At 39.8% G+C, this 265,535-nt stretch overlaps 6 protein-coding genes across 9 annotated transcripts; 2 read left to right on the forward strand and 4 right to left on the reverse strand.

The window, feature by feature from the left end:
* Nucleotides 1-4,590: 4,590 nt before the first annotated feature.
* LOC124285886 lies at nt 4,591-7,081 on the reverse strand. Its single transcript, XM_046722165.1, has 2 exons — nt 5,159-7,081; nt 4,591-4,948 (listed from the first exon to the last, which is right to left on the reverse strand). Exons 1-2 carry the CDS (start codon nt 5,207-5,209, stop codon nt 4,688-4,690), a joined length of 312 nt encoding a protein of 103 aa, XP_046578121.1. The 5' UTR covers nt 5,210-7,081; the 3' UTR covers nt 4,591-4,687.
* Nucleotides 7,082-7,498: 417 nt separating this feature from the next.
* On the reverse strand, nt 7,499-11,693 carry LOC124285856. Its single transcript, XM_046722130.1, has 3 exons — nt 11,588-11,693; nt 9,479-9,706; nt 7,499-9,256 (listed from the first exon to the last, which is right to left on the reverse strand). The coding sequence occupies exons 2-3, from the start codon at nt 9,655-9,657 to the stop codon at nt 9,061-9,063; spliced, it is 375 nt and encodes a 124-aa protein (XP_046578086.1). The 5' UTR covers nt 9,658-9,706; nt 11,588-11,693; the 3' UTR covers nt 7,499-9,060.
* Nucleotides 11,694-20,944: 9,251 nt separating this feature from the next.
* On the reverse strand, nt 20,945-24,845 carry LOC124285873. The gene is made up of 3 exons (XM_046722153.1): nt 24,794-24,845; nt 21,887-22,086; nt 20,945-21,222 (listed from the first exon to the last, which is right to left on the reverse strand). Exons 2-3 carry the CDS (start codon nt 22,051-22,053, stop codon nt 21,024-21,026), a joined length of 366 nt encoding a protein of 121 aa, XP_046578109.1. The 5' UTR covers nt 22,054-22,086; nt 24,794-24,845; the 3' UTR covers nt 20,945-21,023.
* A 1,986-nt stretch (nt 24,846-26,831) lies between these two features.
* On the reverse strand, nt 26,832-221,393 carry LOC124285828 (trafficking protein particle complex subunit 13-like). Of its 4 annotated transcripts, none has more exons than XM_046722094.1 (13): nt 221,339-221,393; nt 57,966-58,134; nt 50,003-50,087; nt 47,121-47,251; nt 46,474-46,546; nt 45,439-45,483; nt 44,611-44,619; nt 40,370-40,381; nt 34,313-34,443; nt 32,940-33,141; nt 32,225-32,325; nt 31,217-31,370; nt 26,832-28,428 (listed from the first exon to the last, which is right to left on the reverse strand). In XM_046722094.1, exons 1-13 carry the CDS (start codon nt 221,379-221,381, stop codon nt 28,327-28,329), a joined length of 1,257 nt encoding a protein of 418 aa, XP_046578050.1. In that variant the 5' UTR covers nt 221,382-221,393; the 3' UTR covers nt 26,832-28,326. The 4 variants fall into 4 exon arrangements, with proteins under 4 accessions (XP_046578050.1, XP_046578053.1, XP_046578051.1 ...); XM_046722097.1 differs by lacking the exon at nt 221,339-221,393 and adding an exon at nt 91,643-91,766; XM_046722095.1 differs by lacking the exon at nt 40,370-40,381.
* On the forward strand, nt 147,166-195,180 carry LOC124285826 (solute carrier family 10 member 6-like). The gene is made up of 3 exons (XM_046722093.1): nt 147,166-150,532; nt 172,210-172,381; nt 192,033-195,180. The coding sequence occupies exons 1-3, from the start codon at nt 149,870-149,872 to the stop codon at nt 192,740-192,742; spliced, it is 1,545 nt and encodes a 514-aa protein (XP_046578049.1). The 5' UTR covers nt 147,166-149,869; the 3' UTR covers nt 192,743-195,180.
* A 194-nt stretch (nt 221,394-221,587) lies between the features above and the next one.
* On the forward strand, nt 221,588-237,786 carry LOC124285837 (E3 ubiquitin-protein ligase TRIM23-like). The gene is made up of 10 exons (XM_046722110.1): nt 221,588-221,671; nt 222,055-222,342; nt 222,974-223,252; nt 223,541-223,723; nt 229,195-229,410; nt 229,673-229,807; nt 231,994-232,123; nt 232,386-232,496; nt 232,631-232,755; nt 233,300-237,786. Exons 1-10 carry the CDS (start codon nt 221,597-221,599, stop codon nt 233,477-233,479), a joined length of 1,722 nt encoding a protein of 573 aa, XP_046578066.1. The 5' UTR covers nt 221,588-221,596; the 3' UTR covers nt 233,480-237,786.
* The last annotated feature ends 27,749 nt before the right edge of the window (nt 237,787-265,535 follow it).

Here is a 265,535-nt window from a genome sequence, read left to right on the forward strand (position 1 = left end):
TGAAGAGTGCGGCGTAAATTTAAACTCACTCACTCATCCTATACATATTCAGCATAACAGCTGAAGAGATGATCCAGCAAGGGTCCATGCAGGTAGAAAAAGTCATGTAAATCCCCATGGTCCCAAGCATATGGTGATCTACCTTCAGTTGCTGGCGAACTATAGCCCTAATATATATTGTGTTGTTTGTAAATGATTAAGCATTTCACACTGAACTCAAACTAGTTTTGATTAATTTGTGATATTCTAGTTGTTATACTGTTCTTTTGACAGCTTTTAAAAAGTACTGACTGCTTTTAAAAAAGTAAAAATATATCTATTATCAGTATGTGACTTTTTGTTGTCACGATATGGCTGAAATATTGCCGGTGTGACGTAAGTCACTCAGTCACTTAAATCATGAGAGTTTTTTCACCGTGACCTTGGTGCCGCACCGTATCAACACAACAGTTCTATGTGCTCAAGCATCGTATAACATTAACAAAATACCAGGACCCACACTTTATTACAATTATAGGGATCGTGTTTGCATTGATGATGTGCTTCCTTCAGGGTCGCGTTATAGACGGGGTATCTAAATTAGCTTTGATTTTGAAGGTCTGTAATGGAGTCGATAGAATCACTGTATAGGTTACGACATAGATAGTAGTAGTATACGTCAGTAGATGCTCTTTGGGTTCTCCACCAATATATCCACCTCAAACGTAGATGCTCCTTGGGTTCTCACCGATATATCCACATCAATAAGTTGATACCCTGGTGGGTTATGTCTTCTATTCGCAAATCTAAAGTCAGTCTGCGTTTCCACAACAATGTATTCATGAACACAAGATGCTGTTCTGAACTGTCTGTTTCAGACTGCCAAACACCTCCAGGTTCACTAGGACCGCCTCTGTGGTGTAGTGGTTAGAGCGTACGCCCGGAGAGCGGAAGGTCGCGGGTTCGATCCCCGACCGCGTCATACCAAAAGACGTTAAAATATGGTACTTGCTGCTACCTGCCTGGCGCTCGGCATTAATGGGTACAACAAGGACTGGTCGGCTCGGAGTCAGTATAATGTGTCTGAGTTGGGTATTCATGCTTCACTGCGGCATGGTATCTCAGTGGGCTAGCACTATAAAACCAGCTTAAGTCTGGGCTAGTACAAGCAACCGCACATACACATACATGCACGTCGTCATATGAGCGAAATAATCTCAAGCACGACGTTAAACCCAAGTTCACCTCACCTCACCTCCTGGTTCACTATCATGTCTACATCTCATTAGCATAGCAATGTATGTGGACACTTGTCCAGAAGTACCTCGTCTGCAATCCCCAGTGTCTCTTATAAATGTGTTCAACAGGCCGTACCCTTTTCAGTTAGATGTTTCTGCGAGTCCATGCCTTCCCGAGCCCATCTTTGGCCAGGGCAATGGTATGTCTCCCCTCCACCCGATGCCTGTCCGAATGGGAGGACGTGAGTATTGCCACAAATTCATGGTTCTTAATATGGAGGCCATTCTGTGTAAGATTTATAGAACGTAGATGGTATGGAACACTGGTCAGACGTACAGGATTCTGAGATGGCGACCCAGCACATATCCTGTGTATATGTTGTTTCAGACAGATCAGCTGAAGAGCAACAGACAAACCATACAACAGCTGGACAACAACCTCAGGCATCTGGAGGCTGGGTATGAGGTCAGTGCCTGCTGTTGTCAGCCATTGTAAACCAGACTCACTATTCTGTACACACGAGGGTGAATATGAGGTTTGGTGGTGTCTTTAGCAGTATTCCAGCAACGATGATGTCATTAGACATCTTCACATTATAGTTGAGTCACAAACTTGAGTGACAATGTTTAATGCTATCATCACTATGCGTATCCCACCGCCTTTTTTCAGAATTGTCACTCTTTTCTGGTGTTTTTCTCCTTTAACAATGCTGTTTATGTTTAAAGCCATGCTATGTAGGATGGTAGAGAATTGGTATTGATTTATCTAAATACATGATAACATATCCCACAAAAACTTTGACAAAGTTATACACACTACAGTTATTTGATGCAAGGTAGATTTGATAGGAGATTGGTGTGGTATGTAAGATGATTTATTCGCTGATAAATATAGTATTGTGTTGATTTTCAAGTGATGCAAAGTTACAGCGGGCATGGTTAAAGATTCTCCTACACACTTCATAGTCAATATGGGGCGGTGGGGTAGCCTAGTGGTTAAAGCGTTCGCTCGTCACGCTGAAGACACGGGTTCGATTCCCCACATGGGTAGAATGTGTGAAGCTCATTTCTGGTGTCCCCCGCCGTGATGTTGCTGGAATATTGCTAAAAGCGGCGTAAAACTAAACTCACTCACTCATAGTCAATACAGAATTTAAACATTCATAATCAGCGTTCGAAATTAACGTCGGTCCTTAAGCCCAAAGCCGACTGAAAACCACTGACCCACAGCTTTTGTTTTCTGCAGGTCCTTATGGCCGACAGCAACCACTGTTAATCATAATAATCATAATAATGTTAAACATGACCCTTTAGGATGAAATCTGTGATTGTGTGAGTGGTACTTAAATTTGGAATAACAAAGTCCTTTCAAACAGTCTCAAAATGTAGTTTTGATAATATCTACTTTCATGGATAGATGAATTTATTGTCAAGGTTGATTACTTGAAACACTTATGTTTTAAATACATGCTACAGGTCAAGTAATATTTGACAAAAAGATTGTTTAAAAAAAAATGTTAGTATTAATTAATTATAATTACACTTTTTTATTGTTTTTGCAAAGTTTAGGCTTAGTCTGTTCAGAAAGAACTATGAGAAACCAGTCTGGCCCAAATAATTCATGCAAATATTAAAAGCACAAAAAAAGCATCTGCTGTCTCTGATGACTGAATGCATCCATCCCTTGTGCCATTGGAGGATCCTTGTTTGTCTTTAATAGACAGTCAAATCCTCTTACCGGTACTTGTCAATGTATTATCTTCTGTGATACCCTGGTATTTAGATCTTCAATTTTACCCACAGCTTATTTTGACTCAACATATCTGTTCATATCACTGTGTACATATACTCCCCATCAGAAGTTTAGGCTCACTAGTGTAAATGTAGCCACTTAGTTCACTTAACTGATCTAAACTAGAATTCTTAACAACACTTTACACAAAAACTGAGCAAAAATTTTCAGCAATTTGATGCATGATCCTCATGCAATTCTTCTGCATAAGGTTTGCAGTTCGTTCCCCCAAGTTAGTGGAGAAATTCATCTTCTATGTAACCACATATATATAGATGCTTGATTGGCATTTTAGAAGATAGAAGATGATATTTGATGAACATAGAGATTTTTTCTGGGTTACATCTTCTTTTTATTCTCGAGTACTCCAGAATAAAAGAAGATGTAACCCAGAAAAAATCTCTATGTTCACATATATATACATAACAAAAAGTGAGTGCCTTAAATGAGTCTAAACCTTTTATGGGTAGTATATATCTTATGATGTGGCTGTTTTTCTATGTCACTTATATATCAAGTGAGCAGGGATGCCCAAGGACTTTGAAGTGGCAGGCTATTGATAGGGAGGGTTAAGACAGAATGGTATGTCAGGAAAGGTGAGGTGAAATTGGGTTTTACGTCGTGCTTGAGAATATTTCGCTCATATGACGATGTGCATGCGTGTGTATGTGCGGCTGCTTGTACTAGCCCAGACTTAAGCTGGTTTTATAGTGCTAGCCCACTGAGATACCATGCCACAGTGAAGCATGAATACCCCACTCAGACACATAATACTGACTCCGAGCCGACCAGGCCTTGTTGTACCCATTAATGCCGAGCGCCAGGCAGGGACCAACAAGTACCATATTTAAACGTCCGCTCTCCGGGCGGACGCTCTAACCACTACACCACGGAGGCGGTCGTATGTCAGGAAAGTATATAATGTAAATGTTATAAAACATACAAGAACATGAACCAGATGAAGAATCCTTTTAAAGTCAATTTATATGACACAGGGATTGTGATAGAGAACTTTGACAATGGGCCATTTTAAAGACTATTAGCCATTTCTGAATTTAGGATGGGCCACTGCCCTTGTAACAATAGTAAACTTCAAAATTTCAATGGGCCATTTTTTGTTCTAATGTGCAAAATGGCCCATGCCTTTCCCAATCCCTGTGACATGAAGAAATCCCTGTGGGTTTCACGTGGGCCCAGTCATGTATTTGGCAGTTTTACATATATATTCTCCTACTAAAGTCGATATGGTTGTATGAAGAATATAAATGTTCATGTTAACTATGGGTGGTTGATATACGATAGTACTAGACTACTAGCATTCTAGAGTAAGGTTTGTTGAACTTGATCAAACACCTGTTGACGTAGTGCACCTGCATGCCTTACTAGGTGTAGGAGCACCTTTGGTTAGTCCAGAACATCGCCAGAGTTAGTGAGTGAATATTGCTTAACACTGCATCAGCAATGTTGCAGCTATTCACGGCGAACATGCCAGAAAGTAGGAAACAAAATAAACAAATCACAACACAACAAAATTTTCAAATGAAGAATGTATTTTATTAACATAAGGAAAACACGAAAACAAATAAATGTAGAAATTTTGTATTTCCTAAATATTGTAACACATGCCTCAAATGTCCTAAAAACAATTTATAAATGTTTTGTTTAGATAGTTCACTGCCTAATCATCCTTCTTCTTAAACACACTCTTGATTCTTCTGAAGAAGCTGGCCACTCTAGATAGCAAGGCCTTCAGGAAGGAGTGGGTTGGCTGGATGATCTCCTCATCCCCGAGATCGACTTCAGCAAAGTCGGTGTCGTCCACGATGTACTGACCAGCAATGGTGAGGGACACAGAGGGGACAGTGCTGGGGCGAAGGGTCTGGGGGACGGGCAGGTGTGACAAGTGGGCAGGGATGGTCAGGGACTTTGAAGTGGGGCGCTATAGATAGGGAGGTTTGTGAGAGAATGGAATGTGAGGAAAGAAAAATATGTAGATGGAATAAGTTATTCATTCACTGAACAGACTAGACTTTACGGAAAAGGTATGAAGTGAGATTACTTCTGGGTTTTTTGTGTGTTAGAAACAAGGAAAATGTCAAGCTAAAGACATCCAGAAATGAAAGCTAGCGAATATTGCAAATGGGCCTACTGGACAAAGTGTAGGACAAGCCAGGGGGGAGAGAGGCTGTAGAAACCACATGATCCGATCAACTGGTGGGGAACAGACGGATAAAAAGTACTTTAATGTCAAGGGTGAGAGGGTACATTGCTGGTCCTATCTTTAGATGATGACTGTAGTAAATGATATATATTATTTGTCTGATAATGACAGATGAATTGGGATGACAGATAAAGGGTTATAGCTAAGGGGTGTCATTTTCGAAAGTTTTCCATTTAATGTTGGATAAAGGGTAATGAAATTGTAAAGTATGTCTCCCTGTTCCTTTATAACTTGAACCTCTCAGAGAGTATAGGTTACCAAGCTTCAGTTTACATTTTACAGCTATTATTTCTACTCGCTGAAATACATAGTAATTTCGTATTCTTGCAATACAGAATAAAGTTTTGAGAACCAGATTATGTACATTTTGAGAGTTTATAAGAAAGGTGAACCCATTTTCAGTTCTAAGCTGCAATGTTTGCAGTTTAAGGTACATTAATGGCCATATATAAACATAGTGAGCCCCCTAAAAGTTGGAAAGTGTTCGTGGGTCAGTTCAGGAATCATGAAAGTTCATTCTGGCGATTGTACACTGCCTTATGACCGAGGGTTATCCTGATACTGCATAGTGAAGATACAGAATATACTGAAACGTAATTAGAATAATACCTTGAACATAAGTGCTGGAATTCATGGTGGCAGGTTCAAGAATTTCGAGGAAGGATAGGAAGATAACGTTTTCAGAATAGCAAGATGCAGATTTAGCATCAAAATGGCGTCGATGTAACATCGAAGTGACAACGGTCGCCAAGGACAACGCAAAGTCTCGTAAACTGGACCCCGTCTCGCAATATCCCAAGCTGGTGCGCGCAAAGGGAGCCGGAACCAGCTTAATGTTAACTGGCTCCCGATTTCATTTGCGCTTGTACTGGGGTGTAGAGACGGAGCACAGCCGTGTTTTTTTGAGAGCAGTTTGGTCGCGCCTTCATATAAATGTTGCCCAAGTAATCACACGTACGTGTTGAATTCATTCCCCAGGGCTTGAGCAAGAGTTCGTTGGGTACGATTCGGGGTGTTACTAGTTACTGGTCAACCAGCAGTTTGTAATAAGAGGCTGTCTTTGTGGTTGACAGTGAGACTTGCTCACAATCAGTTTAGTTTGTTATATATTATAGCATAACGCTCTTCTTAACACCAGTGTTCTTCCATTCCTCAAGGTGGCTACAGAATTCCCCCACTTGCACCCTTTTCAGAAATCTGGCAGAGGCAACAGGGTTATTCTATACCTCTTCTAATGCTGTGCAGGCAAATACTGAAGTCTATATGAGGGAATGATTTCAAAATTTCTGTATTATTACAATATTTAGATGCTATTATTATTATAATACATGCAATAATTGACAAGAGGACAACATCACTGTTACTACTGTAATGTTCAGCTAAATAATGCAATGTACTCAGAAGATATAATAACCAGTAGGTCAATGGTATGGCGGCGTTATTGTTTAACATCGCACTCGGCTATATGATTGCGGCCTGGAATTTGCCCGGTGCCTGACAACCAAGTGACTGGTATTGTGAGCTAAGATCCGAGCTATGGGAGTACAATGACACCCGACTCAACCAAATAACCGAGCCTGACTAATCGGGATACGATGCTGGATTTATGTTTCCTTGTTTTCTTACGGAACACTATTCCTGTTGTATTCCCGAACAACCTTTAAACATGTGTGTCAAGCTACCTGGAACTGCTAGTACTTTGAACAACTTGTCCTGTGCGAAATCCGATTCCGATTGAAGCGCCCCTAAACGTGCGTTATGATAGACTTGTTTTCACTTTCACAACCATTTAGAATGCAGAGTGAGTTTAGTTTTGCGCCGCACTCAGCAATATTCCAGCTATATGGCAGCGGTTTGTAGATGATCGAGTCTGGACCAGAAAATCCAGTGATCAACAGTATGAGCATCGATCTACGCAATTGGGATACCATAACATGTGTCCGAGTGATTTTCAGTCGGCTTCGGGCCTAAGGACAGACGTTTTTTCGAACGCTGTCTGTATGTATAGGCGTCGCTGTCTGTATGTATAGTTGGAACCAGCCAGCTGTACCACATAAAGGAAGGATCGAACAGGTGTGTTGATCTCATACCTAGAACGTACCAACTCATGGCATCCCCACGTGATCAAAAGATGGGAGTTACAGATGTCTCATTAGAGACGGATCTTTCACTCGGATACACCTGTCTTCGCGAAGATCACTTTGCAAGAACATTGTCTCAATAACTCTTGTAAATACCCATATATAAATTATTCATAAATATATCATCGAAAATGTAGACTCTTTATTCAGAAGACGTTTAGCATAACACATGTTTACATATTACTTGTATACGTAACAACATGTAACAACTATAAATGATCAAAACGTTAAATAATGTTTTAAAACATCAATTAGGTTCTCTAAATGCAGGAGGTATGTCAGGTTATCACAATACAACAAGCAGTGAGAGCTATGGGCATGATCGATTATAATTGAATAGTTAAAGTCTTGTTGATATTTTTCTGCTTGTTTTCCATTGCAGTAGATACGAAGAACACTACATGGTCGATCCGATTAAACATGCTGTTGGAAGAAAGACCAAAGTCACAGTCGATTAACAATTTCATGAACATTCAATGATATACTAGTATACGTATTTAGTCATTCTTAGATTATACCTCCCATGGGCAAGTCTAGATAATTGACACATAAGGCAGTAGTCACACATGTTGATGTCAGTTTCGACATGGTTCTGGATTTCACAAATCTCTAATTACGCCCGTCTTTTGTAGTGATAATTTGTTCTCACGAGTCACTACTAATCTATAATTTATACATGAAGATTTAAACCTACAACTATTTGCCTTAAGAGTCTCGTGCAAGTTAGATGAAGGAATACGGTAACCACTACTATGAACTTTAGGACATCGTAGCCACGTGTTACGTGATGCCAGTTCAACAGTACAAAACAGTTTAAAATCATTTAATTGATGTTTCATAGTGAAGATATGATTAAGGAATACCTCCCACGCTCTGTGCCAATGAATACAGTCACATCTCTGGGTGGCAGAGATACGGCAGAGATGTTTTTAACTGAATGAATTATATTGAGCCTTTAGACCACTAAGATAGTAATGAAATACAACGGGAACTAAAAACTACGACAGTAACTTGTCACAGACTAATGACATCAGCACTCGAAAAGGAAAGAGTTAACTACTTGATTGTATAGCGCAAGTTGACCGGCGAAGATAATTACATCTTCTGGTTTAGCTTCTACTGGGTAGGTATTTCCATATATCTTTTTCGAAAATCATTGCTCTAAATATTGCAATACAATGATGCGCAGTTTAGCTTCTACTTGGTGAGTAATTGCATATATATATATCATATACAATGACCCGCAGGAAGTTCTATAGCACCAAAATTATGTATTCAGTGAGGGTGGGATTTCATATAGGGCACTATCGTTGGTCCTTTGATCAGCATCGTCTTGGAAGACTGTTACAGTCTTACAGACATAGTCAAAGATACCCTTCTCGTTTTTCCAGGCCAACTGTCTTTTTAGAGGAAGAAAACAGTTTTCAACCTTCTCTCAGCCTACTAGAAGCCTCTACTTGTACCAGGCCTTGTGATTGAATGCATTTGGCAGTGAACTACGAGGCGTCCACAGTGATGTACCACTCTAGAAGAACCCACGAGCACAGTATGGTGCTGACAAACCTAGAAACATAGTCTTAGAATCGGAAAACCTGTGATATGAACCTGCTGGATCCGCCAAAGGGACATAACTCTACACAGCGAACTGCTGCACCTTAGACGCCTGGACCACTTGTGCCTCAGTCAGGTTTAGTAGTGCCTGAAGTAAACGAGGGCTAACAACATGACGAACATGACACAAAACTTGTGAACCGAATGGGCAAAACAGTGAGTGAAACTATTGCTGTTGTGAACGATGTGTGGAGCTTCCAAGGTCATGTACACCAAGGTCAAGAAGCAGGACAATATGGCGGCGTCTTCCCATCTTCCGATGCTCCAGTAATTCCTGTAATAAAATTCATTGAGATGTATATGTTCGTCATTCTGAATTATGCATGAGCAAAGTACTTTTCTTGCTTTATCCACACTGCCTGAAAATATTCTAGACCTGACTAACGATAACCATGCCATGTTTAAGCATCCGGAGTCGGATTGGGTTTTGGACTGTATCATACATTAATAAATGTTGAAATTGCCGTTAGAAATCATATTGCTGATAGATACTCACTCCATGAGGAACTTCAGAAGAACCACCAGCCCAACATCAGAAACAAGGGCGGTAATCAGATATCGGTCACCAACCCTCCGCCCCCAGGGGGAGTTGCTGTTGTACCACAGGAAGCTCATGGCTTCTGCCAATACCACTGCGATCACCATGGAGACGCTGAAGCTGACCTTGATTTCCATGGCAACGATTGAAAAGAGATTGAAGTGAAGGAGTGTTTATCGATGTTACCTGCAAAAACAAAATGTTTGTTTAATAGGTTCATAGCATTACGATAAGAGTACTTAACTGGTCTATAAATATCCGTTTAAGCGTTACAGCCACGAAATGTGAGCATGCTGACTGTAATGTCTATTTATATGACATAGAAATACAGTGAAATCTATTTTACTCTCACGGGTCTTTGAGGAAGGGAAACGAGAGTAACCTGAATGGATGGCAATGTTTAGCGTTTGTTTTTCGGGCTCCAAACGAAGAAGTACTGAAGCAAATATAGTTACGGCATATATAAAAATACAATGGCACGTGTGCATGGTGCCTCTATCTTATCTGAACAGCTTTTTAGAATGCACCTTTATTATTCGATTTTATGGGGATTCGAGGAATGTGAAGGATGACCTGCATTGGCGGATCCAGAGGGTGGGGGGTGGGGTGTTTCAGGGTTCGAATCACCCCCACCTGAAAATGACTTAAGACCACATTGAAGATTTTTTTGCGTTGGCGGAGCCAAATGGGGTTTCAGGGGGTTCGAACCCTGAACCCCCCCTTTTCAAAATTCCTGGATCCGCCCATGACCTGTAGGAAACAAAATGCACGCTACCTACTTAACGTTACTTCTCTCCTTATACTGTTCGGTCTAAATGTACCTGCAACATTTTCCATTTTTAAGGACCACTCTATGGGCCAGATGAACAAAATCATGAAAAGGTCAACCAAAAACTCGGCTGAAGAAACTGATCACTTCATCGGTTTTATTTGAACCCTCTGATATAACTACGTAATACTGGACGTTACAGTCCTCCATAACCCTATCCATCTCTTATTGCCTAACTAGTACTACATACATACAGCAACACATCCATCCATCCATGTATGCATACATACAGTCTATCAATAATCACTTACCTACAGTACATATATATACAGCCATGCATACCTACCCAAATCCTACTTACCTACATACATACGTACAGACGTGCATACAGACATACATATGCAGACGTACGTACGTACACATACATGCATGTATCAGACAATCAGTAAACATTATTCATCAATAACATAATTAACTGTGATATGTTCCTATACATTAACCATTTGGCATACATCTTCCATCACCCCTTTTGGTTTAAATATAAACATGCATCCGCTGTGCTTGATCTAACCGACATGATGTTTGATAAATAAGAAAGACATCTATTTTACATCTGTTCATTTCCTTACATATAAAAGCGTTCTGAGCTTCCCTTACCTCATTTGTCGCCTTACAAGAACCCAACCTTCACAGTGCATTCCTTAGCGTGACACAAAGCATCAACCGGTAACATAATGCAAGTGTTTGTGAGCCCACCTGTTCCGTGTCGATAGACAAACTACCAAGTCAGCAGAACTGTTCGACCGTGCAGACTGAGGTACAGTTTATTTGCAAGCAGCGTCTGTTAACCCCTAACAAAGAAACTAGAGTCAACGCATTGAGACTGAAAATAATTTGACTGCAATGACTCATAGCAGAGACCATATAATAGATATCTGGTCTCTTGTCATAGTTCATATATATGTAAGTATGTGATGTATCGATATATTGTACTTGCAGAACAATGTCTAAGGTCGGACAGACGGTGCATGTTTGAGATATCATGCGAGGAGAACTGTACAGCATATATGTCCAAAGTTCAATCGCAAAATCCTAATGTAAACAAAACTGACCAACCCTTCCTGTCAAACGACAATCGCTCATCGGCGAACTATTTAAACATTAACCATTAATCGAGCTCACAAATTCACTGACAGATCAAATTATGGTGTTAGCTTAAAGAAGTATGTGGTAAACACAATTTATCGACATAAATATCCACGTGAATTCGTGAAACGTCAAAAATCAAGCAGACTAACCTGTCGATAATGATAAGTCTTCGCAGAGGGACGCGCTTTCAACAAAGACCTCTCAGCTCATCGGGTCAAGGTGAAGGCCGTTCCCGCCACGATGGTTTGTTTGTAAATATTTCGCAAGCATGAAGCACTCTCCTTACCGCGAAATATGAACGCGCTGAAAGAAATTGCCCTGAGGCATATCAGAACCTATATTTACTGTCAGTGCCTAGTTAATGATATTCATGTGAAGTCTTTGAGCGGCATTCCGAAATTGATACACATAAACGGTTAAAATTATGGATGTGATTTTTTTATTATGAGAAACACGACGTTTCGGAGTAGACTCTTACTCCTTCATCAGGTGAATGATACACTAAGAAGCAGTTAGCTATGTTCGTGTAAATGGATATATTCGTGATTAAATTAGTACGTTCGTTTAACATTAATAAAAAAATGAGTCGGTTGAATCTGCCGATGTTACCACACTTCTGGGAACCATTCTGGGAGTCCTTCATTGTTAATCAAGGATAACTCAGTACCGGAAATATACTAGTAACAGAAGTAGGGGATCATGAACTATAAATGTATATACCAAGAACAAAGATGGTGTCGACAACAAACATCGCCAATGGGCCACACAAGCTATGTCTGCAAAACTTATAATTTGCCCCGAAGCACATACTAAATTTGTATATTCAACTTTTTAAAATGGGGGGGGGGCTGACAACCATTATTGGCATGAGTATATTTTGCACGTACCGCACACAGTAGCACCTCTCACGTGTATTTGTGATTTGACACTTTCAAAGACGATTAGTTTCTGTAAAATGTTATTTCTGTTTGTCTCCTTGATTCTAATCATGATTTATTTGGCTTAAAAAGCTTCATTCAATGTTTGTGTGTGAACGCGAGCTGTTGACGTGCTGGGAACTGGCGGAATTCAGCGTACAGCGGCAACTACTTTAAATCTTTCACCTGTCAATCGTTATACATACATACATGCATCATTTAAAACATTGAAGCTGATCCTAATGAATACCGAATATCCTGTAATCCTTTCATGTCGCGAAACCTAACCGTTATATGATAAATGTTTACATGCGTGTTGTTCTTAAACCATAGTGTTACGGATACAGGTCCAATATATCTCTACATCATGGAGTGGAAGGTCGCGGGTTCGATCCCCGGCCGCGTCATACCAAAAGACGTTAAACTATGGTACTTATTCGTCCCCGCCTGGCGCTCAGCATTAATAGGTACAACACGGACTGGTCGGCTCGGAGTCAGTATAATGTGTCTGAGTGGGGTATTTAGGAGATAAACCTACTGTGTGGGAAAATCAGAGGTATATAACGAAATTATAATAGCTCTAAATTTCATTTAAAACCGAACGCGTAGCGTGAGGTTTTAAATGAACAATTTAGAGCTATTATAATTTCGTTATATACCTCTGATTTTCGTGAGGGTTTTAAACAGTAGGTTTATCTCCATTCTACCATGACAATTTTATGAACAATTTCAGGTGGAGCTCTTTCTTTGGTTACGAGTCAATACGTGAAGCGGCCTCGCATTCCAATCTCAAGTGGTATCGCCCGAAACGGGGTGTTTGGTGGCAAACCGTCAATGACTAACAAACTCCAGATTCAGTAATAACAAATCACGTTTTGTTTTTTTCAATGCATCAATCACCAATCATTAACTGATAAGTTGGAAAACATATATCAAATAAGTTTCAAAAGCTTGGTTCACATTTGAAAATTCCACCGTAGACCCTTTCCCCACCAGAATAGTGGCAGCAACCTCATGGCCTTGACCTTTTCTCGAAGTCATTGTTTACATTTGGAAAGATGCGACAGGAGAGCCACTGACAGTTTGAGCAAGGTTAACCTGATTGTATGACTGAGATAGTCTTTGATATCTAATTACTGGTACTGGTACAAAATTTAAGAGTAGAGGCGCTTTTGCTGTAACGAGAAGTCCGGGTTGTACCGAATTAGATGCTGTTGAATATTGCGCCCTGTCAACTTGACGATTTCACGCACCTCTACGTCTGCGTGCGACAGCTGTGGTGACTTACACACTCATGTGTGTACTTTGTGCTCAAATTCGATTCTACGGATATTATTTTCTACATTTTGGAAAGTGTTTTGTGACCTAGTGGCTTCAAAGTGTAGTGAATTCAAATTGAATCGGATTCGCTGGCATGTTCGCGAGTCTGTTGACAAAGAGCCAGATTTGTGGTGATATTTCCGAAAGGATGGACCAGGACATGAGGGTGTACCTCTGGCATAAACACGGTAAGGTAATTAATTATACTTTTATAGACTACTTTAGATCAAGCAGTGTAACGGATAAGAGGGATCATGACTAAGCCAAATAACTTTTCAACGATATTACACTGTTAGAAAAATATATGTTGGGCTAAACAGAACGGTTTGCAGATTCAGTAATTGTGTTTTACTACCGCTGAATTTGAAACAGTACAAATTTCAAAATATCATTTTGTTTGAATTGATAACCCAACTGTTTATTTATGTGGACGGAAGGCATTAAAATTTCTTCGGCGTTCGATGTTAATACATCCGGCCTACCTTTAGAATACAGCACCACAAACTTTAAAATGCGTCATAATACCCTTTTACGTAATGTAATGTGATTTTGTTCGAAAGCACGTTCTCGAAACAATGCCTTATGACGCCTGCATGGCTGGCAACACGGTTGTCTGGCTCAGCGAGGGCGTATAAGCTCCGCTCACTGGTGTTTCATCTCTACGAGCTATGTCATTGCATAAGCCCAACGATGTTGAGAGTTTCCAGTAGTTGTATACCGGCGGATGCGCAATATTTTGCAAGCACCAGTTTGAAATATTTTGCTTTTTCACTAATACGCTCATATTTATTTGTATTACGGGCTGCTGAGGTGTTATGTTTTGTGTATTTTGTATTTTTTAATTTTTTAAATTTACATATATATATTTGTCATTCAGTAATTTGCACCATTACATAGTAAAAAGTGTTTTTATTAGTATTTTTATTTTTTCGAAAGCGGTAATAATGCATTACACTAGACACGTCAGTCGTGTTTGCGCCGGTTCGGAGTCAATGCATTCTATTTATTAGGATTAATTCAAGGGATTGGGGTTAGGGCTAGGGCTAGGGCTAGGACTAGGACTAGGGTTAGGCTTTTAGGGTTTTAGGGTTAGGGTTGGGGTTTTGGGGACCTAATGCAATATATAGTAGGTACATGTCCGGTGGTTCGGTCAATGCATTCTATTTATTAGGATTATTTCAAGTGGTTAGGGTTAGGGTTAGGGCTGAGGGTTTAGGGTTTAGGGTTAGGGTTAGGGTTAGGGTTAGGGTTAGGGACCTAATCCAATATAGCAGGTACATGACCGGTGTAATACGTGAGTACCATTTGTTGTTTTTCCTTTTTGCATTTTAATACTTTTATTTCACACAAAAACGGGAAACCAAAAACGTCGAAAGTACATTATGAAATGGGTTAATGTAGACATTTTGGGCTAATGGAAATTGGTCTGGAATTTGCACTCAAGCCTCTTTCACTGCGCAACATAGAATTTTTGTAAAGTAATGATTCGAAGGCTAACTCACCCTCGTGCCGTCACTACACATGCTCATGTCTCCCTCGTTCCTTAGTGCGATCCACATTATCCTTACAGTGTTCCTACATCACTTTTCTGTCACAAAATCACCGATTTATATAAAAAGCGCGTCATTCATGCATGCACCGTGAAACTGGTTGCTTGTCTTAATGACACGTGACCTACGGCAGAGATCGTCCTCACGAGAAGTTGTGGTGCTGTATTCTAAAAGGTGCTCCGAAATTATGTAGCAGTCTATTGCTGGATCTATTCTGACGTAACATAGAATCAACGTAAACATATTTGTTTTTGCTGAACTTTTATTCGGAAAGCAGACGATGTTTTGATCTTGTTCGACTGAATATTTGTTTCCATGCTTTCGAAGTACTTTTGTATGTATAAACACCTATTGCTGTGATTTACGCAAGTAGTGAGTCGAGCCCGTCATCGCTAAATCCATCTTTAAAGACATATGTGTAATTTCCGACAGTAAATCGCCGTAATTTATCGATGCATCGGTAGGTTGTTTGGTGTCCGCCATGTTAGATATCTAGTGGGCAGACAAAAATAGTGCATTACCGTAAACCATGTATGATTGCGCACGGAAAACAGAGACCTGTATAACGTGATTATATACCTCTGAATGACTTTAATTAACCAATCACAATCCAGTGTTTACTGAAGTCATGGTAGAATTAGGAGATAAACCTACTGTGTGGGAAAATCAGAGGTATATAACGAAATTATAATAGCTCTAAATTTCATTTAAAACCGAACGCGTAGCGTGAGGGTTTAAATGATTTTAAATTAGAAGCTATTATAATTTCGTTATATACCTCTGATTTTCCAACACAATAGGTTTATCTCCATTCTACCATGACAATTTTATGAACAATTTCAGGTGGAGCTCTTTCTTTGGTTACGAGTCAATACGTGAAGCGGCCTCGCATTCCAATCTCAAGTGGTATCGCCCGAAACAGGGTGTTTGGTGGCAAACCGTCAATGACTAACAAACTCCAGATTCAGTAATAACAAATCACGTTTTTTTTTTCAATGCATCAATCACCAATCATTAACTGATAAGTTGGAAAACATATATCAAATAAGTTTACCGAAAAAGCTTGGTTCACATTTGAAAATTCCACCGTAGACCCTTTCCCCACCAGAATAGTGGCAGCAACCTCATGGCCTTGACCTTTTCTCGAAGTCATTGTTTACATTTGGAAAGATGCGACAGGAGAGCCACTGACAGTTTGCGCAAAGGTTAACCTGATTGTATGACCGAGATAGTCTTTGATATCTAATTACTGGTACTGGTACAAAATTTAAGAGTAGGGGCGCTTTTTGCTGTAACGAGAAGTCCGTGTTGTACCGAATTTAGATACTGTTGAATTTTGCGCCCTGTCAACTTGACGATTTCACGCACCTCTACGTCTGCGTGCGACAGCTGTTGTGACTCTTACACTCATGTGTGTACTTTGTGCTCAAATTCGATTCTACGGATATTATTTTCTACATTTTGGAAAGTGTTTTGTGACCTAGTGGCTTCAAAGTGTAGTGAATTCAAATTGAATCGGATTCGCTGGCATGTTCGCGAGTCTGTTGACAAAGAGCCAGATTTGTGGTGATATTTCGAAAGGATGGATCAGGACACGAGGGTGTACCTCTGGCATAAACACGGTAAGGTAATTAATTATACTTTAATAGACTACTTTAGATCAAGCAGTGTAATGGATAAGAGGGATCATGACTAAGCTAAATAACTTTTTCAACGATATTATACATTTAGAAAAAATATGTTGGGCTAAACAGAACGGTTTGCAGATTCTGTAGATCTAATTGTGTTTTACTACCGCTAAATTTGAAACAGTACAAATTTCAAAATATCATTTTGTTTGAATTGATAACCCAACTGTTTATTTATGTGGACGGAAGGCATTAGAATTAAAATTTCTTCGGCGTTCGATGTTAATGCATCCTCCGTTACCGGATCAAGATCAGTGGCGATATCGTTGACGAAAGCTGATAATAAATTTAACACGGAAATTTTGTAGCAGTCTATTGCTGGATCTATTCTGACATAACATAGAATCAACGTAAACATATTTGTTTTTGCTGAATTTTTATTCGGAAAGCAGACGATGTTTTGATCTTGTTCGACTGAATATTTGTTTCCATGCTTTCGAAGTACTTTTGTATGTATAAACACCTATTGCTGTGATTTACGCAAGTAGTGAGTCGTGCCCGTCATCGCTAAATCCATCTTTAAAGACATATGTGTAATTTCCGACAGTAAAATCGCCGTAATTTATCGATGCATCGGTAGGTTGTTTGGTGTCCGCCATGTTAGTGGGCAGACAAAAATAGTGCATTACCGTAAACCATGTATGATTGCGCACGGAAAACAGAGACCTGTATAACGTGATTATATACCTCTGAATGACTTTAATTAACCAATCACAATCCAGTGTTTACTGAAGTCATGGTAGAGAATTAGGAGATAAACCTGCTGTGTGGGAAAATCAGAGGTATATAACGAAATTATAATAGCTCTAAATTTCATTTAAAACCGAACGCGTAGCGTGAGGTTTTAAATGAACAATTTAGAGCTATTATAATTTCGTTATATACCCTGATTTTCCAACACAGTAGGTTTATCTCCATTCTACCATGACAATTTTATGAACAATTTCAGGTGGAGCTCTTTCTTTGGTGACGAGTCAATACGTGAAGCGGCCTCGCATTCCAATCTCAAGTGGTATCGCCCGAAACGGGGTGTTTGGTGGCAAACCGTCAATGACTAATAAACTCCAGATTCAGTAATAACAAATCACGTTTTGTGTTTTCAATGCATCAATCACCAATCATTAACTGATAAGTTGGAAAACATATATCAAATAAGTTTCAAAAGCTTGGTTCACATTTGAAAATTCCACCGTAGACCCTTTCCCCACCAGAATAGTGGCAGCAACCTCATGGCCTTGACCTTTTCTCGAAGTCATTGTTTACATTTGGAAAGATGCGACAGGAGAGCCACTGACAGTTTGAGCAAGGTTAACCTGATTGTATGACTGAGATAGTCTTTGATATCTAATTACTGGTACTGGTACAAAATTTAAGAGTAGAGGCGCTTTTGCTGTAACGAGAAGTCCGGGTTGTACCGAATTAGATGCTGTTGAATATTGCGCCCTGTCAACTTGACGATTTCACTCACCTCTACGTCTGCGTGCGACAGCTGTGGTGACTTACACACTCATGTGTGTACTTTGTGCTCAAATTCGATTCTACGGATATTATTTTCTACATTTTGGAAAGTGTTTTGTGACCTAGTGGCTTCAAAGTGTAGTGAATTCAAATTGAATCGGATTCGCTGGCATGTTCGCGAGTCTGTTGACAAAGAGCCAGATTTGTGGTGATATTTCCGAAAGGATGGACCAGGACATGAGGGTGTACCTCTGGCATAAACACGGTAAGGTAATTAATTATACTTTTATAGACTACTTTAGATCAAGCAGTGTAACGGATAAGAGGGATCATGACTAAGCCAAATAACTTTTTCAACGATATTACACTGTTAGAAAAAATATATGTTGGGCTAAACAGAACGGTTTGCAGATTCAGTAATTGTGTTTTACTACCGCTGAATTTGAAACAGTACAAATTTCAAAATATCATTTTGTTTGAATTGATAACCCAACTGTTTATTTATGTGGACGGAAGGCATTAAAATTTCTTCGGCGTTCGATGTTAGTACATCCGGCCTACCTTTAGAATACAGCACCACAAACTTTAAAAATACGTCATAATACCCTTTTACGTAATGTAATGTGATTTTGTTCGAAAGCACGTTCTCGAAACAATGCCTTATGACGCCTGCATGGCAACACGGTTGTCTGGCTCAGCGAGGGCGTATAAGCTCCGCTCACTGGTGTTTCATCTCTACGAGCTATGTCATTGCATAAGCCCAACGATGTTGAGAGTTTCCAGTAGTTGTATACCGGCGGATGCGCAATATTTTGCAAGCACCAGTTTGAAATATTTTTCTTTTTTCACTAATACGCTCATATTTATTTGTATTACGGGCTGCTGAGGTGTTATGTTTTGTGTATTTTGTATTTTTTAATTTTTTAAATTTACATATATATATTTGTCATTCAGTAATTTGCACCATTACATAGAAAAGTGTTTTATTAGTATTTTATTTTTCGAAGCGGTAATAATGCATTACACTAGACACGTCAGTCGTGTTTGCGCCGGTTCGGTCAATGCATTCTATTTATTAGGATTAATTCAAGGGATTGGGGTTAGGGCTAGGGCTAGGGCTAGGACTAGGACTAGGGTTAGGTTTAGGGTTTAGGGTTAGGGTTGGGGTTGGGGACCTAATGCAATATATAGTAGGTACATGTCCGGTGGTTCGGTCAATGCATTCTATTTATTAGGATTATTTCAAGTGGTTAGGGTTAGGGTTAGGGCTGAGGGTTTAGGGTTTAGGGTTAGGGTTAGGGTTAGGGTTAGGGGACCTAATCCAATATAGCAGGTACATGACCGGTGTAATACGTGAGTACCATTTGTTGTTTTTCCTTTTTGCATTTTAATACTTTTATTTCACACAAAAACGGGAAACCAAAAACGTCGAAAGTACATTATGAAATGGGTTAATGTAGACATTTTGGGCTAATGGAAATTGGTCTGGAATTTGCACTCAAGCCTCTTTCACACGCAACATAAATTTTGTAAAGTAATGATTCGAAGGCTAACTCACCCTCGTGCCGTCACTACACATGCTCATGTCTCCCTCGTTCCTTAGTGCGATCCACATTATCCTTACAGTGTTCCCTACATCACTTTTCTGTCACAAAATCACCGATTTATATAAAAGCGCGTCATTCATGCATGCACCGTGAAACTGGTTGCTTGTCTTAATGACACGTGACCTACGGCAGAGATCGTCCTCACGAGAAGTTGTGGTGCTGTATTCTAAAGGTGCTCCGAAATTATGTAGCAGTCTATTGCTGGATCTATTCTGACGTAACATAGAATCAACGTAAACATATTTGTTTTTGCTGAACTTTTATTCGGAAAGCAGACGATGTTTTGATCTTGTTCGACTGAATATTTGTTTCCATGCTTTCGAAGTACTTTTGTATGTATAAACACCTATTGCTGTGATTTACGCAAGTAGTGAGTCGAGCCCGTCATCGCTAAATCCATCTTTAAAGACATATGTGTAATTTCCGACAGTAAATCGCCGTAATTTATCGATGCATCGGTAGGTTGTTTGGTGTCCGCCATGTTAGTGGGCAGACAAAAATAGTGCATTACCGTAAACCATGTATGATTGCGCACGGAAAACAGAGACCTGTATAACGTGATTATATACCTCTGAATGACTTTAATTAACCAATCACAATCCAGTGTTTACTGAAGTCATGGTAGAATCATGCTTCACTGCGTCATGGTATCTCAGTGAGCTAGCACTATAAAACCAGCTTAAGTCTGGGCTAATACAAGCAGCCACACATACACACGCATGCACGTCGTCATGTGAGCGAAGTATTCTTAAGTGCGACGTTAAACCCCATTTCACCTCACCACACCTCTATATCATGTGATAACACTGCGTACGAGGGAGTGTGTATGATTTTACGCCGCTTATGGGCTTCACACATTGCTCCCATGTGGAGAATCAAACCCGAGACTACGGCGTGAAGAACGAACACTTTAACCACTGTGCAGCCGCTCTGATCCGGACAGACACACACAACATAGCCCTCAGCATATCTGTACTACAGCCTTTATTTACTAGATGTACGTGCTGACAAGCCAAGCTCTATAGCGTTAAAGAGTACACTGATCTCATTTCTTCACATATATCAATGCCAGCACAATCACAGAAATGTTCACGAAGGTCTGAGTAGTTTGCAAAGCTGCATTGATGCAGGTAAACACATGCGGGAAGACTGCCACACTGGGGCACATGTTTAATGAGTAGAACGCTGTCAGGTAGCCGGCCAGTCTTAGACCCTCCTTCCAGTGCCTTACTGGATATAGACGTCTGAAACACAGAACCCAATTAGTGAGTGAGTTGATGATACTGTTATCATCATCATCATCATCATCATCGTGAATAGGCATGGCTCTCCTACCACTACCATCGCATCTTATCATTATTATTATTCACATTATAATATTATTATTTAGTATCATTGCCAGTTTTTATTATGAACTTTGGAAGTGTTCTAAGCGTTACTTTAGTATGCATTTCTACCAGGCTGAGCAAACGGGAAACCATTTCGTTCGTTTACATTTCGAAGATAAAGTGAGAATTTTACGGTTATATATTACGGACGATTCAGATGAAATCTACCACACAGGCCGTGACTCTTGTACGTAGAAAGTCTTCCAGGATGCGGATTCCCGTCCTCGATTATCTTGCATTTGATCTTAATTCTGTTGTGACAACTACACAAGGCCCACTACTACAAGTCAAATACGAAGGACACGGTACTAAAAAGATGTTCAATAAAGTTCCACTGTTCTTTCATTATCTGAAAAAGCAGACATATCACTATAGTCTGCCTTCGCAGTCCCTGAACATTTTAGATGTAGATATTTTCGACCTCCTGTTGCATGAGAAGAGCCATTGTTGATTTGATGAAAACTTCTGTGTTACGTCCAAGGTTGGCGTCCCAGCTGTTACAAGAATGCTATATACTTACTCTATAATGTTTCTAATCATGTAGAACAATCCGATGTCACAGACGACGCTAGTGATGAAATGTCTTCGAGCGCCACCCAACCACAGGCCGTAAAAGAACGGCGCAAGTAGCAGCTCAGTCACTAGGATTGTTATGACCATGGCACCATAGAACTTCCGGTTGGCCATCTTGAGACTGACTGAAGTGTTAGGAGTCGGCAACTGAAGGGGGACGTGCAAATATTCAATCATTCATACAATAATTTTATTACGTCGGTTAAGGTTACAACTTGATTGTTGTTTAATGCTGCACTCGTAATTTCCAGGTGTATCTGTAGCTAATGGACACACAAACCAGTGATTGACATCATGAACATCGATCTACGTAACAGTGATACGATGATGTGCACCAATCACCACAGCGAGCCTGACCAACCGACCCCGTTGCCTCTTAAGACAATCAGGGGCGGTGGGGTAGCCCAGTGGTTAAGGGGTTCGAAGACCGGGTTCGATTCCCCACATGGCCACAGTGTGTGAAGCCCATTTCTGGTGTCCCCAGCCGTGATATTGCTGGAATATTGCTAACAGCGGCGCAAAATGTAACTCACTCACTCACTTTGGACAATCATGTGTTGCTGAAGATAAAGTCTAAGCCGGATCTTCATAGTTTGACAAACAAATGTATCCAAACAGGGCGACCTTACTATCAACACTATTAGCGCTTTAGCTATGTGGACTTTATGTACTCTTTACACGATTATGATGGAGGATGATTTTATGTCCACAATTTATCAATCAACCTCTGGCTTGTCTTTGGTATTTTCTGACAGCAATGACAAATGACAGTATTCCTTTTACGTCATTAAATAGTATAGGCCCCATTATTTTCATATACACCTCACTGATGTGAGGCCATTTGCATGTGCAGAAGCGCCATCATATGACAGGGGATGTAATAACAAGACTCGTATCACCCCGTCGGCGGTCCCGCTGATATTGTTTAACTATGCATGAAGAATGGGTGATCACTTGTCTGGTCAAGAAATTGGAGTTACGTCCCTTAGTGTGTCGTCTGCTCGTCTGGTCGGCCAGTTTTCCAGCGACAATGTCTTTCAACAAAGGTAAAAATGTTTTGCTTCCACTTTTGTTTTGTAACATTTTACAATTTTATGTTACGGTATATGATAAAAATGTTATTGCATAATATGGGAGTTAGTATACATAATAACACATATCAGGGTGGTAGGATGGTATTAAACAGTCGAACATTCAACGCCTCGACTTCCCCGGTATAAAGAACATAATTTATATCTCGGATACGCATAAATATGCTAGAAATGGAGACTGCTATCACTCACCCCCATAAAGAAGTATCCAAGGGCACAACATGCGTGACAAGGTTTTCAGTCGCGGATTTCGGTCAAGAATATAGTCCTCTAGTCTAATACCTAAACTTGTTGTAAGAGGCGACCAATGGGACTGGGTGGTCAGTCTCGCTGACTTAGTTGATTCAAGGTGTCAACAACGGATTGTCTTTTTCAGGATTGATTATTTAAAGATCGCAGCTACAAAGTTGAAACAGTGTTAAGTGACGCAAACAAGGTTTTCTCTCATGTCTGGAAAGTTACATTCATGATAGAACTACAACAATTTTGATATAACATTTATCTAATACGCGATTAATGATGAGTAGGCATAAACAAAATTATTATTTTTAATATATCTGTTTTGATCCCACTTATATATCATGTTGCAATACATCACTCTACGACAAATCGACTAGATGATATTAAATCAGACACTGAAATGAAAGCATGGTTGAGGAAAGTTTGATACGTGTGTATATGAATGAACATTTCATCTTAAACATAATAATATAAATATCTTCAATGTGTACCCGTTTACAAGATTACTCGCAACCTGGATGTACCATTAAATATGTTACGGAGGCAACAAACCTGCATAGCTGTGGAGGCCAAGTGTGGAGTAAATGCTATATTTACCTTGTGAAAACAGAAAAGAGACGAAAACTAGCGAAGCGAGGAGTTTGGATTTCAGGCCACGTCGAACACTGAACAATTATGAGCAAACTTGCGAGATAAAGACAGGAATAGGCGTGTCCTGGTATCTAGCCCCGTGTTGGACATAGATCTGCTTCCGACACACATGCGAGACAGTTAACTTACACCATGGCAAACTGACACGAGACGTAGGTCTTCCTGCCAGGAAGAGTAGATATATACAACAACCATGATATATGTTAAACATACACCATATATATACGATGTTTCCTGTGTATAATCGAGAAGACACCCCATTCCGAGGAATTTATATCCGGAATCAAGCTCTTGATGGTTGATGTATAAATTTCTATAAATTTGCAATATGACCTATATAGACACGTCGGTGACATCCTGGTTCGGAATCATCTTCAACAACAGTGACAACGGTATATAATGGTTTAAATATCGTTGATCGTCACAGAGAATGTATATGGTATCGCTGCTTGGTCTCAGATTATGATGTCGCCATCAGCCAAACTGTGGTATTCGTATCCTACACCGAAGAAACTGGAACCGATACTGAAGATGTTAACAAATAAAAGATACTCGTTCATGTGTATTATTTTCCTAAATTTAATAATTGTTGTATTTCAGTGGTTTCAGGAATGCATGGACAGAAGATTCCTACATTCCACAATCTGTATACAGAGATTTGTCACGGTCTTGTGTACACACAAGTGGACGTATTGCCCGAGTCGGCTAGGCCACCTCATGTGTGTAAATACTACCATCTCTCTATAGGAAAACCACCTGTTTACTAAAAGTGTTCTACTGACTTATTGGAAAAAGCGAAGTTTTGTTCTGCAGAGATTAAATGACAGTCTTGATATATAGCTAATGGGATAGTGTTGCAGAGAGAAGCTCACCTTATCGTGGAGGTATGCTGGAGATGGGTGTGACGATATTTGGATAAGGTAGGCTACGCTTGACCTGTAAGGTCAGTTTGACGAAGGTGAAGGTAAGGTGGGGGTGGGGGGATGAAATGGGATTTACGTGGCGTTCAAGATTATTTCACTTACAGAGAGACGTGAATGCGTGATGCATGCGCTCCAGTATGTCTGCATATTTTTTGTCTCGATTTATGCCTATTTGCAGTGTTAGTTCATTTATAAATATGCCCAGCCCGAGGTTTGACATCCTTAATTGTAGTGACTCTAAGCCTATCAGTCCTTGCTGAATAGGGTAACAAGTACACTTTAGGTAGGATGCGGCCAGGAGATCAAACCACCGACTTTCCGCTCTCGAAGATGGAGTGAGTGAGTAAGGTTATACGCCGCTTTCAGCAATATTCCAGCAATATCACGACACGGGGCACCAGGAATGGGCTTCACACATTGTAGCCATGTGGGGAATCGAACCCGACGTGACCAGAGAATTCATTAACCAGTAGGCTACCCCACTGTCGCTTGAAGATGGAAGAACGCATTTTGAGGAATACAAAATTTATGTCAGTGTAAAGTAAGCATATTAAAAGCCACACTAAAATATATTACATTTCAAGCCCTGAATTGTGATAACTCAACTAAACCCTCAAACATGAAAGCACCCTTATTGGTGTCCCACAGTCTTCATTAATAAGGTGAGGTGAAATGAGGTCTAATATCTGGTTCAGGATGATTGCTCTGATGTAGCCATGTGCATGGATGTATTGGTCTCTGCTTGTACTATCTTAATTGAAGCCCATTTTAGAGCTCAAACACACTGAGATGTGGCGATTTAACATACAATATCCACTCAGAAACCTGTAAACCAACCAGACCTTTCATCCCCTTAGTGCTGAGTGAGTGAGTGAGTTTGGTTTTACACCCTTTTAGCAATATCACGAGACACCAGAAATGGGCTTCACACATTGTGGCCATTGGGGAATCAAACTGGGTCTTGGGCTTGAGAGGAGGCTTTAACCACTTGGCTACCCCTCCACCCCCTTAGTGCTGAGAACCAGGTATGGTAACAATGAGTTGTTTTGGTATGATACATTTGGGGATGAAACCACTGACCTTCCTCTGTCAGGGTAGTGTTGCTCATCTACTACCACATGGAGGCAGTTGCTCTGTCATGTAATTAATCTACAGGCTTATCTTGTAAACTTGAATTGTTAGATGGGGAATGAATGGTGATGGAAAATGTCATTGTTTATCACTATTTATCATATACCTATCAATAATATGGACCATTTTGCACATGTACAATACTGGCTGTCGTCATATGTCCATATTGACTGTCAGCCATAAGGCCCAAAATCCATATCAGCTGTATTGCCCGGCTACTAAACTGGTAAGGAATGAATACATGCAAACGCTCAAAAACTAGTTTATTTTAGAGTTACGTCCCTTGATGTGATATATGCTAAAAAGATTATGAAATGACAGTGTCCCTTTTGCCAGTCAGCCCTGACTACCACATCAGCCTTCGGCCCTCAGGCTGATGTGACTGGTGAAAGGAAAACTGTCATGTAATAACCTCTTTTATTACCTACACGGGCGAACATATCGAGGTTCATATTTTTCATACGATGCCTTAGTGCAAAATATCACTTTGTCATGGTGACGTGATGTCATGAACAATGCTATGACGTCACGTTTCTTCTGTGACGTTGTGTTCTATATGCAGAGACGGCGGGTAGACAGCCTATGTTTGAAAGTAGATTTGGGTTATTTTCCTCAATTTGACGACTTAACAGAATATCATATTCGTGCCCAAATCATACTATGTTTACGACTCACTCGTGCCTAAACCTCGCTCGAAATACCAACATTTAGGCACTCGTGTCGTAAACATAGTATGACATGGGCACTCATATAATATCCTCTATATACCCACACCTACTCCCATCTTGGGGACCACACCCCACCCATCCAACAGGATAAAATGATATACCCAACAAGAATAAAAGCAAGACAAATCTGTTTCACATTGCTGTTTATATTCAACCATGTGTTGTACATAAGCTTACAACTGTTCACATGGCAGCCTTGGAAGGTGACAATATTTACATACACACCTATGTACAGTTCATATACACCATACATCCTTCACATCTGCCTGCTTCATCATGCTTGCCAACCAGTTGTCTGCATTTCGAAGTCAGCATAAAACATATATACCTGAATTGCATAACATAGTCACTCTAGTTATAACTCTAGGAACTGAATCTCTTCTTCATCCATCTTCTGTATCCACCTCTGGGATCATCCTCACCATTATGACAAATATACCAGTGAAAGTGCAGGAAATACAATTGAAAAAGTGCAAAGTCGGCATGTTGTCTTGGCTGTTTTGAATTAGATGGATAGGGTGACTTAATATTATAATTTTACACATACAATATACATTATATTGCATATGTGGAAAGAATTAAAAAGTCTAAAAATGGATGTTTCTGCCAAGTCTGCAACACATTTCTGAGATGATAAAATATAAATGGGGAAGGGAGATAACTCTGACTTTCTTTCACTTCCTGTACTTTGAGTGAGTGAGTATGGCTTAACGCCGCTTTTAGCAATATTCAAGCAATATCACGGCGGGAGACACCTGAAATGGGCTTAGCACATGGTACCCATTTGGGGATTCGGGTCTTCGGCGAGACGAGCCAATGCTTTAACCACTAGGCTACCCCACCGCCCCATGTACTTTGAAATAAACAGGCATTGTAAAAGTTACCAAAAATGTCCTAATGTTACCAAACACATTATCTAATACACTTTATTATCACCTCACACATTTTAAGTTTGCTGGTGCAGAAAAAAAATACTGAAGTATCCTTTACTTGAAAACAGTATTTTGTGTAACAAATTTACAAATATCATTTTCATGAATATGACAAGAGAATTAGGAAACAGAACCAGCTAGGGAAATGCCTCCCCTCTTGTGTCAGTGCTAGTTTGAGATTGCACTGTTATTAAAGACTGCAGTACCCAACATGTAAATATTGCACTTTGCCATTGACAACCTTGATGTGGGTGGGTCTATCTTGCTCTGTGCATATCTTACTCTATCTCATAGGCATTGATGAAATATACTACTAGTCGTGATATTTACAACCAGTATATACCACAACAATTTTATCAATTTACTGATACATTTTACACTGTGGCCAAACAACTTACTGAAATGTGTATTTGTTCAATTAAAATAGTGATATTTTATGACAGTATACTATTAGTAGGACAACATGTCCAAGCATTCAGTTACATTCTGTTCCGACCTAGACACTGATGATCCTAATAAAATATTGAGGAGTATAACACTGTGCAACATTAAGGATAATCAGACAGTACAACGCCAGACAACATATCTTAAATTAATGATGTACAATATCTTTTAAACGTAAACTTGCAAGAGGCAAATTTTACATTGCTGTTTTCACACACGGTACATAAGATGAGTTGGTCCTGAGCATCTATCTGAGTGATGCATCGTCCACTACAAACACCTGAGCTATCTCGTCATGTTCATAGGTGCGCTTCAAGAAGTTGTCTGTAAGTCGCAGGCCTGATATTGTCTGGAAAATATAATAACACCACAATAAATGAATTTTTACAAAATAAGAAAATATAAGTTGGACTGGAGGCACTACATTTTCTGTCATTAGAATAAAACATTCAATGTATCTGTGTACATTAACCAGGAAGTGTGTACGGTACATATATCTGGAACGTCCATGAGGTGCTGGGTGTTAACATAAGTTTGTTTGTTTGTTGTTTAATGGCACACTCAGCAGTATTCCAGCTATATGGCGGCGGTCTGTAAATAATCAAGTCTGGACCAGACAATCCAGTGATCAACACTATGAGCATCAATCTAGGCAGTTTGGATATGATGACTTGTGTCAACCAAGTCAGCAAGTCTGACCACACATTCGCCTCTTACGACAACCATGGTCAATATATGTCTAACTAGAGCCCTGGAGAGGGAGATGGGAAGGGATGCACACCAAGTGGGAATAACTGGTGAGGGGAGACGAAGTTTACCTGGTGAGCATGGGAGGGGAGACTAAGTTTACCTGGAGTCCAGGAATGGTGGCCAGCATGGTGAGGGGGACTAAGTTTACCTGGAGTCGGGAATGGGGAATGGTGGCCAGTCATGGTGAGGGGAGACTAAGTTTACCTGGAGTCCGGGAATGGTGGCCAGCATGGTGAGGGGAGACTAAGTTTACCTGGAGTCCGGGAATGGTGGCCAGCATGGTGAGGGGGACTAAGTTTACCTGGAGTCCGGGAATGGTGGCCAGCATGGTGAGGGGGACTAAGTTTACCTGGAGTCTGGGAATGGTGGCCAGCATGGTGATGGGGGGACTAAGTTTACCTGGAGTCTGGGGAATGGTGGCCAGCATGGTGAGGGGACTAAGTTTACCTGGAGTCCGGGAATGGTGGCCAGCATGGTGAGGGGGGGACTAAGTTTACCTGGAGTCCTGGAGTCCGGGAATGGTGGCCAGCATGGTGAGGGGACTAAGTTTACCTGGAGTCCAGGAATGGTGGCCAGCATGGTGAGGGGGGACTAAGTTTACCTGGAGGGGAATGGTGGCCAGCATGGTGAGGGGGACTAAGTTTACCTGGAGTCCGGGAATGGTGGCCAGCATGGTGAGGGGGACTAAGTTTACCTGGAGTCGGGAATGGTGGCCAGCATGGTGAGGGGGACTAAGTTTACCTGAGTCCGGGAATGGTGGCCAGCATGGTGAGGGACTAAGTTTACCTGGAGTCCGGGAATGGTGGCCAGCATGGTGAGGGGGACTAAGTTTACCTGGAGTCCAGGAATGGTGGCCAGCATGGTGAGGGGACTAAGTTTACCTGGAGTCCGGGAATGGTGGCCAGCATGGTGAGGGGGGACTAAGTTTACCTGGAGTGGCCAGCATGGTGAGGGGAATGGTGGCCAGCATGGTGAGGGGACTAAGTTTACCTGGAGTCCGGGAATGGGGAATGGTGGCCAGCATGGTGAGGGGGACTAAGTTTACCTGGAGTCCGGGAATGGTGGCCAGCATGGTGAGGGGGACTAAGTTTACCTGGAGTCTGGGAATGGTGGCCAGCATGGTGAGGGGGACTAAGTTTACCTGGAGTCCGGGAATGGTGGCCAGCATGGTGAGGGGGACTAAGTTTACCTGGAGTCCAGGAATGGGGAATGGTGGCCAGCATGGTGAGGGGACTAAGTTTACCTGGAGTCCGGGAATGGTGGCCAGCATGGTGAGGGGGACTAAGTTTACCTGGAGTCCAGGAATGGTGGCCAGCATGGTGAGGGGGACTAAGTTTACCTGGAGTCCAGGAATGGTGGCCAGCATGGTGAGGGGGACTAAGTTTACCTGGAGTCTGGAATGGTGGACCAGCATGAGTGATGGTGGCCAGGGGGACTAAGTTTACCTGGAGTCCGGGAATGGTGGCCAGCATGGTGAGGGGAGACTAAGTTTACCTGGAGTCCGGGAATGGTGGCCAGCATGGTGAGGGGGGACTAAGTTTACCTGGAGTCACAGGAAGGAATGGTGGCCAGCATGGTGAGGGGGACTAAGTTTACCTGGAGTCCGGGAATGGTGGCCAGCATGGTGAGGGGGGACTAAGTTTACCTGGAGTCCGGGAATGGTGGCCAGCATGGTGAGGGGGACTAAGTTTACCTGGAGTCCAGGAATGGTGGCCAGCATGGTGAGGGGGACTAAGTTTACCTGGAGTCCGGGAATGGTGGCCAGCATGGTGAGGGGGACTAAGTTTATGGAGTCCATGGTGGGAATGGTGGCCAGCATGGTGAGGGGGACTAAGTTTACCTGGAGTCCATGGGAATGGTGGCCAGCATGGTGATGGGGGGACTAAGTTTACCTGGAGTCCAGGAATGGTGGCCAGCATGGTGAGGGGGACTAAGTTTACCTGGAGTCCGGGAATGGTGGCCAGCATGGTGAGGGGGACTAAGTTTACCTGGAGTCTGGGAATGGTGGCCAGCATGGTGAGGGGGACTAAGTTTACCTGGAGTCCGGGAATGGTGGCCAGCATGGTGAGGGGGACTAAGTTTACCTGGAGTCCGGGAATGGTGGCCAGCATGGTGAGGGGGGACTAAGTTTACCTGGAGTCAGCGGGAATGGTTACCTGGAGCCAGCATGGTGATGGTGGGGGACTAAGTTTACCTGGAGTCTGGAATGGTGGCCAGCATGGTGAGGGGGACTAAGTTTACCTGGAGTCCGGGAATGGTGGCCAGCATGGTGAGGGGGACTAAGTTTACCTGGAGTCCGGGAATGGTGGCCAGCATGGTGAGGGGGGACTAAGTTTACCTGGAGTCTGGGAATGGTGGCCAGCATGGTGAGGGGGGACTAAGTTTACCTGGAGTCCAGGAGTCGTGGCCAGCATGGTGAGGGGGATGTCCATGCTGTCGTTCTGCTGCAGCTTCCCCAGCTGTTTCCCTGAGATGCCACACCACATGAGCCCTGTCACACCCTGGTTCTGGAGAGCCAGTGTCAGGTCCATTGTCCTCTCACTGAAACAGTGTCACACAGTATCCTCAACATGATCTGCACAAAGTCTGGCATACTATTACTATGACTTTGTCTTTGCAAATGCTACATTGAACCTTATCCCTATGTCATGTACAGCAAGTTTATATTGCTTGATCCTCACAGATATTATCTATCGATCCAGAACAAAGGATGGGATAACAAAATCTTACCTACAGTCTTGGATAACATTTAATTATTTCTTGAAATAAAATATTCATATGCAGCAAATTGAAAAAAATATCAGATAGACAATATATAATTTTGTAATGGTGTCATTATTTTCGTAACTGTCTGGTTATTCAGCAAAGCTATAAAACTAATCAACAAAAGGGAGGTAACTCCCAGTTTGTTTCATAGCAAGAAACATTGTAGGGCTTAGTCATTAGATTTTACCCTTGGGATGACAAATGAATACTTTAACTTCTTCAGTACAAATGTGTTTGTGACTTCATCATATCATGTATTCTATAAGTTATGGTATCAAGAAATATGTTTTAAAATTGTTTACAGAATGGGTCTGAATATGGTTTCATCACACATAATCAAAGAGGATAAATTTAAATGCTAAATTCAAGACATTTTATGAAAGTCTAACTACTAAACATGTTTTCATGTCTGTGCAAAGCAACTGGTATGTGAAGCAGCACTGTAGAAAACAGTGACACAAAAAAATGAACTAAATGAAGCTAAATATACATATTTTCAACTTATTCTAACAAAGCCTTAAATCAGTTATTTCTCAGTGAGTGACCAAACACTGTTGTACTCCATGAAGTAGATGTGATGAATAAGTATGACAGTGTAGGAAGCTGTCTCCGGCGCTGTAGATACCCACCAACAGTTGGTGATCCTGCAGGTGAGAGCGAAGGTCCCCTCCAGCGCCACAGTGTCAGGAACTGACTCCACTGTCAGCCGAATGTCACCAAACCCAGGTGCCTGAAGAGGAGAAGCATTCCATACACAGACTACATAATGTTCTGAAACTATAAAGCTCTCAAATATTACCGGTAGTTAGAAGATGACATTGTAATTTCATACTGAGAATTCGAGGCTTTCAAAACTGATATGAATCAAGGAACTGAACAGAATGTATATGCATGACATTTGATTTATAACACTCTTCCTACAAGTCACATAAAAGTCTTCTCACAGAGCCTATTGGACACTGTGAACTTTCTCTACTTCAAAGCCCCCAAGTCCCTACTCTCTGGAACTGAATGTTAGAATCTACCTCAGTACTCCTATTACAAGTTTACCACTCTGGAACTAATTGTCGTGAGAATCTATCTCAGTTCCCCTATTACAAGATCCTGCCACTATTTGGAGTTGAACCTAGTGAGAATCTACCACAGTGCTCAGTGATAAGTTTGAACAACTCCCTGGAAATAATTGTTGGGAGTTTACTCTATTTTTCCTACCTAAGTTCCTACCAATGTCTGGAACTCACTGTAGGGACAATCTACCTCAGTTTCCCTATTACAAGTTCCTACCAATCTCTAGAACTAATCATCGGGAGAACCTAGCTCGGTGCCCCTCTCTCAAGTTCCTACCACTCTCTGGAGCTGGCTGGTCTGCAGTCGCCCCTTCTCCCCGAGGTTGGTCTTCCAAACAATGTCAAGTTTGCCAATGTTAGTGACTCCCTTCAGCACCTTGTTCTCTGAGTACAGCTCAGGTCGTGGTGACAGACAGTACAGGTACTGACGGGTGTCCATTTGGTTCAAATAGTTGGCCTTGCCAAACACCTGCTTCATCCTGGAAGTAACAGCACATATATATTACAGGTGGAGAATATGTACTGCTTGTCTGAGCAGAAACATGAGTTCAAAAAGTCAGTTGACATGGTGTTCAAAAGGAGTTTAAACATTGTTTCAATGGTCTTGTACTGTGTTCCTGTTTTCCATCATAGTCAGCCCATAGAACTACAGTACTTGCAAACTGTGCCCAGAGTGCTCATAGGAGTAACACAGTGTTCACTCCTGGTCCACAAACTCTACTTGGTGGTGACATGATGTTCACAGTGTTACCATTGTCAACATAGTGGTAACTCATTGTTCACACACTATCATGGGTGATAACCTTATGTTCACTTATTGTTCACTTAGTCCAAACTTTGTGGTCAGTAAGTGATTACAAGTGTTCACACTTTTTTAACACTGTGCTATCATGTATTCATGGTGTTCTCTCATTGTTATATTGTTAACACAATACTTACTGAATGTTCACAAAGTGTTAACATATGTACTCATGGTGTTCTCTCATTGTTCATATTGTTAACACAATACTTACTCAATGTTCACAAAGTGTTAACATACCTATTCATGGTGTTCTCTCATTGTTCATATTGTTAACACAATACTTACTCAATGTTCACAAAGTGTTAACACACCTATTCATGGTGTTCTCTCATTGTTCATATTGTTAACACAATACTTACTCAATGTTCACAAAGTGTTAACACACCTATTCATGGTGTTCTCTCATTGTTCATATTGTTAACACAATACTTACTCAATGTTCACAAAGTGTTAACATACCTATTCATGGTGTTCTCTCATTGTTCATATTGTTAACACAATACTTACTCAATGTTCACAAAGTGTTAACACACCTATTCATGGTGTTCTCTCATTGTTCATATTGTTAACACAATACTTACACAATGTTCACAAAGTGTGTCTGTTATTCATGGTCTTTATGGAATGTGCATGGTCTTAGCTCACTGTTCACATAATGTTCCAGTAGTGTTCATATAGTGTTATCACATAGTACACTATAGTCCACAAGTATTTATCTAGCATATAAATGGTGTTCATGTTGGATACAGTATCTATATAGTATTCCAATAGTGTTTACACATTGATCAAGTTCCATACTATATTAACAAAGTATTCCCCTAGTGCTTGAGCCTGTGATGTACACCTACCCTGTGTCTGGAGTGACTGAGTTCAGTTCCTTCACGTGGTACTGCGGCGACGGCTCCAGACTGACATGATCCATGTAGATCGGTCCAGGTGTAATGTTCTGGATCTGAGCCTCCAAGTAAACCTCGTCAGACTACAGGTACATAAAACTCAGCGTTCACATCACGCAAACTTGTTATCACAATTCTACATTTACAGTAGCTGTGATACTGTTTCGTACATAAAAAGTCTGATTCATTTCTGTTAAAGACATTGTATACATAAAGCTGAGGAAGTAACAATAAGAATATCCAATGAAGAAGAGTTCCAAACTAATGCAAGTAAGCAAGCATTAAAAGCATCAAATACTTACAAAGGTGATTCTTCACTCTCCATATTTTACAAATGAGATTAGTCATGTTAGAACTTCTACTTTAAAATTCAGTTTGCCTTAACTGGATCAAACTAACACTGACAAGATTTAGCCATGTATGTTAGTGACAACCATTTTGTGGGAATAATGACAAAACTAAAATAATATATGTGATTTGACACCAGTTTAGGTTGAGCAACAGCTGTGTGGTAGAATCTACATGAGTGAGTGAGTTTAGTTTTATGCCACTTTTAGCAATATTCCAGCTATATCATGGCGGGGGACACCAAAAACCTACATGTGATATAAGTATAAATTGACACTTTAAACTGCTGTAGATAATATTTGCAGAAAGATACTTCAACCAGAAGTGTTTGCATGAACTTGCAAATACTGGATCAGCTTTGTCACTGTTGTTTCCTAAATGTTTTAGTCTTTAATCCACTGTCATTACTTTCAAAACTTGACCTTACACAAGTCTCTGGACTATACAGGTGAAGTCGTACACTTGTAACAGTTACAGGAAATACACATGATATGACACGTTTAACCTTGACCTTAAATATGACCTTGACCTTTGATAAATGGTGTAGGCTTTGTACAAATACAGTACCATGCCTGTAGGGAGGTAAGACAAACTAGTGATTGATATCATGAGCAAAGTTTGCACGCATGGCACATCATGAACCTTGTCACCAAGCCTGACCACCAATCATTTTGTTGCCGCTGATGGATGAAATAATAATGGCACAAAAATTACGTGACTTTGTTAAGAACAGCTATGTGTTTTCGGAGGATTTTATTAAATTTCAATGACTTACTGATCAAGATGTTTGTTAATCCAGAACCATTCCCTCAGAAATAACAGTTTCACAGTTAAAAAGTGGTAGAGAGTATGAATACACAATGTCATACAGAAAGTGGCCATATGTAACATGTTATAGTTTGGATTCCACTTTTTCAGTAAGTGTGGAAGGAATGGTGGCTGTGTGGGTTAGATCACTGACTTTGTGAATGGCGATTAGGTTTCTGATAGTGAAAGTGTGTGTTTGTATCATGGATGGGACTCAACCCCAAAAAGTACTAGAATCAAAGAAGTGTAATCCAAGATATAACATGTTACAAATGGTTGTTGAAAATGTTATCATAAGCATTGCCATAAAATGACATGTCCCTTTAAAGTAACTGCTGTGCGAGGATATATACAACGTTAGAAAGATAGGTTGGTGGTATTATGTTAAAAATTGTTTGAGATATGATTCAATGACAAATGATATTAAGAGGATATATACTGTGGTAAAGAGATACCTTGAAATTATAATCTGTAACAGGATATATTAATGGCTAGTATGTTAAAACATTTCTGAGACATGATACCTTGAAATTAACTACTTCAACAGAATATACACAATGGCAGAAAAATACTTTGAAGATGGCTGCATATTATTAAATGAAACACATTCATAGAATATATACAATGGCAGAAAGAAAGATTGATAGTCATTAAATGACCCCTGCAAATAATCTGCTTTAATAGAATATATACCATGGCAAAAAGATAACTTGATAGTCATTATATTACCCTTGTATATAAACTGCTATAATAGAATATATACAACGGCAGTAACAACATGATAGTCATTAAATGACCCTTGTAAATGAACTGCTACATTGGCATACATGTATATGCAATGGAAGAGAGGTCGCTGGCTGGTAGAGAGAGAAGGAAGAGGCCAAATGTAGCATTAACTGCAATGGAATGAGGTCAAAAGCATGCACATGTTGTCCATGCTCAGGGTAAGATCACACACCAAGCCAGCCAGACTATGATAGGAGGAAGGTGATGTGACATTCAGATGCTTTGTTTCTGTCTCTGACGAAAAGCAAGGTTAACAGGTGTGAGTAGTAAGTTCTGAATAGTAGGTACGAGTTTCTAGGTATTAAATTTTAACGTATCAGGTTAATGTCAACTGGAAAACTGCTGACTTTCTGTGTCAGGCTTCCAGATTCCCTGGGGCCAATTGTCCAGGGGTACTTTCCTTTGGGGGCATTTTCTCCATTTGGGGCTGTTTTCTAGGGGCAATTTCCTTGGGGGCAGTTTTCAGGAGACAGTTACCCTGCCATCAGTACAAGGGAGTATTCAGTAGGGACTGGGCAGGAGGTTCCTGGTACTATGATTACATGAGACCATAAAACATTTGACAAATATGTGCTCATGCACCATGGGCCTACAACTCAACACACAAGTACCACTGTGTTATGTTTAGTGAATTCTGTTCCTGTTTCTGTGATAGTGATCTGTGAAATGACCTGTGCTGCTGTACAACTCTGGACCAATGCCAGTTTTACAGAGCAAGTCCACTGAGGTGCCATTCCACAGGTTATCAGGAATACCTCACTGTGTACTGACTCTGAGCCAACAAATCTTGGGTTGGGTTCCTTTAATTCCGAGTACCGATCAGAGTCACAACAAATACCAACTTTACCATCTTATGGTAAAATACAGACCAGGGCGCCATTTCACAAAGCGATCATAATGTTAAGGTGATCGTAACTCCCATACTTGAACATAGACTTACGACAGTCATAGCGCCATGATCCCTTTGTGAAACGGGCCCCAGGATTAACCCACTGATCTTCTGCTGTCAGAGATGTAGTTATCCGGTTACAAATAATGACTTAAGATGCAGGTGGACCACAACAAATCTACTTACCCAGTTTCTTCTGAATTATATTTTATCATTCTTAGTAATACTTTTTCATGTTTCATTTTTTGGGATGCTATAACTAATCCCCCATGCTTTTCATTAACATTTATACAGTACATATTTCTCTGTTTGATGGCCCCAATGAATGAGTTGGGTGCCAGTCACAAATGGAGGTATTATTTAAAAATAAAACAAGATGCCACAAGGATTTTCTGTGAGTACATGATTTCAAGATGCAGCTAAGCATATCAAGAGGGATTATAAACAATGAGTCTGTCAAGCAGCTGAAACATAATGAACATACTTAATATATTCAGTCATGGGTCATATTTAGGATTGGGATTAATGCCTCTTTAATCAGTATTCCAGATAAATAAGGGTAGAGCTGGTTATTATGGGTAGAAAACCCAGAGTGATGCAAGTCTCACATGGATATTGTGCTGATGCACCTAGAAACAAATCAGGCCGGGATTCAAACCCATGACCATATCTCAAGCTGTGAGTGATGTTTTGTGCTGCAGTCAGCAATATTACAGCTATGTGGCAGCAGCCTGTACACAGTGAAGTCTCGTTTGTTAGGGACCGTTCATATTTTATGGCTAGGGGTGGGATGGGTGAGTGGGGTTAATGATGATTTTTTATGGTAAATAACCACCCCTAAAATTTATGTACAATGTAAGTGCCCCCCCCCCCACACACACACTCATGTCATGTACAAAATCAATGACCCTAGTACATGTGTACAAAATTGATGACCCCTCTCTCCCCCATACCTCTCCAGAACAAAAGGGGCGGTGGGGTAGCCTAGCGGTTAAAGCGTTCGGTCGTCATGCCGAAGACCCGGGTTCGATTCCCCACATGGGCACAATGTGTGAAGCCCATCTGTGGTGTCCCCCGCCGCGATATTGCTAGAATATTGCTAAAAACGGCGTAAAGATCATACTCACTCCAGAACAAAACGGGTCACCCCCTCTAAAAATCATCATTATCCATCCACCCCTCTAGCCATAAATCATGAACAGTCCCTGTTGATCATCAACTGCCAGCAGTTTCCTGACAACACTAAGTATCACCTCATTCTGATCATATATACAGAGGACATTGTCAGTGTACAGGTATGATAACACAACTATATCAAAGCAGCATGTTCCAATAGTGTATTTCTTCTAGAGGACGCCATGCCATGTAGTGAAGGTACATTAACAGGGTGAGTGAGTAAGTGAATGAGTAAGTATGGTTTAAAGCTATTTTTTTGTGCAATATTCCAGCAAAATCATTGGGGAATGCCACAAATAGGCATCACTCATTGTACCATGTGGGGGTTCGAACCCAGCTCTTTAGTGTAATGAGCAAATGCTTCAACCATGAGGCTAACCCCTATATAAACAGGACAAAGGGAAAATAACTCCTACATGAAAATTAGCTAATTAATCCCTTATATTGCCAGTTTATATACATATTGTTTAAAATCATGACTTTTTTGTACAATGTATATTTCATTTCTATATTGTGTATGTAAGATAAAATAAAAAGGTGGGTTATTGATTGGAACAATATGCTTAGCAACTTTAAGGGAACTGATATCTATTAGGTTGATTTTGTTGTTGTAGTGTATGATTATATTGTATGCATTAGTTGAGCCAGTTAATGATGTGATGCATATTTAGCTTATTAATATTTGATCAGATGGTTCATGGATCTGAGTCACCTTTAAGTTGAAATAAAAATACAATTAAACTTAATAATTAAAAAATAGATAAAAATACAAATTCAGTTAGATTCCTTCAATTTTTATTTTCAATAGAAACAGGGACGGGAAAATACTATTTTTCATCTTAGTGAAAGCAACTAGCAATTTATATTTAAAGCAAGATTATCAGGTTTGGTGATAATATATTATTTCTGGATGTTTTTCAAAAATCACTGTTTTAGGGTTGGTTGTGTTATCAGTACACCAATTATTTATAATTATTTTTTTCAGTGATCATCTGAAAAGGAGTAACTTGTTTGATTTATGGCAGTATTTGGGCTTTGAAACAGTACATCCAAAAACAAAGAAATAGAAAATGTGTCCAAATAAAATGGACACCTTTGTCGGTTACATATATGATGTTTATGACAATTCATATTAATGGGTGAACGTGTTGCAGTGAGATGCACATAGACTGGAGCATATATTGTCATTAGTACTTGTATCAATCTAATAGAAATGAAATCTTGTACTTAGATAGCCACTCTGCTTGAAGATCTGACCACATCTCCTCAGAAGATCAGGTGAACACTGAGCAATGTTTGACTAAATAATTTAAATGAACAATAATATGGTTCATGAGCCAATCAGATTCCAGTTTATTAAAATGAACCAGTTTAATTTCTTTACATCATCAGTTTCAATTTCAAACAAAGGCCCTAAATTACCCTGGATGGTACATCTTTCAGTGTTGATGCCATAGACTTCAGAAGTGACAATGTGTTAAAGATATCCATGTTAGTCTTCTTTAAAATTTGCTAAGGACCAAATCATGGATTGATTTGGTTTAATATAATGGATCCTTGCTTTCAGTGTAGTGTCAATGACTTGACAAGTTGTTCCATGATTTGCAAAATGGTTGATTGGTCTTTAGTACATTTGTGAAGGTCATTTGGATCGTTTTTGAGATACAAAAAGCAGATATGCTGGTGTAAATGCCTTGCTCACTAGTACTGAAAAGTTAGAAGTCTTAACACTGGCTGGTTAAAGGAAAGTTCACCTGACACATTCACCTTTGAAGATGTTGGGTTTTCGTGCACAGAGGTATCATATCGAAGTGAAAGATCTGATTTCTGAGATTGTGTTTGTACATTTGGAGTGTTTGCAGGAAAGTTCTCCACGTCTGCTGTTGTACATTCATGTGGAAGTGGACAAGACAATGCAGACATGACAGGTAGCCCATACAGAGTTAGTCAGGGTGACGGCTGGGTTAATGGGCTAGAGAGGACAACAAAATGTTTATACATACATCCAAGTTGGCCTTGAAAATGAAATAACTTAATTCAGTTCAGGATTCAGGTAACACAGAAAAGTCAGATGCCTTCACTATGCTGCTCCACTCAATATCTCCCCATGATGATCTGGGTTAATTGGTGTTCAGTAACCCATGCTTGTTGTAAGAGGTGAGTAACTGAGCCTTATTTCAATACAGCTGATAATATCTCATATTTTAACTCACTCACTGTCCTGTAGCTAATCTGGGACTTGATGTAATGGTAAACCACCATTGTCAAGAGTTTGGACATTATACTTTGACAGTAGGAAAATTTAAATTATGCACTTTGATGTTTTTCAATATAAATGTATCTTTTTTCCTTTGTGCATTTTAATCATTATCGTTCAATCTGCCTGCCTGACCGAAAAATGTGGAAAGTTTTCATGGGATGTTGACACACCATTGCATCCTAATTACATAGAACGATGCTCATGATGTTGATCACTGAACTTAATTAGTTACAGACCGCTGCCATATATCTGGAATATTGCTGAGTGCAGCGTTAAACATCCTACTAACCAACCACTCAGCATCTTTCCTGACTCCACAGAATCATTAATTTTGTGATGGAATAGTGGAGATAAACATACTTTGTTTTCATTTGCATATTTATCACATTGCTTTATACGCTTGATAACACTGTTTATATACACTTGTCTAAAAGTGCCGAACAAAATATAGAACTTCAGACTGCCATCAAAAAAAGAACTTGGAACAGAGTAAACATTTTCTCACCTTCCTGTTGCAGGCATTGCTCAAACATATCTATGGAAACTATCCACTAATCACTTCTATGGAACAACATCAAAATAAGGTACATCTAGGGGAGGATTGGGGGAGCGATCATCATGGGAAGGAAGACTAGTCCAGACCATATACACAACATCTACAGTAAGGAACGGTATCATACACATGTTTTTACACTGAATATGTTTGCTTTCAGCATAACCCTAAAAGATTAATCTGTTATTCAAGCTACAGTCAACCTTTGGCATTACCCCCTGTGAAGATCCAGGTTAGAATTGGTCTTCAGCAACCAATGCTATAAGAGGTGACTAACAGGATCGGGTAACTGCTTCACTGACTTGGTTGACATGTGTCATCATATCCAAAATGTGCAGAATGATGTTCATTTTTCAAAAATGGATTGTCTGGACCAGACTCAATTGTTCTCAATATAACTGAAAATTGCTCAGTACGGTGTTAAACAAGAAACAAAGAAATTTTGCTATAACATGGGTCTAAGAGTCCATTTATAAAACTCTGTTATTCATAACATGGATCGTAGGCCAGGTAATTGCAGCTGGGATTATGTTGACCTGTAAACCTAGTCAGTAAGCCTGAGGTGAGGTGAGGTGAGGTGAAATTGGGTTTAACATCGTGCTTGAGAATATTTCGCTCATATGACATGTATGCGTGTGTATGTGCGGCTGCTTGTACTAGCCCAGACTTAAGCTGGTTTCATAGTGCTAGTCCCCTGAGATACCATGCCGCAGTGAAGCATGAATACCCCACTCAGAGACATTATACTGACTCCGAGCCGACCAGTCCTTGTTGTACCCATTAATGCCGAGTGCCAGGCAGGGACCAACAAGTACCATATTTTAACGTCTTTTGGTATGACGCGGTTGGGGATCGAACTCGCGACCTTCTGCTCCCCGGGCGGACGCTCTAACCACTACACCATGGAGAGGCGGTTTCAGCAAGCCTGACTACCCAATCCCGTTAGTCACCTCTGATAGTATTGGTTGCTGAACACCAGTTCTAACCCAACATACAGTTTGTTTGAAATTTCATTACTGATAAGTACAGAATGTTTGTTTGTCATTTATCACTCAGCATAAACAACAGCTTGTGAATAATCCAGTCTGGACCAAACAATCCAGTGATTGATATAATGAACATCCTGTTGGGATACAATGACATGATATCAGCAAAGTCACTGAGCAAGACCACCTGATGTGTTAAATTGCTTCTTACAACCAGCAATTGTTGCAGGAGGCCAGTACCAACCCTGAATTCCCACGGACAATAACCAAAATGGTGTCAACAATGTGTACAGTTCATAACATGATTATAAGAAAAGAAAATACAAAAGTGATATGATAATAGAAAAATTGATAGTGACAGGAATACAAAGGTTTTAAGTGTGTGACATTCAAAGACAATGTTAAAAAAAGTGATCGATATGAAAAGTGGAAGGGGAGGTAACTGGAATCTAAGGTAAGTCAATATTCAATCAAGTATGCTTGATTGTGTGAACAACAGACCATGCTCTTTACTCTACTTGAGGGTAAGGCCAACAAGAACATCCAAACTCTTTCAACAATCTACTAGAAGTGGAAGTTTTATTCTGCTGGGTCAGCAATATTCCAGTTGAATTGCTGCTGCCTAATCATTATACCTGGGCAAGCATTCAGTGCTTGTCAGCACGATACTATGAAAACCATCAGACTGACCGACTGACTGAGTTTGGTTTTATGCCGCTTTTAGCAATATTCCAGCAACATCACGGCGGGGGACACCAGAAATGGGCTTCACACATTGTACCCATGTGGGGATTCGAACCCGGGTCCCTGGCGTGACGAGCCAACGCTGTAATCATTAGGCTACCCCACCACCCCGAAAACCATCAGAGTACAGTGAGACAGAATCACCTTGGTCACACACTGCAATCCTCATTCTAGTCAGTTCTTATATAGGCAATGTGGAGCTATGTGAACCTTAACAAGATGTTCAGATCATGCTGCTGCTTCAAATCCAACCATTTCATAAATGCCCCAAGCTATATCATCAAATCAGAAAATGTGAACATTCAAACAAATAAGGTGACACCTGACCTTACCAATATCTATCCATTCACCTTTGATGAAGTACAGTATAAGTTAGTCCTGTTCCTCTAGCTACCCTACAATATGCACTTTGGTTTCGTGCCATTTGCTGAATGGGAAAACATGTGACAGCAGGTTCGTAGCTACCATAATTCTAGAGTTATATGCACATCCAGGTGAATGACTTTGACCCTCAACTGCAGTCAAGCAATTTATTTTACTGATTCTATTTGAAAACATGTATATGAGCTCTTACAAACATATATCCTGACTGACACAGAGAATATTTACAATCATCTTTAATTCAAAGGACCAGAAAATCTTTTAGCAGTAAATATTCACTTGCATCACTACCAAGTCCAAACTTCAATATTGATTACTTTTTTGTTATTGAAAATCTGATAAACTTTTGAGCTTATGACCTTGAGGCATTTTAAGATCATTGGAAGGGGTAGACCAAGCTTTTAAGTCAAACATGGTATCCCAAGGTGGAATTTGAAGTAAATATGACCCTGGATACTTTACTTTACTTCACCATATACCTGGGTAACTCAGTACTTTTTACACTCTAAGGAAGAAAGGTTTCATTGACCTACAGTAAATCTATGACCTTGAGAATGACCTTGACCCATGACATAACATTTCAAAAAGTTTTGCAGGATTTAAATGGTGATCTGCATAAGATGGCAAAGTACAACCGGTACATGGTTTTCAAATGGTGGTGGCAGCAGTCAAAATGTGAAGCATCAAACTGTCATGGGATACACTGGGTTGATTCTCCCATAACTAACATACAGCATACAATCCGAGAGTGTGTCTACATGACAAACAGGTCAACAGATGACAGCATACTGAGGTATTCACCACTGTCAATACAAATATTACACCTATTACAATCCACATGAAATATAAAATGAAAACTCCATTGAGAAATTACAATAGTGCATAAGGTTATATTAATAATTTATAAGATTTTCATACATACTCACCTCACACCAAACACCCATATCATTTTATTGCCCCCAAGTAAAGTTTCTATATTGTTGTGGGAATATGAAAATTTAATGTTGATAAGTAATTATTGTCAGTTGCTTTTTGTTTACTGCTATTTTAAAGAAAATGTAACAACTAATTTTATCTTAATATTGTGTCACATGAATATACATCCTGATATAGTTTCTATGGTTATGATTTCATTAAACCTTAAATTCCTCCTACCATACAGCACCTTTCATCCAATCAAGAAAGTTAGATATAAGGATGCTTCAATTAGTTCAGAACAGTGAACCCCCAGATCTGACTCCGTGTAAAACATCAAGGCAAATCAGTGTAGCTGAACAAGCATGGTTAGTCACAGACCAACAGAAAATTGAAATCACTTACTAAAAAGTCCTGCTCATGCAAATAACAAGGAAACAAAGGAGAAGGAATTAAAATCAAATATATAGCATCAAGTGAACATTAAACAAATATTGGCCGCAGGAAAATGTGATCAAACAGATTCGAGAACAAAATCTTAGCTGTGCTTTGAGCAGAGATGTCCTAGATGAATTGCCAAGTATTCTCATTTTGATGAGTTTACAATATGTTCTTGTTACATAATCTAATAGTTATACTAGGAAGTATTTTAAGAAAATGAAATTGAAAATTTTATTGAATTAGAAACTAAATGCCATGTTTGACCAGATAAATGCTTGACAATAATCATACAGTTAACATCAAATTGTGACAGATTTATGTGCCAAAGCTGCCAATGTAATTCCACTTACATATTGTTTCATACGAATATATATCAAGGTATGATACACTAATTGATTGAAATATTGAAGACAAAATGATGATTCATGACAACAGAACAGTTGTACAATGAACACAAATTAGAGTTATCCTCCTTGATCTACCACAAGGTGGTGCTAAAATATTAGTTGTTAGATTTCAAAAACACAAACTTAATACAAAAGGCATAAATTAAAACAACCAATTTTTAGTATCTGTATTCTACCAAAATAATTCTGAATGCATTTATAAGGCCAAACATGGTTGAAAATATACCATGAGATTATTGAGGATATTCTATATAAAAAAAAGAGAACTGTAATTCCTGTCATTTTACAGTATTGAAAGTCATTAGTTCAAGGAAAGTGTTTTCAGCAACAGAGTGCAAATAACACAACTTGTACACTCAACAGAGCGATGTAACATGGCTCTCACCTCAGCGTTGTAAAACTTGGTTTTAACGTCAAGTGGTTTCAGCACCTACAACATAAACCCATACCTTCAACACAACTGTTTCTCAGAGAACAACTCTTGCACCAACCAGCACCAGTGAAGTCAAATGTTATGTTTGAAGTCAGTCTAATTAGAATCTGATAGGACCCTGATGTGGTACCCCTCTCCATGGTGCGGCTTACCCTGGTTGCTCAGTATACAGCCCCAAGTCTGCAGCAAGCATCAGTCAAAGGTCCACAGCTGGTATTAAACAGTTTCCAGTTTACCGTATATTACCGTCTATAAGCCGACCCCATAGATAAGACGACCCCCAAACTTGACCCTTAAAATCAGTGTCAAAATGGTATGTTTCGTGCATAAGCCGACCCCCTGCGATGGTGTCCTAACTTTGGTCCACATTATTAAAAAAATTCACAATCATATTGCGTCTACTCACGGATCGAAATGAGGTGTAGTTGACAGAAAATGGATAATATATTTTGTTTCGCTAAATATCATACAATATGTATGTTCAATATAGCTATATCTCTAGCTATATATTAGTGTGATATCAGTGATGACAAGAATAATAAAGGTTAAGAGGCTTTAGTCGTTGTTTACGTTGTTGTGCTGAATATAATGTAAACTACTTTAGAATTTAAGAAATTGATATTTTTAACAATATCCCAAATTTCAACAAAATAATGATCTCTCACCAGTGTGCCTCTCTAAAGAAACCAAACACAAACATGAATGGAAAGCCTTTACAAAATAGTATGCACCCAACTTCCATTTGTTGTGTCATTTTTCAGTGACAAATTCAAGGTATTCAGTGATTATCTGGTCATACATCATAAGTATGAGTTTCACTGCGCTGTACCACTGTGAACATTATCTGTACTTCCTGTCTGTCTTTAGTCATTTATTTACTTCTAAATACATTGTTTCTTGTTTTGAAGAATCCAAGAAGTGCTGATTATCTTAATCAGAAGTTTCCTTCCTGTGGTGTCTCCTCCTCCCAAAGACTTATTGTCTTACCTGAAACTTGAAGAACTTCCGGAACTGCAGTTTCTCTCCCGACTGTGGCGTGTAGCTGACAGCACAGACCAAGCTGGAAGGCAGTCAGAACATATGACACACTACTGACTCTGAAACTAGTCTATGTCTACATTTGGGAGTCTAGGGTTGGATCATACAAACGGTTTACTGAAGCAGTGGTACATATTGTATTAGTGAATTTGCAATAGAATTTATTGAAAGAGTCAGTGAAAGTGTAGATTTGTGAATGGTTGGATGAGAGAGATTATGAGTTTTGGTTTTTGGTTGTTTACTGCCGCACTCAGCAATATCCCAGCTATATGGCGGCGGTCTGTAAATAATTGAGTCAGGACCAGATAATCCAGTGATCAACAGCATGAGATACGATGATCAATTGCGATATGATGGCATGTGTCAACCAAGTCAGCGATCCTGACCACCCGATCCCGTTAGTCACCTCTTACGACAAGCATGGGTTACTGAAGACTAATTCTAACCCAGATCTTCATGCATCAGAGATTATGAGTGAGTGAGTGAGAGTAGACAGGAGTGGAGTGGAGTTCAATGCCTTTGTGTTTTGTTTTCTCTTGAGATACACTTAATAAAAGGGAAATAGCAACAGTGAAGGCATTGTACAGGATACTGACATGTGGGTGCCAAGTTCCTTGACCTCGTGGTGTATGACGTCATCGATGCTGTGGTCCGGCAGAAGCTCCATGATTGGCTGAGAGTTGATGCTGGACAGAGACAGTCTCTGGGAGCTGGTCTGCAGGTCTGCCTGTAAAAAACAAGTACAGTAGTAATGCTAGTCTGTCATACCCCAAGAACATCGCAACCGGCTGATCTGATAGCAACAACAACAACAAAAAACCAATGTAAATGTGCATAGATTCACACACTGGCGTACGACATTGTACAGTTGCCAGTAAACTGTCATACAGACCTTAAAACAATTTTTTCCAGGAACACCCATGCAAGTCTAGAATATGTGGCAAGTCTAGAATTCCACAGTTTCAGGATGAAGAAAGTCTCAGGGCTCCTTTGCATTATATTTTATGATTATAATTAGGAACCAAGTTTTCTGCAAAAATGTTCATTTGAGAGACTAGATGTAAGTCTACCTCAGTGCACAAGGAATGGATCACCATGGGCTAAGTGCCACATGTCCATGTGATGGACTCATGTAAGGGAGGATTACCAGCTTCATTTTACTACTTAGTGGGTATCACTACAGTTCTAAACACCACAGCAAATCTATTGAAACATTTATTCTGATAATTCAGTCTTGCAATAGTTTAAATACTTTACCATCACATGTCGATTTCAGTGGAATATTTGCTGAAGCCTAACATATCTGCCCTGCCCTATACCCCAGGAACTGCTTGGGATGTAAAGGGAGCTTAGTGCCTTTGGAAATTGTCATGTCTGATGGTCTTATGAACAAAGTCTGACTCAGCAGCTATATGTTTCTTTAAACAAAAAATAGTTTGGATCAAAACCAAATGAAAAGTTTTATCATTTACATTATGTATTTCTACAGCTTTCTACCATTGGTTATATATTGAAAACATCTATTGGAACAATACACTTGATCAAAATGGGTAAGTGAACCCCTACAAGAAGTGAAGCATTTCCCTTTCTCATCTCAATCTGAATGCACAACCTGGAGTTATCCCCCTTTGACTAACATGTTCATCTGTTGGAAAGTCAAGTATAGTTCTTAGATACTTCTACATCATAATATCCCAGTCCAGAGGTAATAAATGTGCATAGAAAATTAACACTGTTGTACAAACTCCACTGAATATGGAGCTGAAGACATCATGGTAGATAATACAGGGTGGAAGCAATAATACAGGGTGGAAGCTGTCCACGCAAAATGTGGAGTTGCCTCAAAAGCAACTCCATTTCCTCGCTGGACAGTGAAAGAAGAACATGTGGCGCAAGAGTAATGGTAAGATTTCCATCGCATTTTCATTAATTTGCAAGTATATCAGGTTTTGCCAATTGGCAGACGGGTCTAGAAATTTACAGATCTTTCTGTAATAGCTTGACACCCTCTATATTTATTGCAATTACGCGTTAAGCGAGGGCACCCTCCTGAGTGTCGAAACAAAACTGCGGAAAATGATCGTTTCAACGCGAATTATGACATCCTCATCAGCAGACACACCTTTTTGCTGTCAATACTTAGATATAGTTATTTTAGGTCTTCCTTCACAGTTTAGGCTTTAATGCGTCAGCAATTTTACAAGTATCGTGGAAAAGTCAAACTGTACATTTTAAAGGGATTTGTGTTGAAAGTGTCCATTGCTTTGAAAGCTTACGTTGAAGTAAGTATCCATGTAGGAGCATGGATTTCAGAGCATTAACTGTCGAAATCCCACAGTTGTTGATACCCTTTTTCTACAGATTTGGCAATGGAAACGTTAGTTGTTGTGATGGATCCCCTTAACATGCAGTCTGTGAAAGTCAGCGAAAGAAGTATCTTTACAACCAATAACAAAATGTATAATCCACTCACATCAAGTGGTGTTTTATACAAACCATGTTCTTTTCTAGATGTAAACATGACAGAGAATCCAAGCTTGTTGGGATGTGTTGTATATTTATGATGAAGCATAGAAATAAAGACAAGATTGAATGCAATATGAATCCGAATTCGGTTTAAAAATAATCCCTTATTTGAAATATATGATAAGAAGTGAAAGTAAATAAAACTGCTCTGATCAATGTTGACTAAAAGTGTTTACATTTCACACAAAGTAACTTCTCTTGCTTGACATGTGATCTCACTTTCAGGAAATCAATGGCACCACAGAAGCGGCCAAATGTGGCCCATTCAAATAACTTAGTACATTACTTACTTAGCAAACCCAATAATATAAGACAGCTTATTGATAAGAACAGCTAACCAGATGAGTGAAATGTAAATTCAGATCTAGGAACATCAGCAGCATCCAACCTGGTCCTTTGTCCCACGATTAGTTGGGTTCCAGAATGTCAACACTTTTGTAACAGTACAGAAGCCTTTGACAATCCAAATATTAATTCAGATCTAGGAGCATCAGTTACATCCAACCTGGTCCTTTGTCCGATGATTACAGTTTGGTTTCCAGAATAAAAGTAAACACTACTGTAATAGTCTAAAAGCCTTTGATTGTCAACCCTAAAATACTTAGCATTCAAAGGGTCTATGGCATAAGCATTTATAAAACACAATGAATTCATTGTTAGACAATAACTGGAATGAGAGTGAGTGAGTGAGTGTAGTTTTACGCCCGCACCCAGCAATATTCCAGCTATATGGCGGCGGTCTGTAAATAATCGAGTCTGGACCAGACAATCCAGTTATCAACAGCATGAGCATCGATCTGCACAAATGGGAACCGACAACATGTGTCAACCAAGCCAGCGAGCCTGACCACCCGATCCCATTAGTTGCCTCTTACGACAAGCATGGGTTACTGAAGGCTCATTCTAACCAGGACCTTCACAGGTTTACTAGAATGAGATTTGATGTTGCTACCTTGAGGACGATGTCCCGGCAGATCTGGTCGCAGTCGTTGTGGACGCTGATGTAGCTGGAGAACGTCTCTCCGAGAAAGATGTTCCTGAAACATGGACCTCCAAACATTAAAGCATCTATCCTTTTGTTTTATTGTAGTATTACATATAAAAAAGTAGGGGATATTGGACAAAACAGTGTCACAACTTGAATGAGAAAAACAGTGCAATGGGGACATCTGACTGATTTGTATTTGTCGTTAAATGGTAGATGATTCACCAAAGCATTTGACTGTCCATCATGTCATGTACCATGAAAAGTCAAACTCATTGACATCAGGTGAATCTGGCTCTACTCTGAAGACAATCCCGAATTTGATGAGGCACACTCCTAACCAAATGTCCAGTGTCAGCTTGGTTCAGTCCATCACATTCTTTCTGGCACTACTCTAAACACCATCCCGGATTCGAAGAGGTACACTCCTAGCCAAATGTCCAGTGTCAGCTTGGTTCAGTCCATCACATTCTTTTTCTGGCACTACTCTAAACACCATCCCGGATTCGAAGAGGTACACTCCTAACCAAATGTCCAGTGTCAGCTTGGTTCAGTCCATCACATTCTTTCTGGCACTACTCTAAACACCATCCCAGATTCGAAGAGGTACACTCCTAACCAAATGTCCAGTGTCAGCTTGGTTCAGTCCATCACATTCTTTCTGGCACTACTCTAAACACCATCCCAGATTCGAAGAGGTACACTCCTAACCAAATGTCCAGTGTCAGCTTGGTTCAGTCCATCACATTCTTTCTGGCACTACTCTAAACAACACCATCCCGGATTCGAAGAGGTACACTCCTAACCAAATGTCCAGTGTCAGCTTGGTTCAGTCCATCACATTCTTTCTGGCACTACTCTAAACACCATCCCGAATTCGAAGAGGTACACTCCTAACCAAATGTCCAGTGTCAACTTGCTTCATTCCATCCCATTCTTTCTGCAGGGAAGCACCAAGAGTAGTCGGTGGTTGTTGATCTGGACATGTCTACCATCCAAGGATAAGCCAGACATGTACAATGGGGGACAAGTCTGGACTGAGTGCTGACCATGGTATTAGTACCCTGTGTGCTCTTGTGCTGTACCCCTGAAATGCAAAACTACGCCCATGTCGCTGAGAGATAGCAACGTGTATGCAGGATGCTGTTATGATAGTTCTGCCCAGTGACACAATAAATAACACGTCAAGGTGTTCTGGCACTCATTATACAAATGACATAATGTGATGGACCGTCAATGGAGGGATGACACGTGGACTTCGGTTTGAGAGGCACTTTGACCACAGTTTCGCAACACAGTCGTTCTGATGAAATGGTCTCGTGTGCCAGTTGTCGCCCTTGTTCTGTCATTAAAGTTATTTGTCTGTCAGTATTGTGGTTGTAATCTGCTAATAACTGACTGAGTGATGATAAGAGCTCTTGCCACAATGCTCTGTCTTGCTCCAACTTTCAACATGCGACTTGCAAGTAGCTGTTTCTGACATCGGCCACATTGCAAACAAGTTTAAATGAGATTAACACAATATCAGAACCACTTTCAGTCTGGTTTTTATCGCTGAAGTGTACATCAACACACTGACACATTTCATTGTTAATTTCAAATTTGATCCCAACCATGTTCATGTACGCATCAAGGAAAACGCATGAAATTGGCATGTTTGCACAAAATTCATAACACATTGCAAACGGAACAATCATTTTCTAAGTCCATAAACAATCATACCACTTCCCCCCAAAATATATCCCGACCTAAAATAGAATATCCCTTACTTTCTTTTCATAGTATACTCTCCTAAAAAAGAAACGCATATAGGAATTTCAACTGTATTTTTATGTTTATTTTGAAACATCTTGTAGGCTTTATGAGTCAATGAAATATAGTGAAATTGCACACTGGGAATGCAGACTTATCCGTCTTTGGCACCAAGTCGAGGAAAGTCAGTTGGAGTGTCACATGGAGACGTGTGGTGGCGCTGAAGTCAATACCTCGTGTGACCACCGTGGGCATCCAGAACTGAACGGCATAGCCTCGGCATCGAATGAATAAGTCTCAGAATCTCGTGTTGCCCAATCGCAGCCCACTCTGCCTGTAGTGCGAGTTGCTGAAATGTCTGGGGCTGAGGGTTACGGCGTCGCACCTGTCTGTCCAGGGCATCCACAGATGTTCGATCGGGGTTTAAGTCCGGTGATCTTGAGGGCCAGGGGAGCACATTGATGTTGTAGTTCTGGAGGAAGTCTCTAGTGTAAAGTGCTGTGTGGGGCCTGGCATTGTCCTGTTGAAACAACTCCCTCTGGCGATAAATGATTGGAAGGAGGTGTGGGCGTAGGATTTTGTCACAGTACCGTTGAGCTGTCAGGTTGCCCTGGATCATCACCAAATCACTTCTACTATGGCAGGAGATCACTCCCCACATCATAACACTGCCCCGGCTGAATCTGTTCACCTGGGGAACGCAAGCGTCAGCGAAACATTTACGTCGACGTCTGTACACCCGCATTCTTCCATCGCGTCGTTCAAATAGAAATCGTGATTCATCACTGAACCAGATTCTACGCCAAATCGGTAGGTTCCAGGCCTGAACGTTGGTGCACCATTGAACTCGATGTCGACGATGTTGTTGTCGAAGCACAGGGCCAAAATAAGGTCTTCTGGCACGTAAACCAGCCTCTCTCAACCTGTTCCTGACGGTCTGTGCAGAAAGCCTCCTCAATCCGGGTATTTGTCGAGCGGTACCGGTCGCCGTAGCTGTTCGATGACGCAGGTGATTGTAACCAATGGCATTATGACGGTTGGCTTCACTTAGACGTGGCATTTTGCGTTCATCAACAATATTCAAAATACAGTGAATAATCGACAGACAGCGATCAACCTTTTATACCCATCATTGAGACTATCTGATCCCCAACTTTCACTTTCACGTGCATTGCATGTGAATTGTGTATTCTGTGACACTACACGCCGAAAATTGAAAATTATGCTGTTAAATACGGGTATTTTACGGATGGTGCGTTTTGTTGTGATGTTTCAAAACATAAACACAATAGGACTCATAAACAGAGCAAAACCTTTTGTAAAATGAATCACGTTTTAATTCATTGCTACATGAAATTGCTATTTTCATGATGCGTTTCTTTGTTGGGAGAGTATATATAATGCCATATTACCCCTAACATTACCTGTGACTTTGTTCTACAAGGTTACCCGTGAAGATTCGGGTTAGAATTGGTCTTCAGCAACCTATGCATGTCACAAGAGGCAACTAACAGGATCAGGTGGTCAGGCTTGCCGACTTGGTTGACACATGTCATCGTATCCCAATTGAGGAGATAGATGCTCATGCTGTCAACCCCTGGATCTCGCGGTATAGGCTCAATTAATTACAGACCGCCATTAAACAAACAAACATTGCTATAACATAGGCAACTAACAGAAGCGGGTGGTTAGGCTTGTTGACTTGGTTGACACATGTCATCGTATCCCAATTGTATAGATCAATGCTCATGCTGTTGACTACTGGATTGTCTGGTCCAGACTTGATTATTTACAGGCTACTGACCACTTATGACAAGCCTGGGTTACTGAAGACCAATTCTAACCTGGATGATCACAGGTATATGTGAGCATAGAGACACAACATGCTCCACTGTGAAGTTAACATTGATTTGTTCACTCAACAAAGGTTCCCCTAACACTGTAGCAGACCTTAGCAATCAAGTTAAATAAACATTGGTGAAAGTGGGTTTCAGTTATTAGAACAGTTTAAAAAATTTGAGCCCTATAATTCATCAATATTGCTTTGAAAATAACAAATATTCATTATCACCAGTTTTTGAAAGTGAGAAGTTTGTGTCTGGAAAGGCTATTTCCAAATCAATAAATGTTTTTTAAGTAAGGGAAGACCCGCCATGTTGGAATGAAGCCAGGGCAGAAAGGTATGGTAGTTATAAAGTGTGTTTAATTAGTATGTGCCGGCAATACAACTCAAGAAAATGGTCTTCAAACCACAATCATGGTCTGATAAAGAAGGAAATTGGGTTTTCTGGAACATAACTTTGCCAAACAAATAAAAATGCAATGTAATTGCCCATGCAGTGCTTCATGATTGTAAAACAGCAAATTTGTCCACAATAAATTTGATTAAACAGCAATATCAGCATTTAGAGTCATAACGCTTTCCCTAGCAATCCATATTAAATAGGGCACTAGGAGGGATGTCAGTAGAGGTCAACGAAGGGAAATGAAGGAGTATGAGGACTGGAGAAATGAGGGTTGGAGCAATTTAGAAGATGAATGAGAAAGGTGGAAAGATGGAATAAATGAAGGGAAGAAGATGTGTGGGAAGAATGAAGAAGACTAGAATCACAAAAGAAAAGGGTAGGATGAATCGAGGAAGGAACAAGGGATGGTGGAATGAAGAAGGGAGACAGTGGAAGGAATGAAGAAAAGGTAAGATGAATGGATGGAGGAATGGGGGTTGCAGAGGGATGAGGGATTGAGGAATATAGGAATAAAGAAGAATGAGGAAGGGTGATAAGAGGGTAGGATGAATGAAAGAGGGGGAAATGGGGATGGGTTAAAAGAGGATGGGAGATATGGGGGGAAATGGGTGGTAAACAGGGTGGGGCAAATGAAGAAGGAAGAAATGGTAAAGGGAAATGAGAAAGGTTGGAAAGAGGATGGGAGGAATGAAGAAGGAAGAAGGGTGGAAAGAGTAGGAGGAATGGAGGGAGAAACACAGGATGGAAAGTGGGTGGGAAGAACAAAGAAGGGGGAGAATAACAAAGGGTGGAAAGAAGATGAGAGGAAGAATGAAGGGAAAAATAAGAAGGGTAGAAAGAGGGTGCAAAGAATTATTCCATTTATGAAAATGCCACGTCAAATAATCAAGATAAGACAGGGCCAGCAAGTGGTTGACGTTTTGAGCAGTGAAAAATGATGTTGAAGTATGATTAACCACAATCATCCATTTCAATCACCCATGTGATCCCAAAACTCAGTTTATAATTTTTTATCACTTAGGTTATCACAGCAGTTTCAAACAATATGAACAGAATGTCGACCAACGCAATCACACATTTCATAAGATGTGGCTAAACAAGACTCACATTCATAGCAGATGGTGTCAAGTTCAATAATGAGCCTCCCTTTAACATTATCTATGAAAGTATAGTCTGAGCGATTTGTTTTCATAGACCAGCATATCATACATATGCACTAAGGGAAAAATTGTATTTTAGTATTTAGAAATCCTATGAATTACGTAAGAAAATGTAATTTTTAGAGTAAAATTGATATTTTATACTTATCCTGACTCATGCTCTTTTGCTTGTCTTCTTCTTCTTGCGAACATAGTGGAAACACTTGTATCTCCCTAATTGAAGCTCCCTTCAATGTATAATCACTAATTAATACCCACCATGAGTTGCCTCTCTTGACCCAAGCGCGGGAAAGGTGGCGCCACCTCAACCCATGTGCCTCACTCTCTCCTCATATACTGAGCCCAACATTTGAATTTTCAGAGAAATCCACAGTGTTATTTGGGGAGGATGGGAGGGCTTACCTCATGAGTCAGGATAAGTATAAAATATCAATTTTACTCTAAAAATTACATATTTTTCCTTATCCTGACTCATGCTCTTTTGCTTGTAGTATCCGACGGAAAAGGAGGTGGGAATATATAATACTTTGGATTTTAATAATTAGTGATTTGAATTGTGATGATTGTAATAACCCTATGGGAACTTCATAAAGGCATTGAACTGATGAATTCCTGCTGCTAACTTATCAGCTGCCATATAAAGGTTATTACAATTTACTTACTTATTATCAATACATATTGATGAAGGATACTAGTTACACCTCTATAGTAACTATACGAGGTAATTAAGTAAAAAATAACCAAAGGATATAGTGTGTAGGGAGACACAGGTGCTCTCACTTCCTGCTCACTGGGCGAAGAAGGAGAGAGTGAGGCACATGGGTTGAGGTGGCACCACCTTTCCCGAGCTTGGGTCAAGAGAGGCAACTCATGGTGGGTATTAATTAGTGATTATACATTGAAGGGAGCTTCAATTAGGGAGATACAAGTGTTTCCACTATGTTCGCAAGAAGAAGAAGACAAGCAAAAGAGCATGAGTCAGGATAAGGAAAAATTTATATCTTCATATTTTGATTGCAAATTTGAAGCAAAAGTGAAAATCTTCATCATGTTCCGTTGGGTGGAGTTGATCTGGAACACTATGAATGAGGCTAATTATCCATGTACAGTTTCAGCTTTACTGCTTGTTGGTTTAACAGATGCTCTCAAACAAATTAAATTAAATATAATTTGTATTTCTGATTAAAACGAAATAAGTCCCCCTAAGATCAGGACCATGTACACAGTATCAAAACCTCAAACAAGCAGTTTGGCATAAATCTATAATAGCCACAGCCGATCATGATACTTCAGACAAATCTAAAGCTACTTGATATAATCAAGGTTTTCATGGCAAATTAGTTCAAACATTTGACTCTTTTATCTCATTTCCTTTATGTGATCCCTTGCGTGCATGCATGCCTTTGTGCATGACATACACTACACTATATTTTAAGGTAAGATTGGGTAAGGCCAGACCAATTATATTTCTTGTTTTATGGATCCGCCTGTCGCAATTTTTCAAGAATAAGAAAAATAATAATAATAATTTTCCCCACTTAAAAAATAAAATCCTAATGTTTTTATTGGCCAAAAATATAACCATACAAGAATTTTTGTTTTTAGATTGTTTTTTGCCCCATATACATTTCATAAATTGCCAAAAGTAACATACTTTGAGTATTTAAAGGAATATTACTTTGTCTGGCCTTTAGGTTTTCTGTGGACAAAAATCCGTAAAACAAGAAATAAAATTGGTCTGGCCTAAAGTAAAAGTATAAAATGGAAAGGTTTTATAGAAAAGGACAGACGGAACAACACAAGGATCCCATATGGACATGGGGCATGTAAGCTGAAAGAGAAACAGATAGTCTTGAATATCTTGCACTACATCATTCAGATCAGTCATTAAGTCAAAGAGGTGCGACAACAGTAAATGTTCAAAGCAAAGAGTTCGTATCTACCATCAAACTCAACAGTGTGGAGGGCCAACATGCAATGCTCCAGGAGCAATCACGCTCGGGAGGGAACATGTATGTTGATAATGAAACATAAATCTCCATAGAATACATATTTATCTTATCTCCATGTTCCAGACATGTTCAATGTAATATTCTGAAGAATGTGTTGTAACATTTCTTAGCCAGTAGGAGGTGAGTGTTACTGAATCATATAGGGTATGGGTACAGTTTACAAACACTTCTGGTAAATGAGATAAAATTGTGAGTGAGTGAGTGAGTGAGTGAGTGAGTGAGTGAGTGAGTGAGTGAGTGATGAGTGAGTGAGTGAGTGAGTGAGTGAGTGAGTGAGTGAGTGAGTGAGTGAGTGAGTGAGTGAGTGAGTGAGTGAGTGAGTGAGTGAGTGAGTGAGTGACACATCGGCAGTATTTCCACCATATCATGACGAAAGCAATTTATATATCAAACATAATACAATTGAATAAAAAGTAACAATGATATGAAGAGAACAAAATACGATGATCTGACAAAAAACATACAAACCAACGTTAAGTTAAATCAATAACATATAAATTGCCTTCGCTGAGTTTTACTAAAAAGTCCACCTGTACCAGCCACATTGCAATTACATCCATGAAAAATGGAGGAGAAATGTCCACAATTTCCAATATTGTAGGCATTGTCTTCCAAACTCACGACTAAATTGGGGTGTCATCATTCTTGGGAACAAACAAACTTTCTGTAAAACAGAAATTAATAGATCAAACCTAATATTACCAGTTTAAGTTGTCAAAATACAAATTCCAAAGATGCTGGAAAGGTTTTGAATCATTACCCAAAATTCTGTGGCAATGTCAGCATGTCTCCCAGAGGAAAGCATTCTAGACCCCTCGGCTTTGCAAGGTCAAGGTTGTTCTGCTGCAGGAACTGATCACCACACAGATCACGTGACTCGCACTGGATTGGATGAAAAGGCATCAACGTTGGCTTCGTAAGCCGCATCACTGCAAGAAGAAGGGTATTCAATAAACAAGTATGTTCAACACATCTCATAAAAATATATAAAAGCAGAACATAGAATCTCAGCAATTCTCAAAAATTCTAATATCCCTTAGATCTGCCAGGTTTATGATATTTCATGCGAGTCAACACTATACCTATGATTACTGGTTTCACTAACGCGTCCATGCTTCCAGGCTTATGCTGGCCTACTGTGATATAACAGTGTTCAAGTCTGAGTTAAATATAACTAAAAAATAACCAATCTGAGCGAGTGAGTTAACAGGGATTATGACACTTTCAACAGCATTTCAGTTATATCACAGTGTGTCAGTTTAAATTGGGTCAAAAGCCAGAAGTGATCCTGATGTCAGACATTTACCATTCTGGGGGAACACATAAGCATGGTGTGGTTCTGAGAAACCAAGATACATGATCACGGGGAAATGGGATTCAAACCAACAATCGATGCTAAGGGACATAACTGTGTACTCATAGTAGTGTGCAGTCACATCAGCTGGCAGTGTAGGACTCAGGAATTAACATTAGATGGCACAGTCAGCATATGTCAGCTGTATAGCTGTAGTGAGTGAGTGAGTTTAGTTTTACGCCGCTTTTAGCAATATTCCAGCAACATCATCAGGCGGGGGACACCAGAAATGTGTTTCACACATTGTACCCATGTGGGGAATCGAACTCGGGTCTTGGGCGTGATGAACAACCACATTAACAACTAGGCTATCCCACTGCCCTGTATAGCCGTAAGATACATTATCAAGTGTAGAATCAAACCAGGATCATCAGTGTAACAAAGAAACCCTTTAACCACTAGACCATCAAACTTCACTTTTCATGTGTATGCCATTTTCAAATTCAATTATCAAAGTAATTTGGATATCATACAACATAAAGGTGCATCCATGCAAGCATAAACATATATATAGATAAACTAAGGTAAGCACATACTTCTGAAAAATCTGAAAAGTGCTGACTCGTGAAATTACCAGCCAGACATTAGTCAGCTAGGAACTGAAGCCGGGTCAGACGACTAAATCACTGTTGACCTTCACCTCTGACATGACAACTAACAAGCCAAGTATCGCTTACAATGGCTAGACTGTAGAATGTATATCTGTATGTTTCATGTATGTAGGAGGAGTGTTCTTTGAAGGAAATCATCTGTACATAATCCCAAATCTTGAGTAGCCAGGCCTGATTCCCGCCCGTCTGAATGACATGATGAACTGGACCAATGTCAGCCTTGTCCAGCATCTGATGGACTAAGTAGTCCACTATCAGAATCAGTGAAACATAACAGCAAATCTTTCAGGCATAGGTAAACGTTTCTCGCTGAATATGTGACTGGATCATCAGGCCCTACCTAACAGCATATTTACTTTGTTCATCCCCTGAGGCCATATTTAATGAAAGACGGTTTTTGTAATTGATTTACCTATTTTACAAGCTCTAACTAAATGAAATTCAAAAAGACATGTAATCTAAAGATCATTTGTTTTATTCAACCTTGGATACGTGTATGTTTACATCAAACCCTTTATTCCCAGAACAAGTATCTCCTCACCCATAAAAAAGTCGATTTCAGACAGAAATTAGATTCGTAACCTACCTCTGAGATAGAACAAACCTACCTGAATTGAAGAAGTCCTCTACCCTAACCCTCAATCCTCCACCCCTTACTCAGTCCTCTACCCTAACCCTCAATCCTCCACCCCTCCACCCTCTACCCAACCCTCAATCCTCCCCTTACCTAACCTCTACCCTAACCCCTCAATCCTCCACCCCTTACTTCAGTCCTCTACCCTAACCCTCAATCCTCCACCCCTTACTTAGTCCTCTACCCTAACCCTCAATCCTCCACCCCTTACTTCAGTCCTCTACCCTAACCCTCAATCCTCCACCCCTTACTCAGTCCTCTACCTTTACCCTCAATCCTCCACCCCTTACTCAGTCCTCTACCCTAACCCTCAATCCTCCACCCCTTACTCAGTCCTCTACCCTAACCCTCAATCCTCCACCCCCTTACTCAGTCCTCTATCCTCCACCCCCTTACTCAGTCCCCCTCAATCAATCCTCCCTCCACCCCTTACCTCCAGTCCTCTAGTCCCTAACCCTCAATCCTCCACCCCTTACTCAGTCCCACCCACCCTTACCCTCAATCCTCCACCCCTTACTCAGTCCTCTACCCTAACCCTCAATCCTCCACCCCTTACCTTAGTCCCTCTACTCAGTCATCCCTTTAACCCTCAATCCTCCACCCCTTACTCAGTCCCTCTACCCTCAACCCTCAATCCTCCACCCAACTTTACTCAGTCATCCTCCTACCCTCAATCCTCCCTCTTACTCAGTCCTCCACCCCTTACCCTCAGTCCTCTACCTTTACCCTCAATACCTCCAACACCCCTTACTCAGTCCTCTACCCTAACCCTCAATCCTCCACCCCTTTACTCAGTCCTCTACCCTACCCTCAATCCTCCACCCTAGTACCTAAATCAATCCAACACCCACCCCTCAGTCATCCACCCTAACACCTCAACCCTCAATCCTCCACCCCTTACTTAGTCCTCTACCCCTACCCTCAATCCTCCACCCTATACCTAAATCCAACACCCACTACTCAGTCATCCACCCTAACCCTCAATCCTCCACCCCATACTCAGTCCTCTCCCCCAAACCCTCAATCCTTCCACCTCAACCTGTCCCTCCACCTTATACTCAGTCCTCCACCCTAACCCTCAACCTCCACCTTCCACTTTTGTTCTTAATCCCATCCTCTGTCCTACCCACCCACATCCCTGCACCCCTCAGCCTTCACAATATATGTTACCCGTGAAGATCCGGGTTAGAATATTGATCTTCAGTAACCCATGCTTGTCATAAGAGGCGACTAACGGGATGGGTTGGTCAGGCTCGCTGACTTGGTTGACACATGTCATTAGTTCCCAATTGCACAGATCGATGGTCATGTCACTGATCACTGGATTGTCTGGTCCAGACTCGATTATTTACAGACCGATGCCACAGAGCTGGAATATTGTTGAGTGTGGCGTAAAACTTCACTCACTCACTCACAATATAAGTTACATCAGCAAGACAAAGGCCAGGAAGCTGGAGATAGGCGAGTCCCAGGCCAGGCTGTTTCACCATCCCCCATCCTTGTCCAGGCCTCTGTATCTACAGATTTACTTATCCTTTACACTTAGTCTACTGGGCTGGCTCTATCATGTAATCAATGGACCAACTCAGCCAGACAGGGCAGTGCAAACACTCTGTCTAAGACCTCAAACAGTCTCAGTGGATGTTCATAGCTTGGGACAAACTGTATAAGATGGAAAGCTTGAGAAGGATTCTGTGACATGTTCCATTAACTAATCGGAATTGTCTGCAGGACAAGCTTCCTATGTGAGATACTGTAGTGTAGAAGCGGGGAAAGGGGTAACACTTTATGCCAACATCTGAAGCATACACCCTCCCAACTTAATATGTTGCGAGTGTCTGTATCTGAACTGATGTGATTACCATATTAGTCTTGTGTCAATATTGGCATAATCGAATGGTGATGCAGTTAAGATGGGTTTGATTTTAGAATTAGTCAATGCAAGAAATTCCTGGGATGTATTCATGGACACTTTTGAAGATGAAGCCATCACTGAGTGAGTGAGTGAGTGAGTGAGTGAGTGAGTGAGTGAGTGAGTGAGTGAGTGAGAGTGAGTGAGTGAGTGAGTGAGTGAGTGAGTGAGTGAGGAGTGAGTGGAGTGAGTGAGTGAAGTGAGTGAGTGAGAGAGTGAGTGAGTGAGTGAGTGAGTGAGTGAGTGAGTGAGTGAGTGAGTGAGTGAGTGAGTGAGTGAGTGAGTGAGTGAGTGAGTGAGTGAGTGAGTGAGTGAGTGAGTGAGTGAGTGAGTGAGTGAGTGAGTGAGTGAGTGAGTGAGTGAGTGAGTGAGTGAGTGAGTGAGTGAGTGAGTGAGTGAGTGAGTGAGTGAAACATTGCTTTGAACAGTTCCAGCTACATCATGGCAGAACTTTGACTTGGATGAAAAGCTAGAGGTGGTGCAGGGGTCACCAAGAATGGCTTCCCACATTGCAGTAACTAGTAGGTAACCTAGTCGGTATTGAACCTAAGCTTTGACTCCACTACCTATTGACACCATGTAGGTCAATGTGTGTACTTTGACTCTGTGATGCATGTTTACACAACAACAATAATTGCCAATCATGCTATCAAAATTAACCATGGCTTTGAATATGCAGGTGACACTGCTGCATGACCATGCCAAATAAGCATGTTGTCAATGTATTTACCAACAAATAGACTCCAGTCTGTCAATCAAATTCTTACAATCAATTTTGGAATCAGTGTTAGAAAGTGTGTGGATTTGTCAGATAATCATGATTTACACAATAATCACACATAATTGCAATCATTAACTGTGTACCTTAACAAAACCATTGCAGTCCAAAATTAACTGCCTAAAAGTTAAAAATCGTTCAAAGAATGAAATGTTTCCACTGCAAAATCATTATTAAATGGCAGCAGTTTAAGTGACACTACAAAATTTGTTTTTGTCACGTTTTTAGTCACTACTAGGCATTGAGTTGGTAATGCCCATTTGCAAAACTGTTACACATGAAAGAACAATGTGTGCTGCATGACCAACTGTAATTTTGATTAATTCACTGGAAATGATAGCAAGGTATGTTTTAAGAATCTTGCTGTTTTAGTAAATGAGGAAGGGTAATAAAATTAATATTAATCTAATCAATAATAAATAATTATTCAATTGAACATATCAGATTTTTAGATTTTAAGGCAGAATAATGCAGAAAGTGATTGTGTATCATAACTCATTAAAGTTATTTCATGTTTCCTGGAACAGAATAACTTTACAAAAATCTCAGGTGACTTTCATGTAACGGAATAAAGATTGAAACATATATTTAACCCATATTTGATGCAAAGCTAGCTAGTGTTTATTAAGATGGTGGATTTGAATCATCATTCTATTTCAATGCCTTCAGGAATAGTGTTGATAATCTTTTATAGATACCGAAACGATCTGCAACATGAACATGTGGTTGTGTTCCACGAAGTTTTAAAAATTATAAACCCAAACAACAAAATTCTAGTCGAGACGCTTTTCATCGGGCATGTAACAACCAGTTGTAATTGCCCATTATATAGCAATCAATCAATTTTGAGAAAGTAGAAAATGAACAATATCCAACAATACATAGCTGGAATATTTCTAAGCATGTATGTAGAAATATTGCTACAGCATTGCTAAGAATCACTTTTCATGAGCTGATCATTCACAGTGTGGAAACCATCAATTTTCCCAGACAAGATGTGTTTCACGTGCAATGACTGTTTGTTTGTTGTTTAACGCCACACTCAGCAATATTCTACCTATGTGACAGCGGTCTGTACATAAGAGACTGGACCAGACAATCCAGTCATCAACAGCACGAGCTTCAATCTATGCAATTGGATACTATGACACGTGAGTGAGTGAGTTTAGTTTTACACCACACTCAGCAATATCCCTGCTATATGACAGCGGTCTGAAAATAATAGAGTCTGGACCAGACAATCCAGTGATCAACAGCATGAGTATCAATCTACGCAACTGGGATACAATGACATGTGTCAACCAAGTCAGCGAGCCTCTTACGACAAGCATGGTTGCAGAACACCAATTCTAACCCGGGCCATCACAGGTCTGCAGTGATTGTATATGTGGAGTAATCATTATGGAATCATTGCTGGGGGGTTGGGCCACACCAGACTAGTGATAGGTTCACTGATGGTCCTGGCATTATTCGTTCAATTTTGTCAAACTTATTCTTCTATTCTTAATTGGATCAATGGTTTAATCATTCTAACTGGTAATGGTCCTTCGTTCCATGAGGCAGCTAAATGGATCAGTGGTTAGGAGGTTACTTGGTTGTTAGTGTGGCATTGTACCCCGATGGTGTCAGAATCAATCGTGGTTTGTCTGGTCCAGACTTGAATATTTACACACAGATATTATTGAGCTGGAAGACTGAAGCGTGCAGCGTAAACAAACACGAGACAAACAAACAAAATGATTTGTGACACTGAGATATATAGGCATTTTCAGTGACAAGTTCTAATCCTGAACCACACAGCAACATAAGACCAGCTATAAGACCAGCTATAAGACCAGCTTGAGTAAAGGCACCACAAAGCAGAGTCTCCCTTTAAAAGTGGCCCTGTCAAAATTACCCTTTTGAATAAGCACTGTCCATACAATCTTTACAAACACAGCTTATAAAGGTGCTTATGAAGTCTGAAATTGGTATAACTGCAGGCTTGACCTAATTCTTTGACTGAAGAAGGTCATTCAGCAGAGAGAGCCCTGCACCCAGCGGGTCACATCACAATTACCCATTGATGGTCATCGGTGTAAAAATTGATAGCAACCTGTAATCTCACATCTTCAGTGCTGATAGGATCAATATGTCACAAGAACTTATATTGGAAGTGATGTCTAGGCCCCATACATCATGGCTTCCATGAACTGGTCTTGTTGGATCGTGAAGACTTTATCAATAGATTTTGACATTCCTTACTTCCATGAGATTCATGGACCAATACATACCTTTGAATTACTGAGATAATCAGTTGACTGATGATTTCATTATTCCAACACATTCATATAGAGTAATATAATATACTGCTGAAAAAAACGTTATGCACCAACCCTTATAATCATAATAACTATTCATAATTCTGTACGTCACGCCGAAGACCCGGGTACGATTCCTCACATGGATGCAATGTGTGAAGCCCATTTTTGGTGTCCCCCGCCATGATATTGCTGGAATATTGCTAAAAGCGGCGTAAAATCAAACTCACTCACTCACTCACTGAGAATCACTAAACTCAATCATAATTCTGTTATAATAGATTAACTATAGCAACATGAAAGATTATAGGGGTGGTCCGTAACATTTTGATATGAGTATGAAAGGACTGGGTGATTCTTGAACTTTAAGTAGTATATTGATAATGTGCTACTACTACTTTTTGAGAAAACACGTCATAAACAAAATTTGTATCTAGTTAGAAAAAAGAAGAATGTCTGCAAAACCAAGTATCATGACTGTGACTGAAAAATTTCTCAACTAACGTGTACACCAAGGTGTATAAAAGTCTTAATATCACTCTCAACATACACAACACTGTCATAATACCTTTAGGTGCAGCGGGATAGCCAAGTGGTTAAAGTGATTGTTTGTCATGTCAAAGACTGGGTTCAATTCCCAACATGGGTAGAATGTGTGAAGATCATTTCTGGTGCATCCCTGTGATATTGTTGGAATATTGCTAAAAGTGGTGTGAATTCCAATTCAGTCACTCACTTAATACCTTAACAAAAAATATGTCTTGAATTCACACTCAACAGACATATGTATACCATGCATATGGTGTTTTAATACCATTCTCAACATACATAAGTCTACCACTGTGTCTCAATACCTCAACACTGAATATACACATGCCCCTATACCCAAGACACAATATATATTGGTATGTATACCACAGGGTATTAATACCCAAACATGACATACACATGCCCCTATACCCAAGACACAATATATATTGGTATGTATACCACAGGGTATTAATACCCAAACATGACATACACATGCCCCTATACCCAAGACACAATATATATATTACTGGTATGTATACCACCTACACACAATATACACTGGTATGTATACCACAGGGTATTTATAAATACCCAAACATGACATACATATGTCTCAATGCTACTCAATGCATATACCATTAACTGAAGCAAGCCATAACATGACATGTTATCAAAAAGAGATCTGGTTATGACTGCATCATAGCTGCAAGGTCTATTTCAATACCACACATGATATTCCCATAATACATACAAATACTACAAGTTTCAATAAGCTCAGCAAGTGAGAGGTCATACGGATCACTGTCACCTATTCAGCAAGTGTGGCCTAGGACAATCTGTCTCCACAGCCAGCAGCGAGAGGACTATTGAGTGATTGCGCTTCACAACTGGATTGATTAACAAGTTGTTACAACCCCAATACACTCATGTTGGACCGTGACTGGCACAAATACTCTGGGATATTGTCGCTGTTGTAAAGGTAATATTTGTCGTTACTCTTTCACTGATGAACTTTATCAACAACTGTCCATTATTAACAATTAAGGGGTCCTGGTGTCTCGATGCTGGTAGATCCAGAGAGGAGTGAATGGGTAGGCACACCTACTTTTCTCAGACACATTTTATAACTTTGCCCTCGGTCAAGTGCCTTCGTGACCTCGTGACTTGTGTATTATGTGTCTCCATGTTTTTTCAAAACTTGGATCTACTTTTACTTTACGTGTGCTCTTGTTATATTGGAACCTACGGACTTCTGAAATCTTTACCTTACATCTACTCATTGTCTCAAGGATCTGCAAACTTTTAGAACAGTGCCCATGCATAAGTTAAATGACCTTTCTACACATGTGTAGACTGTTTGAAATACTAAATGTACCAGATTTATTAAAAGGGTTGACGGGGGAATATTATCATACTACTCTAGGACGGGTGCAGGTACTTTTTTATGACAATATACACTTTGTAGAAAAAAAGCCTAACTGAGTTAGTTGTTGTGGTGAAATATGTCACTTGTACTTTTCAGAAGGGCAATCACCTTTAAAGCTTCTAAGTCTATTGAATGTATAGTATGTTACAAAAAGGGACATGTGTTGGATCCTGTGATAATAGGTTCGAATATCACAGATTTGCCCTGAATCAATTTAAGCACATAATGTGTATATATCAGGTGTCTCAACAGATGAGTAGAAATTCAAAACAGAGACACCAAGTCAGGAACATAATCTATAACACAATGTAATATCATGATGCTAATGGCTGGAAAATATTAATCTGATCCAGTGCTTGTGAAGCACATATAGGCCATCTCATGTCTCAGTTTATAACTGATGCCATCACTTACCAATATGATGTCCCTCCGTCCCAAAACTTTCAGTTATTGTGTGCATATGTGTCCTACAGATAGAGAGCCTCTCCTTCTAAAAGATGCAGTTGTACACTCGGATGCAGTGCTCCCTCTCCCTTCCTAACTTAACAAACATTCAACATGTCATCACACTCTGTGACACTATCACCTTGTCATACCAGTACAAGCGAGTCCGGTAATTCCGCGCGTCCTGGTAATTCTGCGCAGCTGCAATAGCGTACTTCCGTATCGAAGGTAAACATCGTCTGCTACCACATTTACGCTTGAAATCAGGACATTTCTATAAGGGACTGGCTTTTAATCATTAAAGGTAAGTAAATAACAGTAATTGACAGATAAATTGACAGTTTTATGAAAATTCGTTTTCTTCAGACTTTTAAACCTTGTTCTTCATTATTCATAATTGGATTTAATATGAAACACTCTTCCTTACATTGATGAAGTGATTTTTGAAAATAATCTGGCCCTAATACGCTTCCATACTTTGGATCTTAAGCTGGATGTTTTGAGCATCAGTTGCTGCGCAGAATTACCGGACAGCAAGCGATGCCGTCAGAACGCCGGTCAAACGTATGGCATAATGCAACGTTAGAATCTTTTAGTTATCACTCAAACTTATATTTCTAGGTAAATATGATGCATACCAGCAGGTTTAGTCACGTAAACCATAAAAAATAAGGGACGTTAGTTGCCGTGTTGCGATCGATGTGCTTAGGTGCGTGGAATTACCGGCTGGCATTGTAAAGGAGAGGTGGGGTAGCCCAGTGGTTAAAGCGTTGGCTCATCATGCCGAAGGCCCGGGTTCGAATCCCCACATGGGTACAATGTGGGAAGCCCATTTATGGTGTCCCCCGCCATGATTTGGCTGGAATATTGCTAAAAGCGGCGTAAAACCAAACTCAACCATACCAGTAAAACCCTCCAAACATCCCTTGCACTGATCACAAACCAATAAGCATTTATTACCTTTTTGACGGTTTCTTAATGGGAAAATAGATTTTTCATTTTTCCTAACACAATAGTGATTGGTTCATAGTATGAACTCTGATCAGTGGCAGCTGCGACTCTACACAATGATATCCTGAAATCCAGTTATGTGTATGCTATAGACTGGATGGTCACGGTTCTAGCTTCATGGATGTACATACTACAGTGAGGTAAGGTAAAGACCGACACACACTGTATGTACCCAACTTATGCATTCTGTATGTAGTCCATTCTTGCTCATGGTCATTTTTCATGGAATAGTGGTGTCCCCTTGCTATGATATTACTGATGTTGTTTTAAGAGATGTTGACCAGCACCCATTCACTCACACTAATGACTGTTCTAGGTGTAGCCTGGCTCATATGAAGTTCCATTCTCTTAAGCACTGGTTTGTACTTCATGCCATTGCCACACATTTGTGATTATTTTGAGATTGCTGTTTAATGAACCAGTACAAATTATTTGTAGATTGAATCGTATAATTACACAGTCGAACAAACTCTTCAGTATCAAGGTATATTCTGGAGATTTGGTTGCCCTGTGGTAAAATTGTTAGAATTTCTTGTGCAGGGTTGCATCCCTTATTTGTGCCAGGATCTGATGACCTTATGGTTTCACAACACACTCTGGAGTTCCAATGTGGTACACTTCTCAGACATGTCTCCCACATACAACTGAGATACCATGACAAAACTGAAATATTGTTCAACAAGCGGCATGATGCGAACTCACTTAAATTTTAGCATTGAAAGATAATCATAGCAGCAGTTACAGATGAATGAACAAATCAGTTGGTGGGTGTAAATGAGCAGGCAAATGAGTGGGTGGGTGAATGAGTGGGCGGGTAAATAAGTGCGTGGATGAGTTCATGGGTGAATGAGTGGGTGGGCGCATGAAAAAGTGTGTACGTGGGTTTAAGACAGGGAGACTATTAGATGGTCAAGTTTTTAGAATGAATGTGAATGAATAGACCAGGGTGGGTTACAAGACTAAAGGGTGTCTTAAAGAAAACGTGAAACAGGGAGTGGGAGACTGAGTGAAGGTGCTGAGCAGAATGAAGGATGAGGGAGAGGCTGACAGTGGTTTAGTAATCTGAAAGGGGCCATGACACAAACAGGAACAAGATGTTATCATGGTGACTGAGTAGCTGTATCATGTTTCATCGGTTCTTAAAGACACATTACAACAGACCAGATAATGAAAGTCTACATGAACGGGAACACAACACGAAAACATCGCTTTGACAGATGAGAAGAAGCTGTAAATCATCGACCATCAAGACAAGAGCCAATATACTCAACATTGATTTTTCTTTCATCCATTACCTTGTTTCTTGTGTAAGCTCTTGATAGTACTATTTTATTGGAAACAGCCAAAGACAGTGACCTCAATATGACTAATTGCTTGGCTGCATCAATAGCATGTAGTAATTACTTCCTTCTCAACAAACTGAAGATGTTTCAGATGGCCTAGTTGATTCAGGGACATAATCAGAGACAACGCTCATCACAGCATCCACTCAGGGAAGCGTAATCCCATTAAATGGTAATCGTGTTTCACAGAGCTGCTAATCAGAGTCGCACGGACAACTGCACGAAACTGCTCTGAGTCGTATTTGCTGGTTACCATGTTCAACAGCATTTAGTGAAATCTGAGTTGGATTTAATTGTGATGGACAGGATTTCAAGTTGGAAAAATACTTGAAGATCAATTAAAAGTGTCCTAGGGTACTCAATGCCAAAGAGATGGCTAAATTAAATATACTGAAATGCATGTTGTATAACTAACTTATTAGTTTTTAACTCATTTAATTATGTATGATCATGAAAAACAACCATAATAATAGTTTAGGAGATCAGTTTAAGTGTCTGGTAATGCTCAACCCAGAGGTATTCAATCATTATTGACCTAGTGCCATTTTTACTCAAGCATAAAACAGTCATGCTCACATTTCTGATATTTTCACAGTGTGCAGGTTACTTTTCAGTCAATCTAGCCATTTGATTGGCTGATTGTGAACCCCTTCCTATGACTACTTTTGCAACATTCATTCGTTCATATTTCAAGCACAGGAATTCTGACTTTGTTTACCATGGAATTGCATCCAAACAATAGAAAACAAAGTCAAGTAATTTTAATTTGAGATTCCATTATCAGAGGCTGGTATATTTTAGCTGAAAAGTCTTTTTTCTGTATGAATATGCAGCTGATCATCTGTTTGCTGAGTGACCGTGTGCCAACAGTATTGTTGTCAGAAGGGCCAATCATTCAAACAAAGCAATACTAAATGGTTATAACCATAAATCAGTTCAAACATGTCTGGTCATCTGAACTAGAAACAACAGCTGATGAAACCCACAAAATGAACAATTGGAATTATTCAAATTCCTTCACCGAAATGGAAACCATCCTTCACGAAGCAATAAAGGTTGCTTTGGGGCGTTTGAATTAATTTAAATTATAGCCTTTCCAGCTAAGCCTCCTAATATATTGGATAGCAATACCTTAAATCCTTGCATTTAAGTGGCTGACATTATTCCAACATGGCCTTTTATGTTCAGCTTCCTTCCTAATATTCAATTAGTCATGGGCTGATGCTGGTTTTACAGCCAAATTTGCAGGTAGGAAATGACTAGGTGACATGCAATGGGTTACGTGCATGGACTCACTGTATTATGGTGGCTGGAACCACCTCACAGACTGTCAGGAATCTCATGTTATACCATGGTTTTCTGTCAAATGGTGGTTGCAGAATTCCAATAAATAAACTCAAAGCACCAAGAAGGAAAACAGAAATGTTTTTTTTGATTGATATGACTTGCTTTATGGAAATATGTATTTTCCGTGGACGACTTGGTCAGTTCCTGCCTTTAAATTGAATGAGTAAAATGTTGGCATGTCAGTGAAATAAGTGTATATTTGTTGAAATTGTGATTCTTCAGCAGTAATATGATCATTGGTATCATCATGACTGTCATCAATGTTTCATGGTAATATCCGTCATCCATTATTCTTATGACCACCCACGCTACCACCTCTAACATCACCATTAGATTTGCTCTTCACATTGTTCACTTTGATCATTAACAAAGCATTGCATGTCACTAGACAGAGTTTCTTCCCTTAGTTGTGACAGGATTTGATGATCAAGGATTCAAATCTAAGATTAAACCTAATAATTATTGCTTTTTAGCACCATAGCTGTGCTCTAGTTTTCACTAGTGAGGTAACTGTATAAAACCAGTATATCTCTGAACTTCTTCCCACTGAATATTCAAAGCAGCACTCATCATGATCATTGCTACCATGGCAGATAGGAACACAAACAACTCAAAACTACCCTCCTAAAAACAATCATTAACTTTCAAAACAAACATTACAATCGCCACTACAAAGTAGTCCAAAGTCGACTATAGAATGCAAAATTTAACCTGTGAGTGTGTTAACCCGAACTTGTATTTTCCTGTCTTTCACATATTTTAGAGATTAGATGATGAATCCATTCAACTTTAGAAGATAAATGCATGGGAGAACATGACGCCATGTTTACCAATCACAAGTTTTTAATGTTTGTAACCAAGTTTCAGGGCCAATTCTTGCCCTACATCAGGTCATGAAACACATACAGGGCAAGAACATGCCCTGAAACATCAGTACAAAGAAGAAAAGTTGTTACCCATGAAAAAGTTCATGTCTTGAATTTGTGCATTTTGTAATTAATTCTGTCTTGTTATAAACTAATATAGATCAGGTATAATGTCAATTGTATCAGGCTTTGATTCATGGCTCTTAGGTGTGGATTCCTTTTTCTTTATTCTCCAAGACTTAATACAGACAGACAACCCTTCATGATATCTGCTGTATCATAGCTCCAGACACCTGTCCATGTTGAGATAGTGTTTTATCTGGTGGCCCACCATTAGCCTGGCAGTGATGGTGAATGGTATACACACCAACTGTTACCATTCACAATGCATATTGGACTACGGATGTAACCACTTGGCAGGTGAAGCAATAGATATAACTTGATATGTGGAGATGAACAGGAAGCTGTTCAGTACTTACATGAACCTGTTCACAGTTCTACTGAACTCTTGTCACCAGAGGCCTTCTGAATTTCAGTTACATGACTGTATATCAGCTAAATTTAGAGGAAAGAGGAGCAAATTGTTGAAACTTACCACTTTGTGACAGCTACTTTCATGACAGACCAAGGGTATTGAGGTGGGAAATGACAAATCATGGGCAACAGGCTCAAAAACAGAAAACTTAGGTACCTCACACTTCTTGACTAATCTTCCATTGATGCATCAGAGTGAGTGAGGTGTTTTTACCATTGCTTTGAACAGTGAGTGATTGAGTGAGTGTATTTTACCATTGCTTTGAACAGTGAGTGATTTTTTACCATTACTTAAACAATGAGTGAGTTTTTTACCATTGCTTTGAACAGTGAGTGAGTTTGTTACCATTGCTTTGTACAGTGAGTGAGTGAGTTTTTTTACCATTGCCTTGAACAATGAGTGAGTGAGTGAGTGGGTGAGTGAGTCTTTTACCATTGCTTTCAACAGTATTGCAGTGTCATCTTGGCATGTCAGCTTCATGTGGAAGTAAAGCCTAAAGTGCTGCAGGCCCAAGGTGTTTACCATTTGGGTGAAACCCATCAGCATAAGTATGGTGCTGTCAAATCCCAGAAACATAATGACTGCAAATTTGGAATTCAAACCCACTTAAACAGGATCTTGGCATGTACAGGGGGCACAACTCTGTGCAGGGAATTGTCATGCTTTAGACTACCAGTCTTCATTACCATGAAGCATTAGAGAAATGGAGTCAATAAGCAATGCTGCACTAGTACTATCAGAATTCTCATTCTGATATCCGGGGATGGCGGTGGATCCAGACAAATCCCTAAGTCTATCTTTATTGGGGGCATTCTGGTATGGAATCTCAAATAAAAAGATGATAAATTCACAAAATATATCAATGCATGTTTTATTATGCACTATCATGTTTTTTTACAATTTTACTCACAAAAGTCACATTTCTCACGACAAATCGATAGCTTCAAGAACACAACCAAAGAAGAGTTTACCAGTATGGAAAGAAAAATCACAGTCCCCTATATAAATGAATAAACGTAAACTCCAAGTCAAAGTCAACTCTGTTCATTAGGAATTCCCAGACAATTACTCAGCAAATCCAAAGACGGCAACTGAAAAGGAACTGCAACCATTCATGAAATTTTCAAGATGCTTATTCAATCCCTTAAACGTCATTCTAAGTTCCCCTGGGCTTCTATTAAATCAGCACAGTTAAATACACCAGGAAATACACTCAGCCACAGGACACACAATCTCCAAACAGGACCAATACATTCAAAGCTAGGACAAATTGAAAATCTAAGAGTTCAAGCAATTCCAATTGTTACGATTTTCCAAAACATGCCGACTCGTAACAATTCTGTCAACACATTCAGGGCCATGAGAGCAGATTACTTTTTGAGGGGAAGCCATTAAGATCACATTTATTACAACCATTCTGTAAGTATTGACAGCTCTGACCTTTAAAAGTGGAACTGAAGCTCAAGGTCAGTCTGTCCTTTGGATGGAACAGTTTCTTCGGGAATCCTATTATTGTCGTAGAGAGCTGAGTCTATAGATCTTAGTACATCCCTGGAATCTGCTTGATATTGCACAACAGGATATTAATTTCAGCCACTTTTCAGAAGCATTTTATTTCAATGAAAGACGTGAAGAACATGCATGATTATCCAAATTCACATTAATGGAGAAGATTCCTGCAGTCACTATACTTGACAGATTCCTTTGTTCAACAATCAGCAAACTGTATAGGTTTATACACAAACTCAGTCATAATACTCAAAAGAAGTTAAGGACCTGATACTTTCATATGAAAGACACCGGGTGGTTCTTCACTTCTTTCAAATACCGGTAGTATATTTTCAGCTAGAAATTTCAATGAAAGATTCCAGACCTCGTATAAAAGTATGACCTACTGCCTTGCTTACATAGATTTACAACTTGATATAGATTTATACTATGGAGAAAATTACACAAAGATGATTTGATACATATTTCAGTAAATTTGATTAAACTGGAAGAGATTTAAACATCTTTTATGACCATTATATCCTTTTCAATCCATACATCTTTATGATTATGAAATAGTAAACTGATAACATATTCTACATCGGTTTGGACCATGATTTATCTATATAGAAACACTGTTTTCTATATACAACATGTTTTCTCTCAATATATGTAGACTATCATGCAAAATTATAGCAATCAGCTTCAATTCTAACCAGAATCCTTCAGGAGATATGGTCAATGTGCCAATATGAAAGTCATGGGCAGATTCAGACTGAAAAGATTTCAGTACAGTATGCGAAACTTACTCTGGTCCTGTGGTCCCTGGCTAGTAAAGATTTATCAGGACCACTAAATGATAAGATTGCAGTGGTCTTGGTGGCCAGTGAATTTTGTATTGATAGTTAAGTAAATCTACGAATGTTATTTTGGACCAGTGAAGTACAGACAGGACCACTAATTCTTGTCCAGTCACTGGTCCTGTGGTCTAGTGGGAAATTCAAAAACAAAATTTCCCCTGCATTACAGACTGAAAGTGATTTTTTCAGAAAGAGGTTATATGCATGATCAACAAGAAGGAGGTAGCTAGGAGGTGTGTATATGGTTTATTTAATCTGCAGCTCTATGACTGGACTAGTGTGAAATGCAGCATATGACATCCTATCTCTCTGGTCTTTGTAATCGGTTGTAGTGTGTAAACCCATTCCTGCTTACAAGTACAATTTTATCTGTGGCCAGTGAACTGACTATGTCAAATGCAGCATTTGACTTTCTGTGATACCGTCTGAGATATGTCTTGGAACAACACTAAACCATACCGTTGTTTAATGCCCAACAAAATTGACCAAGATCCAGGCAATCCAGCAGCATGAAACAGACACTGAAGCAAGGACTAAACCTCCTTTACAGCATCACACAAATTAACTCATAAATCATACACATCAAACTGATATTTCCAGCCATCTGAAATGAGTGAAGAAATTGTCTGGCAAACACTCTGCCCATCATGTCCAATCCGGCTTCCTATACATCAGCCATGCAAGATACCTCCTGCCTTTTTCTGCACCACGAAACATTCTACAATGACTTCAAGGATGCATTATTAAGCATCTTCCCCACCATCCGACAAGAAGGGTTCACGTCTGCCCCAGAGCTTGCAACTGTGCAGCGCAGGTGTGCGTTAGCGACTAATGCACGAGACATATTTGTCCGCTGATTAGAGGTGCACACTTTCTTCTATGGATGAAGTCAGGCTGCAGACAACCAGGGAGGTTTATGATTGTGATAATTGAGGCAACATCACTGCCGAACCCTTGAAGGCCAATTTAAGAGGGAGGGAGTTTTTAAATGTCTACGAGGTAATCAGGATTACATGGCGAGTTAATTCAATCATCGTCTGCCAATATGAGGTCTAGAGTTTGTCCGCAAGAAGTTTCTTACTTTTTTTCTTTCAAGAAGAAACTTTTTCTCTGCTCTGAGGCAAGTCTTGAGTTCTTCATATACAGGAATTACTGACTGACTGAGTTTGGTTTTACGCTGCTTTTAGCAATATTCCAGCAACATCACGGCAGGGGACACCAGAAATGGGCTTCACACATTGTACCCATGTTGGGATTCGAACCAGGGTCTTCGGCGTGACGAGCCAATGCTTTAACCACTGGGCTACCCCACCGCCCCGAATTATCACTGAATATTGTACATGGTGAAGTTTGAATGTGGTGATAACACCTTATGTGTTGAGATTATAATAGCTCACTCTAGGTATTTACCCCTATGTAGTTCTAATTAAAGCCTCCTACACTGTGATTTTTGTGTAATGGATGGGTGTCTTAGTTGGATTCTAGTATCGTTTACCTGTGAAGATCCGAGTTAGAATTGGCCTTCCGTAACCCATGCTTGTCATAAGAGGCGACTAACAGGATCAGGTGGTCAGACTCACTGACTTAATTGATACATGTTATGTTTTCCCACTCGGGTAGATTGATGCTCATGCTGTTGATCACTGGATTGTCAGGTCCAGACTCAATTATTTACAGACCGCCGCCATATACACTGGTGACAAGTAACAACCAGTATCAACAGGCAAACACACAGAAACCAAAATTGTCTATGAGGAAGGCTTACCAAACAATCCCCTGAATACTGATTGTCAAAGAAGCCATACTATCACAAAACCTCTCAAGCAGAGATTTTCCAAAAGGTAGAGTTATCATAAAACTTCGTAATCATAGATTGTCCAAAAGGTAAGGTTACCAAAGAACCTAAAAAAATAATGATTGTCCAGTAGGAAGGTTACCTTATAATTTAAAAAACAGAGAATGTTGAGAATGAAGGGTTACTTTACGACCTCAGAAAGAATGACTTGTCCAAAATGCAGTTAACATGTGACCTAAAAAACGGTGATTGTCCAGAGGACAGGATTACTGTACAATTTTAAAAAAGAGTGATTTGTCCAAAACTAACAAAATATACAACCTCCTCGAACAGAAAGAAAGGTTACCATACATCCTCCAAAAGAGTTGTTGTCCAAAAGGTAGGGCTCCCATACTACCTCTTAAACAGCAGTCAGACAAAAGTATTTCCAAACAACCTCTGAAACAATGATTGTCCCTATGTCAATTACCATACAATCCACAAAAGTGTGATCAGCCAAATGCAGGCTTACCATACACCCAACTATACACTTTTCTTGTCTTCAACTGAAAGGTTACAAAACACATTCTTTAATCACATAAGAGTGGTCCTCTAATCACAATAATCAGAGAAGAGTAATGTTATCTTAGCCCAAAGATGCACTGGCCTGCGTATTAGGCCACCATGAACTCTCTAGTCTCAGATCACTCAGCAGAAAAGAACTTAGCAAGGCTAATTGAGCACTGTTTTCATGAACCTAATGCCCCTCTTTGTTGTAGAGTGCTTCTTCAGCTTGTTCTGGTACCCAGTTGCTCTGCTCCCATCAGTCAGGAACACCAGCAGTAGGGGATACATGTTGATAGAGCAGAGGGCAAACATATGGCTGAGCTGATTGGGTTGGACTGATCTCAAAGAGCACAGTCTAACACAGCAATATTGCTCTGTCACTGCAGGGGAGGTTTAGGTCTGGGACAAACTGGTGCAGGTTGCTGTGACCAAGGGTTCTCTTGTACTTAGCATGGATGAGTGGATAAGTGAGTGAGTGAATGAGTGGTTGGGTAGGTGAGTGGATAAGTGGATACGTGAGTTAGTGAATGAGTGGTTGGGTAGGTGAGTGGATGAGTGGATAAGTGAGTGAGTGAATGAGTGGTTGGGTAGGTGAGTGGATTGATGTTTGGATAGTTAATTGATGTAGTGAGTGAGTGAGTGAGTGGATGAGTGTATGAATGAGTGGTTGGGTAGGTGAGTGGATGAGTGGATAAGTGAGTGAGTGAATGAGTGGTTGGGTAGGTGAGTGAGTGGATAAGTGAGTGAGTGAATGAGTGGTTGGGTAGGTGAGTGGATTGATGTTTCGATGGTTAATTGATGTAGTAAGTGAGTGAGTGGATGAGTGTATGAGTTAGTGGTTGGGTAGGTGAGTGGATTGATGTTTGGGTGTTTGGACAGTTAATTGGTATAGTGAGTGAGTGGATAAGTGTACGAGTGAGTGGATCAGTGGATGCGTGAGTAAGTAGGGTAGGGTAGGTAGGGTTTGGACTATTAATTAGGGCAGTGAGTGAGTGGATCAGTGTACAAGTGAGTGGGTAAGTGAGGGTGTTTGGGTGAGTGTGTTGGTATTTAGGTGTTTGTGTTTGTGTTAGTGAGTGAGTGAGTGAGTGTGAGTGAGTGAGTGAGTGAGTGAGTGAGTGAGTGAGTGAGTGAGTGAGTGAGCGAGCATATCTGTATCCTGTCTCACCTAGTGTTCCACATAACATGTAGATCTGACAAATACAATGTATGGACACATGAGCCTGATGGCCAACACTTTCAGCCTGTCATGTTCCACTCTACAACCACTGCATGCACATGACAAACAGCTTCCTGGACCACTTTCCAGCTTCACACATTGTGATCTATTTGCCTACCCAAAAAAATTTTCCTTTTCTCAACTATTGATCGAGAAAGCTTTGAACAAGTGTCTAGCCAGTATTTAACACATGCAAATTGTTAGTGCCTTCTAAAATTCTATTTGCAAGAAAAATAACAGACTGTTTCTAATGACTGGAACAATAAGAGACTTGCATTTTTACTGAAGCTGAAACAGATAAATATTCAATGTTTATCTAAAACTGCAAAATTGCATTAAGGAGCCCTGATGTCTGAATTCCTCTGAATGCATTATACCGTTGCTATACTTGGCTGGCTGTGTGTGGTTTTGAGATTGTGTTGTCTTCTTGTGTATGTGGTTGTGAGATTGACTTGTCTTCTTGGGTGTGTGGTTGTGAGACTGGCTTGTCTTCTTGGGTGTGTGGTTGTGAGACTGGCTTGTCTTCTTGGGTGTGTGGTTGTGAGATTGGCTTGTCTTCTTGACTGGCTTGTCTTCTTCTTGGGTGTGTGGTTGTGAGACTGGCTTGTCTTCTTGCTTGGTGTGTGGTGTCTTGTTGTGTGTGTGGTTGTGAGATTGGCTTGTCTTCTTGGGTGTGTGGTTGTGAGATTGGCTTGTCTTCTTGTGGTGTGTGGTTGTGAGATTGGCTTGTCTTCTTGGGTGTGTGGTTGTGAGATTGGCTTGTCTTCTTGTGTGTGTGGTTGTGAGATTGTGTTGTCTTCTTGTGTGTGTGTGAGTGTGGTTTGTGAGATTGGCTTGTCTTCTTGGGTGTGTGGTTGTGAGATTGGCTTGTCTTCTTGGGTGTGTGGTTGTGAGATTGGCTTGTCTTCTTTGGGTGTGTGGTTGTGAGATTGGCTTGTCTGGCTTGGCTTGTCTTCTTGTGTGTGTGGTTGTGAGACTGGCTTGTCTTCTTGTGTGGTGTAGTTGTAGAGATTGGCTTGTCTTCTTGGGTGTGTGGTTGTGAGACTGGCTTGTCTTCTTAGTTGTGTGTGGTTGTGAGACTGCTTGGGTGTGTGGCTTGTGCTTGTCTTCTTGTGGGTGTGTGGTCTTGTGAGATTGGCTTGTCTCTTCTTGTGGTGTGTGGCTTGTCTTCTTGGGTGTGTGTGGTTGTGAGAGATTGTGTTGTCTTGAGATTGTGTTGTCTTCTTGTAGGTGGGTGTAGTTGTGAGATTGGCTTGTCTTCTTGGGTGTGTGGTTGTGAGATTGGCTTGTCTTCTTGTGGGTGTGGTTGTGAGATTGGCTTGTCTTCTTGGGTGTGTGGTTGTGAGATTGGCTTGTCTTCTTGTGTGTGTGGTTGTGAGATTGGCTTGTCTTCTTGTGTGTGTGGTTGTGAGATTGGCTTGTCTTCTTGGGTGTGTGGTTGTGAGATTGGCTTGTCTTCTTGTGTGTGTGTGTGAGATTGGCTTGTCTTTTTTGGTGTGTGGTTGTGAGATTGGCTTGTCTTCTTGGGTGTGTGGTATAAGATTGGGTTGTCAACTGGGGAACAGGGAGGGGTAGTTATAAGATTGGGTTGTCAACTGGGGAAAGGGAGGGGTAGTTATAAGATTGGGTTGTCAACTGGGGAAAGGGAGGGGTAGTTATAAGATTTCGTCGTCAACTGGGGAACAGGGAGGGGTAGTTATAAGATTGCGTTGTCAACTGGGGAAAGGGAGGGGTAGTTATAAGATTGGGTTGTCTTCTTGGGTTCATGATTGTTAAACTGGATGGTCCTTCAGAATGTGTGGCTTTTGAATTGGGTTGCTCTTAACTGTGGATGGTGTCGATTTCAATCTTCAGAATCTTGTAAAACACCATGAACCCATCCTTTGATTGATATACAAATAACTGGGACTTTTAGTTTCGTTCTAACAGCCTCTGAGTTAAAAAATAGAGTGGAATAATTGTCAACATTTTAAGCAAGCATGTCCAATAGAAATCAACTACCATCTGATAGGTGATGTTCTTTTTATGCAAACACAAAAATAATGTGGCCGATTTCACATCTTATTCAACAATTCTTTTGTCACTTACTAGAATACCAAATTCCTAATATTTGTTCATCATGTCGTATCTTAGTTTGAACAAAATATCTTCATCTTTCGAAAGTACATACAAAGAGCTAAGGTCAATACCTCACTTCTCTAACTCCAGTGTGCACAACCATTACAGGTTCTCTCGGATACGGAATTGGATCAGTTAAAGAGGATGGGCAAAAAACATCTTCACCAAACCACAACATCAGGGAATATCGATAGTTGTGACCTGCAGAATGAGGCAGGGAAACCAAATATGGTCTTAATTATTTGCTTTGGTAGAAAGTACAAAGGTTCCTAAGTATGCAATCACCATGCATCATGCTCCATGGCCATGTACCTGACTGGGACAATGGACCGCGGATCTGCAGAGCCAACATTGTAAATGTTCCAGCTATTCGGACAGAAAGAAATTGACAATTTTTTTCAATTTAATAAAATTCAGTTAGATATATAGGACAAAACAAATCCATTGTTTCTAATTAAATCAAATTCGGTTAGGCAGTTTTTGTGTATGTGCAGAATTATATCAATTAATTAATTGGAACCATCCTTGTTTAAATTTTTAAGAAATATCATTACCAGCCCTTGTTTATTTCTGGTACTACTGATAAATCATTTAGTGTTTGCTGCATCTTTGATGACTTAAAAACATCATTTTCAGACATGTTCCCTTGGGCAAGGGATGCAGATTTCTGTGCAGAGTTTCAAGTTGTATCCTTTTAGCTTGTCTGAAGGTACACAACAAGTAGTCATCAAACCAACTGTCGCAGTTCTTATGATATTTTAAGAGCGTCAAATTGGTTTAATTGCTTCAATACTAGTGCACCAGAATCTGTGGTATAAGGTGATTCAAATATCCATCTTCTTGAAAATTCAAAGTAAGGCCAGACCAATTTTATTTGTTGTTTTATGATTTTTGTCCTCAGAAAACCTAAAGGCAGGAGGGAAAAACCCCAAAAACAATCAAAGCAAAAACCACATGAGTTTCCATGTTAACTCTTTTGGTTTGTTTATATCAACTAAAAATAAGTTGAGTGAGTTTAGGTTTCACACCGATTTCACGAGTATTTCACTTAAATCAACTTATCCAGAATAAAAGGAAACATGATTAACCTGTTTCTCAAACAATGACTAAGGACTGTTGGCTCAGGATGCAGTTTCACAAGTGATCTTATCTCTACAACTGTCGTAATGCCCATACTTAAACATAAACCTGTCACAATTGTAGCGTAACAATCACTTTGTGAATCAGGGCACTGGCTCTAGCAATACTTTATTTTGAAAGAAATTTCAGCAGACAATGTATAGCTAGGTCCAATTCGCCCCAGACATTTTTTTCAGTAATTGGCCCAGCAAGCAACGTCAGGAACTCCATAAAACCCAGCCCCATGGAGCTGATCATTCGAAGACCACGTTCGATTCTCTCGTCTGGGCTTGTGGTGATATACAAAATCATTTCATTGAGATGAAACGTACAAATGTCACACCTAACAGGATTAGATGTCCGGGCAGCCACAGACATGGGCGTTGGGAGGCCGTCCAACTGAAATATTGAACATGATGGTGCACTAACATTGTGGCACACAGGAGACTCATCAAACTCACTTGCCGATTCTCTGCATATCCCAGACTTATTGGGGCTTAAATTCCCCTAACACTAATCCTTTCATGGTTGTGCTCAAATGGTCTGAAGTTTTCATTCATTTTCATGGATTTGATTTTGTAGGTACTCATGAAATTATCTCTTGGAACATGCATATCCAAGTTCAGTTCTGTTGTAAATGAATGGTCCCACAAATGTATATTTGGCATTTTACTCTTGTTTGAATATTGACAGCCTCCACTAAGATGGGCACCTGAAGTAGTTCCATTCAGACTCTGGTACAGAGTCGGGGTCATCTGAGGCATCTGAGACAGTGTAACCCGCGACTGTTTTAACTGCCAGCAGTAGTTTTAACTAGCCCCGATTTCAAAACATGAATTTAATTATAAAAGGCATTAAACACATACATTTTTTTCAAACCAGTTGGTACAAATTTGATGTGTTTGTTAGCCAGTGGGGGTGGGAGGTGGGGTAGCCTAGTGATTAAAGCATTCTCTCGTCATGGCAAAGACCATGTTCAATTCCCTATATTTGTACAATGTGCAAAGCCCATTTTCTGGTGTCCCTTGCCATGATGTTGACTGAATATTGCTAAAACAACGTAAAACCACACTCATTCACTCAATATTAACCAGTGAAACCTTTGGGTTCAGTGTGGTTCATCTTGTTATAAATAGACAAGGGAGTTACCTTTCATTTTGTTCAGAAGGAAAAAATTATGCTATGCTTACATTTTACCTGGTTTAATGTTATTTTCATTTAATAGCTATGCCATTCTTGACTACTTACTACCTTAATTTGATGACTAACTTAACCTGTGAGGCCATTTGGATCTGGTTTCTAACATTGAATCAGTTTAATACCATAGTTTGATGGCAGTAACGCTTTGATCATGAGGACAAGGTCTGTCATTTGAACGCAATAATCTGTTGTGTCTATAAACTTGGCTTTTAACATCTCTCAACAGATTTTAAATAACAGACTCTAAAAGACAAATATCCCTTAAAAGATTTTAAACCTGAGAAGATTCAGGTAGAACTGATTTTCAGCAACCCATACATGATCTGGTGGTCAGGGTGCTGGCTTGCTTCATGCATGTCATCGTATCCCAATTGCGTAGATACCTTACTAGATTAAACAGGATTTACATGACTCAGGTTTCACACGTACCAGCATGGAGAATTACAAAGGTGTTACATCAGTGCTGAACATATTTGTAATACACCAAAACAGCCTTGTTACTGTGAGTGAGTTTAGTTTTACACTGCACTCAGCAATATTCCAGCTATATGGCGGCGGGCTGTAAATAATCAAATCTGGACCACATAATCCAGTGATCAACAGTATAAGCATCAATCTACGCAATTGGGATACGATGACATGTGTCAACCAAGTCAGCGAGCCTAACCACCCGATCCCGTTAGTCGCCTCTTATGACAAGCATGGGTTACTGAAGATCAATTCTAACCCGGATCTTCACGGGTTGCCTCGTTACTATGAACTATGGGATATGCTATAATTCTGTCTGGGAGTTCAAGCAGAAGGGTATGCAAATCATCCTTAGCATCTCAGCTCAATGATGGTTAACCTCTTTTGTCAACAGAGCAAGTTTAAATCCCATTACAGGAAACTAAGGAGACCAAAACCATACATATTCAAGAAAAACATTATTGGTATTGTGACCTATGACCTCACTACCTGGTTCATATTTAGCCAGTGTAAGTAAACTGTCAAAACCTTTAACCTGGGCCTTGTTTCACAAAGCAATCATTGTGTAACAAAATTAGTAACTTTATGTTAAACTCACCCCAGAACTAAGACACTTTTGCTTAACAGACCACAGGATCACATCCATTTATTTATATTGAAGAGACTACTTGAATTTTAAAGCCATTCCGAAAGCTCTACTGGTCTCTTTGACAACTAATGTATCTTACGTCTAGCTTGACTTGTTTTACAAAATTTTACAATTTACCAAATTAGCATTGTTTTGATATATTTCCTATTCATAAACACAGAAGTACTTTGCAGCTGAACAGTTGCTTTTCATGAATAATAGCAGTCATGTATCATTGCCTTACCTAATACAATATTATCCTACTAGCAATACTGTAATCAGGAATGGGCTCAAAATAACTAAACTGTTTGTTATACGGTAAGTTACAAATATATGAACTGAATGAGAGTGAGTGAGTGAGTGAGCGAGTCTTAGTTTTACGCCACTTTTAGCAATATTCCAGCAATATCACAGCAGGGGCACCAGAAATGGGCTTCACACATTGTACCCATGTGGGGAATTGAACTCGTGTCTTTGGCATGACGAGTGAATGCTTAACCACTAGGCTACCCCATCGCCCCTTAATGAACTGAAAGGGACCACAAATTTTAGCTTGTAAAAAAACACTGCCTTTGAAACATATATGTCTAAAGGAAAACAAAAAATGTTTGGATCCAAAAAGTTGACAGCTGCACACATACTTTGTAAAACTGTTGATGCAGAAAATACAAGAAGGCAGTGATTTAAACCACAAGGGCCCTAATATCATTAAAGAAAATCAATAAAGTTGTTAAAAGGCAAAAAAGAAAGAAAAAGAAAATAACATCAATGTAAACCTAAACCATAAAAATCAACGAAAGACAAAAAAACTTAAAATGCAAAGGTTAAAACAAGCAACTGAGGTCCCTTAATGCATTGGAGGTCACATCAACAAACAACCCAGTTCATTACTAGCTAACAGCAACATCAACAATCAGATGGGCACAGCTTTGAGAGAGTGATCATCAATTAATGAATTGTAGCGAGAGGTAATTAGACTTTGCTATCAGTCTAACACTTCAACCATCCTGTGATTACACACAACATGCAACATGCGCTTCTCGGCCGATCTCATTCCAGCGGTAGACCAGCTCCTGTGTATTTCTCCTCTGGTCCCTCGTATTGATCTCTTGAGTGGAAGGTTCACATATTTCCATAAAATGTAATCAAAATTATTTTGTCTGTGAGGAATGGCCAACCCCTGGGAAACCGTCATTGCAAGGAAATTAGGGATCTACGACTTGCTGTAACACAGGTTTTTATCCTGGGAAGATTATTTACAGAATGTGGACATTCCTTAGAGAATAATGTATAAACGTAGTTTTTACAGTGATTTATCATGAAGAAGGAAATTAGGAGTAAACTGCAGACAGTGGAAGAAATGAGGCAGAACAAGCTAATCCCAGTTTGTTCATATGTCGCTACTGTGCAAGGTGTGATTGGATGTTCTCACACAATAACCACAGGATAACACTACCAGTATAGCTCAATATTTTTACTAATTCCCAGCATGAAAGTATAGAAGAATATGGAACCTTCCATATATTTTTGCTTATACCTTGATAAGGCCACGATAATTGAATTAAAAAACGTTCATTCCCACCTCACAAATAAACATACCTCATATCATGTTTACTTATCAAAATGCATCCCATGTCCGGACAAATCAGGGACGGTGGGGTAGCCCAGTGGTTAAAGTATCTGCTCATCAGGCCGAAAGTCTGGGATCGATTCCCAACATGGGTACAATATGTGAAGACCATTTCTGGTGTCCCCCCATGATATTGGTGGAATATTGCTGTAAGTGTCTCACAACAAAACTCACTAGAGGCAAATTAAGGACAATGATGTATGGCTCACTAAATGATGGAACTACACCCTATGGAGTAACTATAGCCACTGTTCCCTCAGGCCCAGCACAAACATGGATATCACTATAATGAACAAACCCCCCAACTGGGAGACGTACTCAACGACCATAACCTTCATGCTAGAAGGTCATCATGGCAATGACTTAATACAGATTGTGTTTTGTCTCTGACGACAAAGAGTCTGAGTACCAGCCAATAACAGGTAATTTCTCTAGTCTAGTAATTACTTTCACACTTTTTGAGCTAAAAGTATGATATTGTTCCTCACAGGACAAGCTCCCATTAAATGAGTTGTGGAAAAGAAGGGTTATCATGTGTAGTCTTGTTTGATTAACCTATGTAAAGTAATCAGATTGTAAAATCAAGCAGCCATAATTATGACAGACATCAAACTTGACGAATAGATGCTTAACAAAATAATTACATAATTTACTTGAAAATAGGACCTATACACAGTCAAAAACAGTGAATACAATACAATACCTGCTCACTGCTTTAGTTTAGTTTATCTTATACTGCCAAAGACAATGCAATACCTACTATATTTCTTAGTCAAGGATAATATTAGACCTGTACTAAACAACAAGGACAATATAGGACATGTACTAAATAGTGCAGGATAATATAGGACATGTACTAAATAGAGCAGGACAATATAGGACCTGTACTAAATAGTGCTGGATAATATAGGACATGTACTAAATAGTGCAGGATAATATAGGACATGTACTAAATAGTGCAGGATAATATAGGACATAGTGTACTAATATAGTGCATATAGGATAATATGCAGGACTAAATATAGGACATGTACTAAATAGCAGCAGGATAATATAGGACATGTACTAAATAGTGCAGGATAATATACTAAATAGGTGCAGGATAATATAGGACATATACTAAATAGTGCAGGATAATATACTAAATAGTGCAAATATAGTGCAGGCAGGATAATATAGGACATGTACTAAATAGTGCAGGATAAATATAGGATAATATAGGACATGTACTAAATAGTGCAGGATAATATAGGACATGTACTAAATAGTGCAGGATAATATAGGACATGTACTAAATAATAGCAGGAGCAGGGATAAATAGTGCAGGATAATATAGGACATGTACTAAATAGTGCAGGATAATATAGGACATGTACTAAATAGTGCAGGATAGGAATATAGGACATAGGACATGTACTAAATAGTGCAGGATAATATAGGACATGTACTAAATAGTGCAGGATAATATAGGACATGTACTAAATAGTGCAGGATAACATAGGACATGTACTAAATAGTGCAGGATAATATAGGACATGTACTAAATAGAGGACAATATAGGACCTGTACTAAATAGTGCAGGCAGGATAATACCTGTACTAAATAGTGCAGGATAACATAGGGACATGTACTAAAAGTGCAGGATAATATAGACATGTACAGGATAATATAGGACATGTACTAAATATAGGACATGTATGTACTAAATAGTGCAGGATAATATAGGACATGTACTAAATAGAGCAGGATAATATAGGACCTGTACTAAATAGTGCAGGATAACATAGGACATGTACTAAATAGTGCAGGATAATATAGGACATGTACTAAATAGAGCAGGATAATATAGGACATGTACTAAATAGTGCAGGATAACATAGGACATGTACTAAATAGTGCAGGATAATATAGGACATGTACTAAATAGAGCAGGATAATATAGGACATGTACTAAATAGAGCAGGATAATATAGGACATGTACTAAATAGTGCAGGATAACATAGGACATGTACTAAACAGTAAAGGACAACATAAGGCCTTTATTAAACAACTATATAGGACCTGCATAAAACAGCCCAGGAGAATGTTTTGCTTAGCCTTGGCATTCAAGTCTGTTCAGCATTAAATCCCCTCACAACAGGCTTGCATCACTTCTCCTACACAATGAGCGATTATTACATATTAAATGTTTCCAAGCTGCAACTTGCAGACAAGAAGAAAAGCAACATGACAGTATGTGCTACGGTTAATTCAACAGCAAACTGAATCTGGACCGAGGAGAAAGAAATAACTGTTAATGATCTGCCAACCAGCTTTCTGTGAGCTGCTGTACCTTTTCACAATAGCCTTCACAATCAGCATGATTGATCTAAACAACCACTTGCTATGAAATAGTTCTGGATCAAATAAAACTTCTGCCTGAGAAAGAACTGTTTGATTGGGGTTGGATCGATAGATTGTGTGGACCTGACTGATACTCAATAAAAACACATGATCGGTAGATTGTGTGACTTGACTGATACTCAATAAAAAGACGTGATACCTTGTAGTTGGGTCAATCTAAACTTCTACCAAAGGGAGACAACTCATCTGGATCATGTAATATGCAAGGGAGATAACTGGTCTGGCTTATGTATGACAGTAGTCCACTCGGTAATATATCTATAAATATACAGCCTTGATAGCAACTTCATGAACAAACTGTTCAATGTGAATGCTACAAGAACAAATGTGTAATCAGCTTAATATCCAAGTTCTAATGAAGCAATAGTACAAGGGACTGGTTTGTTTGTCACGTGATGCTGTAGACTGATATCATTCTTCGGCAAACTGATTACATTTATAAGCAAATTCAGGACAGAAGTTCAAGTTGATCTTCGTCTCCCGGGAAACAAGTAACCTGATTGTCGGACCATCAGAACTTGATTCCTTCTCTGTGATAACAACTTGATTCAACCATTAATAATAAACTCTACAACTGAGCTTTAAAAAAAAATGATAAAATGATTTTCATGGCCAGATGATGAGCAACATATTGCCAAGCCCTGTGGAGTATCTGTATGTTTTGGGTGTTTTATGCATTTTGATATCTTTTGAGACAAGCAATTCTCTCTAATATTCTCTTTCAACTGTCATTTCATTCTGAACTCATCACTTGGGATATAATATCATGAGAATTGCTCAACAAACAGTTGCTTTTGTAACTTTAGTTTTTGTGAAAGCTTTTGTCAGATGGTAACTTATTATTTCTGGAAAAAATATCAAAATTATTTCCATGGAAAACAAGTGTATTTCCTGCATAAGATGATGATGTAGGTAGGTGATAAAAGAATCTCTTGAAGAATCAAGCTAACATTCTGGGTTTGAATCTCAATATGGGTGTAATAGTTGCAGTGCATGCTTAGTCTCCCCTTTTGTCATATTGGGCAATACTGATAAAGAGGAACTGAACTGCCACTAAGACTTGAGTGAGTGAGTGAGTTTAGGTTTATGCCGCACTCAGCAATATTCCTGCTATATGGCAGCTGTCTATAAATAAAAATCGAGTCTGGATCAGACAATCCAGTGATCTACAGCACGAGCATCGATTTGCACAATTGGGAATCGATGACATGTGTCAACCAAGCCAGTGAGCCTTACCACCCGATCCCATTAGTCGCCTCTTACGACAAGCATGGGTTATCGAAGGCCAATACTAGTATTCTAACCCAGACCTTCACGGGTCTACTAACACTTGAAGCTTATTATCAGTTAATATACTATATTTCCCTATTCATGACATACATCTTGTTTCAACTAAATGTGATGTCCACGATGCATAGAACTCAAAGCAACAAGAACACAGCATATGGTACTCATCGAAAGCTGGCAACCATGACCTTCTACTGATAAAAAATGGTTGTCATTAATTGGGCTGGCTATAAAGATAAGTAACAAGGAATGTTGATAGGGAGAATTATTAACACTTATCCATATGAAAATTAGGAACAAAATGTTTACTTACACACAAAAGTTAAGTCTTTATTCATGGTCTGCCTCCAAACTATGTTCAGAATGTTGATTTGTGAGTCATCCTTGCATACATGTGTCACCACTCACCAGTGAAGTGAAATATATTGAGTATGTAGGGACTGCATTTTTGTTATTTCTCTGATGTTTATTGATAATTAGTTATCAATCGATAGCCAGTCCTCACAGTTAGTCATCGTACATTGGTATACAAAAGCATATATGTAGTCAATATAGCTGGGATAACTGCATGTCACTTTTCCACGAGGGCAAGGATAAAGCTGGAATATTGGTGACTGCATGTCACCTTGCCCTGATGGCAAGGATAAAGCTGGAATATTGGTGACTGCATGTCACCTTGCCCTGATGGCAAGGATAAAGCTGGAATATTGGTGACTGCATGTCACCTTGCCCTGATGGCATGGATAAAGCTGGAATATTGGTGACTGCATGTCACCTTGCCCTGATGGCAAGGATAAAGCTGGAATATTGGTGACTGCATGTCACCTTGCCCTGATGGCAAGGATAAAGCTGGAATATTGGTGACTGCATGACTGCATGTCACCTTGCCCTGATGGCAAGGATAAAGCTGGAATATTGGTGACTGCATGTCACCTTGCCCTGATGGCAAGGATAAAGCTGGAATATTGGTGACTGCATGTCACCTTGCCCTGATGGCTAGGATAAAGCTGGAATATTGGTGACTGCATGTCACCTTGCCCTGATGGCAAGGATAAAGCTGGAATATTGGTGACTGCATGTCACCTTGCCCTGATGGCAAGGATAAAGCTGGAATATTGGTGACTGCATGTCACCTTGCCCTGATGGCTAGGATAAAGCTGGAATATTGGTGACTGCATGTCACCTTGCCCTGATGGCTAGGATAAAGCTGGAATATTGGTGACTGCATGTTACCTTGCCCCTGATGGCAAGGATAAAGCTGGAATATTGGTGACTGCATGTCACTTTGCCCTGATGGCAAGGATAAAGCTGGAATATTGGTGACTGCATGTCACCTTGCCCGCCTTGCCCTGATGGCAAGGATAAAGCTGGAATATTGGTGACTGCATGTCACCTTGCCCTGATGGCAAGGATAAAGCTGGAATATTGGTGACTGCATGTCGCCTTGCCCTGATGGCAAGGATAAAGCTGGAATATTGGTGACTACATGTCACCTTGCCCTGATGGCAAGGATAAAGCTGGAATATTGGTGACTGCATGTCACCTTGCCCTGATGGCAAGGATAAAGCTGGAATATTGGTGACTGCATGTCACCTTGCCCTGATGGCAAGGATAAAGTTGGAATATTGGTGACTGCATGTCACCTTGCCCTGATGGCAAGGATAAAGCTGGAATAATGGTGACTACATGTCACCTTGCCCTGACGGCAAGGATAAAGGTGGAATATTGGTGACTGCATGTCACCTTGCCCTGATGGCAAGGATAAAGCTGGAATAATGGTGACTACATGTCACCTTGCCCTGACTGCATGTCTGATGGTAAAGGACATAGTTTGAATATTTTTGGATAGCAACAACATCTAATGACATTTTCTTTTCCCTTTCAACTCAAGCCACTTTCAAACACTTCCTGAGGACCAATATTTTTCATTTTGTTCAGCACACACATCATTTACACCAGTGGGAAATCTGCAGGGGTTGCAATTCAAGAAGTGAAAGACCATAAAGTGAAAATTGCTTCCTGTTCTGCATATAAAAGAAAACAGTCTCCATTTGTCAGATGTGGTCTGTTATTTCAACAGCTGATTGAGAGATAAATGAATTGTTATTCACAAAATATGCTGCCACTGGCTCTTGATGAAACATAACACAAGACAGAGCAGTTCCAAATTTGATTGAAATCCCAACCCATGATTATTTCCCGCTCAATCGAGCAGTGGTTTCTTCTAACCCAGCACAGTTGGCATATGTTCGGAATCCTGAATCGAAAACCTGACACATACTTTGTATTCTTAGAGCCGACACAATCAAATCTTGACGCTGAGATACTCCACTGATGATGTAACTCTGGTCACGTGACCTCGTAATTGGTTTGTGGTTTTTGGATGACTGGGTGTGCAAGTGCAAGACATTGTTTCACTGTATCCTGTATACTGTCTGGTTCAGATTGCAAATAGTAGCAGATTTTATATACCAGCATCAGCAACTGGAAAGAGAACTGTCAACACGTGAGTGTTGTAAGTGGAGCGAAACATTGCTTCCTGTCACTAAGCTGGGACACGAAGCAGTGAGAAGAGGCACTAACCTTTGAGGGTAACCATCTGGGCGATTGGTTATTCATGAGGTGCTGTCCGAATCTGGGAGGGAGAGGCCTGGGAGGGTGAGGAACAAACAGCAATATCTTGATAGCGTGCAATGTGTTTATCTCAGGGCATCCCTGTCAGACCAACACAACTAATCAATGTTCACTACGTTCCTCATCTCATTCAGCCTGCTCTCTGCTCCACTACGGATGAGGCATGAGAGAATCACAGCCAGTGAGCTGGAGGAAGGGGTGTTGGGTGGGTGATGGGAGGAATGGAAAGGAGGGTGTTAGGATTTGTGCATTATGTTCAGTGTTCACTGCCTTCCCGATCTCTTATAGCCTCTTCTCAGCTCTGATATGGATGGGGTATGGGAATCAGCCTGGAGGAAGGGGTGTTGGATGGATGATCAGAGGAATGGAAAGGAGGGTGTTAGGATTTGTGCATTACGCTCAGCCTGATCTCATATAGCCTCTTCTCAGCTCGGATATGGAAGGGGTGAATCAGCCTGGAAGAAGGGGTGTGGGGTGATGGGAGAGGAATGGAAAGGAGGGTGTTAGGATTTGTCGCATTATGTTCAGTGTTCACTGCCTTCCCGATCTCATATAGCCTCTTCTCAGCTCCGATATGGATGGGGTATGGGAATCAGCCTGGAGGAGGGGTGTTGGGTGGGAGTGATGGGAGGAATGGAAAGGAGGGTGTTAGAAAGAGTGTGTGATGTTCAATGTTCACTGCTTTCACATTCTGCCTGTTCCACGATGAATGAGGTGTGTGAGAATAGTGGAACTGGCACAGCCAGACAGCTGGTGGAACGGGTGGAGAGTTGAATCAAGGTAGTGCAGATCAAGATATTGGGGTATGGGAGTATTGGAAGGGGTGGGAGGTGAGGAGGTTGTGTAGTGCAGATGTCCAAATGGTAGTGTCAGGGATTGTTGGGTGGAGGGGTGTAATGATTAAGTTGTATGGAGTAAAATGTCCTGATGGAATCATTTTGGGGTGGTCGGAGGGGTTCAAATTTGGTTGAAGTGGGGTGTAAGAAGGAGTCCAAATGTGGCTGTTTTGGGTGTTAGGTGGAGGGTCCTGATGGACCATTAAGGGGTGTTAGGAAGTGGGGGTTAGAAGGAAGGTCCTGATTTAGTCATTGTGGAGTTAGGAGAGTTGTCTGCCTGTGATTGGCATGGATGTGTGCGGGAAGGGGTTGGGGTGTATGTTATGTCTTTGTTGGAACACATGTCAGGGTACCTGTTGGAATGTGAGTCAGAGTACTTGTTGGAATGTGAGTCAGACTACCTGTTGGAATGTGAGTCAGAGTACCCGTTTGAATGTGAGTCAGAGTACCCGTTGGAATATGAGCCAGAGTACCCGTTGGAATGTGAGCCAGAGTACCCATTGGAATGTGAGTCAGAGTACCCGTTGGAATGTGAGTCAGAGTGCCCATTGGAATGTGAGTCAGAGTACCCATTGGAATGTGAGTCAGAGTACCTGTTGCAATGTGAGTCAGAGTGCCCATTGGAATGTGAGTCAGAGAGTGACAGAGTACCTGTTGCAATGTGATTGGAATGAGTGAGTCATTGGAATGTGAGTCAGAGTACCTGTTGGAATGTGAGTCAGAGTACCTGTTGCAATGTGAGTCAGAGTACCTGTTGGAATGTGAGTCAGAGTACCTGTTGGAATGTGAGTCAGAGTACCTGTTGGAATGTGAGTCAGAGTACCTGTTGGAATGTGAGTCAGAGTACCTGTTGGAATGTGAGTCAGAGTACCTGTTTGAATGTGAGTCAGAGTACCTGTTGGAATGTGAGTCAGAGTACCTGTTGGAATGTGAGTCAGAGTACCTGTTGGAATGTGAGTCAGAGTACCTGTTGGAATGTGAGTCAGAGTACCTGTTGGAATGTGAGTCAGAGTACCTGTTGGAATGTGAGTCAGAGTACCTGTTGGAATGTGAGTCAGTACCTGTTGGAATGTGAGTCAGAGTACCTGTTGGAATGTGAGTCAGAGTACCTGTTGGGAGGGTTTGGAGCATGAGTTGGGATGTTCCCATATGTGCAATGTTTATAACAATGCTTCCAAAATCTACAATGTAACCTCGTTATCCCAATAGTCTTTCTAAATAATCCAGTTGATTAAACATCTAGATATTGGGTCTGACAGGAAGTGGTATTCAAACATTAATCTCTGCTCTAATCGACACTGATTGATAATCAAGGTTCACTTATATCAGTATGATTAAGTCTTCAGAAGTCTTCATGACAGGAGAATGCCCACTCCTTATGCAGGGCACCAAGATCACCTAAATAAACATCACTCTCCATTTTGTGAGGGTCAAGTGAACCAGTTAAATGTCATTTTGGTAACTAAACATGGCTTACCTTATCTAGAAGTTTGATTTCCGGAACAAAATTAATGGATTAAAGTAGGTACATGCTGGATGAATATCATGTGCAAGATGGGATTTTTACATAGCTAGTCAGTGTTAAGAACTAATTCTTATTTTAATGAGTCAGCAACAATCTGACTGCTAACTTTTACCATCTCGCAAATGGAAAAAGTCAATCGAGGAAGTCCACTGGGTCATGTCACTTTCAAGTCAGTCCTGAAGTGTATTCGTCGCAGGCAAGCTGACTTGAGGTACTTTTGAATTAGTTGGGGAAAACTAAACCAGAACTTGACTAATGTTGTAGGTGATTTGTGTCATCACATGGGAGATTTGGGGTGATAGCCTTGTGGTTGAAGCATGGGGTAGCCTAGTGGTTGAAGCATGGGATAGCTAAGTGGTTGAAGCATGGGGTAGCCTAAAGTACTGTCGGAAATGCTAGAAAAATGCTTTTTGACTTATATTTAAAATTCAGAGGTATTACAGTTACTTAAATAACAAATATCACTTCAAGAAACATCTACCTAATGTAGACCGAGGGAATAAATTTTGAGACATGCTCTAAAATGTGTTTTTACTGATGAAAATACCAAAAACTTAGAAAAATAAGGGTTAGTTGGACATTATTTGAAACAAACATTAACTGCCTGTGTTATGTCATCAGCATGCACGGTATCGACAGGTGAAATTGACACCTGAGCACACGCTCGGGCGAGGGGTCATCTCAATAGATGTTTTCTGCAAAATGTTGAATATGTGTATGTATAATATACGTATTGGTTATGTAAGGGATCATTTGTGTATGTGTGTTTGTTGTGAAATAAACATACAAATTACTGTACATTGGAAAGAATCCTATCACTTGTGTTATCTTATCAATTGATTGTAGAAATGTGCAACGTTTAAATAAATGTTTTGCATGTCAACAGTATATTTCATTGAAAAAATATGGATGTAATTCGGTCAGTTTAATCTAGTTGTGAACATTGGCCAAAGATTTAACGAAGTCACTGGTGTAGCTTCTTTAGAATATATATATTTTTCTTCTCATAAAGTTTGTAGACCCTGCCTAAGCACTCCCTTGTCAAAGTTGTCAAGGATGGTTTTACGTCCCGGTTTTGCATTTGAGACGGTCCCTGTCTTGTCTGATTTGTTTACAATATTGTAAACTTGTTGGTAAGACATGCCAACAGCTCTACAAGTTCTGTAATAAACCCTTTCTAAACTAATGAAAGTTGTACCTCTGTCTTTTTTAAGCAGAAAAACCTATAAACCTTTGCAACAATCGACTGCAAATCGTTGGCCATAGTGGACGCTGTGATAAAGATGTGCATGCATGACGGGAAACTTATTTATCAAGACTTAACATTTATATTAATATTTCTTCCATAAAGAAAACGATAATTAAGTAAAGCAACACAAACATTCCACATTTATTTGTTTAGGAAAAACGTTAATTTATATTTTTTCACCACCTGTATTATTAGCATAAACGTAAAGACTATTTCAGATTTCTGTTGTTGAACTCTGAAAAATCTTAAGTTGCTGTTTTGGTACCAAATTCTCTCCTGTAAACTGCCCTTTAAATGCATGGGAATGTTAAATCGATTGAAATAAAAATTAGGTAGACAATAGGCGAGTTGATATATTGACAACATAGTACATTTATCACCTTTATAAAGATATTAAGGCTAAAAAGCATTTTTCTAGCATTTCCGACAGTACTTTAGTGGTTGAAGCATGGGGTAGCTTAGTGGTTGAAGCATGGGGTAGCCTAGTGGTTGAAGCATGGGGTAGCCTAGTGGTTGAAGCATGGGGTAGCCTAGTGGTTGAACCATGGGGTAGCCTAGTGGTTGAAGCATGGGGTAACCTAGTTGTTGATGCATGGGATAGCTTAGTGGTTGAAGAACAGGGTAGCCTAGTGGTTGAAGCATGGGGTAGCCTAGTTGTTGAAGCATGGGGTAGCCTAGTTGTTGTTAAAGCATGGGGTAGCCTAGTGGTTAAAGCATGGGGTAGCCTTGTGGTTGAAGCATGGGGTAGCCTTGTGGTTGAAGCATGGGGTAGCCTAGTTGTTGAAGCATGGGGTAGCCTAATGGTTGAAATATAGGGTAGCCTAGTGGTTGAAATATGGGCTAGCCTAGTTGTTGAAGCATGGGGTAGCCTTGTGGTTGACGCATGGGGTAGCCTAGTGGTTGAAATATGGAATAGCCTAGTGGTTGAAGCATGGGACAGCTTAGTGGTTGAAGCATGGGGAAAACCCTTAGCGAATGAAACCCTTACTTGTTCTCCTGAACAAACAGGTTCATTTCCCCACAAAGATACAAGTTTCAAACCCTATTTTTGCACCGGTGTGATAATGCTGGAATATTGCCAACTTCTTCATGTGGGTGATGGGTGATTGTTCCAAAAGAAAATCCATCTCAAGGATGACACAAGATAAAAAAACAGTCTTGTGAGTGAGCTATGGATTTTGTGAAAATGAACAACATTTCAGTTCCATCACTGCCTGTCAGCTTAACTTGTTTTTGGAAAAGGCCCAACGTCACCCAGGTCATTAAAGAGTGCAATATTTGTGAAACCTAAAGTAATGCATATTATACTTGTTGACTGATCGAGCGAAAGACATTGTGCCAAGCTGGATTAAAACTTAAAGGCACAATGTCACATCACACTTCTCTAAAAGTACATAATGCATTTCTCTCAATAATACTAACTATCAGCCTTCAGGTAAGCAACCATATCATCTATTCCCCCCAAAAATTACGTATTTAGATTACAATACTAAATTAAAAAGTTCGAATGAATTAATGCTATGTTGCATTAAATCGAGTCCCATAGAGTTATGCCCCTTGGAGCGCTCCTTCGCAAATATTCTATGCACAACTTGTGATTGAAACCAGTTCGGCATACACATCGGTTTTCGATGTACAGAGCAATCGTTTACATTCCATTTATGGCAAGTGTTATCTGTTTGGAAGCTGTTCGCCTCAAAGTTTCAATTATCAATTTCAGGCAAGTTGTAAGGGATAATAAGTCTTTTATTGCATCAATAGGAAGCTAAAGTTAGGGCATATGCCCCCAATATATAAAATATAGGCCAAAATATTGTCGAAAATGTGTGACATTGTGCCTTTAAGGTCAACGTAAGAGCCACAAGTCTGAAGCTCTTCTGAATTCTGAGGAAATAGTTGTGGCCATGTTTCAAACATGTCTGGAAGACAGAAACTACATTTTAGAGACATCCTAGCTGGAATGATTCATATATAGTTCCAGAAGAGATGTGAAAAAGTTAGGGACACTGGAAAAGGTGTGTTAAGTGAAGATCAAAGGCTGTATAAATTGATAAAAGATCATAATAAACCAAACAACACATCCTACATTATACAACATTCCTCATGCTAGACTAAGGCTTAGTCCCTGAATATATATAAGTTTGACAGTAACAAATAAACCCATTTAAATTGAAAAGGAACCCAAGTGAATGAGTGAGTGAGTGAGTGAGTGAGTGAGTGAGTGAGTGAGTGAGTGAGTGAGTGAGTGAGTGAGTTTAGTTTTATGCCACACTCAGCAATATTCCAGCTATCTGGCGGCGGTCTGTAAATAATCAAGTCTGGACCAGACAATCCAGTGATCAACAACATAAGAATTAATCTAAGCAATTGGGATATGATGACATGTGTCAACCAAGTGAGCGAGGCTGACCACCCAATCACGTTAGATGCCTCTTGCGACATGCATGGGTTACTGAAGATCAATTCTAACAGGATCTTCACAGATAGGAGCCCCAGTGAGTTGGGAACCTGGAGAAATCTAGACTTGCTTCATTAAGGGCTTCAGCATTGCAGAGAGGGTTATATAGGCAGTAGGGAAAATAATATAATTTAGGGATTGTGAGACAGACTAACCTCATGCTTGCTGCCTGGCAACTTGTCATAATGGTACATGCAGAAATAGCTTAGGAGCAGCAAAAGTGACATTTTCAAGATACCATTTTAAATTGGATTGGATAGAGATATCAGGGACGTGATCATTAATACAAAGTTGTAAATCTTGTAGTTCCAGGGAAGATGTCGGTTAACGATGGACACACAACACAAACTCTCTTGACTTTCAGTCAGATGAGCCCCAAACTTGTATTTCCGCCATATGCTGCCTTCATTTACATCAAGTAATCAGCTATCAGTTTGTTATAAGATTCCACGTCAATGCATTCACAAGAAAAACTAAATGCACATTCCTAATCATTCAGAATACTCTGAATCACTCTTAATAAACATCTAAAGTTTGAAATCACAGAAATTCCAATGATCAGTTCAAATGTTATCAGCTCAAGAGACCAATGATTTCAGCAAACTAATTACACAATTAGGAATATTAGGCTGTGTTTGGTCAAACCAGCTGGGAACTCTTGACTGTGTGAGAAAGGCCGGATATTGCCATGAGTGAGTGAGTGAGTGAGTGAGCCAGTGAGCCAGTGAGTGAGTGAGTGAGTGAGTGAGGCTGAAGGGGTCGTTGTCAGCACAGGTACTACAGATACGTACCCCAGGTACGTTTCTGTATACAGATATGTACCCTAAACAAAGTCAAAATACAGAAACGTACCCGATACCCTAAAAGGCAGATGAGTCCATATTCTGCAGTCCAAACCCGAAACTGCATGTAGTTCTTCCCGTTCAACAGATTGCGAGTGGTATTCATATGCATCGCGAAATATCTGTTACTGTGTATTCTCATTACTTACATAAGGCAATCAAATGTATCTAATACAACTGCATTACAGTTCCGATCAAGAATACGACAAAATGGAAATGGAATCGTCCTAGGGTATGTTTCTGTATTCCCATTATGGCCAGGGTAAGTTTCTGTATACTGTACCTGGGGTACATATCTGTAGTACCCGTGCCGACAATTCAACGACCCCTTCAGCATCAGTGAGTATGGTTCTATGCCGCTTTTAGCAATATTCCAGCAATATCACAGCAGGGTACACCAGAAATGGGCTTCACACATTGTATCCATATGGGGAATCGAATCTGGATCTTCGGGGTCATGAGCTAACGCTTTAACCACAAGGCTACCCCACCACCCCATGAATCTGGCTTAGTCTTCATCAGCTAGCTGTGTGATGTAGTTCAGATCTGTCAGATTCACCACTTTCCCATGTCCCAGGAGTTGAGATCAGTTACACAAATGTGAACAGTATACCTCCATGCCAAATCCCAATGTATCTGGATTTGCTCAGCAAGTCAGGATTGCTTGCGTTCTACACACATAATTCCAAGTGCAGAGGGATCTCATTCTTATTCTCATCCTTGAGCTGATGCTGCACAATGAAGCTGACTGATTCGATACAGCAGGCCTTGTTCGTGTCATTGATAGCTTGGATGTTGGTGGAGGGGATTATTGTCAAGATTTGTTCCTAATCATACTCAGAGGACATTGCTGTAAACATATTTCACCAGGTCATTCGGGCCTTATTGTGATGCCTGATTAGACCGAACCACAGTTTGCAGACATTAAAAAGTCCTTGATTCAGTCCAGAAGTCAGTGTAGTCAGGGATTTAAGCCACCAGTCCAAAGCCTGAGCCTTGTCCATTCTGTTATTAGACCTTATGATACCTCAAAAACAGACCAAAAATTATGCCTATAAGACAATACATTTTGGCACAAAATTTCCTCAGACCAATTTCATTACTTGCTAAATAATCTGTTACTTTGTAGCCATCTTCCCGTAAAAAGGCGATTTCTGTAATGGAAAATCTGTCATATATTTTATTGCAAAATTTAAACTTAAATGGACATCTTGACTTTGCTTGTTCTTTCATTCCAGGAAAGACTTTAAAAGCAAAAGAGTCTGTGGTAGTGGGTGGGTTGGAGTTTATGTTGTTTTTAGCAATATTCAATCAACATCCACAACTGGAACCATGTTAAATGGCCTGACACATATGGAATTGAACCCAGGCCTTCGGGATGACAAGCAAATGTTTCAATGGGGGCAGTGGGGTAGCCTAGTGGTTAAAGCATTGGCTCGTCACACCGAAGACCTGGGTTCGATTCCCCACATGGGTACAATGTGTGAAGCCCATTTGTGGTGTCCCCCACCGTGATATTGCTGGAATATTGCTAAAAGCAGCGTAAAACTCAACTCACTCACTCACTCTTGTCAATGGTATGACTGGCCTTTTAGTGGTTTTGGCTCTTAATTCAGCAAATGTCTCTGATAAAGTTGCATCCATGCCATGAGGTTTGTTTGTTGGTTAGTTCATGTCACACTCAGCACTTTTCCAGCAATTTTCTGGTGTGTAAATGATCGAGACCACACAACCAAGTGATTAACATCATGAGCATCGATCTAAACAACTGTGACACAATGTCATGCAGCAACCAAATCAGTGATCCTGACAACCCAATCCTGTGAGTGGCCTCTTACAATATACATGGGCTGCTGAGGCACACTCCGGCGCAGTGATGACTTAGCATAACATCACTGCAACAGGCTAATTTGCATATCACGTGACCGGACTTTTCTCTTGTTTGTAAACAAACGCGCATATTCATAATAAGAAGAGACCGGCCTTATGCAAGCTTTTACGCAATGTTTTACATTGTTACATGTATATTCTTCCACAACTGCGACAGTAAGATTTATGACAGTACATATTTAGATATCAAACTGGCTGCATTGTTTGCTCTCCGTCAGCTTCGATGACAGCAGATGGAGCCGTACAACATATGTAAACAAAGGATCGCTACACAAATCGAAATAGTGTTACATGTTTTAGGATATTTTCTCAGTGAAACTAAACCATTCTATCAAAGATGTTTAATTAGATGTGTAGACTCGTCAAAAATAAAAGAGTTAAGAAATATGTACCAGTACATGATATTGAATGGACGGTGCAAGATGTGACGAATCGTCACATTTTTCTGGCCTGTGGCAGAGGTACTATGCTGGCTTGCCGCATGGAACTCTGGGTAGGAGAGTGCTGCTGAGGAGCAAGTCTAACCCACATCTTCGCGGGTTCAAAGCCATGTAGGAAACATTTTATCTGCATGCAAAATAGGAATCAATGACTCAGCAACATGTTCCATCAAAAGTGAACTTTACATATATAGCACATGGATGCTGGGAATGATCATTTAAGGTTTCACCTACAAAACAGCAACCTGAAACGGCAAACCCAGAACATGACAGCTTATTAACTATGAAAATGAAGGGTTTAATAATTCTCCTCAGCTTCTGGTACCTTGTGTTATTGGCTAATCATTCCATCATCTTCTTGCGGTATCAGGTTATCTTATTAACTCTCTTCTAAGCTATCTCAACTGATAGAAAAGTTCCCCTGGGATCGGCTCAAAGACCAAAACCAAAGGTCAACCTAGCTTATCTTCCTCTCGTCCATAATACTGTCGCCTTGCAAAAGAAACCCTCTTGCAGTTGAAGCGCAAGCACTGATCTAATACCAAATATGGGCCATACTTAAATTTCTTTTAAGCCAAAAAGCAACCATTGGGATGTGACACTGAATTGTCTATAAGATGCAAGAATCCTAATGTCCTGATAGAAAGCAGCGAAATTATTGATTTCCTCATTGCTGAAGCAATGGGAATCATTTGGCCCAACTTTTTTGACACAAGTGCAGAAGATTGTCTCACAGCATTGTCTGTTACAATAAAAGTGTTTGGAAGGATGGTTGTATAGGCAATATATCCCAGCAGGCCCTGACATGCTACAGTGCAGTCCTCCGGCCTGGAACTGCCCCTGTGGGAGACTCAGACACAGAGGGTGCAGCAGACGGATGAGGTCTCTGTATGGAGGGTACACTGCATGGTGTTGATCATCACTGGTATGTGCCTATAACAACCTGATCGTGGAGGGGCAATGATGGTTATGAGTCCCCAGTTATTTGTTGGTCTGTCTGTCTGGGTTGGCTGGATTCATGCAAGGAGTGAGTGTGTTTGAACAATATTTCAGTAATATCAAGGCATGGGAGGAATATGGGAGGAGAGATTCAGATTGTAGATGTTTTCCACTACTAAAGAGTGAGTGACTGAGTTTAGTTTTATTCTGCTTTTAGCAATATTCCAGCAATATCACGCTGAGGGACGCAAGAAATGGGCCGCACACATTATACTTATGTGGGGAATTGAACCCATGTCTTCGGCATGACTAGCAAATGCTTTAACCACAAGGCTACCCCACCGTCCACACTTCTAAAGAAATCCATCATAGATAGGGTGATGATGACATAAGGATCACACAGGGCAACCCTGTCAGTGTATTCATTCTTGAGTGAGTGAGTTTGTTTTTCAAATATATCAAGGCATATCAGTGGAAGAAACAGAAAATGCTAGAGATTGTATGTGTTTACCATTTGGTTTGACCCACTTGTAATGATGCTGCTGGCTGAAGGATCATACTCTAGGTAAAAATGAATTCAACCTCCTCAACCAACAGATCCTGACATGATTGAAATCAAACCCCATGGCTAGGTGACCCAACACTGCACAGCAAATGGCAATACCAAAGGCCCGTCATCAAAGGACCACTATCAGTCAGGATACCTATTTTAAAAACAAAAATCCTCATTGATTGGTTCCAATGACCAGCTTAATCATAAAACTCTAGCCTGTGGTTGACAGCATGAGCAAGTATCCACAATGTCAAGGAACACTATCAGTAAGACACACATTTTAACCACCCAATCCCCATTGGCTGGTTATTATGACAGGCTAAAGTACTGGGACCAATCGCTGGGCTGGTGCTCCGCGGAAAGGCACAGTGATAAATGACAAGTCGAGAATAATGAAAAATTAATACACTGAACACGTAATACATTGTGTTAGTCTGTACACTGTATGTACATACCGGTACTCTAGCAGCAATGTCATATCGACCATATCCTCTACTGACTGCTTTCTGTGGGGCTGTCAAGACACTTATGTATTCCTTTGGCAAATTCAATTACATGATTATGTCAAAATGAAGTTCAGTGTCCTGAATGTTTTTAGTCTCTTCTGGTAATGTAGGTTATAGTCAGAGCATAAACTTTGTGCACTTTTAGCAAAGATTACATGTGATGTTTTTCTTTGACTTTCTTATTCTCTTTAAGTTTATCATTAGTTAACAAAAGAGTTCTGTAACTTGAATTAGAGAAGCTGATATTTGATAAAACATCTTCAGGCTAACTAAGTAGTCTATTAGATGCTGCCCAAGGAACATGTACGCACTATAATTTACAGCTCTGAAACTAATATGGCTCTTGAATGTTAGGTGAGGAGATATAGGAATAGCGTTGACTCCCCTCTGACCAGTCACCTGTGAAGACTTGGGTTAGAATTGATCTTCAGTAACCAATGCTTGTTGTAAGAGGCGACTAACGGGATCGGGTGATCAGGCTTGCTGACTTGCGTAGATCAATGCTCATCCTGTTGATCACTGGATTGTCTGGTCCAGACTGGATTATTTACAGACCGCTGCCATATAGCTGGAATATTGGTGGTCACTCCTCTAACCAGTCCTTGTTTTAGCCTATTAATGCTGAGCACCAGGCAAGGTAACATCAAATACCAACTTCTTTTGGTGAGGTGAGGTGAAATTGGGTTTTACGTCGTGCTTGAGAATATTTCGCTCATATGACGATGTGCATGCGTGTATATGTGTATGTGCGCCTGCTTGTACTAGCCCAGACTGAAGCTGGTTTTATAGTGCTAGCCCACTGAAATACCATGCCGCAGTGAAGCATGAATACCCCACTCAGACACATTATACTGACTCCGAGCCGACCAGTCCTTGTTGTACCCATTAAGCCGAGCGCCAGGCAGGGACCAACAAGTACCATAATTTAACGTCTTTTGGTATGACGCGGTCGGGGATCGAACCTGCGACCTTCCACTCTCTGGGCGGACGCTCTAACCACTACACCACGGAGGCGGTCAACTTCTTTTGGTTCCACATGGTTTGGAATCGAACCCCAGACATTCCAGTCTTTGGGTGGAAGCTGTATCCACTGGACTACAGAGGTGGTCTTGTTAAACTGGAAGCTTCCTGCAGTCAGTTAAACCTTAATCAACAAACTATTTGACATTCTGTACATGATATTCCCATAAGTATATGTATACAGATGATATAATACAGATACGATAACTACCTAGCAACGTTTATCCTCAATGTCCTCCAAATAAAAACTTGTTTCTATTTCCATTTATTTATAGAAAATTAACATAATAAATGGAAGTTGACATTCCAAAATACATTTGTCCAACCATACATTAATATTTGACCATATTGTAAAACCAAATACTAAAAGATCAAAGGCTTAGGAATTCAAAAGAATTTTAGATGTGTTGGGAGTATACAAGTGCAATGCCCATATTACTATCAGACATACAACATTAATGAAGGTACTTGCATCTCTACTGAAACATCACAATGAAAGAAGTTGAAATCCATACGTCAACTACTTTATCTTGAACATCGATAAATTAACTTGGAGGTGCAATTAACCTATTTCAGCATATACAGTAGATAAGAGCAACATCATTATATTCTAAGATCTTGACTCCCGATAACATGTGGAAGACCAGTTTCTTTGTTAATTTGGTTTAGATTTATTTTCCACATTTTGAGAAACTAATTTGTGAAACAAAGAAAATACATAAATCTGGCCTGATGAAGAGTTTCTTTATCTGAATGAAATCAAGACATTATGCTATATATCGGTACATCTTCATCGGGGCCTGCGACTGATTGACTGGAGTTCTTTTCAAGTTCTTGGCTTAATACGGCAATTCATCCATCTACAAGAACGGCAGGTCAACATCTGTGTGTCAAGTAATTGGTTTGAGGAAAGCCTCACTGATCACTATTTGCTTGACCAGTTCTGTTGGTCCATTCCTGACTCATCTGACCACACACCAGTGGTACCAAATAGTCTGAAACTGACTGTTATTGACCACTCACATCTCCATCCAAGCACAGCATATGCAGCAAGATGTTCACATATAACATCCATGTACTGCGTCAAGTGTGCAGCTGACGACTGGGAACTGCGTGAGTGTCTTGATTTATTCTTGTAATTTAGCTTTTACTTGTTCTTCTGTTGGCTTTGCAGGATGAGTGAGGGAGATGGGTTTAATTCCTTGAGAACAGTATTGACACCATGAGCAATTATGCCAAAGAAAGCCTAAATTGACACAGGAAAGAGACGTTTACCTTCTTGAAAAAAAATTATGACTATATTGCATTGGTTATTATTGGCAAACATGGACATGTGTAATGCAGATCGAAGCACTTGTATCTTCCACTTTTACCACTAATCCAGTGTATTGTCTTCCTGCTGCTTAGCTCACCTGGCATTAGCCAAGCATGAACATAAAAACATATATATATAGAGAGAGAGAGAGAGAGAGAGAACTGATGCCTGAAGATATTTGGACAAGAAGAGGCAAAATTTTGTTGACACACATAGCGTCACTAGACGGAACAACTCTGTAGATAACTTAATTCATCAACACACTCATTCTGGCCATTTATCAGCCATAAGAATTTCAACCGTTAAATTTGTGAAAAAATATCTGCATCATCAATCAGCCTTCACTGGTTTCTCATCTATAACTTTTCTCATATATATAAACTCCTTTGAACTTATCCACTGGATGATGACAGTGCATAAACTATGAGTACTTTCATCCGAAGGATGATTGAGCATAACTGTCAAAATACACCATTCACATTGAGAATTACAGACTATCTGGCTATAGTGAAATCCTTGTAAAATGGCCATCCATAAACCTGATGATGTCGACCATTAACTTTACGGCAGATTGAGAATCCATACCTCCTAGCTACTTAGGCCATGTTCCATATAGAGGAATAGGAATCCTATACAGTCTGGTCAGGAAAAGCATCCAGGTTAATGTTCCAGGTAAACAAGGAACACCATTGAGACTCTCGCATCAATATGTGAAACTGACTCACTAATGTTTTACAGATCTAAGTATCGAAAGCTTATCACTTTCACAACAAAATGAATTGTGAGGATATTCTTCTTTAGTGTGGTGTATTTACATAAAGAACACCAGTCTCTTTCATCCTTGTGCTTGCTTCATCCTGTGAGAGATGTGCACACTTTCACCATTTCATGGGAGTTACAAGACGTAAGTGGCTGTCATGGCCTCCTGGACTTGGTTATGTTTGATTAGATTCCATTGTGTTGAATATGTTTTATGTGCAACAAATCTGATCCCAAGAATGTCACGTATATACAATAGCACCTCACTGGGATAATTCAGTCTGTGGTATTGTAGTGTGGAAAATTGTGGCTTGTCTTCTTTACTGCATCTGTAGCAAATGATGCAGATGTACGGGGAAAACGCAACCCAAGTGGTTTGATGAATACAGCATTGCCATTATAAATCTTCGGAAAGAGTGGTACATAAAGCTGACAAGCCATTCAATAACACAGATTCTGTTCTGGGCAGGATTAAATCCTAATGCAAAAACTAAATAGCTACATCATTAAGACTGCCATGAGAGAGTGAGTGAGTTTAGTTTTATGCCGCTTTTAGCAATATTCCAGCAATATCACGGCAGGGACACCAAAATGGACTTTTTTATTATTATTATTATTATAGGATATTTATATAGTGCACATATCCACTCACTAGTGCATGCTCAAGGCGCTGGTATTTTTTCCCTCGATCATTGGATGTCAATCTCAATGGCACATCGCATTATCAATCTCAACTCCCTGGGGAGTATACAACTCTTGCAGCCACTAGGCGCACCAAGTTATTGTGGCTTTCTCATCCTGACTTCACACATTGTACCCATGTGGGGAATCGAACCCAGGTCTTTGGCATGACGGGTGAATGCTTTAACCACCGCCCAAAGACCATAGCTTATGCATCTGTGTGGAGGACTTCTAAAGAGATTTTCTCATATCAAGTACTCTTTCTTCTTAAACCCATTGAAATACTTTGTCAGATTAGGTCTCCCAGACATAATACTTTTCTTGAAAGTTGACTAATAATATTGGGCAATTACTTGAGGAGCCACCTCTGTGTTTGGCGCAGGTTCTACTACTGCAACAGGATTCAAATATTAAACGACCAAGAAGACACAAACATGTGATCATTTATTGTGTAAATGTTCCATGTTCTTCGTACAACATCTACAATCAGTAATTAAGTCAATTATCATTGTCAGAACTCACTAGGGAAAACACTCATAAGTGTCCGAGTCTTCTAAAGTGAACACCCCTAAAAATAAAATAACAACGCTTACAATCTTAACATGCAGTTAAAGATGCTGAAATCTTCAAAGTGTCACCGTGACCTTGAAAATTATGTGAAGGTCACCAAAATCGACTGGGCCCTGCGTCTTCTCCTGCTTGGTGTTGAATATAAAGAAAATCCAGTGAACGGTTCTTGAGATATCTCGCTGACAAGGGTAAAACGTTAAAGTCCCTTTGGGAATTTGAAATGAAGGCCAAGGTCACCAAACCTGACTGGGACCTTTATTTTAGTGTGATGAACCTAGGTACCAAATATGAAAAGAATCCAGTCAACAGTTCTTAAGATATTCCAATTCATACGGACGGACAGACGGACGGAGCCTAATACTATATCCCCCGCTTCACGCTAAATGCCCGGCGGGTAATAATAATTAACAGTAAAATCCCTTGTCAGACTGCTGGTTTAAAATATGTCCCCAGTATATCATACTCGCCAACAATATGGCCACAATGTGTGACCTTGCTGATGGTTTCCATACATTCAATGTCCTGTAACCCATCCTCCAATGATATCATAGATCCTTGTTCTTTAATGAATGATGACACCATGTTCATTATTAGATTCCTGTATATTTTCCTAAGCATCCTAACTTAGTGTAAATTTTCAATTCCATGAATTTGTGGAGGCAATGTCATCATATCCAACACTAGAAGGTTCATCCTGAGGACTTAACAAACATTTCAACTAGAAATTGAAATTGAACTGATGAGATGACAATGAATGATCTCTACTATTATATAATTTATACACTACTTCAGCATGGTAGCCTTAGCTGCCATCATTGTGGCATCTGAAGATACAAAGATATTGTCATGCAGCTTCTGAAGAAGAGTCATACTCCAACACCAACCGGAAATGTCATGAGACCTACAGTTGGACGATACCCATGAAGGTCCGGGTTAGACTTGATCTTCAGCAACCCATGCTTGTTGTAAGAGGCGACTAATGGGATCGGACGGTCTGGCTCACTGACTTGGTTGACACATGTCATCGGTTCCCACTTGAGCAGATCGATGCTCATGCTGTTGATCACTGGATTGTCTGGTCCAGACTCGATTATTTACAGAGCGCTGCCATATAGCTGGAATATTGCTGAGTGAGGCGTAAAACTAAACTCACTTACAGTAGGATGACTCACGTTATGCTGTTACAGTTATACAAAACTATCCTGCACACTAATGTATTTTTATTAATAAAATCATTAACATCACATCCTGTGAACACACTTCTTCTTCCATGCCTGAATACTCATAAATTTAAAGCGTTTATCACAAAACAAGAACCGTTGAAATGTGCAAAACTTCAATTTGCATCTAATGGTGATCATATAGGTACAGCCACCAAACACTGCAAATGAATAAGTTCCACACAGGCCTCCTGCCACATGACAAAAGGTATACAACAGAGATATAGAGACAAATAGAGACTAATTCTAGCTGAACTGACAAGTTTAATAAACTTCCAGTCTGGTTAAAATGTTGCCAGTCCATATTTCTTTTTCACTGGATTGTAATAAATAGAAACAGCTACTGATACGAATAAATTAGATCATGCATCCTGGGTTTCTAGGTGCAAAAACATATTACAGAATATTTCTGCAAGATTTTAACATTGGCTTATTCAGTAAATACAACTCACAGAATAAGTTCATATCGTATATTTACTATATGTACATACATACTTTGGCCTGGGCATTCATATTGCAAAAGCTGACAAAACCAGCTCCTTATTGAGCAAGTGGGTAGGTGGCTTGACACTAGATAGTGTGGACATTCGGATTCCATGATAACAGTAGATGGCTTGATGATAGGTAGTGTGGCCATTTAGATCTCACAATTACAATATACAGCTTGACACTCAAGGTAGTGTGGATGTTCTAATTTCATAATAATAGTATATGGCTTGATGATAGGTAGTGGGGCCATTTAGATCTCACCATTACAATATAATGATTGACACTAGGGTAGTGTGGCCATTCATATTCCATAGTTACAATATATGACTTGACATAAGGTAATGTTGACTTTCAAATTCCATAATAAAGATAAATGGCTTACACTGGGCAGCGTGTACTTTCAAACACTATAATAATGGTGTATGGCTTAATATTGGGCAGTGGGCATATTTAAGTCCCACAATAATTCATGTGGATTATGCAGTGCAGGGTGTACATTTAAGTGCCATAATAACGGTGAGTGAGTGAGTGAGTGAGTGAGTTTGGTTTTACGCCGCTTTTAGCAATATTCCAGCAATATCACGTCGGGGGACACCAGAAATGGGCTTAAAACATTGTACTCATGTGGGGAATCGAACCCGGGTCTTTTCCGGCGTGACGAGCAAATGCTTTGACCACTAGACTACCCCATCGCCCTGCCATAATAATGGTATACGGATCATACTGGGAAGTGTGCATATCTAAATGCTATCATAACAAAATATTGCTTTATACCTCAGGCCAGTATGGACTCCAAAAAATGGAATATGGATGGTTCTGGGCAGTGTGCACATCCAAATTCATATGATACATAATGATACGTGCCTTGATACTGGCATTGTGGACACCGTAATTCCACATAGTGACCACAATAAAAGAAGGGTATTCAGTCGACAATCTGATTTCCGCCTCCACTCTGGGACAAGGCTCCTTGAGGATTCACGTCCCAAATCTCTCAGCTGAAATTAATTTGATTTTTGTGAAGTTTCTTCACATTCAACTATCACATCAGTGCTAACCAGCTTATCCCTGTACAGATCAATACCAGTGGTCGGGGGAATATTTCACAAGAATGGTTGCTTGTATTGTGCTATGTACAATGTATGTATAGAAGGCAGCCATGCAGGCATTCAGGACTCGCGTCTGTCAGTGATACATGTCTATGGCTGCAACTATTGCTCATTGAAATGAGTATGCAACTGCATCTTTCATATACAAAATTGCCTCTTGCATCGTCCCTTTGGAATAGTCGACAGAAGAAAATATCATTTCCAATTTTCTGATCCTTTGATCTTATGTTTTTTGGGGTTGCTACTGAAAGTGAAATATTTTGTATTCATTGAAATCATTGAATTTTATATAGGATACTTGTTATTTTGCTTCACTGATCAATGAAAATGACAATCTTTGGTTGTAACAGACTGAGACAAGGCTTCAAAATCTGTTTCAGAAAAGTTGTCTTCAGGACAGTTGAGAATTATTTTGCTTTGGTAGTCTGATTCTGTGATATTAAGTCACCATGCTGAAACTTGTATTAGCTCCACAAAACAGCATACCAACCACCTATGACTGCATTCACAAATGCATCATGATGCTCCTACAACCAGACTGAGACAAGGCTTCAAAATCTGTTTCAGAAAAGTTGTCTTCAGGACAGTTGAGAATTATTTTGCTTTGGTAGTCTGATTCTGTGATATTAAGTCACCATGCTGAAACTTGTATTAGCTCCACAAAACAGCATACCAACCACCTATGACTGCATTCACAAATGCATCATGATGCTCCTACAACCAGGCGATTACATTCCTTAAGCATATGATTACATTCCTACAAACAGATGACTGCATTTACAAGCACGTAATTGCATTCCTACAAGGATATGATTACATTCACACGCATATGATTACATTCCTACAAGCAGATGATTACATTCACAAGCATGTGATTACATTCCTACAAGCAGATGATTACATTCACAAGCATGTGATTACATTCCTACAAGCAGATGATTACATTCACACACATATGATTACATTCCTACAAGCAGATGATTACATTCACACACATATGATTACATTCCTACAAGTAGATGATTACATTCACACACATATGGTTACATTCCTACAAGCAGATGATTACATTCACAAGCACATGATTACATTCCTACAAGCAGACGACTACATTCACAAGCACGTAATTGCATTCCTACAAGCATATGATTACATCCACAGGCATATGATTACATTCCTACAACCAAATGATGCCATCTAAAGCATATCCTTTAGTGAGTGAGTGGCCTGGTTTTTTAACCAATATCACTGATTGTAACCTTAATGTGAGAAGGAAACGTTAAGTGAAACAGTTTTCAGACACTTCGCCTTTGGTGAAGCCCATAACACGGGTATGTAACTGACAAACCTAAAACCATAATAAATCAGAGCAAACCTGGATTCAAACCCATGATCAGGTATTGGCAATGTATAAGGGACACAACTCTACACAGCAGTGCCTTAGACGATGGGACCACCCAGGCTGTGACCTTTCTATAAGCATATGATGACGCTCATCCAAGTCCATGATGACATTCCAGCCAGTTTACATCAGCTACCTTGGTAACGTATTCCCAGTCCTCGTCCCAACTGAAGCACGTTGACAACCCAACCGGATGAATTATTGATGGAAAGTTAGCCGAGTAACATGAAAGTGAAAGAGGGAATACCTATGTTGACACTGATGCTTTCACTCGGAGTGACAAATTTGTCCCTGGATCTTGACATTTGTAGGGATCACCTTGTGATTTGTTGATGAGTACCCAGAAGAGGGCAATAATCAATTTGAAAGCAACCCAGTGATCCAAGATATTCAAGGTATTTCTCCTGACATGAATATTCTACAGTTATGTACCAGAACTAATTGCACACGGTGTACTGATGTCGGGGATTACACACTGCAGTGACAAAAGTGAGTGTTCTGGGACGGCAAACATATATACAACACTGAAGTGCTGATAAAATATGTATGCAACCGTACGAATACTAGAATTAACAAGCAAACATATTTGCATAATTGTACATAAGAAACTTTACTGTCATGATTTCTCTAACTCCTTTAGGCAAACTGTTCAATTGGCATTGCCTGTAATTCACTTATAGTGCTCTGTTAAGAGGGAGAGGGATTCAATGTTTAACCTTGGTCTGTCTGTTCCAGGTGTGTTTTCCATCACATTTGACTTAATGTTGTATAATTGTATGCTGTATTCTATTAACTGGGGTCCATGGTGCCAATCACACATAACGTTCCATCACTAAACAAACCAACCAATGGTAACCCATGCAACCTTCAGTGACCAATGACCAAGATTGAGAGAATGAGAGTGAGTTAGTAGGTGGTGAGTGGTCGAGTGAGTATGTGGTTGAGTGGTTGAATGAGTGATTGAGTTTTGAGTGAGTGAGTGAGTTGGGTGTTACGCCGCTTTTTGCAATATTCCAGCAATATCACGGCAGGGGACACCAGAAATGGGAGTTTTTGAGTGAGTGGTGAATGGTCGAGTGAGAATGTGGTTGTGTTGTTGAGTGAGTGAGTGAGCGTGAGTGGGTGAGTGAGTGAGTGAGTGAGTGAGTGAGTGATAGGTTCAAAATAACTCTCAGCTTAATTCCTGTCACACTTTTGTTTTATGCCATTATCAGCAGTGTTATAACTAAACCAAGTCAGCATGTAAATAATTATGTCTGAACCATGAAAACCAAATGATTAATAATTAATGAATAAGCCAATGCCTTTGATGTAAAATGATACAACAAATCACCTAGACTGACCACTCCATCCTAGACTGACCACTCCATCCTAGATTGACCACTCCATCCTAGACTGACCACTCCATCTAAGTTTGTAACAAGCTAGGAAATATGGAAGACCTTTTGCAACCTGCGTAGTGAAGCCCAGCCATGTCACCGCAGGGACTAAGCCCTACAGATTTTTCTCATGCCAGATTCGAACATATCATCATGCCGAGTGAATACTTCAACCACTTGGTTACACATGTGCCCCTACCCACACAAGCCATGTTATAAATGATGAATAAACAGAGGCAGCAATGTTTCCGGCCAACTCTGGATCACATTAGAAGCGATCATGTCTGGAACTAGGGTCTCCCTGTATAGTGTTGGCCTGGATCAAAGGCTGGCATCTCGGCTAACTCGGGCCTACTTCAAAGTGGGATGAGGTACAAATGGTTCCCTCCTGTCATGCATTTGCTACATCAACACTCGCCAGTCATGCACAGTGGATAACTGGTCACTTGGCTTTCAACTTCCCGACTGCTCCTAACAGGTTTCCTTTGTGACTGGATTTTTTGGATTAATCATCAAAGAAACTATGGAAGCGTCTCCAGGATTATTTCAGATACACATTCAGAGCACTGGCATTTTCATGGAATTAGATAAGAAACTGTATGTTCATCCGGTGCTGTGCCGAACTTGGAACTAACTAAGAAGTGCAACCGTCGCTTTTCTGAGTTACAATAGGTGCCTGGAAACATGATGGTCATAAGAGATGACTAAATGGATTGGGGTCTGGTTCTGTGACTTGGTTGATTGCGGTCATTGAACCCAAAGGCGTGGATCATTGCTTATCATATTGATCACTGGATCATCTGGTCCAGATTTAATTATTTACAGGATACAGTCAGATATCTAAGCTGGAATTAATGCTGTGTTCCGTGTTAAAACAAACCAATAAACTCATACAAAAGAATCTGATGTCAAGTATTTCAGCTTCTGCCAAAACAACAAACAGATCAAAGGCAGAAATTTATAACTTCACCATTCCCATCTATTATATTACATTGCACCCAACACAGGTGAGCCCTCCCTGTCATTTCCCCTATAAACATCACCAAAGGAAATACCCAATGCTCTATCCTAACACAGGTGAGCAGATCCAGTCAACTAAAGGAAATATCCCTTATATAGACCACCAAAGGAAATACCCAATGCTCTATCCTAACACAGGTGAGCAGATCCAGTCAACTCCCTTATATAGACCACCAAAGGAAATACCCAATGCTCTATCCTAACACAGGTGAGCAGATCCAGTCAACTCCCTTATATAGACCACCAAAGGAAATACCCAATGCTCTATCCTAACACAGGTGAGCCCTTCCTGTCATTTCCCCTATAATGACCACCAAAGGAAATACCCAATGCTCTATCCTAACACAGGTGAGCAGATCCAGTCAACTCCCTTATATAGACCACCAAAGGAAATACCCAATGCTCTATCCTAACACAGGTGAGCAGATCCAGTCAACTCCCTTATATAGACCACCAAAGGAAATACCCAATGCTCTATCCTAACACAGGTAGCAGATCAGTCAACTCCTTATATAGACACCAAAGGTGAGCTATTTCCTGTCATTTCCCTATAATGACCACCAAAGGAAATACCCAATGCTCTATCCTAACACAGGTGAGCTGATCCAGTCAACTCCCTTATATAGACCACCAAAGGAAATACCCAATGCTCTATCCTAACACAGGTGAGCTGATCCAGTCAACTCCCACTGCAGGAGCCAGCCCCTGGCACTACCCTACATAACAGCCCTGCACTCTACCTAACATATAGACTACCAAAGGCAATCCATCCAATACAGGAACTCTAATGCTCTAACTTAACTCTACCTAGCACAGGCAAGCAGTTCAGCCAACTCCCCTACAGGAACCAGCCCCTAGCACTACCCCATTTCTACAGCCCTCTCTACTAACACAGGTGAGCAGTTCCAGCCAACTCCCCTGAACCACACTCCCTACTACAGCCTGACTCACATAACACAGGTGAGCAGTTCCAGCCAACTCCCCTACAGGAACCAGCCCCTAGCACTACCCCACACTACAGCCTGACTCTCTACATAACACAGGTGAGCAGTTCCAGCCAACTCCCCTACAGGAACCAGCCCCTAGCACTACCCCACACTACAGCCTGACACTCTACCTAACACAGGTGAGCAGTTCCAGCCAACTCCCCTACAGGAACCAGCCCCTAGCACTACCCCCCTAGCAGCCCTAGCATTAACACCCATCCAACTACAGCCTGACTCTCTGACACTCTACATAACACAGGTGAGCAGTTCCAGCCAACTCCCCTACAGGAACCAGCCCCTATCATTAACCCCGCTCTACAGCCTGACACTCTACATAACACAGGTGAGCAGTTCCAGCCAACTCCCCTACAGGAACCAGCCCCTAGCACTACCCCACACTACAGCCTGACTCTCTACATAACACAGGTGAGCAGTTCCAGCCAACTCCCCTACAGGAACCTGCCCCTATCATTAACCCCACACTACAGCCTGACTCTCTACTCTACATAACACAGGTGAGCAGTTCCAGCCAACTCCCCTACAGGAACCAGCCCCTAGCACTACCCCACACTACAGCCTGACTCTCTACATAACACAGGTGAGCAGTTCCATCCAACTCCCCTACAGGAACCTGCCCCTAGCACTACCCCACTCTACAGCCTGACTCTCTACATAACACAGGTGAGCAGTTCCAGCCAACTCCCCTACAGGAACCAGCCCTCCTAGCACTACCCCCACACTACAGCCTGACTCTCTACATAACACAGGTGAGCAGTTCCAGCCAACTCCCCTACAGGAACCAGCCCTAGCACTACCCCACTCTACAGCCTGACTCTCTACATAACACAGGTGAGCAGTTCCAGCCAACTCCCCTACAGGAACCAGCCCTAGCACTACCCCACACTACAGCCTGACTCTCTACATAACACAGGTGAGCAGTTCCAGCCAACTCCCCCCTACAGGAACCAGCCCCTAGCACTACCCCACACTACAGCCTGACTCTCTACATAACACAGGTGAGCAGTTCCAGCCAACTCCCCTACAGGAACCAGCCCTAGCACTACCCCACACTACAGCCTGACTCTCTACATAACACAGGTGAGCAGTTCCAGCCAACTCCCCTACAGGAACCAGCCCCTAGCACTACCCCACACTACAGCCTGACTCTCTACATAACACAGGTGAGCAGTTCCAGCCAACTCCCCTACAGGAACCAGCCCCTAGCACTACCCCACACTACAGCCTGACTCTCTACATAACACAGGTGAGCAGTTCCAGCCAACTCCCCTACAGGAACCAGCCCCTAGCACTACCCCACACTACAGCCTGACTCTCTACATAACACAGGTGAGCAGTTCCAGCCAACTCCCCTACAGGAACCAGCCCTAGCACTACCCCACACTACAGCCTGACTCTCTACATAACACAGGTGAGCAGTTCCAGCCAACTCCCCTACAGGAACCAGCCCCTAGCACTACCCCACACTACAGCCTGACTCTCTACATAACACAGGTGAGCAGTTCCAGCCAACTCCCCTACAGGAACCAGCCCCTAGCACTACCCCACACTACAGCCTGACTCTCTACATAACACAGGTGAGCAGTTCCAGCCAACTCCCTACAGGAACCAGCCCCTAGCACTACCCCACACTACAGCCTGACTCTCTACATAACACAGGTGAGCAGTTCCAGCCAACTCCCTACAGGAACCAGCCCTAGCACTACCCCACACTACAGCCTGACTCTCTACATAACACAGGTGAGCAGTTCCAGCCAACTCCCCTACAGGAACCAGCCCTAGCACTACCCCACACTACAGCCTGACTCTCTACCTTACACAGGTGAGCAGTTCCAGCCAACCCCCTACAGGAACCAGCCCCTAGCACTACCCCCACACTACAGCCTGACTCTCTACATAACACAGGTGAGCAGTTCCAGCCAACTCCCTACAGGAACCAGCCCCTAGCACTACCCCACTCTACAGCCTGACTCTCTACATAACACAGGTGAGCAGTTCCAGCCAAGCTCCCTACAGGAACCAGCCCTAGCACTACCCCCACACTACAGCCTGACTCTCTACATAACACAGGTGAGCAGTTCCAGCCAACTCCCCTACAGGAACCAGCCCTAGCACTACCCCACACTACAGCCTGACTCTCTACCTAACACAGGTGAGCAGTTCCAGCCAACTCCCCTACAGGAACCAGCCCCTAGCACTACCCCACACTACAGCCTGACTCTCTACATAACACAGGTGAGCAGTTCCAGCCAACTCCCCTACAGGAACCAGCCCTAGCACTACCCCTACACACACTACAGCCTGACTCTCTACCTATCACACAGGTGAGCAGTTCCAGCCAACTCCCCTACAGGAACCAGCCCTAGCACTACCCCACACTACAGCCTGACGCTCTACCTAACACAGGTGAGCAGTTCCAGCCAACTACCCCCCCTACAGGAACCAGCCCCTAGCACTACCCCACACTACACAGCCTGACTACCCCACTCTCTACATAACACAGGTGAGCAGTTCCAGCCAACTCCCCTACAGGAACCAGCCCCTAGCACTACCCCACACTACAGCCTGACTCTCTACATAACACAGGTGAGCAGTTCCAGCCAACTCCCTACAGGAACCAGCCCCAAGCACTACCCCACACTACAGCCTGACTCTCTACATATAACACAGGTGAGCAGTTCCAGCCAACTCCCCTACAGGAACCAGCCCCTAGCACTACCCCACTCTACAGCCTGACTCTCTACATAACACAGGTGAGCAGTTCCAGCCAACTCCCCTACAGGAACCAGCCCTAGCACTACCCCACACTACAGCCTGACTCTCTACATAACACAGGTGAGCAGTTCCAGCCAACTCCCCCTACAGTAACCAGCCCCTAGCACTACCCCACACTACAGCCTGACTCTCTACCTAACACAGGTGAGCAGTTCCAGCCAACTCCCCTACAGGAACCAGCCCCTAGCACTACCCCACACTACAGCCTGACTCTCTACATAACACAGGTGAGCAGTTCCAGCCAACTCCCCTACAGGAACCAGCCCTAGCACTACCCCACTACCCCACACTACAGCCTGACTCTCTACCAACACAGGTGAGCAGTTCCAGCCAACTCCCCTACAGGAACCAGCCCTAGCACTACCCCACACTACAGCCTGACTCTCTACATAACACAGGTGAGCAGTTCCAGCCAACTCCCCTACAGGAACCTGCCCCTAGCACTACCCCACACTACAGCCTGACTCTCTACATAACACAGGTGAGCAGTTCCAGCCAACTCCCCCCTACAGTAACCAGCCCTAGCACTACCCCACACTACAGCCTGACTCTCTACATAACACAGGTGAGCAGTTCCAGCCAACTCCCCTACAGGAACCAGCCCTAGCACTACCCCACACTACAGCCTGACACTCTACCTATCACAGCAAGTGAGCAGTTCCAGCCACCTCCCCTACAGGAACCAGCCCTTATCATTACCCCACGCTACACCCTGACGCTCTACCCAACACATGTGAGCCGTTCCAACCAACTCCCCTACAGGAACCAGCCCCTATCATTAACCCAACACTACAGCCTGACTCTCTACCTAACACAGGTGAGCTGTTCCAGCCAACTCCCCCTCCATGAAAACACTATAGTCTGTTTGCAGTAAAAACGTACCGATGAATTTCACTTTAAACAAAAAGTAAATCAAATAAAATGAAATTAAGATTGCGAATCCTCATAATTTTACCTTGCCAACTGAAGATTTTAATCTCAGAATTTTATGGAACTTAGAATAAAAGTTGTTTAACAAACGATCATAGTTTCAAATTGCTTATATTGGTTTGTATTACAAGGGGGTAAGCGCAGTAGTTTGAACAGTGAAACAAATGCACGTGTGGTACTTGATGAGCGTTAACTAAGACCAAACCTACATGTTCTCGGTGTTTCATTTAATGTGCATATCCCTTGTAATACAAACCAATAATAGCGATTTGAAACTATGATCGTTTGTTAAACAACTTTTATCCTAAGTTGAATAAAATTCTGAGATTTAAATGTTCAGTTGGCAAGGTAAAATTATGAGGGTTCGCAATCTTAACTTGACTTTATTCGATTTACTTTTGTGTTTAAAGTGAATTCATCGGTACGTTTTAACTGCAAACAGACTATAGCTCAGATGGGCAGCATCATCTCAATCAGCCGTCAGGTGTCATGTATTATGGAAGATCATCACATTCCAATTGTCGGTATTCCGTCACGAGTGTAATCGCAACCTCAGCCTCGGCTAAACACACACCACACTCTCAAAGCAAAAGCTCTGCACCCAAAACTCTCATTAGGAACCACCTTGCTACCTGACACTGCTCAAGGAGGACTTCAATAAATCACTAAAATAATTTCCCAATAGCTGCCTCACCCTGCCTGTACTGATGGACCCAAAGCAGTCGTCACACGACAATATGTCAGTGTGTTTGAACCCTGCAACTGCGCTGGTCTTGAAAACGGAGTGGGGAAATCTCCTGATCTCCCCTGGGTAACCAGTGAAGGAAGATACACATTATGAGCCGTATAATAGTCTGTGTGAGACCACAGCCTGGCTTTATATCACTGGAAGACATGGTAGGTGCGAGGCCTGGCCATAACACTACTTATGTGTATAAATGGAGGAGATCAGCATCAGATGAATGTTTACACTTGACTTTATTCTTCTCAAGTAGACTTTCAGGTAGGATGGCGTTTTTAATCTTCCTTTTCTTATTTCTCATGTTTAGCATGAACTTTTTGTCTTTGTGACGTTACGTTTTTAATCTTACTTTTCTTATTGTTCATGTTTAGCATGAACCTTTCGTCTTTGTGACTTGTACTTATAAGCGTAAAAACAGTCTTCTTTTCTGAGAATTATGTATTAAACTTTACATTCTAACTGTTTAACAACATGAAGATAACTGTATTTCAATTAATATTTAATATGCAAATATATTTCATTTATTGAAAAACAGGATTGTGTGCTATGTTATTTGTCAACCTTGATAAACAGTTTTAAGCAAACTACAAGCCAAAACTATTTCTAAAGTGATATATTAGACATACAATGATAAGGACTGTTAGGAGACCTTTAGGCAAATTTTCTGTCTTTGTAGTCCTTATGCCCTGTGTTTCGTTTTATCAATAATTCATGGTCTAAAATTTACATACTGAGAATTCCCATGGTGTTGGTCCTTGTGACAGGCGTAAATATTGTAAAAAGGGACGTCAGCGTTCTCTACATTATGTAACGTAACATAATACTAGGTATCATAAGCATACATTTTACAACATTTGTCATTTGTTTTACAAAACATAAGGCTTAAATCTCATATTGAATCATAACTTAGTCATCCAGAACTGAATATTAATCATACTTGTCACTGGATAATAAGCTGTCAAGTCATGTTGGTGAAGGACCTGGTTTGGGACTATACATCACACATGCTTACAACATGGTAGGATACCAAGCAGATTTGAATCTTCTGTCCTCAGTTGTAAAAGGACAAAATATCATAAATGATAATAAGAGTGAAAGAGTGTGTGTAATGTTTCTTTAATCAAGCAATCAGTGTGTCAGCGGTGCTGGCAGTAAAACAGTTACCAGGAACTAGGGCTGGCTATCAATATAGGTCATAGACATCCATGATTAAATATAGATCGGTTATCGATAAATATGGGAGGCGTAACTTTGAACAATTATGCCCAAAAAGTCTTAAAGAAATGAATATATTTGACATCACTAGTGAATGCTCACATTTTGGCATGGATTATTAACAAAACAGCATCCAGAACATCATTTAGAAGCAGACCATAAATAAAGTCCAAAATTTTGTATATTGTGAGGAAATTAAAACTTTTTCTATCACAAAGTTAAAGTATGATATTATCGATAGCACAATTTTCATATTGATAACCATTTAGAATTTAGAATAAGAATTTTTCCTATGAACGCTATTTCCGATTATTGATCATTATAGCCAGCCCTACCAGAAACACGGATGATACTGTGTCTCGCTGGTCCACAGAGTACTAAAGTTTACAATACTTCCAGAGAAGTTATAACGGAGTGTTTCAGAGACAGCCTGAACTGTAGCCTGACAGAAGTCATAGATGTCTCTGCAAGAATCACCAGGATAAATAACAATGTTGAATCGCTCAGGATAAATTGAAGTGTTTATATTGGGATTATTATTTGTTTTGTAAACAGAGAACTCTTATGTAAATGTAATGATATACATTAAAACCTTTCTTGGCTATTCTCTGACATATAAGGGGGTCAGTGTGGTAGCCTTGTGGTTAAAGTGTTTGCTCATCACGCTGACATCCTGGGTTCGATACCTCACAAGTGGGGAGTCAATTTCTGGTGTCCCCTGCTGTGATATTGACACTGGTTTATAACCATACTCACTGACTCATGGATTCATTTGGCTGTGTCAGTGAACACCATTCTGAGCAACAGAACGAGAGAGTTGCTCAATTCTCTAAGAAAGGGGTTGGGGTTGGGTTGGACGGGTGTAGCCTCGTGGTTAAAGTGTTCGCTGTCGAAGACCCATGTTCGATTCTCCACATGGGTACAATGTGTGAAGCCCATTTCTGGTGTCCCCTGACATGATATTGCAGGAATATTGCTATAAGCAGCGTAAAACCATACTCACTCACTCACTCACTGAAAAGGATTGTGCCATACAGTGTGACCCAAGTGTCGTTCATCTGTGTCACATGTTTGAAAGTAGAAAGGACAAATATCCATCGTGGACTGGTTTGAAATAATAATGTCAAAATATCGTAATATGTATCACAATGCTGAACTGAGTGCCAAAGTGTATTGCATTACAAAATTCCAAGCAAAACACTCTCTAGTCTACAGAATATATCTGGTTCATCTTGTTCTTGATCTGGGTAGACAAGTATTTAATATGTTTGCTTGTCTCACCAAAGGCTGGGTTCTATTCCATGAGTACAATGTATGAATGGCTGGAATATGCTAAAGGCTGCATAAAATAAAAGTTGTTAATTTACCTGATACTACCATGTCACTGATGTACTGCCATAGGACTAAGTGGATTATGCACAAGTTAAAACATTTAAGAGTAGCTTGTAATCACATAATTTACAGGTTTTAATAATTGCTTGAAATCCTGTGAGCCACTTCACAAAGCAACCACAGTGCCACGATTGTTTTGAGTCTATGTCCAAGTGTGGGAGGTTATTATTATGACTTAATATCCTGTCACCAATGTTACAAAGAGATCACTAAAACTATCGTAAGTCTGGGTTAAAGTATTGCAGGTAATTAGTATGACCCAGGGCCCAGTTTCACAAAGCTCTCGTAAGCCTAAGATCTCGTAACTTTTCTCGTAGCATGCGTACCTCCCATACTGTAACATAGGAGGTACGAATGCTACGAGAAAGATAATGAGATCTTAGGCTTACGAGAGCTTTGTGAAATGGGGCCCAGGTGCTTAAATTCCTGGCACTCATTTCACAAAGTGGTCACATCAATAAAACTATTGTAAATTCTGTGTTAAAGTATAGAAGGTAATTAGTATCATCCAGGTACTTAAATCCTCTGACCCACTTCACAAAGCAATTGTATCACTACAACTATCATAAGTCTATGTTTAAGTATGGGAGTTCACATCATATTAGCTCAGTGATTTGTCAAGGAGGACCTTTGTCACTTGGTGGAGAATATAGTGGTCGAGTAAATCAAGTAATCTGATTATGTCAGTAACGTATTTAAGTTTGTTTTGCCATTCGTACATACTGAAAACGAAGAAGCACAATGTTATCATTGTCAAAAGTCTGAATTCAGTGGAATAGAATGTATAGGTGCTTTCACCTTTCATTTCAGAATTCCACCTTCAATTTTAGGGGTTATGGTAAGGGGGAAGATCGATGATCTGTAAACTAATTATAAAAAGTGTATCCTTATTTGCAGTCTTTTTAGCAATATTCCAGCAACATCTCCAGGGTCGCAGGTGCTTCACCTAATGTACTCATGTGGGGAATCAAACCGAGCTGTAGTGAGACAAGTGAATGCATTAAACAACAGGCTACCACACGACCACCCTCTCTCTGATCAGTGCTGGTACATTGAGGTGCAACATCTTGTTAATCTAATAACAAGGCATATTCATATCTGTAAATTCTGGACTCTCGTCTCCTTCCCAGACAGTCTGTATTCTCTCCGGACAACTCGACAAACCTACACAAAAATTGCTGGTCTTAGCTGTAATGCAGACACGATACCATCATATTCCCTTTTCCATTAAAGACGTCCCCTGGTCCCACTAGTCTAGACCTGTCACAGCATTAATATTCATTTGACCTCTCATAAAATGTTTCATATATATTATCATATCGATGTATTCTTGCATGGAGGATCCAGCTGTCTCCGGCACTGCAATTCACTATGCGGAGTTGTCTACCTTAGTCATGCCAGAATCCAGTCCCTGCCACAATAGTTTGTTTGTTGTTAAAACCTCACTCAGCAATATTCCAGCAACAATAAACTGACATACGTGGTATAACCAAAATTGTAAACCAAAAGTTACTGTGTTTTTAATGTGATTGGTTGAAAAACGTGATCGAATGGTAGTCGATTCCCTGAAATTGCAAGACTATTCACTGCGTATTAATACATTCAAATAATCAGTACTTTTTTCACTTCCACCCTTTTCAAGATGTCTTCAACAGCACCTCAAAATTTGGACTTTCCAATTTCAAAGTTAACACCATTGAAGACATTTTTGGAGAACTAGATGACAACATTTTGGTAGAACTAATGCAGGATGATTGTAAGTTTTTAAATTAATAAACAATAGATGAAGTGTTACACTATAACAATCTGTTTGTTTGTTGTTTTACACCACATTCAGCAATATTCCATCTATATGGTGGTGGTCCCTCCTGCCACAATAAGCTGACATGCATGGTATAACTGTAATTGAAATACTCTTCAGGGTAGTGTTAACCCAATTCACCATCCTAGCATACTTCCATCACCTAGACCTTCGCATGGCCAATTTCCAGAATGACACAAATGGTAAATAGTTTGATCAAGACAGCAGATCTCCTCCAAATCTAATCAATTTTCTGTCACAATGTTGCCAGGGAGTCCAAAGTAGCCCTTCAGAGTATATGTGCAATCAGCATTCACTGGGGTGGAACTACCTCAAGTCATATGTACCAGATCACCCAGTGATCGTAGCGTGGTACACAACATCAGGCACTGCACCGAGTATACTCCTCCCATGTTGCACTTGCTGCATTGCCTAGGCAGGGCTGATTAAAAGTTGTCCTTTTCATTTAGTAAATCTGATGGAATGTCAGGAGATGGATGTAGGGTGGGGGAATGAATGCCCATCTTGCCTGATTCGTTACGTGAGATCACTAGATACCAGTTATTTTCAGTTGTCCTCAAAATATAAAAACAAGTTTAAAATATAGCAGACCTTTAGTCGGTTTTGTAAAATGTTCATCATTACTTTACAATGTAAACATCACTAGGATGACAAATTTAAACTGACAGCAATTTATCAACTTCCTTGTTCTAGCTGGAGTGACTGAGTGAGTTTAGTTTTACACCGCTTTTAGCAATATTCCAGCAATATCATGGCAAGGGGCACAAGAAATAGCTATCACACATTGCACCTATGAGGGGAATTGAACCAGTTCATTTAGTGTGGCGAACAGACACTTTAACCGCTACCCCATTTGTACCCCTGTTCTGGTGGGACATGGTCTCTAGTTGTTCAGATTAGCACAAAGACATCAGCAAAACATATTGTTAGCTTTTCACCTGATTACACACCAAGCAATATATTTATTCATCACTGTGGAAAAACTCAAAGAGATAAGGAAGACTGATTCAATGTCAAATAGAAACCCAAATGTTTGAAAAATATTCCAATTGAATACTTGACACGTTTTTATGGAGAACAACTTCGTTTTTATTCTTTACACAACATTTCACAGCTAGTTTTTGCTCCTTCATCAGGTGAATGAATCTGTAAAGAATAAAAAAAGTTGTTATCCAGAAAAACGTGTCACATATTCATGTTCGCCAGCTTCTAAATGCCTTTCAAGAACAACATTCCAATCACCACCATTTTTGGACAATATTTTTAAAGAGGACTGTTAAAAGACACATGAATCTTTTCTGTTCACTTGTCTAAAGTCAGATTCAAAATTTGTATAATTCCACAATCCTGGAAAGGTTAATAAAGTCTGAGAATGCTTGGTAACATACTCTAGAAGGAACTGCAGTGCTAAACACTTGATCTTGGCCACTTGACTGCAAAACTGGGTCACTCAGAGAATTTAATAGCCATCAATGAAAAAACCCATCAGTGCTGGAGTTATTGATCAAATAATCGGTCACATGAATGATCTTGAAAGTCGAAACGAATATCAATCTCAAGGTGTTGTCTGAATAACGAATGCTATGTGAAATAAAAATGATAGGCAAGAGTAGTTTAGTGAGTGCAAATGGTACACATGAATTTATGGTTATACACTAATAGAAATACCAAGTAATAACTAAGAATTCCTCAGAAGGGTCACAACCGTGGTTTCGGTGCTCCTATTAACTTGCTATAGTGCAAAAGTGTCTCCGATAACCCTGTTGATTCAATGGTCTCCCTAGTCTATATTCACAGTTTGTAAATTATAGCTTATATTGTACCTACCATAATCATATACTACTCACACTTTGCTAAGGATCACAAAAATTTCCAACTTTACTTATACATAGATTAATAATTTGAAATTGTATCCATTTAAAACTGGATAAATAATGATATGGTAACACCTCTTTAGGCAAACAGTCACTTTAATCTAACCTTAAGCACCTGATACATGAGTAACCATAAATATAGTTTTCATGGCACCAATCAACCATTTTGCAAATCATGGAACCAGTCACTGACAAATACACAACACCTGTCAATAGCAGGTATGGGATCCACAAGATGCAGTGACATATACTGAAACCTAGGATCCATGCTTACAATAAGCTACGATACCGTATATGACCATCTATAAGCCAAATTTTGAGGACCAAAAAAAGCAGTCTACTTAAACCAAATTAGACCCCACATCATTAGTTTTCTGTTGAATCAATCATTTGGTCCTTAGCAAAGTGTGAATAGTATATTTAAACGTGACTGACAGTCATTATTAAAGGTCTGGAGTTTAAAGAATCTATATCATATCTTGTCAGGCAGTGACAGTTCATAGTTCAAGTACATGTCAATGTAGAATTTGTTTAAGTTGAGTAGGGGCAGTGGAGTAGCCTAGTGGTTAAAGCGTTCAGTCATCATGACATCGGTCATCAAAGGCATGGGTTCGAATTTGATCATGGGCACTACTAGTATATGTGGAGCCTATTTCTGGTGTTACCCGCTGTGATAGACACATGTCATCGGTTCCCAATTGCGTAGATCGATGCTCATGTTGTTGATCACTGGATTGCCTTGTCCAGACTTCGATTATTTACAGACCACCGCCATATAGCTGGAATATTGCTGAGTGCGGCGTAAAACTAAACTCACTCACTCACTGTGATAGAGCTGGAATATTACCACATGTGGCACAAAACCTTACAAACCCACTCAGATGCATGATGTTGACCAGTCACAATGGATGTTTCATTAAGGAAAGGTTTGCTTCCATCAGGGAATGAATTGTTGAATTTGTTTACAGAACATTAGTTGCTTGACATTTTCTGACAATATCTCTGACCAAAGTTCGCCAGTACACTACCATGTACCAAGCATACCAAGGCAACCATGACAAAGCACTAGTGTACAACAATGCAGCAATAGTCATTCAATAAACATAAAAATCAGTAAGACAAGTGACACATCCTTGCCGACCACCCCTTTACGAATAAACAATGCCTTTGAAAAGTGTAATTCCAAACATAACATATGTTACACCCCTTGTATTGTAAGGTTGAAAGCAAGTTTATTGCAAATCATTTTGGTAGCTAGTGAACACAAACATTAACTACTAACCCTGTATGTACTGGAACACAACAACCTCCACATCTGAAGGTTCCACAGACAATGATTACCTACACACAGCACCACCAGTGTTGGGCCAACAATAAGGAACGTGACCATTAACTCAATCTATCCATTTACTGTACAAACAAAGCAGGTAGTCACTGAATGTATACTACAATTAACATCATTAATTCTTTCACGTTGGAATAGATCGAGTAACCACAGCGTATCCTCTCCATTTTCCGGCCATGAATACATTGTACTTAATCAGCTGTAAGGAGGCTGGATTGGAGATAATTTACCTCATAAACTCAATGAAAGCATTTCGCATTTCATGGTGGTGACATTATCGGATGCCCATTACATTATCAAGTCTAGGAGATAATCACATAAAAAGAAAGTTTTATTGATGAGTGCATGGAGGCAACTCTGTCTGACAAGAAGACATTATTTACAATAAATCTCCCTCTGTTGGCTGATACACATTCATGGCAAGTGTCTCTTTACAGTGAAAAAAATGGAGGAAAAGATTTGAAACTGTAAGAACTGAAATATGTGTAAATCATTAAAGGGAGACTCTGCTAAATTGTTTCATCATGTTTTGATTTGGTGAGTAAGACAGTTAATGAAGCTGCAGTTAACAAAAATAAAGTTTAGTTTTGTAACCAGGAGGGGCGATGTGGTAGCCTAGTGGTTAAAGCGTTCGCTTGTCATGCCGAAGACCTGGGTTCGATTCTCTACATGGGTACAATGTGTGAAGCCCATTTCTGGTGTCCGCGTATATTGCTGGAATATTGCTACAAGTGGCGTAAAACCATACTCACTCACTCACTCGCTGTAACCAGGAACAGGGCCTCTTATGTAATAAGTGAGTGAGTGTGAAAAGGAACCAGGGGCTATTATCTAATGAGTGAGTGAGTGAGTGTAATAGTAACAGGCTCCTTCCCCTAACTCATTCATACACTCCACCCTCACATGGTAATATGATGTATTTCAAAGAAGCAACTAACACTCGCTCACTCATTTAACTATCCACCCATTTTCTCACTCACTCACTCACCACCCTCCCATAGTAAAATGGCATGTGTATTTGCTCTTAAAATGTTGTTTTTATCTCAGCACCTGTGAAGGGAGTAAACCATTAACACATTGACCATGGCAAAGAATACAACATGTGGCAGGTGTGTTGATACCTACAACTGACAAAACCCTTACCATAATAGTACAAACCTCCTCTAAAACCATGAATAATTCTCTTAGAGACTGAAGACATGAATAGTTCACAATCGGTGATAAAGAGTTAGACTCCAGTAAACAGAAAGGGAACTGATTCTGTTGTGGTCTGTGACATGGCTCTCCAATGACCTCCTCCAAGGCTCCCAAGCATTTATCACTAAAGAAATCAGGTGGGCTTAGACTCCAGAATCTATTTATCCACTGATGTAAACATACTAAATATAATTTCAATGCTATTGAAGCTAATGTCTCAATTTGTGATATCTAAGTTTATCAATATGCAAATCAATACAGAATCCTTGGAAATGGAAAAAATGTTACAAATGTACAAAATTCTTAATGACTGATGCCTCACATGCTGGTAGATAGGAGACAGTTTGAGTTTTTCTATCATTTTTGAAAGGATTGTCGGCAGTGTTATATAAGAAAAAGAGCAATGTGTTAATGACAAGATACATCATTAACTTTTTCTTATATGGTCCAGCTCTGATGGAATTTTTAACAGAAGAGAAATTAGACTTGGTTAAAAGAAAAAAAAAATCCATGTAAACTTTTTTCCACAGTTTGAAAATGTTGGCCAGCAGATCAGTTAACCAAGCATAATTACCTTTTTATCAAAGGAAAAAAAATGTATCAGTACTTCAATTAAACAGTGTTTTTCTATGGAACCTATGCATACATGTTTTGTATTTCCAGACAAAAGAAAAAAAAACATGGAGAGTTTAAACTGACTGACTGAGTTTAGTTTTACGTCTCTTTTAGCAATATTCCAGCAATATCACGGCGGGGGACACCAGAAATGGGCTTAACACATTGTGCCCATGTGGGGAATCGAACCCGAGTCTTCGGCGTGACGAGCCAACGCTTTAACCACTAGGCTACCCCACCGCCCCGGAGAGTTTAAAAGTTCTTTCAACAAGCCCAGTGGATTTGCTATCACCTCCGGCAACTGTTTAGACATTTCTAAATGATGAATGTCTCCTTACCCAGACTCTGTACGCACAAACATTGCACAGGTATCACCCTTTACTTTAACATAAACACTTTGGGTGTAAGTGTCGTTATTTGTTTCAGGCAGATAAACGCAACCAATTTATGCATCATTCTGAAGTAAACATATGGGAAAAAAGCTTGATTGTTTGTTTAAGAACAATTCCTATTTTGTATCTTAAGAGTTGTTGCCATGGCAATTTTGAGAAGATTGTAAACAAGTGATATAACATTGTATTGTTCCTGTAGTTTGGGCATATGTTGAGCTGGATCTGTTTCTCTCAAAACTCCACACTAACAAACTTAAGAAATGTGTTTGATGTTCAAAAGTGGATCCAAATGTGAGTGTCAAGATTTGACCTTGACATGTGTGCCAAGATATGACCTTGACATACTACAGTGTATTTGGAACCATACTGATGATGCACTTGTGTTGATAATGGTAACTTGAAAAACAATTATATATGTCTGTTGACCTCATAACAGTAATATGATAACTGTCTAATATCAAACAGATTATTTTCATAAAAACAATCCACCAACATTTCCCAGTGATATCTCCAAGTATGGCTTCTGTTGTTGCAAATTTTAATATTGTTGAAGTCCTCAGCTACCTACAGTCTATCCACACTTACGTCAAGTCCACCTGAGAGCCTTCATGTAGCTATAATATTCACACCCATTATATACAAGCAAGAAACCTAATTATTCTTACCAAACATGTCATGTATTTCTGGATCAATGAAATTTATAATGGCACTAATAATTTGGTCCAAATGAGTTAAACACATTCTAAACACTGTCCCTTATGAAAACAAATTATGACAATTGAAACTTTTTACGATGTCTTTTGATGTCAAAGTAAAACACCTACTTGATTGCAATACTTTCTTTAAGAACAGTTATTCTGGTACAAGACTATATCAAAGATATATCAATTTTGATGTACCTTTTTCATGTTAGGTAATGTTTGTCAGAGAATTGAGACGTTCACCCAGCAGTGAATGGATACCAAGTAGGATGAGATGGTAATGTGACTCTTAACCTTCCAGCACCTCCCAGGAGTGAGTGAGTGAATTTAGTTTTACGCTGCAATATTGGGATCAACATACGCAATTGGGATATGATAACATGTGTCAACCAACCGTTAGTCACCTCTTACAACAAGCATGGTTTACTGAAGATCTAGACTTGTGAACTCCCAAGGGAGCTGCAAATGTCACATGCTCTGACTCATCGACTGGTGCAGTTAATGTCACTTCGTGAAAGGAAATTAATGGATTAAAAATGGACAAATTCTTCTTCTTCTTCTAACTGAATGTATAGATGTATATAGCATATACACATGGGAAGGAGCATGTGTATTCATCTATCCTCAAAGTCGTTCACGCAAGAACTAATCAAATAACAACACACTCCTTTATACTGTGTTGATTGATCTGTTCATGACTTCTGAGCCAGGGTAACCACACACTGGGCCTGAAATGCTGAAAAGACTCAACCAATTTCTCCTGCTAATTCAGCTAACAAGTTCATAGCGGACACAGAATCTACTTCTCCTCCTTCCAATGAAGAACTTGAACCATGAGCCTTGGAAATGGCCCAGAAGGACCAGCTGTAATGTTGTCTAAAAGGGTTGACCTGTCGGTCTGGCCTCTGAATTACACATCACATAATCTTTGTTAAATGGCAATGAAATGCCCAAAAGACTCCAAGTCTCTCTGGAGGTATGGAGAATATTAGCTAAAAAGGTCATATGCAAAGAAAGTGAGCAACAGTGAACAAGGAGTATGAATTCTACGACAGGTAAGTGGCATGTACAGAGATGTGACCAACAAGAGGTGATGGCTGAGAAATTACTTCTGGATGGGGAATATACAGTGCTGGCATTGAGGATTCTCATGTGATGAAAACCCATTTTAATATTCTCAGGAGAAGAATTCTCATTTGGAAAATTATCAAAAGAGAAATGTGATTAGCTTCCTAACAACCTTTCTCACAGGTAGGCCAGTTGGCGGCCTTCTGAAGAGCACTAGATGAACGTGATCTGGGTCTGTTTGTCTTGGCACAGGAATTCCCTTTGTGACTGTGGTAATATTTGTAAGCCATACATCACCCTTATATCAGGCCAATATCCTTCATTCTGGGATATTGGGCCTGCTGAAGGATTGTTTTCCTTATCAGATTTAGAATGCTGGGATGAACATTTATCTTATATCAAGAAATGAAAGCATTGCTGATAAAGTTTTGACCTCTCACTATGATTGAAGACACATGTATTTCAAATATAGAAATACGTAAGCTTTGTAAATGTATCACAGCATTGGGGTTGATTTGGGGAAGAGATTGCATCCATCTTTGATTTACTTGAGGCAAATATGAGTGACTAAACCTATTCCCTCTCTGATGACATCTGCTAAAAGGAGCTTCATTGGACAATTCTGGCTGTACTATAAGCATGAGTTTATAAATCACTTTCATATAGGGATGACACCAGGCAGGGACTGAGATAGAGAACTTTGACAATGGGTCATTTTCAGGATTATTAGCCATTTTCTGAATATAGAATAGGCCACTGCCCTTGTATCAATAGTAAACTTCAAAATGTTAATGGGCCATTTTCTATTCTAATGTGCAACAAGGCCCATGGCCCTTGCCTTTCCCAATTCCTGCACCAGGTATTGGCAAAAAAAGTATCCTGCTCTGTAGCACCCTTAAAAAATGCATGCTCAGGCAAGTCAACTGTTCACCAGAAAAAAACAACAACGGAACATATGATATAGTACAAATCCAAAATAGAGAACTGCATGAGACATAATTGTTGTCACTGATCTTTCAGATTTGGAAATGCCCTTCAAATATTTGCATCATTTTTTAGACCATCAAACAACCATAACACCCCTTGAAATGTTAATGGAAAGTGTATGCTCAATATTACCTCAAAAGTTGTGTAATGGCCTCACAAGATGCCAACAGGTATATAACAAACAGGGTTTGTAAAGGTTTAATATTGATTACCCATTCAACCCTAACAAAAGTGTTGATATTTTCAAATGCTTGACAGTTATTACTTTTACTCTGTGTTTTATTAAAATGCAAATAATTAAACAACTGATTTCTTAAATATAAAGGAAAAAGACTCGCCGGTATTGAATTTACATCAAACAATAAACATTAATCAGACAAAAAATACTCCAATTAATTCAACATGAATTAAAAATTAACAATTGTTTTGAGTATAAGATCTTGCATGGCAATAAATCTAAATTTGTTATAATTCACATCACACATTATCTTTCAGTGGACATTTGTTCAATAATTCAATAGTACTTGAGTCAGTTGAACTTGTTTAACCTATAACTTGAAGAAAATGTATCCTAAAGCAGAACAATGAAGGTTCCAATACCCCGACAGCTTTAACACTAGCATGACAAAGCTTTATTCAGAGTGGTAGAGCACTTGACTCCTGAAGGAATCCATCAATACAAGACGAGTAATGACGTAATATTCACATGGTTAGTGAGGATGTAATTACTTTGGAAGTGTTCTTCTGTAATCACGATAATCCAATAAAACGTGGTTCTCTCAGCTAATACAGCTGGAAGATATCAGCTGTTTCGCCATCGGTAGTTGGTCGATAAATAATTGATCATGCAAGCTTGATTAAAGAATGTGACCTTCACACTTAAGAAAACGGAATCCAAACCAAATTTGTGCCGTGAAAGCATATTTGTGACTGTTTGATGTGAATTTCTGTGTGTATTTCTATGTTATCTGTTAAATTTGATAATCCATATCATACTAATTCCCAGAATTAAATTAATGTCACAGATTTCACTAAATACTGATCATGGAATCATTTAGTTGAATAAATACTTCAAGTCAGTCAATCCATGTTGTGATTGAGTGAACTGGCTTTAACATTATTGAACAGTATTTCAGTTAAACTACAGCCTGATGGGCCTTTTAGTTGGATGTGGGAGGCAGTCCACTAAGTTTGGCACACAAATTTGCACCAATGCTTCTATCCACTAGATGGCACAGCTGGTCTGTCCACTAGATGGCACAGCTGGTCTAGTCCACTAGCTAGTCTGTCCACTACATGTCACAGCTGGTCTGTCCACTAGATGGCACAGCTGGTCTGTCCACTACATGGCACAGCTGGTCTGTCCACTAGATGGCACAGCTGGTCTAGTCCACTAGATGGCACAGCTAGTCTGTCCACTACATGGCACAGCTGGTCCTTCCACTAGATGGCACAGCTGGTCTGTCCACTAGATGGCACAGCTGGTCTGTCCACTAGATGGCACAGCTGGTCTGTCCACTAGATGGCACAGCTGGTCTGTCCACTAGATGGCACAGCTGGTCTGTCCACTAGATGGCACAGCTGGTCTGTCCACTCAGATGCACCTGGTCTGGTCCACTACATGGCACAGCTGGTCTGTCCACTACATGGCACAGCTGGTCTGTCCACTAGATGGCACAGCTGGTCTGGTTCACTAGATGGCACAGCTGGTCTTGTCCACTAGATGGCACAGCTGGTCTGTCCACTAGATGGAACTGTTAGTCTGGTAGCACTAACAACCTGGTCCACTAGTTTTCACTGTAGGTCTGATCTGATGGGTGGCACTGATGGTCGAAAAACTAGGAAGCACCAATGGTCTGATCCTCAAAGTAGCACTAACAGCCTGGTCCACCAGTTGGCACTGATGGTCTGATCTGATGGGTGGCACTGATGGTCGGAAAAACTAGGAAGCACCAATGGTCTGATCCTCAAAGTAGCACTAACAGCCTGGTCCACCAGTTGGCACTGATGGTCTGATCTGATGGGTGGCACTGATGGTCGGAAAAACTAGGAAGCACCAATGGTCTGATCCTCAATGTAGCACTAACAGCCTGGTCCACCAGTTGGCACTGTTGGTCTGTCTAATCCAGTGGGTGGCACTGACAGCCTGGTCCACTAGGAAGCACCAATGGTCTGATCTTCAATGTAGCACTAACAGCCTGGTCCACCAGTTGGCACGGTTGGTCTGATCTGATGGGTGGCACTGATGGTCGGAAAAACTAGGAAGCACCAATGGTCTGATCCTCAATGTAGCACTAACAGCCTGGTCCACCAGTTGGCACTGATGGTCTGATCTGATGGGTGGCACTGATGGCCTGGTCCACTAGGAAGCACCAATGGTCTGATCCTCAAAGTAGCACTGACAGCCTGGTCCAGTGGGTGTTGCTTGATTCACACAAACCAAATACATATAACTGCTTAAAGAATGGCTTTCAATGACAAAAAAAGACCAGCATAAACATACCTGATATATGATAAGATATTTCGGATATGACACTTTATACAACTTATGTTGGATGTTGCGTAATATACAGCATATGTTGGATGTGACCCTATATACAATATGCTATGTCTGGTGTGATGCTATATGCAACACTGTATGCTGCATGTTGCGCTATATAAAACATGATATGTTGGGTATGACTGACTGACTGACTGAGTTTAGTTTTACGCCGCTTTTAGCAATATTCCAGCAATATCACGGCTGGGGACACCAGAAATGGGCTTAACACATTGTGCCCATGTGGGGAATCGAACTCGGGCCTACGGCATGACGAGCCAACGCTTTAACCACTAGGCTACCCCACCGCCCCTTGGGTATGACACCACATACAACACCCTATACAGGCTGATATTTCACTGGTCTAACTATGTTACCTTCTGGTATGTTGGATATCTGATTATGTTCATGTATTTGTATATGTCATCATGTAATGACCGCCATTTATGATGGAAGACTTTGGTTTCATGAAAAATAAAATAAATATAAAAAATAAATAAAAAAACATACCTGAAATAAACACTAAATAATCCTCATGACAGAACAAGTCAGCTGGTGTTAATATTACACCTAAAATTGGAGACCATTATTAGTACAATCTGCACATTATGTGAACGTTCAGGCTATCTATATACAATAATACTTTGCTTAATGCTGAAATATTACACATGTGTGACCATAGCCTGTAATTATCAGACCCATGAGTGATTAATATTTTGATCAGCAGCCCATCCCATCAGACACAATAACAAGCAAATAACAAAATCCCCATCTCTAACCAAAGATCCATTTAGTTGCTTCTAAAACCAGCGAAGGTTTCTTGGGACTAATTCTATCTAATACAATTCCCACATGGAGTGATCACATCCATGTCATGCGTGTTGTCCAGATCTATAAAGCATATACATATTTGTTTGGCATTGTCCTATTCATTGCCATGGTGAAGTTTATAAATACGACAGATAAATATGAATGGGTTAACAGTCATGATAGGATAAAACGAACAATTTGAAATACACTAACACCTCTCTATATTTCTAACAGAGACACATTAACAGATCACCAAACCATCAGCATGTGAGTAAATATTTAATGAAACTAAAAGCTGTACGGGAATACGCACCCTGTAAAACATAGCTGTTGGTTTCCGTCAATACCAAGGCTGGGTTATATGTCAACAGTAGTCAGTGCATGCTTTACAACACCCAGAGACATGTGAGAGAAGCTTCGATGTCACCAGCAGGTGAATGTTGTGAATTCCAAGATATCCATTCATCAGAAACAGGTAATGCTTCTATTTTAACACTGCTTAGTTGTTTAAGAGAGTGTCAGAGACTGGGAAATAAACTGATAAGCCACAACATTGTCAGTGTTAAGGTCTGTGACATTACAGCCAGTGTTTGTCACTCTATTGCCATCAATGGCCGATACAATAAATCATTATGTTTTTATTGGTAGCCAAATCATATATGTCATTTAAGTCTAAGGCTTGACCATTTTTGTGATTTATTTCACATATTTATTAACATTTTGAACAGCCATGAAAACTTAGCTAGTACATTCCAGATGCATTTTTGACAGATGTCTTAACTTTCTCAAGATGTAACTACCTGTGTTATATTGATTATTAAAACTCGTCAACATGTATGATAATTAGGCTGTTGCAAGTCCATTCCAAGATTGTCCAGTTGATTGCAACCCCTTGGTAATATCAGTAACTTTAGCGCCGGAACATTCGTTTCCAATTATTCCACCTAATTCACCTTATTTCTGATTGAGAAATTGGCCTTGTTGAGGTTGTCATGCACACATGCATGCTGCCTCCATGATGCTCAGTCAAGCGTTGCTAACACAACCATTAGCATGACAATACTGGATTACAGTAAGTCTCTCAGCAATGTCTACCATGTATCCCTGCTGCACTTGATGACACTGCTGAAAACCGAGGTGGATCTGTATATACATCAGTATATAGATCCTGAGAGCAAACATGATGGTTTGTTTATGAACAACAGAATCACAAGCTGTGACATTTGAGGAAGTGTTAATTGATGTAACAATGACCTTCAACGACAAAACACCGACATCGATAATTGATAACGACAAATATTTTCGTATGTGTGGGTGAAGATGTGCAGGACCTACATAAGTCTGGGATTTCCTCCTGTTGTAAGCAAAGTGACCACATGGGCTATTTGCTAATCCTTCAGTGCCCCTTGATGGCAATATCTGGAATCAATACTATTAATCAATGTTGTTCTCCAAGGTGTGTTTAGACTTGCAGCACTTCCCATGCTCTAGGGATACACAATGTAACATTCACAAGCTTGGTCTCTGCAGACTAAGATGGAGTAGTCATTATTCTCAATTATCAAACTTCTACAACTGGTGACAATCAATGTTCGGCTGGTTGACAAGGTCCGCTCAACCATCATCCCTTGTGTGGGACTTTGAGCTGGAGAGACGTGAAACAGGTAGGACTTTTCTTGAGTTTTAATTCCAATTGATCACATGACTGACTTGTCATGTAGAGAGGAAGCAGAAACTGCGATCATCGTCCCAAACTGCATTAATAGTTCATTAGGTGGTAGTGTCTCCACTTTCTGTTCAGACTTATTGTTTTGTAAGGTGCATGAATGTTCAGACTTCTTTGTGTGAATGCCCTATACTACATGCAGAGGTGAACTCACAAGGTGAGTTTTGCTTGATATCTGTCCAAGCCAGGCTGACAGGCTGACATTCTTTGGGGAATTTTTCAGTATTTTTTTTATTGTTTTGTGATACTTGATAACCCAGGTGACAGTTGATTTGTGTTCTTGACAAGGAATATCTTCATCAGCTACACAAGTAAGCATATGTTTCTGCTGCTGAGCAGCCTTATATGCCAAGAGCTGTCATATTGTTTGATACATGGGCGTTATTTATCTAAATAAGTCCACAATATTTGGACATAAAATTACTTAGCACTTTACTTTGCTCTAAAATGAAAACTAACAAAATTCTGACAGTTAGCAACAAATATATGCATTATGCACATAAATGTTATCGTTTCTTTATTGTCAGCACTAAACTATTAGCTGTGTAGTGAAGAGGTAATGAAAGCTGCATTAAGATCTGTTAAGAGAATTAACAGTGCCTATGAATATATGATAAACTTGAAAGTCAATCTTGCTATACATCATGTCAACAAATATGGCTGTATGACGTCAAACAATGATGGAGGTATCACAATGATTTCTGTAAGATGTCAACCATGACGTAGGTATTACAACAAAGATGACTGTATGACATCGACAATGATGGAGGTATCAGAACAATGGCTGTATGACATCAACAATGATGGAGGCATCACAATGATTTCTGTAAGATGTCAACCATGACATAGGTATTACAACAAAGATCACTGTATGACTTCAACAATGATGGAGGCATCACAATGATTTCTGTGAGATGTCACCTTGACATAGGTATTACAACGAGAATGACTGTATGACATCGACAATGATGGAGGTATCTCAACAAAGATGGTTGTAGGATGTTTGTAATGGTTTACAGTGAGGTTAGATGAAGACTAAGCTGACAGACAAAGTGCTAATCTGGAAATCAAACACACCATATCCTGCTCCACCTAAGGGCTGTAACTCTGGAACACTGCACTGTATAGTAAGGATGAAAGACACAAGTGCGAAACATAAGTGTGAATATGTATGTGAACATGAGTATCATCAGTAAGTCTTATAAAATATACAAAACAATAACAAAATGTTTCTTTGACAATTCTTTAAAAATTCAGTCATATGGACATCATATCTCCCAGCTTTGACCATGAAATGGAAACACAAATGATAAAATTCCAATGAAAATATTGTTTGCTAATAAGTGGCTCTTAACGACTTGTTTACAATGCTTCAGGACATTATACCCAATAACAACACATCTATGACTATTACAAGTCCATACTATCACCTGTCAGCCATTGTAACTCAACAGTAATTGACATCCTGGTAACTCCTACCTAGTCAGTCATAGTCAATCACATAGTTTGTTCCTCAAAGAAACATCCTATGTGTAGAATATGGCTGAATAGACTCTCTCATTGTGATCGATAGTATTGCAAGTTCTCCAAGCTGAAAAGCATAATTACACATATTACCTGTGGAAATTAGTAATGTTTGAGAAAGAGGTGAGCATGGCATTAAGTCTTTAGAAAGTCAGTTCAAATTGTGTGGCAAGTTTCACTCTTTGAGATCAATAAGATCAATACTCCACAATACCTCTCCATCGATTGCTTCTTCTCTTATGCAGTTGTGTTGGACTTAGCTTATTTATTCAACATCCTTTGTTAATAGAAAATGTTGAATTAGATGGTACTCAGGAAAGCATAGAAATATGTGTGAATAAAAAAAATAACAAGAAAAATATGCCACAAAACAATAAAAAGACTTGATAAACCCATAATATTGTAAACCGTTTCATGAATAATTTTCTAAAACATATATTATCTTGTATGAATATTCCAATGACAAAATATACATAAAAGATATTTTGAGAATAAAAAAATAAAAAATATTATGCATACATTGTAAAAATGTCAAAGATTTTTTAGCTTAAAATCTAGTTCAATACTTTTTCTGAATCCATCACACTGCAACTCGGAGGCTCAAATATATTAATATTGCTGTATCATGAATACATGTGTTTCATAAAATCAATTAAGGAAACAGAATATAAGGAAAATATCAAAGTTTTTAGGTCATTGCCATGGCATGTCCAAATATGGATTTAATTTTGACTGTTGAGGTTATAAAGTTAAGTCCTGGATTTCAACAGTCACGGATTGATGGTCACATGAGTCAGCTGTGACAAGAAATGTCGTGGCACAACGCAGAGCTTCTGCATTGACGTTCATACAGTTGCATCCATGCGAGAATCTCAGATCCACTTCACTGCATAAATGAAAGAAGGGTATAAATTAATAATTACCCTGGGGCAGTTTGAACAATTAACTCGCTTACAAACTTGTCAGTGTCGTACCTTCAATTGATTTCAGCGAGTGGACTGTTAGCACAATGTCACAGAATTCTGTTCAGGTAAATCACATACACGGCTGTTTGAGGCAGGTGAATCAAACACTGCTTCAGTTGAGTATTGATGCGAATAGCTGCAAAATGGCTGATATGGCAATATTCACTCACTCAGTGAGTAAACCTTTCTTCCTTAGATTCACGCTGTAATCATTTCACTGTCTACCTTTAAAGAACATCAAAAGTTCAACTGTTAAGCATTTGTTCTCTTTTTGTATTGTTTCAAGTTGATATTTAGAAGTCAGATTCTTGTTGCAATTATACTGATCAACCATTTTTAGCATACAAGCAATTATGATTTCCATTGTTTTGTTTAGTGCTACCATTATTTCATTATTACAGCATACTGAGAGTTCATTTGTGAAGACCGTACTGTCTCGACAGCTTTGACAGCCGCATTAAACGAACAAGGAATCCAAAGATATGTTATAGAAACGTTAATAAAAAAGTAACTCCAAATCAGCTTTGATAGCTACATTAAAATAAAAGGGAATTCCAATATGCTTTTCTGCTTAAAAGAGTGAGTGAGTGAGTTTAGTTTTACGCCGCTTTTAGTAATATTCCCCCAATATCACGGCGAGGGACACCAGAAATGGGTAAACACATTGTACCCATGTGGGGGAATAGAACCCGGGTCTTCAGCGTGACGAGCAAATGCTTTAACCACTAGGCTACCCCACCGCCCCTCTGCTTCAAAGAAAGGAGAGCGGGAACAGTTGTGACTAATGATCCTGAACACTTTCCAGCGGTATTAAGAAGTCAGTTAATACCCTTAAACCACAATAAAAATGTGCATGATGTGGATCGTACCTTTGCACTCCTATAAGTACAGTTCAACAGTATGCATGCATGATGGGCAAGGGGAGGTTGAGAAACAATTAGTGTGTATGGAGACTATGGACTTTATACCAAAGACACTGGCACAGTCCTTAGACTAACACTTGGTCTCTGAATATATATATCATTTTGATAGTAACAAATAGATCCATTGAAATTGAAAAGGAGCCCCAGTGAGATGGGAGAAATCTACACTTGCTTCATTTAGGGCCTTTAGCACTGCAGAGGGTTAGGCAGCAGGAAAAAAATAATGTGGTTCAGGGACGTGGGACAGATTAGAAGACCTCCACAGGAAGACCATTATTGGTGCTTTGTTTGTACTGTAATCAGAGCAGTGGGATGGCCTTAGTGTTTACAGTATACTTTTGTCACAGCGATGACCTGGGTTAAATTCCCTACATGAATACAATGTGTGAAGCCCATTTGTGGTGTCTCCAGCTGTGATATTGCTGGAATATTGCAATAAAAATGAATGCTGAAAAAAACAAAACAATTCTCACTAATTGTATCTAACTGATCATGATTTGACTGAATGATTCTACATGGGGTATAAAAGCAAGCTCACTCGCTCGCTCACTCATTCACTTCTCTAAACACAACAGACAGAGGAGCTGTTTATTCACAATAACAAGAAGTGAGACTCTGCATTCATGGTCAAGCAGAATACATAGTGGGCCTATTACTTCCCATCAACATTACCAGGAAGGAACCACTGTTTACACAGTTCTTGAACTCTGGTATTCTGGAGAATTCCAGCCCATCTGCCAGAGTGTTTGGGTAATTGAAATTGATCTTCTATTATTTTCTCCTTTAATGAGTCACTGCTTACAATTGTAACAGCCAATCAATGTTCAATCATCTTACCGATGCTGTAACACAATTTTAACAGAGGTAAAACACCTTTGTAATGACAAATGTTCTTCAGATCAATGAAAATGTAACACGTTTTATGACCAGTGGATATTAGAGAGCCAATATTTGGATGATTTCTTTGCAGAACAGTGCATGTGTAGTTGCCTAATTTGTAGTTAGTGTCTGAAAATGAGCCCAGGTTGTATTGACATACACTATTGCCTGCACCAGAATAACATGATAGGAACTTAGCTTCCTTTCTGCAGCACTTTCATTAGGAACCAGAGATTGGCATGTCTGTACAAAGGTTCAGATTAAGATAAATTGCAGTGAACAAGATCACAGCAGAGGCCGTTGGATTAGCCAAGTGGTTAAAGTGTTCACTCATCATGCCGAAGGACCGAGTTTGAACTTGAACAATGGGTGTGAAGCCCATTCCAGACGTCCTGAGTAATGATATTGCTAGATAATGCTATAATGTTAAGAACGTTGATTCAGGACAGATTCTGAGCAAAAACAAAAGTAATAGAATTCTCTAATGTTATGCATACAACATTGTTAAGTACAGCAAATAAATATAAATTTAAAAAATGAAATAAAGAAGAAGGGTTGCCATGTTTGTTTGGGAATAAATCATTCTTATTGATATATTGTAGTTTGAAAATGGTCCAAAATTCACAAAATCCTGCACAATGTTAATTGAGTTAATGGTACGATCAGTGTGAAATACTTATGAATCTTTAGAATAATCCTTAAACTGTGCCCTTTACATGAAAAGGAGGAATGTTGACTCTAGCAGGGTTAAAAGTAACTCCTCGTTATGTTTGATACATTTTATAAACACGGGAAGTCAAGGTATAATTAATTTTATGAGAAATCAAATAACACCATGGAAAAGCATCCTTGATGCTGTACCCAGCAATATTTGATGTATGTCAAAGTGGCTTGTTAATCAAGTATGGGCCAGACAAACCAATGATTGATATGAATGTCTCACACCATCAAGGTACAAGAACACGCATCAGACAAATCCCTTTGTGTCAACACCTGTAATACGTGGGGCTTAAAACATATTACCTGGAGTTTTGCAAACCTCACAGTTTGTTCCAATCAAGTAAAGTTATGTACATTCAGGTGCTTCTAACCATTTCAGTTCACCATCACAACAAATTATAATTATCAGTTCTTAGTATGCACTATGTCCGCATGCTGTATGCATGTATATCATAAATCATAGGATATCATGATGCACAAGAGAACTGCTTCATGACTGTATGTCATAAATCATAGGATATAATTAGACACATGAGAGTCCCTTTGAGTGTACATATAAAAACACAGGATATCATGACAAGTGAGTGAGTGAGTGAGTGAGTTAGTAAGTGAATGAGTATGCTTTTACGCCACTTTTAGCAATATTCCAACAACATCATGACAGGGAACACCAGAAATGGGCTTCACACATTGTACCCATGTGGGGAATCGAACCAGTCTCTTCGGTGTGACGAGAGAACGCTTTAACCACGAGGCTACCCCACCGCCGCTGACACAAGTATGTACACTTTAGTGCATATATATTATAAACTATAAGATATCTTGATACAAATGAGTCACTTCAAGCATGTATGTCATAAACCATAGGATATCATGATAAAGGTATAATGCCTAATAATAAGGATATCATCTGCTACCTTAAGTACCAGTATATCCTTGACAGTGTTATAGGGATTTATACACTATCATCTTGGGTACCGGTATACATCAGGAAATTAAGATGTTCCACTGTAATCAGTATATACTACAGTATACAATCCTTCATTCTATATTTACATCTGAGCACAGTCTGAAGGCTTGTACCGATACTAAACCCCCACAAGGAAGAGACATAAGCTGAGACATATCACCAGCCTGAACATGCCTCTGTAATGACTGTCTGCCCTGTGATCATATACCTCTCCCAAATTGATCAGCTACTGATTTATCTAACATGCCGGCTGAGTCAAATCCATCACATTATATAACTATAAATCCTAATGACAGATAAGAATGGTTTAGTGCATTATGAAGTGAAGAACCCTCATCCATACATATTTATAAAAACAAGCCACAACTGTCCATGATCTGACTCTCCATCCGTGAATGGGTAGCTTTGCTCAACTCAGCCTGGTCCATATTGAATAATAAGTCCATGGACTGACTGACTGACTGAGTTTGGTTTTACGCCGCTTTTAGCAATATTCCAGCAACATCACGGCGGGGGACACCAGAAATGGGCTTCACACATTGTGCCCATGTGGGGATTCGAACCCGGGTCTTCGGCGTGATGAGCCAACGCTTTAACCATTAGGCTACCCCACCGACCCAATAAGTCCATGGATGTATTACCATTCTATCGCGTGATTCAAAGTCTATCGGGATCATCAGGATGCCAAGTCTTTTTGTTCTTATATAAAACTGAGGAATGTTGATTTCTGTTCAGGACTTGTTCTTATTTTAATAAACAGTCGTTGATTTTGTTTGGGACAACTTGTTCTTATTTTAATAAACTGATGAATGTTGATTTCTGTTATTGGGACTACTTGTTCTTATTTTAATAAACTGATGAACGTTGATTTCTGTTAATGGGACAACTTGTTCTTATTTTAATAAACTGATGAACGTTGATTTCTGTTAATGGGACAACTTGTTCTTATTTTAATAAACTGAAGAAATGTTGATTTCTGTAATTGGGACAACTTGTTCTTATTTTGATAAAACAAATGGAATGACGTTGATTTCTTTTATTGGGACAACTTCTTCTTATTTTGATAAAACTGAGGAATGTTGATTTCTGTTATTTGGACAACTAGTTCATATTTTAATAAAATGGAGGAATGTTGATTTCTGTTATTAGGACAACTTGTTCATATTTTGATAAAATGGAGGAATGTTGAATTAAACTAATCATCACTGCCTGAGAGACTGTGCAAGTCTAATGGCGGCTGTACAGTTCCCCCTATTACCTACAAGATCTCCTCCAAGACAGATACAGCAACACCAGGCCTGATTCCTTCCGATAACAAGGTGGGATCGCACTGTCCAGTCGTGGTATTCATTATCTCAGAGGCAACTGACGACACAAGCTGTGCATCTGTTGGAGATGTCTGTATCATGTCCGTTGAAGCCCCCGAGTCAGGCTTCCACGCAACACCTTACACCCATAGGAACCTCCTACCATAAACCAAGCCCACAGTAATGGATGGTACACAGACATTGCACTTGCTTGTGGGTTTGCATTGGTATTCATGTGTGTAGCTCAGTGTTATACTTTTTCCAAATATGTATTAAGTCCTATCAGAGACCATTTAATATTATATGGTCTCTGGTCATATATAGTGGAGATTGTTTGGCTTGATCAACTTAGAGAAAGCTAGTGAACTGCATTTTTGGTAAAAGAGCAGAATCTTTGCCAGTTACTTCCTCGAAGAAGGCATTGTTTTCTTTATGAGATGGGTGCTGTTCCAAGAAACAATAAATGCATTTGAATATTTTTAATCCATCAATATGTATTTTACTTGATCTATTTAATTTAGTTGATCAGTAACAAAAACATAAATATTGCTGCCAAATGTTGTTACTTCCTCTATAGTCACAAAATAATGAAGAGCTGTGTGCACATTTCAGAGATTATACTTTCAGTAAGATAATACTGTGATAGTTGCACAGTCAAATTTATTAACATTTAATATCTTAGTGAGTGAGTGAGTGCTTGTCTGTTGTTTTTCGCTCACTCAGCTATATTCCTGTTATTTGGCAGCGATCTGTAAATAGGTTTCTTATCACTTGTTCATTCATCTGAATTTGCTGAGGGGATACAATGAAGATTTTCACATAATCTTACGTATTTATATAATAAAGGTTTTTGTTTTCAATAGAATTGGGGTAAGGGAGGTAACTGCACTGTTAAACACCAATAAAATTGAAGGGACCTTCCTAAATACATTGAGTTATCCGAGGTTTGACACAAACATAAAATAATGATTAAATATTAGGAATACACAGGGACCCATCTTTTACTTAGAGACATCTGTAAGTTTGAACCTCAAAGTTCAACGCTATTGTAATCCAACAAAGAAAGAACCAGTGATGGTCTGGGTTAGAATATTGATCTTCAGTAACCCATGCTTGTCGTAAGAGGGGACTAACAGGATCAGGTGGTCAGGCTTGCTGACTTGGTTCACACATGTCAACAGTTCCCAAATGCGCAGATCAATGCTCATGCTGTTGATCACTGGATTGTCTGGTCCAGACTCGATTAGTTACAGACCGCCGCCATATAGCTGGAATATTGCTGAGTGCAGCGTAAAACTAAACTCACTCACTCACTCACTCACCCAACAAAGACAACAAGGTTTACTCTTTGTAACTATTCTTCACTCAGACAAAATATTGCATAACAGGGGGATTTTGACACTATTCAGAATCTTGTAGTCACAATAATTGAATAACAATACAGTTTATCTCAGCATTAGCAAGGCTACTGGGACAGGTCAAATTCACAGAGAAATCATTTCCATAATGTTATAAGTAGCCAGGCTATGAAATGAATAAGGTACCAAGGGAGCGCATAAAATCCCTTCATCATATTCATTATCAGCAGTGAAAGAAATGTTTTCAAAGATATTCATATACATGGTTGTTACTTTTCAGGAAGAGACATCACCAGCATCTCCAGGGACAACTCACACGTTTTGTGAATTCTAAGTGAACAGAAGATCCGAGCTGACAAGGTGGCTATGTACTGTTCAGAGTGACTAATCACTCCCCAAGGAGGCTGATGATCAAGAGAGGCTACCTCCAGTCCACACTTGTCTCTCAGTTTAACATGTGATGATAGGAACAGACACTGAGGAAGGAAGGTCGTCCATCTTTCTCCTCAAAGTGTGCAGTCCAGGGGAGTGATACCTGCTGTACCTTGTAGTCAACTGCTTACTGGCAACATAGTGTGTTGTCAGCAAAACCTGGTCAGTGAAGGTGCTTCAAGATATACAGTCAACTGCACTGTGGTTAGAGGGGGTGCTTACTACTTGTCAACAGAGTTGTGTCAGAGAAGGTATCTGCATATATATTGTCAACTGGACTGTGGATAGAACAGGTGCTTGCTATTTGTCAACAGAGTTGTGTCACAGAAGGTGTCTGCACATATATTGTCAACAAAACTGTGGATAGAGGGATTTCTGATTATTGTGAACAGAGTTCTGTCAGAAAAGGTATCTTCACATATATTGTCAACAGCACAGAAGATACAGAAAGTACTTGTTTGTTGTCAACAGCGTTGTGTCGGAGAAGGTATCTGCTCTCCTGCTTCTTGTCAACTGATGACAAAGTGTAACATGTGGCATATAGTCCAAGGTCAATTACACTGTTCGGGATTACCTGCTATACGGGATAGTGAACAACTTGTTGTGGTCTGCTGTTGACTGAGCTGAAGTCAACAACTCTGTTTGTGCGAGGTGTAACCAACAAGCACTGTGTCAGAGAAGAGTCACATTGTGTCACAGTCTACAAGACTGGTAGCCAACAGGTACTGTGTCAGAGAAGAGTCACATTGTGTCATAGTCTAAAAGACTGGTAATCAACAAGCATTGTGTCAGAGAAGAGTCACATTGTGTCACAGTCCACAAGACTGGTAGCCAATAGGTACTGTGTCAGAGAAGAGTCACACGGTGTCATAGTCCAAAAGACTGGTAATCAACAAGAACTGTGTCAGAGAAGAGTCAAATTGTGTCCCAGTCCACTGGTGGCCCAGAAGGGTGGTGATAACCTGCTATAGGTACAGGTAGTATTGTAGCAGCCAGCAACCCTCAGATCAAGGTGCACAGGTACCTGACACATGTTGTATCCACAGCCCACGTGCCTACGGTGTGCTGGCAACAATAGTGTTGTCGGAAGTGTACAGATTATTTGGTGTCTGATGTGTACAGCTGATATTGATTGAAGATATGTAAAGCAGATATAGGAGTAAAAAATCTATAGGTGAAACTAGTGCGACATATGTACAGATTGTGGGACATCAGAAGCTGTCGGCTCGTGTTTGTATTTCAAGTGTGTGGAACTTTGAATACAAAAATAGTGGAATACATGCACAGAGACCGCCATCACTAGTGACAATCTAAATCATGTCTGTAAACTACATGTGTTATAAGCATTGACACACTGAAGCTACTATTGGTATCAGAGGAGTGAAGCTACTATTTGTGTCAGAATTTTGAAGCTACTATCTGCATCTGATGATTGAATCTATGCTTTGTCTCTGAGGATTAAAGCTTCTATTTGTTTCAGGAAATTGAAGCTGCTGTTGGTGCAAAAGGGTTGAAGCTGCTGTTTGAGTCAGGAGATTGACTTTGGATTGGTATCATGTGATTAAAGCTACGATTTCTGTGAGGAAAGTGAAGCTACTATTTGTGTGAGAGGATCAAACCCATTATGAGTTTCAGGAGATTGAAGCTACTATTTGTAGCAGAGGTCTGAAGCTCATATTTTTCGTCAGAGTATTTGAAGCTACTGGTTGTACCAGCGGATTACAACTACTATTTGTGTCTTCTGATAAAAAACACTATTTGTTTCAGTGGATTGAAGCCACTCTATCTTTCAGGAGGTTGAATCTACTGTTTCAGGAGATCAAAGTTACAGCTTGTGTCTTTGGGGCTACCTGTGAATAGTGTCAGATATCGTGGAAGTGAATCTCAGTCCCTCACTACTGGAACCACAACAGTCCAGCAACATAGTGCTCAGCATCAGAAGCGGAAATATTAAAGCGTCTGATGCGCTACACAAAAGAGTAAAGTCTACATTGTTTCAATGTAATCAACAGCTGAATGACCCACTCAGTGCATTGCCTTGCTAAACACATTCTGTATCAGCTCGCAATGATGGAGTTCCCAGTGTTAACCAGCAACCAGTTAATGTAAATCTACTTGTGGTGTTTAATCTATCAACACACTGGAATAAACACAAGGCACTTTGTTCCATATGGATTAATTCGGGATCACAGATGTGAAAGAGCTCAGTGTAGTGATTGTATATCTGCAGAGGGAAAGTACAATGGCCGTAACACACCAGCGACCAAACATCGCAACTGGATGTAAATCCCAATGCTGGTCCTCAACAAGAAAAGCTCAGTAATTGTGAACATTCTGGGATATCTCAACGCCATCCTGTTGACAGTTTAGACAGGCTGGAGTATTGCTGAGTGTGGAGTAAAACTAAACTCACTCACTCTAACACTCAACAGTCTTCTAAGGAGGAACACCAGGAGTACACATAACTGTCGATATCAGCGTTATAATCAAGGTCATGGTCATCAAGTGTCTGTCCCACCATTCCGACTACTGCATGCTTGGATTCACTACATAATAATTTTTGTCACGCATAAACAACTCACAAAGCGTAATTTATGACAACACAAAGCATAACATACCATACTAACACTCTGAGGATTACTGAAGCCAATATCATTATCAAATGTCTGACAGGACATTATCATTTGAAAAATGCATATTTATGAGTAAACTTTGAAACAGGCCATTTTTTTAGATATTCAGTTCCCATGTGTTTATAAACTAGAAAGCTTTTTACACAATTTACATTTTGATTAAGCGGGCCTGTCATTCAGGTTAGTTTGGAGAAAGAGGTTAGTTTTTCCATCTGTTTCAAACTGTGTGATAAATGGACAACGCTAGCACGTCCCTCGGGACATATGACAGATCACAAAGGGTATGTCAATTTTTTAAAGTTCAGTCTTATTTAGAGAACAAGTCATCAGATTGATAACTTCAAATGAAGTTAAGAAGCCAAGGTGGCCATCACCACAAAGAAACAGGCCGAGAGTCAGAAATTTGACAAACTGCAGCTGCACTGCAAACCAACAACATTCCTTGGGGACCAGAAAAACACAATCGCATCTCAACTTTCTGATATCATTTTGAAAAGTTTTGGATTTGTGGTGAAAAATATGGAGAGTCAACACTGAAAAATTGTCAGCTGAAATTCTCGGGAGAATTGCAAATTACGATTATTGCAAAATTGCCCAACTTGTCATCAAACAGGATATGGTTGGTGATCAAAAAAGCCTTTCAAACCATGTGACAAATCTGCAAGTATCACAAATTTCATAAATGCATTACAGCCATTTTGTCACTTTACACTTAGTGCCGATGAAGTGTTTCGTCACAGTGCTGCAATAGTGATCCGTCTTTTCAACACAGCAGAGGAAGTGGCTCTATTTAACTCTTGCCTGCCACGTACCAGCATGTAAGTGAACTGTGAAAGGGAGATTGAGACATAGGAATCTTCTGTCCAAAGCTTGGATTTCGTCTATGTCTAGCACAGTAGTAGCTGTGTAGAGGAACCGCTCAAGAAGCACCATTAAGACAAATCAATGAGAAATCCTTCTGGATCATGCCTATTGTGACCATCAGTGTAGGGTGGACAGGAGAGTAAGCACTGAGAAAAAAAATAACATAACAAATGTCGCGGGGCCAACTCGGTAAAGCGCATTGCAATCAGCACCTACATTCCATCTGATTCCAATAAAGCCAAGGGCAGGTATCAGCATTTGAAACATGAACTTTAAGTGTCAGATTTACATAGAAAGTATCATGATGATTCTATTGAGTATTGAGAAAATCAATGGTGGATCCCACAAGGTGCAGCTCAGCGCACCCCAGAATGAGACGTTCCTCGTCTATTTCAATCCACCAGTGATCAATAATCTGAAAGTGAATTCACGACAGAGCGTCTATTTCAACTGTTCGCTGCTTGAGCCTGGCTCTGGTAGCCAGGAAAATAGCACATCTTATGCATTTGTGATAGTCTCAGACAATGACAACATAGCCCGGCCAGTGGTGGACAGTCTATATGACAAGCCGGTGGATATGGAGCAGGAGGAACGATATGCTGTCATGTCTGTGGAAGCTGACCGAGAACACAACTTCACCATTGAGGCTATGCACATTGGGCGTGTGACGATGTCTGTCGCAATGCTCAACACATATCACACAAGCATGGATGTACCGGAGGCCCACTATGTCCAAGCCATCAGTGTCGCTGTGAAACGAGAACAACGTCTTGCCGACATTGTGTTTAATAGTTCGGCTGCTGCAGTGGCCATCCTTATAAGTTTTGGCATTGGCTGTGTGACCGATACTGAGAGCCTGAAGAGACAGTTGAAATACCCCGTGTCCCTCGTCATTGGCTTTTGTTGCCAGTTCATCCTCATGCCTGTTGTAAGTATTACCTGAGTTTCATCAGCATCTGTCTGTACAGGTACTCCATATAGATTCATGCATCCTGTCTCACCTCAGCATCTACTCATAAATTATGTAAGACTTGAAACCATGATGAAAATTATCAAATATTGCTGCAAAATATACAATAACCATTAATTCCCATCGCTTTGGAACTGCTTATTTTTTAACAAAGAATTCTCATTCAAAATTCCTTGGGATTTATTTCAAATTTGGTAAAAATATAAAAACGGTCCCAGAAAAAGTTGAGAAAATTATGAAAATTTCCTAATGACATTTGACTCAAGTAAAATCACCACAAAGTAAACACAATTTGATTATGATTTGTTTAAACTAAAAAATAGTTGTTCCTTTAGACATGACAATCTTGTTTTCGAACCCGTGATATTAGATTGTGTACAAGTTTCAGAGTTTCAATTTCCTTGTTATCATGATGAAGACATGGATTTGCATGATACAGTCTCTCATAAAGATTCAACCTTGCCACCAACCTGTTAAAACCACCTGCTAGGTTACAAACAGTAATAATAATTCTACACTGGCTATTTGCATATCTTTACCACTATACTCATCAAATGATGCATGTTATACAGTTTCTTTATCCACATGTAGGGTCCATGCCTGTTCTGTCACATGCCCTGCCTCTGTATAAAGATACAAACTACACACAGCCTCTGTATAACAATAATCAATTCATAGAACATCAATACACATTTCCATTCTATTTAACCTACGTTAATTGTCAACTGCTTTTCCCCATTACCTCTCAAACTATACCTATTGAAATAACTGATAATGAAGTAAATGTTTCAACATCCTGGCTAGCATTGCATGACTGATCTGAAAATAACACGCTCGCAGCATTGTCATGTAATGTAGAGGTAAATTCTGGAAGCTAACACATGGATGTTCAGTGTTAGTAACACTCCTGTGTTATGTGCACTCACAAAAATGTCTGGACAAAAGCTGTCTTTTTGCCCTTCATTGATACAACCAGCCAGTGCTTCAACCCAATAGCATTCATTAAACTGACTAAACACAACACCCAACTCCATATAATAATACAAGCCTGGAATTAGTAATTGATGGTGCCTCATGAAAGGTGTTGGTTTGGGGACATTCTGCTGTATCTTCACAAGGAATGTTTACCGTACGTACACATGCCTTCAGGTGGACACCATATTAACATGAATAACGCCAGAGATAATCAGGCCTTGGTATTGATGTGGGGTTTGTCTGATACTGATGCAACCACCAATCATTGCCTCCTGCTTTCTTAACGTGTTGTCCGATACCATAACACGCCCTTGCAAGAAATGCCAGTGAGTTGGATAAGAAATACGGTTCTTATGATAAACAGAAAAGGAACAATATTGTATCGGGCACACATGGGTACAAAGTGTGAAGCCCATTTCTGGTGTCCCCCGCCGTGATGTTGCTGGAATATTGCTAAAAGCAGCGTAAAAACAAACCCAGTGACTCACTTGTATCGGGCAAATATCACACACACATGTAACATTCAAATTGACATCATCAGGACATAAATCCAGGGACCCTAAATCGCTCATTTGATGATTAGGGCCCTTTGATTTTTAATTCTTGGTTCAAACTCTCTACATGAATTATGTCAACTCATGAAGAGACAATATGTGAAGAATTTGGTGTAAATCAGCTCTGTTGAAACTAATGTTTAACAGCTGAATGGATTTCTAACTTCTTTAAGGGGCATTTTTATAAGTTAGAGAGTCAGATAAGGATAAACTTTATGGATGAACAACTTCTCTATTCAGGAGATGCGAACTTTGATGCAGATTCTTGAATCGTTGTCATGTAATGCGTGCCCATTGCCATATACCTGCTTGACAACGATACAAGAACCTGTATCAAAATGTCGCCTCACCTGAATAGAGAAGTTGTTCATGCATAGGGGCATCATAAAGTTTGTCTTTATCAGCTGAATGCATATTGTTGCCAGATAAAAGTCCTTACTAAATACTATGATTAACTTGGTAGCCACAAAAGAAATGTTATTTTGAACAACATTTCCAAGATTATGCAAGAACAGCTGACAGTCTCCTGATCATTATCAGTGGAGTTTCTTTATCTACACATGAAATTATTGGACTGGTCCGCCTCACACTGTCCAGTCACAATGGCAGTCCCTTAAATAGCATTTCCAATTATAACCAGATTAATCAAGCACCGACATGTTGTGGTCAATACCTCCACTGAGAAGCTGTCTGCCTCATGACGTCAGTGGAGTGGAGATTGTGTGTCTAAAATGGTTGACATTCAATCCAGATGGCAGCTCATTGGGTATTTCAAGACCCATTAGCTGTGTCGTGTTACAGTATCTCATGCTTAGGAGACTAGAAAGGGGTCATACAGCCAAAATGGATGAGTTCCGCCATGATATGGACCTCTAATGTTTATCATAGACCATAGAAAGAAACCTCATATCCAAATTCATTGTAAGCATGAAAGTGGGCCCTTAAAAGTTGTTGCCTTTCAGCTTGATGAAATCATTTCAGAACTGTCATAAAATACCAACAGACATAGTGTTAGTGAATACTAGATGTATGTTTCAAATTTTCATCCCATGCATTAGTACAAGTGATGTAAATTTTGTTTTTCTGCAACTGTTTCATTGTTGTATTATCTCACAGGGGAATGGGTGGCTATGACATCTAAATCATCACGTCTTAACATCTGTGGTTGCTTCCCTTAGTTGTACTCAGGATCTGCTGGTCATGGGATTAAATGCCAAATTAACCTTAACTGTGGTTAGTAAGCACCATACCTTCACTCTGTGCCACCAAACAGTTATACTTCAGAAATCAACATTATTTCATCATTGCTTCCAAGATTTCTCTGACACGCAATGGTGTGACTGGAATACCTTCAAGGGGTGTTAATCTTACTTACTTTATAACTGAATGTGGTTTTAAGAAGCTTCCAGCCATTTTTCAGAAACATCACATCAAGGGACACCAGCAATACACATTGTTACACTGTACCCAAGTGAGGAATCAAACCTAAACCTTCTGTCTGATGAGCAACACTTTACCAACTTTCCCACCTCAATGATTCCATGAACCTTGTATCAGCCAACCCTGGTAATTTCTCAACACATACCTAAACAAGGGCAAGCTAGTTCAATAGTCACTACAGCCATGTCAGGTAGCAGCCAATCAATATCTGCTGAGAGGAAAACATCATTTCATAACTGCCAAGAGTGTATTATCCTCCAGGATAAGTCCTCAACATCTGTTTTAATACGAGCATCAATAAACTCGTACTGAGTGTAAAGTGTTTGAGAGTGTGAAACTAACTAAATACAACACACCAGACAAATATAGCATGAATTATTAATAGAAGAATGTGATAGTGCTGTTTGTTCATAGTATACAAGGCACGTGACCATGGTGAACGTAAATGTCATCAAGCGTTATAATCAAATGAGATACCATCAGACTATCAGGGAACCTGTAACCATGGGTACCTGTAAGAATTACGGATCCTTATCACCCATAAGTGGAATCCAATGGTCCAGATGTTTGGGCATGATCAATTGTGTAACACTTAGCAATACTGAAGCAATGGGGTGAGTGAGTGAGTTAGTGAGTGAGTTGGGTTTAGTGCCACTTTTAGCAATATTTCAGCAATATCATCAGAACAGGACATCAGAAATGGGCTACTGAAGCAATGGGGTGAGTGAGTGAGTGAGTATTGTTTGTCTCCCAACTGGCCACAAGATTCTCAACTATTTGTAATTTACTAGTGGCACCACAATCAAAAACAGTAAAAATATATACCGTAACAACAGAAAAATGTGATGCCAAATTTATTTTTATCGTCGCAACATCTATAGGCTTTTCAAATTTCTAAATAACAGTCAATAGACCCTGATTGTAGTCATTTATCTCACCCCTTGAATAATCAATAAAAGCTGTGGCCTCTATCTATCAAAATTATGTAAAATGCAATATACAAGTGGAATAATAGAGTGCCGCTGCACTTTTAACGTTTCCTTCACAGATCAGTAAATGTGCTTGACACTGGCACAAAGGGGCCCCATTGAAGCAGTATGTGTCTTGCCATGTGGCGTATGGTGTGATGTCATGTGGTGTGTGGTGAGGCATGGTGTGTGAGTGAGTCAGTCAGTGAGTCAGAGAGTGAGTATGGTTTAAACAATATTAATAATATTTCTGTGCATATGAACATGATATGATTGGAAAAAATAACCAATAAGCAGGTGCATGGTCCTAACAGGCAAATCTTTGATGTGATGCAAATACCAGCCGATCCTGACATAGCAGGGGATGCAACTCTGCACTACAAATTGTGGCACCTTGGAGCAGCACACCGACTTCCATTTGCCTGGTAATCTAAACTGAGCCCTCAGACACTTCAGATTCAGATACTGAGATAGGATACAAAAAACAAACACAGTGGTATTTTTTAGACAACTAACATAAGTGAAAGAGCAATTTCAATGAAATTGGATTACTTTTAACTGTCCAATTCCAACTGTCAGCAATTTGATTACAACAGCGGTGTGTCTGAGCTGTGTCATGAGCTGTCTACAGAAGAAACTGACATGTATACAGCAGTGTAACACTGGTGCTTATAGTCAGCATCCTTAAACATATCAGGGGTAGCCTAGTGGTTAAAGCGTTCACTCATCACGTCGAAGACCCGGGTTGATTCCCCACATGGGTACAAAGTGTGAAGCCCATTTCTGGTGTTCCCCGCCGTGATATTGCTGGAATATTGCTAAAAGTGACGTAAAACTAAACTGACTCACTCACTAAATATATCAGAGAACACTATTTTGTTACCCTGCAAGCTAAAGGCCTACGAAGTTGAGTTATTCTAAAATCTATTGAGCACTACTACCTTTGCTGAAATGAACAAATTTCCAGAAGATTCCATATCTCTATGAAAGCTTGTAAATACCGTTCCCATTGTAGATAATGTGAACATGTGAATAGAATCAATGATGAAAATATAACCAAAAACAGAGTTGTTCACAGATTTCCAAAGAATACGGAATGGTCGCATTATCTTCAAACCCATCATGCATAGAAATATCGGTTTCCAGGACTTGGAATTTGGATCCATTATGCTCTGTGTCTACAGGGGGCATCACATGAACTCCAGTCTTTGAACTATCTACCAGTTTGAATGATTTATGATTAAAGTTTATGTGTGAAAATACTAAAGTACTTTTTGTCACATACCAGTGATTCAAAAAAGAAAACTTTACTGATTTGTTGATCTACCGAATAGATGAACTTGGCAGAGATTTTATCAGTTAAATTGGAATTGAGCACTTATGAAACCTTCTGAGTCTCTCCCTTGTTTATCATTTAAAGTGGCACTCTACTATATTCAAGCTATACCACGGTGGTATCAAAATAATCATGTCTGGACCACACAATCCAGTGATCGATATTATGAGCAGCATTGATCGATAAATGTACAGAGATGAACAATCATCAACGTCACCGAGCCTGATACTTGACCTTGTGATAATAAAGATCTCCACAAAACAGAAATCCATTTCCCATTTCAGAAATATGCAACCATTGACAATGATGCACCATCCCTGAAAGCCACAACCGTTCACCACAAACACACAGCCATTCTTCATCCCAGAAAAAAACACAACCATTCACCTTCCCACAAACATACAACCATTCACCTTCACACAAGCACAAAACCATTCATCATTACACAAAGGAGTTGCATGTAGCCTAGTGGTTAAAGGGTTCACTCATCACACCAAAGGCCCGGGTTTGATTCCCCACCTGGATACAAATTAACAATGTGTAAAGCCTATATCCGCTGAGATATAGCTATAATGTTGCTAAAAGCAGCACAAAACCAAACCTACTCACTCACTCATCCAACAAAAACACAACCATTCACCACAAAAACACAACCATTCACCACATAAACACAACCATACAACCATTCACCACAAAAACACTACCATTTTTCAACTCAAAACCCACAACCATTCACAATCATAGACACACACAACTAGCCTTAAGGCTACACTTCTTTCTAGACCGCAAAAAATATATTTCCATTCTTATATTGTTAATAAATAATCACCAGTGACACACTAAGAGCAAATCCTACAGCCATCCTCCACAGACAGAGCCTGTTGAGATTTCCCCTTTCCCTCAGCATCTGTTATTCATTATTCATTACGAACCATCCATCTTTAGACTGATAAACTTTTTTTAATCCACCAACTGTGATGACAACCACTCATTGATGATCCTCTATGTTTTCCTCCAGGACGTGTTTAGCCTTGTTGGACAGATCAACAGAAAAAAACACTAAGCAAAGAGACTTGGCGTGAGTTGATGAGACCTGTAATGTTAGTCAATCAGGGCTATGCACGCAGGACATACAGATCTCATGATTGCCACGTGAATATTGGATGAACTTTTCACACTATAAACACGTCAGTACCAGGAGGCTGTAGACCTGCTACAGTCCGGATAACATAACCGCCACTTTAGTCACCTTTCTCTAACCAACTTCTTAAATTAGTTAGTGATTTCATGTGTGCTTTCAGGACACAGCAGTGCCTGGTAATGTTGAACTTGTGAGGATGTTTTTAGCAGCTGTGGTTTGTGCTATCTAACACCAAGTGTTGTTGTTTGCTTACTGCATCAAAATTCCAACTATAAGATGATAGTCTGTCAATATCCTTGACCTGATAATCTAGTGATTCATATTGTGAATGCCAATCTATTCAACTGGGGTACAATGATACACAATTAAACTTGAACAGCCAATCCATGGACAGTCACTTGCTCTGACAAGCATATGTTGCTGGAGACCAATCCTAACCAGTTGTTTGATAAATATCTATGTTAACCCACCAGCTATATTGTATGATGACCAAACCCTTGGTTTACAGTATCACACACTCTTTCAGTAGGTAGGACATCTCAATTTGACAGGTATATGTTTCTGGGGACTATTCTATCCTACAATCACCACGGTATGACTTGCACTTGCTTGGTTTACTATATACCTGGTCATGATGTTATACACCTGGAAATGATGTTATACACCTGGACATGATGTTATACACCTGGACATGATGTTATACACCTGGACATGTTATACACCTGGACATGATGTTATACACCGGACATGATGGTATACACCTGGACATGATGTTATACACCAGGTCATGATGTTATACACCTGGACATGATGTTATACACCTGGACATGATGTTATACACCTAAACATGATGTTATACTCCTTAACATGATGTTATACACCTAAACATGATGTTATACACCTGGACATGATGTTATACACCTGGACAAGATGTTATACACCTGGACATGATGTTATAAACCTGGACATGATACTACACACCTGGACATGATACTACACACCTGGACATGATGTTATACACCTGGACATGATACAACACACCTGGACATGATACTATATGCCTGGACATGCTGTTATACACCTGGACATAATGCTATACACCTGGACATGATACTATACACATGGACATGATGTTATACACCTGGACATGATGTTATATATCTGGACATGATGTTATACACCTGGACATGATGTTATATACCTGGACATGATGTTATACACCTGGACATGATGTTATATACCTGGACATGATGTTATACACCTGGACATGATACTATACACCTGGACATGATACTATACACCTGAAAATTGTACTATACACCTGGACATGATGTTATATACCTGGACATGATGTTATACACCTGGACATGATACTATACACCTGGACATGATACTATACACCTGGTAATTATACTATACACCTAGACATGATACTATACACCACCAATACACCCTTCTCCTATATCTAAAGGGCGACGTTAGAAGCAGTATAACAGATTTATAATAGCTCTAAATTGAATTAAAAACCGAATAGGTTAGTATGTGTCACAAATACGTAATTTCCGACAGTAAAATTGCTTTAATCCATCGATGTAGTTTAGTTGGTGTCCACCATGCTTGAGCGCAAAGGAAAGATAGTGCATTACCATAAGCTATGTATAACTGCGTAACTGAAAATCAGAAACCTGTATAACATGATTACATTCCGAATGACTTTAATTAACCAATAACAATCAAGTATTTACTCAATTCATGGTAGAATTATTGCTATCTAAGGTTTATAGCAATCGTTTATGCATTTTATATGTCTCATGTAAATGTAAAACGAAATAGTTCACAAGGGAGCTTGAAAATCTCTACCACTGAAGAGGGTTAAGGTTGATAAGTTTCTGTACACATTTGACAAATATATATCATGACTGCCACAGTATTATTCCTAAAAGAAAGCATCAAAAACCCAATAAGGGATATATCCTCCTCAATTACATCCCTAACCACAAGGGTATTTATGAACAAACACATTCCTGATTATATACTGTTGTAAAGTTCAATTTGGCACAAACATACAAAGGAAATCTATTGCTCTATGCAATGGAGCATCTGACACTATATAATGGATGACTCTTTGAGACCAATCATTTGTAATTATGAAGAACATTGCTTCAAGTGAATAGAATCCGTACTATCCACAAACTGATGTGATAACAAAGATTCAGGTGATTTATGAACAATATTGTTTGTTATTAATACATATTGATCACAGAAGCTTTGGGTAGGTGGAATTAAATAAATAATCGAAAGGCAAATATAGTCACAGCTTCCATAGCACCAACAATATAATGTAAATAAATGGAATAAATTTATCTTTTATATATATAAAGTAAAATAAACCTGACAATATCGATGTAAAATTATTCCATTTATTAACATTATATTGTTGTAGGAATGGGATATATAAATATTATGTGTGCAGTATGTGAAATTATTCTTTGGCCCTACTGAATTTAATTTCCCACGGACAAAGGCTTGAACATTTGATTTAGAAAACATTTGTACAGTGACCATGAAGCAGCTAGATAACTACTGCATGAGCTGGCAATCAAACTATTAATTAGTACAGGTGGAATATCTGAACACAGAGTTAAGTCCTCAATCTTGAAGTTGTAGTATCTGTGTCTTAAGGAATTCAATGTCCTTTTTCATTCATTGCAATGTTTCAGTACGGATGGTACTACCGTCATCAATTGCTTGAGAAATGTATTGGCACAGGGGATGGCTATCGATATAGATTATAGAGATCGATAATCATTGACTAAATATCAATTAATTATTGATAAATATTGGAGAAGTAACTTTGAGCAAAAAGGCCAAAAGGTTTGACAGAAATCAACATATTTTCCATCACTTGTGACATTGATGAGTCACAAAACAGTGTTCTGAACATAACTTAGAAGCAGGGTAGGACTAAAGTGAGTTTAGTTTTACGCCGCACTCAGCAATATTCCAGCTATATGGCAGCGGTTTGTAAATAATCGAGTCTTGACCAGACACTCCAGTGATCAACAACATGAGCATCGAACTGCGCAATTGGGAACCGATGAAATGTGTCAACCAAGTCAGCGAGCCTGGTATGACTAAAGACCAACTTGTGTATTGTGTGAGTAAACTAAAACTACATTTCATTACAATAGTTAATGTTGCTGAAAATATAATGATAACTGACTAAAGACCTGAAATTTTAGTAACTTGACTTGTGACCCCCATTTCCATTAATTAAAAACAACAACAAACAACAATAATAATAATAAGTCCATTTAAAATGCCCATGGTGCTACAATATTAAAACCCCAGTCAATGGATCAGTGAGCAGATTTTCCTTCTCAACTCCCTGGGGAGTATACAAAGATTTGAGAAACTATCCATGCCATGTGGGTAGTATGAAGAAAGTCACCACTAGCTTTATCAAGTCACCACTAACGACCAGCATCTGTTCCACAAAACCATCAGAGCCATACAGCGATCGTAACTCATGTGCTTCAACATTGTATCTGTCAACCCCGGGGTTCAACCCAGTGGTCAAATAGTTCGCTGCATTGTGATGATGAGTAGTTTAATACCATAATATGGTGATGGTCGATTAACAGCTATTCTGAAATGAGCTGTAGACACGATGGATTCATCACACTGTGTTTTGACAATCAGAAAATTTAAACACAGCTGTGACCCAATTAGGCAGCAGATGCCACTGTTATTTTCTGGGCTGTATCATATTTTTCAGATATATATCTTTATCTATATCTTTGAGGTCATATACACACTGTATTTTCTGCATTAGATTTTGAGAGTTAAATCTGTCTGTCTGTATGTTTGAGTGAGTGAGTTTGGTTTTACAGCGCTTTTAGCAATATTCCAGCAATATCACGGCGGGGGGATATCAGAAATGGGCTTCAACAACACGGCTACTCAACTGGCCCCTTGATTATAATAGGAATTTCCTAGACTTCTATAGTCTGTGACATGTACTTTCCCGCAAGCTGGACATGTATTTCATGCAGTTTACAGTTTGGACTAGAATAAGGTGGTGAGACAAGACCAGAAGAAACATTAAAAGATTCAAATTTAGGACTCATGACTAACTGTTTCTAGCCCACGTAATGCATTTCTGTCTCAACAACTTCAGGGACAGTGGGATAGCCTAGTGGTTCACGTGTCCGGTCCTCATGCCGAAGACCTGGGTTTGATTCACAACGTGGGTACAATGTGTGAAGCCTATTTCTTGGTGTCCCCTGCTGTGATATTGCTGGAATATTGCTAAAAGTGGCATAAAACTCACTCGCTCACTCAACAACTTTAACGGCAAATACCACACATCCTCTTCTGCTGCCAGTGTTTAAAGTGGTAGATAAATGTTGTTATTTATATGAATGACAAAGCATCTTGCTAACTCATCTATCTCACATTAAATAATCCCAATTCTCTGGCAGCACAAAACTGGACAAAACTTCCAGGAACAATGCTGTTTTGTCACATTTCCTATGATACTCCTCTTCCAGGCTCATTAACTTGATTTATTTGTCATCCCCAAGGTCAAATGCAAATAATGGTATATTCTTTTTATGATAACTCACATTAAATGAATGCATTATGTATGAAGCCAGATTCAGCAGATAACAGTGCAATGACACCCAAATGGATATTGCTGTGTTTACCAGGATCTGTCTCTCTGGGCCCAGTGAATTGGTCAATATGGCTTTTGGAAGAAGCAATAGTATCCACTATGTATTCAAAATAGTTATTAATATCACTTTGAGGTTCAAATTATGTACAATTCAGAAATATTTGTGTGAATTTTTGGGGTAAATAATATAAATTTGTGGTTTATCTTCACATATCAGTATTTTAAAGTAGTTGGCCCAGTAGCACTGACAGTTATAGGAAGTGAGTATAGCAATATTCAAGTGAGTGAGTGAGTTTGGTTTCATGCTGCTTTTAGAAATATTCCAGCAATATCACAGCGGGGGACACCACATATGGGCTTCACACATAGTACCCATGTGGGGAATCAAACCTGGGTCTTCATTGTGAAGAACGAACGCCTTAACCACTAGGCTACCCCACAGCCCCCGTAATATTCCAGAACATTACAGCAGGGAATGCATTTTTTACATGGGCCTCATACATTGTACCCATGTGGGAAATAGAACCTGGGCCTTCCAATTGATGAGCAAGTGCTTTAACCACTGGGCTACCCCACCACAGTAAAGTGTAATATATGCCATTATGCTGTATCAATCTTGTCAATAGTACTACTGACACTAATCCAAATTTATTGACATAATATATTTGATATATAACAGAAAACGATGTCCTAGGCATACTATATCGCAAAAGCCAATTTTCCACATACACAGTATGTCGGCTCGATTAAATATTAATGATGGCCTTGACAATAACTAATTGCACATCTTTAATTAGTACTTGTGTGAAGCTGTTTGTGCTGTGTGACAGTGAGGAAGGTGTTGGCACTTACCTCCCACCCTCAACACAGCCCAGTCCTTGTTGGGATTAATGGATAAAATTGGTCCAAGAAACCTATATTAATTGGTCCAAGAAACCTATACCAATTGTTCCCAGGAACCTGTTCTCATTGGTATTGGAACCTATACTAATTGATCACAGGAAACTGTACCAATCAGTCCCTGGAACCTAAACCAATTGATCTTAGGAACCTATACCAATTGATCTCAAGAACCTATATGATTTGGTAATTTTTGTATCCATTTCTAGCAACTATTGTTCACCTGCATGCTGGAAACAAATAAATGGTCAGCAAGCAGTCATTTACAATTTTCAATGAACAATATAAAATGAAATTTTGAATATAATCAATACGGTTAAATCACAAACATCAGTTCAGATGTACTTTTGGGTTTTGCAATTGCTTGATAATATTCTTAGACTCAGTGTTCTTGCCTATTTTAGTTATTCTGTAAGCTGTTGTTGAAAAATACTGTTAAAGGGCAAGATCTCATAGACACCCCCCTTATTTTATAAGTTTGGGTAAGGGTTTAAAAATGGAGTAACACAATATTCAGTCAGCACTTTAAGAGCAGTAGTCATACACAGATAGTGTATACATTAACCATGACCTTATCAAGAACTTGGGACAGACAGATAATTAAAAAAAACACTGACACAAACTCTGGAATGAGACAGTGAAGGTTACAAGGCACTCTAGGCAAGACGAGACATATAACACAATATAACTGCTAGTTTTCTTCACAAAGCTGAAATACCATTACACATCTAAACTAGCTTTCACAATTCCATGTGGGATTAACTCTTGGAACCCTGAATAACTTCCATCAACAAAGCTGATATAAATCAAGGCACTTGAGAGACAGATAATTGCTCAACACCCTCTGGGTACGCGGTACAAATTAGAGATGTAATTGTCAGGCAATTTGTCAGTACACAGTTCTCTCCCTTGACACCTTTGCCTCAAGGTGGCAGCAATGTCTACAGCCACATTTCCCTGACAACTAATCCAAGGAGGCCAATTTCTACATTACCTCAATAACTAGCTTGTCTTTGACCCAATATTCGCCCACACATCATTGTTGAATTACGGAATTGCAGGACCGGATGATATTGATTCGTAGCATGATGAATGTTTGTTAGGTGGAAATCTAAACCCGTATAATCTGTTTATGGGGAGAATATGCTATATTTGCCTTTGATTTCATGTAATTTGAGTTTATGCTTATGAAGCAAGCCAACCAGGGGATACACAGGTAAAGAAATGCAGACCGATGGTCAATAACAAAATGGCTGAGACATGACTGGAACCTCCAACAGGCTAGGGTGAGGTAGACAAACTGAAATGTAATTATACCAGCAACTTCTCCACTTATCAATAAGTGAATGGATGTCAAACATTATAGGAATCAAACTGGCTTGAAAACCAATTATTTTTTTGACAGATGAAACAGTCTAAGACAGTCATGCCATTACTAATATTATGTACATGCCATTTGCAAAATAAGGGTAATCTCTTCAGTGGGATTGCAGCAAACTATAGGATAGATGTCTGTTTTATAGGCAGTGATGTAATTCTGGTGATTATTGACTCAGTCATTTATAAGGCTGAGGGTTCTGATAAAAATACAGATCTGAAACTGGCAACATCCATGTACTTGAAATGGAACATCGTTTCGTCTGGCAATTTTGGAGAGTGGTTGGCTGGAACGTTTGTCCACACTGGTCCACTCAACTATTTATGTATAAACTGTGGCAGTTCAGATGAGATTTTACTCTGTGTGTTTAAAGACTTCAAATCTGAGCAAACATTTTATAAAACCAAAAGTTCATCAGCAAAACATCAATAGTACACAATTCAAAATTCTGTCAAATATTTATTTTTCGATATCCACTTCAAATTGACATTCCTAAAAGCCGGATGATGTGAAAACAAAATAAACATTAATTTCTCCGATAACCCAGACTTGTGTAATGAGTATTCGTCCTCAATCACAAGAGTCCAACCAAATTACAAACAAGATTTCAAGAACCTATACTGTAGAGATACAACGATGATACAAGGTGTTCACAAAATGTTGATTGTTGATTGTTGTTTAGGTAACACTCAGGGATATTGCAACTTTTGACAGTGGCCAATAAATAACCGAGTCGGTACCAGACAAACCTGTGATTGATATTATAAGCAATATTCCACATTGAACAATTCTTAATGCCTGATACATTTAGTTGCCTCTTAGAAAAATTGTGTCCTTTTCAACAACTTTGCATTTCCAATGGCATGCGAACAACCAAGTTACCAATCTTAATCTGATCCATTAAGATGCCTAGATGAGGAGGACATAAGCTGGTGGAGACCTACGCTAATCCCAAATCCACCATCTTCTAACATATAAGTGGGGTTGTGGGGTAGCCCAGAGGTTGAAGCATTCGCTCATCATGCCAAAGACCTGGGTTCAATTCCCAAAAGGGTACAATGTGTGAAGCCCATTTCTGGTTTCCCCCGCCATGATATTGCTGGAATATTGCTAAAGCGGCGTAAAACTAAACTCACTCACTCACTTACAGAGTAGAGGTTGCATCAGGCCAATATGCAAAACAAGTGTACAACACAGTCTCTTCACCACACCACTGGCAGTAGACTATACATTTCTGAAGGACCAGCACCAAGTTTGAGCTAGTCCCTCAATACATATACCAAACAAACTATCAAAGTCACACATGATGTCCTGAAGAAGTCTCACATCCATTAGGTGGGATCCTATCCGAACTAAATCCAATTGTAAACAGCAGAAAAATGCATTGTTATTAGCAATACTGGCTGCCTGACCAGAAATCACAGCTGTCATGGAACTGATCGATCCAAAAATATTAATCCTTTGATGAGGAAATGCTCTCCCGGCATCTGATGGTAAATCATATTGAATTCCTTTGATCAAACAATCAGAGTTGTGATGAAGAAAATATTTTTACACTGGTTCCTGTCTATAACCTCATTGTCACAGATTGTATTGTTTACTGTAATTCAGATTCAAAATAGTCCACAAGGGTCATGTTACCATATGTCTCACAAACTAGCATTTCTTTACACATTGTTTGGATTTCAGTGACAATCAACATTTTCCCATGAATATACCTATGGTGTTTCACTGCTTCAGTGAATCATATCAGCAGCTAGATACAGCATCATCTGTGTTTGAGTGAGTGAGTGGAGTGAGTGAGTTAGTTTTACACTGCTTCAGCAATATTCTAGCAATATCACAGCGGGGGACATCAGAAATGGGCTTCACACATAGTACCCATGCGGGGAATCAAACCCGGGTCTTTGGTGTGCTGAGCAAATGTTTTAACCACTAGGCTATCCAAAAAACACCCCACCCCACCCCAACCCCCATCTGTATTTGAAGTTATGGATGATTTTTTTCATTTAAAATGCAATGGTATAGTGTCAAACACTATAAGATTTTTTTTTTCTTAATTTGATTTTTTAAATATTTCCTGACTCCCTGTTACAGTCTAGTCAGTACAGCCAGGGAATTGTAGCACTATAACATTTGATACTTACCTTAATTAAAACTCCCAAAATTCCAAGCCAAACAGCGAACTGGTAACTTTAAAAAATTACCAGTCCGGATACAAACTTGCCTGTCCGGTTTTCAACAACAAAATGAAATTACACGTGTTGTGATTGGTTATCGTAACTTGAACTGTCCAATCATAAGTAGTTTAACATAATTTTCATAATACCCTAAACACCTCAAACTGACGACAAGAGAACCTGTCTGATATTATGAAATATTTACTGTTAGGGGTAAACATATCTACCAGACCACTGGACAGGCTACTTTTGAAATTTGACCGCCCGAGATGAAAATAAACCGTTCCGGACGGTTGGGCAGGCAGGAATTTTAAATGCTGCCTTAATACAAGACCATTACAATATAAGTCAAGAATTCGGAACAATGTATCTTCTTAAGTGTCCATTGGGATGCAATAATGATGTTTCTGTGTCCATTTAATAACACCCTCCTATTTTTTAACACTAAACATTCAAGTTACCCGGGGTCCTAAATTTTCTATAGCAAACTGCAACAGGCTGCCCAGTACTGAATTCCCTTACAGTCACAGATGTAAACCTGACAAGCACTTCATCAAGACAGCACTTGGCACTAATCTAGGTGGCAGGGGATTTCTACACAGGCTCATTACAAGGTATTCAGGTGTTAGGACGCACCCAGTTATTACCTGTGTAAATAAATGAAGTCACATTCAGCATATCACTCACGCAATAAAGTGTTCAGAAGCAAGGAACAGTGCACTGTGTCTATGTAACTTGGAAGAATGCCATCATACAGACTCGTGGAATCGCAGACATTGTTTCCTGCCTACATGACATATTTTTATGTTCCAAAATACATAATACATCTTTTATTTTAAAGTTAAATAGCTTATTCACCATTTTATTTTCATCTGGAACTGCCCTTAGCACTCTGTACTCCTCTTGCTCAAGATTAACCTTCGTGTTGTGCCTACCGAGCTAAGACTCATGTATTGTCTTTTTCTCATGAAATCCACTCAATATGTTCACCTTTAAATTACAAAGACAATAAAAAGATGCAAAGGGATTTCTTTCTCAAGCTTACATTGCCCTTTCAAAACAAAATAATAAATTCACAACAAACTGACAATGTTTTTACCATTTTCTACCATCATCTGGAAACAAATAACTTACATTTGAAGTAAAAATAATTCAGTCTTCAAAGTGATTGATTTTGTCCCTTTATGAACAAAGGAATTCTTACTAAATTACATCAATTAGAATATCATCTAAAAAGAACTTGAATAAGTTTTTAGAAACTTCTTAATGAAAATATTGCACACTGAAGGCATTTGGCAAGGATATTCCATGTGAAGAATTTCTTCCATATTTTCAGAAGATTACTTTCTAACACTGGGTTCAATATCTGGTGCATCAAAGCAATCAAGAGGCCATTCAGAATATAAAGTTATTTGTGCTTTATGCCCTCTCTCCAACGTTTTATGGTAAGTTGGCGCTAAGTATTGGACAGTCCCAGAACTGGAACACAGAATGATGACCTCAGCTTAATCCAAAACGTGACTCCATGTCCTTTCCACGACAACATTCCAACAGTGTTCTCTTGAATTTGCACATCTTTGGTCAATAACTCATTTCTCACTTGACCAAAACAGATTACATCTGGCCTGAAATACCCAGCAAAATAACACCTTCGTTTTTTCATTGATATGAAGAAATTTGCACATTTAACTTTTTATTGATATTAAAAAGGTCTTTTTTAGGAAAAATTACTAATTTTCATCAGACATTTTATTGACTTTGATTTTCAACTGTAAAGAATCAATAATTTCACATTTCAAGGGGAGGTTTTTACTTCTCAGATAAATGTAATATATTTCCGATGGTAGGGACATCTATTTCATCATATAGAACCAAAACTGCTCATAGCATGGGGATTCCGAGCTAGAATGGGACTCCAGTAAGTGATGTTCATTGCACTGTGGGGATGCTGGGTTTGAATTGACATCTGCAGGACCGAATGGTGGCTATTCTCATCCCACTGCCCAGAATATCAACTGGTTGGGTCCATAGAGCAACAAGAAAGTTTTGAATGAACCTGGCTGTGCAACTAAGGATAAACAATGAGACTTGGCAGACAACTCTAGACCCCAGTCTCAAGGTGATCAAATCAATACAATTGTGACAAATCAAATTACCAAAATCTCCCACTATGATATATTCACGAAGGATTTTTTTGCTGTTTTCAAAAATCCTAACGTCAAGATTTTTTCCCAGTCTGGGCATCTACCAACATTAAGCAATAATAAAAGATTCAAGTCCTTCACTAAAAACACTGACTTAAAGGTCAAAGCCATATCATTTTGATTTCTTTTCATGAAAAACAAGGTTACATTTATAGCTCATAACAACATTGACAAAATGTCTGCCATACACCCAGAGAGATATGCTCTGTCAGTCCCTAAACGTGCTACACCAAGTCAAATAAAGAATAATATCAAATTCTTTCTAAGGCAAATCAATGATGGTTGGAGTTGCTATATTCATATTGGATAAATAAGTTCTAAATGCCTTTCAAAGAAGTTCTGTTTATCATCACAATAACTTTGGAGAATGAAATAAAAATGTGAAGGTACTACAGATAACAAAATTGGTTATGGTAAAAAAGTTAGGGTAAAACAACATTTATATTTATATTTTTGCATTTAAACAGGGATGGCAACAGGAAAATCTATTTTCAGCTGAAAACTTAATATTGTGTCATCGAGTTGAGGGTTTCTTGATGGATTTCGACGATTCACAATTTCAACAATTTGAAATAAAATCCGCGGAAATCCGCGGATCAGCCGAAAATTGCCATCCCTGTTCATATTAGAAGTGTATGTATGATAATACTCATCACTGGGTCTGTGATGTTTTATTATAAACAATATTTCATACACTCAGAGTTACACATACATTTACATGATCACAGGTCTTTCTATTCTATAAGCACATAACCTGGAAAAGAAACATAAGGAATTCAGCTAACCTTTAACCTAATACACATGATCAGGGCCTTTAATTACCCAATCTAGCCCTAATCAAGAATAAATACAAAATGAACATAAACAGCTCAACCCACCAGATCTGATGAATACATACAAAATTACAGCACATGAGCCTTTAACCAAAACAAAACTCTTTTTCGTCTCCACTTTTCATCTCCATTTCAGTAAATATAGGCTGGCCAGACTCCAATGAACATTTTCTGTTAAACAGATCAAATGCTAGTGTAATATTTAAGACTATTAGAGAGCTTTTCCCAGTCCTTTCCTGGCATCTTGATTGGACAGATGGTGCAAAGAATGACAATGAGCCACTTGACTTGGCTTGGAAGACATTTTTCATTGGCTACTTCAGCGAATGGCAAAGGACGTCTTTAGGGGTTTTAAACTACTTAAGCAAAATGGAATTTTAAACATGTCAGGTTCAACATACTGGGACTATTGAAGTTTCCTTGGTCTGGAATTGATGAAATGTCTGCAACAAATAGAGCTGCAAAAGTATACTCCGTTCCTCGATGTACCGTGATTATCAATATTTACCATCGGTTCAATTCTGTTGTTCTTCTTTGAAAGGCAGTTTTAGAAGGTGTAAAGATGAACAAAGTTCTGTGGATAATCAACGCCTTTATTGCAATAACGGTTTATTGGTTTTCCTTCATTCTGTTGTTGTGTATTTTGGTGCTGCCCAATATTAGCATTACAAATTGCCTGATATCACAACAAGCTCTTGGTAGGTTCATTGTTTATCCTCAGCCAATTGGTATTGTATATTTATGTAATTTATCCTCATGGAGTGACAGTTTATCATTTGCATATTTAATGGTACAAACTATACTATTCACACTTTGCTAAGGATCAAATCATAGATTCAACAGAAAATTATGATGTGGGGTCAAATTTGGTTAAATATCTTAGCTTATTGTAAGCATGGTTCCTAGGTTTCAGTATGTCATTTTATCTTGTGGATCCCATACCTGCTATTGACAGGTGTTGTGTACTTGTCAATGACTTGTTCCATGATTTGCAAAATGGTTGATTGGTGCCATGAAAACCATTTTGATGGTTACTCACGTATCAAGTGCATAAGGTTAGATTAAAGTGACTGATTGCCTAAAGAGGGGTTACCATATTAATTATTTATCCAGTTTTAAATGGATACAATTTCAAATTATGAATCTACATTTAAGTAAAGTTGTGAATTTTTGTGATCCTTAGCAAAGTGTGAGTAGTATATAAACATTTCTAGCCCAAATATTGTGCTTCTCTTCTTCTGTATGCACTTTGTGTATTGAAGTAAAATATACCGAAACAAGAGGACTATACCACGATAAATATTGTATTGAAACCATGGTGTATCGTTACAACTGTAGTGATGACATGTGTGGAACAAAGGCACCAAGTAAACAATGCCTAGGAGAACGTGTAACCAACTGACAGCTGAGATTTACATGATGTTATAAATCTGACCATCTGACAATGCTACAGAGGCTATGGACACAACAAGTTTTCATAAAGATAATCTTTCACCGAAACAATGTCATTACATTCAAACACAGCAGTCTATGTGAAAACCTCTGAGTCAAGTAACCAGACCTATGTTGCCTTTTGGATTTACTATCATGAATAAAGTGAGCTTGCTGAACCAAACCAGGAACCAAAACATTGGTTACAGTAAAGATGTAAATGTATGTATAAAACCAATGTATTTACTTCTTTGAGGGCACTTTAGAAGTTGGAAGTCTGATAGAACAAGTATATATGGATGACAACTTCTTTTATTCTAGAGCACTAGAATAAAAGCTAAACTGACTATACTTGTTCTATTTGACTTCCAACTTCTAAAGTGCCAGTGCTCTAGAATAAAAAAAGTTGTCATCCATATATACTTGTTCTATCCAATGTATTTACATCATTGGTTAGGGATAAGTGACTACATTTCTCACAGTTGATATACTCATCCTATTCTATAACAGAATTTTACCCCATAGAGAATTATGCAAGTTATTCCAGCAATGTCGTGACCGTAGATTAATGATGAGCTTCCAGCCACCTGACCAATACTTTCCGAGGAACAATGTCATTACCGGTACCTTCCAGCACAGCAGTCTAATCACTTGACAATCGTAGCAAACACTACACAAATTCATCACATGAAATCTGACAGCTCCTGGTCCCCGATGACTATTTTGTTGTTCTACTAACACCTCATAAATGTACAAGTTGTGAAAACCTATCAGCTTGAAACCTCAGGGGCTGGAACTGCTGACCCAGCACATTTTCTGGTTGTCCCACCACGCCATGCTTCCCAATTGTCCTTCCACCTTACACAGTACTCTACCCCTACACATACCCTTGAGAATAACTTGGTGATTACCACGCTTCTTGTTAGGCTAAAATAAATTAATTATTAGATTTTCATCCTTGTTAACTCGCTAACCTCTGCCTCATGTTACTGTCCCATGGTACTAACTGACAAAGAAAATCTCTACACACGCTGCCCACTTTTAGTTGATGAAATTTGTAAAATTTGAAACCTTTTCTGCTTCATGTAAATTATCTGTCAGCAGTTCAAATAATCCATATTTCATTGCTGTTGGTTCATTAGTCTTTAAACTAAAGTACTATTATATGTTTGATATCATTTCTTGGTTGTTTAATGTCAAACTCAGTAATATTCCTGTATATAATGATGCTGGCCTTTAAATAAAGGAGTCTGGTCCAGACAATCCAGTGATTAATGTCATGAACAGCGATCAATGCAGTCAAGTATGATGACATGCAATAAATGAAGTCTCTGATCCTGAGTCCCCCCCACCACCCCCAATACATGGGCTTCTGGTGCCCTTTTCAACTTAGAAACCTCATGGTGTTGGGTCATAGCAACAAAATAAATTATGGAACCAAATGTTATCGCCCTCTACACAGTAAACTGGAATGTCGGTACACTCTTCTTCAGAACACTGTAAGACAATGTCTTGCTACAATTGTTTACTTATTACTTTCCATCAGTATATGTTCAGATTTGTGTCACTCATATTAATTGCATTAGCACTCATGGTGTGATGTTCCTTCTGTTCCAGGTGGCGTTTGGGTTGGCGATGTTGCTTCCTGTCAATAAAGATATACGTTTTGGATTACTATGTGTGGCGTGTGTGCCTGGGGGCGGCCTTGGGCATGTGGCCGTCATGATCGGTGATGCTGACGCTCCCCTCAGCCTCACCATGAACATGATCAGCGTCGTAGCTATGTTAGGTAAGTATATCGCCCACATGATGGTAACAATATTCTATCATGACATTTTAGAATCCTGCATTCTGATTGGTCCACTTTAGTATCAAATCTACTTATACTGCGATTATGAGTGAGTAAATATTGCTGAACACTGCAATCATCATGAAAGCAAGAAAACTTTGTCAGTGCAAACCTCACCTGTAGGTAATTTCAAACACTGATTTTACTACTGGGATAGTATGGGAATGGGTAGAAACACTATTGAAATACCACTCTAACATAGGCTCAATTACTGCAATAGTATCTGTTTCTTCCAACATGTATGGAACAAAATAAGTTACCCCCAAATCGCAGGTTCCTTCCAGAACATCCAATGGTGGGCCCCATTGGATCTTCTTAGCCAACAGGGGCCGTGGGGTAGCCTAATGGTTAAAGCGTTGGCTCGTCACGCCGAAGACCCGGGTTCGAATCCCCACATGGGTACAATGTGTGAAGCCCATTTCTGGTGTTCCCCCGCCGTGATGTTGCTGGAATATTGCTAAAAGCGGCGTAAAACCAAACTCAGTCAGTCAGTCAGTCTTAGCCAACATAAAGAAGAGTAAGAAAAGGTTAGGTAGTCAGAGCAAATAACATGATCTAGTTGGACTTTATCACCAACATTAGAACATGGACCTGTGGAACATCACCACCAAAGACTTCTGTATCACAATTCTTCATTATGTCTTAACAGGAACACAGATCTAAGAAACACAAAGCCTGAACCAACATGGCTTCCGACCATAGACATTACACACACACTAACTGTATCAAGTAGATCAAAGGTTATAATAAATTACAAAGCTAATGCAATGTCTCACTGTAATGAAGATATGCTGGTGTGCCTGATCAGTATGTATTCACTTGAGCTAATGTTAAACTTAATCACAGAGCGGTTGTAGTCTTCTGCCAAGTCAACACAGCGAGGGGGACTGTGATGAAAGCAATCACTGCCTGTGCTATGTACCTTGCCTTGTGTGTTTGTTCATGGTTAGACTCCATCCAAACCCTCAAGGCAACAGTTCAGCTGGACTTCATGTAGTCTGTCTCACAGTCCCCCAACCACATTATTTTCCCTACTGCCTGGCCCTCCCTTATTGCTAAAGTCTAAATGAAGCAAGTCTACATTTCCTCAGGTTCTGATTCTCCCATCTCACTGGGCTCCTTTTCAATTTAAATGGGATTATTTGTTGCCAACAAGATTATATATATACAGAGACGGAGCATTAGTCTACTGGACTTTGTGTAGTCTGCCTCACAGTCCCTCAACCACATTTTCCCTCCCATCCAGCCCTTCACGCACTGCGAAAGCCATAAATGTCTATGTTGTCCTCAGGTACAGGTCATTGGGGTTCCTTTTCAATTTGAATTGACTTATTATTATATATAATCAGAGACAACGTCTGGACTTCATGAAGCTAGCACACAAGGAGGAACAATATACCATGCTACTGTCATAGTAGAGATATTATATGGACATAGTGTACTGGCACCAGACTTGATCTTGAAAGCTTAAAGACGATTGTTGGCTTGTTGTCACAATACCTATCTCTTAGATATGTATTTAAAAAATCCAGATGATCTAAAAATGTGAAATAAAGTGGGTTTGTCTGTATTCTACTGCTCCTGGCACAGTTATTAAATTCACTTTATGACGGCATACTGGAAAATCATCATCATGTTAATGGTTTTGCATAAAGGTTTAATCAGTGGCATAAGTTTTCTTAAAACAATTTACATGTTTGGATGAAGCATTACTTAATTTGAATGTATACAAATGTTTATATGTTAGTTTGCTAATTTTTATCAAATGGATTAATATGAGAGCATATAGTTTTGGGGACGATTCCTTGGGCAGTACTGTGATGTAACACTGGAGGTTACTTCATAGTTTAAACAACGTTTTGCAGCTCTGACTGCATTGGTGAGGAAGTGGTATCTTAATCATGAAAGTAGGTCATGGAAGGGAGTGAGGTACTGCTGACCTTTTAGACATTGATATATATCAATAATCTTGACATCTGTAGAAAATAGCAACATTTGCTCATACGTGGTAATTATGTGGGCATGAATACCAGACTACATATACAACAGTGTATCAAAATACATCTTCTGATGCCAGTTATAGAACTGTGTAATAGTATATTAACTCTACAAAGCAGAGAATTGTATACAACCTATCATATCACATATATACAACAATATAACAAGTATACACTCCGATATCATATGGATACAAAAGTATACCTTCTGATATCACATATATACAAGTATACACCCTCTGATGGTTAGAACATCATATCAATATATACATCCGATATCAAAAGGGTAGAATAGTATATCAATATACATCCTATGATATCACAGATAGATGCCATTTTAATTAAGAAAAAAAATCAAAATCCTAATTTTCACAAAAGATGTGCTTCCCAGTTTTCCTGTCAAGGAAGGAAGTTTGGACTGCCAAATCTCTATGAGCCTTACATTATGATAATGTGTTTACGAACAGTTTCTTCATCACCATGATCATGATAAATAGTGGGTGCTCTTTGATTAACAAGTACGTCTTCCCAATCAGTGTCTGAAACCTAACACAGTCCACCTCCCCTCTGTCCTCAATTCAAGAACCAGCTTCACAATGAGATGACCTCATTAACCTAAGTAATGACCGAATGCAAGAACAATTTCAGGAGTGACCTGGTCAATACGGCCACTGATTTTTCTTGTCTCTCCTTTATCCACAGTCACGTCCAGCAATTCTAGAAGCAATTTTCTTCAACTCTTATCTCAGTATGGATGTCTGATTATATGTCTTGCAAAATAACATACGGTCATGAGATGAAATGGACAAGACCGAAATTGATGTCGACAACAGTCACAGAATCAATACACACCAAACGTCAGTTAATTCACCGACCTCAATTATTTAAAAGCTGTCCCTTTGAATAAACGATGATGATCATTGCCCATGTCTATACATTAAATACTGACAAACACTGTTTATGCAGATGCAAATGCCTCCACTTATTCAGATTTGAACTCATCGTGGGAATAGTCACAATAATGGTCTGATATATTCATATGCTCTCTGTTCCTGAACAAACCCATTGTCAGTCAATGCTTATGTTCAAACCATTTCTCCCCCCAAAACAAACATTTGTTTACTCTGTTCCTAAATACTTTACAGATCGTTTTCTCTAAATCTGCAAATGTAAATACTTGCATGAACTATTTTCACATAAACGTTCTCAGCCTGCTATCACTAGTACAGTTTAATGACTTACAGTCCTGAAAAATTGTATTCTTTCCTTTCAGTGAAGCAGTTAAATGATACGAATTCGAAGACTTTTATGTATCATTTGATTTGACATTACTTGTGTGAGTCAATCTTGTAGGGAGAAACATAGATCCTGCTACTGTTTAAAGGGATGAATCTTACATTGCTGCATCAAGATGCATATGTTCTTACTTATGAGAAGGCTCTTTACAAAAGGAAGTCAGTAGCCAAAGACAACATAAAAAGCATTGGATCAATAAGTTTAAAATGGTTGTATCAATTTTGTATGTGTAGTTTTCTGATCAATGAGATTTTAATAATTCTTTATTTCATATACAGTTTCCAACTTTGGGTTGCAGTCTTTAGATGTTCTTTAACTCCCTTTGAGTAGAGTATATTAAATTTGTTCATTTTCTTGGGACGGAGCAAGTAGATTACTTTTTCTTAAACCTACCCCTGTAATTACAAATGAAATATCCAAGCATAAACCCTATTAGTTCCCTTCATAAATCAAAGCTAACAAGGCTGACATTCCCAAACACTCCCATTGAAATGTGCAAGTGCACAGTGAAATAGACAAGTAATGCTCCAGTCATTAATTAGCGATGCCAATGATTACTCTCTTCAATACCACACATTTAGCACACTTACTCTGCCATTATGGCTGAAAGGGTGCAATGAAGCAAAATTGGCCACAACAAAACAGTCACTTGTTCCATTGAACAGCATTTAGAATCATTAGCAACACCAAGCTCAGCTTCAACACAACAAATAACTTCAGAAAAGCATGAAATAAATGAAGCTGAATTGAAACATAAAAATATTAGCATCTATGCATTAAATGGCCACATAAGAAACCAACTCTTGAAGAAGGGGAACCATTGCTTACAATGCCCATTGATACAGATGCCAAAACAGTTGAAAGAGGCAGTCATCAATTTCAGTAAAACTGTTTGCGATCGATGCATGTGATGAACAATCAACATGCAGTGTTTTAAACTGGCACTACCTCAAATTAGTTTGCATGTTATATGGAGGTGAAGTGGCAGATCTGTTGGATGAATGAATAACATTCTAAAATCCTCCAACATTACGTGTGAACTTAACAAGAGTTTGGTAGAAAGGAATCCCAGCTGAAATATTTCTATCCAACATGAAACTGCTCAATTTCAATTCATGATACATTATTCTCAGCCTTCATTTACACTCTGCCTGCTACCGACCAGATGAAGGGGCCTCAGTAAAGTTTTAGTATTCTCCAACGCCATGCAGCATATCTCATAAAGAAACAATACCGGAACTGAAAGGAAAACTATGATTTCAAAGTATCAGAAGCTTGTTTTATCATTTCGAATGATCAGAGAGAGTCCATCTGGGTGATATTTTATCTAAATAATTATGAATATGCTCAGGAGTATTTCTTGTTCATGTCAGCAATCTGTATGGAGCCATTAGGATGAGTGAGTGAGTATGGTTGTACGCCGCTTTTTAGCAATATTCCAGCGATAACAAAATAAGCCCATGTCTGGTGTCCCCCGCCGTGATATTGCTGGAATATCGCTAAACGCTGAGTAAACCATACTCACTTACTCACTGATCAATATTCAAAATCAGCAAGGTAAAATATCAAACTAGCAGTAAATGAAAACTACAAAGATATAATGTCTACACCTGAAGTTCAAAATCATATTCACAAATAAATCCATAATTCTTTTATTTTCTTCTCCGTGTAACTGCTTAACCTTTACTGCCACAAAACAGTTTCTCTGATTAGACTTACTGATAAAAGTGCTGATATTGTACATATTTGATGTAGTTGTATAAATAATTCCACTAAATAAGGACGAACAACACATATGTCAATTGTACTAATCTCCAGCATCACCAAGCTGGTAGAGTAACTTAGTGTAGGTGGCATATACCTGATGCTTCATTCCACAGAGAATCATGGCTGATTGTCTGACCTTTATCAGATTCAAAGACAATGAGGCCCTTCTAGAAGGCCCTGTGTCCAGTACATATAAATGGCCCAAGTCAGACACTAACAGATGGAGAAAGCCTGGCACATTAGCATGTTGTTTGGTCAAACTTTAGTGGCAATCTTCTGTTTTCCACTCCGATGAACTCACGCTGAGAGATAACAGGGAGACAAAACCACTGAAGTGTTAATTGGGCCGAGGTAATCGCACCAGTTTACATAGATACTACACATTAGTGACCCGACAATATTGGAACTGGAACCTGTATGACACTATCTGATTCTGCAGCCAGAAACAACACAGACTCGTGGCTTCCATTGGGCAAGGCGCAGAAATGGCGGATGTTGTTAAACCGAGCCTTGGCTGGTGATGAATGGGACAAGTCACTGATCTACATACCCATCTGAGATGAACATCAACATCTAGTTACTTTCCTTGAAGCTTACAAATTCCAAGGTGTCATGTATTTTCAAAGGTCAATAGACAATTACTGATCGCAACACAAATCACCCTGACATGTCCCTTAGGAATATATTGGTACAATTGTCTTTCATTTCTTAAATAACAGATAGGAACTATTTCCCAGGAAGATGTTTCAGTGTCAGTGCACATATGCTAACTAGTGTTAGTTGATATGTCCGTCGAGTATTTGTTGGTATTTGTGGATTAATTTTCAATGAATCTGAGACCCCATGGGGATTCCAACTTGGAATGGGTCTCCAGCAAGTCTTGCACTTTACAATGGTGGATAAATGTATTGGGTTGTGAGGTTGAGACTCTGTTCTGTTCGTATCACTGTACACCAATGATGAGGATCATCGCTCACAGTGCCAGTCACTGGATTGTCTGATCCAGATTCAGTTATTAACATTTTATGGCTAGAATTATTTTGTGCAATGTTTAGCAACAAACAAATATGAATTTAATGGTCCCATTTACTGTGATCTATCATTTCATTTGACAAGAGTACAAAATCATTGAACACCTGGGCATGATCATTTTCTAACATTCCAATCACTCCTGACATTGTCACTAGTGTCAGTCAACATCTACACACAAGGCTTAAAGGACCATCTGAACTAAGTGTCGACTGAAGAAAGTCAGCTGACTGAATGTTTTATTGCTTCTTCAAATAGACAGAAAACTTTTCTGCGACATGATTTAAAATATGTACATAAATGAATAGATCCTATCGAAATAGAAACAACAAAAAACCCTTTCCATATTCAGAAATCTCTGCTAAAAGCAGAGTGGATTGAACAATTGTGACTACGGTATATCATGAGTATATATTTGATTCAGCGGTATTACAGCTGTACAATGTTGTTTGTAAACAAACTGAGTCTGGAGCAGACAATCCAGTGATTGTAACCATGTGATACTATGTCAGAGCATGCCCAGGTTAAAGTATAAGAGTTATGATCACCTTTGTGCTAGGATCACTTTGAGGAACAGCACCCTTGTATGTATTCTCTGGATTTGCTTTTTACACAGCAAGATTAGGGATTTACATAATGCTAGCCCCACAAAACGTCAACACCCAGCAGCACCAGCCATTACACAGGCCATACGGAATCCCATGATTTCCACAGACAACCAAGGACCTGATTTACATACAGGACAAACTTTATAGGAAAATAGTGTCACATTCCAAATCTGTGTGCTGTTGAAAGTGTCCACAAACTTACTCCGACATTATCCAGAATCAATGTAATGGTGATTCTGGAGACAATATTGTTTTGAGGGGTGAAGTCACAGTTGGTTGATTATATAAGTAACATTTTTTAGTTTGACAAATTTAAAACATGCTTAGGTATCCCAAGCTCGATTTGTAACAATACACTATACCATCCTCGTATGCTGCTAGCCATAGGAGTTGGTTGGTATATTATCACTGATCATTGGTTCAGCTCAAATTGTTCAAACCAATCAATATATTATCAACGAACCAATCTAAATGACAAATACATAGAAAGCCATTTAATCTCTTCTAAGTTAATACAATCAGAAAAATAATAATTAATAAAAATGAATACATAATATTGCTACGGTGTGTATCACAGGGACAAGTGGTTCTGTGCCCAGTGATCACATCCGATGACGTTAAGCAAGACAAAAAATACAGATTGTGTAAAACTGTGGAAAATAGCTGATTCGGCCACTGTGTTTATTTTTCATGTATACTTAAATGTTATGGCTGGCTGAATTTAGTTTTACACTGCTTTTAGCAATATTCCAGCAATATCACGGCAGGGGACACCAGAAATGGGCTTCACACATTGTACCCATGTGGGGAATCGAACCTAGGTCCTTGGCGTGACGAGCGAACGCTTTAACCACTAGGCTACCCAAATGTCCCCTTAAATCTTATGACATGATGTGTACATATAATGGCACTGGAAGTCAGTATTTATTCCTGGCATAGAAACAGGACTGTGATGAGACGTCACCATGTTAATTTTGTGTATAGCCTAAAATCCTGAACCTTTCACCATCTCCCCTGCTCTGATCTGTTTTATTTACAAGTTTCAAAAAACCGACAAACCAAATTTTGAAAACGTAAATTGACAGCCATGTCTCTGTTTAGGTATGACAGAACAAATGGGATTTTAAAACTGCATACAATGGAGAAAATAGAAGGCTGAGGATTCAGCTACGACATTTAAATGTCATCAGGGACATTATATTGATTTGGTTTTGTGAAAATCTTAACTCCAGTGTTATTCTGCCAACACTGATCTGTGTCATTTCATTGGTTGGTTTGATCTGATAATAGTAAGTATTGCTGGGTCTAAGCAAAAGGATTGTGAAAGTCTTGCAAGTCAAATTATGATTCTGTCTGTGACAAAATTTCACTTTCTCCAAATCAATATCGAAAAGGAGATAGCTCCGAGGCAGATGAATGCTGAGATGGCGATGTCTTTTGAAGGCAAGGAGAATGTGAACACATTGATTCATTTCTGCAATTCCTGAACTTTGCCTACTCATAAAATATACAACATCTCCAAGGACATTTCGAAAAACATATCTGTGAATCTAACAAAGTGATCACTTTACTGAAATTTACGCAGAGGTATTTATCAGTGGAGAACTACCACCATTAGGTGGCTGTTATTGATCTTGTCACTGTAAATTCTGTCTGACCCTAAAAGACTGAGGCTCAAATCAATGGACAAACCATCTAGAGCAATAATTTGATCAGTGCCACAACGTAGCAACAGCCCAACGCCTCTCACAGACCCTTCCTTAAATCGTCATGGAATTAGCACCAGCATGTTGTCATCATCAAGACATGACTGATTTCACCAATTGTGGCATTGTCTGCCGAGTAACAGTATAAACACCTCGGAGCGGATATTAACTACAAATGCGAGCCAAATTTAACCCTTGAGAATCCAAAATGGCATTTCCAGTCAAAATATATTCTGAAAGTTTCCAAATGGATACCAACACGCAGATGTAGCAGGTACACGTGTTATGGTCTTTTGAGGGAGCTACAAAATGTGACTTTCATGTGTGTTGTTTCGGTTGAAAAATCTTTAAAATATTTGTTCAAATTGCTCAGACCATGCATAATTGAAGTCAGAGAGGGCAAGATTTTGATCTGAAATCTCACGAGACTGTGCTTCTACTTAAATCGTGCTCACAGCAACTTTACAACTTAAATTGCCTTAGTTTAACATTCTATCATCCCCGAAGGTTGCTGGGAAGCTGTTGAGCCTTAGCAAGGTTGGATGTCAGTGGAACGTAAGACCAAAGTTGCATGCAGACAAATCGGCATTAGGAGCAAATCTCCATGGATAGGAGGATGTAATATCCTTTGATGCACGAACACTAGTGGTGGCAGGGCAGACCAAGTAGCACCAGTAACCACACAACATTCACCACAAACATTTCATCGTTTCTAATAAATGCATAGCTGCTGTACATGGGATACAAATTGTAGTCACTCGTAGCTATGAACAGAAACAGACATGATTTGGCAGACTTGAAACAAGCTTCTGCATCAATGATATGTTACTTCTAACCCTTCATAACATATTTGTCACTTTCCAACAGATGTAGTAAGTAGACTAGTGGTAAAGGTGTTTGCTTTCACACCAAAGGCCTGGGTTCAATTCTCCACATAAGGTATAATGGTTCCAAAAATTCTTAAATTTTGTGGATTTAATGCCTCACTCAGTGACACAAGAGCAATATGCCTGTTAAGAATCAAATCACGAAAGAAAATACAATGATTGATTTTATTTTGAATAATGATCCACACCATCAGGTTATCAACCATCAGGTTATAGAGTCTGACTACAAGGTTTAGTCACCTCTTACGACCATTATAGGTTGGTGGGACCACACGATACATTTACTGTAGTCACCCCTTACAACTATCATAGGTTGCTGGGACCACAAGATACATTTACCGTAGTCACCTCTTACGACTATCATAGGTTGCTGGGACCACAAGATACATTTACCGTAGTCACCTCTTATGACTATCATAGGTTGCTGGGACCACAAGATACATTTACCGTAGTCACCTCTTACAACTATCATAGGTTGCTGGGACCACAAGATACATTTACCGTAGTCACCTCTTACGACTATCATAGGTTGCTGGGACCACTCACCTCTTTAACTATCATAGGTTGTGGGACCACAGTCACCTCTCTTCGACCAACATAGGTTGCTGGGACAACAAGATCCAATTAGTCACCTCTTATGACTATCAAAGGTTGCTGGGACCACAAGATACATTTACTGTAGTCACCCCTTACGACCAACCTAGATTGCTGGGGCCCCAGTTCCATTTAGTCAGCTCTTACGACCAACCTAGATTGCTGGGGCCCCAGTTCCATTTAGTCAGCTCCCACAGAGATTTGTTCATACATGTAGTCACTACCTACAGAGCATATAAATAGCAGATATGTCAGTCCGTTCCAACACAACCGTAACGAGCTTCTGAAATGATCATACAAAACCTCCACATCAGGGAGCCATGGCACAAATGACCAGCAGTGTCCTGATTTCTGACAATGTGGTTATGATTACAATAATTATCTCACAGTGAGTTGTCTGATGCAGATTATAAATCATTTCTCAACACACTGGGCAACATTCAGAGATAATGAACATGTCAGGCCGTATCCATTCAGAAACCTGCTTCGGTGGCAATAAACACGTTCCATAAGGCCAATCAGAATTAGATTTAATGATCTCAGGCTGCGATGACATGTAATAGCTGGTAACAGAGAAAACCATATTAACTCACATTCATAGAGATACCCATACGGGAAATATATTCAAAGTAGATTGAAATACATTGAAAGTATCTCAGAAATACACAGAAATATATTGGAAATACATCCAAAGTATACAGAAATGTACATCAGAAACACATCTGATTGGTTGGTTAATTTGTTGTTTAATGCTGCACTCAGCAATATTCCATCCATATGGTGGCAGTCTGTAAATAATCGAGTCTGGACCAGACAATCCAGTGATCAACATCCACGAGCATCGATCTTTGCAATTGGGATAAAATGAAACACATCTGAACTATATTGAGTTATTTGTAATTATGATGAGGGGCGAGATGCAAGCCTGTTGGGTGTAGATAGTTTCTGACAAAACTATTTGGATTGCTTTTGTACATGGTTTTAAATGATAAATTGCGAGTGCAAGGTGAGGCGTCGGCAGCCAGTGTCATCCCAGTTGCTTTCAACAGTAAATACCAAATATTGAAATTATATCTAAAGTACATCTTCAGTCAGTTTATAAGTTGGATAAAGCATGACCCTCGGGCATTACAAAAAGTAAGAATGTTATCCCTCAAGGAATGCCCTCGGGAAAACATCCTTACTTCTTTGTAATGCCCGTGGGTCATGCTTTATCCTATACTTAAGTGATAAATTGTGTTCATAATGTTTTATGTTGTCACAGTGGATGAGTTTGTTCAAGATTCATTGTCTGTTATGTGTTCGTGACTTGGGTTCAGTATTAGGATGTGACATGGTCACAGGAGCATGGTCTTGAATCAAGGACCTGTGGACATCTAGATAAGAACTGAATTTTCTGGACATCTAGACAGGAACTTTACTGTCTGGACATCTAGACAAGAACTGTACCACCTAGACATCTAGACAAGAACTGTACCATCTGGTCATCTGGAAAAGAATTGAACCGTCTGGACATCTAGACAAGAACAGTGCCGTCTGGTCATCTAGAGAAGAACTGTACCGTCTGGACATCTAGACAAGAACTGTACCGTCTGGACATCTAGACAAGAACTGTACCGTCTGGACATCTAGACAAGCACTGTACTGTCTGGACATCTAGACAAGAACTGTACCATCTGGACATCTAGACAAGAACTGTACTGTCTGGACATCTAGACAAGAACTGTAAGCCCATTTCTGGTGTCCCCTCAGCCGCAGATATTGCTGGAATATTGCTAAAAGCGCGAAAACCGTCTGGTCATCTAGACAAGAACCGCCTGGAGTACAAGAACAGTCTGGACATCTAGACAAGAACTGTACTGTCTGGACATCTAGACAAGAACTGTACCGTCTGGTCATCTAGACAAGAACAGTACCATCTGGACATCTAGACAAGAACTGTACCGTCTGGTCATCTAGAAAAGAACAGTACCAAATGGACATCTAGACAAGAACTGTACCATTTGGCCATCTAGACAAGAGCTGTACTGTCTAGATATTTGGACCGGAACTGTCTGAACAATAACAGTACTGTCTGAATCTCATTACAAACTATATTATATGGATCATCATACTGAAAGGTCATGTCTGTTGACAGTGTGGACCCATGTGTTTAGAGACATTAATTACAGCTATCAACCAGACACTTTAACTGACCTATTTTTCATCTAAGTTAACCTGTATATTGATTAGTTTCCACCACACATCCTGCCTCCCACTTCCCCTTACAGAAGACAGGCTGAAGAATGACACAGTTGCAGGGTCTTAACATTGCATGGACAGTATTCCAGTCATAAACTTGATGTTGGGGGCCAACCTGAAGTGATGGAAGCCATAGTATAGTGCTGACAAGCCTAGAAATATGATCAGGACCAATCTAGGATTCGAACCAATGGTCACAAAATTTGGCACAGACAATCATCATGAGCATCGATCCATGTAATTGGGATACAATTACATGTATCAACCATGTTTGAGAGCTTGATCACCAGACCCCTTTAGTCACCTACTATCATAGTGAGTGAGTATAGCAATATTCCAGCAATATCATGGTGGGGAACACCAGAAATGGGCTTCACACATTGTACCCATGTGGGGAATCGACCCGGGTCTTCGGCGTGACAAGCCAATGCTTTAACCACTAGGCTACCCCATGGCCCCCTTATTATCATAAGCATAATGGTTACTGAAGACCAATTCTATCCCAAATCATCACTAAGTACCTGTCAAAGAGCAGCACACAAGGCATATATTGCTTGGCCTCCTGTGAAACAAGAAACTGTGTTTATGATCTTGTTTCAGCAGGTGCTTGGTTGTGTGTTGGCATGTCTCATACCTACACCTCCTTACATCATAAACTGATGAGCTCCAAGCAGGGTCAGGACATTCTTGTCATTCCAAACACCCATAAACTATGGTAGAAACAATTTAACACTGAGAAGAGTATCTTAAAAGTATTGGATTCATTTCATCTGTGGGGAATGTATAGGGTACAAATATATTAAAGGAACTTCACAATGTCATTCCACAGTAAATATTATGGATGAATGTCCTGTGGCTGGCAATCATTCATATTGACATTTATAATAGTAACATTTATTAGCTGTCAAATCCAAGATGCATTTAAAGCCATCATGGTAAATGTGAAAAACATCATAAAACAGATTACCACGTAAGCCCTCTTTATTGAGGTGATTCTACCAGTATTTATTGTAAATCAAGGCAAGGTCAACATATTTTCACAGCACTTATCACAGCTAACAGAAATAACGAGATAGTCAGAAAGGAAAAAGGGTGTTTTCTAGGATTTAACCTTAACTGCTCTTGATCCATTCAGTGAAAGGAAGGCCACTTTTTCTGACAACCAGAATTTCCAACTCTGAATTTGTCTGGCTTTTACCTCAATGACATGAAGTTATTATACTAATATCAATTTCCTAAGATTGCAATAGTATTCACCTGACAACTGGAGCAATGTCTTTGAAGTAGAAAGATGTGTGAGGAAAGTAGTATCAAGAAACAGGAACAAGTCAGCAACCAGATGGAAAAGGGGTCATGTTAAAGTGCAACCCTTGAAGGCCTCTTTGGCTGATCTTTCATAGATTTGAATCAATACTTTATTGTGAGATCACCAAACACAAAATAGTGAAGTCAATAATCAGATTTAACCCACATGTTATCAGTGTGAATCCATGTTTCAGGTTTCCTGACCAACCCAAATAAAAGAAACAGTGACCTTAAACATTGTTTTACTCATTATTTAGTTGCCTTATTAGCTTTTGTATAAACCTCTAGCATAAATGTCAAGCACTTCTCTTTATATCAATTTTCTGTATGCCAACAGTTAATTGTCATTAGAGAGTAGGTTTTTACAGACACACACCAAGTCACCATTGTTCACAAGAAAAATGAAACAGAAATGAACACATAATCTTAGTGCTCTACAATGTTCCTGAATCAACACCAGCTCAACAAATTGAAAAAAATATATAACAAAAATCAAAATTGCTGTATTTTGTACAAAGAATTGAAACAGTGAACATAATCCAACTTGTGTATTATTGATAAAGGTCTTAGTGAAACAACTTTCAAATGTCAGAGAAACAAAAGAAAATATTGTTGTCATGGAGTAATGAAACTGGATCTCTCCGTTGTGATGACTTCAACAAAGATCATTAGCTCATATTAATGTTACAAGTCATGACACCTTCCCCTGCTGGTATCAGTAGGAGTGCACCGTGAGGCTTCCGTGTATCCTCTGCTGTCTGGAACATGCTGTGGTAATTACAAAGGACTGACTGACTGAGTTTGGTTTTACGCCGCTTTTAGCAATATTCCAGCAACATCACGGCGGGGGACACCAGAAATGGGCTTCACACATTTTACCAATGTGGGGATTCGAACCCGGGTCTTTGGCGTGGCGAGCGGTTAACGTTTTAACCACTAGGCTACCCCACCGCCCCAATTACAAAGGAAGAAAATAAACATGAATTGAACTTGTGGAGAGTAAAGTATGGGTTGAAACATTAAAATGATCTGCTACACTTGATCTGAGTGTTATAACCACATTGCAACATGCTCAAGTTAAAGCACTTAGATCAGTGGGATGTAGTTATTGAAGCATAAGGCGGGAACTAACAAACACTGCTGACGAGATGTTCCTGCTATGTTCACCGGTTAGGACCCCTTGCTACAGTACCTTACACAGGCAAGCATGTCTTCATGGTGGAGGGGGGTGGGGGTGTGTGTAGCCAAGTGGTTAAAGCATTCCCTTGTCACACTGAAGATCTGGGTTCGAGTCCCCACATGGGTACAATGTGTGAAGCCCATTTCTGGTGTCCCCCGCCGTGATATTGCAGGAATATTGCTAAAAGCTGCGTAAAACTATACTCACTCAGTAATGGTGGAGGGCGGGAGATCATAACAGTCTGGAACTATCGGAGGGTTGGAGATCTCCATAGGTTGGGGGACGGTGGGGTAGCCTAGTGGTTAAAGCGTTGGCTCGTCACGCCGAAGACCCGGGTTCGAATCCCCACATTGGTAAAATGTGTGAAGCCCATTTCTGGGGTCCCCCGTCGTGATGTTGCTGGAATATTGCTAAAAGCGGCGTAAAACCAAACTCAGTCAGTCAGTCAGTCATAGGCTAGAACTGTCTGAAGCTGCTGACAAGATCTCTTGTTAGGTAGGGCCCATTGTGTTGTGGTAGTTCACACAGACTAGGTGGTACCTCACACAGACAGGCATGTCTTCATGATGGAGGGATGGGATTATAATCTCATGCTAGGTAGGGCCCCTTCTTAGTGTGACACAGATGCATATGGGACAGGGATGTTTGGAGGAATGTATGGAGGGATCATGGGTGTACTATATGGTATGGTCAGGTGTCTCAACATATGATTCGGGTAGAGTATGGAGGGATCAGGCATGTATGAAGTTGAGTGTTTAGAAGATACATTTTGAGTAAAATTACCGCTGTCCTTAAGAAAGGGAGGTAACTCATCATGGCAGTGTCTACGGTAATGGACAAAAGTTGTCTAATCCGGACTGCTTTAAAATCCGGACAAATGAGTCAGTCCCAATAGACAAATTCCACAGGAATATCAGGAAATGACAAGTCCAGTATTAGGAATGGGAGTGAATGTTTCAGGGTTTTGTGGGCCAAGGCCAAATGACAGGAAGGTTAAGATGTCTGAGAAGAATGTGGAGGAGAAGGAGAAATAAGATAAGAGTTTTTATCAAATGTCTAGATGTAGAGAATATGGAAAGGGCCACACTCAGATGAGAGAGAGAGTGAGTGAGAGAGAGAGCTATTAGTATGAAGTGTTGACGGATATGAATAGAATATATATAATGCAACAAGCAGAATTCAATTAGTCAGTTTGGTGGAGGATATAGCATCAGCTGCTGGGTTGGGCTGAGACATAGTGGAATCACATTCAAGGACAGATTTCACACTGGCAAATCTGACTCAAGTTGTTAATATCTCTTTATTTTCTGTTTCCCCTTTGCTGCTGTCAAATGAGACTTGGTGACATTTCAATTTGTTTGTGTATTTGTTGCGTAACATTGTAATATTCCAGCATTCTGTAAATAAACCAATGTCAACCAGACAATCCACTGATCAACATCATGACCATCAATCTACACAGTCTGTACATGTCAGCCAGCCTGACTACCCAATCCTGTTAATTGTCTCTTATGACAGGCACAGGTTGCTGAAGACCAATTCTAACCCGTGTCTTCCTGTATATAAGTCTCAGACACTTCTCCGAAGTGATCTTATAGCTTTGACTATTGAAAGGCTAAGTTGAAGTATGGGAGTTATGGCTGCCTAAGCATTAGAATCCCATACTGGAAAGGCCCCAGAACATGTTCCACTTAGCACTGTGACTGTCATTACTCTGTATTTAACTATGGGAGTTACAATCATCTTATAGCTCTGTGGGACAGGGCCCTGGGCAGCTGCGACATACCAATGGCTGGACATTTACTGTAACTGGCAGGCTGCTAGGAAGGGTTTGAAGCCTCAGGTTGATGTATGCAGTTTTTATACACAACACGCAAGAAGATAATTTCGCAATCAGTTTACACTTCAGCCATGTTCTCTCCCTGACAAGCTCAAACTTATATTCTACATCATATTTGCATTTCCAATAACTCTTCCTTTATAATGTGAAGCGTCACATTTGCCAAATTTCCACTCAAGCTGTACTTCAGCAGAGAAAATTGCACACGTGAAACTCTCATGCATATTCACGAACGGCAGCGTTCTGGACATCAGGCGAGAAAGTTGGGAGACCACCAGACCAATTCCATCTACTTTGTATGTCTGGGTGATGAACACAGCTCCATCAGCGAGGGTCAGCCACATCAGGACAGACAGTGTCCTGCTAATAAACCTTGGTGCTCAGATCTATATAATAAGATCAGTCACTAGGATCACAAGCTCATTGTAACTAAGTTCATTGAAACTTTGAAATACTGAGAATGTCTTGGTGCAGATCCTACCTATTTTTTGTATAATCTATTACGAAAGTATTTCGAGGAAGCGCAGCAACCAATTTTTGTTTTAATTTCTACTTTCAAGCCAAAAATTAATTATTATATTTTCATCTATATTTTTTCAATGTTGGATAAACAGTATTTCTTGTTTACATTCAGCACTAACTGATGAGAAGCACTTGATAAGAAGCATGAATATTTGGTAGGGTTATGTATTGCGGATATTTTTTCAAGCAAAGACAGAAGCAACACATAAAACAATTTTCTTATAGGAAATGGGGACAATACAATGATGTGAGGCAGGTTTCATGGCTCTATTAATGCTTATTGACTGATGTGTCATACTATGGTTGATCTATAATTTCCATTATCTTTATTGTTACAGCTAAAACAAATTGATTATATTTTTTTATGACTGATTATCAATATGAAAGTTGTGTCCTAAATAATATCATACACTGTGGTGAAGATAAGTATGGATTTACCGAAACAGACTTGTAATTGTCAAATTGCTAAAGACCGAAAGCAACTGCTTTTGCTAAATATCAAATTCCACTGAGTAATTCATATATAAATATGCCAATATGACAAGTGAAGGGAAATATGCTGTCTCCTTTTGGACCGATGACAAGAAATATGTTGGCCTTTTTTGGACTTATGACACACAAATTAGTCAAAGTTACTTCATCTGTAGTATTATTTATCATTAGTGAGGTCATTAATCAGCAGTCCCATAATCCATACTACTATACTGTAGCTCTGCTTCCAAAATATTCCACAACCCTTCTAACAGGACAAAATGTTCTGCTTAGGCCAGACCAATTTTATTTCTTGTTTATGGACTTTTGTTGAAAAAAACCTCCTAAAGGCAGGAGGGAAAAAAATAAATAATAAAAATCACCAGTCAGAGTAATATTCCTTTTAAATACTAAAAGTATTTTACTTTTGGCAATTTATGAAGTGTATATGGGGCAAAAAAAACAATTTACTTTTTTGGCCAATAAAAATATTAACATTTTATTTTTTGAGCAGGGAAATTCTTTTTTTTATTTCTTATTCTTGAAAAAATATGACCGGCGGATCCGTAAAACAAGAAATAAAATTGGTCTGGCCTTATAATTATTTGTAGATGGTAACGTTCTTGAATACAGACTCCCTTTACCTGGGTCACCTAGTTTGTATGCTGATGGTATGTCTGTAGCTGTTGCAGCCTGGAGACTGGGTATGTTGTTAAACCAGTCATGTTGGTCCACAAGAAACAACAAATGCACCGGCCAGCTGACAGATACTAATGGGAATTGATCCTGGCCACTACTTTTATGTTTCTACTGGCCCAGATGGCAAATAGCTGATCAGTTGATTATTCAAGAATATCACCCATAAGGACAGAACGAATGTGTGTAACTTTTACACAAGTGCATTTGTCGAATCTGCCTGGTCAGCTGAAGCCATAGGACATAACAGGGCTTCATAGCTGAGGAAGATATGGTATGATATCACCCATTGTTACAGTCTTCCCAGAATTATTATGACCAGGACCATGTGAAGACTGCCTTCATGGATTTATGTCTGCTGAGTTTACATGTCATACTTAAATGTTCTCCCTAAAATTGTCTCTGAGTTGAGCCAAAGGCTTGGGACAATCATTCTTTAACTCAGGACAATTTATTATTCCTCATAGCTTGTTGGCCCCTCTGTTGACTGTTGTTACTTCCTGTTATGGGGTAGCTTAGTAGTTAAAGTGTTGGCTTGTCACGGCAAAGACCCGAGTTCAATTCCCCTCATGGGTACAGTGTGTGAAGCTCATTTCCGTTGTTTCCCACCATGATATTGCTGGAATTTTGCTAAAAGTGGCATAAAACTATACTCACTCACTTGCTTCCTGTTAATGCTTTTGAAAATTCAGCATTTGAAATCTCCATTTACCGAAATATGTTGCACAGCTTTTAAAAAAAATAGATTCTTTTTTCCAAAAGACAAACTGGTTAGTATCTGTTTCCTGTGATTGACGAACCATGCTCCCTGTTTTTCATCAGTGTTAATTGCTGCTTCACAGAAAATAGCAACCTGCACCCAACTTCTGGATGATATCATCCTGTTACGTCTTTTCCTCTTTAATCACTAGACACATGGAGGATCCAAAAATATGATGTATCATAACTTGTAACGAGCAAGACTTAATCAATATATCACGTTCTTACAAATAACAAAATTGCTCGCTGCAAACAAGCCTAATTTTCTCTCTATAGGTCAAACATTCTCCAAGTCAGGAATCCTAATAGCTTCTGTAGAAGGCAAATAGTATTGACTGGAAAGGGCTAGCAGTACAACTACTCCTCTCTAATATGTTGGTGTAATCTTTAACGAGTCACAAAAAGCATGTTGAGATGAAGTATGGTTATCGAGTCTTTAGCCACCCCATACAGCAGCTCTAGTAGATCAATATCCCATTTAATGTCTTCTGCATATCACCAATGATGGCTTTTGGGGAAAATTGATCATTACATGGAAATCTGTGAATGATGTTTCTTTGATCAGCAAGGAAGACAGGCTTGCTCAAATAGCCACATACATCACGCAACATTTAAGGAAGCTACATGGAAACTTTCACTGAAACTACATGAAACCTTTTGACATAATTTACATTCTGTCCTTGTTTGTTTCAGGTACGGCTCCATTATGGGTTTTTGTTCTTGGACAATACTTTCAACAAGAAGCTGAAGAGAAGACCACAAAGAATATTCCAATTTACAATTTCGAAATTTGGTTGGCTTCAACATTTTTTGCTTACACATTCGGACTGGTGATAAACAGGTTCCGGCCTGTGATAGCAGACGCCATTTTAACCTGGTTGATTAAACCACTGTTGCTTCTTGCTACCATTCTCTATATCACATTAGGCGTTTACATAAATATGTATGTGTTTGACAGCATCGATAATTACGCAGTTCTGGGGGCAATTCTGCTTCCTGTGTGTGGATGTGCAACTGGATTTGTGTTCTCCGTGGCATGTCGGCAGAAAGTCCGCTTCATCAAAACAATAGCACTGGAGACGTCCAGCATGAACTGCCTGATTGTTTTAGCTGCTCTACGATTTTCTCTTCCTCAACCAGATGCTGATAGGGCCTCTACGATTCCAATATGGGTTATGTTCACTATGCCAGGACTTTACGTCTGTTTGGCCATCCTGCAGATGGTCAAGAAGAGGGTTGATAATTTCTTGGAAAGTCGGAAACAGAAGAACTGTCGGAACTACAGTATTGTTTCTGGCATCGTGAATCAGCCAGGAATAGCAGCTCTGTCTGCTCCACTGTTTGTGGAGGAAAATTCCGAGGATGAACACAATACCCCCAATGAAAAAGTGACAGTGTTATAGCATTTCTACGGCTTAGGACTTTCCAATTATCTTTAGTACAGTAACAACCATTCTCAGGTCGACATCTCAGTGGTAAAGCATAAGCAATGTTTCTTGGTTTACATGTGTATGAATGTTGATTTTTATTGCAATTGTTGATACATGCTTAGGATGTTTTTCCAGCCAACAAATCTCTATGGTGCTGGTCACCACATGCAAATGTTTCCATCTAGACGCACATGTAAAAAACACATATTCACGTTGCACTCGCAATGCTTGTCACATGACCTCGGTACGTGAGCAGACAACAGTGCAATCCTCTCCCACTTTGTCTGTTATTCTGATTTCAAATTTATTTTTTATCATGTAGTCCCTCCAGACATGGGTGGATGCCCCATATGTCCTTCAGTGATTTGTGCATAGCAACAGTACCATCTGCCCGTAACTCTTATCCTGTCGAACAAACATACACAAAGTTGCATCTAGGAGAATCCCTACAAATTTCTGATGTATTTTAGGGAGCATGGATACTATTTGTTTATTTTATACATTTTTTGCTGACCATTATGCATTCATTTTGATAAGAAATAGGTGAGCATCCATTCCTAGTGATTAAATCCCAAAGACGAACTTTTTTATTATGTTCATTATTTTATATAACAAAGCCTTTTTCTATATACTAGTATTTGGTTTTGCTTTGAACTGTTTCCTTTTATGTGCCTTAGATGCAAGTACATAAAACTTTATGAGGCTTGAATGTTCAGATTCTGCAGGGCAGTGTGCTAGCCTAGCAGTTAAAGTGTTGTTCTTCCTGCTGAAGGTCCAGGTTTGATTCCCCTCATGGGTATAATGTGTGTCCATTCCTGGTGTTGTCTCCTGTGATATTGCTGGAACATTGCCAAAGGAAGTCTCAAAACAACCTCACTCTGAATCTGAACTTGTAATCCTAATTTTGCCTAGTTAGTATAAATTCTTATAGGAATTTTCCATTGAAAACAATATGGAGTTGATGGCTCTAGCAGTCATTTGAATGGCGTTGTAAAGATTTTTCCCTGACCAAGAAGTTTATCATTACGTCTCTTACTTTAGCCCTATTTGACACACAAAACTCTTGAATAGGCGGTATTCAACATTTACATCAGATCAATTTCATTCTACCCAAATAGGATAAGAGTTACGAGCAAAAGATGGCGTTCTAAAGTTTTTTCAATGTTTACTTGTACATATGATACTTTGTAGCTTAGATTGAGTAGCTGTGATGCAACACAATGTTCATGCTTGATTATCCAGTGTTTTGTATCTCCATTCTATAATACACATGCCGGACCTATTCACCAACACAGCTTCATTTTAAACCAGATTTAAATGATGCAATGTTTAAACTAACTGTCCAATCAAATTGTAACAAGCAGTTATAGCACTATTACAGTGTTATAGCACACCAGCAGTTATAGCAGTTATAGCACACTTACCTTATTTCTTTTACCATCTTTTAGCAGGAGATCATCGTAAGTACTCAGAATACAAACCTTTTAAAGTTAAAATTTAATTAATAAGTTTCATTTCAATACAGGGGCTTGTTTGTATTAGGCTGCAATTTTCAATGAAGAACCTGGGTTCAGAAGAAACATATTCATTGGCTATTGATTTCAAGTTCAAGGTCATGAAACTCTTTTCAAAGTTAGTGATGAGGGATTGGTATGGTGATGTCCCATCCCAAACAAGGCAATACAGGTGAATCAGTCCAGCATTTTTATTGTGACAGATTGGTGATATAATACATGCGATAATGAAGGATGCGTGTTGGCAAACCGATGCAATATACATCCATCACAGACAGATGTAATGAAGTAGTGACACTTAGCTGTATGGTACTGGTGCATGTGTGACTGTAATACCAGCAACCCACCAATCAACGACTTGTATTTCTAGGGCAATTCTGACCCTTACTGCCACTAGCACATGATTGGTGGATACTATCAAGTAGCAACACTTAGCTGTACAGTATTTGTGCATGTGTAACTGTTACTGGCATCCCACCAATCAATGGCTTGTATTTCTCTTCAAATACAATTGGTTAACCTTATCATCTGTAGTATGTGATTGGTGAAGGCTGCAAGGGATCAAAAGTACAATTTTGGCGTCATAAGTGAATCATGTCGAAGATTGTGCAGAGCAACACTGATATATTAATTGCAAGCAACATTAGCAGCGATGCCAACCTGAAACTGAGACAATTAGGAATACTGAAATTCTAAATTTGTAACTTTAAAAAATTATTCATGTTTCATATCTTATCATGTCAGTGTAATTTGGTTCAAACTATAGGAATGGTTCCCTCCATACCACAATGGTTGCCATCTCTGTATTAGAAGAAGAACCAAACAGAGCAAGGATGCATCTGCTGATATCAAAATGTACAACATGCAACACCAAACTGAATAAAGATTCGAGAGGTATGAGACATCAAATTGTTCTGATAACTTACGGGACCATTCTATCATCTGACATAGAAAGCTGGAAGTTAAGTGTATGCTACAAAGTCATCTTAGTGCTGTGATGATCTTAGTACTATGCCTGCTTTGCAAACAGGACACATAAATAGGAAAGACAAAACAATCAGTCTTCAGCAACAAACACAAATAATTGATCTGTACTGACCATTATTTAACGTAAACTACTTACAGCTTGTTCAGCTTGACCTGAGCTACTCTACAAATGCATGACCCGGGAGGTCAAATGGCACAAACGGCAGGCCGAGTTACCTTCATTAAATAGGGGAGCAGAGAATGTTATTAATGTTGCGTTCGTGCGAAGCATGCATACATGGATTCATTACAGAACTTGTCCTGGAAAACAACACTCTGAAAAAACAGTCATTTCATGTTTTAACTGAATTGTTTATACAGTCATATTTTGGTTTACTAACTTTACAAAGTACAGATGTCAGTTACTTTCACAATCCGATTCACTCTCGCTATCACTCTCTACACCCAGTTCAATTATCACTTTTTCTATTTCAAGTTCAACTGCAATATTTCTGTCCCAGTAGTTAGGACATTGCTGACGATTTCTTGACATTGAGATGTCAAACGGTGACAAAGGTACACCCCTTCACAATAATAGACCCAACCAGTTGTGACACAGTCACACAATACATTAGTATTCCCTTGATCAGGTCAAGCTGAACAAGCTGTAATCAATGGTTTGCTTTTCATTAAATTCATGTAGAACACCATACATCGTTAGAAATTAAAGGGAGTCCTTGGGTCTTTGAGGTTTTCTGCTAAAATACTGAAGACCACCTGATTCTGTCATGTTACTATAGTTTTCAATCTGCCATGCAATGACAGACTAACTTGAGTAATATGAAGAAATGAATGGTTTATAACTTAATGTGAGTAGTATATTATCTCAGGACCATTCAAATCTTTAACTTTCATCATTTGGCTTATGACAAGGACCCATTGAACGTCTTTTTGTATTAACTTTGTTTAAACACTGTCCTATATTCCTGATATATGTCAAGTGAAATCTGTAGAAACGGTACAAGAATTGTGTAGGTCTGAGTGCTATAACATTTATTTATACTCCTTTGTTAGGCCTAGCTTCACCAGGTTTTAGTTCTAGCTGACATTTTATGCTACATAAATGAATAAAGGACGGTTTGAGAATATGCACAAGGTTGCTCATGTGAACTTGAATAATGGTGAATATTCCAACCAATGTTTGGAAGATGTAAAAATGTGTAGAATTCACGGCAGGAAAGGTCAAACATACCCATGCCAATGACCCCTTCAGCATAACCATTTCATGCCAGTTCCGGTTACAAGGTTTACTGACTTTTCACTGAAGTTGTTCATGGCAATGCCTCACATCTAACAAATATATTCACTCTTTCCAGTCTTTACATTTAGCTGTACATACTCAGCAGACTATAATCTATTATATCTTTCCTTAAAAGAATTAGATAGCGTAACAAAGTATCTGTCTTTTATTACTTGACCAAAGCTTGAGCATGGTCAACATTTACATCATCCCTAACCCATGCAGCAGGAATAATATTTGTTTTTAACCAATTTTTCAGCTGGATTCTTGTTTTTTTCCAAAATGCCTTTGATAATCCCACATTTTACAGCAAGTGTAATTGGATGTACTACCTTATTTCGGCCAATTTGCATTTTGTAACCAGAAAGAGTGTTTCTTATGCAAGTGTTTGACTAGCAAATATATGAATAACAAGCCAATTCACCGATATGATGGATGACTCTTGAAAGAGATCTGTTTTTCTCAATCTTCAAAGGGACTTCAAAGGGAGGTTACTCTAAAGCTTTCCACCTTTTCTTCGAGCTTAAAGAGCAAAAACGTGTTATGGTATAATGTGATGAAGTCCCATGTTGTGGAACAGTGTGTCTGTTTTCAAGATCATTAAGTGCAGGACATCGATTTACAACCTTCTACATTCTGAGACTACAAGTCTCGGGTTTAAACCATTTATGTCTTCTGAACACATTTCGCTGTGTTCATCTTCTGAATACATTTTGCTAAGTTGTTTTCAAAAGAGTATGACATATTGATAAATTTTTCACGTAAAAACACAAAAATATTGCACAGCGAAACCCTGATTATCCTGTCTATCTATAAAAAGTGTTCCACTTCATCATACCAGCTTCTAAGTGCCGCTTAAGGAAGAAACCTGATTATCCAGACTGTACAGTTCCCAGTGAAATTGACAGCTAAACATATGTCTGGATAAACAAGTCAAGGCTATGAAGTATTGTTTACCAGTTTAATTGAAGGTGCTTCTGTACATGTATCAACCATTAAAGTCAGTCAGTCAGAAAAACCAACAGCAACATTTTGTGTAGCCTTGCTCCAAGGCTGTACTGAATGTTGAGCTCATGGATGTATAGTAATTCTATCCCTAAAAGAGGCGAACAGTACATATTATTTTTAGAAATTATCACTTAAACCATTATTTTTACCTTAGAGACTTGTGCAAGTCTACATTTTGTGCTAAGTACCAAAACAAAGTTCGCAGAATGCTAATCTTCAGTTGCAGGTCCAAAACTTTTGAACTCAAATCCTTCAGATCCTGTGTGTGCCCAAACAGTTGAATCTTTGCACAGTCTTCTCAAACCTTATCTTCCATTAGACTTTTCAAACATTCTTTCCCACGTTAAGTGATACTGAGCTTCTGTAAACAGTTAGGCAGTTTCTAATCCAATACTATCATGATTTAATGATATCCCACTGTACACATGCATATGTAGACACTTCCAAACGTAATTATCATCTTACTGGTGTGATAACATTCTGGCAAATGTTCATCATTGTCCAAAAAGTCTGACACTGAATAAGCCATTGATAAGAATATGTCTGCATTTTACAAACTAATCAGAAATCAGAACACAAATTGTGATAACCTGTTCAGGGCAACCATCAACACAATTTAAACTCTTCAAAAACTGAGATTATAGAGTGTGGAAATCGTTTCATCATAATCAGAGTAACTTATTTCAATGTGATCCAACATCTGCCTTAATGCACACTGTACACGCTGACACTATCAACCGAGATCTTTCTGACTTGACACAAAGAAAGGCAACTGTGAGTATACGATCATTAATCACATGTTCATAAATGAGCATGTGTCCAAAAACAACTTCACCCAAATAAATTGTACATACTTCCACCTGACCAATCCAACACTTTTGATATTTTAAATATTAATATTAATGGAGAAAAAATATTTAGGTGACAACACATTTAGATCAAGACTTGATAAACATTATTTATATCTTTCTCCACAATTATACTTCTAAATTTTATCCTATAATTTATACCTTAAACTAAAGATCTATTTCTTGATTAGGCTTTACATTTTATTCCCATCGGTTTATCTGATTGGCTGCCAAAACAAACAAAGACTGAAATTAGAAGAAAAAAGAAGACTAATATCTTACAGTTAGGTGAAAATAAAATAAACCAAACACAATTTTATCATTGCTGTTCATATGAAATGGTAATGTGCCACCAAAACAAATTCAATCAGTTATTTCTCAGTATCTTGCCAAGTTAAAACTTGTTTGGTTTATATTCTTTCATAGCAGTGCTAATCTGGAAGTTTAAAAAATCTGAAAATTTAAAATACTGGCCTGCTTCTATCTCTTTACAAATTGCTAAAAAGGAAAAAAGTGTTCTGAGCATTGGTACAACATCAGCTTATTGTTTCCAAGAAAAAAAGGCACAGGTCAAAGTAGACTTTAGGAAATTAGTATTAACACTCAATACGCACTGATGTATGATTATTGAAAAAACATGAATAAATAGTTGTATGTCCTATGGTATTTGCTTTAACCCTTTTTCTCTTTATGAACCATTGTTCTCTCTTGAGGAGCACCCTTATATGTGTATGTTCGAATCATGACACATTTCATGGCTCATTATAGCATGATCATTGTTAGATAATACATGCTGTTCACGTGCGTATTATATCCTAGAAGCATCATTCATATTCAAGCCATGCAAAGATACCTTGCACCTTTGTCCTTCAGGATGGCAATGCATCAAGGACACAATTTTATCCTCAGCTTTGATTGGTCAGGATTGACCTCTGACCTTCAAATGACTCCTGTGAACCTCATACATTCCTTAGTCTGTACCCATATATGGGCATGATAGTTTCAAGATGCAGAAATTTGCATATCATGTAATTATTTTTCAACTTTGATGTGATGTATTACTTGCTATTAAGAGACTGAAATGTATTCTATGTACTGTCAAATTTCAAATATGATTTATAGATACAAGTAATGATTATCATAATGATATATGCACACTATTGCTACCAGTGAGTATGACCGAGCATTAAATGATGAGTATTATGGACATATGTCAATGCTTTCATGTGATATGTGGTATGGTAAACATGGTGAGTGTAGTAATTTCTCTGGGCAAGGATGAAAACACAACTTAAGCGTAGTCATAATAATCTGTGAAAATATTATTAAGAAATTCACAATCTATTAAATCTCATTTTCCTGTTTCATACTTCGGGTCAACAATTTCATAATGCTCTACTATAATAAATATGCATGGATGGATGGTGTAATTTGAATATGGATACAATAAATATCTCAATGCAAGTACAAGACATTTTCGTATCGTGAGTTGTGCCTAAAGTTATTTATGCTTGAAACAAGAACAGAATTCCAAATGAACATATAATCATTGATACTGTTGGTACATACATGTCCTCATGTGTGAGAGCAGTGTGTGGACAATATACACACACTTATTCACACGCAACTGAATAAGGAAAGGAATATTAGATTGCAGACTTACATATCATGGTTCGATTGTCAAGATACATCAGTATTACTGCCTTATTTGATTATATTGCTGTGAATCATTAAACTGGAAAACCAAAGCAGCGAACTTTATACTTTCAGAATACATGGATGTATGGAGATATATGGATTTGGATATATGAAAATATAATGATTTGAATGACCAGGGTTGAGAGCAACTACAAGATAATATACGAGTTCATATTTATTGTTATGTTTATGACTGTTACTATAACTCCTAATGACAATGGTAATAAGTTTTTAAAATAATATCAAACAACAAAGATTCAGAGCCCCAGATAAGATTTAGCTCATGTGGGTACTGTACCCACTGTATTTTTTTTGGAGTGGGTATTATGAATGTTGAGTGGGTATTTCTCCTGTCACCCACTGCTATCAAATATGTGCGTATTTCAGTCATTTTACTCACCTAAGTATACGTCATTGAGTAAGTTTACTAAGCAGGTATGTTCTGCCTCATGTCATACCTAATCCAAACCAACTTAAATATAATGGAAATGATTTCATAAAAAATCACTCATCCTATACTGACAGTACAACACTTGTCCTATACTACCAATACAACTTGATAGCAATCGATGTCTTTTTCATTATGCAAGCGATTTTTATAAATATATTCCGTACGCATTTGTTTTAAACTTTTTAGCGTATCTAACATTTTAAATGCGTAATTGGTACGCAACAATTATTTTTTCAATGCGTAATTGGAAATTTTCTATGCGTATTTTACCCAGATACGCAGCTTATCTGGGCCTCTGTAGAGATATATTTATTTTGGACAACTTCAGATTCTGGTAAGACCAAATCTGTAAACAATGTTACAAGAAGTATGGCCTAATCATCAGAATCAGCTTACTAGTTTGTACACACATTATTTCAATTTGCAAAAATAGAATGGGAAATTTCTCTGATTGAAAGAAAAACAGTTTAAGGAAGATTAATTGATGGTATGAAACAAAAACAATTCACTGCTGTCCATAATTTGACATGAGAAATTAGCTATTTTATGTCAGATGAACCAACTATCATATTGTTCCTGCCTTATGGGTTCAATGTATTGACTTGGTCCAGTGAACTGTGCTTGCATCGAGGTATACATGAGTGGAAGGTAGGATGCGGCAAAGATGCGGCAAAATGCACCTATGCAAACAAGTCCAAAACTAACCTGCTAATGCTACAACATATCTTGCCAAAATCAACTAAAATGCCTTACATTATCCACAATACAAGCGATAAAGTACTTCAAGTTGATTGACATGAAAGTCTTGAATTTCTTGAGAGAAAAGAATTGGTATTTTCAGCAATTGTTTGACATAACTGAATTGTACAAGGTGTTAAATCAACGACTGAAAAAAAGAAAAGATAAATGAATTTATATTATCAGTTTTTTAAGAACCCCCCAAAACCCAAACAATCAATCCATTATGCAAACTGTTTTCTGTATGTCCTTATCATGTAAATCGAGTTACATGTAAATGTTTAATATTACTGATAACATTTTTTATATCAACATATATTCAAGTATATATTCTGAGAGATTTTGTCATTATTTCAATTAATGTGCAATGTTTTTATTTAACAGTGCCTAAGTTATACATTCAATCAGACAAAATATATATATGCAAGGAAACCCAGTATTAAAATGCCCATACTACCGTAATACTACAAGCAGTTGTATTTGAAGTTTGACAGTACAACTTAACTGTAATATAGTGTTCAGTCATATTAAGACATATACAGGCATGAGATTTCTTTCAAAATTCAAATGTGAACATGTTTCAGATATTTTCAGGAACCTGTTGAAATAACGTAAAATAATGACATATCACCTGATGACTTACTAGTATTTGGCAGATATGAAGTATTTTTACGTGAAACATTATTGTATAAAAAGTTCTAGTGTTCCTTTATTTTCTGCCATCAGTATATCTTTCATAAAAATTAACCAATTTTAAGGTTACAAATCTGGTGAGTAGGAGTTCTTTTTTCTAACAGTGGCATAATTAATACAAGAATAGAGACTTCCGAGTGTGATAATCTGATGCCTGTATACTGTAGAGCACTGGAGAACTGCACAAGGTAGGTCCCGTATTCTGCACGACTATTTCACTTCTATATAGTCTAAGTACAGCATTATATAGTTGTTTATTATGGGATCAAGCAGGATTCTATGGTAGCAGTACGATTGACTTAGGCATTGTTATTGTTCCAATAAAATATTATTGGTTTTCCTAACTACTTGTCGTGTTGTCATTTTCCTCATGCCATGCCTTTCAGGTCCTGATCACAGGTGTTATTCAAGGACAAGCTGCATCCTTGTGACTTTTGCTCCTCTGATGACCATTTTTTAAACTGGGTTCTGTCTTAGTGCAAACTTGCTGTGGCCACTATGTCTTCAGGCACTAACCCCCTTCATAATGCTTCCAGTCGTGGAGGCAGGGCCAGAAGAGGTCACATGGTAATGCTAATGGGCTTTGTGAAGTTTGTTGTATCACATGTCCAATGCTGTTAACGTTTACAAGAATATTTTCTGACAAGAATGCCATTTACATTCCTACATGTAGAAAAATTAATATTGTCCCCATACATCCTTTCATTTTCTTTTCTTCAAAGAACTGAGCCATACTTGGTTTGAATGTTAATAACTCTAGATTCAGTATTTCAAGTTGGTACTTGAGCTGACATAAGCTAAGGAAAACAGGAATCAAATGGTATTTAGCTGTGCTAGCAAACCGAACATTTCACCAAAAGAAAATATATACAATATGCCATCACTCTACTTCATGAATCATTGTCACATGATTTTAAAATGGAGTCTTATCACCTGACAGTTTGTCTCACTGTCCTTGAACTTATGTTCTCTACCACTGTATTATTCCAACCAGCCCTCATTGTAAAATCGAAGCCATAAATGAAGCAAGTCCAGATTTTCCTCAGGTTCAGGATTTGAATCTCCTACCTTCCTGGGGACTCATATTCAATTTAAATTTTTCTTGTTTCCCTCAGAATGACGGTGACAAAGCGCCAGTCTACCATTACACCAGTGTTTTCGTGATGCTAAATAAGCTAAAGATGTGGAATATATAAAAGCTAATTTACCAGGCACTTACTGCCTTCATGGTACTACCATGATCAAAAAGTTGTATGGGAGTAATCTGACCATATGTGCCTATTATTCGGTGAAAATATTCTGTTTGCACCATTAGTCGACTTGTATGTGAAACAAGGCTTTTCCATTATCAAATGATAAACAATGCTAGTTTCAAGCTCTGTGTATTTAAGCATAACCAGATCAGGATGATAGTCATGCCTTTAACAAAATAAAGCAATAAATGTTTTCCTGCCTGAATGACATTTGTTCTATATCTGAAAACCATGTACTTGTTAGGGAGAATACTATTCAAAAGTCTCTGGCACTTTTAAAAGTGTATGTCTTTGTTTATAAACGCCTGTCACATTTTTAAAAATGACAAGGAAAAAGAGAAAATTTGAATAGAAAATATGCTTATTCTATTGGTCCTATATTAATACGATATTTTATTTTAATAATGGCCCCATCCAAAGTATACTAAGTAATAACAAGCCAGAACAAAGACAAAAATAAAGAATCAAATTTTATCTTTACATAGACTACAGACAACGGTCTTCAAGAAAAATATCCTTGAACCAATTAATATAAAATGTCTATGGTAAACCTAGATTATCAACATTTCATCCCTCCCACACATTCAATAACAAGTTGGTTTAAAGATGCTGTCAAAAGCTTTAGATGCAAATGTTGACATTTTCAATGTAAGTTAACACGACAATAAACATGAGTTCTTTAGAGCTGTCTTATATAGGCTGGTGGCCATTTTGGTTCTGTGGGAGTCTCTATCATCATATTTTGATGCTGAAACAGGTGTATATCTTGTAGGTGATTAGATCCCTCAGGGTCAATCCTTGTAAACACTGGGCAGTTTTTATTCTCAGGGCATTATCCACTACTATGGGCATTATCCACTCTACAAGACCCCGTGAAGATCCGGGTTAGAATTGATCTTCAGTAACCCATGCTTGTAGTAAGAGGCGACTAATGGGATCGGGTGGACAGGCTCGCTGACTTGGTGGACACATGTCATATCCCAGTTGAGTAGATCGATGCTCTTGCTGTTGATCATGGGATTGTCTGGTCCAGACTTGATTATTTACAGACTGCTGCCATATAGCTGAAATATTGCCACGATGAAGGGTATTCAGGGAAATATCATACAAGAGAAGCTCCAAGATGTATGTCATGGGTCTACCGATTCCAAGAACATATAAACATTAAATAAGGCTATATCTTAAAAAATGTCATTTAGCCCTACTTATATTTTTATTCACTTTGTGGAGGAAATGTAAATTTGGAGGAAATGAAAAAGTAAAGAGTAAAACACTGAAGTTTCATCACACTGAAAAACTGATAGTATTGCACCAAAATGACATCTCCTGAACATAGAATAAGTTTGCATAATGTTTAACAAACAAACAAACCCTTTTGCATGTATCTTCATGGTATTTATTCAGCCAGTATTAATTCAACTTTTCTGGTATTCATCAAATCTGTAAGGTCTTCTTTAACCTTTAGGGTATTCAATAACTTCTTGTGCATCAATTCAACCTGTCTGAGCTCTAGATTTTTCATAGTGTTTAGCAAAACAACAACATAAGAACAAGTGCTTCTTTGCATACATTTAATATGCAGATAACCTGACACTGAATGGATTGACACATGATACCAGAAATCTGGAAGTCTTTAAGATGTGTTTGATGACAACCCTTAGAAAAACATGCTGCTCTAAATCTAAATACCACCATCTTCAGACAAATACTCTGAACTTCTTACATAGAGAAGCAGAACAAAATTACTGTTAGATACTACTAAACTGTCCAATCTTGTAGATACGTAGATACAAAATATATAAAATATGTATTTTCCCAAACAAGTAATTTGTAACTTTCACTCATTCTGACCTCTCATTCTCAGTCACTCATCTCTGTAAATACTGCTTCCCCTGGGTACAACAGAAACATCTCTACATATGAAATCCTGTCCCATTAAGGAAGTGATCTACAGCAGGGACATAAGCCGTGCGTCTCATCCCATCTCATGAATCCAAAATATATCCATCAATACTACACATTTCTTTCTGTGAATGTCAATAAGTGTGACTCACTTCTTACTTCAGAAAATTTTTTTTTTTGTTTCCTTGAATGAGAACCATCACTTCTCTACGCCTGTCTGCTGCATCTTAATTCTTACTACTTAAAACAATAATGTTATTAATGATCATGATGATAACATAGAATTTTAGTGTCATTTGGGGACTTTTTGTGAGTTATCTGTTTTTGAGATAATATTTCTTCTGTAGCATTATTATTTATTCAAAATTATTATTTATTTACACAAAACGTGTAGCATGTTTTAGGAGAATCGCCAAATATGAAAACATACAAAATTTCAATGCTGCAGCTGATGAGTGAGTAAATGCTGCATCAGTTCAATATCATCATATACTGCCTGATCATTATGATAATGATGATGCAGTATGTCAGATTGGTTTAGTTTCAAGGAATTTGACATATTGTTCCCAAACAAATCTGCAAGAATGTTTCCAAAATTGGTAGTGATATGGAATGATGTCCATTCAAAAGTTGAATAAAATCAGGAAAAGGTCCCAGTGACATTACAACAGTGATGACAACAACACCACCTCCATCAGCGATGCCAGCAACTTAATTGCTTGTCGTACGCAGCTACTAACAGGATCGACTGGACAAGTTCGCTGACAAAACACAATATTCCTACAAACTACTTGTCAAAGCAAGTGTTATTCTTCATATGCTACAGAAACCTTGAGACAGTGATCTGGGGAGCGGTATTTATCAGTGTACACAATACAATTGCTAATCAATAATAATATGTAGGGCGGGTAGCTGATGGTTCATTTTCCCAGGGGAAAAACATTGTAATATGTTATTCTATTGAAAGGTGTGGGAAGGTGGACGTGACTTCATGTCAGAGCAGCGATACACACAAGACTGTTACCTAACTGCTTTTGTCAGCCTCATGTAAACAAAATATGGAAGGTCTTCATGCTGTAACATTGTGTCGAGATGGAAGGCATTTGAAGAAATGCTTCGGATTGTTACCTAACTGCTCTTGTCATCCCCTTGTAAACAAAATATGGAAGGTCTCAGTGCTGCAACATTGTGTCGAGATGGAAGGCATTTGATGAAATGCTTCGGATTGTTACCTAACTGCTTTTGTCAGCCCCATGTAAACAAAATATGGAAGGTCTTCATGCTGTAACATTGTGTCGAGATGGAAGGCATTTGATGAAATGCTTGAGATTGTTACTGAACTGCTCTTGTCATCCCCTTGTAAACAAAATATGGAAGGTCTCAGTGCTGCAACATTGTGTCGAGATGGAAGGCATTTGATGAAATGCTTCGGATTGTTACCTAACTGCTTTTGTCAGCCCCATGTAAACAAAATATGGAAGGTCTTCATGCTGTAACATTGTGTCGAGATGGAAGGCATTTGATGAAATGCTTGAGATTGTTACTGAACTGCTCTTGTCATCCCCTTGTAAACAAAATATGGAAGGTCTTCATGCTGCAACATTGTGTCGAGATGGAAGGCATTTGATGAAATGCTTCGAGATGCATTTGATGAAATTGATTGTTACCTAACTGATTGTTACTGAACTGCTCTTGTCATCCCATTGTAAACAAAATATGGAAGGTCTCAGTGCTGCAACATTGTGTCGAGATGGAAGGCATTTGATGAAATGCTTCGGATTGTTACCTAACTGATTTTGTCAGCCTCATGTAAACAAAATATGGAAGGTCTTCATGCTGTAACATTGTGTCGAGATGGAAGGCATTTGAAGAAATGCTTCGGATTGTTACCTAACTGCTCTTGTCATCCCCTTGTAAACAAAATATGGAAGGTCTTCATGCTGTAACATTGTGTCGAGATGGAAGGCATTTGATGAAATGCTTCGGATTGTTACCTAACTGATTTTGTCAGCCTCATGTAAACAAAATATGGAAGGTCTTCATGCTGTAACATTGTGTCGAGATGGAAGGCATTTGAAGAAATGCTTCGGATTGTTACCTAACTGCTCTTGTCATCCCATTGTAAACAAAATATGGAAGGTCTCAGTGCTGCAACATTGTGTCGAGATGGAAGGCATTTGATGAAATGCTTCGGATTGTTACCTAACTGCTTTTGTCAGCCCCATGTAAACAAAATATGGAAGGTCTTCATGCTGTAACATTGTGTCGAGATGGAAGGCATTTGATGAAATGCTTGAGATTGTTACTGAACTGCTCTTGTCATCCCCTTGTTAACAAAATATGGAAGGTCTCAGTGCTGCAACATTGTGTCGAGATGGAAGGCATTTGATGAAATGCTTGAGATTGTTACTGAACTGCTCTTGTGATCCTCTTGTAAAGAAGAGAAGGAAGGTCTTCATGCTGCAACATTGTGTCGAGATGGAAGGCATTTGATGAAATGCTTCAGATTGTTACTGAACTGCCCTTGTGATCCCCTTGCAAAGAAGAGAAGGAAAGTCTTCACATTGATATGGTTATGGCACACCTAGAAACATATCAAGGTGGCCCTGGATCACAATCATAGGTTTCTGGCATACAACTCTTCAGTGTAAATTGTGGTGCCTAAAAAATAGACAACAAAGCCACCATTGCCCCCACGTCCCATAGGGTGGGACAAAGCAAGACAACTAACACAGTAGAATATTTAATGTCATTGAGGTGCGACAAAGAAAAGGAGTGAAATTTCAGGTTTGTATTAAGAGGAATCACTTCATATCCCAGCAGTGTGGGAAGCAAGTGTTCTCTGACTTCATCAAATCAAAATACATTAAGGCTGAGAAAATGTCCATCTATATGAATAATAAAATGAATAATATGGAAAAGCTTAATGAATTCTTCAAAATATTATCTTTCAAAACCCAGCTTACATAAAATAAAAGCTGTTTTATTGATTCCAGGATGACTGAAAGTGGCAACAAACATGAAGTAAGAAGTCTTTATACCATCTCTCATTCAAGTCAACGTTTGAAGATAAAGCTGTTTGATATTGTCTTATTTTATGAGCAAGCGAAAGCTATCGACGAATCCTGGTATTACCAATGGTACCAAGCTGCCCTACATCTAGATCAATAGTCCAGGATATCCAAGTCAAATATTCCCCGAATCACTGAATTTCAAAACATTCGCAAACATTTACCCTTATGAACTGTCGAACTCAAAATGAAATATTGCAGAACAATTGCCGAATCATGAATAAGACAAATCATTTTTAGTGTGACTCATAAACTTATCGAAACTAATACTTAGTCAGAAAACATTCAAGAGTAACCCAGAGGAGTGGGGAGAAGGCTGACTTCTATCTTCCCACAAGGCTGGCCTCCTGAGGTATTGATTGTTGAAGCAATGCAGGCTAATAAATTCTGACAAGTCTACTAGTTGCATGGCCATTGGGGCAAATGTGGTCAAAAATCTCATCAAAATCACAACATGTCCTATCAGGATGCGATGAAAAGCACTTGTCCAGTACACAGTCAGGTCCTGTCCCAATCAACCTGATCAGCCAGTTCAGAAACCTGGCAATGATGGCCACTTCCTCATGCAAGAAGAAGTTTGATTATTGGTACGGGTTATAGTCTGGTGTGATCAGTCGTCCCATGTACTTATTAAACTGGGCTGCCTTCATCATTCCTGGATCCATATTGATTTGTAGTTGTTGGCCAGTAAACAGCAATTTCCAAAATTGTTGAGGATAATATTACTTTGATCGCATTATTCGGTCTTATAATAATGGCCTAGTAATATTGGATTATTTTCATCAATGGGGTTAAGGCTTGGTTGATTAAAATCTGAATCAGCTGGTGTTGGGTCATTTGATGAATATAGAGCACTGATGCTGGTATAAGTATGTCACTATAAATATACGTACAATAAAGTACTGGTAGTGGTATATTGAACCTTATGATGTATAGATAAATCATCCGTTAATAAATATGCATCACTGGTGATGTCATTGGAGCGGCATGAATGGACACACAGTACTGTTGATGTCATTAGAGTGGCCTAGCTGGACACACAGTACTGTTGGTGTCATTGAAGTGGCCTGGATGGACACACAGTACTGTTGATGTCATTAGAGCGGCTGATGATGACACACAGTACTGTTGGTGTCATTGGAGCGGCCTGGATGGACACACAGTACTGTTGATGTCATTAGAGTGGCCTAGCTGGACACACAGTACTGTTGGTGTCATTGGAGTGGCCTGGATGGACACACAGTACTGTTGATGTCATTAGAGCCTGGATGGACACACCTGGGATGGACACACAGTACTGTTGATGTCATTGGAGCGGCCTGGATGGACACACAGTACTGTTGATGTCATTAGAGTGGCCTAGCTGGACACACAGTACTGTTGGTGTCACTGGAGTGGCCTAGCTGGACACACAGTACTGTTGGTGTCACTGGAGTGGCCTAGCTGGACACACAGTACTGTTGGTGTCATTGGAGTGGCCTGGATGGACACACAGTACTGTTGATGTCATTAGACCTGGGACACACAGTACTGTTGGTGTCTGGGCGGCCTGGATGGACACACTGTACTGTTGGTGTCACTGGAGTGGCCTAGCTGGACACACAGTACTGTTGGTGTCACTGGAGTGACTGGATGGACACACAGTACTGTTAGCTGGACACACAGTACTGTTGGTGTCATTGGAGCGGCCTGGATGGACTCTCCAGTAGAGTACACACAGTACTGGCCCTCTTGCAGTGTAGTCCAAATATCCATAATGTCTTTTTGTAAACAGTTAAAAATATAATACCTTAAAGGCAATGTTACATTGAGAGTACATGTAGAGATTATTATGAGAAACTTTTTAACACCACAGGTAATGGCAGGCGGTTTGTACCATATTTACATCAGATGAAATCCATAAATGAATGAAGTCTTCAGTAATGGTTTGTTCCTAGGAAATAGGAAGTTATTCAAGAGAGATAAATGTTGTAATAATTGGGAATAATATATTGTGCCACAAACCATTATAATACAATAAACATGGAAACAGCCATTCATTAAATGTGGTACTAATTAAAGAATGTTATAACAGCCATGATGAAGTTATCTATCCATTATTCATATCCAGATGATGAGAAGGATTAAAGTATTTCCTTAGCCTCCTTTCAAACCAAAAAGGAGGTAATTAGGCTTTAGCATATTGGCCGTCCCCACAAGATCGATTCAAAATGTTTCAATACTATTATATTAGAATCTGCTTAGAAAGGCACATTTTAACATTACATCAACTAAAAGTTAATGACTACTGCTAAAAAACAAAGACACATCACACTTTGTACTTCTAAATTAGAAGAGGTCCCAGGGATTCTTAGAGGTGAGTATTTTGATCCCCATAATCAGTAAATTTTAACATTCCCATTTGACTGGAGACAGTACAAATTTACAGTGAGTGAGTAATAATGGGTTTACACCACATTTAGCAATATTCCAGCAATATTGAATCAGGGGACACCAGAAAATGAGTCAGTGAGTTTAGTTTTACACCACACTCAGCAATTTTCCAGCTATATGGCAGCAGTCTGTAAATAATCAAGTCTGGACCAGACAATCCAGTGATCAACAGCATGAGCATCGATCTGCGCAATTGGGAACCGATGACATGTGTCAACCAAGCCAGCGAGTCTGACCATTCGATCCTGTTAGTTGCCTCTTACGACAAGCATGGGTTACTGAAGGTTCATTCTAACCCGGACCTTCACAGGTGGACACCAGAAAAGGGCTTCACGCATTGTACCTATGTGGGGAATTGAACCAGTGTCTTCGACATGACGAGTGAATGCTTTAACCACTTGGCTACCCCACTGCCCCTACAAATTTAGAGGATGAGGTTCCAATGCTTAGTGTTACATTATTGCATTCACAAAATACATACAAACTTTAAGAAACCCTGACCCATAAATATAACCAACCACATATTTTCCAGTTTGTCAGGCAAAGGCTTTAAGTTTAGAATCCTTCTGAATCCAGTGTGCATGGTGGCCCAGTCATCTAAGCTGGTGCAATTCGCTGTTCAGAATTGCATCCCAAAATACACGGAACAATAAGTTAGTGGGTTTGACTCCCGGTTTATCCTGATTATGCTTGTTGACCCGTGAAGATCCGGGTTAGAATTGGTTTTCAGTAAACCATGCTTGTCGTAAGAGGCGACTATCGGGATCGGGTGGTCAGGTTCGCTGACTTACTGACATGTCATCGTATCCCAATTGCTTAGATCAATGCTCATGCTGTTGATATTGTTTGGTCCAGGGCATTGTTTCACAAAGTGATCGTGGCACTTACAGTGTCATAACATAGAGTTACGACAGTCTTAGAGCTAAGATGGCTTTGTAAAACAGGGCCCAGATTCGATTATTTACAGACCACCGCCATATAGCTGGAATATCGCTGAATGCAGCGCAAAACTAAACTCACTCACTCATTCACACTCTAGGTTTGTTAGCACCATACCCATGCTGAAAGGTTTTGCCAAAATGGTAAACATCGGATATCTGCATTACTTTGGGCTCCCCCCCCTCCAACATTAAACTTATATCCAGAATATGTGTTTAAACCCAACTCCATCATACACTCACTGAAATACCAAGGTATTCACAACATGGTAGAAGTGCTTTTTAATATCACAAAATGATGATAAAAAAATATATACATGTTACTTTTGTTACTGAAGTTTTCTTATACATTACGAAATATGTTACATGTATTTAAATACACACTTGACATTAAAGATTCAGATATCTGAAAATTCATTTACATGGACAAAATGGGAAAAAATCCATGTGTAAGCAAGTTTAAACTGTACTATGCATCATTTTGGGCTTATGGAAAGATAAAGTATGAATCAAAAGTGGAGTAGTATCAATATAGCACAGTTCATGACTGAGGAAATGTTAATAGGATCAATTCATTACTTTCCCTCATTTCAGTCACATTTAATCTTATCACTGGTTGCTAACATGAACACTCCCCTGTGGCGTGTCCATTTACCCTTTTTGCAGTATACAGAGGTCTTTGGGATGAAAATATAACCTAATGCATCTTTGTCTGTGACGAGAGGGAGGGCCTTCATTGATCTTACAGGCAGCCATTTTGGCCCCCTATGGAGCCGCACAATGGGACGTACTGAAATAAGCCTGGAACACTTACCAAATTTAACCAGCAGCTACAAAAATAACCACCAAATTGATGACGTTACTGGTTTAAATTTAACTCTATCCCGCTAATGTTTTGTGAAGGTTGAGCACCTGAGTTCTGGGAGTCGATAATGTGATGAAAAAGAGACTTAAAGGGGGTTTTCACAGTAGGTAACCATACAGGCATACTGAGGGTTAACAGTTGCAGTTACACACATCAGTTCTTGTCAAATACATTCTAGCCAACTTGCCAGACTCTTTCTTTTTCAATATATTTAGTTATATGGTCTGACTTTTGTTGAACTTACAGAACAGAAAGTAATTTAATTGATTTTGGCTCCAGGAAAGTGGCCAAAATGCACGCTGATGTATACTCTCTACCGTTAAAATTTACAATGAAAGTCATGAAAAATGTAAGTTTTACATGTAAATGAGTCCCAAGCAGTCTGTGCCTGCAAATGTGTGAGTCCAACAGCTTTAACTTCAACTTGATCACTTGTAGATTTTGATGGTGTTATTATTGGACTAGTAGTAGTAGCTCAGCTACAGAAGTTGCTAGAATTGCAGACTGAATTAGATGAAGATGCTACACTTACAGTAATAAATTATGTCAACCCCTGAATCCTTCAACTTCTAATTTTTTCAAAGTAATGATGGACAACCTCCAAGGAAAGCAATTCAAGTGCACACTGATCCACTGAGCTCAGTCATGATCTAGAGTGAGCATGGATTTACATCACTTTTAGCAACATTCCAGCAATATCACAGCGAGGTACACAGGAAATGGGCTTCACACATTGTACCTATGTAGGGAATCGAACCTGGTGGGTCTTCAGCATGACGAGTGAATGGTTCAACCACTAGGCTACCCACTACCCTCATTACTTAGATCCATCATGGCCTAAGTACATTGGAGCATTCATAAATTTGAAAGCATGATTTGATTTTATAATTTAACTTTTTTTTTAATCAAAGTAAATGAACCTATGGTCCAGCAGGTCCCTTGGAATTTCTCACCACAGAACAGAGATTTTACTCTCTGAATAATCTTGGAGAATGTGAAGAGGAATATTAACATTGCAAATTAACATCTGCATACACAAGTGTTTGGGGCAGCTTGTACTAAACCTGAGTTATGCCAGTCCATAGGCTTAACCCACTGAGATACCATGACACAATTTTACATGGCTCCATAACTAACTCCAAGCTTTACTGTCCTTATTTTAATCCTTAAAAAACAACCACCAAAAAGAGTAACAACAAATACCATTTTATATTGTCTTTAGGTATGATGCAACCAGGGCACTTAACCACAACTTTCCTCTCTCTAGGCAAATGCTGTCTCCACTACAGTGGTTTGAATGATTTTTTGAAAGAACTGCAATAGCAGTCAACATGACAAACCATGATATATGTCTGTAAAGAGACAGTATGATGGTCACGTCCAGATTCACAGTATGAAAATGAAAAGGCTGCGAGTTACTGCACAATAATAAATTGAGCATTTGCTTATAATGAAACATATCCCACCAACCGCATCTGAAATAGTGGATCAATAACACATCTGCCAGTGACAGGTGCGTGTTTTAATGTGAGAAATTCTTTGAGTCTGTTCCACATCAGTTGTGATTTAATCTGATTTCATAACAAAGGCTTTTTTCTTCAAGTTGATTATGGTTAGGGTGTGTCTATGTTATTAACACACATAAACAGTTGCTTTTGTTACCCTTTTCCAGATTTGATATAGCTGCAAAATGTATATTGGTGAGTTACTCGTGTATACAACCTTTGCTTCTATATCAATGACATACTCATATTTACAACCACTGCATATTTATCGATGACATACTCATATATACAACCTTTTCTAGTACATTGATGACATACTCAAAAATACAACCTTTTCTTGTATATTGATGACACACTAAAAAATACAATCTCTGCTTGTATACTGATGTCATATATACCTCTTCTTGTATATTGATGACACACTCATACATGTATTTACAACCTTTGCTTACATATCGATGATGTATTTACAATCTCTGCTTGTATACTGATGACATACTCATATTTTCAAACCTTTCTTCTATATTGATGACACACTCATATATACAACCACATTATGTATATTGATGAGTTATTCATATCTTCAGTATGAGTGAGTGAGTGAGTGAGTGAGTGAGTGAGTTGAGTTTTATGCCACTTTAAGCAATATTCCAGCAATATCAAGGGCGGGGGACACCAAAAATGGGCTTTACACATTGTACCCATGTGAGGAATTGAACCTGGAGCTTTGGTGTAACAAGCGAACACTTTAACCACCCGGCTACCCCACCGCCCCTCGTCAATGTGACCTCAACCAGCAACAACAATCACAATATTATGTTCATGGTACCAAAAAGATGTTGTCACATGTTACCATAGTTATGGTGTAATACCATGCTACCAGTGACATACAGGTCACCTCTGCCAAGTCACAACATGAGTTATAATGATATTAACATGAATTTTTACTAACATTTGCTGAAGACTCAACCTCTGATGAGGTGTAGATAAATTCATCAAAAGTCATGTATCAAAACATTGCAAGTCAATTTTATGTTTACTGAAACTACTGTCCTTAAATGCTTCTGAAGAGCTTTAGCCAGGTCTCCTGTCCACAAGACTTAAGGAGTTTACTCCCTTGCTTGAGTCTACATTTTGTGCTTTCATTCTGTTGAGATATTTTATGTCTCTTCAATACACTGTACATATGTGCACACACCAAGAAATGTCATTAGAGTGAGTGAGTGAGTGAGTAAATATGTTTCACTCAACTTTGGGAAATATTCCAGCAATATCATGGCTTGGACATAAGAAATGGGATTCACACATTGTAACCATGTGGGGGAATCAAATCTGGGGCTTCGCATGATCAGCAAACGCTTTAACCACTAGGATACCCCACAGCCCACATATGCCATTAGAAACCCTGATAAAACCATTACAACACTTCATGGACAGGAGAAGTCAAAGGCAGCTTATGATATCCTGACACATGGGGGAAGATTCTGTCAGTCATTAGATTCTTGCTTTACAATATTTAATCATTCTTCAATCAACAACTCAAGATTTGTTTGTTGCTTGACACTGCATCCAACAATATTCAAGCATTATGACGATGGACAGTAAATGCTCATGTCTGGACCAGACAAACAGGTGACTGATATTATCAACACCTGTCTAGGCATGATGACATGCTAACAACTGAGTTACTGAGTCTGACCAACCAATCCAGCTGTTGCTGGGATCAACAAAACAAAATTCCCACAAAGTGTAATGAAGCCTGTATTACACTAATTGTTAAGGGCATGTTATAACATTATGGCAAGGGTACAATGTGTTTGCTCCCAGAATCAGACAAGGTGTACTTTGAAAAGGGAAAATCTGGGAGCTTACATGTCTACACAAAAAAATGATACATAATAATGTGTTCCTGAACACATATTTCTGTTTTGTACGCTGTCTGCAAGACATAGATTTTCTGGTCCTTAGAAAGTAGACTGCACTTTATGGGACCTCGGAAGTTTATGCTACAGACATGCACAGAAGCCATATTTACATTGAAGAGAGCACTAACGCTGACGTCATTTTTTGTTTACTCTAGCGATTGACAAGATCGCTGTTTGGGCCTATTCAAGCCCTTGGATACTAATAGATAATAATTTCTTGCCCTTTGTTCCCCTTCAACACTGTTTTAGGGTTAGTATTATTTTCTGAGTTTGTCAATTGCAATTTTGATTCATATTTTTTATAAGACACTAACATAAAAAGACCCCAGTAATGTATTGGGGTACATGTTTCGTGTTAGCCCTTGAAATTCAATGATTATTAGTATTATTTAATTCAACAATGATATATGTTTTAGCCCTTAGATGCATCAATGTATCATTCATTTTTCATTTTCATTTACAATAAACAAAAAGGTAGGTTTACGTGATATCTAGCAGATCATGTCCAGCGTTTGGACAACAAATATCAAAACGCTTCACTTACCTCACAGGAACAAATCTGCTGAAGCATTGAACTCATCGACAGGCATGTTTTCATTTCCATCTACATTTTCTTTATTTTCATTTTCATTATTTGTGGTTTTAAAATAATCATGTGCTTTTTTTTATCAAATACACGGCGGATGAAAGTAAGAAATGTAACAAAAGGATCATCAGAACAACGTAAATATTTCTTCCTCACAATGTACTCAACAAAATAACTATCATACAATCCTTTCGTAGTTCCATACCTGGGCAGGGATGCTTTCACCTCTCTACGTACTCTCAATTCTATTAGTACACGCACCATTCTCTGCATTCACAAATTCCTTACTATGATTCACTGTCACATGCTATGTCCCATCTCATTCAGTCTAGCCTACGCCTTACAACAGAGACCATATAATAGATTATCTATTATATGGTCTCCGCTTACAACAGTCAGAATGAATTACTGATCCCGGTCACACCCACTTTCTCAACACACTCAAAAGGGTATCCGCATCACGCTTCTCTACAACTTCCAAAAACATCCTGTTACTTTCCTTCTCGATACCCCCAAACACCCACACACCATCCACTTGCCTTCCTTGGTGAAACCTGCGCTTCCCAAACTTACTCTCATCAATTTCCACTTCAATCCCTGGCCCACTTATCATTTCATTCTCCTCTTCCATCACAAACAAACACACATCTCTGCAATAATTAATCCAGTTAACTAAAGTATGATCTGATCCCAGACGCAACTGCACTTTCACAAAATTCTCCTTCACATGATAAACCCGATAAAATGTAAATTTCATAATTTCACTAACCAATTAAAAAACCAAGAATCACGTTTTGCTACAATCTTATAATAGCATATTTTTTTTCAAACAACGCCACACATAACCCTCACTCCGACTCGAATCCTTCTGCTTCCCAATACTCCCACTGTCACACTTAACACACTTCCTACTGAAATCTCTAATCAAACCAAACGCTTCCAACCAATCCATCAACTTTCTCTCATCTCTACACAACTCATACAAATCATCATACACCATTCTCCTTACAGCCATAGCTAAGCAAGTCAAATAAACAAGATTGAAATCAAGCGACAAGCAAAATACAACTCACCGATCGTGTGTGTTAAAGTTGTGGCAGTCGTAGTAACATACTACCTTATTTGGAACATGCGACATGTGTGTCCACAATTGACCAATCAGAGAAAAGGAACGTCATCAGGATTTCCCCTTGATTACTAACGATTGGAGGGATGTTTTGGAGCATGTGCTTAAAACTATCGTCTTTCAGACGAAGTTTGAAATTAAACTTTTGCCAGTTAACACGAAAATGACCTCTAATTTCGTCAAAAATGTCTCCAATATCACCAATATCAGTACCATGTTCCGATATCAGTACCATGCACCAATATCAGTACCATGTTCCAATATCAGTACCATGTTCTAATATCAGTACCATGCACCAATATCAGTACCATGCACCAATATCAGTACCATGCACCAATATCAGTACCATGCACCAATATCCGTGCCATGTTCCAATATCAGTACCATGCACCAATATCAGTACCATGTTTCGATATCAGTACCATGCACCAATATCAGTACCATGTTCCAATATCAGTACCATGTTCCAATATCAGTACCATGTTCCAATATCAGTACCATGCACCAATATCAGTACCATGCACCAATATCAGTACCACGCACCAATATCAGTACCATGCACCAATAAATGCAATGTTCCAGTATATCAGTACCATGTACCAATACAAATACCATGTACCAGTATAAGTACCATGTACCAGTACAGTACCATGCCATGTACCAATATCAGTACCATGTAACAGTACCATGTACCGTACAAAGTGCAATGTACCAGTATAAGTACCATGTACCAGTACAAATGCAATGTACCAGTATAAGTACCATGTACCAGTACAAATGCCATGTACCAGTATAAGTACCATGTACCAGTACAAATGCCATGTACCAGTATAAGTACCATGTACCAGTACAAACCATGTACCAGTACAAAATGTACAAATGTACCAGTATAAGTACCATGTAACAGTACAAATGTCATGTACCAGTATAAGTACCATGTACCAGTACAAATGCCATGTACCAGTATAAGTACCATGTAACAGTACAAATGTCATGTACCAGTATAAGTACCATGTACCAGTACAAATGCAATGTACCAGTATAAGTACCATGTACCAGTACAAATGCAATGTACCAGTATAAGTACCATGTACCAGTACAAATGCCATGTACCAGTATAAGTACCATGTACCAGTATACCAGTAATGCAAGTACCCATGTAACAGTACAAATGTCATGTACCAGTATAAGTACCATGTACCAGTACAAATGCCATGTACCAGTATAAGTACCATGTAACAGTACAAATGTCATGTACCAGTATAAGTACCATGTACCAGTACAAATGCCATGCACCAATATAAGTACCATGTACCAGTACAAATGTCATGTACTAGTACAAATGCCATGTACCAGTACAAATGCCATGTACCAGTATAAGTACCATGCAACAGTATATGTGAGAATAAAAGATATATATTGCTAGTCCAGAAATCCAACATGTATCTCAAATAGCTCTTGCAGCAACTGCAATATAAACATGATAAATAGGTGCTATGTGAAGATGAAAAACAGATAACAACACTGACAACAAGTACATTTGCACCTGTTAGCTTAACAGAAGTCCCAATCACATATATTCTTCATCTTGTAAAGCCAGTCTCGTGTCTTTTTCATTTTAAAATGCCTGAGTCTTTGTATTAAAACAGCATTTTTAAATTACCAAAGATAACCATAGATCTATCTATAGTGACATATTGCAAAAACACACACCCAAAAACAGATTCATCACAAGTATATTTTGGGCTTTTGAACTGCTTATCATACAATGAATAAAATCAATATCAGCATCAATCAACATTCAAAGAAGCACTTACCTCATGAGTCAAATATTATTAGTAAAATTATTTTTAGCACTGTCCAGGTCTATTTCAGTTCTTGTTTTACAGATTATCAATGTGATAAGAGACATGGGAAAATGTTTTTGTTTGACTTAGCATTTCAGTTTGAGGGAAACAAACATTACATGAAAACAAATGAATTCACTCATTTCTAAAAATCTCTTTTCATTAGTTAGCCTCTTGATTTGTTTCTTTACACCAGGTAGTTCATCTATATTTAGATATGGTGTAATTCCAGTATTGATAGATACAAAGGATTACATCCTTTGCCCTCATTGTGTTGATTAAACCGAATCAACAGAAGGCTTATCTAAAAACAAGAAAAGAAACTGGTCTGGCCTGAGCTTGCTAAAAATTTGGTTAGGTCCCATACTGCCTACAGTTCCAAACTGCCTATATCCGAAACTGCCAACAAAAACATTGTAGGCAGCGTGGGAAAAGAAAACCAACACTTGTCATTTTTTTAAACTTCTGTAGGCAGAGTGGGAAGACACCATAGTATTAACCAGCTAACTTGTCAAGTTCATTTTAGCAGGGGTAGAACAGGTCAGATCGGTGTATTCACTTCCTTGATCACTGGACCGTATCATGTTGTTTTAACCTGTAGGCAGTATGGGAATACACCAAAAATTTGATAGTGTGGGTATTGTCATAATTACAAAATATCTTAGATATGTTAGTATCAGAAAGAAAGCATGCATTAGTGGAACAGAAACAAATTGGTTCATAGTTTACTTTTGATCAAAAATAAATCTGTATTAAAGGTCATTACTACATTGTACTTCAGTATCACAAAGAACAAGTGTTCGCTCGTTTTCCTTACCTACTGATATTGGCCAGCATAAGCCTACTTGACCATGTTCAGTCTGTTGAATTATCCTTGCATACTCTTGCATTCCACAGCCACATTTGCTGGTACTTTCACAGAGTTTCAGTGAATGGCTCCCAATGAATGAACAACTGAGTATGACACATACAACATTTCTGCAGGCCTGCATGAAAACTCCAATAATTGAAGTTGAAACCCTATTCACAAATCATAAATGTTTATGGAGTAATTACCTATTTTAGATTGTTTTACATCATAACATAGGCACCAAATTCTGAATAACAAGTTTGTTGTGATAAGTGTGCGGTACTTCACATGAACCAAAAGTTGATAGGTCGGTTGTGTGCACTGTCAAGTCAGCAGCTTTGACAGTGTTACACCTCTTAACCATAAAAGGCTAAATCTCTTATTTGTCTATGATTGTAGTGAAATAGGTGGGTTGCATGGTCATTAATTATATCCTGTATTGTGGTTACATATCTGTAAATCATTTACTTTCATGAAATCAAATATTGTCGGATTATATGTTTTCTGACGACAGCGTTCACTCTCGCAATAATGAGGTGGGTTGCCTCACAAAGACATTGTAAATAATCGGATGATGGGTTGTGTTTAAGGTAATATTTTCTTAATTAGTGACATGTGTTAAATTGTTCCTACGACAATCGAGAAAACAACTGATGTTCTTAAGCGTCCGAAAATCCATAAGACTAGGTACTATGCTGAGTCCTCGAAAAAGAAAAGTACCTTCAGATGCTCTGAACGTCAAAAAGACAAACTGTCACATCATAATTCAATAGGCAAAATCATAAGTCGGCAATAATTACATTTGGCTGATATCATATCTGTGTCACAGAAAAATCGTTCACGGAAAAACTGGAAATAATCGTCTGCTAGCAAACGTCGACTGCTACAGATCCCAAGGAACGATTGATGCGAACACAGGTATATGCCAAAATAAACAAACCCACTTGTCCAGTTATCGTCATATTAAGGGAGCACAATTATATGTTTTTGGTGTACTCTATAATCCAATGTTTGTGTTCATATAAGAAGAAGAAACTTGTAAATACACCTACCTTTCAATGCCAACAACTGTTCTCGTTCTCTTCCGCCCTCCATGATTGCTTGAATTACAGCTCCGCGGAGAACGGGCACTACTTCCGGTTTTGTATTTTTCCTATTTTAAATGTGACCATTGAATAGTATAGAAAATGAAGATTATCATTGTCGTCTGAGAGCAAAATCTAGTATATGAAATCATATGGGATATATTTTGATGATTGGTCTGAGATAACATGGAATATACGTTACTGCGGAGAGTGTAAACTTCCAACATGGCGTCTGGTGGCCAGAGGGTCTATAATACTGTCAATGTAACAACCCCTCTGAATCAGAGTGAACCAGAAAATGTACGTTGAAACTGCAAATAGTTAGATGCATAGTAAAGAAATGTTTGTACCTTTAACAAAAGGGAAGGTTGTCATTTCTGATTTTGACAGTTGTAATATGTATGAACAGAGTGAATGTCAAACACTGCGTTGTCGTAAGCCTTGTTACTGTTCCTCTTTTACTGTTGGACATCTTAAAGTCGTTACTACGTCGCTCCGGGAAAGGCATCAATTTACCGGGTGCAGCTTAGTCTGGTCAAATAGGCTCGGGTTGCAGGTTCCAATTTCTTTAGGGTTCGTTGTGTATGGGCAAGGGTAGGTTCCACCTGTCCTTTGACATTCTCTCTTACTCACCCTCTCACTTGAAATTGTGTAAAATGAATGAATGTTTATATTGATTTCAGACAAGTGAATGCCGGGTCTGTAATGAAGTTTTCCGATTCCAAGGTGACAAGGTACCCCGGTTGTTGGTCTGCGGCCATACATGCTGCCACCAGTGTCTCACTCGCCTGCCACTCCATGGTCGTTCTGTGTTATGTCCATTTGACCGACAGCCAACAGAAATTGGAGATTCTGGTGTGTGGGGACTCAAGAAAAACTTTGCCCTACTTGAGCTGCTGGAAAAAATCCAGTATCCAAAGCAAAGCCAAAACTGGGCCATTTCAGAAAAAGCTCTGAACCGAGAGGAAGGGGTTTGTAATTTTTTATTTAATTACTGAAAAACACTTGGGCAGTGAAATGAATATGATTAGAAATCCATGTGTTTAAATGGTGTACCATGTTCACAATGGATTTCTTGAGTTGCTTCCTGTTATATGACTACTATCGTGTGTCAGCTAACTTAATTGTAATTTTTTGTCCCAACTTACATCTGGAGACACTTTTTAATTTATCGTCTAAGAGAGTTGTGTAAATTGTGTAAGTTGTGAGAATTTTGTTTTAATGTAATGCTAATCCAAGTGTTATCAATTGAAATAGTGAACATACTTTCTTGATATTTTCATTTTCATTTCGCATTTGCATTTAATCAAATTTCTCCATGGCTTCTGCTAGCATGACTTATACTAATAGTTTATTTTATTCTAACATTGTACAATATATCTGATTTGGTTTCACATGTTTTAGAAGAAAACAATGAATGTGCAAAGATGTCTTCAGTGATACAGTTACTTGAGTTTCAGCTCAGGTTGGGTATCTTTGTAGTAAAGTCCAAGATTTGGTTCCCATGTGTAATGCAGTGCAATGTGTGAAGCTCAAACTTGATGCCATTAAACAGAACTTAGTTGTAAGTTAAGTTTCACTCAGTGCTTTGTTTATTTCCAGTTTGCCATTCCCTGTGATGAGAATGAGCACCATACAGCGGTCATCTTCTGTATAGTGTGCAGCACACATCTGTGTCTGGACTGTTCGGAGACATCACACTCCACACGGACCCTGGCCAGACATAAAAGAGTGCCGATATCAGAGAAGCCCCGTGAGAACCCTAAGTGTGTGTTTCATCCGATGCACCTGGTTGAGTTTGCCTGTCTGGAAGAGGAATGCAAAACGACACCCCTCATGTGCTACATATGTAAAGACTATGGCAGACACACCAAACACAAGGTAAAACTGACACATGATTGCCTTGAGCGATCTATAAATTTACCTTCATATCTGTTTGACAAGTCTTTAGGATTAAATTCAGTTTATGATGACTAATACTTTTAATCAAGTTTTTGCCCCTGTTCACAGTGATGGACATAACTCTTGAGCCAGCTGTGTCATGTGTGGTGTATTTAGGGTTATCATGTGTATGTCTGCCCAGACCCAGGACATCAGTTCTGCTAAAACACCTCTCGCTCTTGTCTGTAGCCATAATTCATTGAGAAATCCTTTTACACTATATTACAGCACGCTCTCTTGGAGAATGAGGCAGAGAATGTGAGATCGTCCATAATCAGCGCTGTGCAGAGAATCCGATCCTTTGCAGAGGAGGTGGCAGAGTCTGCCAGAAAGTTGGGGTCTGTCATCCAGCACATCGAGGGGGGACTGCATGTCATCACATCAACTGACGGCAGCTCTTCCACACAACAGGTGGGGGTCCTCCTCCAGTTTACCTTGGAGTACTTTTAACGTTCATTCAACATGTTCCAACCGTTATTAGGCCAGACAACCTTCTTCTTTTTTTATGAGCCTTTGCTAACATTTCTAAAAGTGTAAGCAGAAGGAAGAAAATCTACTGTTTCTCCTGGTTTGTTTTTATGATCAGAATATGAAATTATGAATTGTTTAAAGATATCCGTCTTTATTATACTGGCTGCATGAGATTTGGTAACTACATAAATTACACTCAGGACAATGGTGTAGCCAAGTGGTTACAGTGTTATGTCATCATCGTCATGGCTCAGGTTTTATTCCTTGCATGAGTACTATGTATAAAGGTGTTTCAGGTGTTCTATCACATGACATTACTGGGATATTGCTGTATGTGAACGCAATGTAAAATCATACTCAGTGAAACACGATAATATGGTCACTAAACCAGTATGGTGTATGTTTGCCCTGAACATTTTGGCTGTTGTTTGTTTTTAGCTGAGTCTGTTCTTAGGACAACCGAATCCATAAGGGTTCAAGTAAGTTTGTTTCCTAGCATGTTGTTAATCTCTTATGTATCACAGGATCATAGGTTTTTGGATGGCAGGTTTACCATGAGGGGTATTCAGGGGTACACAGACATTGTAGATTCTTGAATGATAGCTTGTGTTTTGGATAAAGTATCTTTTTTTGTTGGTGACATGTTGTACAATTGTTCAAGCAATACAGGGTTCGAAATACCCCATATATTAGTGTGCCATGGCACGGTAAATATTGAATTTTTAAACTTATCCTATGTCACGGTATGCACCTCTCTTCTTCTTCTACGACCATGTGTGGAAACGTGCTGTAGGCTAAGTTGAATCAAAAGTTATCTGGCCTCTGACCCCCCGACCTCTGCCCCAAATCCGATAGCAGTACCTGTCAATCATCTCAATAAGCATGCAGATCGCTCAGATGATCACGTGACGGCCTGTGCCTGTTATTCTCTTTCTTCTCTTGAGAGAGAGAAGTTTATTCAGTAGTATTTGGGCCATAAGGCCTATGATACAGTTGACATATACAATTTAAATTACACGTGATCATAAACATTTGAGTTTCATATTGATCTTATTTTGAATATCTCATTGAGATAGATAGCTGTTAGATGCTGTACATTACTATTTTGTGACATGAAAATTGCCTGAATGGTAAGTGGGCCTCTGTGGACTGATGTAGCTTCTGTAGATGTAGAGTTCTGGCTTGATTATACTTGTCACAAACAAAAAATACATGGTTCTCATCTTCATTAAGATTATGATTACAAAGTCCACAGATGGGGTTGATTGCCGTTGTATCTTTATTGGTTCTTAGCTTGTTTATCTTAAAGTTTGTTAGCGAAGCTCTAAATTTGAAGTAGACTTTTATTAGTTGTTTGTTCCTGATGTTTGTGATATATGATTCTCTTTCCAGTGAAAACTTGAATGAAGCGTAGTGGGTAAGGAAACTTGAACTGTTTATCTTATAATGCCAGTTTTGGTGTGATATATCTTTGAGGCGCTGTTTTAAACATGATAAGAAATTATTTACATCTCCGACATCCTGTGCGATCCATACATATGAGAATCCTATCTTGGACAATGTTTCTCTAATATTAGAGGTCCAGTTTCTTTTTCCTACATCATCGAAAGTGATTTAAGCATTCGGTAACACTGGTGTGCGCATGATCGGTTGTCATTCGTAGAACTTTTATCCAGTACTTGATGGCCTTTACTTGTGTTGATATATAAATCAAATGTCTTCCAGTGTCGCCAAGAATTGCCTTGTTTGAAGCAAATTTTCCAACTTTGAGAAGGTGTTTAAAGTAGTTTAACTGAACTTTTTCAATTGAAGCTGAATACTTGCATCCCCACACTTCTGCTCCATAGAGGAGTATTGGTAAAACTTTAGTGTCGAATATCGAACATGCAGTTGAAAACGTTACTTCTTTATTTTTCTGTAGGAATCTATTTATTGCGAGGCATGCCTTACTAGCTTGCTGTGCGAGAGTGTCACATGCTTTTGTCCATACCAGTAGTGATGAGAAGATAAGTCCAAGGTATTTGTAATAGGTGACGGTTTCGATAGGCAGTCCTTTATAAGTCCATTTTTCATTCTGTGCCAGTTTTCCACCATTTCTAAAAACTATAATCTTGGATTTATTAAAATTCAGTTGTAGTCCTGATTCTGAGCAGTAGGATTCCAGTGTGTTTAGCTGTCTCTGTAAGCCTCTCTTTCTTCTCGCTACGTCGTATGGACGTGTGCTTGTCTCTAAAAAAGTTTGATTGTGTTTCAACAATGGGTAAATCAAATCGTAATGGTTCTAAGAAGCACAAACACTGTGACAATTGTAACAGTAATTTCTCGGCGGCAGACCCACATGCTTTATGTGTAGATTGTTTAGGTCGTTGTGATTGGTCTCAACGTTGCACTTTCTGTGCTGGCCTCGACGACGATGCTTTCTCTGAATATTGCCGGGTAGCTTGTAGATGCATGTCAGATAGGAATCGCCGTAACCCATCTGTAGGTCAGTCTGCGTCTAAACGTCGTAAGGCAGAACGCCGTAAGAAAACTGCAGTTCGACGTTCGAAGTCCCCGTCTCCTACTGAAGATTTCCTAGGGGAGGCGTCTGATTCTTACCTCAGGGAAAATCTGCGTCGCCTTTTCCGTCCGCATGCTTCTAGCCCCATCACTTTAAAGGACTCTTCACCACCTAGGGTTGTACTTTTGTCTACATCTGCTGTTCAACCCCGTCCGTCTTCGGTGGTAACTGTTTCTCAGCGCCCTTATGGTCCTGCGGTGTGTGTTTCTTCTGCGGCGCTTGGTGTGGTTCCTAATGTTTCCTCTCATATGCCGCTTGCTTGCAGTTCGGCGCTTTTCACTTCGGTGGTTGGTTCTGCTTCTGCTTCCCATTTGGTGCTTGTGTCTACAATGACACTTGGTTCTGGTACAGTGGATAGTTTCGGTTTGGCGCTTTCTCAACCTCCGGTGGGGTCGACAAGTTTGCCGATGATTCCCCGTGCAACCCTTTCCACATCTATCCCTTATCCTGTACCCTGTGGTTACGGACCACCACTTTATTCTAGTGCGTCGTTTTCCTCTGAAGCACCGCTTACAACAGGACAGGTACCTGTTTGTAGAGCACCGCTTGGTCCCGATTCCATGCTTTCATTCAGAGCGCCGCCGCTTGTTTCCAGTTCGGCGCTCTTGTTTCCTACCGGTTCGGCGCTTACTCACTGTGCTCCCAGTTCAGCGCTTACTCACAGAGCACTGGCTTCAGTGCTTCCTCATGGTGCATTCGGTTCGGCGCTTGCTCAGGGTTCAGCGCTCACTTCAGGTGTGTCTGGTTCGGCACTTGGTACACTCAGCTCAACTCTGGCTTTCAATGCGTCGCTTCCTACCTGCTCGGGGCTTGTTTCTTCTGATACTTTGGTTCCCGGTGCTCCGCTTATTCCCAGTGCGTCGTATGTTTCCTATGCGTCTTCAGCGGTGGAAGCGCCACTTTGGGGGAGTACTACTGTTTCCTCCTGTGGAACTGTCACAGCGGGGTTTGGTTTCCCGCTTAGAGCGGTTAGTGTGAGGGACACTAGGTCTTCATCATTTAGTCATGGGAACTTGTCTCAGTCAGCTGGTTGCTCGTTTTTTCTTGGTGGGGTGCCTCGTCATCCTTCCTTGTCTGCTCCTGTTTCGTCTTTGCCTCCTCCAACGGGGTCTGTGGTGAGACCTCTTTTACCAGTCTCCTGGAATCTCCGGTGTCAGAGGATTCGATTTCTCTACCTGTTGTCTTTGACGCCATTGTGCTAGCGGTAGCCTCGGCTTTATGGCATCAGGAGCCAGTGTCTTCCTCTGCTATTCAGTCATCTGGTCCTACGGCCAATCCAGCTCAACCTTTGGTGGATGTTCATCGTTCGGCTACACCATCTCCTTCTTCAGATGGTACGTCGCCTTCGGATGTTAGCCTTGATGCTGTGGACACTCTTCAATTACTAGTCTGGACTGCCGATAGCCTCCGACTACAGCGTAGTAGTTCACCTTCAGATTTGTTATCCAGTTTTGACATGAAACCAGGTGATTTTGGTTCTATCACTTTCCCGCCTCGCCCTTGCGTCACTCACTTGGCAGCTGTCTCTGGATGAGGCTTTTTGTAACCTGAGGAAGGTTAAGGATGGGTTCGTGGCTCCCCGCTTCAATTTAGCATCTGTTCATGTTCATGGCTTCTCTACCCTGATCGTCTCCCCTCCGGTGGATGATGATATTAGGTTGTTGGGAACCAAACAGAAAGCCTACTCGCTGTTCCTGGTCCAGGATCGTGAGCTCTTGCATTTGGATGGTGTCATTAACAAGATTATGGCTCCACTCAACATGGTGTTGACGACTACTGAGGCGGTGGCTATGTCGGTTGCACATGCTTCGTCCCATCAACAGGCATATATTCGGGCAGCGATGGTACTATTGCAAGAACAATTTCAGACCATTTTGGATCAGTTGGCTCACTTCTTTTCGTACGTCACAGCTATGCGTTGCAGGGGGCCTCTGCACTTATCCTCATGGGAGGATAGGTTCCGCACAGACCTTTGTCGTCAGCCGTGGTCTGGCAGGTCTCTTATCAACAGGGCGATTAGGGATGTTGCCACCAGAGTTGGTCAAGATGCTCCAGACCTCCCCAGTAGGCAGCAGACTTGGGTCTTATGCTCCCAACTGGACCATCTTGGGCGACCCTTACATCCTCTCCACATTAGCCAAGGGGTTCCAGCTGCCGATCATCGGGGATCCTCCTCTCACTTTACTTCCGGATCACAGAACGTATCCCACTCAGCAAATGGCTATTCTTTGATCCACAATAGACACCTTACTCCAGAAGCTTGCGATCGAATCCCTGGGTCCGACCCGATCGACCCGGGGTTCTATTCTCCAATCTTTCTGGTTCCCAAGAAGGATTCGGACAAGTTGAGGCTAATCTTCAACATGAAGGTCTTCAACGAGATGTTTCTGCAGCCTCCGCCCATCGGTGGTCAGACTCAAGACCATTTGTGTTCTTCCGATTTGGAATTTCAATTTCCCGCTCATCGCAAGCCCGTGGGGACCCACTATTCGTGGGGTGAGTGATGACTCGTGGGTGAGTGATGATTTTACGCCCGCTTTTTAGAAGGGAACTTCAAGGGATTTCGAGTGTTCCACTATCATTCGCAAGAAGAAGGAGACAAGCATAAAACATGAGTCAGGATAAGTATAAAATATCAATTTTAGTCAGAAAATTACCTTCTATCCCTGCTGAATAATCGAGACAATGGCTATTCATAAGTGACTGAAAACCCATAGCACAAGGATGATGATGATGATCTCAGCAATGGGGATAATGGAAAGTATACTGATGTATTTTAAACAGGTTGTGGTTCTCTGCTTTGCATTTCAATAATCTGCTCAGTTTTCTCAGTAATGGTCTCTCTTGACAGATCCCTGGCACAGCTGAACAGTCTCGGCTGAAGATCAAACAGTACTTCCATGATCTGCGTGAGAACTTGAACCGCCAGGAGATCGCTGCACTGACAGCAGTGGACACCCACATTCGGGAGAAGCTGTGCATGCTCCGACAGCAGCAAGAGGACATGACGATGTTGCTGTCCCAGATCTCCTCTGTCTGTCACCAATGTGAAGGGGCGCTGCAACAGGTACACATTTCACTCTGCTGATCAGGTTAACCAACTGGGACAAGATTTTCAATTTTACTCTTTATGATTTCTAATGCTAACAAATTAACTTTTTAGGTTGTATTGAAAATAGAAGATGTTTTTTTATCTGAATATTTATAATTAGTTAGATGGAAACATGTTTGTATGTCATTATGATCATGTGATCTAGAGACTGAGGATTTGGAGTTAATACTTATCAATACGAAACAAATTTGACCATGGTAAACATTTTACATTCCAGGATGACACTAAGGTGTTACTGGCCAAGCCCGATGTGAATAACTTACTGGACACAATACAGAAACAGCAACAACAGTTCCTGGATCTCCCAGATCAGCTGGCTCTTGACCCAACCATTCCCATCACATTTACCAAGGTGGGTGCCATAGTCTACCAAGGCTTTGAAACATATTTTGTTCTAATGGGCCAAGGGCAGTGTAGTAGCCCAGTGGTTAAAGCATTCAATCATCACGCCGAAGACCCGGGTTCGATTCCTCACATGGGTACATTGTGTGAAGCCCATTTTCTGGTGATATTGCTGGAATATTGCTAAAAGCGGTGTGGAACCCACTTCACTCACTCACTCTAATCGGCCAGTGACAATGAGTGGATCACTCTTATTCAAACAGCTATTATGCTGTGATGGAGTTATTATTATTATGATTGAATATTTATATAGCGCACATATCCACGCACTAGTGCATGCTCAAGGCGCTGGTAATTTTCCCCTGACCATTGGATGTGAATCTCAACGGCACATCTTATTATCAATCACAGCTCCCTGGGGAGCATACAACTCTTGCTGCCACAAGGCGCACCGAGTTATTGCGGCTTTCCCATCCTTATGAGATGAGTGTTAATTTCATTGCGCCTAACAGGCAGCCTGGCTGTATGCTCCCCATGGAGTTGACAAAGTATCGGAAAGTACGAAAGTGTCCTATGACCGGGGATAGTAATGTGCATAGCGCCGTGAGCAGGCAATGTGCCTGGATAGGAGCACCATATAAGCGGACTATTACTATTACCCATTCACAGCTGGGTGGACTGGGACACATAGTCACAGTACTTTGTCCAGGTTTACTGCACGTTGCTGTACCCACAACTAGGTGTTTGCACGCATTCATGTGGCCACCATCTGGTCATATACCAACAGATTAGTGGTTTTTTTAAAGTGCACAGGTTTGTTTACTGTACACAATCTAGTGAATCATTGCTCATGTTTTCAGTCACTGGTTTGCCTGGTTCTAACTCAGCTGACCCGTGGGATCGGGTGGTTAGGCTCGCTGGCTTGGTTGACACATGTCATCGGTTCCCAATTGCACAGATCGATGCTCATGGTGTTGATCACTGGATTGTCTGGTCCAGACTCGATTATTTAGTATATATGATTTACTGACTGCCGCCAAATAGCTGGAATATTGCTGAGTGCGGCGTAAAGCTAGACTCACTCACTCTAACTCAGCTATTTTACAGGAGTCAGTAACATAGCTGGAATATTGCTGAAAGTGGTTTAGAAGGGAAAGATCACACACAACAATCAGTTTCTTCTTGTTCTGAAACAAAATTCTAAATGAATAATTCTCTGCAACACAAATGTTTACTTTGATGATATTACCATATTGAACATGGTGAATTGGCATACTGAAGATAGAAATTCAAATTGAAATATTTAGCATTTAATTTATGCAGCTCTGCATTTGTATATTTTATCTTTACACAAACTAAACATTCAATGTTTATTTAAAATAGATGTATCAGTCTCTCGCCATATTTTTGACGTAAAAATTTGAAGAAGGAAGGTCAAAAAGCATATGAAAATATTCAACTGTATAGAGTTACTCCCCTTAGATTATGACTTAACTGATACAAGTTTAACTAGCCCCCTTTTGTTATCTCAACTCAAAATATATCCAGTACCAGTTTCAGTAAAAATGAACATTATCAACTTATCTTTAAGAATTTTCCATAGTTCAAGAGAACATTGAACCATGCTTATAAGGGACCGTTCATAATTTATGGCTAAGGGGGGTGATGATGATTTTATGGAGAAGCATGTACAATGTGAATGGCCCCCTCTAAAATTTATGTACAAAATAAGTGACCCCCTGCATGTCATTTACAATATCAATGACCCCCCTTCCCTTCCCATAATTTCTAAGCATAGTTTTAAACATAGTTTTAGGTACAAAATTGCTGAACCCCCAAACGTGTGTACAAAATTGCTGACAACCCCCAGCTCCCAGAACAAAATGGGTGCCCCCAAATCAATGCTTTTTCTTTCTTTCTTTTCACCCCCCCTCCCCAAAGAAAAAAGAGAAGAAAAAAAAGCCATAAATTATGAACGGTCCCTAAGGAGCTACAAGTGACCTGGATCTGTTGTTTATGTGTCTTTGTTCATTGTTTTTATATTTACACAGTTAGAAAATTGATCAATGTGCGAAACCAGATTTCCCATATCATTGTACCTTTAGTTGTTAGTAATTTCAGTTGTCAATAATTTCTATGATGACATTACTTCTGCTTTTTGACCATGTTAATATGCAATAACTGTTTGCCCTTTAGGACAACCGAGTACACATTGGGCCCAAGATAGAGATGAGGGTAGTGACGCTAGGCCTGGATGCAGCAGGGAAGACTAGCCTTCTCTTCAAGCTGAAACAGAATGAGTTCATACAGACTATACCTACAATAGGTATGTTAATGAACATAGTCACATCAGTCAACAGCCTGACCATTTGATATTCTTAAACTTACTTCTTGGTTCAGGCTGGGAATGTTAAAAAACGTAATCTGTTGTCCTCTGGTTTTACAGAACAATACTAGTTTTAATAATTGGCAGCTCCATTCACGTGGAAACATGTTTCCTGCAGAAATCTCATGTTGATGATGCATTTTACTCAGAAGATTCACATTTTTCTTGATTCTGAATGATGAACTCAATTGGTTTTTTCCAGGTTTTAATGTTGAGACTGTGGAATACAAGAACTTCAAGTTCACCATTTGGGATGTGGGAGGGCAGCATAAGATCCGACCTCTGTGGAAACATTACTACTTTAATACTCAAGGTAAGGGCACAGTTTAGAAGTGCATGTTGGGTTTGCAGCTGGTGTGAGAGAGAAGCAACAAGGAGCTATGTATGATAAGGCTGTAATAATGCTGGCTAGTCATGCTTGTGTTAAGCTGAGTCCATTGTTTGCAGCTGTGATCTATGTGGTGGACAGCAGCAACAAGGAGCGTCTGTCAGAGGCCCACAGTGAACTAGCCAAACTGGTCCAGGAGAAGGAACTAAAGGAGGCTTCACTGCTCATCTTTGCCAGCAAACAGGTGAGTACTCAGTGGGCCTCAGCCACTGTTTTTGTTGGGCCAGAACTTCACTAGCCACTCCAGTGGAATGTAGGTTAGAATTGGACACAATTGCTTGTTGTCAAAGGCCACAGAGTGGAATTGGTGGTCAGACTCACTGAGTGAGTGAATTTAGTTTTACGCCGCACTCAGCAATATTCCAGCTATATGGCGGCAGTCTGTAAATAATCGAGTCTGGACCAGACAATCCAGTGATCAACAGCATGAGGATCGATCTGCACAATTGGGAACAGATGACATGTGTCAACCAAGTCAGCGAGTCTGATCACCCGATCCTGTTAGTCACCTCCTATGACAAGCATGGGTTACTGAAGATCAATATCCTAACCCAGACCTTCACGGGTCTGTCAGACTCACTGACTTGGTTGATTGTTTTGCTATTTTACACTGGCAAGGCACATTCCACATATCAAAAAAAATATCATGCATATGTACCATTTGTTTGTCTTGAGAAGACTGGAGATTTCAGGCCACTGTAGACTATACTGAGACTCTTGTATTTCAGGACATCGAAGGATGTGCAACTATAGAGGAGATCACTGAGCAGTTTGGTCTGTTCAAGCTGTGCTGTAACAGGAGCTGGCATATTCAGGCATGTGAAGCCAAGAGTGGGTATGGACTTTGTGATGGGCTGGAGTGGCTGTCCAGACAGATGGTGACGGCAGGGGCCCCAGAACTTGCGTGAATTCTGGAGCAGATGTTGTGATATTGTAGAGTGGCTCTCTAGACATATGGTGGCCACAGTGGCTCCTGTGATGTCTGGTGTGGACACTTTATGTTGTCTAGTGGCTCTCTAGACATACGGTGGCCACAGTGGCTCCTGTGATGTCTGGTGTGGACACTTTATGTTGTCTAGTGGCTCTCTATACAAATGTATTGCCGATGTGACGTTAAATATTAACTCACTCACTCACTCACTCTAGACAAATGGTGGCTACAAGGTTGCCTGCACTTGCATCAAGTCATAAGTGGACCATTTGATGTTGTGGAGTGTTCTCTAGACAGAGAGTGGCCACAGGAGCCCCTGAACTGGAATATCTGGTGTGGACTGCGTGATGTTGTGGAGCGTCTCTCTAGACAGATAAACTGTATTGAGTGACTTTCAAGGGCAGTGGTAATGCACTAAGAAACGTGTTTGTCAGAATGAATCATGTGACCACAGACTGTATGACTATCTTGACTGCTTCAAGAAAGAATGGAAGCATACTTTTGATCTAACATGATAGCCAAAACATCATGGTTTGCTTGCTTGTCTATTGGCAAAAAGACTGAAGTTGTTGACTGTTCAGACAGTTCTTCCAATTTGACCCAAAAGCGGACCTCAGCACGTCTTACAAGAATAATCTTTCAAATGAATTGAGGTTGAACCTTTCTATTTCCTCCTTTGCACTACAGTGGAGACATGTCATCGCTTCTTTGTTTTTGTTGTAAACGTATTTTATTTGCTATGGTGAAACGGAATGAGTACAAGTTGTCAGTGTTAGAACATGTCTCCCTGATTCACAGCTCCACATGGCCTCACCAGACTGAATGACTTCACCGGTGGTGTTCACCAGAGGGCCATTTACATGTGAGGTCTTGTTATTATTTGAACTACTGTAATGGTTGCTTGTTAGATTGAGATAATAGTGTGAACATGTGTTTTAACATGTTAAGGGGTACCTGGTAATGCTGTGGTGGTTGCAACGGTATGTTGCTATACAAAGATCTGAGGGGGAACTGTTATGTTGACCAATTTTCATTTCACACTTGCCAAGATGATTGAATTTCCATATTGCCATCATTGTTCCATAATTGATGAGATTTCCAAGTTTTCATACTGATATTAATTGAAGTATTTGGAATCTCCAAAGTGATTTCCATGTCTAGAGGTATGTATTTGTGAAAAATTATGAAAGTTTCTCTATTGCATGGTTAACATGGTTAGGTAAAGTGGTTAGTTAATAGACAGCAATACCTTTCATTGACAGTCATAGAATATTGTATATGTCTGATATGAGTTACATTAAATTTGAACCTTTTACTCAGATAAAATACCTCTCTGTATGAAATTGCTTCAGGTGAATCTTCTGGTCAGCCAGTCACCATCAAGGTTTCAAATTACAACTCACATATCTGATTTCTGTATTTTGAAAACAAGCCAAACATGCTTAAATGATCTTTACCACATATGTAATGACGGTCAGAGTGTTTTATTGTTGTTGATAGTGTATACACCCTGTGGTTTCAGAGATCCATGGCATCCACATCCACAGTTTGGGCATATTTGTGTCCTGCTTGAGTATTATCGTAACTTTTAGGAGATTAACTACACAAATAATTGTTACCCTACTTACACAATGAAATGGTCAAGATTCACAACAATGCTGTAATTGCAATGTATTGACCATGTTGACTAAAGCTAGAAATAGGCACCAGCCTGTTGAGTCCATCTGTAACATGTTTAACATCCTCGTTTATTGTTTTTCCAGGTTCGTAGTAATAACTTGTTCAACAATTTTGAGTTGTATGTCACATAATTTGAAATGATATTCAAAGTGGATAGATAGTCTTTCCAGCTGTATCTTCCTTATAAGGACAGTTCTTGCTCAGTTTGTTACTTTTCCTGTACACTGTCAACGTGATTTATTCTTGTCAGCAAAGATTTAGTTTTTGCTGGTTTAACAATACTGGTTTAACAGCTGACTTGTTTTTGCAAATGATCGTATATGTGAAACAGTTTTGGGGATATTTTTCAACGTTTTGTGACTGATGATCATGATTAAAACTGTAGAAGTCAGAAACCAGTCTGTGGTTCTGTGCACACTTGATGACTGCTAAAGTGTTGTGAGGTGGAAATTACTGCCATTGGAGGTCTTGTTTGCATGGCAAGATGTTGATGGGGGGGGGGGATTCTTTGGTCTGCTTATATCTTCAACAGATGAATCCTGTTCATACAGATATGTTTAGTTGTTGTGAATATTGCTTTGAGTAGATCTAGTTGTTGATGCTTGATTTTGAAGGAGAATTAAAGTTGACAAGTATTCAGACGAGTACTCTAGCACAGGTCAAGTGAGTACACAATCAGGGGAGATAACTCTCATCCTCTCTTCTCAAGCATACATGTTGCAGTCATGGTAGAGAAACAGTACAAGATCTGGACACAGGTCTTGAGTTAAATAATGCTGATAAAAATGAAAAGATACTGACTCTTTGTGAATTACTGAGAAAGAGACTGAGTCAGTTTTCAGATATGAGTACCAGTATTCAAGTCCATTTTGTCCAACCCATCAGAGCTTACAGGTAGCTAGACATTTAGTAGAAGTGGGTGTTTTTTTGTTGTTGAAATCTTTAGCTAGTGACCGAATGCTGTATCGAGGATACTTTGTCTCTGTGTTATGTCATCTCCCATTAATCATCTGTTACAGATTGTGCTTTTAATCTCAGGATTTGTGTGATTTGTTTAGAATAGTTAGAACAAGTATTAGCGATTAGAAAGCCTTGTAAACACACTTATGTCTTATGTCTAACCTTACCATGCTCATGGTTATATGTGCTGTACAGCAGCTTTGTGGAGTTCAGTGGCACATCATCCTGCCACAGTGGTTCAGAGTTACCTCCCTTAGCTGATAGGCTGCACTGGTAGTGAATACCAATCAACGGGGATGGAAATTAGCACTAGCCCAGACTAGTTTAGCTGATGTTAAAGGTTTCCTAAGGACAAGTAGAATGTGTAACATGGTAGAATATATTGCTTTATGTTGTCACTTTCAGGCACGTAGACATTCCTGCTAAGTTTCCATTCCTGGACACTGAGGTATTCAAAAAAGATATGGAGGTACCTTAAAACAATTTTAATGCTGGTCCCAAGTTCTGTTTCATGTTTCATGCTCATCTGTGTTGCTGAATGATGTTCTGGTGATGTAGTCTTTAGATTCGTTAAGCCATTGATATCCAGACATATCAGGACTGTGTGGGCCATGTCTTTGTTGCTGCCGATATGTTTCATAAATGGTTCATTTTGAATACACTGTCCAAGTTATATGTACGAATATGTATGCTTTTCTACCTTTGTAGTGTCAGATACTAGTTCTAGCTGGAAAAATATATAGGATGCATTATATCTGTGATATCTTGGAATATATAGATGGATAAGCGACTGACCTTGTAGCATAGAATGACATAATACAATGCATCCAATCAGAGTACTCATGATAACAGTGCTGCTGTATTTATTCAGTGTTGTAAGTAACCAAGTAGGACTGTTCAAGATATTACGATCAAGTAGATTTTAGAAAATTGTAAGATCATTATGAATCAGTTCTAGTATTTAGTACAAAAATGTTTCGCAAACAGCTGGTCTCATTATTGATGTCAGTGGTCTACTAATCATGTCAATATGATTTTGCCGCCTTAAAATATAGATATTGTTTAGGATTCTAAGGTTTATCCATCCATTGTTTTGGGGCTAAACCTTTGCCATCCATATTTGGCAAGTATGTTCTTTATGTAGCTAAGTACCTGGGCCCCATTCCTCAAAGTGATCGTAGCGCTAAAACAGTCGTCAATCTATGCTAAAGTGTGGGAGTTACGATCATCTTAGCGCTACGATCGCATTGAGGAATGGGGCCCTGGTTGTAATCTGTTCATGATCTGACAATCACTACCAAAACACTTTGTAATAGTTGCTTAACTGGTTTGAACATACTGTATCTTGGTTCCAATTGTATGCTGTGAAACATTTACTTTTGGCTATACATATTGTGCGTATGCACCCATCTGTATGTGTCTTTGAACACCATGGCTTCTCCTGTAGCATCACTGGGAAGCAGGCATGGAGAAGTCAGACTAAGTGCAGCATGTCACTGGTGATACCAATATGGTGCACATCAGTTGACTTGTACAAATGTACAAGCAGCAGGCATATTGGTTGGCCTCTACAAACACAAATGATGGGATATCAGACACACAGACACGCACACACACAGTGGGCCTGTACAGATACAAACATGGGGCACATCAGTGGGTCTGAACAGATTCAAATGGGGTCTGAACAGATTCAGTGGGCCTGTACAGATACTAACAGAGGCACATCAGTGGGCCTGTAGAGATACAAACAGAGGCACATCAGTAGGCCTATACAGATACAAACAGAGGCACATCAGTGGGCCTGTTCAGATACAAACAGAGGCACATCAGTAGGCCTATACAGATACAAACAGAGGCACATCAGTGGGCCTGTGCAGATACAAACAGAGGCACATCAGTAGGCCTATACAGATACAAACAGAGGCACATCAGTAGGCCTATACAGATACAAACAGAGGCACATCAGTGGGCCTGTACAGATTCAAATTGGGAACATCAGTGGGCCTGTACAGATAAAAACGGGGAACATTAGTGGGCCTGTACAGATACAAACAGGCACATCGGTGGGCCTATACAGATACAAACAGAGGCACATCGGTGGGCCTGTACAGATACAGAGGCCTATGCAAATACAAACAGGGCACATCAGTGGGCCTGTACAAAAGAGGGGCACATTTGAAGGCCTGTACAGATACCAGGGGGTACATCAGTGGGTCTGTACAGATATAAACATGGGGCACATCAGTGGGCCTGTAAAGATACAAACATGGGGCACATAAGTGGGCCGTCTGAGTGGGGTATTCATGCTTCACTGCGGCATGGTATCTCAGTGAGCTAGCACTATAAAACCATCTTAAGTCTGGGCTAGTACAAGCAGCCGCACATACACATACACACGCATGCACGTCGTCATATGAGCGAAATATTCTCAAGCACGACGTTAAACCCAATTTCACCTCACCTCACATAAGTGGGCCTGTACATATACAAACAGGGCACATTAGTGGGTCTGTACATATACAAACAGGGCACATCAGTGGATCTGTACATATACAAACAGGGCACATCAGTGGGTCTGTACAGTTGCAAACATAGGGCACATCAGTGGATCTGTACAGATACAAACATGGGGCACATCAGTGGGTCTGTACAGATACAAACATGGGGCACATCAGTGGGTCTGTACAGATACAAACATGGGGCACATCATCATACAAACATGGGGCATCAGTGGGTCTGTACAGATACAAACATGGGGCACATCAGTGGGTCTGTACAGATACAAACATGGGGCACATCAGTGGGTCTGTACAGATACAAACATGGGGCACATCAGTGGGTCTGTACAGATACAAACATAGGGCACATCAGAGGGTCTGTACAGATACAAACATGGGGCACATCAGTAGAACTGTACAGATATAAACAGGGCACATCGTTGGGCCTGTACAAAAGAGGGGCACATGAGAAGGCCTGTACAGATACAAATGGTAAGATATCTCAGTGATATCTCAGACCTTTTGGTGTTTAAGATCATTTTGCTAGGTGGATATGGTCATGACAGATAGAGTATGGATGATTCCTAGATGGTATTATTTTACCACACCTGATATTTATTTCTTGTTATTTTGTTATGTACCATGCCTAGTGCGTAATTTTGTGTGATACTTACATGGAATAAAATATTGAAATATGAAATGGTTTTAAATATTTTTTTTCTCTCTGAAACCCTATAGACTTCGTTATAATGTTTTGGGCTGAATTTGCCAACAACGGATGCTGTCAGTAGATGTGTGTGAGCATGCACCATCCAACTGTCCAAGATATCATTTCCAGAGCTTGACTTGAGAAGCACCATATTTCAGAGGTAAGGGAGATAACTAACTACAAAAGTCCACTTTAAACCCTTGCTGTTTCTGGGGTGCTGCTGTTGTCATCATTTTTTCACACACCTACACTTGTTATTATCACCTACTCCAAACATGCAGTTGTGAGCATCAACTACTACACACATGCAGCTGTTAGCATCACCTACTACACACATGCAGCTGTTAGCATCACCTACTGCACACGTGCAGCTGTTAGCATCACCTTCTACGCATGTGTAGCTGTTAGCATCACCTTCTACGCATGTGTAGCTGTTAGTATCACCTACTATACACCTGCAGATGTTAGAATCACATACTCCAAACCTGCAGCTGTTAGCATCACCTTCTACACACATGCAGCTGCAAGGATCACCTACTACACACGTGCAGCTGTTAGCATCACCTACTACACACGTGCAGCTGTTAGCATCACCTACTACACGCACGCAGCTGTTAACATCACCTACTACACATACATGCAGCTGCAAGTATCACCTACTACACACATGCAGCTGTTAACATCACCTACTACACAACTGCAGCAGCTGCCTACAAGGATCACCTACTACACACGCGTGCAGCTGTTAACATCACCCACTACACACATGCAGCTGCAAGTATCACCTACTACACACGTGCAGCTGTTAACATCACCTACTACACACATGCAGCTGCAAGGATCACCTACTACACACGTGCAGCTGTTAGCATCACCTACTACACACGTGCAGCTGTTAGTATCACCTACTACACACATGCAGCTGCAAGGATCACCTACTACACACGTGCAGCTGTTAGCATCACCTACTACACACGTGCAGCTGTTAGCATCACCTACTACACACGTGCAGCTGTTAACATCACCTTTTACACACATGCAGCTGCAAGGATCACCTACTACATACATGCAGCTGCAAGGATCACCTACTGCACACGTGCAGCTGTTAGCATCACCTTCTACGCATGTGTAGCTGTTAGCATCACCTTCTACGCATGTGTAGCTGTTAGTATCACCTACTATACACCTGCAGATGTTAGAATCACATACTCCAAACCTGCAGCTGTTAGCATCACCTTCTACACACATGCAGCTGCAAGGATCACCTACTACACACGTGCAGCTGTTAGCATCACCTACTACACACGTGCAGCTGTTAGCATCACCTACTACACACGTGCAGCTGTTAACATCACCTACTACACACATGCAGCTGCAAGTATCACCTACTACACACCTGCAGCTGTTAGTATCACCTACACATCTGCAGCTGTTAGTATCACCTACTCCACACGTGCAGCTGTGAGTATCACCTACTATACACCTGCAGCTGTGAGCATCACCTACTACACACGTGTAGCTGTTAGTATCACCTACTACACACCTGTAGCTGTTAGTATCACCTACTACACACGTGCAGCAGTTAGCATCACCTACTACACACGTGCCGCTGTTAGCATCACCTGCAGCTATTAGTATTACCTACATACCTGCAGCTGTTAGCATTACCTGCAGCTGTTAGCATCACGTACTATAAACCTGCAGCTGTTAGCATCACCTAGCTGTTATCACCTACTACACCTAGCTGTGAGCATCACCTACTACACACATGCAGCTGTTAGCATCACCTACTACACACTTGTAGCAGCCTGTTAGCATCACCTACTACACACCTGCAGCTGTTAGCATCACCTACTACACACGTGCAGCTGTTAGCATCACCTACTACACGCATGCAGTTAGCAGCATCGTGCAGCTGTTAGCATCACCCTACTACACACGTGCAGCTGTTAGTATCACCTACTACACACGTGCAGCTGTTAGCATCACCAATTTACTACACATAACCGCAGCCGTTAGCATCACCCGCAGCTGTTAGTATATTACCATACACGTACTGTTAGCAGTACACGTGCAGCTGTTAGCATCACCTAGGCCACACCCGCAGCTGTTAGTATCACCTACTGCACACCTGCAGCTGTTAGCATCACCTACTACACACGTGCAGCTGTTAGCATCACCTACTACACACCTGCAGCTGTTAGTATCACCTACTACACACGTGCAGCTGTTAGTATCACCTACTACACACGTGCAGCTGTTAGTATCACCTACTACACACGTGCAGCTGTTAGTATCACCTACTGCACACGTGCAGCTGTTAGCATCACCTACTACACACGTGCAGCTGTTAGCATCACCTACTACACACGTGCAGCTGTTAGTATCACCTACTCCACACCTGCAGCTGTTAGCATCACCTACTACACACGTGCAGCTGTTAGCATCACCTGTTTATCAATTTACCTACACACGTGCAGCTGTTAGTATCACCTACTCCACACCTGCTGTAGCTGTTAGCATCACCTTTTACACACGTGCCGCTGTTAGTATCACCTACTCCACACCTGTAGCTGTTAGCATCACCAACTGCACTTGCCGCCGTTAGTATCACCTACTCCACACCTGTAGCTGTTAGTATCACCTACTACACACGTGTAGCTGTTAGTATCACCTACTACACACGTGCAGCTGTTAGCATCACCTACTACACACCTGCAGCTGTTAGCATCACCTACTACACACGTGCAGCTGTTAGCATCACCTACTACACACCTGTAGCTGTTAGCATCACCTACTGCACACGTGCAGCCAGCATCACCTACTGCACAGGTGCCGCTGTTAGTATCACCTACTACACACCTGCAGCTGTTAGTATCACCTACCCCACACCTGTAGCTGTTAGCATCACCTACTACACACGTGCAGCTTTTAGCATCACATACTACACACGTGCAGCTGTTAGCATCACCTACTACACACCTGTGGCTGTTAGCATCACCTTCTGTACACGTGCCGCTGTTAGTATAATCTACTACACACCTGTAGATGTTAGCATCATCTTCTGCACACGTGCAGCTGTTAGCATCACCTACTACACACGTGCCGCTGTTAGTATCACCTACTACACACTTGTAGCTGTTAGCATCACCTACTGCACACGTGCCGCTGTTAGTATCACCTACTACACACCTGCAGCTGTTAGTATCACCTACACATCTGCAGCTGTTAGTATCACCTACTCCACACGTGCAGCTGTGAGTATCACCTACTATACACCTGCAGCTGTGAGCATCACCTACTACACACGTGTAGCTGTTAGTATCACCTACTACACACCTGCAGCTGTTAGTATCACCTACTACACACGTGCAGCAGTTAGCATCACCTACTACACACGTGCCGCTGTTAGCATCAGCAGCACTACTACTAGCTGTTAGCACGTGCAGCTGTTAGTATCACCTACTATGCACCTGCAGCTGTTAGCATCACCTGCTACACACACTGCAGCTGTTAGTATCACCTACTACACGCATGCAGCTGTAAGCATCACCTACTACACGCATGCAGCTGTTAGCATCACCTACTACACACTTGCAGCTGTGAGCATCACCTTTTACAAACGCTGTTAGCATCACCTGTTCTGTTAGCATCACTACTACACACCTGCGGCTGTTAGTATCACCTACTACACACCTGCGGCTGTTAGTATCACCTACTACACACATGCAGCTGTTAGCATGTGCAGCTGGCATCACCTACTACACACGTGCGGCTGTTGGTATCACCTACTACACACCTGCAGCTGCTAGCATCACCTACCACACACCTGCAGCTGTTAGTATTTACATACATCAGCTGTTAGCTATCACCTACTACACCTGCAGCTGTTGTTAGTATCACCTACTACACGCATGCAGCTGTTAGTATCACCTACTACACACCTGTAGCTGTTAGTATCACCTACTACACAAGTGCAGCAGTTAGCATCACCTACTTCACGCGTGCCGCTGTTAGCATCACCTGCAGCTATTAGTATATACCTACATTACCTGCAGCTGTTGTATAAAGCAGCTGTTAGCATCACCTGCAGCTGTTAGCATCACCTACTACACACCTGCAGCTGTTAGTATCACCTACTACACACATGCAGCTGTAAGCATCACCTACTACACGCATGCAGCTGTTAGCATCACCTACTACACACTTGCAGCTGTGAGCATCACTTATTACAAACATGCAGCTGTTAACATCACCTACTACACACCTGCAGCTGTTAGTATCACCTACTACACGCATGCAGCTGTAAGCATCACCTACTACACGCATGCAGCTGTTAGTATCACCTACTACACGCATGCAGCTGTAAGCATCACCTATTACAAACATGCAGCTGTTAGCATCACCTACTACACACATGCAGCTGTTAGCATCACCTACTACACACGTGCGGCTGTTAGTATCACCTACTACACACCTGCAGCTGCTTAGCATCACCTACTACACACCTGCAGCTGTTAGCATCACCTACTACACACCTGCAGCTGTTAGCATCACCTACTACACACATGCAGCTGTTAGCATCACCTACTACACACCTGCAGCTGTTAGCATCACCTACTACACACATGCAGCTGTTAGCATCACCTACTACACACGTGCAGCTGTTCGTATCACCTACTACACACCTGCAGCTGTTAGCATCACCTGCAGCTGTTAGCATCACCTATTACAAACATGCAGCTGTTAGCATCACCTACTACACACATGCAGCTGTTAGCATCACCTACTACACACGTGCCGCTGTTTGTATCACCTACTACACACCTGCAGCTGTTAGCATCACCTGCAGCTGTTAGTATCACTTACATACCTGCAGCTGTTAGCGTCACCTGCAGCTGGTAGCATCACCTACTACACACGTGCAGCTGTTAGTATCACCTACTACACGCATGCAGCTGGTAGCATCATCTTTCAAGGAACATATACGTTGGGTCAAACAGACACATTTGTACAAGGCTTCTGGCTTCGAGGATTGTGGAAGGTTAAACTCAAAACTAAAGGGTGTCCTTTCTATGTGTTTTAAGGACGTTTCAATCAATATCAGTCTGCCCAAGACACTCAAGTCAAGCTGATGTATGATGACTGGTCCATTTTGAAAGGAAAATACCTCAGTTGAGCTGATATATGCCAAGAAAGCCACAAGTGCAGCTAACGAATACACACGTAAGCTTACATTGGAATTACCAGCTTAAACACATGTAATCATGCAGGCATTGTTTGACACTAATGCGTGGCGATAATGAACCACCGAAGAGACGAGCTCTAATGACTACGTTGTTTGCGCACGTCTTCGCCTACTGGATTCCTATTAAGCTTCATTGACAAAGCGTGGCTGATCAAGTGGTGATTAAAGAAGATGGTTGAAACGTGGACACTGCTGTACTGGGTCACGCTGTGTCATTAGGACGGCGGGCCTGAATAGGTCGTAGGAGCTACAGCACAGGTTGCCGAATCGTCCAGCAATTAGCTGTGCCAGTCTGCGTCCCTTTAATGAGCGTGACAGAAACCAATAATCATCGGTTTATCAGTACCATTCTTCTGCCTGAGCTAATGGCAAATCTAACTCACTCACTCACTCTTTGGCGGACATTTCCATGTTGGATAAATAACTGGATTGCCCGTGAAGATCCGGGTTAGAATTGATCTTCAGTAACCCATATATTCGTCGTAAGAGGCGACTAACGGGATCAGGTGGTCAGGCACGCTGACTTGGTTGACACATGTCATCGTATACCAAATGGGAAGATCGATGCTCATGATGTTGATCACTGGATGTCTGGTTCAGACTCGACTTTTTACAAACCGCGCCATAAAGCTGGAATATTGCTGAGTGCGGCGGAACACTAACCTCACTCTCACACTTGCTGTTATGCAGCAGCAAGTCCAGATTTCCCTCGGTCTCAGGTTTCCCTTTCAATTTGAATTGAATTATTTGTTTCTATCAGTATTAAGAAAAGAGAGATTTATGGATGTCAACTTCTTTATTGTGAACAACACGGCGTTTCGGTGTGTATGCTTGCTCCTTCATCGGGTGAATGGACGGCATACACTCCGAGCAAGCATACACTCCGAAACGTCGTGTTATTCACAATAAAGAAGTTGACATCCATAAATCTCTCTTTTCTTATGCACTCTGCTTCTAAATGCCCTTCAAAGATTCTATCAATATTGTTTTAGCAGACTAGCGTTAGTCTATCAGTCGCCCGATGAAAGAGTACGACATATCCCTGAAATGTTGTGCAAGTGTAATACAGGAAGTATTATCCACAGTACTCCTTGTCACAATGGAGATGCAGTTCAATTTCAGAAAGAAATATGAAATTATTTTTGAACTGTTAAGCAAAAACTACAGGAAATGAATTTTTAGAGGAAAAGCTTGGAGATCAGTTAACGTCCCATCGATCTGTATCACCTTTATTGAATCACAGCCGGGATTTGGTCTTTTAAGGTGGCCCCTGTACAAACAAACCTCCGTAACTCGACGTGAAGGGGACTGTCGACAGCATTTTAGGTTACCCGTAGTTCGAGACAAGCCGGGCGCCGACATCAGGTGAGTTTAGTTGTATTCCAGCTATATGGCCGTGGTCTGTAAATAATCGAGTTTGGACCAGACAACCCAGTGATCAACAGCATGAGCATCGATCTACGCAATTGGGATACGATGACATGTGTCAACCAAGTCAGGAGCCTGACCACCCGGTCCCGTTAGTCGCCTCTTATGACAAGCATGGGTTACTGAAGATCAATTCTAACCCGGGTCTTTACGGGTTAAATTCATCTTGAATGTCCACTCAAGACCAATGTTGGATCAGGGGTTTATTTTACCAACAGGACAAACAATGCTGAAAAATAATTCTAACCCGGATCTTCACGGGTGGCCGACATCGGGTAATTTACAGAAAACAAAAACAAAACAACACCACCAACAAAAACAAAACAAAACAAAACAAATTTATTTAATCATTCTCAAAAATATTTCCCCAGCACGTAACATATAACGTACACTATAGTCTGTCTCCCAGACAAGAGGGAATAACAATGAATCCACTGAGTTATGTACTTCGGTCTCTTTGAATACATTGAACTGATTTCTATTCCTGGTTATTTTAAAAATACAATTGTTAACTTTGTGACATTTCTTTGTGTCTTTGTTTCACACTGAAATATTTTGAGTATATATTTCTGGGTTGTCTATTATTTCAATTTAAAATCGACTCGTAACATATTGGAGATGCACTGAATAAACAGAAACACATTTTCTTGCATTATTTTTTCTCACTTGGCGTCGAGATCGTTTACATGTAAAGAAATATGCGATGTTTCTTATTAAATATAATAATCAACGTTTCAAATGCGCGTCTTTGTCCAAAAGGGTTCTGACGGTCCACCGGTCTTATTGACGTCCCAACATGCCCTTGTCCCGAGGACGTACCATGTCGTTTCAGGTTCCCTGTTCGCTGTTTAGATACAGATTTAATGTCCATCATTAAACCTCGTAGATCGACGACCGCTTCACAAACATAAAGTAGCATTTTTTTCAAACGAACCGAAATCGATGACCTTATAACAGTTGAGCGACAGATATGTTCCACCCCAATGACCACACTGCATGGCACCCACGTGTGACCCCAGTTTGCGTCGACCCTTCCCCGTCTCCCCCCGTCTGATAAAGTCATAAAGTGCATCTGCGGCGTGCTAGTATCCCCCATCACACACCCCTCCCCAACCTCCCATGCCATCTGCCTCTTGGCCCATGAATCTGCCTGAAGCTCTGTACTGATGGCTGCAGTTTACGTTTAGCTGTTTGAAGTACTGTGGTCACAGGTGCATAGCTTGTTTCCGTACATGTGATTCTTGCCTAAAGGACGTTGATAAAGTAATTGCATCCACGACCGACAGAACCTTACACTGATATATCAACGTGTGTGTGTCCCTCAAGGGCACGTAACGCAATAACACATAAATGTAATTAAAAAGCATAAATTCATATTGACGTCTTTTGTTTGTTTTGCTGATTTTTTTCCCCACGATGATGTTGTTTTTCCTCTGTTGTTGATTTTCTGTGGTTATTCTTCTATCAATATGTTTGCTTGTATTGTTTTCTTCTATTCCTATTTGCAATTCTATTGCTATTTTTGTTTGTCTTCTATTGCGCTGTTTACTTTTATTCCTATTGTTCATTTTCTTCTATTACGCTGTTTACTTTTATTTCTGTTGTTGTATTTCTTCTATTGCGCTGTTTACTTTTATTCCTGTTGTTGTATTTCTTCTATAACGCTGTTTACTTTTATTCCTATTGTTGTATTTCTTCTATTGCGCTGTTTACTTTTATTCCTGTTGTTGTATTTCTTCTATAACGCTGTTTACTTTTATTCCTATTGTTGTATTTCTTCTATTGCGCTGTTTACTTTTATTTCTGTTGTTGTATTTCTTCTATTGCGCTGTTTACTTTTATTCCTATTGTTGTATTTCTTCTATAACGCTGTTTACTTTTATTCCTATTGTTGTATTTCTTCTATTACGCTGTTTACTTTTATTCCTGTTGTTGTATTTCTTCTATAACGCTGTTTACTTTTATTCCTATTGTTGTATTTCTTCTATTGCGCTGTTTACTTTTATTCCTATTGTTGTATTTCTTCTATTGCACTGTTTTCTTTTATTCCTATTGTTGTATTTCTTCTATTGCGCTGTTTACTATTGTTTTCTATTCCTGTTTACTTTTATTCCTGTTGTTGTATTTCTTCTATAACGCTGTTTACTTTTATTCCTATTGTTGTATTTCTTCTATTGCGCTGTTTACTTTTATTCCTATTGTTGTATTTCTTCTATTACACTGTTTTCTATTATTCCTGTTGTTGTATTTCTTCTATTGCTTACTTTTATTCCTGTTGTTGTATTTCTTCTATTGCGCTGTTTACTTTTATTCCTATTGTTGTATTTCTTCTATTGCGCTGTTTACTTTTATTCCTGTTGTTGTATTTCTTCTATTACGCTGTTTACTTTTATTTCTGTTGTATTTCTTCTATTGCGCTGTTTACTTTTATTCCTGTTGTTGTATTTCTTCTATAACGCTGTTTACTTTTATTCCTATTGTTGTATTTCTTCTATTGCGCTGTTTACTTTTATTCCTGTTGTTGTATTTCTTCTATTGCGCTGTTTACTTTTATTCCTGTTGTTGTATTTCTTCTATAACGCTGTTTACTTTTATTCCTATTGTTGTATTTCTTCTATAACGCTGTTTACTTTTATTCCTATTGTTGTATTTCTTCTATTACGCTGTTTACTTTTATTCCTGTTGTTGTATTTCTTCTATTACGCTGTTTACTTTTATTTCTGTTGTTGTATTTCTTCTATTACGCTGTTTACTTTTATTCCTATTGTTGTATTTCTTCTATTACGCTGTTTACTTCTATTCCTATTGTTGTATTTCTTCTATTACGCTGTTTACTTTTATTCCTATTGTTGTTTGTCTTCTATTACGTTGTTTCCTACTGTAGGTTTTCTTTTATTATGTTGCTTTCTTCTGTTCTTTTACTGTTGCTTTCCTCCCAGTATGCTGTTTTCCTTCTTATCCTTTTTGCTGTTTTGGTTCTTTGTGTTGTTGGGAGCTAGCTGCAGTGTATCCTCGATTCATGTCGTAGATAAACTTCTTAAGATATCAATTCTTTATTAATGCCAATTTCATATAAGGAATATTTATAGCCAGCTCTGTTAGTCTATTTTCACCATCTGGACTCGTTTTGATTAAATAAAATGCATATGTTCCGCTGCCGGGAGCAAAACAAACATAGCGTATTTGTCCTTGTCCAAGAATATTTGATAATGATACCTTGCTAGATAATGTGTCCTATTAAGGGCCTATTTACGTCAGATGATACATATTAACGGACTAAATGCTGTCATGTTGAAAACATTAAAAAACAACGTACGTGACAGATAATGTTTTCTTTTTCAAACTGTGACCAGTCAAAGTAACTACAAAGACGTCTGACGAACGCGTGTTGCGACCAGAACAGAGGTCGCCTGTGTATGGTCACTGAGATTTGACATCAGGTGTGATGTGGGCAATGGAATCTAACGCCATTCCTTCTAATATGTATACCATGTGTTACATTGTTACCTGCGAGACAACCCGATGGAACCAGGGTTCAAAGGAGCAACCATTTGCTCTATCAAGATCCTCTTTAGTGGCCCAGGTTTGTAAGGAGCATCCATTTGCCCTATCAAGATCCGCTTTAGTGGCTCAAGTTTGTAAGGAGCATCCATTTGCCCTGTAAAGATCCGCCTTAGTGGCCCAAGTTTGTAAGGAGCATCCATTTGCCCTATCAAGATCCGCTTTAGTGGCTCAAGTTTGTAAGGAGCATCCATTTGCCCTATCAAGATCTGCTTTAGTGGCCCAGGTTTGTAAGGAGCAAACATTTACCCTATCAAGATCCGCTATAGTGGCCCAAGTTTGTAAGGAGCATCCTTTTGCCCTATCAAGATCCGCTTTAGTGGCCCAAGTTTGTAAGGAGGAACCATTTGCTCTATCAAGATCCGCTTTAGTGGCCCAAGTTTGTAAGGAGCATCCATTTGCCCTATCAAGATCCGCTTTAGTGGCCCAAGTTTGTAAGGAGGAACCATTTGCTCTATCAAGATCCGCTTTAGTGGCCCAAGTTTGTAAGGAGCATCCATTTGCCCTGTCAAGATCCGCTTTAGTGGCCCAAGTTTGTAAGGAGGAACCATTTGCTCTATCAAGATCCGCTTTAGTGGCCTAAGTTTGTAAGGAGCATCCATTTGCCCTATCAAGATCCGCTTTAGTGGCTCAAGTTTGTAAGGAGCATCCATTTGCCCTATCAAGATCTGCTTTAGTGGCCCAAGTTTGTAAGGAGCAACCATTTGCCCTATCAAGATCCGCTTTAGTGGCCCAAGTTTGTAAGGAGCATCCATTTGCCCTATCAAGATCCGCTTTAGTGGCCCAAGTTTGTAAGGAGCAACCATTTGCCCTTCTGTCAACATCCGCTTTAGTGGCCCAAGTTTTAAGGAGCAAACATTTGATCATGATCCGTTTTTGGCACAAGTTTCTAAGGAGCATCCTTTGCCCTATCAAACTCCGCTTTAGTGGCCCAAGTTTGTAAGGAGCATCCATTTGCCCTATCAAGATCCGCTTTAGTGGCCCAGGTTTGTAAGGAGCAACCATTTGCCCTGTCAAGATCCGCTTTAGTGGCCCAGGTTTGTAGAGCATCCATTTGCCCTGTCAAGATCCGAATCCAGGTTTTAAGCACGATATGAGCATCCAATTTGCCCTGTCAAGATCCGCTTTAGTGGCCCAAGTTTGTAAGGAGCGGCATTTGCTCTATCAAGATCCGCTTTAGTGGCCCAACTATCAAGATCCGCTTTAGTGGCCCAAGTTTGTAAGGAGCAACCATTTGCTCTATCAAGATCCGCTTTAGTGGCCCAAGTTTGTAAGGAGCATCCATTTGCCCTATCAAGATCCGCTTTAGTGGCCCAAGTTTGTAAGGAGGAACCATTTGCTCTATCAAGATCCGCTTTAGTGGCCCAAGTTTGTAAGGAGCATCCATTTGCCCTGTCAAGATCCGCTTTAGTGGCCCAAGTTTGTAAGGAGGAACCATTTGCTCTATCAAGATCCGCTTTAGTGGCCTAAGTTTGTAAGGAGCATCCATTTGCCCTATCAAGATCCGCTTTAGTGGCTCAAGTTTGTAAGGAGCATCCATTTGCTCTATCAAAATCCGCTTTAGTGGCCCAAGTTTGTAAGGAGCAACCATTTGCCCTGTCAACATCCGCTTTAGTGGCCCAAGTTTGTAAGGAGCAAACATTTGCTCTATCATGATCCGCTTTAGTGGCACAAGTTTCTAAGGAGCATCCTTTTGCCCTATCAAACTCCGCTTTAGTGGCCCAAGTTTGTAAGGAGCATCCATTTGCCCTATCAAGATCCGCTTTAGTGGCCCAGGTTTGTAAGGAGCAACCATTTGCCCTGTCAAGATCCGCTTTAGTGGCCCAGGTTTGTAAGGAGCATCCATTTGCCCTGTCAAGATCCGCTTTAGTGGCCCAAGTTTGTAAGGAGCAACCATTTGCCCTATCAAGATCCGCTTTAGTGGCCCAGGTTTGTAACAAGCAACCATTTGCTCTATCAAGATCCGCTTTAGTGGCCCAGGTTTGTAACAAGCAATCATTTGTCTTGTCAAGACCTGCTCTAGTAGCCCCAGTTTCTAATGAATAAACATTTTACCTTTGGTAGCCATATGTTCCAAGGAGCATCCATTTAGCCTATTAGGAAACGCTTTTAGTGATCTAAGTTTCAAAGGAATGACCATTTTATCTTTCCGGATCAGCTTGATTGGCCCAAGGTTCTAAGAAGCAACCATTTACCTGTCTGGATCCGTTTCAGTGGCCCGAAGTTGTGAAGATAAACCATCTGCCTTGTCAGAATCGCTGTAGCGGTCCAAGATGCAAACATTTGTCATGGGTCCGCATATCACTGATCATTCCATATTTAGCCGACATGACTTAACGTTACATTTTTAAGTACTGTTCAAGACACATTAAATATAACCTACTCATTGGTTTTATGAAAAATAATCCAGACCTCGAACGTTAGTTTTCTCAGTAAAATCCCCCGGATTAACATATACCCGGTATACGATTTAACCAGTAATGGTTAAAGATAATGGTGCTCTGCATACAAATGCCCATTCCAGCGAGTGGGGTTTCCGGTTAGAAGGTGTACGGACTCCCGAGGTTTAACTGTAAAAGAATGATACATTCTCTGTACAAGAGAAGCGGTGGAGTAGCCTAGTGGTTAAAACGTTCGCTCGTCACGCCGAAGACCCGGGTTCGATCCCCCACATGGGTACAATGAGTGAAGCCCATTTCTGGCGTCCCCCGCCGTGATATTGCTGGAATATTGCTAAAAGCGGCTTAAAACTAAACTCACTCACTCACTGTACAAGATATTTGTATCACTCTGTGTGATCTCTATTTGCTTCAAAACACACACACCTTTGTAAACCCCTTCCTAATTATATTCTCACTCTATTCACAAAGTAATTCACAAAATGTCCCTACTTAAGCCTTAATCATGCATTAATAGAGTTAATTGTCCATTGGACTTGAAACATACCAGGTACCCCTACTCATCTACGGTAAGCGGACGTGGTTTAACGTCAAAGTGCATTTTGACGCATGGTTAACACATCTCTATCACCGATAACATCAGTCCTTGCAATATCTTAGCGGTCACTTAAATGGTCAGGGCAATTTGAACTCTTTGAAGTTAAAAACCAAACACTTAATGGTGACATTTGTCGATTCAAATTGAACGTTTTAGGACATATTTTCTGAACATTGTGTCAAAATAGGACATCAATCGTAAAGTTTCATTGTAGTATTATCTCAATAACAGCACATAAATCCAACACACGATAAAATGACATTTCTCCATATTACTACTCCATGAAATTAACAATTCTAATTTTCCAATACAACGTCCTTATGTAGTGCTGCAAATGGATGTAAAATATTATTTAAATCAATATTACCATATACATGCATGTTCATAGTTAACACTATGGTTATCGTCTTGCATGTAATAAACACTCATAACTTAATTATGGTGTCCCCCGCCGTGATGTTGCTGGAATATTGCTAAAAGCGGCGTAAAACCAAGTCACCCTCTCACTCATAACTTAATGCTTGGTTTTCGAAAATTCAATTTGTTGGTTGCCTCGAACCCCGGAAATGTCCCATTTGTACCGCAAGCTCGACACAACAAGGCCACACTCTATTATTATATTAATGACTACATATGTTAATAGCCAGATCTTAATCTGGATCGTTAAAAAATGTAAGGCGAGTGAGTGAGTTGGGAGGGGATTTTTTTTTTTTTTCTACTTAATTTTCTTTTTTCTAAGCATTCGAAACATCCTCAGACATTGAGTGATTTACAGAAAGCATGGCTATACGAAAGGACTTAGTCTGTCGTACAGACCCTGAAGCAAATATATCCAAGAAAGCCAACGCAAGTCTAGAAAATGTGGCAAGTCTAGATTTCCTCAGCTTCAGGAGGCGGTGGGGGCAGTAAATATTCCTGTCACACACAATTAAAGCAGTAATGGTTGATAAGAACCTTTGTACATGTTGTGAAATTCCAAGAAATAATCCCTCTGCAGAATTGTTTAGTCTCTGAAAATGAAGAAAGTCTCAGGGCTCCTTTTCATTATATTATATTTTTTTTACTATGAACTTTTTTCAGTAAAATATGTTCATTTCAGAGACTAGTTGTTAGTCTAGAAAGGACTGTACATGCTGTATAAATCATGGAGGGAGATACGGTAATATAGGCTTTTCTTTGTCTATAGGTACTAGGATACAAAATAACATGCGAGGCAGGTGTTTATTAGCGAGATGGGATGAATATCTAATTTGCATAATATTAAAAATCGATAAAAAAATCAATCTTAATGATGAAACTTATACTTTTGTCATTATTAGGTATTATACCATATATAACATAACAACCTCTCATTATTTAGCTGATAACGGCGCCACGTTCAACGTACAACTGTCCCTCGTCTCGACTGATCAGTTAATTATCAACATAAATAGAGGTAGGGTTTCATGCGGGTTTCACAAAGTCCGCCTGTAGCTGCAGGTGTTCGCAATCCTATCGTGACGAGCGCTCATAAATCCCCCTGAAGCTGGGAGGATGTCCATTAGGACAGGGATGGTCAGAATCGGGATGCCGATTTCATCATCATCTGTCATTGTGCCACACTTGTCCTCTGTAGAAAAACTATTTAGAAGCGTAAAGGTCATTCCGCTCAGTCACAGGTGATCAGCCGACGCGGGATGGTTTGAACGTTTCAATGGCCTACGGGTCATGGCATTTCGCATCGTTTAAAATGTTCAAATATGTATGAGGGCGAGAGTGTTGGGTCGTTTAACTGTCTGTCACGACTCGCTTGACATATGTCTCGAAGAAATTTATGAAAGATGGTTATTCATTAATTACATTACTGTCAAAAGAAATAATTGACGATCAAATCTACCCTCCGCCCTTATACCGTTTTGGCACCTGTCATAATTGCTGCCCCAGACTTGTATATCAATATAATCAGCAGCTGATGTATATAATATTACCATCTATTCTACATAGTGTTCTGCGTTTGGTGTTCTTGAAGGTCGTGACACGCGTGGCCCAATCGTCAAAGGTGTCACGGTTTGCTGTGAAGATTAACTTCCCTTAGTTGTATCAGCAACCTGGTATGACGTTTGCAAATTTCACGTTCAACCTCATTATATTTCTAACTTTGTCAGCACCATACTCATGCCCTTGAGTTTCACCAAACACAAGTAATGCGGCATTCCCTTTCCACATCCAACTGAAACGCCGTCATATTACTGTCATATTGCTCAAAGGGGCGGTGGGATAGCTTCGTGGTTGAAGCGTTCGCTCGTCACGCCGAGGACCCGGGTTCGATTCCCAACAACACCGTCATATTACTGTCATATTGCCTAGTCTTCAAAAGGGCGGTGGGATAGCCTAGTGGTTGAAGCGTTCGCTCGTCACGCCGAAGCCCGGGTTCTATTCCCAACAACACCGTCATATTACTGTCATATTGTATAAAGGGGCGGTAGGATAGCCTAGTGGTTGAAGCGTTCGCTCGTCACGCCGAAGACCCGGGTTCGATTCCCCACAACACCGTCATATTGCTCAAAGGGGCATGGGACGGTAGGGTAGCCAAGTGGTTAAACCGCTCGCTCGTCATGCCGAAGACCCGGGTTCGATTCCCAACAACACCGTCATATTAGCGTCATATTGTATAAAGGGGCGGTAGGATAGCCTAGTGGTTGAAGCGTTCGCTCGTCACGCCGAAGACCCGGGTTCGATTCCCCACAACACCGTCATATTGCTCAAAGGGGCATGGGACGGTAGGGTAGCCAAGTGGTTAAACCGCTCGCTCGTCATGCCGAAGACCCGGGTTCGATTCCCAACAACACCGTCATATTAGCGTCATATTGTATAAAGGGGCGGTAGGATAGCCTAGTGGTTGAAGCGTTCGCTCGTCACGCCGAGGACCCGGGTTCGATTCCCCACAACACCGTCATATTGTTCAAAGGGACGGTAGGGTAGCCTAGTGGTTGAACCGCTCGCTCGTCACGCCGAAGACCCGGGTTCGATTCCCCACAACACCGTCATATTATTGTCATATTGCTCAAAGGGGCGGTGGGATAGCTTCGTGGTTGAAGCGTTCGCTCGTCACGCCGAAGACCCGGGTTCGATTCCCAACAACACCGTCATATTACTGTCATATTGCTCAAAGGGGCGGTGGGATAGCTTAGTGGTTGAAGCGTTCGCTCGTCACGCCGAAGGCCGGGTTCTATTCCCCACATGGGTACAATGTGTGAAGCCCATTTCTGGTATCTCCCTGCCATGATATTGCTGGAATATTGCTAAAAGCGGCATAAAACTAAACTCACTCACTCACTCAAAGCGGCGTTAAACCAAACTCACTCAATCGCTTTTATATATCGAGATTTTATAGGCACATACATCTTGGAGCCGTAGGGGAATTGAAACATAATGGTCTTGAGGGATAGTTTTGTGGTGGTTGAAAAAAATGCTTTGAAAAGAAAGGAAAACTGGGCTGAAATCTAGTATTGCTGGTATCGATCTTATGACGTGTTAACAATATATCCCAAAGTTGACAATCAGCTGTTCTTTGTTGAACCCTGGGCGGCAGCGGCATTCATTTCAAAAATAAACACTAAACCACGGTCACACGTAAAAATATTTGCTCCACAGAATCTCTTATCAGTACTGATTTTAGGATCTGTTTCTGTAGTGGGCCACTCGATTACCTTAATTTATGAGGCAAACATGTGTGCCATCCAAGCATCAAGAGAGTTCACAGTGTCACGGTTTGGAAAAAAGAACTAAAAATAAAACAATCAATGATTGATATAATCTCTGACATTCAATCATGAAATAAACTGACGTACAAAAGAAAGTATACACCTGGTGGGTTTTTTTCCCTAAAAACAACGTACATATTTTGAAAAAGTGTTTTGACTGTGGCTCACAATTCACAAACATTGTGTACATGTTGCATGCCAAAAACACCAGAGTGGTAAACGTCCAAGACCCATCTTTACTTCGGGCTTTCCTCCCACGTTAAGCATTGCTTAAATACTGTTCGGAAAGACACATTTCATTACACTATGAGTGAGAGAGTTGTGTTTTAGAACGCTTTAAATACTCCGCGATGTCTTTGACACAGCAATAGAGACCGACACGCGTACGTGTATGTTTGTGTGCGTGTGCGTGCATGCGTGTTTGGGCTACTCTGGACAGTGCTGGTTTTATAGCGTCATCTCACTGAGATACAACGCTTCTGTGTACCATGAATGACTCCGTATACCGACCCGTCCTTGTCTAGTCCCCTACTGCGCCAGACAGGGCAACAACAGAGGGTGGAAGTGAATCGGTTAATATGACAGTGGATATCTGAAATATATACTCGACAAGATAAGTTAGGGATATTGGCATTAAGATTAATATTTTATCAGTGTGTCAATGAATAAATAGATCATTATTCATAATTTCAAAATTTACATATATCCTAAGTATTTTTGTCCAGTGTAGATACAAAAAAGGCAAGCATTACTCTGTTCGCAGCTATAAGTCTGGGGTTCGATTTCTGTTCATGTCACCAACAACCAAATGATTTCCCCTTCCGCCAAGAGCCTTCTGTAAGTCTAAAATGAAGCAAGTCTATATTTTTCCCCACCCTGAACATCATATCTCCTGTGCGTTAATTCATATACATTGTATATATTTTCAGAGACAATATATTAGCCTATGCCATAATACTAAATGAAGCAAGTCTAGATTTGCAACAGATTCCGAATCTCCCATCTCACTGGTTGACACATGTCGTCGTACCCCAAATGCCTAGAACGATGCTCATGCTGTTTATCACTGGATTGTCTGGTCCAGGCTCGATTATTTACAGACCGCCGCCATATAGCTGGAATATTGCTGAGTGCGGCGTTAAACAACAAACCAACCAACCTTTAAATGTAGTTGCTTGTTTCTATCAACATTATAGATTTTCAGAGCAAAAGCAAAAGCCCCAAACGAAGCATTACTATTCTCAGAAATTCCCACCTCCCTGAGGCTCCCATTCAGCTTAAATATAGTTTCTTGTTTCTCGCAAAATCATATATCTTTCAAGACTATTAAAGCGTTAGCCTCATGGCTTCCCAAAAAGTCGCTTGCAATTGCACACGGATCCCCAAACCAATAAATGTGACATGTGTCTTTAACTTTATAATTATTAATTCGTAAAATCAAGTAATATCCAGTTCAGTAACATTTTTCATCTCTTATCACAAATAAACATGACACGAATGAACAAACACGATTCTCTTGAAGTCTTTCAGCTTTCATTACCGTTGCTTTGTACCGAGCAAACATGGCAGTCTCTCGGTGACCTTTAGACCCGTCTTTGTGAGCCTCAATCCGGGTCGCGTGGGAGTCGCGTGGCTTATTTCAGGCGCGTGCCATGCGTCACCTCCCATGGTCGCCCCTGTCCCAGAGGAACAATATGAGGGGGTGGTGCCCAGTAAAGGAAGTCGACTATATCGGAGGCTTAGGGGTAACTAAGGGCTTTTATATCTGAATATAAATTACTCAATTTAGAAGAGGCCAGAAAGACTCGTAGCAGTGTAAACAAAGATATTCTGTCGTTGGTATAAAGAGCTTGGTGCATAGGGACTGATGATGCGTTCTTTGTGGACAGAAAAGCAGTATGTTTCCATGGTGACTGCACCCCACTAGAAAATTTAGAACTGCTGTAAAGGGTATTTAAGAGATAGGGATACCATTGGTTTTTGTAATTTTTGTTTTTGCTATTTTTGGGTATTGTACTCAAATCTGATACGGGCCCATTAACCCTTGAAACGCAGTATAAAGACTTGGTGTTATTTTGATCATATGGATTTTATCAGTGAGCAGCCTATACATTAATGCAGTGTTTCAACTTAACGTTTTAGTTAGTACAAGAAATACCTGTCGACTTATTTAAGCATTGTGGTATTCAATCTGATTGCAGGAAAATATCGGTCATCAAAAATGATTGTGTATTGATTGATGTCCATAGAATGTCATACAGCGAAACCCCGATATAGAAAGAAACAATGTTTGATGGTAACAGAAGCATTGTTTGACTGTAACAGAAGCAATGTTTGATGGTAACAGAAGCATTGTTTGATGGTAACAGAAGCATTGTTTGATGGTGTAACAGAAGCAATGTTTGATGGTGTAACAGAAGCAATGTTTGATGGTAACAGAAGCATTGTTTGATGGTAACAGAAGCATTGTTTGATGGTAACAGAAGCAATGTTTGATGGTAACAGAAGCATTGTTTGATGGTAACAGAAGCAATGTTTGATAGTAACAGAAGCATTGTTTGATGGTAACAGAAGCATTGTTTTGATGGTGTAACAGAAGCATTGTTTGACTGTAACAGAAGCAATGTTTGATGGTAACAGAAGCATTGTTTGATGGTGTAACAGAAGCAATGTTTGGTTGTAACAGAAGCATTGTTTGATGGTAACAGAAGCATTGTTTGATGGCAACAGAAGCAATGTTTCGTTGTAACAGAAGCATTGTTTGATGGTAACAGAAGCATTGTTTGACTGTAACAGAAGCATTGTTTGATGGTGTAACAGAAGCAATGTTTGATGGTAACAGAAGCAATGTTTGATGGTAACAGAAGCATTGTTTGATGGTAACAGAAGCAATGTTTGATGGTAACAGAAGCAATGTTTGATGGTAACAGAAGCAATGTTTGATTGTAACAGAAGCAATGTTTGATTGTTGGTGTAACAGAAGCAATGTTTGATGGTAACAGAAGCAATTGTTTGATGGTTTGTAACAGAAGCATTGTTTGACTGTAACAGAAGCAATGTTTGACAGAAGCATTGTTTGATGGTGTAACAGAAGCATTGTTTGATTGTAACAGAAGCATTGTTTGATGGTAACAGAAGCATTGTTTGATAGCAACAGAAGCAATGTTTCGTTGTAACAGAAGCAGTGTTTGATGGTAACAGAAGCATTGTTTGATGGTGACAGAAGCAATGTTTGACTGTAACAGCATTGTTTGAGCAATGTTGTTTGATGGTGTAACAGAAGCAATGTTTGATGGTAACAGAAGCAATGTTTGACGGTAACAGAAGCAATGTTTGATGGTAACAGAAGCAATGTTTGATGTAACAGAAGCAATGTTTGATTGTAACAGAAGCAATGTTTGATGAAAGAAGAAACAGAAGAAAACAAACAGGAAATTGTTATCCGGTGGTGATTATATTTAACACGGTCATCTAAGATATAGTTTGTTCCTACTACTGCAATAGGTTTCAAGTATATAGGTTGACGAGGACGAAAAGACCGGCGATATCTGTCGTTGACGGATCGGTAATACATGTCATTGGCAGAGATGAGGAGAGCGATGGCACATATCATTGACGATTGGGAGGACAGAGGTCGTTAATGGAGGTGAGGAGATCGGTGACACATGTCGTTGACGGTAGTGAGGAGATCGGTGACAAATGTCGTTGACGGAGGTGAGGAGATCGGCGGCACATGCCGTTGACGGTGGTGAGATGATCGGTGACAAATGCCGTTGACGGTAGTGAGGAGATCGGTGACACGTGTCTTTGATGGAGGTGAGAAGATCGGTGACACATGTGGTTGACGGAGGTGAGGAGATCCGTGACACATGTTGACGTAGGTGAGGAGATCGACGGCACATGTGATGGAGGTGAGGAGATCGGTGACACATGTCGTTGACGGTAGTGAGGAGATCGGTGACACATGTTGTTGACGGAGGTGAGGAGATCGGTGACACATGTTGTTGACGGTAGTGAGGAGATCGGTGACACATGTCGTTAACGGTAGTGAGGAGATCGGGGACAAATGTTGACGGAGGTGAGGAGATCGGTGACACATGTCGTTGAGGGTAGTGAGGAGATCGGTGACACATGTCGTTGACGGTAGTGAGGAGATCGGTGACACATGTTGTTGACAGTAGTGAGGAGATCGGGGACAAATGTTGACGGACGTGAGGAGATCGACGGCACATGTGATGGAGGTGGAGTGAGGATCGGTGACACATGTCGTTGACGGTAGTGAGGAGATCGGTGACACATGTCGTTGACGGTAGTGAGGAGATCGGTGACACATGTTGTTGACAGTAGTGAGGAGATCGGGGACAAATGTTGACGGAGGTGAGGAGATCGGCGACACATGTCGTTGACGGAGGTGAGGAGCTCGCCGACACATGTCGCTGACGTAGGGGAGGAGATAGGCCACACGTGTCGTTGACGGAGGTGAGGAGATCGGCGACATATGTCGTTGAGGGTAGTGAGGAGATCGGCGACATATGTCGTTGACGGTAGTGAGGAGATCGGCGACACATGCCGTTGACGGTAGTGAGGAGATAGGTGACACATGTCGTTGACGGGGTCGATGAGATCGGCGACGCGCGTAGTTGACGTTGACGGATGAGGGGCCTTTCAATAAGGGAATATGTGAGAATATGCTTGACAACAGGCTTGGTTATATACAACTATTGCCCCGAATTAGAGTGGCAGCTGACAATACCACATAAGGCTCAGCTGATATGTGGCCATATGTCGTCACTGTACTCGAGTTTGTGATTGAACTCGTAGTTGTGAGTGAAGGAGTGAGTGAGTGAATGAGCGAGCCATTATAACAAAGTCGAGCACCAAGGATGGGCGTTACACAGTGTACCTATGGAGGTAATGAACCTCAGCAGAAAACCATACACTTAAGCATTGTGAAAAGAAGTCACGTTTTTTATTGATGCGTAAATTAATAATTCAGGTTTAAATAAATAATCCAGAAATTATACATGCAACATGCGTATTACCCACTTTGCAGTGTATATAGCTTGCAGAAAGTTTAGCACCCTTGCTATATCTCTTCAGCTACAGTTGATCAGGGAGACTATATAAGGCCTGTTGTAGAGTATCCCTGAGTTGATGATGGGTATTAAAATGTCCCTAGAAAATATCTAAAAAAATCCGTCCTCGAAAACAATGTTTAACATTTCATCCGAAGACTAATTAAGTCAGAATAAAGTGGCAGGTTCACCTTTAGCATTTCCATCGAGCGACATGATCAAAAACCTGTCAGCCTTTTCAAATATCTTCAAATGATGAATGTTTTCCAGGTTCACCCCTCTGAAACTGAGCTGGGCAACGCGGGTGCTGGGTCTCGGTGTGAATGAAGGTACAGCTACTGGGGTGAACTCCATTCCCGACACCCTGACCTCACAGCCCAGGTCGTATCCTTACCCCTACATTCTAAACTGACCTTGACGTTTGCAAACTAATTGAAAACCCTTAAATTCTGTAATTTAAATAAAGTGTCCAATTTTCGTAACTTTACTCCCCTGTAAATCATCACACGATCGGCTTTTAATGTTAAAACGTACTACCTGTCAATTAGCACACGAACGCGAGCAGGTGTTTCCAAGTGGCTCAAGTGGACGTCTATTGTAAAGGGAGTGAGGGGTTAAGAGGAGGGGGTGAGGAGCACGGGGTGAAGTCAGGGGTACAGGGAGGGTGGGGTGGTTATTTTATAAGGGCTGAATCGTTTAATGTCCACACGAATCTGTCCCTCGGAGGTTATTAAATCTTAAACGTAACAAAGCATGAAAGAAATGGAAGCGGGGACTGTACACCAGGATTAATTAAAAACGGAGCGTTATCAATTATAACCTAAGGTTGCCGCACCTTTCAATCTGTCGCACATATTTACCCTCTTAAACGTTCAGTGAAGTGTACAGATTAATCTAATTGTGTCGATCTATATAGATACCGATCTAACGTGTCAGCCATTATGAAGCCAAATGCATGTAAACTGAAGGACTAAAGAAAGTATACACCCATGTGTGTTGGTGGGTATAATAAAAAGAGTATTCGGTCGTAATGTGTTTGATACTGGTAGCCTTAGACATGTATTGCACCTTAACTTTGCATTGCTTGGGCGACTGTTTACAACCTTACGTATCCTTTGTAATTTCTGGGGCGTTGGGGTAGCCTAGTGGTTAAAGCGTTCGCTCGTCAAGTCGAAGACCCGGTTCGATTCCCCACATGCATGTGTGAAGCCCATTCCTGGTGTCCCCGCCGTGATATTGCTGGAATATTGCTAAAAGCGGCGTAAAACTAAACTCACTCACTTTGAAATGTCTCGGTGAAATCCAATTTCCGTGTGTCTATGTTTTTCATAATCGGTACTTTATATCATTATTATCACCAGGACGCTTTTCTGGTATTTTACTTTTCAAAAGGTACCAAAAATATGTTTCAACGATTAACATAAACATACATCATAAAAGGTATCAATCTTTATTGAACGTAAACTCAGTAGTAATGACATGAAGGCTATCCATTGTCTAGTGAGTGATTGAGTTTAGTTTTACGCCGCACTCAGCAATATTCCACCTATGTCTGTAAATAATGGAGTCTGGACCAGACAATCCAGTGATCAACATCATGATCATCGATCTGCGCAATTGGGAACAGATGCCATGTGTCAACCAAGTCAGCGAGCCTGATCACCCGATACCGTTAGTCGCCTTTTACGACAAGCATTGGTTACTGAAGATCAATATTCTAACCCGGACCTTCACTGGTACGTTCCGAATGATATACATATGGCCTGTTGGGAGTGGTGTACATATAAGGTAAGCTAAATGGAACAGCAGTACAGAAACAAATAACCACATAAATATATCCTTTATGTTAAAATCTTTGACAATTTGTCACTAAGAATACACGATCTAAAAGTGGATATTTACAGCACCATCCACCCACCAAAAAACCGCACAAAAACAACAACACAAAAACATAATAAAAGATAAACAAACAACTAAACAAAGATCCCCCACAAAAAACACCAACAAACAGAAAATACAAACAAGAACATTGGCAAAGCCGTTTTAAGATATTTTGTTGAGAGACTTCATGAAAGTGGAATGACGTTGATTGAGAAAGGTACAGATGGAGGGCTGGGGTGAAAACGTTGATAAACTCATGGCTGGTATATATAAAGATCCCGTACTTTGACATAACCAGCGGCACATGGTTGACATACGGTGAAACCCCGTTAATACAGACAGTTGTGGATAAACGAACCCATGGTACGTAATACTGTCATTTGTATATAATGACACTCCGTTAATACAGACAGATGTGGATAAACTAACCCGTGGCACGAAATAATGTCACTTTCCATACCACGAAACCCCGTCAATACAGACAGTTGTGGATAAGCGAACCCATGGTACGTAATACTGTCACTTTCGCTACTATGAAACCCCGTTAATACGAACGGGTATCGATAAACGAACTTATTTTACGTAATATTGTCATTTCTATACAATGAAACCCTGTTAATATGGACGGTTATGGGTGTCAGTTAATATACAGGTAAGCGCCAACAGCAGTAAGAGGCAGGTGGGGTTTCCTGACTGGCGGGGTCCGGTCAAACGAGGTTCCACTGTTCAAATTAAACTTATATGCTAATTCCTTACAACACATTCACAGTATAACTCAGAATGTGTCAGAACCTTAGCATGTCGATTAAAAAGGGGAATATATAATATGTCATTTTACGTCATTATGCCATTACAAAATGTAAAATTTAAACTACATGTATTTGCTACACATTGCAAAATACGCTCTGATAGCTCTCCGTGATCTCGTATATATGTGATATTCAAATTAGTTGTTTTTTCTTCTTTGCATTTCAAATGTTGAAAGGTAATTCATCATTCTGTCGATTCACAAACAGCAAATTACGGCATAATAACCGTTCTAAATTCGGAAAAAAATTAAAATATTCATTCTTCAGTTTCTCATTAAACATAACGACAAGCTAGGTAACAGCTGAATAATATCTAAATAAAATACTGGGGAAACTCCGCACATGCCATGTGTTTTGTTACTGATACCGCCGCTCTACGATAAACGTTAACAACAGATTTTAAATTCAGCACAAGAGAAGTCTCGTTAATAATAGAACTTCTTCCGCCGCTACATGCGTCTGGCTAATGTATACACGTCACCGGTCGTATCAATAACAACAGACCCCTTATATACGGAGAATAATATCACCTGAGCCGGCGGGCTCCCGTTTCACAAAGCGATTGTATTGGGCTAAAAACATCCCAACTCCTATTATCATACTTTAACACTGACGTTAACAACGTAGAGCTACGTTCGCGCTCATATAGGAAGACTGGTCATTTTCTCTATGTTGCGCAACCCTACTTGCGCTACAGTTTGCCTGTAGGTAAACCGGCCTTGGAGTAAGAAAAGGGTTAGGCTAACGCTTAAGTCTCTGAACATATATAATTCTGATAGTTACAAATGAACCCATTTAAATTGAAAAGGAGCCCCCAGAACCTGAACCTGAGGAAATCTAAACTTGCTGTATTTATGGCTTTAGTATTGCAGGGAGGGCGAGGCTGTTGGGGAAATAATGTGGTTTAGTGAGTGTGAGACTGAATAGAAAAGGGTATGCAATGCCAGTATCGTTTTCGTCACCATTCGTTCTTTTCCGCCGACTAAAGTTAGTCGGTAAAACAGCGATGTACCGAGAGTCGGGGGTTTACCGTACAATGCACAAAGGTTGTTTTAATGAGACGGCAAAAGTACAACAGTGAGTGAGTGAGTTGGGTTTTGCGTCGCTTGGAGTAATATTCCAGCAATATAGTGGACGGGGACACCAGAAACGTGCTTCATACATTCTGCCTATGTGGGGAATCGAACCTGGGACTTCGGTGTGACGAGCGAACACTTTAACCACTAAACTACCCCACCGCCCCTATTCCATCCTGACACCTACCGTATTTCCTCAAATAAGCGCTCTGGCGGTAATTTTTTTCAACGGACTTCCAGACCCGGCGCTTTTGCACTTACAATTACCGTAATTGTTAGTGTTGCGCCCAGCGCTTATTAGAGGAAATACGGTATATATTTAATAATCAGTATGGCTGACAACACGAAAACTATACAGGGATATACAC

Source organism: Haliotis rubra, unplaced genomic scaffold (genome assembly GCF_003918875.1).
Source record: "Haliotis rubra isolate DU_JTF1 unplaced genomic scaffold, ASM391887v1 Scf37, whole genome shotgun sequence".
NCBI classification, from domain to species: Eukaryota; Metazoa; Mollusca; class Gastropoda; order Lepetellida; family Haliotidae; genus Haliotis; species Haliotis rubra.

Coding starts and splice junctions, on each gene's coding strand:
- LOC124285886 (XM_046722165.1), bottom strand. CDS start 5,209: ATGTGGTTTCTACAGCCTCTCTCCCCCCTGGCTTGTCCTACACTTTGT. Junction 4,949..5,158: donor CTTGTCCTACACTTTGTCCA/GTAGGCCCATTT, acceptor CCCTATCTATAG/CGCCCCACTTCAAAGTCCCT.
- LOC124285837 (XM_046722110.1), top strand. CDS start 221,597: ATGGCGTCTGGTGGCCAGAGGGTCTATAATACTGTCAATGTAACAACC. Junction 223,253..223,540: donor GCAGACACACCAAACACAAG/GTAAAACTGACA, acceptor ACTATATTACAG/CACGCTCTCTTGGAGAATGA. Junction 232,756..233,299: donor TCATCTTTGCCAGCAAACAG/GTGAGTACTCAG, acceptor CTTGTATTTCAG/GACATCGAAGGATGTGCAAC.
- LOC124285828 (XM_046722094.1), bottom strand. CDS start 221,381: ATGGAGGGCGGAAGAGAACGAGAACAGTTGTTGGCATTGAAAG. Junction 47,252..50,002: donor GCCGGGACATCGTCCTCAAG/GTAGCAACATCA, acceptor TGTTTTTTACAG/GCAGACCTGCAGACCAGCTC. Junction 31,371..32,224: donor TGCAGGATCACCAACTGTTG/GTGGGTATCTAC, acceptor ACACTGTTTCAG/TGAGAGGACAATGGACCTGA.
- LOC124285856 (XM_046722130.1), bottom strand. CDS start 9,657: ATGGAAATCAAGGTCAGCTTCAGCGTCTCCATGGTGATCGCAGTGGTA. Junction 9,257..9,478: donor CTTCTGAAGTTCCTCATGGA/GTGAGTATCTAT, acceptor ATTTTATTACAG/GAATTACTGGAGCATCGGAA.
- LOC124285873 (XM_046722153.1), bottom strand. CDS start 22,053: ATGGCCAACCGGAAGTTCTATGGTGCCATGGTCATAACAATCCTAGTG. Junction 21,223..21,886: donor ATGATTAGAAACATTATAGA/GTAAGTATATAG, acceptor TCTGTGTTTCAG/ACGTCTATATCCAGTAAGGC.
- LOC124285826 (XM_046722093.1), top strand. CDS start 149,870: ATGAACTTTAAGTGTCAGATTTACATAGAAAGTATCATGATGATTCTA. Junction 150,533..172,209: donor AGTTCATCCTCATGCCTGTT/GTAAGTATTACC, acceptor CTTCTGTTCCAG/GTGGCGTTTGGGTTGGCGAT. Junction 172,382..192,032: donor CAGCGTCGTAGCTATGTTAG/GTAAGTATATCG, acceptor TGTTTGTTTCAG/GTACGGCTCCATTATGGGTT.